This window comes from Bombina bombina, chromosome 6 (assembly GCF_027579735.1).
Source record: "Bombina bombina isolate aBomBom1 chromosome 6, aBomBom1.pri, whole genome shotgun sequence".
NCBI lineage: Eukaryota > Metazoa > Chordata > Amphibia > Anura > Bombinatoridae > Bombina > Bombina bombina.
Genome location: NC_069504.1, coordinates 1,077,988,415 through 1,078,276,772, shown reverse-complemented (window position 1 = coordinate 1,078,276,772; position 288,358 = coordinate 1,077,988,415). Strand labels below are relative to the sequence as shown.

The following is a 288,358-nucleotide window of genomic DNA, read 5'->3' as shown; positions in this document are numbered from 1 at the left end:
CGGCAGTTTTTTTGAGTAAACCTTAGGCACCTTTTCACCCTTGCTTCTTCTTTTTCCATTTTCCTTTGGCTGAATAACTGGGGATTATAGGTAAGGGAAGTTACACTTAACAGCTCTGCTGGGGTGCTCTTTGCCTCCTCCTGCTGGCCAGGAGTTGAATATCCCACTAGTCATTGGAATGACGTTGTGGACTCTCCATGCCCTGAAAGAAATTTATCAGGTAAGCATAATATTCTCCTCCCCAACAGGAAATGGCAAAGAGCCCAGCAAAGCTGGTCACATGATCCCTCCTAGGCTCCGCCTACCCCAGTCATTCGACCGACGTTAAGGAGGAATATTTGCATAGGAGAAACCATATGGTACCGTGGTGACTGTAGTTAAAGAAAATAAATTATCAGACCTGATTAAAAAAACCAGGGCGGGCCGTGGACCGGACACACCGTTGGAGAAAGTAATTTATCAGGTAAACATAAATTCTGTTTTCTCCAACATAGGTGTGTCCGGTCCACGGCGTCATCCTTACTTGTGGGAACCAATACCAAAGCTTTAGGACACGGATGAAGGGAGGGAGCAAATCAGGTCACCTAAATGGAAGGCACCACGGCTTGCAAAACCTTTCTCCCAAAAATAGCCTCAGAAGAAGCAAAAGTATCAAACTTGTAAAATTTGGTAAAAGTGTGCAGTGAAGACCAAGTCGCTGCCCTACATATCTGATCAACAGAAGCCTCGTTCTTGAAGGCCCATGTGGAAGCCACAGCCCTAGTGGAATGAGCTGTGATTCTTTCAGGAGGCTGCCGTCCGGCAGTCTCGTAAGCCAATCTGATGATGCTTTTAATCCAAAAAGAGAGAGAGGTAGAAGTTGCTTTTTGACCTCTCCTTTTACCAGAATAAACAACAAACAAGGAAGATGTTTGTCTAAAATCCTTTGTAGCATCTAAATAGAATTTTAGAGCGCGAACAACATCCAAATTGTGCAACAAACGTTCCTTCTTTGAAACTGGTTTCGGACACAGAGAAGGTACGATAATCTCCTGGTTAATGTTTTTGTTAGAAACAACTTTTGGAAGAAAACCAGGTTTAGTACGTAAAACCACCTTATCTGCATGGAACACCAGATAAGGAGGAGAACACTGCAGAGCAGATAATTCTGAAACTCTTCTAGCAGAAGAGATTGCAACCAAAAACAAAACTTTCCAAGATAATAACTTAATATCAACGGAATGTAAGGGTTCAAACGGAACCCCCTGAAGAACTGAAAGAACTAAATTGAGACTCCAAGGAGGAGTCAAAGGTTTGTAAACAGGCTTAATTCTAACCAGAGCCTGAACAAAGGCTTGAACATCTGGCACAGCTGCCAGCTTTTTGTGAAGTAACACAGACAAGGCAGAAATCTGTCCCTTCAGGGAACTTGCAGATAATCCTTTTTCCAATCCTTCTTGAAGGAAGGATAGAATCTTAGGAATCTTAACCTTGTCCCAAGGGAATCCTTTAGATTCACACCAACAGATATATTTTTTCCAAATTTTGTGGTAAATCTTTCTAGTTACAGGCTTTCTGGCCTGAACAAGAGTATCGATAACAGAATCTGAGAACCCTCGCTTCGATAAGATCAAGCGTTCAATCTCCAAGCAGTCAGCTGGAGTGAAACCAGATTCGGATGTTCGAACGGACCCTGAACAAGAAGGTCTCGTCTCAAAGGTAGCTTCCAAGGTGGAGCCGATGACATATTCACCAGATCTGCATACCAAGTCCTGCGTGGCCACGCAGGAGCTATCAAGATCACCGACGCCCTCTCCTGATTGATCCTGGCTACCAGCCTGGGGATGAGAGGGAACGGCGGGAACACATAAGCTAGTTTGAAGGTCCAAGGTGCTACTAGTGCATCCACTAGAGCCGCCTTGGGATCCCTGGATCTGGACCCGTAGCAAGGAACTTTGAAGTTCTGACGAGAGGCCATCAGATCCATGTCTGGAATGCCCCACAGCTGAGTGACTTGGGCAAAGATTTCCGATGGAGTTCCCACTCCCCCGGATGCAATGTCTGACGACTCAGAAAATCCGCTTCCCAATTTTCCACTCCTGGGATGTGGATAGCGGACAGGTGGCAGGAGTGAGACTCCGCCCATAGAATGATTTTGGTCACTTCTTCCATCGCTAGGGAACTCCTTGTTCCCCCCTGATGGTTGATGTACGCAACAGTTGTCATGTTGTCTGATTGAAACCGTATGAACTTGGCCCTCGCTAGCTGAGGCCAAGCCTTGAGAGCATTGAATATCGCTCTCAGTTCCAGAATATTTATCGGTAGAAGAGATTCTTCCCGAGACCAAAGACCCTGAGCTTTCAGGGATCCCCAGACCGCGCCCCAGCCCATCAGACTGGCGTCGGTCGTGACAATGACCCACTCTGGTCTGCGGAATGTCATCCCTTGTGACAGGTTGTCCAGGGACAGCCACCAACGGAGTGAGTCTCTGGTCCTCTGATTTACTTGTATCTTCGGAGACAAGTCTGTATAATCCCCATTCCACTGACTGAGCATGCACAGTTGTAATGGTCTTAGATGAATGCGCGCAAAAGGAACTATGTCCATAGCCGCTACCATCAACCCGATCACTTCCATGCACTGAGCTATGGAAGGAAGAGGAACGGAATGAAGTATCCGACAAGAGTCTAGAAGCTTTGATTTTCTGGCCTCTGTCAGAAATATCCTCATTTCTAAGGAGTCTATTATTGTTCCCAAGAAGGGAACCCTTGTTGACGGAGATAGAGAACTCTTTTCCACGTTCACTTTCCATCCGTGAGATCTGAGAAAGGCCAGGACGATGTCCGTGTGAGCCTTTGCTTGAGGAAGGGACGACGCTTGAATCAGAATGTCGTCCAAGTAAGGTACTACAGCAATGCCCCTTGGTCTTAGCACAGCTAGAAGGGACCCTAGTACCTTTGTGAAAATCCTTGGAGCAGTGGCTAATCCGAAAGGAAGCGCCACGAACTGGTAATGCTTGTCCAGGAATGCGAACCTTAGGAACCGATGATGTTCCTTTGTGGATAGGAATATGTAGATACGCATCCTTTAAATCCACCGTGGTCATGAATTGACCTTCCTGGATGGAAGGAATAATAGTTCGAATGGTTTCCATCTTGAACGATGGAACCTTGAGAAACTTGTTTAAGATCTTGAGATCTAAGATTGGTCTGAACGTTCCCTCTTTTTTTGGGAACTATGAACAGATTGGAGTAGAACCCCATCCCTTGTTCTCTTAATGGAACAGGATGAATCACTCCCATTTTTAACAGGTCTTCTACACAATGTAAGAATGCCTGTCTTTTTATGTGGTCTGAAGACAACTGAGACCTGTGGAACCTCCCCCTTGGGGGAAGTCCCTTGAATTCCAGAAGATAACCTTGGGAGACTATTTCTAGCGCCCAAGGATCCAGAACATCTCTTGCCCAAGCCTGAGCGAAGAGAGAGAGTCTGCCCCCCACCAGATCCGGTCCCGGATCGGGGGCCAACATTTCATGCAGTCTTGGTAGCAGCGGCAGGTTTCTTGGCCTGCTTTCCCTTGTTCCAGCCTTGCATTGGTCTCCAAGCTGGCTTGGCTTGAGAAGTATTACCCTCTTGCTTAGAGGACGTAGCACCTCGGGCTGGTCCGTTTCTACGAAAGGGACGAAAATTAGGTTTATTTTTTGCCTTGAAAGGCCGATCCTGAGGAAGGGCGTGGCCCTTACCCCCAGTGATATCAGAGATAATCTCTTTCAAGTCAGGGCCAAACAGCGTTTTCCCCTTGAAAGGAATGTTAAGTAGCTTGTTCTTGGAAGACGCATCAGCCGACCAAGATTTCAACCAAAGCGCTCTGCGCGCCACAATAGCAAACCCAGAATTCTTAGCCGCTAACCTAGCCAATTGCAAAGTGGCGTCTAGGGTGAAAGAATTAGCCAATTTGAGAGCATTGATTCTGTCCATAATCTCCTCATAAGGAGGAGAATCACTATCGACCGCCTTTATCAGCTCATCGAACCAGAAACATGCGGCTGTAGCGACAGGGACAATGCATGCAATTGGTTGTAGAAGGTAACCCTGCTGAACAAACATCTTTTAAGCAAACCTTCTAATTTTTTATCCATAGGATCTTTGAAAGCACAACTATCCTCTATGGGTATAGTGGTGCGTTTGTTTAAAGTGGAAACCGCTCCCTCGACCTTGGGGACTGTCTGCCATAAGTCCTTTCTGGGGTCGACCAAAGGAAACAATTTTTTAAATATGGGGGGAGGGACGAAAGGAATACCGGGCCTTTCCCATTCTTTATTAACAATGTCCCGCCACCCGCTTGGGTATAGGAAAAGCTTCTGGGAGCCCCGGCACCTCTAGGAACTTGTCCATTTTACATAGCTTCTCTGGGATGACCAACTTGTCACAATCATCCAGAGTGGATAATACCTCCTTAAGCAGAATGCGGAGATGTTCCAACTTAAATTTAAATGCAATCACATCAGGTTCAGCCTGTTGAGAAATGTTCCCTGAATCAGTAATTTCTCCCTCAGACAAAACCTCCCCTGGCCCCATCAGACTGGGTTAGGGGCCCTTCAGAGATATTAGTATCAGCGTTGCCATGCTCTTCAGTATCTAAAACAGAGCAGCCCGCGCTTACGCTGACAAGTGTTCATTTGGGCTAAAATGTTTTTGACAGAATTATCCATTACAGCCGTTAATTGTTGCATAGTAAGGAGTATTGGCGCGCTAGATGTACTAGGGGCCTCCTGAGTGGGCAAGACTCGTGTAGACGAAGGAGGGAATGATGCAGTACCATGCTTACTCCCCTCACTTGAGGAATCATCTTGGGCATCATTGTCATTATCACATAAATCACATTTATTTAAATGAATAGGAATTCTGGCTTCCCCACATTCAGAACACAGTCTATCTGGTAGTTCAGACATGTTAAACAGGCATAAACTTGATAACAAAGTACAAAAAACGTTTTAAAATAAAACCGTTACTGTCACTTTAAATTTTAAACTGAACACACTTTATTACTGCAATTGCGAAAAAACATGAAGGAATTGTACAAAATTCACCAAATTTTCACCACAGTGTCTTAAAGCCTTAAAAGTATTGCACACCAAATTTGGAAGCTTTAACCCTTAAAATAACGGAACCGGAGCCGTTTTTAAACTTTAACCCCTTTACAGTCCCTGGTATCTGCTTTGCTGAGACCCAACCAAGCCCAAAGGGGAATACGATACCAAATGACGCCTTCAGAAAGTCTTTTCTAAGTATCAGAGCTCCACACACATGCGACTGCATGCCATGCCTCTCAAAAACAAGTGCGCCACACCGGCGCGAAAATGAGGCTCTGCTTATGCTTTGGGAAAGCCCCTAAGGAATAAGGTGCCTAATACAGTGCCTGCCGATATTCTTATATCAAAATACCCAGATAAAATGATTCCTCAAGGCTAAATATGTGTTAATAATGAATCGATTTAGCCCAGAAAAGTCTACAGTCTTAATAAGCCCTTGTGAAGCCCTTATTTATGATCGTAATAAACATGGCTTACCGGATCCCATAGGGAAAATGACAGCTTCCAGCATTACATCGTCTTGTTAGAATGTGTCATACCTCAAGCAGCAAGAGACTGCATACTGTTCCCCCAACTGAAGTTAGTAGCTCTCAACAGTCCTGTGTGGAACAGCCATGGATTTTAGTTACGGTTGCTAAAATCATTTTCCTCATACAAAATTTTGTTTTTATTTCTATTATCTAATTTGTTCATATTCTTTGTTGAAAAGGATACCTAGGTAGGCTCAGGAGATGTTGATTGGTGGCTGCACATATATGCCATAGTTATTAGTTCCAAGCTAGCTCCCAGTAGTGCATTGTTGATGCTTCAACAAAGGATATCAAGAGAATGAAGCAAATTAGATAAAATAAGTAAATTGGAAGGTTGTTTAAAATTGTATGTTCCATCTGTATCATGAAATATTTTTGGGGGGTTTCATGTCCCTTTGAACTAGACTTTGGTAATGAAAACAATTTGTATGAAGAATTTTGTTTTATCAAATTGTAAAATAAAGTTGTTTTTTCCAGTAACTACTGTAAAATGTTTTGAATTCCTATGTGAAATTTGTCAATTCCTTAGTCTCCTTTATTTTCTTCAAAAAAAGTTGGCAACCCTACTAGAAAGGCAAACCAGAGAAACGTCACACGGTCTTCGTGAATCTTTGTGAAGTATATTGTAGACATAAACAGAACTTTTTCCACTAAAGGAAAAATAATGCAAATGGTTTCGATTTTAAAGGTTTAGGAATCCTTTTGGAGAAATAAAACCCAGAATAGATTGAAAAGCTCCCTGCAATTTAGGAACCAAGAAGAGGTTGGAGTAAAACCTCTGACTTTGTTCTGGTATACGAACCAAAGATATAACTCCTTTTCCCTGTAGGTCTGCCTCTCAGACCTTACAGATGAGAAATCTTTCTTGAGGAGTTCTGGATCAAAAACTGATCCTGTATCCTTGAGACATACAAGGGTCTGCGATTATGAATTTTTTTTTAGGTAGTTGTCCAAATTAGTTAATCTGGCCCCTATGGAACAACGTCCAGAGCATGTAATTTATTCATTTTTAGCATTAAAGTTAAGGTCAAGTTTCATGTGAAAGTGCCCGGTTTTTAAAAAAAACTATTAATAAACTGGGGCACTTTCATTCATGAAAATTGACATAGCACCGTATTTTAAAAATACTTACCTTGTTCTTTTGAAACGCCAGATCGCCGTTCTGAAACGATGCCCCGCATGCTTCTTCCTGGTTTACTTACCCAGCAATGACGAAACCGGCTTCCTCCAATCATGGCGTTGCCTCATGCAATGATTACCCCGGGGGCGAAGCCGTGATTGGAGAATGCCGGAATCGACATTGTTGACGTATGAAGAGGCTTGCAACGGGCTGGTGAAGCACTGGAGCGGCTTCAAGAAGAAAAGGTAAGTATATTTTTAAAAAACGGCTGAAATGTCAATTTTCATGAATGAAAGTGCCCTTGTTTTTGATAGTTTTTTTAAAAACTGGGCACTTTCACATGAAAATTGACCTTCACTTTAATGTAAACCATTTCCACAGCTGCATCACAAATGAAGTTATTAGCAGGCTTATTTATATAAACATTATCCTGGATGTCTTCCAAGGATGTGTTTGCAGATTTAAGTTTAGAGAGGTTATCAAACGACTCATGCAACAATAATAGTTTGGTGAAAAGGAAAAGTCTGACAGCTGAAAAGTGTGTCTGTGGAAGACCCAAAGATTCATCTACAACGGATCTTTGAAAGAAATAGTAGCCTGCTTGGCTAAGGTGGAAATGGCTTGATTCACTTTAGGGACCATATCCCATACCTCCAAAGTAGAAGTTGACAAGGGAATCATGATCATGACATGATCCGCTGTAGCATACGCTGTCGGCATTTATCAATGCACAAGCATTTTGTGTGAAATGCTTGTGCAATGCCGTCCCCTGCACATTCGCGGCCAATCAGACGCTAGCAAGGGGTGTCAATCATCCCGATCGTATCCGATCGGGATAATTGTTGTCCGCCACCTCAGAAGTGGCAGATGAGTTAAGGAGCAGCTTAACTTTTGTTTCTGCGGGAACTGCTGCATTCGCAGCATTATAAATCGGCCCCACTGACTCAAGAATAGGTAATGTGCTGCTTAGGAGCAGACTTAGAGGAACAGTAAAGTCAAAATTAAACTTTAATGAGTTTGATAGAGCATGTATTTTTAAACAACTTTTCAATTTACTTCTTTTATCAAATCTGCTTAATTCTCTTGTTATCCTTTGTTAAAAGGTAGACACAAGAGCAGCAATGCCCAACTCAGAGCTAGTTTGTGACTGCTGATTACACATGTACGCCTCTTGTCACTGGCTCACCTAATGCCTACCTTTTAACAAAGGATACCAAAAGAATAAAGAAAATTTGTAATAGAAGTAAATTGGAAACTTATTTAAAATTGCATGCTCTATCTATATTGTGAGATTTATTGTTATATAAATTTATATAATACGTATTACACACACAATCTAACATAACTGCCAATAATTGATTGCAAAAAAATTAAAAAAAAATTACTTAAAGGTGCAGTCTACTTGAAAATGTTTACTGTTTAAAAGGATAGATAATCAGTTTATTATCCATTCCCTAGTTTTGCATGACCAGCACTGTTATATTAATACACTTTTTACCTCTGTGATTACCTTGTATCTCAGCCTCTGCAGACTTCCCCCTTATCTCAGTTCTTTTGACAGACTTGCATTTTAGACAATCAGTTCAGACTCATAAATAACTTCATGGGAGTGAGCACGTTATCTATATGACACACATGAATAAGTGCTGTCTAGCTCAGATAAGAGGTGGCCTTTATAACATGTGGGTACCAAAAATTTACTTATACTTAAATTACCTTTCAGCACTTTTCCCTCCTCATTGGTTTAATGCCTACCCCCCATCATCGCGTGTGTTTGTAGCTGACTTGGGCTAATGTCACAGTCAGACAGAATCAGGATCCTTCTACCAGACCGCACCTCTCTCTCGTTGCCTGTGTAGCATTCAGTAACTTATGATTCTCAACATTATTTAAGCGGTAACTTCAAAAATTAAAAGTATTTTCAGATGGGCGGCAGGATCCAACGTTACACTGCAAAATCTGAAAATACTTTTCATTTTTGAAGTTACCGCTTAAATAATGTTATATAATTCTGCACTGTGTGCAGAATTATATCTATAACTATATATAATCGTGTATATAAATATATATATGAGAATATGCGTTCGGGTTAGCGCACAAGTTTTGTGGGTATTTTTCCCCATGGGGGAATAGGTTATTGCACGCTCAATATTCTAAGTTAGGCTTTTTGCATGCGTCGGGTTAGCCCGAGAGCGATAACTTTTTACTTTCCACTCATAATATGAGCCCAACCCGACGCGCACAAACATTTTACTTCTAGTGCAATTAGCGCTCTAGCAAAATCACTAAATAGTGCTCCACTCGTAATCTGGCCCTCTACATTTTATTTTGAAATAGTATTATCAATTGCTTTGTATAGTTTATATAATATTTTACAATTTAATATTAAAATATTAATGTCATATAATACAATCAAACATTTATCTTTTAAGAAAAAAATAAATACTTACTTGAGGGTAAGAACAAAGATGAGATCTTAAAAAATTCACAATTTGTTGATAAAGCAGGTAATCACTTTCTGGTCTCCCCCAGGAAGAATTTTCATATACAGGGCTTTGGAATAAAAAATAAATAAATAAATAAATAAAATACAGATTTTTTGCCAAATTCTCTCTTAAACATTTGTAAAATTCAAAGATGAATGTTTAAAATGTGTAAGATTTTTTTTCTTGTTTTATGGTCATAACTACATGGAATTTAACCAACATACAAGTTGATCCTATTTTTACACTTGTGATGTAACTAAACCATGAGAAAATTACAGCAAATACAGAACTGGATTCCAGTTTTAAATGTGCTGAGAAAAACAGAATTTATGTTTACCTGATAAATTACTTTCTCCAACGGTGTGTCCGGTCCACGGCGTCATCCTTACTTGTGGGATATTCTCTTCCCCAACAGGAAATGGCAAAGAGCCCAGCAAAGCTGGTCACATGATCCCTCCTAGGCTCCGCCTACCCCAGTCATTCGACCGACGTTAAGGAGGAATATTTGCATAGGAGAAACCATATGATACCGTGGTGACTGTAGTTAAAGAAAATAAAATATCAGACCTGATTAAAAAACCAGGGCGGGCCGTGGACCGGACACACCGTTGGAGAAAGTAATTTATCAGGTAAACATAAATTCTGTTTTCTCCAACATAGGTGTGTCCGGTCCACGGCGTCATCCTTACTTGTGGGAACCAATACCAAAGCTTTAGGACACGGATGAAGGGAGGGAGCAAATCAGGTCACCTAAATGGAAGGCACCACGGCTTGCAAAACCTTTCTCCCAAAAATAGCCTCAGAAGAAGCAAAAGTATCAAACTTGTAAAATTTGGTAAAAGTGTGCAGTGAAGACCAAGTCGCTGCCCTACATATCTGATCAACAGAAGCCTCGCTCTTGAAGGCCCATGTGGAAGCCACAGCCCTAGTGGAATGAGCTGTGATTCTTTCGGGAGGCTGCCGTCCGGCAGTCTCGTAAGCCAATCTGATGATGCTTTTAATCCAAAAAGAGAGAGAGGTAGAAGTTGCTTTTTGACCTCTCCTTTTACCGGAATAAACAACAAACAAGGAAGATGTTTGTCTAAAATCCTTTGTAGCATCTAAATAGAATTTTAGAGCGCGAACAACATCCAAATTGTGCAACAAACGTTCCTTCTTCGAAACTGGTTTCGGACACAGAGAAGGTACGATAATCTCCTGGTTAATGTTTTTGTTAGAAACAACTTTTGGAAGAAAACCAGGTTTAGTACGTAAAACCACCTTATCTGCATGGAACACCAGATAAGGAGGAGAACACTGCAGAGCAGATAATTCTGAAACTCTTCGAGCAGAAGAAATTGCAACCAAAAACAAAACTTTCCAAGATAATAACTTAATATCAACGGAATGTAAGGGTTCAAACGGAACCCCCTGAAGAACTGAAAGAACTAAGTTGAGACTCCAAGGAGGAGTCAAAGGTTTGTAAACAGGCTTGATTCTGACCAGAGCCTGAACAAAGGCTTGAACATCTGGCACAGCTGCCAGCTTTTTGTGAAGTAACACAGACAAGGCAGAAAACAGAATTTATGTTTACCTGATAAATTTCTTTCTCCAACGGTGTGTCCGGTCCACGGCGTCATCCTTACTTGTGGGATATTCTCCTCCCCAACAGGAAATGGCAAAGAGCCCAGCAAAGCTGGTCACATGATCCCTCCCAGGCTCCGCCTACCCCAGTCATTCGACCGACGTTAAGGAGGAATATTTGCATAGGAGAAACCATATGGTACCGTGGTGACTGTAGTTAAAGAAAATAAAATATCAGACCTGATTAAAAAAACCAGGGCGGGCCGTGGACCGGACACACCGTTGGAGAAAGAAATTTATCAGGTAAACATAAATTCTGTTTTCTCCAACATAGGTGTGTCCGGTCCACGGCGTCATCCTTACTTGTGGGAACCAATACCAAAGCTTTAGGACACGGATGAAGGGAGGGAGCAAATCAGGTCACCTAAATGGAAGGCACCACGGCTTGCAAAACCTTTCTCCCAAAAATAGCCTCAGAAGAAGCAAAAGTATCAAACTTGTAAAATTTGGTAAAAGTGTGCAGTGAAGACCAAGTCGCTGCCCTACATATCTGATCAACAGAAGCCTCGTTCTTGAAGGCCCATGTGGAAGCCACAGCCCTAGTGGAATGAGCTGTGATTCTTTCGGGAGGCTGCCGTCCGGCAGTCTCGTAAGCCAATCTGATGATGCTTTTAATCCAAAAAGAGAGAGAGGTAGAAGTTGCTTTTTGACCTCTCCTTTTACCTGAATAAACAACAAACAAGGAAGATGTTTGTCTAAAATCCTTTGTAGCATCTAAATAGAATTTTAGAGCGCGAACAACATCCAAATTGTGCAACAAACGTTCCTTCTTTGAAACTGGTTTTGGACACAGAGAAGGTACGATAATCTCCTGGTTAAAGTTTTTGTTAGAAACAACTTTCGGAAGAAAACCAGGTTTAGTACGTAAAACCACCTTATCTGCATGGAACACCAGATAAGGAGGAGAACACTGCAGAGCAGATAATTCTGAGACTCTTCTAGCAGAAGAAATCGCAACTAAAAACAAAACTTTCCAAGATAATAACTTAATATCAACGGAATGTAAGGGTTCAAACGGAACCCCCTGAAGAACTGAAAGAACTAAATTGAGACTCCAAGGAGGAGTCAAAGGTTTGTAAACAGGCTTGATTCTAACCAGAGCCTGAACAAAGGCTTGAACATCTGGCACAGCTGCCAGCTTTTTGTGAAGTAATACCGACAAGGCAGAAATCTGTCCCTTCAGGGAACTTGCAGATAATCCTTTTTCCAATCCTTCTTGAAGGAAGGATAGAATCCTAGGAATCTTAACCTTGTCCCAAGGGAATCCTTTAGATTCACACCAACAGATATATTTTTTCCAAATTTTGTGGTAAATCTTTCTAGTCACAGGCTTTCTGGCCTGAACAAGAGTATCGATAACAGAATCTGAGAATCCTCGCTTCGATAAAATCAAGCGTTCAATCTCCAAGCAGTCAGCTGGAGTGAAACCAGATTCGGATGTTCGAACGGACCCTGAACAAGAAGGTCTCGTCTCAAAGGTAGCTTCCAAGGTGGAGCCGATGACATATTCACCAGATCTGCATACCAAGTCCTGCGTGGCCACGCAGGAGCTATCAAGATCACCGACGCCCTCTCCTGCTTGATCCTGGCTATCAGCCTGGGGATGAGAGGAAATGGCGGGAACACATAAGCTAGTTTGAAAGTCCAAGGTGCTACTAGTGCATCCACTAGAGCCGCCTTGGGATCCCTGGATCTGGCCCCGTAGCAAGGAACTTTGAAGTTCTGACGAGAGGCCATCAGATCCATGTCTGGAATGCCCCACAGGTGAGTGACTTGGGCAAAGATTTCCGGATGGAGTTCCCACTCCCCCGGATGCAATGTCTGCCGACTCAGAAAATCCGCTTCCCAATTTTCCACTCCTGGGATGTGGATAGCAGACAGGTGGCAGGAGTGAGACTCCGCCCAAAGAATAATTTTGGTTACTTCTTCCATCGCTAGGGAACTCCTTGTTCCCCCCTGATGGTTGATGTACGCAACAGTCGTCATGTTGTCTGATTGAAACCGTATGAACCTGGTCCTCGCAAGCTGGGGCCAGGCCTGGAGAGCATTAAATATCGCTCTCAGTTCCAGAATATTTATCGGTAGAAGAGATTCTTCCCGAGACCAAAGACCCTGAGCTTTCAGGGATCCCCAGACCGCGCCCCAGCCTATCAGACTGGCGTCGGTCGTGACAATGACCCACTCTGGTCTGTGGAACATCATCCCTTGAGACAGATTGTCCAGGGACAGCCACCAACGGAGTGAGTCTCTGGTCCTCTGATTTACTTGTATCTTCGGAGACAAGTCTGTATAGTCCCCATTCCACTGACTGAGCATGCACAGTTGTAATGGTCTTAGATGAATGCGCGCAAAAGGAACTATGTCCATCGCCGCCACCATCAACCCGATCACTTCCATGCACTGAGCTATGGAAGGAAGAGGAACGGAATGAAGTATCCGACAAGAGTCCAGAAGCTTTGTTTTTCTGGCCTCTGTTAGAAAGATCCTCATTTCTAAGGAGTCTATAATTGTTCCCAAGAAGGGAACCCTTGTTGACGGGGATAGAGAACTCTTTTCCACGTTCACTTTCCAGCCGTGAGATCTGAGAAAGGCCAGGACAATGTCCGTGTGAGCCTTTGCTTGAGGAAGGGACGACGCTTGAATCAGAATGTCGTCCAGGTAAGGTACTACTGCAATGCCCCTTGGTCTTAGCACCGCTAGAAGGGACCCTAGTACCTTTGTGAAAATCCTTGGAGCAGTGGCTAATCCGAAAGGAAGCGCCACGAACTGGTAATGTTTGTCCAGGAATGCAAACCTTAGGAACCGATGATGTTCCTTGTGGATAGGAATATGTAGATACGCATCCTTTAAATCCACCGTGGTCATGAATTGACCTTCCTGGATGGAAGGAAGGATAGTTCGAATGGTTTCCATCTTGAACGATGGGACCTTGAGAAATTTGTTTAAGATCTTGAGATCTAGGATTGGTCTGAACGTTCCCTCTTTTTTGGGAACTATGAACAGATTGGAGTAGAACCCCATCCCTTGTTCTCTTAATGGAACAGGATGAATCACTCCCATTTTTAACAGGTCTTCTACACAATGTAAGAACGCCTGTCTTTTTATGTGGTCTGAAGACAACTGCGACCTGTGGAACCTCCCCCTTGGGGGAAGTCCCTTGAATTCCAGAAGATAACCCTGGGAGACTATTTCTAGCGCCCAAGGATCCAGAACATCTCTTGCCCAAGCCTGAGCGAAGAGAGAGAGTCTGCCCCCCACCAGATCCGGTCCCGGATCGGGGGCCAATATTTCATGCTGTCTTGGTAGCAGTGGCAGGTTTCTTGGCCTGCTTTCCCTTGTTCCAGCCTTGCATTGGTCTCCAAGCTGGCTTGGCCTGAGAAGTATTACCCTCTTGCTTAGAGGACGTAGCACCTTGGGCTGGTCCGTTTTTACGAAAGGGACGAAAATTAGGTCTATTTTTTGCCTTGAAAGGCCGATCCTGAGGAAGGGCGTGGCCCTTACCCCCAGTGATATCAGAGATAATCTCTTTCAAGTCAGGACCAAACAACGTTTTCCCCTTGAAAGGAATGTTTAGTAGCTTGTTCTTGGAAGACGCATCAGCCGACCAAGATTTCAACCAAAGCGCTCTGCGCGCCACAATAGCAAACCCAGAGTTCTTAGCCGCTAACTTAGCCAATTGCAAAGAGGCGTCTAGAGTGAAAGAATTAGCCAATTTGAGAGCATTGATTGAATAATGAAAAACTACAGTTAAACACTAAAAAACTCTAAGCCATCTCCGTGGAGATGTTGCCTGTACAACGGCAAAGAGAATGACTGGGGTAGGCGGAGCCTGGGAGGGATCATGTGACCAGCTTTGCTGGGCTCTTTGCCATTTCCTGTTGGGGAGGAGAATATCCCACAAGTAAGGATGACGCCGTGGACCGGACACACCTATGTTGGAGAAATCTGTCCCTTCAGGGAACTTGCAGATAATCCTTTTTCCAATCCTTCTTGAAGGAAGGATAGAATCTTAGGAATCTTAACCTTGTCCCAAGGGAATCCTTTAGATTCACACCAACAGATATATTTTTTCCAAATTTTGTGGTAAATCTTTCTAGTTACAGGCTTTCTGGCCTGAACAAGAGTATCGATAACAGAATCTGAGAACCCTCGCTTCGATAAGATCAAGCGTTCAATCTCCAAGCAGTCAGCTGGAGTGAGACCAGATTCGGATGTTCGAACGGACCCTGAACAAGAAGGTCTCGTCTCAAAGGTAGCTTCCATGGTGGAGCCGATGACATATTCACCAGATCTGCATACCAAGTCCTGCGTGGCCACGCAGGAGCTATCAAGATCACCGACGCCCTCTCCTGATTGATCCTGGCTACCAGCCTGGGGATGAGAGGAAACGGCGGGAACACATAAGCTAGTTTGAAGGTCCAAGGTGCTACTAGTGCATCCACTAGAGCCGCCTTGGGATCCCTGGATCTGGACCCGTAGCAAGGAACTTTGAAGTTCTGACGAGAGGCCATCAGATCCATGTCTGGAATGCCCCACAGTTGAGTGACTTGGGCAAAGATTTCCGGATGGAGTTCCCACTCCCCCGGATGCAATGTCTGACGACTCAGAAAATCCGCTTCCCAATTTTCCACTCCTGGGATGTGGATAGCAGACAGGTGGCAGGAGTGAGACTCCGCCCATAGAATGATTTTGGACACTTCTTCCATCGCTAGGGAACTCCTTGTTCCCCCCTGATGGTTGATGTACGCAACAGTTGTCATGTTGTCTGATTGAAACCGTATGAACTTGGCCCTCGCTAGCTGAGGCCAAGCCTTGAGAGCATTGAATATCGCTCTCAGTTCCAGAATATTTATCGGTAGAAGAGATTCTTCCCGAGACCAAAGAAACTGAGCTTTCAGGGATCCCCAGACCGCGCCCCAGCCCATCAGACTGGCGTCGGTCGTGACAATGACCCACTCTGGTCTGCGGAAGGTCATCCCTTGTGACAGGTTGTCCAGGGACAGCCACCAACGGAGTGAGTCTCTGGTCCTCTGATTTACTTGTATCTTCGGAGACAAGTCTGTATAGTCCCCATTCCACTGACTGAGCATGCACAGTTGTAATGGTCTTAGATGAATGCGCGCAAAAGGAACTATGTCCATTGCCGCTACCATCAAACCTATCACTTCCATGCACTGCGCTATGGAAGGAAGAGGAACGGAATGAAGTATCCGACAAGAGTCTAGAAGTTTTGTTTTTCTGGCTTCTGTCAGAAAAATCCTCATTTCTAAGGAGTCTATTATTGTTCCCAAGAAGGGAACCCTTGTTGATGGAGATAGAGAACTCTTTTCCACGTTCACTTTCCATCCGTGAGATCTGAGAAAGGCCAGGACAATGTCCGTGTGAGCCTTTGCTTGAGGAAGGGACGACGCTTGAATCAGAATGTCGTCCAAGTAAGGTACTACGGCAATGCCCCTTGGTCTTAGCACAGCTAGAAGGGACCCTAGTACCTTTGTGAAAATCCTTGGAGCAGTGGCTAATCCGAAAGGAAGCGCCACGAACTGGTAATGCTTGTCCAGGAATGCGAACCTTAGGAACCGATGATGTTCCTTGTGGATAGGAATATGTAGATACGCATCCTTTAAATCCACCGTGGTCATGAATTGACCTTCCTGGATGGAAGGAAGAATTGTTCGAATGGTTTCCATCTTGAACGATGGAACCTTGAGAAACTTGTTTAAGATCTTGAGATCTAAGATTGGTCTGAACGTTCCCTCTTTTTTGGGAACTATGAACAGATTGGAGTAGAACCCCATCCCTTGTTCTCCTAATGGAACAGGATGAATCACTCCCATTTTTAACAGGTCTTCTACACAATGTAAGAATGCCTGTCTTTTTATGTGGTCTGAAGACAACTGAGACCTGTGGAACCTCCCCCTTGGGGGAAGCCCCTTGAACTCCAGAAAATAACCTTGGGAGACTATTTCTAGCGCCCAAGGATCCAGAACATCTCTTGCCCAAGCCTGAGCGAAGAGAGAGAGTCTGCCCCCCACCAGATCCGGTCCCGGATCGGGGGCCAACATTTCATGCTGTCTTGGTAGCAGTGGCAGGTTTCTTGGCCTGCTTTCCCTTGTTCCAGCCTTGCATTGGTCTCCAAGCTGGCTTGGCTTGAGAAGTATTACCCTCTTGCTTAGAGGACGTAGCACTTTGGGCTGGTCCGTTTCTACGAAAGGGACGAAAATTAGGTTTATTTTTGGCCTTGAAAGGCCGATCCTGAGGAAGGGCGTGGCCCTTACCCCCAGTGATATCAGAGATAATCTCTTTCAAGTCAGGGCCAAACAGCGTTTTCCCCTTGAAAGGAATGTTAAGTAGCTTGTTCTTGGAAGACGCATCAGCTGACCAAGATTTCAACCAAAGCGCTCTGCGCGCCACAATAGCAAACCCAGAATTCTTAGCCGCTAACCTAGCCAATTGCAAAGTGGCGTCTAAGGTGAAAGAATTAGCCAATTTGAGAGCATTGATTCTGTCCATAATCTCCTCATAAGGAGGAGAATCACTATCGACCGCCTTTACCAGCTCATCGAACCAGAAACACGCGGCTGTAGCGACAGGGACAATGCATGAAATTGGTTGTAGAAGGTAACCCTGCTGAACAAACATCTTTTTAAGTAAACCTTCTAATTTTTTATCCATAGGATCTTTGAAAGCACAACTATCTTCTATGGGTATAGTGGTGCGTTTGTTTAAAGTGGAAACCGCTCCCTCGACCTTGGGGACTGTCTGCCATAAGTCCTTTCTGGGGTCGACCATAGGAAACAATTTTTTAAATATGGGGGGAGGGACGAAAGGAATACCGGGCCTTTCCCATTCTTTATTTACAATGTCCGCCACCCGCTTGGGTATAGGAAAAGCTTCTGGGAGCCCCGGGACCTCTAGGAACTTGTCCATTTTACATAGTTTCTCTGGGATGACCAACTTGTCACAATCATCCAGAGTGGATAATACCTCCTTAAGCAGAATGCGGAGATGTTCCAACTTAAATTTAAACGTAATCACATCAGGTTCAGCTTGTTGAGAAATGTTCCCTGAATCAGTAATTTCTCCCTCAGACAAAACCTCCCTGGCCCCATCAGACTGGTTTAGGGGCCCTTCAGAACCATTATTATCAGCGTCGTCATGCTCTTCAGTATCTAAAACAGAGCAGTCGCGCTTACGCTGATAAGTGTGCATTTTGGCTAAAATGTTTTTGACAGAATTATCCATTACAGCCGTTAATTGTTGCATAGTAAGGAGTATTGGCGCGCTAGATGTACTAGGGGCCTCCTGAGTGGGCAAGACTCGTGTAGACGAAGGAGGGAATGATGCAGTACCATGCTTACTCCCCTCACTTGAGGAATCATCTTGGGCATCATTGTCATTGTCACATAAATCACATTTATTTAAATGAGAAGGAACTCTGGCTTCCCCACATTCAGAACACAGTCTATCTGGTAGTTCAGACATGTTAAACAGGCATAAACTTGATAACAAAGTACAAAAAACGTTTTAAAATAAAACCGTTACTGTCACTTTAAATTTTAAACTGAACACACTTTATTACTGCAATTGCGAAAAAATATGAAGGAATTGTTCAAAATTCACCAAAATTTCACCACAGTGTCTTAAAGCCTTAAAAGTATTGCACACCAAATTTGGAAGCTTTAACCCTTAAAATAACGGAACCGGAGCCGTTTATAACTTTAACCCCTTTACAGTCCCTGGTATCTGCTTTGCTGAGACCCAACCAAGCCCAAAGGGGAATACGATACCAAATGACGCCTTCAGAAAGTCTTTTCTATGTATCAGAGCTCCTCACACATGCGACTGCATGTCATGCCTCTCAAAAACAAGTGCGCAACACCGGCGCGAAAATGAGGCTCTGCCTATGATTTGGGAAAGCCCCTAAAGAATAAGGTGTCTAAAACAGTGCCTGCCGATATAATCTTGTCAAAATACCCAGATTAAATGATTCCTCAAGGCTAAATATGTGTTAATAATGAATCGATTTAGCCCAGAAAAAGTCTACAGTCTTAATAAGCCCTTGTGAAGCCCTTATTTACTATCTTAATAAACATGGCTTACCGGATCCCATAGGGAAAATGACAGCTTCCAGCATTACATCGTCTTGTTAGAATGTGTCATACCTCAAGCAGCAAGAGACTGCTCACTGTTCCCCCAACTGAAGTTAATTGCTCTCAACAGTCCTGTGTGGAACAGCCATGGATTTTAGTAACGGTTGCTAAAATCATTTTCCTCATACAAACAGAAATCTTCATCTCTTTTCTGTTTCTGAGTAAATAGTACATACCAGCACTATTTTAAAATAACAAACTCTTGATTGAATAATAAAAACTACAGTTAAACAGTAAAAAACTCTAAGCCATCTCCGTGGAGATGTTGCCTGTACAACGGCAAAGAGAATGACTGGGGTAGGCGGAGCCTAGGAGGGATCATGTGACCAGCTTTGCTGGGCTCTTTGCCATTTCCTGTTGGGGAAGAGAATATCCCACAAGTAAGGATGACGCCGTGGACCGGACACACCTATGTTGGAGAAACATAAATTATGCTTACCAGATAATTTAGTTTCCTTCTGTATAAGGAGAGTCCACAGCTTCATTCCCTACTGTTGGGAAATACTGAACCTGGCTACCAGGAAGAGGCAAAGACACCCCAGTCAAAGGCTTAAATACCTCTCCCACTTTCCCTATCCCCCAGTAATTCTGCAGAGGGAACAAGGAACAGTAGGAGAAATAACAGAGTATAAAAGGTGCCAGAAGAAAAATATAATTTAGGGGGCCGCCCATCAGAGAACATGGGCAGGGGCCGTGGACTCTCCTTATACAGAAGGAAATTAAATTATCTGGTAAGCATAATTTATGTTTTACTTCTTAATATAAAGGAGAGTCCACTGCTTCATTCCTTACTGTTGGGAAACTTATACCCAAGCTCTAGAGGACACTGAATGATAACGGAAGGGATAAAAAGAGAGGCGGACCCTAATCTGAGGGCACCACAACCTGATGTTTTTGCTATAGCTGAAGAAAGGTTTTACAAACTGAATTAGCAACAAACAAGGAAGAAGTTTGTCTAAAATCCTTAGTAGCCTGAAGATAAAACTTCAAGGCCCAAACCACGTCCAAATTATAAAGTAAACGTTGCTTCGAAGGAGGAGGATTAGGACACAAAGAAGGAACCATAATCTCTTGATGTTGCGGTCTGACATGACCTTAGGGAGAAACCCTAACTTAGTACGTAGGACAGCCTTATCAGAGTGGAACACCCGATAAGGAGGCTCACACTGCAAAGCGGCAATCTCAAAAACTCTGCGCGCAGAAGCAATAGCCAGTAGAAGAACTTTTCAGGACAATAACTTAATGTCAATTTCATGCATAGCCTCAAACAGAGCCCATTGCAAAACTTTAAGAACCAGATTCAGACTACAAGCCGAACATTTGAACACAGGTCTGATCCTAATCAGAGCCTTAACAAAAGGCTGAACATCTGGAAGCTCCGAGAGCCTCTTGTGCAGTAAAACAAACAAGGCCGAAATCTGTCTCCTCAGGGAACTGGCCGAAAGACCCGCTTATCCAGTCCATCCTGGAGAAACAATAGAATCCTGGCAACCTTAACCTTATGCCAGGGGAATCCACGCTCTTCACACCAGAATAAGTATGTTCTCCACACCTTATGATAGATGCAACGAGTAACTGGCTTACGAGCTTGAATCAGAGTATCTCAGAAAAACTCTCTCTTGGCAAGGACTAAGCGTTCAATCACCACGCAGTCAGCCTCAGAGAATCTAGATTTTGATGAACAATAGGCTCTTTTTCCAGCAGAGCCCACTCCAGAATCCGAAATACTTCCCTCATTGCTAGGGAGCTTCTCGTTCCCTCCTGATGGTTGATGTCAGCCACCGAGGTTATATTGTCTGATTGGAATCTGATAAACCGGGACGAACCCAGAAGAGGCCAAGCCTTCAGAGCATTGTAGATTGCTCGAAGTTCCAGAATGCTGATCGGGAGGGAGCGTTCCTCCTGAAACCACAGGCCTTTTGCCTTCTTGGCACCCCAAACAGCTCCCCATCCTGATAGACTCGCGTCCGTAGTCATAATCTCCCAGGATGGTCTTAGAAAGGATGTCCCTCGGGACAGATGACATGGACAGAGCCACCAAGAGAGCGATTCTCTCGACCGGCTGTCCAGGGCAATCTGTTGAGACAGATCCTAATGATCGCCGTTCCACTGCCTCATTATGCACAGCTGTAACAGTCTGAGATGGAACCTGGCAAAGGGAATTATGTCCATGCTGGACACCATGAGACCAATTACCTCCATACACTGAGCCACAGATAGCCTTAAGGAGGTCCGGAGGGCAAGACATGCCGAAGCTAGCTTACAACGTCTCTGGTCTGTTAGAAATATCCTCATGGATATCAAGTCTATTATAGTACCCAGGAATTCTACCCTGGTGCTTGGAATAAGAGAACTCTTTTCTAAGTTTATCTTCCATCCATGAGATTGAAGAAGAGAGAGAAGAGATACCGAATGGTCCTCCGCTAGACGAAAAGATGGTGCTTGAACCAGAATGTCGTCCAAGTAGGGAGCTACTGCTATACCTTGGGTTCTGGTGATGGCCAGGAGAGCCCCTAGAACCTTAGTAAAGATTCTTGGAGCAGTAGCTAGACCAAACGGAAGTGCAATGAACTGGAAGTGCTGATCCAGGAACGCAAACCTTAGGAACTGGAAGTGGTCCCTGTGGATTGGAACGTGAAGGTAGGCATCCTTCAGATCTATAGTTGTCATGAACTGTACTTCCTGAACTAGAGGAAGGATGGACCTTATTGTCTCCATCTTGAACGAGGGGACATTTAGAAACTTGTTTAAGCATTTTAGGTCTAGAATCGGGTGGAAAGTTCCTTCCTTTTTTGGGACCACGAACAGGTTTGAATAGAATCCCAAACCTCTTTCTGCGATAGGAACCGGGACAATGACCCCTAAGGAGGACAGATCCTGCACGCACCCCAGAAAGGCTTCCCTCTTTTCTGGTCTTGAAGACAGGCTTGAGAGGAGAAATCTGCCCTTGGGTGGATGAGATATGAAACCTATCTTGTATCCCTGAGCTATGACCTCCAGGACCCTGCACGTTTCTGAACCAAGCGTCTGAAAACAGCAACAGTCTGCCCCCTAAACGATCCAGCGCCGGATCGGGGGCCACCCCTTCATGCCGACTGCTTGGATTTATTCCAGGATTGAGTCGGCTTTCAAGTGCTCTTGGTTTACTCAGGCTTAGAGGAGGACTGCTGACGTTGGGACTTCTCAGAACAAAAGGAACGAAAATTAGATCCTTCTCCTTTAGATTTGTTCTTTTTATCCTGCAGTAGAAAGGCACCCTTGTCCCCTGTAACAGTGGAGATAATGGAGTCCAGGCCTGGACAAAATAAAATATTTCCCTTAAAGGGGAGGGAAAGTAGTCTAGACTTAGAAGTCATGTCCGCAGACCGGACTTCAGCCAGAGCGCCCGACGCGTCTGTACTGAGAAAACAGAGATCTTAGCATTCAGGCGAATAATCTGCATGTTTGCATCATAGATAAAAGAATTAGCAATTCTCAAGGCTTTAATTCTGTCTTCTTTCCACCTCGATCAAATCCGCTAAGGAGTCGCACAGTAGGCCGCAGCTCCAGTAACCGAGGCAACAGCCGCTGCCGGTTGAAATAATTATCCCGTATGCTAAAACATTTTTCTGAGAAAAGTTTCAATCTTCTTATCCTTCGGCTCTCTGAATGACGAGCTATCCTCAAGTGAGATAGTAGTATGCTTAGCTAGCGTGCAGATATCGCCATCCACCTTAGGGACGGAACCCCACAACTCCAGCTGAGAGTCCGGGACTGAGAATAATTTAAAGGCAGACAAAGGGGAAAAGGAAGATCCAATTCTATCTGACTCATTCTTAATAATGTTCGCCATTTTTACAGGTACAGGAAAAGTTAGCGGCGCTACAACTTGGCCTCTGGAACCTCTAATGTCGACAGAACCTCCTTTAGAAGAAAACGTAAGTGTTCAATTTTAAATCTAACACCCTCTGAAGACTCAGAGTGACCCATCCTTGGATACTTGAAAAACCGACAAATCTAATAAATCACTGGATGACCCCTGGACCGGAGAGCTATGTTTAACCTTTCACTTGCGCTTGGCAGGGCGAGGTAAAGCACTAAAAGCCTCAGACACCGCTGTCTTTAACTGCGCAGTAAAGTCAGATGGTAAAAGGCTCCCTCCAGACGGAGGATCAGGCGTGCTACGGGAAGTTGCATGTGATGAGGGAGATAACTGATGGGTATGCACCTCACGGGATGGCGAGTCCTCAGAGGTGGACGGCTCAGTAGTACTAAAGGGGTTAACCTTCTTAGACATAATAACCTTGCTGATGCATATGGAACATAGTTGAGAGGGTGGTCATACCAAGGCCTCCTCACAATATAGACAGGTATTACTATTAGGAATAGAAGGAGTACCCTCAAGCATATAAGAATACTACATAGCTTGCGCTAATAACAGTAGGACACAGAATAAATTATCTTTTTATTTCTCACAAACCGGCACCTTTATACTCCTAATGACTGGGGCACTCACCACCTCCTAGACCCAGGCAAACAGAGAAACAAAAGTCTTCTCCGACAGCTAGCTTGGTCAGGAAAGAGAAAACGAACCCGGTCACGTGGTGCACAAGGCAGGACTGCCCCTGCTATGAGAAAAAGCACGCCAAGCTACAAGCTGTGCAGCGTTCAAAGTGAAAGTAAAAACCTGTGTGTTCCGTAACCGCATAACAGCAGTCTATGAGCCCAATAAATCTCACACATAAAGTAGCATAAAATCAAAGTATCACATTTGATTAATATCCACTGTTAAATAACTTCCCTCAGGAAAAATAAAAAACCCAAGATTCTATTAAGATAAAAGGAGACACACTGTGACCCTGTCTTCAGCGTTTTCAACATATGTAAAAATTGAAACGATTTTACCAGAATCCATGCTGTGGAACAGAAACACTTTATTTAGTGAAAAAAATAACAATCTTAAAAAACGGTACTGCGCCTTTAAGAGGAAAAAAAGCATTCACGTTCTGCAAAACAGCTTTAAAATGCACCAAATTTTTCAAAATTTTGCAAGCAGACACAATATATGTAGTTAAGATTGCCCCACAAGGAATTTTAATATTTAACCCTTTGATGTGCAAACAGGATTGAAATTAGACCTAAATCCGGAGAAAAAAAAACTCAGCACCTTGCCACAGCCCTGCTGTGGCCCTACCTGCCCTCAGGGATAGTAAATATGGGGTAAAAGCTTTGATTTGGCCCAAAACATTCACCAGGGCCCTCAGGAGTTAGAGCTTGCTGCGAGAAAATAACTGCGCATCTGAGGAGCGAAAATAGGCCCCGCCCATCTCACTTGATGTCTCTACAGCCATAAAGAACCGCACCAGGGCGGTTTTCAACTAGCCATGTGGGTTCTGAGACCTAAAAAAATAAGCCAAGTGTACCCTCAATAAAGTTGCCCAAAACGTTAAACAGCACTCCCAGTTCATAAAACATTTGCCCACAAACATTTACAACTCAGTGTCAACCATTTTTGTAATTAGCCCCTTTTGCAAGCTTATTAATGCCCTTCTTATAGCTCTTAGGATTACTGCTTACCCTTACCCTCATGGGGATACTGTCAGCCTTTCTGAAATACACAGTCTCTCCATAAAAATATGACTGAACATACCTCACTGCTGCATAGCATGAAAACGTTCCTCACACTGAAGTTTCCTGTACTCCTCAGCCTCTGTGGGAACAGCACTGGACCTTAGTTACAAATGCTAAGATCATCATCCTCTAGGCAGAAGTCTTCATCCATCTGCTGCCTGAGAGTAAATAGTACACACCGGTACCATTTAAAATAATAAACTCTTGCTTGAAGAAATTAAAAACTAATATTTTATCACCTCTTTCACTTTACCCTTCCTAGTACTTAGAGTAGGCAAAGAGAATGACTGGGGGGTGGAGCTAAGGATGGAGCTATACAGCCAGCTCTGCTGTGGTGCTCTTTGCCACTTCCTGTTAGCAGGAGGATAATATCCCACAAGTAAAGGATGAATCCGTGGACCCGTCTTACCTTATAGAAGAAAATACTTTATGGAATAAGATCTGTGAGGATGTATGCAGCGTGAGTGACATAAAACATAGGTTTTACGCTTGGACCTCTGCTGTAAAGAAAACCATGGGCTTTGAAGACAAGATGTCAAAGAAGACTGGAGGAGGGCCAACTTTCAAAACCACATACAACTAACGGAAAGATCTACTGAAAAAAGGTTTAATATATGGAATTTAAAGAGGTGTTGATATGGAGAAAGAGGTTGAAACATTTGAAACCTATTATTTAGAATTGTTATTTTAACACAGGCTCTTTGACCTGTGAAATTAACAGAAAGTGAACAAATTCTTGCAATAGTACATCGTTGCCTGGTAATAAACAGTTCCATAGCTCTACTCATAGACATTGACACACACAACATTTAATTTAAAATTAATTTAACACTTATAAACATAGGTCTACACATAAATGTTATTTGTGATTGTTATTTGCAATGTGTTCATATGCTTATTTAGTAGCAATGCAACACACCTAGACACTCCCAGCCTTTACTACCACAAAAAGGGAAACATGAACTGACTCCCTCAAATCAAAATTGCTATTGTGAGCAGATGTTAAGTTTCACTATAGTTTAGTAATTTATGATATCTGGACATCACCTTTGGAGCTACTCAGATATAATGCATACTATTTGTTTTATTATAAATCACTATCTACTGTACTTCTATGTGTATTGTTAAATGCACATTAAAAAAATAATATAGGGCGGTGATCCTAGCAGGTCGCAAATCCCGGAAGTTGCTGTAGTGAAAACTGTAGCCCGTCGATTATCAGCGTGCAACTACAGATCTCATCATATTTTCTTCTTCTATCAATGCATCTTAAGATGTAGAGTGAAGATATATCCTATTTGCTGTAGTTATGATCCAGGAGCAACGAACCGGACAGCTGAGGCCTAAGGAGGCGGATATTTATACAATATTAAGGTGGCTGCCATTGCAATCATTATTGGGCCTGTGAAATCTATGCAGAGCGTGGGTTTTACGGATGTGCAAAGTAAGAAATCCTGTCTCATTTTAGCATGTTCTCTGCTTACACAAGGTCAGCTGTCAGATAAGAAAAGTTTTACGACGGCTCATTTCCTCTAGGTCACCAAGAAGCCTCAGACTAATCGACCCTCCTGCAAATCGAAACTACATTCTGCTTTAAGATCATCTTACTCACAGGCCTGGATAAAAAGAAACGCAGTAAGCCTTGTGTTAGAAATTGTTTGCTTTCCCACCTCATTTGGTTATCACAGTTTATTAGATAAACTCTTTGGGGTCTATTTATTATGTGTCTGTCCGATATGATCCGATCAGCGGATCATGTCCAACAGACATTGCTGAATGCGGAGAGCAATACGCTCTCCGCATTCAGCATTGCACCAGGGGCACTTGTGAACTGCTGGTGCAACGCCGCCCCTTGCAGCTTTGCAGAGCGGTATCAATCAACCCGATCATATTAGGTTGGGTTGAATTGCGGCGATGTCTGTCCACCTCCTCAGACCAGGCTGACAGGTTATGGAGCAGCGGTCTTTAGACCAAGAGAATAAAACAGATTAGATAATAGAAGAAAATTACGGCTAGATTTGGAGTTTTGTCGGTAACGACCCGAAAAGCTAACGCCGGCTTTTTTCTGGCCGCACCATAAAAATAACTCTGGTATTCAGAATCCACATAAAGGCTGCGTTAGGCTCCAAAAAAGGAGCGTAGAGCATATTTAACGCAGCTTCAACTCTCGATACCAGAGTTGCTTACGCAAGCGGCCAGCCTCCAAAACGTGCTCGTGCACGATTCCCCCATAGAAAACAATGGGGCTGTTTGAGCTGAAAAAAAACCTAACACCTGCAAAAAAGCCGCGTTCAGCTCCTAACGCAGCCCCATTGTTTGCTATGCGGAAACACTTCCTACGTCTGCACCTAACACTCTAACATGTACCCCGAGTCTAAACACCCCTAACCTTACACTTATTAACCCCTAATCTGCCGCCCCGCTATCGCTGACCCCTGCATATTATTATTAACCCCTAATCTGCCGCTCCGTAAACCGCCGCTACTTACATTATCCCTATGTACTCCTAATCTGCTGCCCTAACATCGCCGACTCCTATATTATATTTATTAACCCCTAATCTGCCCCCCACAACGTCGCCTCCACCTGCCTACACTTATTAACCCCTAATCTGCCGACCGGACCTGAGCGCTACTATAATAAAGTTATTAACCCCTAATCCGCCTCACTAACCCTATAATAAATAGTATTAACCCCTAATCTGCCCTCCCTAACATCGCCGACACCTAACTTCAATTATTAACCCCTAATCTGCCGACTGGTGCTCACCGCTATTCTAATAAATGTATTAACCCCTAAAGCTAAGTCTAACCCTAACACTAATACCCCCCTAAGTTAAATATAATTTACATCTAACGAAATTAATTAACTCTTATTAAATAAATTATTCCTATTTAAAGCTAAATACTTACCTGTAAAATAAATCCTAATATAGCTACAATATAAATTATAATTATATTATAGCTATTTTAGGATTAATATTTATTTTACAGGCAACTTTGTAATTATTTTAACCATGTACAATAGCTATTAAATAGTTAAGAACAATTTAATAGTTACCTAGTTAAAATAATTAAAAAAATTACCTGTAAAATAAATCCTAACCTAAGTTACAATTAAACCTAACACTATACTATCATTAAATTAATTAAATAAAATACCTACAATTACCTACAATTAAACCTAACACTACACTATCAATAAATAAATTAAATACAATTCCTACAAATAACTACAATGAAATAAACTAACTAAAGTACAAAAAATAAAAAAATATTTACAAACATAAGAAAAATATTACAACAATTTTAAACTAATTACACCTACTCTAAGCCCCCTAATAAAATAACAAAGACCCCCAAAATAAAAAATGCCCTACCCTATTCTAAATTACTAAAGTTCAAAGCTCTTTTACCTTACCAGCCCTGAACAGGGCTCTTTGCGGGGCATGCCCCAAGAAGTTCAGCTCTTTTGCCTGTAAAAAAAACATACAATACCCCCCCCCCAACATTACAACCCACCACCCACATACCCCTAAGCTAACCCAAACCCCCCTTAAATAAACCTAACACAAAGCCCCTGAAGATCATCCTACCTTGTCTTCACCTCACCAGGTATCACCGATCCGTCCTGGCTCCAAAATCTTCATCCAACCCAAGCGTGGGCTGGCGATCCATCATCCGGTGGCTGAAGAGGTCCAGAAGAGGCTCCAAAGTCTTCATCCTATCCGGGAAGAAGAGGCGATCCGGACCGGCAACCATCTTGATCCAAGCGGCATCTTCTATCTTCATCCGATGACGACCGGCTCCATCCTGAAGACCTCCACCGCGGACCCATCTTCTTCCGGCGACGTCCAACTGAAGAATGACGGTTCCTTTAAGGGACGTCATCCAAGATGGCGTCCCTCGAATTCCGATTGGCTGATAGGATTCTATCAGCCAATCGGAATTAAGGTAGGAATATTCTGATTGGCTGATGGAATCAGCCAATCAGAATCAAGTTCAATCCGATTGGCTGATCCAATCAGCCAATCAGATTGAGCTTGCATTCTATTGGCTGATCGGAACAGCCAATAGAATGCGAGCTCAATCTGATTGGCTGATTGGATCAGCCAATCGGATTGAACTTGATTCTGATTGGCTGATTCCATCAGCCAATCAGAATATTCCTACCTTAATACCGATTGGCTGATAGAATCCTATCAGCCAATCGGAATTCGAGGGACGCCATCTTGGATGACGTCCCTTAAAGGAACCGTCATTCTTCAGTTGGACGTCGCCGGAAGAAGATGGGTCCGCGGTGGAGGTTTTCAGGATGGAGCCGGTCGTCATCGGATGATGATAGAAGATGCCGCTTGGATCAAGATGGTTGCCGGTCCGGATCGCCTCTTCTTCCCGGATAGGATGAAGACTTTGGAGCCTCTTCTGGACCTCTTCAGCCACCGGATGATGGATCGCCAGCCCCCGCTGGGGTTGGAGGAAGATTTTGGAGCCAGGACGGATCGGTGATACCTGGTGAGGTGAAGACAAGGTAGGATGATCTTCAGGGGCTTAGTGTTAGGTTTATTTAAGGGGGGTTTGGGTTAGATTAGGGGTATGTGGGTGGTGGGTTGTAATGTTGGGGGGGGGTATTGTATGTTTTTTTTTTACAGGCAAAAGAGCTGAACTTCTTGGGGCATGCCCCGCAAAGGGCCCTGTTCAGGGCTGGTAAGGTAAAAGAGCTTTGAACTTTAGCAATTTAGAATAGGGTAGGGCATTTTTTATTTTGGGGGTCTTTGTTATTTTATTAGGGGGCTTAGAGTAGGTGTAATTAGTTTAAAATTGTTGTAATATTTTTCTTATGTTTGTAAATATTTTTTTATTTTTTTGTAACTTAGTTCTTTTTTATTTTTTGTATTTTAGTTAGTTTATTTCATTGTAGTTATTTGTAGATATTGTATTTAATTAATGTATTGATAGTGTAGTGTTTAATTGTAGGTAATTATAGGTATTTTATTTAATTAATTTAATGATAGTATAGTGTTAGGTTTAATTGTAACTTAGGTTAGGATTTATTTTACAGGTAATTTTGTAATTATTTTAACTAGGTAGCTATTAAATAGTTCTTAACTATTTAATAGCTATTGTACCTGGTTAAAATAATTACAAAGTTGCCTGTAAAATAAATATTAATCCTAAAATAGCTATAATATAATTATAATTTATATTGTAGCTATATTAGGATTTATTTTACAGGTAAGTATTTAGCTTTAAATAGGAATAATTTATTTAATAAGAGTTAATTAATTTTGTTAGATTAAAATTATATTTAATTTAGGGGGGTGTTAGGGTTAGACTTAGCTTTAGGGGTTAATACATTTATTAGAATAGCGGTGAGCTCCGGTTGGCAGATTAGGGGTTAATAATTGAAGTTAGGTGTCGGCGATGTTAGGGAGGGCAGATTAGGGGTTAATACTATTTATTATAGGGTTAGTGAGGCGGATTAGGGGTTAATAAGTGTAGGCAGGTGGAGGCGACGTTGAAGGGGGCAGATTAGGGGTTAATAAATATAATATAGGGGTCGGCGGTGTTAGGGGCAGCAGATTAGGGGTACATAAGGATAACGTAGGTGGCGGCGCTTTGCGGTCGGCAGATTAGGGGTTAATAAGTGTAGGTAGCTGGCGGCGACGTTGTGGGGGGCAGATTAGGGGTTAATAAATATAATATAGGGGTCGGCGGTGTTAGGGGCAGCAGATTAGGGGTACATAAGGATAACGTAGTTGGCGGTCGGCAGATTAGGGGTTAAAAAAAATTAATCGAGTTGCGGCGATGTGGGGGGACCTCGGTTTAGGGGTACATAGGTAGTTTATGGGTGTTAGTGTACTTTAGAGTACAGTAGCTAAGAGCTTTATAAACCGGCGTTAGCCCAGAAAGCTCTTAACTACTGACTTTTTTCCTGCGGCTGGAGTTTTGTCGTTAGATTTCTAACACTCACTTCAGACACGACTCTAAATACCGGAGTTAGAAAAATCCCATTGAAAAGATAGGATACACAATTTACGTAAGGGGATCTGCGGTATGGAAAAGTCGCGGCTGAAAAGTGAGCGTTAGACCCTTTTTTGAGTGACTCCAAATACCGGAGGTAGCCTAAAACCAGCGTTAGGAGCCTCTAACGCTGGTTTTCACGGCTAACGCCAAACTCTAAATCTAGGCCTTAGAAAGTTGTTTAAAATTGTATTCTCTATCTGAATCATGAAAGAAAATTGTGGGGTTTCATGTTCCTTTAACATCCCTATCTCACAATTTGATGTCATTTTAGCTATTAAAAAACTAAAAACGGCTTAAGTGGCCAGGCCTGATGGTATGGTTTCCCGGGGGAATATTATACGCTATTTTGATCTATCCTAATGCCTCACTTAACAAAATTCTGCAATCATGTTATGGAAGGTCATCCGATCCCATCTGAATTAGTTCAAGCCAAAATAGTGGTTATACCTAAAACTACACAAAAACCATAAACATTGCTCTAGCTATCGCCCAATCTCCCTTATTAATGAAGACTTAAAAATTCTAACCAAAATCCTAGCCAACAGCTTCAAACAAATACTGCCATCTCTGATACATATGGACCAGGTAGGCTTTAACAAAGATAGGAAAGCCCCAGACAATATCAGATGTATGATCAGAATCAAACACTATTTACACAGCAGATGCCTTCTTTGCTCCTATCATTGGACGCGGAAAAGGCGTTCGATAGAATTGACTGGAAATATATGCTAGCAGTACTTCATCATATGAGGTTTAAGGGAAAATTCCTAAACGCTCTAACAGAAATTTACTCTACACCTACAGCACAAGTTACATCTGCCGGATACAAATCCAGACTTTTCTCTATCCTTAACGGCACTAGGCAGGGATGTCCCCTTTCACCCCTCCTATTTGCTTTATGCATTGAACCCCTAGACTCACTACTCAATATACATCACCCGTGACTGACCACATAAATCATCACTGGTCCAAAATGACCAACAGTAAGAAACTACTACCTACCAATTCGTTAATGACACCAATTAGATATCTAATTAGATTTCTCTCTAAAGACTTCCATAAACAGATAAACAAATGGGAGGATAAAGGTCTATAAAGAGTGGCGTATCTTCTGGAGAATAAACAGATTATAACATACTCTAGACTACAGGATATCCTGGAGCCTTTCAAGATACACTGGTATCTATATCTACAGCTAACATAATCACTACATAATTACCTCCAAAACAAGCCTTCTTAATCCCAGACAGTTTTAGAAATATGTAATACAACACATAGACCAAAACATACCATCTCGAGACTATACATAGCTATACAAACATCCTCCAATAATAATAAAACCTCGGTAATAGTAAATTGGGAAAAAGACCTAGATATCAATCTGGAGAAACAGGTGTGGGAAAATATTTTTAATTCGGCAAGTAAGGGACTACTCAGAACTAACTTGAGAGAGAACAAAATGAAAACCATTTATCGCTTGTACCCGACACCTATTAAAACTTCACATATTTCCCAAAACAACACAAAGTTCTGTTATAGAGGATGCGGGGGAAATAGGCACATATCGACATATGTGGTTGGATTGCTGTATCGTAAAAACTATATGGGAATCCTTGTCATCATCACTTAGCTCCCTATTGGATGAAGAAATACATCTCACTATTCCCCAAGCCCTCCTACACAAACATATCAAAAAGTACAATAAACCAATTAATACATTCATTAAAATACAATGTACAGTCACTAGGAACTGTATAGCAAAATACTGGAAAACTGGATTACCAATTTGCGCTGAAGTCCGAAATAGTATTACATTTACATACCAAATGTATGAATCGGCTGCTTGGAATTTAGATAATAGAGACACAAATTAATAAGATATGGTTTTACTGGATCCTTAAGGAAAGGTCTGGAATTTCTACATAAACCCCACTCATGGCCAACAAATGTACCTATCTGAATTGTAAACAGATAACAGATGACATTTCCACCAGGTCTGCATAACAAATCCTGCTAGGCCAAGCCGGTACAATGAGGATCACTGATGCCCTCTCCTGCGTGATTCGAGAAATGACCCGAGGAAGAAGAGCGAACGGAGGAAAAAGGTATGCAAGACTGAAATTCACTACCGCCTGAGGGTCCTTTGACCTCGATCCGTACCTCGGAAGCTTGGCATTCTGCCAAGATGCCATGAGATTCAATTCCATCTCGTCTAACCCCAGAGCTATAGCGCTTGCCTCTCAATTCAGGCAATCTGGATAATACCTCTGACAGGGTATTATTCATGATTGCAGCCATGTCCTGCAAAGTAATCGCTATGGGCGTCCCTGATGTACTTGGCGCCATATTAGCGTGCGTCCCTTGAGCGGGAGGCGAAGGGTCCGACACGTGGGGAGAGTTAGTCGGCATAACTTCCCCCTCGACAGACCCCTCTGGTGACAATTCTTTTATAGATAAAGACTGATCTTTGCTATTTAAGGTGAAATCAATACATTTAGTACACATTCTCCTATGGGGCTCCACCATGGCTTTTAAACATAATGAACAAGTATCCTCTGTTTCAGACATGTTTGTACAGACTAGCAATGAGACTAGCAAGCTTGGAAAACACTTTAAAGCAAGTTAACAAGCAATATAAAAAACGTTACTGTGCCTTTAACCCCTTAACGACCAAGGACGTACGCCACACGTCCTCAAAAAAAATGCAGTTAATGACCGAGGACGTGTGGCATACGTCCTTGGTCTGGAAAGCAGCTGGAAGCGATCCTGCTCGCTTCCAGCTGCTTTCCGGTTATTGCAGTGATGCCTCGATATGGAGGCATCCTGCAATAACCCCCCTTGGCCATCCGATGCAGAGAGAGCTACTCTGTGGCCCTCTCTGCACCGGAAATCGATGGCCGGTATCGTTGGTGGGTGGGAGCTTACGTGGGAGGCGGGTGGGCGGCCATCGGTGCTCTATGTGGAGTGGAGGGGGGCGGGATCGGGAGCTACGGGGGGTGGTGGGCGCCGCTACACTACAGAAAAAAAAAGTTAAAAGTTAAAAACACAAATGCAGTAGAATGCAATCTAAGGGTCCTGGAAGGGGTTGGGGGTTGGTCTCGGTGGGGGGGGGAAAGCTACACTACAGAAAAGGGAATTTTTTTAAAAAAAAGGCACATTTTGTTACAAAACTGGGTACTGGCAGACAGCTGCCAGTACCCAAGATGGCGCCCATTATTGCAGAGGGGAAGGGTTAGAGAGCAGTTTGGTGGGGGATCAGTGAGGTTGGGGTCTAAGGGGGGATCCTACACATCAGCATATGTAAATATGCTTTTTTTTTTTTTTTTTTTTTTAAAAAAAGGGCCAAATACCTTTTATTTTAGTACTGGCAGAATTTCTGCCAGTACTTAAGATGGCGGGGACAATTGTGGGGTGGGGGAGGGAAGAGAGCTGTTTGGGAGGGATCAGGGGGACTGATGTTTCAGGTGGGAGGCTGAGCTCTACACTAAAGCTAAAATTAACCCTGCAAGCTCTCTACAAGCTACATAATTAACCCCTTCACTGCTAGCCATAATACACGTGTGATGCGCAGCGGCATTTAGAGGCCTTCTAATTACCAAAAAGCAATGCCAAAGCCATATAGGTCTGCTATTTCTAAACAAAGGGGATCACAGAGAAGCATTTACAACCATTTGTGCCATAATTGCAGAAGCTGTTTGTAAATAATTTCAGTGAGAAACCTAAAATTGAGAAAAAATTAAAGTTTTTTTTAATTTGATCGCATTTGGCGGTGAAATGGTGGCATGAAATATACCAAAATTGGCCTAGATCAATACTTGGGGTTGTCTACTACACTACACTAAAGCTAAAACTACCCCAAAAAGCTCCCTACATGCTCCCTAATTAACCCCTTCACTGCTGGGCATAATACACGTGTGGTGCGCAGTGGCATTTAGCGGCCTTCTAATTACCAAAAAGCAACACCAAAGTCATATATGTCTGCTATTTCTGAACAAAGGGGATCCCAGAGAAGAATTTGCAACCATTTATGCCATAATTGCACAAGCTGTTTGTAAATAATTTAAGTTAGAAACCAAAAGTTTGTGAAAAAATTTGTGAAAAGTGAACGATTTTTTGTATTTGATTGCATTTGGCGGTGAAATGGTGGCATGAAATATACCAAAATGGGCCTAGATCAATACTTTGGGTTGTCTACTAAAAAAAAATATATACATGTCAATGGATATTCAGAGATTCCTGAAAGATATCAGTGCTCTAATGTAACTATCGCTAATTTTGAAAAGAAATGGTTTGGAAATAGCAAAGTGCTACTTGTTTTTATGGCCCTATAGTTTACAAAAAAAGCAAAGAACATGTAAACATTGGGTATTTCTAAACTCAGGACAAAATTTAGAAACTATTTAGCATGGGTGTTTTTTGGTGGTTGTAGATGTGTAACAGATTTTGGGGGTCAAAGTTAGAAAAAGTGTGTTTTTTCCATTTTTTCCTCATATTTTATAATTTTTTTTATAGTAAATCATAAGATATGATGAAAATAATGGTATCTTTAGAAAGTCCATTTAATGGCGAGAAAAACGATATATAATATGTGTGGGTACAGTAAATGAGTAAGAGGAAAATTACAGCTAAACACAAACACCTCAAAAATGTAAAAATAGCCTTGGTCCCAAACGGACAGAAAATGGAAAAGTGCTGTGGTCATTAAGGGGTTAAGAGAAACAAATTTTGACAAAATTTGAAATAACAGTGAAAAAAGGCAGTTACACTAACGAAATTTTTACAGTGTATGTCACAAGTCAGCAGAGCATTCCACCCACTTGCAAATGGATGATTAACCCCTTAATACCAAAAACGGAAAAATAAATGACAAAAACGTTTTTAAACACAGTCACAACAACTGCCACAGTCTACTGTGGTTGTTACCCTCCTCAAACACGACTTTTGAAGCCTTTTGAGCCCTTCAGAGATGTCCTGTATCATGCAGAAGGAAGCTGAGTGTCTCAGTCTGTAATTCTAGCTAGGCCCCTCCCACTCATATTACAACAGTGGAAAGCCTCAGGAAACTGTTTCTAGGCAAAAATCAAGCCAGCCATGTGGAAAAAAAACTAGGCCCCAATAAGTTTTGTCACCAAACATATATAAAAACTATTAACATGCCAGCAAACGATTTATATTACACCTTTATAAGAGTATGTATCTCTGTTAATAAGCCTGATACCAGTCGCTATCACTGCATTTAAGGCTTAACTTACATTAATCTGGTATCAGCAGCATTTTTCTAGCAAATTCCATCCCTAGAAATATGTTAACTGTACATACCTTATTACAGGAAAACCTGCACGCCATTCCCCCTCTGAAGTTACCTCACTCCTCAGAATATGTGAGAACGGCAGTGGATCTTAGTTACTTCTGCTAAGATCATAGAAATCACAGGCAGATTCTTCTTCTAATGCTGCCTGAGATGAAACAGTACACTCCGGTACCATTTAAAAATAACAAACTTGGGGGGCGGAGCTATCTGCCGAACAGAGAGGAAGTGTTTTGCAGGAGCTCCTCAAGCAAAATACTAAATTTAGTGAAAATAACTATCGGAACTTCCAGAAACAGAGCTTTAACTAAGCTATTTTGGTGTAAGAACCAGAGGAGCAGAGAGCGGTGATTTTATTTCTTAGTAGCACCAAACGCTCTGAAAGAACTTTGAAGAAGTTAGGAGAGCTGGGGGGGTGAGTCGCCTGGCGCACTCCCGCAGCAGACACCGGACTTGCTATTTCACAGCTGCAAGAGCGAGGACTCTAATTTTAGATCCCACCAGGCCACCGGCAGCTGATTTGCGACTCCGGAGGGTCGGGGCTCCTCTCCGGAGCCGCCATTGCAATCTTGAGAAACATCGGAGGTGTGTGTGGTGAGGGACCCCTCTTCACCGATTCGACACAGCGGCCCAGCAGAAGCATTGTGGTAAGGTGGGAGAGCATTGGGGACACTGTGGAGGTGGATCACCTGTTTTGCTAGAGTCCCTTGCAAGATAGATTTGAGCTGGGGAGAGACATTACATATAAGTGAGCGGGAGGACAGTAAGTGGGCGAAAAACCGCCATTTTAGAAACAGCCCCATACATCGCCAGAATAAAACGGTCTGGCTGAAAAAGTTATACCTGCCTTCTGCACACGTATTGGTGAGGAGAGGGGTGAAAGGAGGAAGACAGTTTATACAGAAAGGCTCCCCACAAGTTAACTACAGTCTCCAAACAGCTTTACAACCAACACACAGAACGAATTGGGGGAAAAAAATAAAAAGAGAATCTTTATTTTTCTGACCTTTGTTGCTCCCCTCAGATCAATATAAGGCGCCTATATGGCAGATGACTCCCTAGTTTCATAAAGAGATAATAGCAAGCAAGACAACTCATCTAGTGAACAGCTAGATTACGCTTCATGACAGAAGATTTAATAAGCTGAATTGTGCACACAGCTTGCAGCTTCCATAGTAACTGGATAGCTTCACATAACTCTCACTGCATAATTACAGAGTTTGCTCACAGAGACACTAAACATTACTGAATGCAAAAGCTCATTGCCGGACTGGTCTCTATCCCCTTCCTTTCCTGCTGAACGTAGTGTCAGTGGGTCATACCCCAATATCCCTGCCCGTCTCTGTCCAGTGGGGACAACTGCCCTGGGGTATAGAGACCAGTGGGGCTGTCCAGCTCTCAAGCTGCAGGATAGATGAATGCATGGAGACCCATTTGCACAAAACAGAGCCACTGAGATGTTAAAGAAATTAAAGATGTAAAGATGTGTGTTAGAGTGGTCCAACAATACCGCATAGATTAAGATAAATTAGTATGGATGTATGCAGAATAGTGCCTATTCCACCTCACACTATTCGTTCCTCATGACACCTCATATATATACCATTTAAAGCACTCTAAGAAGAAAGGGATGTAAGATAAATATATGGAAATATATGGAATAACGCCCCTAACCATATAGAGGAGGAGGGTTTTGAAAAGTGAAATCAGTATTATAAACTTCAATACGTCAAATAACGTTAAGAGATCCTGGTTTTTATTATCTCCTGCAAGATTCCCTAAACTGCCTAATTGACCCACGAAGGGTGGAGACCAGAAGAGATATTCATAATGTCGACCAGGAAAGGGAACAAGGCGGATAAAGTGATGAAGTCCGCATCTATGGAGGCATTCTTTAGAACACCCAGAGTCCATAAAGGTAAAGAGCTTCTCTCAAACGAAGCTGAGGAAGATCCTGAATCTGAAAATGAGGGAGATCTTGAGGACATGACCCTTGTGACTAAGTTGGACCTCCATGCCTTGGTATCCAAACAGGATATTGCGTCCAACTTCGATAAACTCTGGGATAAGATGGATAGCTTCCAAGAAACAATTACTAATAGTCTCACTGATATCAAAACTGAGATCTCAGAACTGGGGACTCGGGTGGATTCCTTAGAAACCGCAACCGATGAAATGAGCAAAGAAATGGCTGAAGTATCCCAAACACTGACAACTCAACAACAAACAATAATAGAGCTGGAAGAGAAAATTGAGGACATCGAAAATAGGAGCAGAAGATCCAATATTCGACTTAAAGGGGTTCCCGAGACAATCGGAGCCGAAGACCTATATGAATAACTCCAGCAACTATTCAGAGCAATATTGGGAGCACCAGCCGACTCTGAAATTCAAATAGAAAGAGCCCATAGGGCCCTCAGAGCAAAACCTAAACCAGATCAACCCCCGAGAGATGTGATACTTAAGCTTCTGAGATATCCTGACAGAGAAAAAATATTAACAGCTGCCAGACATAATCCCACGTTTAAATTCCAGGGTAATGTTATCCAGTTTTTCCAGGATCTCTGCATCAAGACCCTGCAAAGAAGATTTACCCTCCGACCGCTCACCCTCCTCCTCAGAAAACACCACATTCCATACAGATGGGGTTTCCCCTTTGCCCTGCATGTTGTGAGGAATGGCAGAACAGCCACGATCAAGACCACAGCAGAAATACCTGATATTTGCAAATTCTTGGAGCTGGATCCGCCAGAAATTATAGAGGGGGAAACAACAGCAGGCTCTTCGGAAACCCTCTCACTCTCAAGCAAAACCTCAGAGACCAAGATGGAAAAAAGTTACTAAAAAGAAAGCTAAAACCTGAGACTCAGATATAAAAAGAACAGTAACCCACTTAAAAGATTTAAAGAAAGCTAAAACCTGAGACTCAGATATAAAGAGAACAGTAACCCACTTGAAAGATTTTTATTTTCCTGATGTGGGAGCATGAGCTATAGATGAAGATTCTTAACCTCACGACAAAGAGAGGGGTTAAGGAGGCACTAGGCCTAAAGATCTACTGTATGTTCATTAATGCTTATATGATATTTATTATTGTGGTTTTTGTTGTGACCACATACGGAACACACACCGTGGTGGTATTGACACATGTTGTGTAGTACATTATTTTACAATGTTATGTTATTAGTTATATTAATGTTTATATTTTTGTTGTTTGGAGTCACAGGATGCCTTACACGCACACAGAGCTCATCAATTATGAGTGGATCGGCGAGATTCTGGGAGAGGTCTCATCAGATGGTGAATAAGGTACCCTTAGAATACTTAACTATCTGTAAGAAAAGAGTAGAGTACAACCATACTTTTAAGAATGTCATTACCTAGAATTACATTACTCTCACACAACGCGAGAGGCCTTAACACTGACATAAAAACAGAATTTATGTTTACCTGATAAATTTCTTTCTCCAACGGTGTGTCCGGTCCACGGCGTCATCCTTACTTGTGGGATATTCTCCTCCCCAACAGGAAATGGCAAAGAGCCCAGCAAAGCTGGTCACATGATCCCTCCTAGGCTCCGCCTACCCCAGTCATTCGACCGACGTTAAGGAGGAATATTTGCATAGGAGAAACCATATGGTACCGTGGTGACTGTAGTTAAAGAAAATAAAATATCAGACCTGATTAAAAAAACCAGGGCGGGCCGTGGACCGGACACACCGTTGGAGAAAGAAATTTATCAGGTAAACATAAATTCTGTTTTCTCCAACATAGGTGTGTCCGGTCCACGGCGTCATCCTTACTTGTGGGAACCAATACCAAAGCTTTAGGACACGGATGAAGGGAGGGAGCAAATCAGGTCACCTAAATGGAAGGCACCACGGCTTGCAAAACCTTTCTCCCAAAAATAGCCTCAGAAGAAGCAAAAGTATCAAACTTGTAAAATTTGGTAAAAGTGTGCAGTGAAGACCAAGTCGCTGCCCTACATATCTGATCAACAGAAGCCTCGTTCTTGAAGGCCCATGTGGAAGCCACAGCCCTAGTGGAATGAGCTGTGATTCTTTCGGGAGGCTGCCGTCCGGCAGTCTCGTAAGCCAATCTGATGATGCTTTTAATCCAAAAAGAGAGAGAGGTAGAAGTTGCTTTTTGACCTCTCCTTTTACCTGAATAAACAACAAACAAGGAAGATGTTTGTCTAAAATCCTTTGTAGCATCTAAATAGAATTTTAGAGCGCGAACAACATCCAAATTGTGCAACAAACGTTCCTTCTTTGAAACTGGTTTTGGACACAGAGAAGGTACGATAATCTCCTGGTTAATGTTTTTGTTAGAAACAACTTTCGGAAGAAAACCAGGTTTAGTACGTAAAACCACCTTATCTGCATGGAACACCAGATAAGGAGGAGAACACTGCAGAGCAGATAATTCTGAGACTCTTCTAGCAGAAGAAATCGCAACTAAAAACAAAACTTTCCAAGATAATAACTTAATATCAACGGAATGTAAGGGTTCAAACGGAACCCCCTGAAGAACTGAAAGAACTAAATTGAGACTCCAAGGAGGAGTCAAAGGTTTGTAAACAGGCTTGATTCTAACCAGAGCCTGAACAAAGGCTTGAACATCTGGCACAGCTGCCAGCTTTTTGTGAAGTAATACCGACAAGGCAGAAATCTGTCCCTTCAGGGAACTTGCAGATAATCCTTTTTCCAATCCTTCTTGAAGGAAGGATAGAATCCTAGGAATCTTAACCTTGTCCCAAGGGAATCCTTTAGATTCACACCAACAGATATATTTTTTCCAAATTTTGTGGTAAATCTTTCTAGTCACAGGCTTTCTGGCCTGAACAAGAGTATCGATAACAGAATCTGAGAATCCTCGCTTCGATAAAATCAAGCGTTCAATCTCCAAGCAGTCAGCTGGAGTGAAACCAGATTCGGATGTTCGAACGGACCCTGAACAAGAAGGTCTCGTCTCAAAGGTAGCTTCCAAGGTGGAGCCGATGACATATTCACCAGATCTGCATACCAAGTCCTGCGTGGCCACGCAGGAGCTATCAAGATCACCGACGCCCTCTCCTGCTTGATCCTGGCTATCAGCCTGGGGATGAGAGGAAATGGCGGGAACACATAAGCTAGTTTGAAAGTCCAAGGTGCTACTAGTGCATCCACTAGAGCCGCCTTGGGATCCCTGGATCTGGCCCCGTAGCAAGGAACTTTGAAGTTCTGACGAGAGGCCATCAGATCCATGTCTGGAATGCCCCACAGGTGAGTGACTTGGGCAAAGATTTCCGGATGGAGTTCCCACTCCCCCGGATGCAATGTCTGCCGACTCAGAAAATCCGCTTCCCAATTTTCCACTCCTGGGATGTGGATAGCAGACAGGTGGCAGGAGTGAGACTCCGCCCAAAGAATAATTTTGGTTACTTCTTCCATCGCTAGGGAACTCCTTGTTCCCCCCTGATGGTTGATGTACGCAACAGTCGTCATGTTGTCTGATTGAAACCGTATGAACCTGGTCCTCGCAAGCTGGGGCCAGGCCTGGAGAGCATTGAATATCGCTCTCAGTTCCAGAATATTTATCGGTAGAAGAGATTCTTCCCGAGACCAAAGACCCTGAGCTTTCAGGGATCCCCAGACCGCGCCCCAGCCTATCAGACTGGCGTCGGTCGTGACAATGACCCACTCTGGTCTGTGGAACATCATCCCTTGAGACAGATTGTCCAGGGACAGCCACCAACGGAGTGAGTCTCTGGTCCTCTGATTTACTTGTATCTTCGGAGACAAGTCTGTATAGTCCCCATTCCACTGACTGAGCATGCACAGTTGTAATGGTCTTAGATGAATGCGCGCAAAAGGAACTATGTCCATCGCCGCCACCATCAACCCGATCACTTCCATGCACTGAGCTATGGAAGGAAGAGGAACGGAATGAAGTATCCGACAAGAGTCCAGAAGCTTTGTTTTTCTGGCCTCTGTTAGAAAGATCCTCATTTCTAAGGAGTCTATAATTGTTCCCAAGAAGGGAACCCTTGTTGACGGGGATAGAGAACTCTTTTCCACGTTCACTTTCCAGCCGTGAGATCTGAGAAAGGCCAGGACAATGTCCGTGTGAGCCTTTGCTTGAGGAAGGGACGACGCTTGAATCAGAATGTCGTCCAGGTAAGGTACTACTGCAATGCCCCTTGGTCTTAGCACCGCTAGAAGGGACCCTAGTACCTTTGTGAAAATCCTTGGAGCAGTGGCTAATCCGAAAGGAAGCGCCACGAACTGGTAATGTTTGTCCAGGAATGCAAACCTTAGGAACCGATGATGTTCCTTGTGGATAGGAATATGTAGATACGCATCCTTTAAATCCACCGTGGTCATGAATTGACCTTCCTGGATGGAAGGAAGGATAGTTCGAATGGTTTCCATCTTGAACGATGGGACCTTGAGAAATTTGTTTAAGATCTTGAGATCTAGGATTGGTCTGAACGTTCCCTCTTTTTTGGGAACTATGAACAGATTGGAGTAGAACCCCATCCCTTGTTCTCTTAATGGAACAGGATGAATCACTCCCATTTTTAACAGGTCTTCTACACAATGTAAGAACGCCTGTCTTTTTATGTGGTCTGAAGACAACTGCGACCTGTGGAACCTCCCCCTTGGGGGAAGTCCCTTGAATTCCAGAAGATAACCCTGGGAGACTATTTCTAGCGCCCAAGGATCCAGAACATCTCTTGCCCAAGCCTGAGCGAAGAGAGAGAGTCTGCCCCCCACCAGATCCGGTCCCGGATCGGGGGCCAATATTTCATGCTGTCTTGGTAGCAGTGGCAGGTTTCTTGGCCTGCTTTCCCTTGTTCCAGCCTTGCATTGGTCTCCAAGCTGGCTTGGCCTGAGAAGTATTACCCTCTTGCTTAGAGGACGTAGCACCTTGGGCTGGTCCGTTTTTACGAAAGGGACGAAAATTAGGTCTATTTTTTGCCTTGAAAGGCCGATCCTGAGGAAGGGCGTGGCCCTTACCCCCAGTGATATCAGAGATAATCTCTTTCAAGTCAGGACCAAACAACGTTTTCCCCTTGAAAGGAATGTTTAGTAGCTTGTTCTTGGAAGACGCATCAGCCGACCAAGATTTCAACCAAAGCGCTCTGCGCGCCACAATAGCAAACCCAGAGTTCTTAGCCGCTAACTTAGCCAATTGCAAAGAGGCGTCTAGAGTGAAAGAATTAGCCAATTTGAGAGCATTGATTCTGTCCATAATCTCCTCATAAGGAGGAGAGTCACTATCGAGCACCTTAAGCAGTTCATCAAACCAGAAATATGCGGCAGTAGTGACAGGGACAATGCATGAAATGGGTTGTAGAAGGTAACCCTGCTGAACAAACATCTTTTTAAGCAAACCTTCTAATTTTTTATCCATAGGATCTTTGAAAGCACAACTATCCTCTATGGGAATAGTGGTGCGTTTGTTTAAAGTAGAAACCGCTCCCTCGACCTTGGGGACTGACTGCCATAAGTCCTTTCTGGGGTCGACCATAGGAAACAATTTTTTAAATATGGGGGGAGGGACGAAAGGAATACCGGGCCTTTCCCATTCTTTATTAACAATGTCCGCCACCCGCTTGGGTATAGGAAAAGCTTCTGGGAGCCCCGGCACCTCTAGGAACTTGTCCATTTTACATAGTTTCTCTGGGATGACTAAATTTTCACAATCATCCAGAGTGGATAATACCTCCTTAAGCAAAATGCGGAGATGTTCCAATTTAAATTTAAATGTAATCACATCAGATTCAGCCTGCTGAGAAATGTTCCCTAAATCAGTAATTTCTCCCTCAGACAAAACCTCCCTGGCCCCCTCAGATTGGGTTAGGGGCCCTTCAGAGATATTAATATCAGCGTCGTCATGCTCTTCAGTAACTAAAACAGAGCAGCCACGCTTACGCTGACAAGGGTTCATTTTGGCTAAAATGTTTTTGACAGAATTATCCATTACAGCCGTTAATTGTTGCATAGTAAGGAGTATTGGCGCGCTAGATGTACTAGGGGCCTCCTGAGTGGGCAAGACTCGTGTAGACGAAGGAGGGAATGATGCAGTACCATGCTTACTCCCCTCACTTGAGGAATCATCTTGGGCATCATTGTCATTATCACATAAATCACATTTATTTAAATGAATAGGAATTCTGGCTTCCCCACATTCAGAACACAGTCTATCTGGTAGTTCAGACATGTTAAACAGGCATAAACTTGATCAGAAAGTACAAAAAACGTTTTAAAATAAAACCGTTACTGTCACTTTAAATTTTAAACTGAACACACTTTATTACTGCAATTGCGAAAAAACATGAAGGAATTGTTCAAAATTCACCAAATTTTCACCACAGCGTCTTAAAGCCTTGAAAATATTGCACACCAATTTTGGAAGCTTTAACCCTTAAAATAACGGAACCGGAGCCGTTTTAAGCTTTAAACCCCTTTACAGTCCCTGGTATCTGCTTTGCTGAGACCCAACCAAACCCAAAGGGGAATACGATACCAAATGACGCCTTCAGAAGTCTTTTATAAGTATCAGAGCTCCTCTCACATGCGACTGCATGCCATGCCTCTCAAAAACAAGTGCGCAACACCGGCGCGAAAATGAGACTCTGCCTATGCTTTGGGAAAGCCCCTAAAGAATAAGGTGTCTAAAACAGTGCCTGCCGATATTATTATATCAAAATACCCAGATAAAATGATTCCTCAAGGCTAAATATGTGTTAATAATCAATCGATTTAGCCCAGAAAAAGTCTACAGTTTAAATAAGCCCTTGTGAAGCCCTTATTTACAATCGTAATAAACATGGCTTACCGGATCCCATGGGGAAAATGACAGCTTCCAGCATTACATCGTCTTGTTAGAATGTGTCATACCTCAAGCAGCAAGGGACTGCAAACTGTTCCCCCAACTGAAGTTAATTGCTCTCAACAGTCCTGTGTGGAACAGCCATGGATTTTAGTTACGGTTGCTAAAATCATTTTCCTCATACAAACAGAATTCTTCATCTCTTTTCTGTTTCTGAGTAAATAGTACGTACCAGCACTATTTGAAAATAACAAACTCTTGATTGAATAATGAAAAACTACAGTTAAACACTAAAAAACTCTAAGCCATCTCCGTGGAGATGTTGCCTGTACAACGGCAAAGAGAATGACTGGGGTAGGCGGAGCCTAGGAGGGATCATGTGACCAGCTTTGCTGGGCTCTTTGCCATTTCCTGTTGGGGAGGAGAATATCCCACAAGTAAGGATGACGCCGTGGACCGGACACACCTATGTTGGAGAAAAGAAGGACTGCAATGACTAATTATAGGCGACTGAAGGCTAATGTAGTTTTCCTCCAGGAAACACATTTCCTACACTCCACCATACCAAAATACTGGGCAAGGGATTTCCCACAGCAATTCCATTTCACGATAGACTCCAAAAAAAGAGGAGTTTCCATTCTTATCCATTCTTCCATCCCCTTCACACACAAAAAAACAATAGCAGATAAGGAGGGCAGATACCTCCTGGTGTCTGGTCAAATAGGAGGAATAGATATACTCTTCTGCAATGTGTATGCTCCAAATGAGCAACAAGACAAATTCTTTCAAAACATATCTCACCTGCTGACTGACTGGTCTAGGATGCGTATAGTTCTGGCAGGAGACTTTAACATAGACATACAAGCATTAACAAAAGACACAGCCAATCTGCAATCTAAAAAGAAACAAAGACAGAGAGGGGTAGCTAAAAACATAGGGGGGATGCTTGAGCAGTACACACTGCAGGACACTTGGCAGATACTCCATGGGGATGCTAGAGAGACTACATTCTATTCATCGGCACACAATAGTTACACGAAGATAGACTATATATATATATATATACACACACGAGTCAGATACTCCAACCAATATTACAACATATAGATATTCTTCCCTGTGTATGGTCAGACCATTCAATCACTAAACTCAATTTAGGTGACCTGTTAGATCCAAAGAGAACGAAATCTTGGACGTATGCCCCATCTTGTAATAAAAACCCGATCATCAAAGATAAAATCCTTAAAGATCTAGAAGAATATTGGCGGATTAATGTAGATACCACAAACAACCCTATCATACCATGGGCGGCACATAAGGCAGTGATTAGGGGCGTACTGATTAAAGAAAAGACAACAGCTAGGAAACAATATACCCTTCTTCTGAGGCAGCTATACTCTGAGATTACTTCATTAGAGAAGACACATAGAATAACTAAATCCCAAGATACATTGACACAACTGATAAACACTAAAAATAAGTTACAAGCCATATTAAATGAACAATCCGTAAAGGCGGCACACAGATTGAAAACAAACTACTTTATTTTCTCCAACAAACCAGATAAATACCTAGCGAAAAAAATTAGAGACAATTATCAGGCATTATCAATACCAAACATACAGAATTCAAAAGGTCATATGACATCCCACCCACAGGAAATTGTGGACACATTTGCTCAATTTTATAGTGAACTGTATGATGGGACTAAAGTGCAACATTGCCCCCTGACGGACAAACTATTTGACTCTTTTCTACACAAAGCAAACCTGAAACCAATTACTGAGGCAGATAGAGAAATCCTTAATGCTAAAAACAGAATTTATGCTTACCTGATAAATTACTTTCTCCAACGGTGTGTCCGGTCCACGGCATCATCCTTACTTGTGGGAATATCTCTTCCCCAACAGGAAATGGCAAAGAGTCCCAGCAAAGCTGGCCATATAGTCCCTCCTAGGCTCCGCCCACCCCAGTCATTCGACCGACGGACAGGAGGAAATATATATAGGAGAAACCATATGGTACCGTGGTGACTGTAGTTAGAGAAAATAATTCATCAGACCTGATTAAAAAACCAGGGCGGGCCGTGGACCGGACACACCGTTGGAGAAAGTAATTTATCAGGTAAGCATAAATTCTGTTTTCTCCAACATTGGTGTGTCCGGTCCACGGCGTCATCCTTACTTGTGGGAACCAATACCAAAGCTTTAGGACACGGATGAAGGGAGGGAGCAAATCAGGTTACCTAAATGGAAGGCACCACAGCTTGCAAAACCTTTCTCCCAAAAATAGCCTCCGAAGAAGCAAAAGTATCAAATTTGTAAAATTTGGCAAAAGTGTGCAGTGAAGACCAAGTCGCTGCCTTACATATCTGATCAACAGAAGCCTCGTTCTTGAAGGCCCATGTGGAAGCCACAGCCCTAGTGGAGTGAGCTGTGATTCTTTCAGGAGGCTGCCGTCCGGCAGTCTCATAAGCCAATCGGATGATGCTTTTAAGCCAAAAGGAAAGAGAGGTAGAAGTCGCTTTTTGACCTCTCCTTTTACCAGAATAAACAACAAACAAGGAAGAAGTTTGTCTGAAATCTTTTTTAGCCTCTAAATAGAATTTTAGAGCACGGACTACGTCCAAATTGTGTAACAAACGTTCCTTCTTTGAAACTGGATTCGGGCATAAAGAAGGTACAACTATCTCCTGGTTAATATTTTTGTTAGAAACAACCTTAGGAAGAAAACCAGGCTTAGTACGCAAAACCACCTTATCTGCATGGAACACCAGATAGGGCGGAGAACACTGCAGAGCAGATAACTCTGAAACTCTTCTAGCAGAAGAAATTGCAACCAAAAACAAAACTTTCCAAGATAGTAACTTAATATCTATGGAATGTAAAGGTTCAAACGGAACCCCTTGAAGAACTGAAAGAACTAGATTTAGACTCCAGGGAGGAGTCAAAGGTCTGTAAACAGGCTTGATCCTAACCAGAGCCTGAACAAATGCTTGAACATCTGGCACAGCTGCCAGTCTTTTGTGTAGTAAGACAGATAAAGCAGAGATCTGTCCCTTTTGCAGATAATCCTTTCTCCAAACCTTCTTGTAGAAAGGAGAGAATCTTAGGAATTTGTATCTTATTCCATGGGAATCCTTTGGATTCACACAAACAGATATATCTTTTCCATATTTTATGGTAAATCTTTCTAGTTACCGGTTTTCTGGCCTGAACCAGAGTATCTATCACAGAATCTGAAAACCCACGCTTCGATAGAATCAAGCGTTCAATCTCCAAGTCGTCAGCTGGAGGGAGACCAGATTTGGATGTTCGAATGGACCCTGAACAAGAAGGTCCCTGTCTCAAAGGTAGCTTCCATGGTGGAACCGATGACATATTCACCAGGTCTGCATACCAAGTCCTGCGTGGCCACGCAGGAGCTATCAAGATCACCGAGGCCCTCTCCTGATTGATCCTGGCTACCAGCCTGGGAATGAGAGGAAACGGTGGAAATACATAAGCTAGGTTGAAGGTCCAAGGTGCTACTAGTGCATCTACTAGAGTCGCCTTGGGATCCCTGGATCTGGACCCGTAGCAAGGAACCTTGAAGTTCTGACGAGACGCCATCAGATCCATGTCTGGAATGCCCCATAATTGGGTTATTTGGGCAAAGATCTCCGGGTGGAGTTCCCACTCCCCCGGATGGAATGTCTGACGACTCAGAAAATCCGCCTCCCAGTTTTCCACACCTGGGATGTGGATCGCAGACAGGTGGCAGGAGTGATCCTCCGCCCATTGAATTATTTTGGTCACTTCTTTCATCGCCAGGGAACTCCTTGTTCCCCCCTGATGATTGATATACGCAACGGTCGTCATGTTGTCTGATTGCAACCTTATGAATCTGGCCTTTGCTAGTTGAGGCCAAGCCCTGAGAGCATTGAATATCGCTCTCAGTTCCAGAATGTTTATCGGGAGAAGAGACTCTTCCCGAGACCATAGACCCTGAGCTTTCAGGGATTCCCAGACCGCGCCCCAGCCCACTAGACTGGCGTCGGTCGTGACAATGACCCACTCTGGTCTGCGGAAGCTCATTCCCTGGGACAGATGGTCCAGGGTCAGCCACCAACGGAGTGAATCTCTGGTCTTCTGATCTACTTGAATCATTGGAGACAAGTCTGTATAATCCCCATTCCACTGTTTGAGCATGCACAGTTGTAATGGTCTTAGATGAATTCGTGCAAAAGGAACTATGTCCATTGCTGCAACCATCAACCCTACTACTTCCGTGCACTGCGCTATGGAAGGACGAGGAACAGAATGAAGAGCATGACAAGAACTTAGAAGTTTTGATTTTCTGACCTCTGTCAGAAAAATCCTCATTTCTAAGGAATCTATTATTGTTCCCAAGAAGGGAACTCTTGTCGACGGAGACAGAGAACTTTTTTCTATGTTCACCTTCCATCTGTGTGATCTGAGAAAGGCCAGAACAATGTCTGTATGAGCCTTTGCTTTTGACAGGGACGACGCTTGTATTAGAATGTCGTCCAAGTAAGGTACTACTGCAATGCCCCTCGGTCTTAGAACCGCTAGAAGGGACCCTAGCACCTATGTGAAAATCCTTGGAGCAGTGGCTAACCCGAATGGGAGGGCCACAAACTGGTAATGCTTGTCCAGAAAAGCGAACCTTAGGAACTGATGATGTTCTTTGTGGATAGGAATATGTAGGTACGCATCCTTTAGATCCACGGTAGTCATAAATTGACTTTCCTGGATAGTGGGTAGAATCGTTCGAATGGTTTCCATCTTGAACAATGGTACCCTGAGAAATTTGTTTAGGATCTTCAAATCCAAAATTGGTCTGAAAGTTCCCATCTTTTTTGGGAACTACAAACAGATTGGAATAAAATCCCATTCCTTGTTCCTTTATTGGAACTGGGTGTATCACTCCCATCTTTAACAGGTCTTCTACACAATGTAAGAATGCCTGTCTCTTTATTTGGTTTGAGGATAAGTGAGACATGTGGAACCTTCCCCTTGGGGGTAGTTCTTTGAATTCCAGGAGATAACCTTGAGAAACTATTTCTAGTGCCCAGGGATCCTGAACATCTCTTGCCCAAGCCTGAGCAAAGAGAGAGAGTCTGCCCCCCACTAGATCCGGTCCCGGATCGGGGGCTACTCCTTCATGCTGTTTTGTTAGCAGCGGCAGGCTTCTTGGCCTGCTTACCCTTGTTCCAGCCTTGCATCGGTTTCCAGGCTGGTTTGGGTTGTGAGGCATTACCCTCTTGCTTAGAGGATGCAGAATTAGAGGCCGGTCCGTTCCTCAAATTGCGAAAGGAACGAAAATTAGACTTATTTTTAGCCTTGAAAGACCTATCTTGTGGAAGGGCGTGGCCCTTTCCCCCAGTGATGTCTGAAATAATCTCTTTCAATTCTGGTCCAAATAGAGTTTTACCTTTGAAAGGGATGTTAAGCAATTTTGTCTTGGATGACACATCCGCTGACCAAGACTTTAGCCAAAGCGCTCTGCGCGCCACGATAGCAAACCCTGAATTTTTCGCCGCTAATCTAGCTAATTGCAAAGCGGCATCTAAAATAAAAGAGTTAGCCAATTTAAGTGCGTGAACTCTGTCCATAACCTCCTCATATGGAGTCTCTCTACTGAGCGACTTTTCTAGTTCCTCGAACCAGAACCACGCTGCTGTAGTGACAGGAACAATGCACGAAATGGGTTGTAGAAGGTAACCTTGCTGTACAAAAATCTTTTTAAGCAAACCCTCCAATTTGTTATCCATAGGATATTTGAAAGCACAACTATCTTCGATAGGAATAGTAGTGTGTTTGTTTAGAGTAGAAACTGCCCCCTCGACCTTAGGGACTGTCTGCCATAAGTCCTTTCTGGGGTCGACCATAGGAAATAATTTCTTAAATATAGTGGGGGGGGGACAAAAGGTATGCCGGGCTTTTCCCACTCCTTATTTACTATGTCCGCCACCCGCTTGGGTATAGGAAAAGCGTTGGGGTGCACCGGAACCTCTAGGAACTTGTCCATCTTGCATAATTTCTCTGGAATGACCAAGTTGTCACAATCATCCAGAGTAGATAACACCTCCTTAAGCAGTGCGCAGAGATGTTCTAATTTAAATTTAAATGTCACAACATCAGGTTCAGCTTGTTGAGAATTTTTTCCTGAATCTGAAATTTCTCCATCTGACAAAACCTCCCTCATGGCCCCTTCAGATTGGTGTGAGGGTATGACAGAACAATTATCATCAGCGCCCTCCTGCTCTATAGTGTTTAAAACAGAGCAATCGCGCTTTCTCTGATAAGTAGGCATTTTGGATAAAATATTTGCTATGGAGTTATCCATTACAGCCGTTAATTGTTGCATGGTAATAAGTATTGGCGCACTAGATGTACTAGGGGCCTCCTGCGTGGGCAAAACTGGTGTAGACACAGTAGGAGATGATGTAGTATCATGTTTACTCCCCTCATCTGAGGAATCATCTTGGGCAATTTCATTATCTGTGGCAGTACTGTCCTTACTTTGTTTGGACGCTATGGCACAATTATCACATAAATTTAAATGGGGAGACACATTGGCTTTCATACATATAGAACATAGCTTATCTGAAGGTACAGACATGTTAAACAGGCTTAAACTTGTCAACAAAGCACAAAAAACGTTTTAAAACAAAACCGTTACTGTCTCTTTAAATTTTAAACAGAAAACACTTTATTACTGAATATGTTGAAAAAGTATGAAGGAATTGTTCAAAAATTACCAAAATTTCACCACAGTGTCTTAAAGCATTAATAGTATTGCACACCAAATTTCAGAGCTTTAACCCTTAAAATAACGGAACCGGAGCCGTTGATAAATTTAACCCCTATACAGTCCCAGCTATAGTCTTTGCTGAGACCCAACCAAGCCCAGAGGGGAATACGATACCAATTGACGCCTTCTAGAAGCTTTTCCAGCAATTTTTAGATCCTCACACATGCATCTGCATGCCCTGCTCTCAAAAAACAACTGCGTAGTAATGGCGCGAAAATGAGGCTCAGTCTACAACTAGGAAGGCCCCCTGACTGGAAAAGGTGTCTAACACAGTGCCTGCCGTTTAATAAACGTTCCCCAAGTTTATAAATGCAAATTGTCAGCATAAATATGAATAAAATGCCCAAATAAAGCAATCGATTTAGCCCATAAAAATGTCTACCAGTTTTTTAGCCCATAATAAGCCCTTTATTCTGTTTGTTTGATTAAGAAAATGGCTTACCGGTCCCCATGAGGGGAAATGACAGCCTTCCAGCATTACATCGTCTTGTTAGAAATATGGCTAGTCATAACTTAAGCAGAAAAGTCTGCTAACTGCTTCCCCCAACTGAAGTTACTTCATCTCAACAGTCCTATGTGGAAACAGCAATCGATTTTAGTTACTGTCTGCTAAAATCATCTTCCTCTCACAAACAGAAATCTTCATCCTTTTCTGTTTCAGAGTAAATAGTACATACCAGCACTATTTTAAAATAACAAACACTTGATAGAAGAATAAAAACTACATTTAAACACCAAAAAACTCTTAACCATCTCCGTGGAGATGTTGCCTGTGCAACGGCAAAGAGAATGACTGGGGTGGGCGGAGCCTAGGAGGGACTATATGGCCAGCTTTGCTGGGACTCTTTGCCATTTCCTGTTGGGGAAGAGATATTCCCACAAGTAAGGATGACGCCGTGGACCGGACACACCAATGTTGGAGAAATTACCTATGCAGAGGTCCGAGTAGCCATCAAAGATCTTAAGCCAAGCAAAGCCCCAGGCCCAGATGGTTTCCCGGGGGAATATTATAAAGCTTTCAAGGATATTCTAATGCCTCACTTAGTGGTATTTGCCAACCACATTATGGAAGGGGGATATATATCTATAGATCTGCTTCAGGCTAGGATAGTGGTGATACCAAAACAGGGGAGGGACCCCCATCTTTGCGCTAATTATAGACCGATTTCCCTTATCAACCAGGACCTTAAAATAGTTACAAAAATCTTAGCTAACAGGCTGAAACACATTCTACCCTCAGTCATACATCCTGACCAAGTCGGATTTGTTAAGGATAGGGAAGCCCCTGATAATATTCGAAGGATGGTATCGGTCATTGACTTTCTTCGGGATAGGGGGATGCCTTCTCTGATCCTATCTTTGGATGCGGAGAAGGCATTCGGCCGGGTTGATTGGAAATACATGCTGCGATTGCTGACATTAATGGGATTTTCATACATATACTTAATGGCACACGGCAAGGATGTTCTCTGTCGCCCTTGATTTTTGTGCTTTGCATAGAACCCTTTGCTGCATATATACGTAACTGCCCGGATATTTGGGGACTGGAGGTAGGGACGATACATCATAAGATTACTTTGTTCGCAGATGATGTGCTACTAACCATTTCAAAACCACTGATCTCATTGCCACATGTATATCAGGCCATACAACTATTTTCTCAGATATCGGGTTATAAAATTAATGTGGACAAGTGTGAAGCACTTCCCCTGTCGATACCTAAACATACCATTAAGACGATTGAGACAAATTTTGATTTCAAGTGGGTTTCAGATAAATTGACTACTCACTCTTCAAAGTTACATGCCGCAAATTACCTTCCCATATACAAAGCAATTAGATCAGACTTGGGAAAATGGAGGAAGATGGGTTTTTCTTGGTATGGGAGACTATCTGCCGTCAAGATGACGATTTTGCCCAGAATCCTCTATCTATTTAGGGTCCTCCCAATTAAAGTCAATAACTTAGATTTAGATAATCTTCAACGAGACATACATAGATTCTTAAGGGACAACAAACAATCGAGGATTCCACATCAAATTCTGACGAGACATAGACAATTGGGGGGGGTCACTTACATGATTACTATAAAGCAGCTAGACTGGCGCAAGACTCAATACTTGGGAGAAGACAGAAGGATGTTCTCTGGGCTGCCTTAGAGGCTGCTATGGGGGGGATGGAGGAACCCGATGATATCCTTTGGGGTATTGTAAAGAATAAAGACACAAAGGTTTATCAAAACAAAACTACACGAATGACCAAGCAACAATGGACTAAGATACAAAGGATAGGGAAGCTGATGCCTAAACAATCCCTAATGATACCACTAAAATATTTGATAAATGAGGAATTTATATACCATATAAAGAAATGGGAAAACAAAGGCCTATACAGGGTGGCAGATATGCAGTCACAAGGTAAATTATTGACCTTTACACAACTTAGACAGAAGTTAGAGCCTATTCAGATACACTGGTTCCTCTACCTACAGGTCATATCAGCTATACAATCATATATCAACAGGGCCAAGACACATAGTCAAAAAGACGACTCTCGAAAACTTATGCTCAGCAGCCATTAGACCCAAGAAAGCAATTTCTAGATTATACATATCACTACAAGAAGATAACTATGTAACTAAATCTACACTGCTGCTAAACTGGGAGGAGGATATTGCTGGAGAGTATGCAATTGACAAATGGAATGATATATTCTATTACGCTAGTAAAGGCCTTATGAGCACAGACCTTAGAGAGAACGTACTGAAAACAACCTTTAGATGGTACTTAACACCCGTGAAAACATCTCATATGACACCGGGAAACTCTAGACTTTGCTATAGAGGGTGTAGGGTTAGGGGATCATATCTCCACATGTGGTGGGAATGCCCTAGAGTCCAAACCATTTGGCGGGAGTTGTCTTCATTGCTGAGCACCCTGCTAAGCGAACAGATCTCGCTCACACCAGCCCAGGCGTTGTTGCATGAGACGGTCCCAAGATTAAACCCACACATAAACACTTTTATTCGAATTTTATGTACCACTACAAGAATAGCTATAGCTAAATATTGGAAAAACGAGATACCAACGTGGACAGAGGTCCTTAATAGAATACAGATGGTTTATTTAATGTATGAGACAGCAGCATTTATACAGGACACAGGGCCTACGTTCCAGAAGATCTGGTTTTACTGGATAATTAAAGAGGGTGCAGAAATAAGGTAGGAGGAAAAATGGGGACTCCTTTAGAGGAAGATAGTCGCTGATCTGACACGAGAGATTATTTAATATAAGGAAAATTGATGAGGAAGCTACTAATAGCTATATAAGTGGGAACTAGGGCGTGGGGTACCCGTGACTCCATTAGTTTAATTTGTTATGTTACGAGAGATGTTGAGTTTTGTTTATCTGTTCTAATTAGATTAACGAAAATGCTAAAGTTACGAGAATCTGACCCCCCATGATTAGTTACTTCCAACATAGAGTCTTATATCCACGGATGTATAAAAGAAGTAACGGAAGGAAAAGTATGAAAAGGGGAGAAACCTCCATATACTCTGAGACAGACTACAGCAAAGGTAGCAGCTTAGTTTAATTGGAGATATCTTATGGACATGAGGATAAAGATAAATACAGAGGGTTTTATTAGAAACTCTGCTCAAGGAACTGCCTCCAGTTGAGAACCATTTGTACCTCATTATATAAGTATGAGTAAGGTACTCTTTATCTTGCAGCTGAATGTCTTTCTCTGTTTTTTTTTTATGTTTTTTTTTTGTGCTTGCTTATTGTATGTTACATGTAATGTATCTGAAGTGTAAAGAGGAGGTTTGTGGTTTAATAAAAAATATTTTAATCTAAAAATAACAAACTTTTGATTGAAGTTAAAAACATAATTTATGCTTACCTGATAAATTCCTTTCTCCTGTAGTGTGGTCAGTCCACGGGTCATCATTACTTCTGGGATATTAACTCCTCCCCAACAGGAAGTGCAAGAGGATCACCCAGCAGAGCTGCTACATAGCTCATCCCCTCTACGTCACACCCAGTCATTCGACCGAGAACCAACGAGAAAGGAGAAGCCAAAGGGTGCAGTGGTGACTGGAGTATAATTTAAAAATTTAGGCCTGCCATAAAAAACAGGGCGGGCCGTGGACTGACCACACTACAGGAGAAAGGGATTTATCAGGTAAGCATAAATTATGTTTTCTCCTGTTAAGTGTGGTCAGTCCACGGGTCATCATTACTTCTGGGATACCAATACCAAAGCTAAAGTACACGGATGACGGGAGGGACAGGCAGGCTCTTTATACGGAAGGAACCACTGCCTGAAGAACCTTTCTCCCAAAAACAGCCTCCGAAGAAGCAAAAGTGTCAAATTTGGAAAATTTGGAAAAAATATGAAGAGAAGACCAAGTTGCAGCCTTGAAAATCTGTTCAACAGAAGCCTCATTCTTAAAGGCCCAAGTGGAAGCCACAGCTCTAGTAGAATGAGCTGTAATTCTTTCAGGAGGCTGCTGTCCAGCAGTCTCATAAGCTAAACGTATTATGCTACGAAGCCAAAAAGAGAGAGAGGTAGCAGAAACTTTTTGACCTCTCCTCTGACCAGAATAAACGACAAACAGGGAAGACGTTTGTCGAAAATCCTTAGTTGCCTGTAGATAAAATTTCAGGGCACGGACTACATCTAGATTGTGTAGAAGACGTTCCTTCTTCGAAGAAGGATTAGGACACAAGGATGGAACAACAATCTCCTGATTGATATTCCTGTTAGTAACCACCTTAGGTAAGAACCCAGGTTTAGTACGCAGAACTACCTTGTCTGAATGAAAAATCAGATAAGGAGAATCACAATGTAAGGCGGATAACTCAGAGACTCTTCGAGCCGAGGAAATAGCCATTAAAAACAGAACTTTCCAAGATAACAATTTGATATCAATGGAATGAAGGGGTTCAAACGGAACACCCTGTAAAACATTAAGAACTAAGTTCAAACTCCATGGTGGAGCAACAGATTTAAACACAGGCTTAATCCTGGCCAAAGCCTGACAAAAAGCCTGAACGTCTGGAACCTCTGACAGACGTTTGTGTAAAAGAATGGACAGAGCTGAAATCTGTCCCTTTAAGGAACTAGCGGATAAACCCTTTTCTAATCCTTCTTGTAGAAAAGACAATATCCTAGGAATCCTAACCTTACTCCATGAGTAACTCTTGGATTCGCACCAATATAAGTATTTAAGCCATATTTTATGGTAAATCTTTCTGGTAACAGGCTTCCTAGCCTGTATTAAGGTATCAATTACTGACTCAGAAAAAACACGTTTTGATCAAATCAAGCGTTCAATTTCCAAGCAGTCAGCTTCAGAGAAATTAGATTTTGATGTTTGAAGGGACCCTGGATCAGAAGGTCCTGTCTCAGAGGCAGAGACCAAGGTGGACAGGATGACATGTCCACTAGATCTGCATACCAAGTCCTGCGTGGCCACGCAGGCGCTATTAGAATCACCGATGCTCTCTCCTGTTTGATTCTGGCAATCAATCGAGGAAGCATCGGGAAGGGTGGAAACACATAAGCCATCCCGAAGGTCCAAGGTGCTGTCAAGGCATCTATCAGGACCGCTCCCGGATCCCTGGATCTGGACCCGTAACAAGGAAGCTTGGCGTTCTGTCGAGACGCCATGAGATCTATCTCTGGTTTGCCCCAACGTCGAAGAATTTGGGCAAAGACCTCCGGATGAAGTTCCCACTCCCCCGGATGAAAAGTCTGACGACTTAGGAAATCCGCCTCCCAGTTCTCCACTCCCGGGATGTGGATTGCTGACAGGTGGCAAGAGTGAGACTCTGCCCAGTGAATTATCTTTGATACTTCCATCATCGCTAGGGAGCTTCTTGTCCCTCCTTGATGGTTGATGTAAGCTACAGTCGTGATGTTGTCCGACTGAAACCTGATGAACCCCCGAGTTGTTAACTGGGGCCAAGCCAGAAGGGCATTGAGAACTGCTCTCAATTCCAGAATGTTTATTGGCAGGAGACTCTCCTCCTGAGTCCATGATCCCTGAGCCTTCAGAGAATTCCAGACAGCGCCCCAACCTAGTAGGCTGGCGTCTGTTGTTACGATTGTCCAATCTGGCCTGTTGAATGGCATCCCCCTGGACAGATGTGGCCGAGAAAGCCACCATAGAAGAGAATTTCTGGTCTCTTGATCCAGATTCAGAGTAGGGGACAAATCTGAGTAATCCCCATTCCACTGACTTAGCATGCACAATTGCAGCGGTCTGAGATGTAGGCGTGCAAAGGGAACTATGTCCATTGCCGCTACCATTAAGCCGATCACCTCCATGCATTGAGCCACTGACGGGTGTTGAATGGAATGAAGGACACGGCATGCATTTTGAAGCTTTGTTAACCTGTCTTCTGTCAGGTAGATCTTCATTTCTACAGAATCTATAAGAGTCCCTAAGAAGGGAACTCTTGTGAGTGGAAAGAGAGAACTCTTCTTTTCGTTCACCTTCCATCCATGCGACCTTAGAAATGCCAGTACTAACTCTGTATGAGACTTGGCAGTTTGAAAGCTTGAATCAGAATGTCGTCTAGGTACGGAGCTACCGAAATTCCTCGCGGTCTTAGTACCGCCAGAAGAGCACCCAGAACCTTTGTGAAGATTCTTGGAGCCGTAGCCAATCCGAATGGAAGAGCTACAAACGGGTAATGCCTGTCTAGGAAGGCAAACCTTAGATACCGGTAATGATCTTTGTGAATCGGTATGTGAAGGTAAGCATCCTTTAAATCCACTGTGGTCATGTACTGACCCTTTTGGATCATGGAGCAGAAAAACAAGGGAAAAGTCACTTAGATAGAGAGTAACCACGGTGAAGTGTGTCAATCCACTTGAGAGCAGTGTGTTAGTCAGCTAGCTCCCAAAATCACAATGTGTGTAATGTTTGGAAATTCACAGGATTGAATGACCAGGTCCAGTGAGTATTCCCTACCTCAAACTTAGACCGGTGAGGTTCATATACCTCCGCTGGATGCACAAATATAAAAATGCAAACACACTAGATGTCTAGTGAATATAATGAATATATATATGCCAAGAGTCCACAACTCATACCTGTGTGCTGCTGGATCCTGAGCGACAGTCCATTGTGGTAGAATATCAGTCCTCCTTATTATGTATTGGACATGTAATTCAATCGGTATCCAGCTCCTGCGGTAAACCTGAGTGAACTCTGACGGCTGCGGTGGGTAGCTCCTCCTTCCGTTTGTATCCCAGGTGAAGGGCGTGATAATGCGGTCAGGTTGAATTAGTGCAATACCTTGCTGCTGTGCTACACTATGGGCCGGTCAAATGCGAACAAGGAATGAAAAAAGGAGCACAAGCAGCGGTTTCAATGCACATAACATTTATTTACAAATGCCAAACATAGCGCCATGGCGCTCAAAGTGAAGAAAAGAAAAACAACACGTTTGTCAAACAGAACAAAATCGTGAGAGGGGATAACACACCCCGGGGTAAATACTGACAAAAATCAATAGGACTAGCTTAAAGAAACAGGTATACGCGTTTCAGCTTACAGCCTTACTCATTACCTGACTAAAACACAATGAGGTGAACTTAAAAACAGTAGCTAGTCATCCTATTGGTAGATGGGAACACTCCCATTAGTTAATCCTCCAATGGAACGATTGGATTGTGTAGCTATGATCAACTAGGACAGCAAGGAAATATGCACTGTTTACGGCTCACAGTGAAACGTATGGAACAAGAATAGAAATGTAAATAAATAAACAAATAAACATAAACTTGAATATAAATATAAACAGTTCTAATGCATTATATGTAGCATAAATCTAATAGATATAGACAATTTAGATTAGCAAACATGACATGATAATTGTTGATATACTCAATTCCGACCAGAGAGAGTATAAAGGGACCCCGGACCCAGCCGAAAACATTTGAGTTGCTGGGAAACTGCTCCATCGTTGCTGAAACAAAAATACAAATATACAGGTGGTTTAAGCACAGAATAAATGTCGTTTGCAACCAGATTATACAACTTATATAAATATTGAGCTATAGTGACCAGACCCTAGGCATACTATACATAATTATGCCAATAGTGCTATTAGCCTGAAAAAATATATGTATAGTACGGTCAATATTGTCTATAGATAAAAAAGTGCTCTAATTATATGCATTCCTTAACAGACAGGTCAGCAGGTAGCCTTATTATAACAGGGAACCTTATTAGCCATAGTGGAGTGAATCTAGAGGGTGAGCTAAAGTACCAGGGACCCGAAAAGCCATACTAAAGTACCTGGTGCTGTTAGGCTCCTATTCTCCTAGGGTGACATGGTATGGACCAGGTAAGCCTGGTGGGGGAGAGGAGAGGATAGGCCCTACCAAAAATTGATAAGGTCATATTCTGAGTTTAGGCCCTCTGGAACTCTTGTCCTGAGTTTAAAGATCCAGAAGGCCTCCCTCTCCCCTAGCCTGCGGACCCTGTCAACTCCACCCACCAGGCTTACCTGATCCATATTTTTTCAGGCTAATAGCACTATTGGCATAATTATGTATAGTATGCCTAGGGTCTGGTCACTATAGCTCAATATTTATATAAGTTGTATAATCTGGTTGCAAACGACATTTATTCTGTGCTTAAACCACCTGTATATTTGTATTTTTGTTTCAGCAACGATGGAGCAGTTTCCCAGCAACTCAAATGTTTTCGGCTGGGTCCGGGGTCCCTTTATACTCTCTCTGGTCGGAATTGAGTATATCAACAATTATCATGTCATGTTTGCTAATCTAAATTGTCTATATCTATTAGATTTATGCTACATATAATGCATTAGAACTGTTTATATTTATATTCAAGTTTATGTTTATTTGTTTATTTATTTACATTTCTATTCTTGTTCCATACGTTTCACTGTGAGCCGTAAACAGTGCATATTTCCTTGCTGTCCTAGTTGATCATAGCTACACAATCCAATCGTTCCATTGGAGGATTAACTAATGGGAGTGTTCCCATCTACCAATAGGATGACTAGCTACTGTTTTTAAGTTCACCTCATTGTGTTTTAGTCAGGTAATGAGTAAGGCTGTAAGCTGAAACGCGTATACCTGTTTCTTTAAGCTAGTCCTATTGATTTTTGTCAGTATTTACCCCGGGGTGTGTTATCCCCTCTCACGATTTTGTTCTGTTTGACAAACGTGTTGTTTTTCTTTTCTTCACTTTGAGCGCCATGGCGCTATGTTTGGCATTTGTAAATAAATGTTATGTGCATTGAAACCGCTGCTTGTGCTCCTTTTTTCATTCCTTGTTCGCTTTTGGATCATGGGTAGGATTGTCCGAATAGTTTCCATTTTGAACGATGGAACTCTTAGGAATTTGTTTAGGATCTTTAAATCCAAGATTGGCCTGAAGGTTCCCTCTTTTTTGGGAACCACAAACAGATTTGAGTAAAACCCCTGTCCATGTTCCGACCGCGGAACCGGATGGATCACTCCCATTAGTAAAAGATCTTGTACACAGCGTAGAAACGCCTCTTTCTTTATTTGGTTTGTTGACAACCTTGACAGATGAAATCTCCCTTTTGGGGGAGAGGATTTGAAGTCCAGAAGATATCCCTGAGATATGATCTCTAACGCCCAGGGATCCTGGACATCTCTTGCCCAAGCCTGGGCGAAGAGAGAAAGTCTGCCCCCCACTAGATCCGTTCCCGGATCGGGGGCCCTCGATTCATGCTGTCTTAGGGGCAGCAGCAGGTTTTCTGGCCTGCTTGCCCTTGTTCCAGGACTGGTTAGGTCTCCAGCCTTGTCTGTAGCGAGCAACAGCTCCTTCCTGTTTTGGAGCAGAGGAAGTTGATGCTGCTCCTGCCTTGAAATTACGAAAGGAACGAAAATTAGACTGTCTAGCCTTAGGTTTGGCTCTGTCTTGAGGCAGGGCATGGCCTTTACCTCCTGTAATGTCAGCGATAATTTCTTTCAAACCGGGCCCGAATAAGGTCTGCCCTTTGAAAGGTATGTTAAGTAATTTAGATTTAGAAGTAACGTCAGCTGACCAGGATTTTAGCCACAGTGCTCTGCGTGCCTGAATGGCGAATCCAGAATTCTTAGCCGTAAGTTTTGTTAAATGTACTACGGCATCTGAAACAAATGAATTAGCTAGCTTAAGTGTTTTAAGCTTGCTTGAAATCTCATCTATAGTTATTGAGTCAAGAGTCTCTTCCAGGGACTCGGACCAAAAAGCGGCCGCGGCCGAGACAGACGCAATACATGCAAGGGGTTGCAATATAAAACCTTGTTGAACAAACATTTTCTTAAGGTAACCCTCTAATTTTTTATCCATTGGATCTGAAAAGGCACAGCTATCCTCCACCGGGATAGTGGTACGCTTAGCCAGAGTAGAAACCGCTCCCTCCACCTTAGGGACCGTCTGCCATAAGTCCCGTGTGGTGGCGTCTATTGGAAACATTTTTCTAAACACAGGAGGGAGGGAAAAGGGTACACCGGGCCTATCCCACTCCTTAGTAATTATCTCTGTAAGCCTCTTAGGTATAGGAAATACGTCAGTACTCGCCGGTACCGCATAGTATCTATCCAGCCTACATAATTTCTCTGGGATTGCAACGGTGTTACAATCATTCAGAGCCGCTAATACCTCCCCTAACAGTACACGGAGGTTTTCGAGTTTAAACTTAAAATTAGAACTGTCTGAATCCATTCTATTGGGATCAGAACCGTCACCTGCAGATTGAAGCTCTCCGTCCTCATGTTCTGCATACTGTGACGCAGTATCAGACATGGCCCTATTATTAACAGCGCACTCTGTTCTCACCCCAGAGTGATCACGCTTACCTCTAAGTTCTGGTAATTTAGACAAAACTTCAGTCATAACATTAGCCATATCCTGTAATGTGATTTGTAATGGCCGCCCTGATGTACTCGGCGCCACAATATCACGCACCTCCCGAGCGGGAGATGCAGGTACTGACACGTGAGGCGAGTTAGTCGGCATAACTCTCCCCTCGTTGTTTGGTGAATGATGTTCAATTTGTACAGATTGACTTTTATTTAAAGTAGCATCAATGCAATTAGTACATAAATTTCTACTGGGCTCCACTTTGGCTTTAGCACATATAGCACAGAGATATTCCTCTGAGTCAGACATGTTTAACACACTAGCAATTAAACTAGCAACTTGGAAATACTTTTCAAAGCAATTTACAAATAATATGAAAAACGTACTGTGCCTTTAAGAAGCACAGAAAAAAAGTTATGACAGTTGAGTAATAATAAACCGGAGAAACTATAACATCAAATTCTTTCCGGTAAAACACAATTTTAGCAAAGGATTGCCCCCATTAGCAATGGATAACTAACCCTGAATAGCAGAAAAAATGTACAGAATATAAACGTTTTTTATCACAGTCAAAGCACAATCTCACAGGTCTGCTGTGAGTGATTACCTCCCTCAAACTAACTTTTGAAGACCCCTGAGCTCTGTAGAGACGAACCGGATCATGCAGGGAAGAAAACAGACTTGTGACTGAATTTTCTGATGCGTAGCAAAAGCGCCAAAATAGGCCCCTCCCCCTCACACACAACAGTGAGGGAGATCAGTAAACTGTCTTAAATTAAATAAAACGACCGCCAAGTGGAAAAAAACAGTGCCCAAAACAATTTTTCACCCAGTACCTCAGATAATTAAACGATTTAACATGCCAGCAAAAACGTTTAACATCAAATAAATGTAATGTCATTAGAAAGCCTGTTGCTAGTCGTTCCCACTGCAAGTTAGGCTAAAGTCTTATGCATACAGTATTATCCCAGTGATGTGCCATTCCCCAGAATACTGAAGTGTAAATATACATACATGACAGCCTGATACCAGTTGCTACTACTGCATTTAAGGCTGAGCTTACATTATATCGGTATGGCAGTATTTTCTCAGTCAATTCCATTCTCAGAAAATAATATGCTGCTACATACCTCTTTGCAGGTTAACCTGCCCGCTGTCCCCTGATCTGAAGTTTACCTCACTCCTCAGATGGCCGAGAACAGCAAGATGATCTTAACTACGCCGGCTAAAATCATACAAAAAACTCAGGTAGATTCTTCTTCAAATTCTACCTGAGAAGGAACAACACACTCTGGTGCTGTTTTAAAATAACAAACTTTTGATTGAAGGTATAAAACTAAGTATAATCACCACAGTCCTCTCACACATCCTATCTATTAGTTGGGTGCAAGAGAATGACTGGGTGTGACGTAGAGGGGAGGAGCTATGTAGCAGCTCTGCTGGGTGATCCTCTTGCACTTCCTGTTGGGGAGGAGTTAATATCCCAGAAGTAATGATGACCCGTGGACTGACCACACTTAACAGGAGAAAAACTAACTATAATACACCACTCTCCTCTTACTACGTCCATCTTTGTTGAGAGTTGCAAGAGAATGACTGGATATGGCAGTGAGGGGAGGAGCTATATAGCAGCTCTGCTGTGGGTGATCCTCTTGCAACTTCCTGTTGGGAAGGAGAATATCCCACAAGTAATGGATGATCCGTGGACTGGATACACTTAACAAGAGAAATAAAAAAACACCTGCCTTAAAGTGACAGGGCGGGCCGTGGACTGGATACACCACAAGAGAAAGAAATTTATCAGGTAAGCATAAATTTTGTTTTCTCTTGTAAGGTGTATCCAGTCCACGGGTTCATCCATTACTTGTGGGATACCAATACCAAAGCTTTAGGACACGGATGAAGGGAGGGACAAGGCAGGAACTTAAACGGAAGGCACCACTGCCTGCAAGACCTTTCTCCCAAAAATAGCCTCCGAGGAAGCAAAAGTATCAAATTTGTAGAATTTAGAAAAAGTATGAAGCGAAGACCAAGTCGCCGCCTTACAAATCTGTTCAACAGAGGCCTCATTTTTAAAAGCCCATGTGGAAGCTACCGCTCTAGTGGAATGAGCTGTAATTCTTTCAGGAGGTTGCTGGCCAGCAGTCTCATAAGCTAAACGGATTATACTTCTCAGCCAAAAAGAAAGAGAAGATGCCGAAGCCTTTTGGCCTCTCCTCTGTCCAGAGTAGACAACAAACAATGCAGATGTTTGACGAAAATCCTTAGTAGCTTGTAAATAAAACTTTAAAACACGAACCACGTCAAGATTGTGTAATAGACGTTCCTTCTTTGAAGAAGGATTAGGACACAGAGACGGAACTACAATCTCCTGATTGATATTCTTATTAGATACCACCTTAGGAAGAAATCCAGGTTTGGTACGCAACACTACCTTATCTGTATGAAATATCAGATAAGGGGAATCATACTGTAAGGAAGATAACTCTGAAACTCTTCGAGCTGAAGAGATAGCTACCAATAACAGAACTTTCCAAGATAAAAGCTTGATATCTATGGAATGCAGAGGTTCAAACGGAACTCCTTGAAGAACTTTAAGAACTAAATTTAAACTCCATGGCGGAGCAACAGGTTTAAATACAAGCTTGATTCTAACAAAAGCCTGACAAAACGCCTGAACGTCTGGAACATCTGCCAGACGCTTGTGCAGAAGAATAGACAGAGCAGAAATCTGTCCCTTTAAGGAACTAGATGACAATCTCTTCTCTAATCCTTCTTGGAGAAAGGATAATATCCTCGGAATCCTGACTTTACTCCATGAGTAACCATTGGATTCACACCAATGAAGATATTTACACTATATCTTATGATAGATTTTCCTGGTGACAGGCTTTCGAGCCTGAATTAAGGTATCAATGACCGACTCGGAGAAACCACGTTTTGATAAAATCAAGCATTCAATCTCCAAGCAGTCAGCCGCAGAGAAATTAGATTTGGATGTTTGAATGGACCTTGGAGTAGAAGGTCTTGCCTCGGCGGCAGAGTCCATGGTGGAAGGGATGACATGTCCACCAGATCTGCATACCAAGTCCTGCGTGGCCACGCAGGTGCTATCAAAATAACCAAAGCTCTCTCCTGCTTGATCTTGGCAATCAGAAGAGGGAGGAGAGGAAATGGTGGGAACACATAAGCCAGGCTGAAGGACCAGGGCACTGCTAGAGCATCTATCAGCGCTGCCTGGGGATCCCTTGACCTGGACCCGTAACAGGGAAGCTTGGCGTTCTGACGAGACGCCATCAGATCCAGTTCTGGTTTGCCCCATAGTTGAATCAGCTGGGCAAATACCTCCGGATGGAGCTCCCACTCCCCCGGATGAAAAGTCTGCCGACTTAGAAAATCCGCCTCACAGTTCTCTACTCCTGGGATATGGATAGCTGAGAGATGGCAAGAGTGAACCTCTGCCCATAGAATTATCTTTGAAACCTTCAACATTGCCAGGGGGCTTCTTGTCCCCCCCTGATGGTTGATATAGGCTACAGTCGTGATATTGTCCGACTGAAATCTGATGAACCTGACCGCAGCTAGTTGAGGCCAATCCTGAAGAGCATTGAATATCGCTCTAAGTTCCAGAATGTTTATCGGAAGGAGGGCTTCCTCCTGAGTCCACGAACCCTGAGCCTTCAGGGAGTTCCAGACTGCGCCCCAGCCCAGAAGGCTGGCATCTGTCGTGACTATAGTCCACTCTGGCCTGCGGAAACTCATTCCCCTGGACAGATGGACCAGAGAGAACCACCAGAGAAGAGAATCCCTGGTCTCTTGATCCAGATTTAGCAGAGGGGACAAATCTGTGTAATCCCCATTCCACTGATTGAGCATGCAAAGTTGCAGTGGTCTGAGATGTAGGCAGGCAAACGGAACTATGTCCATTGCCGCTACCATTAGGCCGATTACTTCCATACACTGAGCCACTGACGGCCGAGAAGTGGAATGAAGAGCACGGCAGGAAGTTAGAAGCTTTGATAACCTGACCTCTGTCAGAAAAAAATTAATTTCTACTGAATCTATCAGTGTTCCTAGGAAGGAAACTTGTGAGAAGGGAGAGAGAACTCTTTTCTTCGTTCACCTTCCACCCGTGAGACCTCAGAAAAGCCAGAACAATGTCCGTATGGGACTTGGCGATTTGAAAAGTCGACGCCTGTATTAGAATGTCGTCTAGGTAAGGAGCTACCACTATGCCCCGTGGCCTTAGAACCGCCAGTAAGCACCCTAGAACCTTTGTAAAGATTCTTGGTGCCGTGGCTAACCCCAAGGGAAGAGCCACAAACTGGTAATGCCTGTCTAAGAAGGCGAACCTGAGGAACTGATGATGATCTCTGTGAATCGGAATGTGGAGATAAGCATCCTTTAAGTCCACGGTAGTCCTGTATCATAGGGAGAATGGTTCGGATAGTCTCCCTCTTGAAGGATGGGACCCTGAGAAATTTGTTTAGGATCTTAAGATCCAAGATTGGTATGAAAGTTCCCTCTTTTTTGGGAACTATAAACAGATGTGAATAGAAGCCCTGCCCCTGTACCTCCCTTGGAACTGGGTTGATCACTCCCATAACCAGCAGGTCTTGAACACAACGTAAGAATGCCTCTCTCTTTATCTGGTTTACAGATAATTGTGAGAGATGAAATCTCCCCTTTGGAGATGAAGCTTTGAAGTCCAGAAGATATCCCTGGGAAACAATCTCTAATGCCCAGGGATCCTGGACGTCTCTTGCCGAAGCCGGATCGGGGGCTACTCCTTCATGCTGTCTTAGAGGCAGCCGCAGGTTTCTTGGCCTGCTTCCCCTTATTCCAAGCCTGGTTAGCTCTCCAGACTGGTTTGGACTGGGCGAAATTTCCCTCTTGTTTTGCATTAGAGGAAATTGAAGCTGCGCCACTCTTGAAGTTTCGAAAGGAACAAAAGTTATTCTGTTTGGACCTTAACTTATTGGACCTATCCTGAGGAAGGGCGTGACCTTTTCCTCCAGTAATATCAGAAATGATCTCCTTCAGACCGGGCCCGAATAGGGTCTGTCCCTTGAAGGGGATGTTAAGAAGCTTAGACTTTGAAGTAACGTCTGCTGACCAGGACTTAAGCCATAGCGCCCTACGCGCCAAAATGGCAAAACCTGAATTCTTAGCCGTTAGCTTGGCTAAATGAAAAATGGCGTCAGAAATAAAGGAGTTAGCTAACTTAAGAGCTTTAATCCTGTCTAGAATATCGTCTAACGGGGTCTCCACCTGTAGAGCCTCCTCAAGAGACTCAAACCAAAAAGCCGCTGCAGCAGTAACTGGGGCAATGCATGCAAGAGGCTGGAGAATAAAACCTTGATGTATAAAAATTTTCTTAAGGAGACCCTCCAATTTTTTATCCATAGGATCTAGGAAAGCACAACTGTCCTCGGCGGGGATAGTTGTACGCTTAGCTAGGGTGGAGACTGCTCCCTCCACCTTAGGAACCGTCTGCCACGAGTCCCGTATGGTGGCATCTATGGGTAACATCTTTTTAAAAGCAAGAGGGGGAGAGAACAGCACACCTGGTCTATCCCATTCCTTAGTAATAATTTCCGAAAACCTCTTAGGGACTGGAAAAACATCGGTGTAAACAGGTACTGCAAAGTATTTGTCCATTTTACACAATTTCTCTGGAACCACAATGGGGTCACAGTCATCCAGAGTCGCTAAAACCTCCCTAAGCAATAAGCGGAGGTGTTCAAGCTTAAATTTAAACGCTGTCATCTCAGAATTAGACTGAAGTAACACCTTCCCTGAGTCTGAAATGTCACCCACAGATAGAAGCTCACCTGCCTCGGCTTCTGAGCATTGAGAGGGTATATCGGACACAGGCAATAAAGCGTCAGAAAGCTCTACATTAATTCTAGCCCCAGAGCTGTCTCGCTTTCCTTGTAGACCTGGCAGTTTGGAGAATACCTCTGTGAGGGTAGCATTCATAACTGCCGCCATGTCCTGTAAAGGTAAAAGAAGTAGACGCGCTAGATGTACTTGGCGTCACTTGAGCGGGAGTTATAGGTTCTGACACATGGGGAGAGTTAGATGGCATAATCTCCCTCTTTTTAGTCAGAGAATCCCCTGGAGATAAATCTTTAAGCGCCATAATATGGTCTTTATAGTTTATAGAAATTTCAGTACATTTGGTACACATTCTAAAAGGGGGTTCCACAATGGCTTCCAAACATATTGAACAAGGAGTTTCCTCTATGTCAGACATGTTTAACAGACTAGTAATGAGACAAGCAAGCTTGGAAAACACTTTAATAAAGGTGAAACAGCAATTAAACAAAAATGTTACTGTGCCTTTAAGAGAAAAAAACTAGCACTTAAACTGCAAAACAGTGAAAAAATACAGTAAAATCTTTGAAATTTTTACAGTATGTGTAAGGGACTAACACAACATTGCACCCACTTGCAAATGGATGATTAACCCCCAAACCGGATTGAAAAACGTTAAAAAATGTTAAAAATCAATTGAGCACCATGCCACAGCTCTGCTGAGGCTCCTACCTGCCCTTAAATACGATTTTGTGCAGAAATAACCCCTTTGAAATGGTTCTCAGATGCCAGAGGACTCTTCTAGGGAAGCTGGATGTCTCAGTCTGTATTAAAACTGCACAGTTAGAGTGCTAAAGTAGGCCCCTCCCACCATGTACTGGATGTCAGAGGGGCCTTAAGAAAATACTCCTGGGAGTATCTGACTAGCCATGTGGAAACTAGGCCCCAAATAAAGACTTATCTCCCTCAGAGAAAAAACGTCCTATTTATGAAATCATGTAAACGTTTTATCACTAAGCAATAAGAATATTAACATGAGTATTACCCTGTTATGTAAGCATGATCCCAGTCGCTGTTAAATCACTGCATCAGGCTTACCTCAAATACACAAGGCTCTGTCAGCATTTTCTAGAACTTATTCCTCTCTCTAGAAATAAAAATACTGAACATACCTCAAAGCAGGTAATCTGCAGGCCGTTCCCCCAACTGAAGTTTTCCCATATTCATCAGTTATGTGTGAGAACAGCAATGGACCTTAGTTACATAAAATCTCCAGGCAGAATTCTTCTTCTAATTTCTGCCTGAGAGAAAAACAGTACAACACCGGTACCATTTAAAAATAAACTCTTGATTGAAGGTAAAACTACACCACATATCTCTTGATACTTCCTTTCTTGTCGAGAGTTGCAAGAGAATGACTGGGGGTGGCAGTTACGGGAGGAGCTATATAGACAGCTCTGCTGTGGGTGTCCTCTTGCAACTTCCTGTAGGGAAGGAGAATATCCCACAAGTAATGGATGAACCCGTGGACTGGATACACCTTACAAGAGAAAAGTAATTGCTGATGGGTATTAGAGTCACATTATAAAGCTCTACCTTATCTAGTATAGAACACCGTAGCTCCCTATCTAAAATTACAAAGACTTATGGGGGGAAATTATATCCTAAATCCCTATAAAAGTGAAAACATGTATATGAATAGGCAATTAGAAGCAAAAACTGGTGTGATACAACACAACATTTAAGACACAAGATATGTAAGGTAAACTGTGGTATTTAGAGCATAAAATTGGGTGTAGTCCAGACTGCTTAACAGAGAAGGGTAAAACAGCTGCATAACTTGTGTATAATCTTGTTGTTGATTAAGCCCGGGCGTTAAACTTCACTCAACCCACTCCATAGGCGACAAACTGGGTCATAGTATGTAAATAACAGAGGGGTAGTGTTTGGGTTATTTGGTATAGGGACTGCCACTTGACAGGGAAATTTCATCGGCTAGAATTACCGTCCAGCAGTGGGTTTAAGAGAACAATTGTCTCATGTCTCACAGAGCATTGCCTCTCACGGATTACAGCGTATCGTCAGTAACCTCTTTGCTCTCTCCACGCTGGAGGGGTCCGACTGCTAACCCTCCTTGCATTTGTTATATTGCCGACATGTATCAGGAGGCCAGCTGCACCATCCAGACTTTCGCTACATAGGGATCTGTAGGCAATCCACTCTAAAAAAGAAAAATGTATGCTTACCCGATACATTTATTTATTTTTTGACACGATGAGTCCATGGATCATCTTAATTACTAATGGGATATTCACCTCCTGGTCAGCAGGAGGAGGCAGAGCACCACAGCAAAGCTGTTAAATAGCTCCTCCCTTCCCTCCCACTCCAGTCATTCGACCGAAGTTAGGAAGAGAAAGGGAAAGCCAAGGTGCAGAGGTGTCTGAAGTTTACAATAACCCACAACCTGTCCATAAGAACAGGGCGGACCGTGGACTCATCGTGTCAAAAAATAAATAAATTTATCAGGTAAGCATACATTTTCTTTTCTTTTTTAAGACACGATGAGTCCACGGATCATCTTAATTACTAATGGGATTCAATAACCAATCTAGAGTACACAGATAATACGGGAGGGACAAGACAGGAAACCTAAACTGAAGGCACCACTGCTTGAAGAACCTTTCTATCAGCCGTAAAGGGTCAGCCCAGGATTCAACCCAACTGCTAGCGTGAAAAGTAAAACACACGCTAGCACACTGAGAAATATCCAGGACGTGACCCACTCAGGAAAGATAAAAACAAATGTCCCTTTAAGTAGGTTGGAAAGCAAACAGATAAGTATTCCTTCTTGTAGGATTGATAAAGCAAATGTCCCTTTAAGCAGTTTAACAAACAAACAGAGAAGTAATCCTTACAGCAGGTTTGGAATAAGCAAATGTCCCTTTAAGCAGGTTTAGAAAACAAACAGAGTGGTATTCCTTTTGTAGGATTGATAAAGCAAATGTCCCTTTAAGCAGGTTAGCAAACAAATAGCAATATTCCTTTAGGCAGGTTTGATAAAGCAAATGTCCCTTTAAGCAGGTTAGCAAACAAATAGCAATATTCCTTTAGGCAGGTTTGATAAAGCAAATGTCCCTTTAAGCAGGTTAGCAAACAAATAGCAATATTCCTTTAGGCAGGTTTGATAAAGCAAATGTCCCTTTAAGCACGTTAGCAAACAAATAGCAATATTCCTTTAGGCAGGTAGACAAGGGAGAATGAATCCAGAAGGAAATTCGTGGGATCGGTAAAGACAAGTCTGGCAGAAAAATATCAGAAGCCAAGGTACTCACAGGTTCAGATGACAGGAAGACAAACGGGCCCCGCGAAGATCTCCCGCCGGTCTTTTGAAGGGAGAGAGAGACGTAGACGTCAGGAGGAGGTACAGAGAACCGCGTCACGTTGCTAGGCAACGTGACGTGACACAGAAGAGATCGGCGGTGACACGGCGATGAGCGGATGGAATGTGACAGCACCCCTCCCTCAAGGGCCCCTCCGGGGGACAGGACCAGGCCTAGCAGGATAAATCTTGTGGAAAGCCTTAATCAAAGCAGGGGCGTGTACCTGTTGAGCCGGTTCCCAAGTCCGCTCCGTGATTGGATAGCCCTTCCAATGGATGAGATAGTATAATTTCTTGCCACGAAGCTTGGAATCCAGAATGTGATCAACCTCAAACTCAGGTTGTCCCTGTACCAAGAGAGGTTGAGGCTTGGGCAGATACTTAGAATATCTATTAGATATCACAGGTTTCAGAAGAGAAACATGGAAGACAGGGTGAGCCTTGAGAGTTTTGGGAAGAGCAACTCGGTATGCAGTGGAACAAACTTGACCCAGTATTCGGAAAGGACCCACATATCGTGGACCCAATTTAGTAGAAGGTTGTTTGAGATGAAGATAACGCGTAGAGATCCAAACCTTGTCTCCAGGACGATATTTGGGAGCTCTCTTCCGTCGGCGATCCGCAAAGAGTTTATATCGATTAGAGGCTTTGGAAAGAAGACAACGTATCATCCGCCAATGGCGAGTTAATCTCTGAGCAGTTTGATCAGAAGCAGGATTTTCAGTGGAAGTAGTATGCAAAGGAAATGTTCTAGGTTGAAATCCGTAAGCTGCATAAAAGGGAGAAGATTGAAGAGACGAATTGTATCGGGCATTATGAGCCAACTCTGCCAAAGGAAGATAGCGAGTCCAATTAGCGTGATGATGGTCTACATAATGTCTAAGATAAGTCTCCAGACACTGGTTAACTCTTTCCGTCTGTCCATTAGACTGCGGATGATGTGAAGTAGACAAAGAGACAGTAGTACCAAAATGTTTGCAGAGCCATTTCCAGAACCGAGAAACAAATTGTACTCCTCTATCGGAGACGATATCCAGAGGAAACCCATGTAATTTCACAATATGCAAAAGAAAAAGCTCAGAAAGTCTTTTGGCAGAGGGTAGACCAGGCAAAGGAATGAAATGATCTGTCTTAGTGAACCTGTCGACAACCACCCAAATAGTGTTGTTTCCAGCAGAAAGAGGAAGGTCAGTAATAAAGTCCATAGACAAATGGGTCCAAGGTTGGTGAGGAATGGGCAAAGGCTGAAGCAATCCAGAAGGAAGTTGACGAGGAGTCTTATTGGTAGCACATTGTGTGCAAACAGATACATAGTCTTTAACATCTTGAGTGAGAGTAGGCCACCAGACATACTGTTTGAGATTCCGTCAGTGTTACTGATGCCAGGATGTCCGGAGAGACAAACAGTAAACCATCAGGAGGTTTGCAGGACGAAGGAAGGTCCTTTTGAGCAGTCTGTAAATCCAGTAAGCAAGAAGTTGATAACTGTGCTATGACTTTATGTGGTTGAAGGATGGTACCAGATTCAGGAGTAGAGGTAGATTGAAATTGTCTGGAAAGAGTATCTGCTTTTATATTTTTTAGAACCAGGTATATAAGAAAGATTGTAATGAAAACGTGAGAAAAATAGAGACCAACGAGCCTGTCTGGAATTCAATCGTTTGGCAGTTTGGAGATAAAGAAGATTTTTATGATCTGTGAGTATGGAAAATGGTAAAGTAGTACCCTCCAGCCAATGCCTCCATTCGTCCAGAGCCATCTTGATGGCAAGTAACTCTTTATTGCCTACGTCGTAGTTTAATTCGGAAGTGGTGAATTTCCTGGAAAAGAAACCTACAGGATGAATCTTTCCTGTGTCCTGTATTCGTTGAGAGAGGACAGCCCCAGCAGCCACAGAAGAAGCATCTACTTCTAATATGAATTGAAGATCCGGATTTGGGTGGCGGAGTATGGGCGCAGAAGAAAAAGCTTCTTTGAGAGACTCAAAAGCCTTAATAGCCTCTGGAGGCCAATCTTTACAGTTTTGCCCCTTCTTAGTGAGAGAAGTGAGAGGAGTAGTAATAGTTGCAAATCCTTTGATGAATTTCCTGTAATAACTGGCGAAGCCGAGAAAACGTTGTAGAGATTTAAGAGAATCAGGTCTAGGCCAATCCAAAATGGAAGAAAGTTTAGTTGGATCCATTTCAAATCCAGATTCAGATATTACATAACCCAAGAAGGGTATGGATTTTTGATGAAAAGAACATTTCTCCAATTTGGCAAACAAATGATTATCTCTTAGCCGTTGCAAAACTGTCCTGACATGATGCACATGATCTTGATAAACTTTAGAAAAAATTAGAATATCGTCAAGATATATGATAACAAAAGTGTTCAAAAAATCCTGAAAGATCTCGTTCACAAAGTGTTGAAACACAGCAGGGGCATTACATAGCCCAAAAGGCATGACCAAATACTCATAATGGCCAAAACGAGTGTTAAAGGCTGTTTTCCATTCATCACCCTTGCGCATACGGATAAGATTGTACGCACCACGAAGATCCAGTTTGGTAAATATTGTAGCTCCTTGAAGATAGGTGAACAGTTCAGGAATAAGGGGTAAGGGGTAACTATTCTTGACTGTGATTTGATTCAAACCCCGGTAATCAATACAAGGTCGTAAACCTCCATCCTTTTTTCCCACAAAAAAGAAACCTGCCCCTAGAGGAGAAGAGGAAGGCCGAATAAAACCTCTAGCCAAACTATCTTGGATATATTCCTCCAAGGCCTTATTCTCAGGCCTTGAGAGCGGATAAGTCTTGCCACGAGGGTAGGTGGCACCAGGAAGAAGATCAATGGGACAATCAAAAGGACGGTGAGGAGGAAGAAGTTCTGCTTCTTTCTTGGAAAAAACATCAACAAAATCTTGATAAGGTGCAGGTAACGACCCAAAAGTGTCAGTAGTGAGAGCAATAGTGAGAGGCACTTTAGTGGGTATTTGAAGACAACTATTTTGACATGCAGATCCCCAGGAAGTGAGTTCGCCTTGAGTCCAAGAGAAAACAGGATTATGTAACTGGAGCCAGGGAAGACCCAAAATTATGGGAAATTGAGGAGTCGAGATAACGTCAAAACATATTGTCTCCGAATGAAGGATTCCTACAGAAAAGAGAATAGGTCTAGTAGCAAACTGGATAAGTCCGGGACCCAAGGGATCTCCACTAACAGTGGAGACAGGAATAGGATACTCCTTTCTACTTAAGGGAATAGAGTGAGAAGTTACAAATGTGGAATCGATGAAGACTCCTCCAGCACCTGAGTCAATAAGGGCTTGAGCATGAATCTTGTCCTCTCCAATTTGAAGAGAAACCGGAACAAAAAGTTTATTATTGAGGGAATTAAATCCTATTTGGCTTAACTCAGCTCCCTGGACAGAAGTTAAGCCCTGGCTTTTAGCGGTCTGGTAGGACAATCCTTTAATAAATGTCCTTTAAGACCACAGTACAAACACAGTCCAAGAGAGCGTCTCCTCTGACGTTCAGTTTCAGTTAATCTAATGGTGCCTACCTCCATTGGTTCAGCCTGGTCGGAAGGTGGAGAAGCGGGAGTTACTGGGTTAGAGAGGCGAGGAAACAGCCGAACAGGTCGATTAGAAGCTTTCTGACTTCTTTCTCTTTCTTGTTGGCGTTCACGGTATCTGGAATCGAGGCAAATACAAAGATTTATCAAAGCTTCTAGAGATTCTGGAAGTTCACGATAGACCAACTCATCTTTGAGACGTTCAGAGAGTCCTTTACGAAAAGCTGCTCTAAGAGCTCCCTGATTCCAAGTAGTCTCAGAAGCTAGGGTGCGAAATTCAATGGCATATTGAGATACAGATTGACCACCCTGCCGTAAATCTAGGAGGGAAGCTTCAGCAGCGGCGGACCTCCCTGGTTTATCGAAGACATTAGAAAAGACAGAGAGGAAAGTATCCACATCCTGGAGTATTGGATCATTCTTTTCTAGCAAAGGTGATACCCAGGCTAAGGCTCTACCTTTCATTAAGGATATAAGGAAAGTGATTCTAGAAGAGGGGGTTGCAAAAAGAAGAGGACTATTCCGAAAATGAAGGCGACACTGATTCAGAAAACCTCTACAATCCTCAGGATTCCCATCATATTTGTCCGGAAGGGGTATCCTCGGACTGAGTTGACCTTGTGACGGATTGGTAGGATTCGTAGGAGGTGAGGGCTCCAAAGGAATAGGATTTGGAGGAATAGGAGCAGCCATATTCTGAAGTAAAGCAGTTATCTGATCCAACTTTGCGTCCAAGGATTGCAAGTGGGTAGCATGAGATCCCAATAATTGTCCCTGGTGGGTCACGGCCATGGATAATTCAGTGGGGTCCATTTTAGGCCCGTTTGTACTATCAGCCGTAAAGGGTCAGCCCAGGATTCAACCCAACTGCTAGCGTGAAAAGTAAAACACACGCTAGCACACTGAGAAATATCCAGGACGTGACCCACTCAGGAAAGATAAAAACAAATGTCCCTTTAAGTAGGTTGGAAAGCAAACAGATAAGTATTCCTTCTTGTAGGATTGATAAAGCAAATGTCCCTTTAAGCAGTTTAACAAACAAACAGAGAAGTAATCCTTACAGCAGGTTTGGAATAAGCAAATGTCCCTTTAAGCAGGTTTAGAAAACAAACAGAGTGGTATTCCTTTTGTAGGATTGATAAAGCAAATGTCCCTTTAAGCAGGTTAGCAAACAAATAGCAATATTCCTTTAGGCAGGTTTGATAAAGCAAATGTCCCTTTAAGCTGGTTAGCAAACAAACAGAAATATTCCTTTAGGCAGGTTTGAAAAAGCAAATGTCCCTTTAAGCAGGTTAGCAAACAAATAGCAATATTCCTTTAGGCAGGTTTGATAAAGCAAATGTCCCTTTAAGCAGGTTAGCAAACAAATAGCAATATTCCTTTAGGCAGGTTTGATAAAGCAAATGTCCCTTTAAGCAGGTTAGCAAACAAATAGCAATATTCCTTTAGGCAGGTTTGATAAAGCAAATGTCCCTTTAAGCAGGTTAGCAAACAAATAGCAATATTCCTTTAGGCAGGTAGACAAGGGAGAATGAATCCAGAAGGAAATTTGTGGGATCGGTAAAGACAAGTCTGGCAGAAAAAAATCAGAAGCCAAGGTACTCACAGGTTCAGATGACAGGAAGACAAACGGGCCCCGCGAAGATCTCCCGCCGGTCTTTTGAAGGGAGAGAGAGACGTAGACGTCAGGAGGAGGTACAGAGAACCGCATCACGTTGCCAGGCAACGTGACGTGACACAGAAGAGATCGGCGGTGACACGGCGATGAGCGGATGGAATGTGACACTTTCTCCCAAAAGCGGCCTCAACCAAGGCAAAAGTGACAAACTTGCAAAATTTTGAAAAAGTATGAAGAGAGGACCAAGTTGCAGCCTTGAAAATCTGTTCCACTGAAGCTGCATTTTTGAACGCCTATGAGGAAGCAACAGCTCTCATGGGATGAGCCATAACTCTCTCTGGAGGTTGCTGTCCAGTAGTCTCATATGCAAAACGTAAGATACTCTCCAGCCAAAAAGAAAAAGAAGTAGCCATAGCTTTATGTCTCTTGCGTTTTCCTGAGAAAACCACAAACAAAGAAGAAGATTGACGACAGTCCTTAGTCGCCTGCAGGTAAAACTTGAAAGCACGGACCACGTCCAAATTGAGCAGAAGTCTTTCCTTCTGAGAAAAAGGATTAGGACACAAGAAAAGAACAACAATCTCCTGATTAATGTTAGAAACAGAAACAACCTTAGGAAGAAATCCTAATTTAGTACGTAAAACTACCTTAACTGAATAGAAATAAGATAAGGAGACATACTGTAATGCCGAGAGCTCTGACACTCTCCGAGCAGAAGAAATAGCAACAAGAAATAAAACTTTCCAAGATAACAACTTAATATATAAAGAAAAGAATAGGCTTGAACGGAGTCCCTTGAAGAACTCTGAAAACTAAATTCAGACTCCATGGATGAATAACTGGTTTGAACACAGGCCTGATCCTGACCAAGGCCTGACAAAACGATTGTACATCTGGGACATCTACCAGACGTTTGTGTAACAAAATAGAGAAAGACAGAGTTTTTACTCTTTAGGGAACTCGACGATAAACCTTCCTCCAAACCCTCTTGGAGAAAAGACAAAATTCTAGGAATCCTATCTACTCCATGAGTAGCCCATGGATTCACACTAATAGAAATATTTACGCCATATCTTAAGATAAATTTGTCTAGTGACAGGCTTATGAGCCTGAATCATGGTCACAATGAATGAGTCAGAAAAACCCCGCTTGGATAATATTAAGTGTTCAATCTCCAAGCAGTCAGTTTCAGATAAACCAGATTTGGGTGAAGGAGGGGCCCTTGAATTAGAAGGTTCTTCCTCAACAGAAGTCTGCAAGATGGCAGAGATGACATGTCCACCAGATCTGCATACCAAATCCTACGAGGCGAAGTCGGTGCTATGAGGATCACCGAAGCCCTCTCCTGCTTGATTCGAGCAATGACCCGAGGAAGAAAAGCAAACAAAGGAAAAAGCTGGAGAACACTTCCGGATGGAGTTCTCACCTGGATGAAAGATATGTCTGTTTAGGAAATCCACCTCCCAGTTGTTCCACCCCTGGGATGTGGATTGCCGATAGGCAGCAAGAATGGGCCTCCACCCACTGAATTATTTTGGATACCTCTCATCGCTAAGGAACTCCTCGTTCCTCCCTGATGATTGATGTAAGCCACTGACGTCATTTTGATCGACTGGAACCTGATAAACTGGACCAAGGCTAACTGAGGCCAGACCAGAAGAACATTGTAGATCGCTCTCAGCTCCAGAATGTTTATAGGAAGAACAGACTCTGGCTGAGTTCAAACCCCCAAAGCCCTTAGGGAGCCCCAGACTGCTCCCCACTTTAGAAGGCTGGTGTCTGTTATCCCAATTGCCCAAGATGGTCTGCGAAAGCAGTTTCCTTGGGGAGAGATAATCCAGAGATAACCACCATTGAAGGGAATCCTTTGTCTCCTGCTCAATAGTATTGGAGGAGTCAAATCCGTATAATCTCCGATCCATTGCCTGAGCATGCTTACTGCAGAGGTCTGAGATGGAACCGAGAAAATGGGATGAGGTCCATTGTCTATCAGCCAGATTACCTCCATGCACTGAGCCACTGAAGGCCGAGGAGTGGACTGAAGGACTAGACAAGTATCGCTAATCTTTGATTTCCGGACTTCCTGTCAGAAAAATCTTCATTGAGATGAAATCTATTATGTTTCCCAGAAAGTTACCCTTGTGCATGGAACTAAGGAACTCTATTCCAAATTTATCTTCCACCCGGGAAATCGCGGGAAGGATAACACCATGTCCGTGTGAAATCTTGCTTGCTGTAAGGAAGGCGCCTGGACTAGGATGTCGTCCAGATAGGGCGCTACTGCAATGTCCCATAACCGAAGCACCGCCAACAGCGACCCCAGAGCCTTTGTAAAAACTCTGAAAGCTGATGCAAGACCGAAAGGAAGAGCCATGAACTGGTAGCGTTTGTCCAGAAATAAAAACCTTAGAACTTGAGACAATTCTTGTGAATGGCACATGAAGGTACACGTCCTCTAATAAAGACACATGTCCTGTATGTATGTATTGGGTACTTGTAAAGTGCGGCTAATTACCCGTAAGGGTCTCAAGGCACTGCTCATTTTATCGATCTTGGAAGGATAAAAGTCTGAGTGGACCTCGCCGGGGATCGAACCTGCAACCCTTGGGTTGCTACAGAGCTCAGCCACAGTGGCTTAGCATGCTGAACTATCTGTCCGGCTCCTTATAAATTGACCCTCTTGGATCAAGGGAAGAATGGAACAAATAGATTCCATCTTGAAGGACGGTACACTAAGAAATTTGTTTAGACTCTTAAGATCTAAAAAGTGGTCTGAAGGTTCCCTCCTTTCTTGGGAACCACAATCCGATTGGGATACAAAACCCAGACCCTGTACCTGCATTGGAACTGGAACAATCACTCCCAGGTCTGAGAGGTCTTCTACACAGTGTAAGAACGCCTCTCCTTTTGTCTGATCTGCAGATAATCCTAAAAGCAGAAACCTGCCTCTGGGAGGAAACTGTTGAACTCTAAATTGTGTCCCTGGGACACTTTTCTATTGCAGAGGGATTCTGAGTATCTCAAAGCCAAGCTTGAGCGAAGACGGAAAGTCTGCCCCCTACAAGAACGATCTTGGATCGGGGGCATGTCCTCCATGCTGTCTTTGATTCAACAGCAGACTATTTGGATCCTTTTCTTTTTTGAAATTGTTTAAATTTCTAAATAGATTAATTCCGTTAAGCCCGGTCCCAACAAGGTCTTCCCCTTGTAAGGAATCGCCAGACTTAGAGCATATATCCGTAGAAAAAGGCTCTAACCATAAGGCTCTGTGAGCTGGAACAGAGAAACCTGAAACCTATGCTCCCAGAATGAATCTTGAAGGGAGGACTTGAAATAAAGGAATTAGTCCATTTGAAAGCTTTTATCCTATCCTGGATCTTGTCCAGGGCAGTTTCTGACTTAGTAGTGTCAGACAACGCATCAAACCAATATGCTGTCGCACTAGTGATGGTAACAAAGTACACAGCTGGATGTCATGGTAAACCCTGGTGTACATCCCCTTTTCTAATTTTTGTCCATAGGACCTTTGTAAAATCTGACTATCCTCTAAGGGTATAGTAAATCTCTTAGCTAAGCTGGAAACTACTCCCACCCTAGGGAATGTTTTCCAAGCCTCCTTAGCTGAGTCAGCTATAGGCAACATCCTTCTAAATCTAGGGAATGCGGTCTCTTCCATTCCTTATAACTTACCGGACGCACTCGGATAGATTACACCGGTAGTGTCGGAGTTGCCCAGGGTAGCTAAAACCTCCTAAAGTAACAACTGGAGGTGTTCAGGATCAAATAAAGATATTATTCATCTGAATCTGAGAATTCTCTGACAGATAAGAAATCTGTCCTCAGACTCCTAAGCAGCAAATGCCCTAGAAGGAGTAGGTGCAGTAAAAAAGTGACATTTTTAAGAAAAATTGACACATAAAAAACTTTGTGTCAATTTTTTATTTCTTATTTCTGTGTGCAGAAACAAGCAAATTAGTAGGTCAACATTGCTGTTCATAGACATCGCCATGACATTAAAGAAGCAATGTCTTGTGCAGCAATTCCATATGGAAATTGCAAGGAACCGCAGAGCACTGCATGTGTGATAGTAAAATGAATGTACACTTCCTTAAGTAACCTGCTTCACATATAGAAGATTAATTAAATAAAGAGTTAACCAGTTGTTTGAAAAAAATTAACATATAGTTTAGAGATACTGTCTCTTTAAATGATAAAGAGAAACTCATCTTATTATTACAAGGGCAGACATGGTTGAACACACTATGAAAAGATCATTAGTACTGTAAACCTCCGTGACTGCCAAAAAAGAAAATGTATGCTTACCTGATAAATTTGTTTCTTTTTAGACACAATGAGTCCACGGATCATCATCCTTACTTGTGGGATATATACCTCCTGATCAACAGGAGGAGGCAAAGAGCATCACAGCAGAGCTGTTAAATAGCTCCTCCCTTCCCTCCCACTCCAGTCATTCGACAGAAGTTAGGAAGAGAAAGGAAAAGCCAAGGTGCAGAGGTGTCTGAAGTTTACAAAAATTAACAACCTGTCTAAAGAGAACAGGGCGGGCCGTGGACTCTGTGTCTAAAAAGAAACAAATTTATCAGGTAAGCATAAATTTTCTTTTCTTTTTAAAGACACAATGAGTCCACGGATCATCATCCTTACTTGTGGGATACAATAACAAAGTTAAAGTACACGGATGATAAGGGAGGGACAAGACAGAGAACCTAAACGGAAGGCACCACTGCTTGAAGAACCTTTCTCCCAAAAGCAGCCTCAGCCGAGGCAAAAGTATCAAATTTGTGAAATTTAGAAAAAGTGTGAAGAGAGGACCAAGTTGTAGCCTTGCAAATCTGTTCTACAGAATCTTCATTTTTGAATGCCCATGAGGAAGCAACAGCCCTAGTGGAATTAGCCGTAACTCTTTCAGGAGGCTGCTGTCCAGCAGTCTCATATGCAAAGCGGATAATACTCTACAACCAAAAAGAAAGAGGTAGCCGTAGCTTTCTGACCCTTACGTTTTCCAGAGAAAATTACAAAAAATGCAGAAGACTGACGAAAGTCCTTAGTTGCTTGTAAGTAAAACTTTAAAGCACGGACTACGTCCAAATTGTGCAGAAGACGTTCCTTCTGAGAAGAAGGATTAGGACACAAGGAAGGAACAACAATCTCCTGATTAATATTCCTGTCTGAAACAACCTTAGGAAGGAACCCTAGTTTAGTACGTAAGACTACCTTATCCAAATGGCGAATTGTATTGCAACGCCGAAAGCTCAGACACTCTTCGAGCTGAAGAAATGGCAACAAGAAATAAAACTTTCCAAGATAACAACTTAATATCTAAGGAATGCACAGGCTCAAATGGAGCCCCTTGAAGAACTTTAAGAACTAAATTCAGACTCCATGGAGGAGTAACTGGCTTGATCCTAACCAAGGCCTGACAAAAAGATTGAACAAGTGGGACATCTGCCAGACGTTTGTGTAACAAAATATATAAAGCAGAGATCTGACCCTTTAGGGAACTAGCTGATAAACCCCTTCTCCCGCCCTTGGATTCACACCAATAGAGATAATTACGCCATATCTTATGGTAAATCCTTCTAGTTACAGGTTTACGCGCCTGAATTAAGGTCTCTATGACCGAATCAGAAAAACCCCGCTTGGATAAGATTAAGCGTTCAATCTACGAGCAGTCAGCTTCAGAGAAACTAGATTTGGGTGAATGAAGGGTCCTTGAATGAGAAGGCCCTTCCTCGATGGAAGTTTCCAATGTGGCAGGGATGACATGTCCACCAGATCGGCATACCAAATCCAGCGAGGCCATGCAGGAGCAATGAGGATCACTGATGCCTTGTCCTGTTTGATTCGAGCAATGACCCGAGGAAGAAGAGCAAATGGGGGAAATAGATATGCTAGGCTGAAGGACCAAGGAACTGCCAGAGCATCTATCAGTTCCGCCTGGGGATCCCAGGACCTGGACCCGTATCTCGGGAGCTTGGCATTCTGACGAGATGCCATGAGATCTAACTCCGGCTGACCCCATTTTAGAATCAGGTTGGAGAATACTTCCGGATGGAGTTCCCACTCTCCCGGATAAAAGTATGCCTGCTCAGAAAGTTCGCCTCCCAGTTGTCCACCCCTGGGATGTGGATTGCTGACAGATGGCAAGAATGGGCCTCCGCCCACCGGATTATCTTGGTTACCTCGGTCATCGCTAAGGAGCTCCTCGTTCCTCCCTGATGATTGATGTAAGCCACTGTCGTTATGTTGTCCGACTGGAATCTGATGAACTGGACCAAAGCCAACTGAGGCCAGGCCAGAAGAGCATTGAAGATTGCTCTTAGTTCCAGGATGTTTATAGGAAGAAGAGACTCTGCCTGAGTCCATGCCCCCTAAGTCTTTAGGGAGCCCCAGACTGCTCCCCATCCTAAAAGGCTGGCGTCCATTGTCACAATCACCCAGGAAGATCTGTGAAAGCATGTCCCCTGGGATAGATGATCCAGACACCACCACCATTGAAGAGAGTCCCTCGTCTCCTGTTCCAGGGTTATTCGAGGAGACAAATCTGCATAATCTATATTCCACTGCCTGAGCATGTTTAACTGCAGAGGTCTGAGGTGAAACCGAGCAAACGATATGATGTCCATTGCCGCCACCATCAGTCCAATTGCTTCCATGCACTGAGCCACTGACGGCCGAGTATTGGACTGAAGGGCTCGACAGGAATCTAGAATCTTTGATTTTCTGACTTCAGTTAGAAAAATCCTCATAGATATAGAATCAATTAGAGTTCCCAAGAAAGTCACCCTTGTCTTCGGTAGAAAGGAACTCTTTTCCAGATTTATCTTCCACCCGTGAGTTCTCAGGAAGGATAGCACAATGTCGGTATGGGACCTTGCTTGTTGACAAGATGGCGCCTGGATTAGAATATCGTCCAGATAAGGCACCACCGCAATGCCCCGCGGTCTTAGAACCACCAGCAGAGACCCCAGAACCTTTGTGAAAAGAAAGTCCTGCTCAGAAAGTCCGCCTCCCAGTTGTCCACCCCTGGGATGTGGATTGCTGACAGATGGCAAGAATGGGCCTCCGCCCACCGGATTATCTTGGTTACCTCGGTCATCGCTAAGGAGCTCCTCGTTCCTCCCCGATGATTGATGTAAGCCACTGTCGTTATGTTGTCCGACTGGAATCTGATGAACTGGACCGAAGCCAACTGAGGCCAGGCCAGAAGAGCAGTGAAGATCGCTCTTAGTTCCAGGATGTTTATAGGAAGAAGAGACTCTGCCTGAGTCCATACCCCCTAAGTCTTTAGGGAGCCCCAGACTGCTCCCCATCCTAAAAGGCTGGCGTCCATTGTCACAATCACCCAGGAAGATCTGCGAAAGCATGTCCCCTGGGATAGATGATCCAGAGACCACCACCATTGAAGAGAGTCCCTCGTCTCCTGTTCCAGGGTTATTCGAGGAGACAAATCTGCATAATCTATATTCCACTGCCTGAGCATGTTTAACTGCAGAGGTCTGAGGTGAAACCAAGCAAACGGTATCATGTCCATTGCCGCCACCATCAGTCTGATTGCTTCCATGCACTGAGCCACTGACGGCCGAGTATTGGACTGAAGGGCTCGACAGGAATCTAGAATCTTTGATTTTCTGACTTCAGTTAGAAAAATCCTCATAGATATAGAATCAATTAGAGTTCCCAAGAAAGTCACCCTTGTCTTCGGTAGTAAGGAACTCTTTTCCAGATTTATCTTCCACCCGTGAGTTCTCAGGAAGGATAGCACAATGTCAGTATGGGACCTTGCTTGTTGACAAGATGGCGCCTGGATTAGAATATCATCCAGATAAGGCACCACCGCAATGCCCCGCGGTCTTAGAACCACCAGCAGAGACCCCAGAACCTTTGTGAAAATTCTGGGTGCCGTGGCCAGGTCAAAAGGAAGAGCCACAAACACTGTTTAAAACACTGGTAAATAGTAGATAGAAACAGCAACGCGTTTCTCGACCTTCCGGTCGTTTCATCAGGGCCTGATGAAACGACCGGAAGGTCGAGAAACGCGTTGCTGTTTCTATCTACTATTTACCAGTGTTTTAAACAGTGTTTTTAAACAGATTTTAAATAAAATTGTTTATACGATATCCCCGCTCTCTGCATATTGTTCATTGGTTGGCCCGGTAACCTGCCTTTCACCTTAAGGGCTCGTAGTTACTGATCCTATCACAGACGCTGTGTGCCTCTGACGCTTTGACTTCCCGCTGCTGCGGATTGGACCCTGGAGTGCCGGATCTATCCTTCCATTGGACCGTCTGGCGGACGACTAAGGTTCCGTCCTGTCTAGTGTGGCATACGTTTATGCCAATACCTTTGTGAGTATCCTGACCCTCTGTGTTGTGCTGTCTCCTGTCTTCGCTGTTACACCACGATACTGTCCCATAAGGCGCCTCTCTTTTCTCTGCTCCTACAGATCTTTGTTACCACTTCCTCCCAAGAGTGCTGCCATCAATTTTGGTTGCTGGCTGCTGCCGTCAATTATGGTTGCTGGCTGTTTGCTGCTCCAGGAACTTTGCCTTTCCTGAAACTGGTTTGTGAGTCAAGTTTTGGCTACCATTTGTGCGCACCTCCATAGGATTTATCCTCTAATTTCTTCAATAATGCTGCTGACCTCATACCCCTCATGGTTGTCAACAAAGATAGGACGGGGACGAGGCAACACAGTGGTAAACCGATTACAAACCAATGGTTTCAAGAGGGAGACATGAAAAACATTGGAGATGCGCATAGGAGGAAGGTCAAGAGCGTAGGCCACAGGATTAACCCGTCGGAGTATTCGAAAAGGACCAACATAACGGGGAGCCAATTTATTGGAAGGCACACGAAGGTTCAAGTTGCGGGAGGACAGCCAAACTCTGTCACCAACCTGGTAGGAAGGTGCGGGCAGACGCCTACGATCAGCCTGGAACTTTTGGCGCTGCATAGAACGATGAAGGCAATCCTGAATCTTCACCCACGTGGAACGGAGTTGCCGGAGATGCTCCTCCAAAGCTGGAATACCCTGAGACATGAATGAATCGGGCAACAAGGATGGTTGAAACTCATAATTCACCATGAACGGGGATAACTTGGAGGAAGCATTAATAGCACTATTACGAGCAAACTCTGCCCAAGGTAACAGTTCAGACCAATTATTGTGGTGATCTGAGACATAGCAACGGAGGAACTGTTCCAGAGCTTGATTAGACCGTTCTGCAGCCCCATTGGATTGAGGGTGATATGCCAAGGAGAAGGAAAGCTGGATCCCCATTTGAGCATAAAAGGAACGCCAAAATCTGGAGACAAACTGGCTACCCCGGTCCGACACTATCTCCTTGGGTAACCCATGTAAACGGAAGACCTCCCGGCCAAAAATTGAAGCAAGCTCCAGAGCGGTAGGCAGCATCATCAAGGGAATGCAAAGTGACATTTTAGAAAAACGGTCAACCACCAAAAGGATAACAGTATTGCCATTGGAAACAGGGAGCTCGACAATGAAGTCCATGGAAAGATGTGTCCAAGGACGCTCACCATTAGCAATAGTTTGAAGAAGACCCACAGGAAGACGTCAAGGAGTCTTATTCTGTGTAAAAACTGAGCACGAGGCAACATACGCAGCAACATCAGAACGAAGACCAGGCCACCAGAATTGTCGAGTGACAGACCAAATCATTTGGCTCTTGGACAGAGGCGAAAATTGTCGAGGGCATCAGCCCTAACATTCTTACTATGAGGCAAGTAGGAGACCACATAATTAAACCGAGACAAAAATAGCACCTATCTGGCCTGTCGAGGCGACAAACGTTTTGCTTCAGATAGATAAGTTAAATTCTTGTGGTCAGTAAGAATGAGCACTGGCACGCTAGTACCCTCGAGAAGATGCCTCCATTCCTTGAGTGCCAAAATTATGGCCAGTAATTCCCTGTCGCCAATTTCATAATTGCACTCCGCTGGAGACAATTTCTTAGAGAAGAAACCACATGGATGCAAGGAACCGTCAGGCGTAGGACATTGAGACAAGAGGGCACCTACTCCAGTCTCAGATGCATTGACCTCAAGAACGAAAGGCAGGACAGGGTTAGGATGAGCCAGAACTGGAGCGGCAGCAAAGGCAGTCTTAAGACTATCAAAGGCCTTAATGGCAGTAGGTGACCAATGGAGTGGATCATTCTCTTTACGGGTCATGTCTGATAGGTTTGACCAAGGAAGAAAAGTTTTTAACAAACTTTCTATAGTAATTGGCGAACCCCAAAAAACTTGGAATAGACGGAAGACCAACTGGGCGAGGCCACTGCAGAACTACAGATAACTTGTCAGGATCCATGGAGAACCCTGCAACGGAGATAACATAACCTAGGAAGGTTACTTGAGTCTGATGAACTCACATTTCTCAAGTTTACAAAACAGGCCGGTTTTTTTTTCAGACTGAGACGAGAAGTGCAAAAATAATCACACCTTTATTAATAGCAAAAAAATAATAAAAAGTCCACAAGTCAAATAACAAGCCAGGAGTCAAAACCAGAGCTGGTAGTCAGACGAGCCAAGTCAGGAGCCAAAGCGAATAGTCAGACGAGCCGGAATCAGCAACATGGAAAACAGCAGAGTCAGGAACAAGCCAGGGATCAGGAACCAGGAAGGACGTCAGGCACCCAGGTAATACACAGGAACTCTCACAAACAGGTCTGAGACAACGCAAAGGCAAAGCATACTGAACAGAGGCCCTTTAAATAATAAGTGATGACATCACAATTCTGAGACTGCATCCTGTCTCACACAGATGATGCATACCAGTCTGGCCATAAAAGGAAGTGCAGGAAATTAGCAGCATCCCCCACAATGCACCATAGTCAGGAAGAGAGGTGAGTAAAATGGCAGCCAGCAGCACATGGTAAACAAATTAGGGAAAAAACCCTGACACTTACACAATGTAAGAACGCCTCTCTTTTTATCTGGTTTGCAGATAATCTTGAAAGAAGAAATCTTCCTCGGGGAGGAATTTTTTTGAACTCCAGTTTGTATCCCTGGGACACTATTTCTATAGCCCAGGGATCCGGAACGTCCTGCACCCAAGCCTGAACGAAGAAAGAAAGTCTGCCCCCTGCCAGATCCGGTCACGGATCGGGGGCATTCATGCTGTTTTGGATTCAGCAGCAGGCTTCTTGGATTGTTTACCCTTGTAACAAGACTGGTTGGGTCTCCAAGTAGGCTTAGATTGCGAATAGTTTCCTTCCTGCTTAGAGGAGGAAGAGAAAGAATTTCCCTTGAAATTTTGAAAAGGAACGAAAATTACTTTGTCTTCCTTTCTGTTTACCTCTCTTATCCTGAGGAAGGAGATTACCTCCGGTGATATCAGAGATAATTTCCTTCAGGCCAGGTCCAAACAAGGTCTTTCCCTTGTAAGGAATTGCTAGAAGCTTAGACTTGGATGGCACATCCGCAGACCAAGGTCTTAACCATAAGGCTCTGCGGGCTAGGATAGAGAACCCTGAACTCTTAGCTGTCAATTTAGTAATTTGCAGAGAAGCATCCGTAATAAAAGCATTGGCTAACTTCAGAGCTTTAATCCTATCTTGGATCTCCTCTAAAGAAGTCTCAGTCTTAAGAGACTAGGACAGAGCATCAAACCAATAAGCCGCCGCACTAGTGACAGTAGCAATGCATGCAGCCGGCTGCAATAGCAGACCCTGGTGAACATAAATCTTTTAAATAGACCTTCCAACTTCTTGTTCATGGGGTCTTTAAAAGCACAACTATCCTCAATAGGAATAGTAGTTCGCTTGGCTAAGGTGGAGATAGTCCCTTCCACCTTAAGAACCGTTTGCCAAGTTTCCTTGATAGCTTCAGCAATAGGAAACATCTTTTTGAAAATAGGAGATGGAGAGAAGGGAATACCTGGTCTCTCCCATTCCTTAGAAACCATCTCCAAAGCTCGCTTAGGAACTGGAAAAACATCTGAATAAGTAGGAACTTCAAAATATTTGTCCAATTTACTCGATTTCGCAAGAGCGACTACTACTGTGGAATCACAGTCGTCTAAGGTAACCAAAACCTCCCTGAAAGAGACAATCTCTGAATCAGTCAAAGGCAATGAACTCTCTGAGTCTGAAATTTCGCCTTCTGATAAAACCTCTATACCCTCCATCCCAGTTCCCTGGGAGGGTACATCTGAGATTGCCACCATGGCATCAGAAACCTCACTGGTAACATGGTTGTCTTTCCTCTTATGCTTGCCTTGTAGCATAGAAAAAGCAGACAACGCATCAGAAATTGTGGAAGAAATAAGCGCAGCTATGTCTTTTAAAGTAACTCCAGCAGGTGCTAGAGCAGAAGTACAGGGCACTGCTTGTGCGGGCGTTAAAGTTTGAGACACTTGGGGAGAAAGCTGCTGCATAGACTGATTCTCATAATTAGACTCTAGAGAAGCATCTGCTTTTGAAAAATCTTGGTTATGAAAAAAAAATTCTCTATAACTTAACGACCTCTCAATACATGAAGGACAAAAAGGAATAGGAGGTTCCACATTGGAATCCAAACACATGGAGCAAGTAACAGCTTGCACACCTGTATCCATACTCTTGAAAACAACAAAAAAAATTTTTTTTTTGTTACTGTCCCTTTAAAAGTTTAAACTAAACGTTTTTTAGTGCCGGTTAGAAAAATGTTCAAAAAAAGGAAAGGCAAAATTTATACAGATTACCTTAAGCAATTTTGACTAAAAAATCGATACTGTGCCTTTAAAGTTTAAACAGAAAAATATTTCTCTTTTTTTTTCTTTTGGAAGAAAGCAACACGTATCCCCAACTAAGAATCACTAAACTGATAAGTTCAAACACCTCTACGCCTCAGCAGCTCTGCTGAGGCGCCTACCTGCCAACCGGTCCCACTGCAGAGTCCCAGCGGTGAAGCAGAAAAAGACTCAGCGCTAAAAACCGCTTGCTTTTAATTGCGGTTCTAGTGCAACACTGATCCTCCTGTTTCCTGGATCAGTAAAAGACGTCCTCACAGCCAAAGTGAAACAGCTCCGTGTCCCAGACAAACTAAAGACTAAAGCGCGCAAAAACGTGGGCGTTATGTTACACACAACCCGACCGGCTTCCATTTGTATAGTCAAATATACCGATGGGGAAATAAAAGTTTCACTCCCAGCCCCAGTGCCTGTACTTTAAACTGTCAGCCAAATACCCTCCAAACATAGAGAGCCTAAGTCCCATCATAAGGAGCCCCATTGCTGAGCCCTATATGAAATAGTAGCAAAAGAAGTGCCCACTTTCCTCTGAGTGTTAACCTTCCCAGAATAACAAAGTCAGCACTTACCTCAATGCTGTCCGACAGCAGGACAGCCCAACAGGTTTAAGGGGTTCTCTCCCTCCTATGGCCCTGTGGAAAATGATAAGGCCTGAGTTAGACTTGCTTAGGCCATCAGGATAAGGGCAGCACAAATGTATGGGAGGCACAGTGAGAATTATGTCTCACCAGTTCCCATTGCTTTAAAGCCACCAAAAGCTCTCCTGTAGAGACTGATATGAACTACGGCTACACCCTAGAACAAAGCAGCATAATCGTGCACTACTTTAAAAATAATAATAAAAATAATAAAGAAGAATCTATACTAACACCTCACTTTACCTCTTCCTATCACTAACATAGGCAAAGAGAATGACTGGAGTGGGAGGGAAGGTGTCAAGGTTTTTCCCTGTTGTGTTTGCCATGTGCTGCTGGCAGCCATTTTACTTACCTCTCTTCCTGACTATGGTGCATTGTGGGGGATACTGCTTATTTCCTGCACTTCCTTTTATGGCCAGACTGGTGTGCATTATCCATGTGAGACAGGATGCAGTCTCAGAATTGTGATGTCATCACTTATTTTTTAAAGGGTCTCTGTTCAGTATGATTTGCCTTTACGTTGTCTAAGACCTGTTTGTAAGAGTTCCTGTGTATTACCTGGCTGCCTGACATCCTTCCTGGTTCCTGATCCCTGGTTTGTTCCTGACTCTGCTGTTTTTCTTGTTCCTGATTCCGGCTCGTCTGACTATTAGCTTTGGCTCGGCTCGTCTGACTACCAGCTCTGGTTTTTACTTCTGGCTTGTTATTTGACTTGTGGACTTTTTATTATTTTTTGCTATTAATAAAGGTGTGATTATTTTTGCACTTCTCGTCTCTGTCTGAATCCTGGCACCCTGACAGAAGGGAGGAGCTATTTAACAGCTCTGCTGTGGTGCTCTTTGCCTCCTCCTGCTGACCAGGAGGTGTATATCCCAAAAGTAAGGATGATGATCCGTGGACTCATCATATCTTTAAAAAGAAACCGGAAGTGTTAGGGAGGAAACTATTTCTGAACGGCGCCATTCTCCCCTCCTAGTGGATAGACAGAACTGTTAGGAGGGAGGAGAGAATGCCTTGGCACCCTTTACAAGCTCTGCCCCTTGTGGGCGATACCCAAGCCCTCTCCCGGTCGCCATTATGTTTTTAGTAAATGCACCTGGAGCAACGGACTGGACTGTAACTGTACTCAATGTAAAAGATGCTATTACTGATGATAGTTGGGTTTACATTGTAGTTGACATAATGTTGGGGGGGGGGGGGGTTACTGCATTCTTACCCCAGTGTCATGAACCCTCCGCCTTGCTACGCTCACACTGAAACAGTATATGCAATATAAATGAATAAAAAAGCCAATATGAATCTCCCGGTTGCCATTATGTGTTTTAATAAATGTACCGGGAACTACAGGCCAAAACTCCTGCAACTGTACTCAATAAAAACAACCGCTGTTATTACACTCACACTGCGGTCGTCATAGACTAAACACAGCCATAGGGACAAAAGAGTCCCTTGTCTCCTATATGGACAAACTGAACAGCTACATCCCATAGCTCTACTGTTTCCTTTAAGCATTTTATGCTCATCAAAACACATGTCTAAGAGCCCACAGAACACATATGTAATCACCCAGTGCCTGCGTCCTAACTGCCTTAATGTCCCCTACTAAAACTAGAAGAATCTGAGACCCAGTATAATGAGGTTAGATGAACAAATAAAGTGCCCAAACTTTCTCTGAGATCCTCTCCCCCAGAAAGGAAGTTAGCACTTACCTCATTTTCTGCCTGGCAGCAAGGCAGTTCCCATGGACCTGAAAATAAACAAAATTCCTGGGTAAAATCCCTCAGGTTTTCAGGGTTAGGGCAGCATAAATATATGGGAGGCACAGTGAGAATTATGTCCCACAAGTTCCAACTGCTCTAAAGCCACCAAAGCTCTACTGAAGAGACTGATATGGACTACTGCTACACCCTAGGACAAAGCAGCACAATCTTGCACTACTTTAAAAATAATAAACTCTTGATTGAAGAATCTAATCTAACACCTCACTTTACCTCTTCCTATCACTAACGTAGGCAAAGAGAATGACTGGAGTGGGAGGGAAGGGAGGAGCTTTTTGTCAGCTCTGCTGTGGTGCTCTTTGCCTCCTCCTGCTGACCAGGAGGTGAATATCCCATTAGTAATAAAGATGATCCGTGGACTCATTGTGTCTTAAAAAAGAAATACCAGATCCAGCTGCGATATAAGGATGTCCATATTCCCTGTTAGGTAATGTTGAATTCGGCTCTGTTTCTGTCTCTCCAGAATGTAGAAAGCAACTCTGAGGTTCCATATCATGCAGCATGCCATCCCCTCTCTCCGCCATCTTAGTTGTAATTATGTCTCCCACTGAATATGAATTTCTGACTATGTGTATAAGCTCTGAAAAATTGCTGTGTATCTGTTGGTTCAACTCTGTGAGAAGTACTTGTTTCTGATTATGATAGTCCTCCACCATGGTTAAAATATAAAGTGTAGCTAGCGTGGTCTCAGTAAATCAGCAGAACAATATGAGCTTGAGTGAAGGCCTCCGCTTAAGCACCCAGCAGGCTAGATCAGGTCCCCAATAGCGCATATGAAGTTAACTTGGTAAAATAAGAAATATAAAATAAAAATAACAAATATAAAATAAGATGAGAGCTACCATCTTAGATATTTGATGGCCTAGTCAGATTATTTAGGGATCTTCATTAGTTGCGACCGATAATGGCCGCATCCAAGCCACGCCACCCCCCTCTAACTTTTTTGTCCTTTTAAGCATCACATATATATTTTTATGTTCTTTAGGCCCTAATGTTCCTTTTTGTTTATCAGTCGTTATGTCTCCTTTAACCTGCATTTTAACCTACATACAGTAGCTTTCTGTTTTGAAGGAACAGTAAAGTCAAAATAATACTTTCATGATTCAGACAGAATAAGCACTTATAAAAAATTTCCAATTTCTTTCTGCTATCTAATTTGCTTTGTTCTCTTTTGTTGAATAGCATACTTAAGTAGGCTAAGCAACAGCAATGCAGAACTAGAAGCTAGCTGCTAATCAGTGGCTGCACATATAAGCATCTTGTCATTGGCTCAACTGATGTGTTCAGCTAGCTCCCAATAGTGCATTGCTGCTCCTTCAGAAAGGATACAAAGAGAATGAAGATAATGTGATAATATAAGTGAATTGGAAAGGTATTTAAAAATCTATGCCCTATCTAAAGCATGAAAGAAATGTTTGGGTTTTATGTCCGTACTACAGGTTATGAAAAACAATAACTTTTAACTTGTGAATTAACTAACAATAATCTTGGGAGCATTTTATTATTTTAGTTTTATAGCTAAATGTTAGTATACATGAAACTAGGATTTTAATTAAAGGGACATGATACCCAAATGTTGAAGCACACGAAAGTGATGCATCATAGCTTTTAAAAAAACTGACTAGACAATATCACCTGAATATCTCTAAGTAAAAAAGGAAGATATTTTACCTCAAGTTTCCTAAGTATTCACACCCCACTGTAAAGAGACTTTAAGCAGCCAGTCAGGATGCTTGCCCCAGGACAAGGTAGGGAGTGTGCATATGTCATGTGCAGACACAGTCATTTTTTTATTTCTTTCATGTAATTAGCAAGAGTCCATGAGCTAGTGACGTATGGGATATACATTCCTACCAGGAGGGGCAAAGTTTCCCAAACCTCAAAATGCCTATAAATACACCCCTCACCACACCCACAAATCAGTTTTTACAAACTTTGCCTCCTATGGAGGTGGTGAAGTAAGTTTGTGCTAGATTCTACGTTGATATGCGCTCCGCAGCAGGTTGGAGCCCGGTTTTCCTCTCAGCGTGCAGTGAATGTCAGAGGGATGTGAGGAGAGTATTGCCTATTTGAATTCAATGATCTCCTTCTACGGGGTCTATTTCATAGGTTCTCTGTTATCGGTCGTAGAGATTCATCTCTTACCTCCCTTTTCAGATCGACGATATACTCTTATTTATATACCATTACCTCTGCTGATTTTCGTTTCAGTACTGGTTTGGCTTTCTACAACATGTAGATGAGTGTCCTGGGGTAAGTAAATCTTATTTTCTGTGACACTCTAAGCTATGGTTGGGCACTTTTTTTTATAAAGTTCTAAATATATGTATTCAAACATTTATTTGCCTTGACTCAGGATGTTCAACATTCCTTATTTCAGACAGTCAGTTTCATATTTGGGATAATGCATATGAATAAATCAATAAATCATTTTTTTCTTACCTTAAAAATTTGACTTTTTCCCTGTGGGCTGTTAGGCTCGCGGGGGCTGAAAATGCTTCTTTTTATTGCGTCATTCTTGGCGCGGACTTTTTTGGCGCAAAATTTTTTTTTCTGTTTCCGGCGTCATACGTGTCGCCGGAAGTTGCGTCATTTTTGACGTTCTTTTGCGCCAAAAGTGTCGGCGTTCCGGATGTGGCGTCATTTTTGGCGCCAAAAGCATTTAGGCGCCAAATAATGTGGGCGTCATTTTTGGCGCTAAAAAAATATGGGCGTCACTATTGTCTCCACATTATTTAAGTCTCATTTTTTATTGCTTCTGGTTGCTAGAAGCTTGTTCACTGGCATTTTTTTCCCATTCCTGAAACTGTCATTTTAGGAATTTGATCAATTTTGCTTTATATGTTGTTTTTTCTATTACATATTGCAAGATGTCCCACGTTGAAACTGAGTTAGAAGATACTTCTGGAAAATCGCTGCCTGGGGCTGGAGCTACCAAAGCTAAGTGTATCTACTGTAAACTTATGGTATCTGTTCTTCCAGCTGTTGTTTGTACTGTTTTGTCATGACAAACTGTTAATGCAGATAATATTTCCTTTAGTACTGTTACATTACCTGCTGCTGTTCTGTCAACATCTAATACTCAGAGTTTTCCTGATAACATAAGAGATTTTGTTTCTAAATCCATTAAGAAGGCTATGTCTGTTATTCCTCCTTCTAGTAAACGTAAAAAGTCTTTTAAAACTTCTAATTTTTCAGATGAATTTTTAAATGAACATCATCATTCTGATTCTGATAATGGTTCTTCTGGTTCAGAGGATTCTGTCTCAGAGGTTGATGCTGATAAATCTTCATATTTATTTAAAATGAAATGTATTCGTTCTTTACTTAAAGAAGTCCTAATTGCATTAGAAGTTGAGGATTCTGGTCCTCTTGATACTAAATCTAAACGTTTATATAAGGTTTTTAAATCTCCTGTAGTTATTCCAGAAGTTTTTCCTGTCCCTAGTGCTATTTCTGAAGTAATTTCCAGGGAATGGAATAATTTGGGTAATTCATTTACTCCTTCTAAACGTTTTAAGCAATTATATCCTGTGCCATCTGACAGATTAGAGTTTTGGGACAAAATCCCTAAAGTTGATGGGGCTGTCTCTACTCTTGTTAAGCGTACTACTATTCCTACGGCAGATGGTACTTCCTTAAGGATCCTTTAGATAGGAAAATTGAATCCTTTCTAAGAAAAGCTTACTTGTGTTCAGGTAATCTTCTTAGACCTGCTATATCTTTAGCGGATGTTGCTGCAGCTTCATCTTTTGGTTAGAAGCTTTAGCGCAACAAGTAACAGATCATATTTCTCATAGCATTTTTATTCTTCAACATGCTAATAATTTTATTTGTAATGCCATCTTTGATATCATTAGAGTTGATGTCAGGTATATGTCTCTAGCTATTTTAGCTAGAAGAGCTTTATGGCTTAAGACTTGGAATGCTGTTATGTCTTCTAAGTCTACTCTGCTTTCCCTTTCTTTCCAGGGTAATAATCGTTTTCGTTCCTTTTGTCACAACAAGGAACAAAAACCTGATCCTTCATCCTCAGGAGCGGTATCAGTTTGGAAACCATCTCCAGTCTGGAATAAATCCTAGTCTTTTAGAAAGTCAAAGCCAGCTCCTAAGTCCACATGAAGGTGCGGCCCTCATTCCAGCTCAGCTGGTAGGGGGCAGATTACGTTTTTTCAAAGAAATTTGGATCAATTCCGTTCACAATCTTTGGATTCAGAACATTGTTTCAGAAGGGTACAGAATTGGCTTCAAGATAAGGCCTCCTGCAAAGAGATTTTTTCTTTCCCGTGTCCCAGTAAACCCAGCGAAGGCTCAAGCATTTCTGAAATGTGTTTCAGATCTAGAGTTGACTGGAGTAATTTTGCCAGTTCCAGTTCTGGAACAGGGACTGGGGTTTTATTCAAATCTCTTCATTGTACCAAAGAAGGAAAATTCCTTCAGACCAGTTCTGGATCTAAAAATATTGAATCGTTATGTAAGGATACCAACATTCAAAATGGTAACTGTAAGGACTATCCTGCCTTTTGTTCAACAAGGGCATTATATGTCTACTATAGATTTACAGGATGCATATCTGCATATTCCGATTCATCCAGATCACTATCAGTTTCTGAGATTCTCTTTCCTACACAAGCATTACCAGTTTGTGGCTCTGCCGTTTGGCCTAGCTACAGCTCCAAGAATTTTTACGAAGGTTCTCGGTGCCCTTCTGTCTGTAATCAGAGAACAGGGTATTGTGGTATTCCTTATTTGGACGATATCTTAGTACTTGCTCAGTCTTCACATTTAGCAGAATCTCATTCGAATCGACTTGTGTTGTTTCTTCAACATCATGGTTGGAGGATCAATTTACCAAAAAGTTCATTGATTCCTCAGACTTAGGTAACCTTTTAGGTTTTCAGATAGATTCAGTATCCATGACTCTATCTTTGATAGACATGAGACGTCTAAAGTTGATATCAGCTTGTCGAAACCTTCAGTCACAATCTTTCCCTTCGGTAGCCTTATGCATGGAAATTCTAGGTCTTATGACTGCCCCATCGGACGCGATCCCCTAAGCTCATTTTCACATGCGGCCTCTTCAGCTCTGTATGCTGAACCAGTGGTGCAGGGATTACACAAAGATATCTCAATTAATATCTTTAAAACCGATTGTACGACTCTCTCTGACGTGGTGGACAGATCACCATCGTTTAGTTCAGGGGGCTTCTTTTGTTCTGCCGACCTGGACTGTAATTTCAACAGATGCAAGTCCTACAGGTTGGGGAGCTGTGTGGGGGTCTCTGACAGCGCAAGGGGTTTGGGAATCTCAGGAGGTGAGATTACCGATCAATATTTTGGAACTCAGTGCAATTTTCAGAGCTCTTCAGTCTTGGCCTCTTCTAAAGAGAGAATCGTTCATTTGTTTTCAGTCAGACAATGTCACAACTGTGGCATACATCAATCATCTAGGAGGGACTCACAGTCCTCTGGCTATGAAAGAAGTATCTCAAATTCTGGTATGGGCGGAATCCAGCTCCTGTCTAGTTTCTGCGGTTCATATCCCAGGTATAGACAATTGGGAAGCGGATTATCTCAGTCGCCACACGTTTCATCCGGGCGAATGGTCTCTTCTCCCAGAGGTATTTCTTCATATTGTTCAAATATGGGGTATTCCAGAAATAGATCTGATGGCTTCTCATCTAAACAAGAAACTTCCCAGGTATCTGTCCAGATCCAGGGATCCTCAAGCGGAAGCAGTGGATGCGTTGTCACTTCCTTGGAAGTATCATCCTGCCTATATCTTTCCGCCTCTAGTTCTTCTTCCAAGAGTAATCTCCAAGATTCTGAAGGGATGCTCATTTGTTCTGCTGGTGGCTCCAGCATGGCCTCTCAGGTTTTTGATATGCGGATCCTGTCCGGATGGCCTCTTGCCAACCGTGGACTCTTCCGTTAGGACCAGACGTTCTGTCACAAGGTCCTTTTTTTCCCATCAGGATCTCAAATCCTTAAATTTAAAGGTATGGAGATTGAACGCTTGATTCTTTGTCAAAGAGGTTTCTCTGACTCTGTGATTAATACTATGTTACAGGCTCGTAAATCCGTATCTAGGGAGATATGTTATAGAGTCTGGAAGACTTATATTTCTTGGTGTCTCTCAATTCTTTTAGAATTCCGAGAATTTTACAGTTTCTTCAGGATGGTTTGAATAAAGGTTTGTCTGCAAGTTCCTTGAAAAGACAAATCTCTACTCTTTCTGTTCTTTTTCACAGAAAGATTGTTAATCTTCCTGATATTCATTGTTTTGTACAAGCTTTGGTTCGTATAAAACCTGTCATTAGTAGAGAAATTGTGGCTCCTTCATTATGTCCTAATCCTAAGAATTCTAAGGAGAAATCATTGCTTTCTTTGGATGTAGTTAGAGCTTTGAAATATTATGTTGAAGCTACTAAGAATTTCCGAAAGACTTCTAGTCTATTTGTTATCTTTTCCGGTTCTAGGAAAGGTCAGAAGGCTTCTGCCTTTTCTTTGGCATCTTGGTTGAAATCTTTAATTCATCATGCTTATGTCGAGTCGGGTAAAACTCCGCCTCAAAGGATTACAGCTCATTCTACTAGGTCAGTTTTTACTTCCTGGGCGTTTAGGAATGAAGCGTCGGTTGTTCAGATTTGCAAAGCAGCCACTTGGTCTTCTTTGCATACTTTTACTAAATTCTACCATTTTGATGTGTTTTCTTCTTCTGAAGCAGTTTTTGGTAGAAAAGTACTTCAGGCAGCTGTTTCAGTTTGATTCTTCTGCTTATAATTTCAGTTTTTTTCATTATAAGTTTTAAACTTTGTTTGGGTGTGGATTATTTTCAGCGGAATTGGCTGTCTTTATTTTATCCCTCCCTCTCTAGTGACTCTTGCGTGGAAGATCCACATCTTGGGTAGTCATTATCCCATACGTCACTAGCTCATAGACTCTTGCTAATTACATGAAAGAAAACATAATTTATGTAAGAACTTACCTGATAAATTAATTTCTTTCATATTAGCAAGAGTCCATGAGGCCCACCCTTTTTTGTGGTGGTTATGATTTTCGCACTTTTTTCTTATCACCCTACTTCTTGGCTATTCGTTAAACTGATTTGTGGGTGTGGTGAGGGGTGTATTTATAGGCATTTTGAGGTTTGGGAAACTTTGCCCCTCCTGGTAGGAATGTATATCCCATACGTCACTAGCTCATGGACTCTTGCTAATATGAAAGAAATGAATTTATCAGGTAAGTTCTTACATAAATTATGTTTTTTCCTATTTCAGTTTAAGTAAGTTCTATGAAATCTCATGAGATCACAGCAAAGGCAAAGCATTACCTCAGCACTGCTGATGCTGATTGGCTATTGTTTATTTTTTTACTTGCAGCTGGGCAGTAACTGAAGTATAACTTTTTACACAGCACTTACTCTGGTGAGCTGAAGACATTTTAAGGTGAAATATCTTCCTTTCTTACATAGAGATGCTCAGTTGATATTTTTAGCTTTCAGCTTTTTACAGTTATGCTGCATTACTTTCAAGTGATTTAGCATATGAGTATTATGTCCCTTTAAACAAATTAGCTATTTAGTTAGAATCCTGCTACATGGTTTCTTTTTTATGCCATAAAGTAAAATAATTACATTTAATTACAAAAACATATGGCAGCACAGGCATTGTTTTATAAGCAATGATACTATCCATCAGAAGACCTATAGAAATGACAACAGCAAACACAAGAGATAATGTAACCCTTTGGGAAGTTTATGTTTCAAGCAGGGAAATATGCTCTTCACATAAGGAATACAATTACCTGGGGCTGTGCATACTTAGTATTGTTCCCTGGTCCAGGAAGCCAGCTGTTACATCAAAAGCATCTTCAAAAAGAATCTGTGCGAGAGAGAAACACAGAACACAAAGTTAGAATATAAAATTCTAAAACCCTAATGCACAAGATTCTAAGAACTTGCTGTGTAATATTCCAAGATTCTACTATGTATTTTGTACAGGTGCACTACTATCTGCTGTCACCTAAGCCCATGGCTTTATCATACATTGTAAAATATCTAAATCTAACCTGTTTTCTTAGTATTCAAAAGAAAATCTCAAAAACATTCCAAATCAACCTCTTCGTTTTCTAAATGCACATTAGAGGTTTTTTCTCCGCAAAATTATTAAAAAAAGGAGATATGAAACCCAGCATTTTCCTTTAATGATTTAGATATAGCATACAATTTTAATCAACTTTCCAATTTACTTCTTTCTTTTGATATCAATCCTGAAGGAGCAGCAATGTACTACTGGGAGCTAGCTAAATACCAAGAATGAGCGACTGACAAAATAAATAAATGTGCATTCACTAAAGAAGCTAGCTCCTATTAGTGCATTTCTTCTCCTTAGCCTACCTAGGTATACGCTTCTGCAAAGAATACCAAAAGAATAAGGCAAATGAGATAATATAAGTAAATTGGAAAGTTGTTTAGAAATACAGGTTGTGGGGCCAATTTATTATAGTGAGAATGGACATGATACAATGTAGCGAATCATGTCTGCCGCATCAAGTTCTTGTGAATTGCTTATGCAATGCCGCCCCCTGCAGATTCGTGGCCAATCGGCTGCTAGCAGGGGGTGTCAATCCCAATCGTATATGATCGGGCGGATTGATGTCCGCGGCCTCAGAGCAGGCGGACAAGTTATGGAGCTGCTTCATAACTGCTGTGTGCGGAAAAAGGGGAATCAAACTCCATTTGGAGCTTGATAATTTGGCCCCTGTATCTCAGGGTTCTTCAAACCACGTGTCGGGACCCATGATTGGGTTGCAACACCATCTTTACTGTGCTGCATATTGTGTGTGTGTTGCAGAAGTGTATGTGTGTGTGTTGTAGGCGAGTGTGTGTGGTATGTATGTGTTATATATGAGAGTGTGTGTGGTGTGTGTATTATTTGCGTTTTATTACCTTTTACAACACTTTCAAGTTTGACAACAACCAGGAATAAAGTAGGCACATGCATTTTAGTCACTTTGCCAAAAAATTACAGCTATCCTGTTGTATATTACTTTCAGACCAAGCATAAAAACATAATTTATGCTTACCTGATAAATTTATTTCTCTTGTAGTGTAGTCAGTCCACGGGTCATCCATTACATATGGAATATATCTCTTCCTAACAGGAAGCTGCAAGAGGATCACCCAAGCAGAGCTGCTATATAGCTCCTCCCCTCACATGTCATATTCAGTCATTCGACCAAAACCAGACGAGAAAGGAGAAACCATAGGGTGCAGTGGTGACTGGAGTTTAATTAAAATTTAGATCTGCCTTAAAGACAGGGCGGGCCGTGGACTGACTACACTACAAGAGAAATAAATTTATCAGGTAAGCATAAATTATGTTTTCTCTTGTTAAGTGTAGTCAGTCCACGGGTTATCCATTACTTATGGAATACCAATACCAAAGCTAAAGTACACGGATGAAGGGAGGGACAAGGCAGGAACCTTAAACAGAAGGAACCACTGCCTGAAGCACCTTTCTCCCAAAAATAGCCTCCGAAGAAGCAAAAGTGTCAAATTTGTAAAATTTTGAAAAAGTGTGAAGTGAAGACCAAGTTGCAGCCTTGCAAATCTGTTCAACAGAGGCCTCATTTTTAAAGGCCCAGGTGGAAGCCACAGCTCTAGTAGAATGAGCTGTAATCCTTTCAGGAGGCTGCTGTCCAGCAGTCTCATAGGCTAAACGTATTATGCTACGAAGCCAAAAAGAGAGAGAGGTAGCCGAAGCCTTTTGACCTCTTCTCTGTCCAGAGTAAACGACAAACAGGGAAGAAGTTTGACGAAAATCTTTAGTTGCCTGCAAATAGAACTTCAGGGCACGGACTACGTCCAGATTATGCAAAAGTCGTTCCTTCTTTGAAGAAGGGTTAGGACACACTAACAGGAATATCAATCAAGAGATTGTTGTTCCATTACTAACTACCTTAGGTAAGAACCCAGGTTTAGTACGCAGAACTACCTTGTCTGAATGAAAAATCAAATAAGGAGAATCACAATGTAAGGCAGATAACTCAGAGACTCTTCGAGCCGAGGAAATAGCCATCAAAAACAGAACCTTCCAGGATAACAGCTTGATATCAATGGAATGAAGGGGTTCAAATGGAACGCCTTGAAGAACGTTAAGAACTAAGTTTAAGCTCCACGGCGGAGCAACAGTCTTAAACACAGGCTTAATCCTAGCTAAAGCCTGACAAAAAGCCTGAACGTCTGGAACTTCTGCCAGACGTTTGTGTAGAAGAATAGACAGAGCAGAAATCTGTCCTTTTAACGAACTAGCAGATAAGCCCTTTTCTAAACCCTCTTGTAGAAAAGATAATATCCTAGGAATCCTAACCTTACTCCATGAGTAACTCTTGGATTCGCACCAATATAAATATTTACGCCATATCTTATGGTAAATTCTTCTGGTAACAGGCTTCCTAGCCTGTATTAAGGTATCAATAACCGACTCCGAGAAGCCACGCTTTGATAGAATCAAGCGTTCAATCTCCATGCAGTCAGCCTCAGAGAAATTAGATTTGGATGGTTGAAAGGACCCTGAATTAGAAGGTCCTGTCTCAGAGGCAGAGACCACGGTGGGCAGGACGACATGTCCACTAGGTCTGCATACCAGGTCCTGCGTGGAAGCATCGGAAATGGTGGAAACACATAAGCCATGTTGAAGACCCAAGGGGCTGTCAGAGCATCTATCAGCACCGCTCCCGGGTCCCTGGACCTGGATCCGTAACAAGGAAGCTTGGCGTTCTGGCGAGACGCCATGAGATCCAGATCTGGTTTGCCCCAACGATGAATCAGTTGAACAAAGACCTCCGGATGAAGTTCCCACTCCCCCGGATGAAAAGTCTGGCGACTTAGAAAATCCGCCTCCCAGTTCTCCACGCCTGGGATGTAAATCGCTGACAGGTGGCAAGAGTGAGACTCTGCCCAGCGAATTATCTTTGAGACTTCCAACATCGCTAGGGAACTTCTGGTTCCCCCTTGATGGTTGATCTTAGTTACGTCTGCTAAGATCATAGAAAACGCAGGCAGATTCTTCTTCTAATGCTGCCTGAGAACAAACAGCACACTCCGGTGCCATTTAAAATAACAAACTTTTGATTGAAGAAATAAACTAAGTTAAAAAACACCACAGACCTCTCACAGCGACCTATCTTTAGTTAGGCTGCAAGAGAATGACTGAATATGACATGTGAGGGGAGGAGCTATATAGCAGCTCTGCTTGGGTGATCCTCTTGCAGCTTCCTGTTAGGAAGAGATATATTCCATAAATAATGGATGACCCGTGGACTGACTACACTTAACAAGAGAAAGTAGGGTAGCGATGATATGTAATATCATGGCACTGGGCATTGGGAGAAAAAGTTTGAAGAACCCTGCTTTATCTGAATCATAATAGTTTAATTTTGACTTTACTGTCCCTTTTTTTTTTTATTACGTAAGAATTGTAACATTACAATGGTAAATATAAAGATGTAAACAGTATGTGCAATTTAACCTTCTCAATTTCTTCAAAAGTTATCAGTTCTGTATGTATACAAGAAAAAAGTGTTGAGGGACCTCCGAGTATGACATCCCCTTCAGTGTGTAAGTTGCTGCAGATCCTTATTCAGTCATTGGGGTAGATTTATTAAATGTCGAACAAACATGATCCACTGTAGTGGGTCATGTCCGCCCGACTTCGCTAAATGCCGACAGCATACGCTGTCGACATTTAACATTGCACAAGCATTTCTTGTGAAATGCCACCCCCTGCACATTCGGGGCCAATGGACCACTAGCAGGGGGTGTCAATCATCATGATTGCAGTCCGCCACCTCTGTTAAGGAGCATCGGTATTACGAACACTGCTTCTTAACTTCTGTTTCCGGCAAGTCGGAAACTACGGGCAGTAGATTGCAGCATCTGCTGCTTAATAAATCTACCCCATTGTGTCAATTCAGGCAGAGAGTGCTTACATACAATATTTTATCTTGTGAAGAATAAATGCAATCAAAGTTTTGAATTAGATGACGGTAACAATGCAATAAAAGAACATTTCCCACTTGACCTGTGTGTGCCTGTATATATATATATATATATATATATATATATATATATATATATATATATATATATATATGTATGTATGAGGAAAATTTATGCTTACCTGATAAATGTATCTCTTTTTTGACACGATGAGTCCACGGATCATCTAATTATTATTGGGAATATCACTCCTGTCCTGCAGGAGGTGGCAAAGAACACCACAGCAAAGCTGTAAAATATCACCTCCCTTCCCTCCCACCCCAGTCATTCGACCGAAGTAAAGGAGAGAAAGGAAGCAACAAGGTGCAGAGGTGTCTAAAGTTTATAACAAACCAACAACCTGTCTATAGAACAGGGCGGGCCGTGGACTCATCGAATCAAAAAAGAAATAAATTTATCAGGTAAGCATAAATTTTATTTTAAATGACACGATGAGTCCACGGATCATCTAATTACTATTGGGAATCAATACCCAAGCTAGAGTACACAGATGATAAGGGAGGGACAAGACAGGGAACGTAAACGGAAGGCACCACTGCTTGAAGAACCTTTCTCCCAAAAGCAGCCTCAGCCGAGGCAAAAGTGTCAAATTTGAAGAATTTTGAAAAAGTGTGAAGAGAGGACCAAGTTGCAGCCTTGCAAATCTGTTCCACAGAAGATTCATTTATGAATGCCCATGAGGAAGAAACAGCCCTCGTGGAATGAGCCATAACCCTCTCTGGAGGACGCTGTCCAGCAGTTTCATAGGCAAAACGAATAATACTCTTCAGCCAAAAGGAAAAATAAGTAGCCGTAGCTTTCTGTCCCTTACGTTTTCCAGAGAAAACCACAAACAAAGCAGAAGAATGGCGAAAATCCTTAGTCGCCTGTAAGTAAAATTTTAAGGCACGTACCATGTCTAAATTGTGCAGAAGCCGTTCCTTCTGAGAAGAAGGATTAGGACATAAGGAAGGAACAACAATCTCCTGATTAATGTTCCTATCAGAAACTAACTTAAGTAGAAATCCTAACTTTGTATGTAAAACTACCTTATCCGAATGAAAAATAAGGTAAGGGGACTCATACTGCAATGCTGAGAGTTCTGACACTCTACGAGCAGAAGAAATAGCAACACGAAACAAAACTTTCCAAGATAACAACTTAATATCTAAGGAATGCATAGGCTCAAACGGAGCCCCTTGAAGAACCTTAAGATCTAAATTAAGACTCCAGGGAGGAGTAACTGGTTTGAACACAGGCCTGATCCTGACCAAGGCCTGACAAAAAGATTGCACGTCTGGTTCGTCCGACAGACGCTTATGTAACAAAATAGACAAGGCAGATATTTGACCCTTTAGGGAACTTGCCGATAATCCTTTCTCCAAACCCCCTTGTAGAAAAGACAAAATTCTAGGAATCCTAACTCTAGTCCAAGAGTAACCCTTGGATTCACACAAATAGAGATATTTACGCCATATCTTGTAGTACATTTTCCTAGTTACAGGTTTACAAGCCTGAACCATGGTCTCTATGACAGATTCTGAAAAGCCCCGTATGGATAAAATTCAAGCTCCAAGCAGTCAGCTTCAGAAAAACTAGATTCAGATGAAGGAAGGGTCCTTGAAGTAGAAGGTCCTTCCTCAACGGAAGTCTTCAAGGTGGACGAGATGACATGTCCCCCAGATCTGCATACCAAATCCTGCGAGGCTAAGATGGTGCTATGAGGATCACCGATGCCCTCTCCTGCTGGATTTGAGCAATGACCCAAGGAAGAAGAGCGAACAGAGGAAATAGGTATGCTAGACTGAAGGTCCAAGGTACCACCAGGGCGTCTATCAGTACAGCCTGAGGGTCCCTGGACCTCGATCCGTACCTCGGAAGCTTGGCATTCTGACGAGATGCCATAAGATCCAATTCCGGCTGACACCATCTGAGAATCAGGTTGGAAAACACTTCCGGATGGAGTTCCCACTCCCCCGGGTGAAAGGTCTGCCTGCTCAGTAAGTCCGCCTCCCAGTTGTCCACCCCTGGGATGTGGCTTGCCGACAGACAACAAGAGTGGATTTCCGCCCACCAAAGTATTTTGGCTACCTCTTTCATTGCTAAGGAACTCTGCTTTCCACCCTGATGATTGATGTAAGCCACTGAAGTCATGTTCTCCGACTGGAGCCTGATAAACTGGGCCGAGGCTAACTGGGGACAGCCAGAAGAGCATTGAAGATCGCTCTTAGTTCCAGACTGTAGATAGGTAGAACAGACTCTGACTGAGTCCAAACTCCCTGAGTCTTTAGGGAGTCCCAGACTGCTCCCCATCCCAGAAGGCTGGCGTCTGTTGTCACAATTACCCAAGAGGGTCTTCAAAAGCAGGTTCCCTGGGAGAGATGATCCTGAGACAACCACCATAGAAGAGAATCCCTTGTCTCCTGCTTCAGTAATATTCGTGGAGACAAATCCGCATAATCTCTGTTCCATTGACTGAGTATGTCTAGTTGCTGAGGTCTGAGATGGAAACAAGCAAACGGGATGATGTCCATTGCCACTACCATCAGCCTGATTACCTCCATGCACTGAGCCACTGATGGTCGAGGAGCGGACTGAAGTGCTAGGCAAGAATCGAAAATCTTTGATTTCCTGACTTCTGTCAGAAAAATCTTCATTGATAGGGAATCTATTATGTGCCAAAGAAAGTTACCCTTGTATTTGGAACTAAGAAGCTCTTTTCCAAATTTACCTTCCATCCGTGAGATCGCAGGAAGGATAACATATCCGTGTGGGATCTTGCTTGTTGAAAGGATGGCGCCTGGACCAGGATGTCGTCCAAATAGGGCGCCACTGCAATGCCCCATAATCGAAGCACCGCCAACAGAGATCCCAGAATCTTTGAGAAAATTCTGGGAGCTGTGGCAAGACCGAAAGGAAGAGCTACGAATTGGAAGTGTTTGTCTAGAAAGGCAAACCTTAGATTCCTGTGAATGGGAACATGTAGGTACGCGTCCTTTAAATCCACAGTTGTCATAAATTGACCCTCTTGGACCAAAGGAAGAATGGAACGAATAGTTTCCATCTTGAAGGACGGTACTCTGAGGACTTTGTTTAGACTCTCGAGATCTAAAATTGGTCTGAAGGTTCCCTCTTTTTTGGGAACCACGAACAGATTGGAATAAAATCCCAGACCCCGTTCCTGCATCGGAACAGGAACTATCAGTCCCATACACATTGTAAGAAAGCCTCTCTTTTTGTCTGGTCTACAGATAATCTTGAAAGCAGAAACCTGCCTCTGGGAGGAAAACTTTTGAACTCTAGTTTCTATCACTGGGACACTATTTCTACTGCCCAGGGATCCTGAATATCTCGAGCCCAAGCCTGAGCAAAAAAGGAAAGTCTGCCCCCTACAAGATCCGGTCCCGGATCTGAGGCATGCCCTTCATGCTGTCTTTGATTCAATAGCAGGCTTCTTGGATTGTTTTCCTTTATTCCAAAACTGATTGGGCCTCCAGGAAGGTTTAGACTGTTCCTGCTTGGAGGCGGAAGAGGAAGAATTTCTTTTGAAATTTCGAAAGGAACGAAAATTACTCTGACATCCCGTTTGCTTGTTTCTCTTATCCTGAGGGAGAAGATGATCCTTTCCTCCCGTGATAGAGATTATTTCCGTCAAGCCCGGTCCAAACAAGGTCTTCCCCTTGTAAGGATTCGCTAGAAGTTTAGACTTAGAAGACACATTCGCAGACCAAGGTTTTAACCATAAGGCTCTGCGGGCTAAAACGGCAAAGCCTGAAATCTTTGCTCCCAGCTTGATAACCTGTAGAGAAGCATCAGTCATAAAGGAATTAGCCAACGTAAGGGCTTTTATTCTATCCTGGATCTCATCAAGGGGAGTGTCTGTCCTAATAGCATCAGACAACGCATCAAACCAGTATACCGCTGCGCTAGTGACGGTAGCAATGCACACTGCAGGTTGCCATTGTTACCCCTGGTGTAAGTACATCTTCTTGAGTAACCCCTCTAATTTTTTATCCATCGGATCCTTAAAGGCACAACTATCCTCTATGGGTATAGTAGTTCAGTTGGCCAGAGTGGAAACTGCCCCTTCCACCTTGGGTACTGTTTTTTCAGACTCCTTGATAGAGTCTGCTATGGGAAACATCTTTTTAAATATAGGAGGAGAAAAAGGGATACCCGGTCTCTCCCATTCCTTAGCAATGATCTCAGTAGCTCGATCTGGTACAGGAAAAACCTCCACCAAGGAAGGTACATCAAAATATTTGTTTAGCTTACTGGATTTTTTAGGATTAACTACGACCGTGGTGTCGCAGTTGTCCAATGTAGCTAAAACCTCCTTGAGTAACAGGTGGAGGTGTTCTAGCTTAAACCTGAAAGATACAACTTCAGTATCAGCAAGAGGAATTACACTGTCAGAATCTGAAATTTCACCTTCAGATGCTACTAAGGTATCCTCCTCCTCCTCAGGCTTCTGGGAGGGGGTATTCGAAATAGCAACAACTGCGTCAGAAACCTTGCTAACTGAATGTCTGTTTTTCCTCTTACGCTTTCCCTGTAACATGAGAAAAGCAGACAACGCATCAGAAACTGCAGAAGACATGAGATAAGCTATGTCTTGCAACGTAACCCCAGAAGGAGTTAGAGAGGAAGCACAGGGGCACTGCTTGCGTGGGTGGTAAACTTTGGGATGCTTGAGGAGAGAGCTGCGGCATAAATTGAACATTGTCAATAGACTCCTAAACAACATACATCTTGGAACATGTTGGCTCCGAAAAAAGTCTATCCCTATAATTTAAAGTCCTCTCAATACATGAGGAACAAAAATTGATTGGTAGTTCCACATTGGCATCAAAACACAAAGAGCAAGTGACAATTTTCAAAGCCTCTTGGTCCATTCTGACTCACAATGGATCAAATTAGCAATAATAAGTTGAATTTTTAATAAAAAGAAAAATTGAGAAAAAAACGTTACTGTCTCTTTAAAATTTAAACCGCAACTTTTTTACTCTAAACTGCAGAATGCGAAAATATGAGAAAATAAAAAACCTCTACACCTCAGCTCTATGCTGAGGTGCCTACATGCCCTGCAACACAGGAGATTGGTCCCTTTAGCAGCCTAAACGATCCGGACTCCAGCAGTAGACGATCTTAGTCGAGTTCCGATCCTAGAATCGCATGCTTCCAGGAAACCATGCGTTTCTAGTCAGTCCTTAGAAGTGGAACCGCTGTTTTAAACAATAAGCAGCTATATCAGCCCCAGTGACTGCATAACATTGCTGTCTAAGAGTCCTCTCCAGTAAGGAGAGTTAAAATAAAGTGCTTTAAAAAACGGCCCCTTCTTTTTTTGTGCTATGAAAATAAAGTGCCCACTTTTTCTAAGTGACTTGCCTTCCCAGAATTAAATAAAGTCAGCACTTACCTCACAAATCTGCCCGACAGCAGGGCAGCTCACCAGGCTTGAGAGGCCCTCTCCCTCACATAGACCTGTGGAAATAAAAAAGACTGAGCATTTCCCCTCAGGCTTTCATAATTTGGGCAGCATAAAATATATAGGAGGCGCAGTGAGAATTATGTCTCACAAGTTCCCATTGCTCTAAAGCCACCACTGCTCTACTGAAGAGACTGATATAGACTACGACTACACCCCATTATAAAGCAGCACAATCTTGTACTACTTTAAAATAATAAACTCTTCATTGAAGAATCTTTTCTAACACCTAACTTTACAACCTCCTTGCACTTAACGTAAGCAAAGAGAATGACTGGGGTGGGAGGTGATATTTAACAGTTTTGCTTGTGGTGCTCTTTGCCGTCTCCTGCAGGACAGGAGTGATATTTCCAATAGTAATTAGATGATCTGTGGACTCATCTTGTCATTAAAAAGAAATATATATTTGTGTATAATATTTAAATGTATGTGATTAAATAAATATAATGGTAAGCTGCTGTTATACAATATTTAGATACGATATAAAAACACACTAACAGTACTAATATAAAGTGTTCAAAAAATAAGTGAAACACAATTCAAAAATGTGTATAATTAAAGTGTTTTATTTTATTATTGCAATCATTCTATAAATAGTATGTGGTAAAATTCAGACAAAATGATTTTGGAGTGGTATCAGTAAAAACAGACTGAAGGTATTTCACACCAAACCGTTTTAGTTTGTTAACAATCAAGCAACTGAATTCAACAGGACAAAATATAAAATTCCAAACAGGATCAGGTTAGGTTAAAATCCTAGTGGTGCCGTGGATTATAACATATTGGACATGATGAAATACAAAATCTAGCATAGGCTAAAACAAAACTAAAAAGGTAAAAAATCAAAGCAGATAAAATCAGTAAGTGAGTTGCGGCTTGCTTCTATCTACTTTGATTTTTTACTATTTTATGCCTAGATTTAGAGTTTGGCGTTAGCCGTCAAAACCAGCGTTAGGGGCTCCTAACGCTGGTTTTGGGCTACCGCTGGTATTTATAGTCAGTCAGGAAAGGGTCTAACGCTCACTTTCCAGCCGCGAATTTTCCATACCGCAGATCCCCCTACGCCAATTGCGTATCCTATCTTTTCAATGGGATCTTTCTAACGCTGGTATTTAGAGTCTTGGCTGAAGTGAGGGTTAGAAATCTAACGACAAAACTCCAGCCGCAGCAAAAAGCCAGGAGTTAAGAGCTTTCTGGGCTAACGCCGGTTCATAAAGCTCTTAACTACTGTGCTCTAAAGTACACTAACACCCATAAACTACCTATGTACCCCTAAACCGAGCCCCCCCCCCCCCCAGCGCCGCCACTCTAATAAAATTTTTTTACCCCTAATCTGCCGACTGCACACCGCCGCAACCTACGTTATACCTATGTACCCCTAATCTGCTGCCCCTAACACCGCCCACCCCTAAATTATATTTATTAACCCCTAATCTGCCCCCCCCAACGTCGCCGCTACCTACCTACAATTATTAACCCCTAATCTGCCGACCGGACCTCACCGCTACTATAATAAAGTTATTAACCCCTAATCCGCCTCACTAACTCTATAATAAATAGTATTAACCCCTAATCTGCCCTCCCTAACATCACCGACACCTAACTTCAAGTATTAACCCCTAATCTGCCGACCGGACCTCACCGCTACTCTATTAAATTTATTAACCCCTAAAGCTAAGTCTAACCCTAACCCTAACACCCCCCTAAATTAAATATAATTTAAATCTAACGAAATAAAATAAATCTTATTAAATAAATTATTCCTATTTAAAGCTAAATACTTACCTGTAAAATAAACCCTAATATAGCTACAATACAGGGAGTGCAGAATTATTAGGCAAGTTGTATTTTTGAGGATTAATTTTATTATTGAACAACAACCATGTTCTCAATGAACCCAAAAAACTCATTAATATCAAAGCTGAATAGTTTTGGAAGTAGTTTTTAGTTTGTTTTTAGTTATAGCTATTTTAGGGGGATATCTGTGTGTGCAGGTGACTATTACTGTGCATAATTATTAGGCAACTTAACAAAAAACAAATATATACCCATTTCAATTATTTATTTTTACCAGTGAAACCAATATAACATCTCAACATTCACAAATATACATTTCTGACATTCAAAAACAAAACAAAAACAAATCAGTGACCAATATAGCCACCTTTCTTTGCAAGGACACTCAAAAGCCTGCCATCCATGGATTCTGTCAGTGTTTTGATCTGTTCACCATCAACATTGCGTGCAGCAGCAACCACAGCCTCCCAGACACTGTTCAGAGAGGTGTACTGTTTTCCCTCCTTGTAAATCTCACATTTGATGATGGGCCACAGGTTCTCAATGGGGTTCAGATCAGGTGAACAAGGAGGCCATGTCATTAGATTTTCTTCTTTTATACCCTTTCTTGCCAGCCACGCTGTGGAGTACTTGGACGCGTGTGATGGAGCATTGTCCTGCATGAAAATCATGTTTTTCTTGAAGGATGCAGACTTCTTCCTGTACCACTGCTTGAAGAAGGTGTCTTCCAGAAACTGGCAGTAGGACTGGGAGTTGAGCTTGACTCCATCCTCAACCCGAAAAGGCCCCACAAGCTCATCTTTGATGATACCAGCCCAAACCAGTACTCCACCTCCACCTTGCTGGCGTCTGAGTCGGACTGAAGCTCTCTGCCCTTTACCAATCCAGCCACGGGCCCATCCATCTGGCCCATCAAGACTCACTCTCATTTCTTTTTTTTTTTTTTTTTTATAATTTATTTTAAATTCCGTACAGTGTACAATCACATGAATCAAACCTTTTGTGCCACGCAGGGCAAGGTAAAGCATATTATAAAGCAAAAACATAACAAAACATGTGTGCTTTCTCAGCATTGATTAATCATCTCAACTAAGGTAATATTTGTGCACTGGACTGGGGTTTTTTTCTGTTTTTAGTACATCAAAAATAACAAGAAAGAAGAATGATCATAGGGCTGAACCAACCCCACAACCAAGAGAAAAAAAAAAAAAAACAGGGAAAAAGGGAATCCTCTCACTGCGCCCCATTTATCCTGACCATAATTACAATTAAGTTTCTGATCTATTAGATATCCATGAATGTGGAAAGAGATTTAATATAACCATTTCAGCAAAACTTACTGAGGATGTAAAGGGCGTTAAAATTTGCTTCTGTATAGGCCTAGGGTAGGAGTTAATAATGGGATACCACCCAAATAGTAACTTTTTAATTCTGGCTTCAGAGGCCTCCTGCAGATGATATGATTCAAAAATAATTTGATCTTGAATAGCATACAAGATCTCTGATAGTACGGGCCCTTTTTTTGCTCTCCATTTTTTAAGAATACTCTGTCTGACAGCTAATATTAAAGTGTTTAAGGAGCGAGTCCAATGCCTGTCAAGAGTGCTCGATGACTCAACCAGTAGGATAATATCCCGGAACGTGAGGGAAACAGTCACACCATGTATATTATTAAACCAATACAAGACTTTCAGCCAAAGCTGATTTATCTTAGGACAAGTCCAGAACATATGTATTAAGTCCGCTTCCTTATATGAACACCTAGAGCACTGAGCTGATCTAGATGGATAGAATCGTGCCAGTTTAACTGGATGAAGATAAAAGTTATTTATTAATTTCATGTGCGATTCTTTCCAAGTAGAGGGGACTTTACAATCTTCTAGAGATTGAAAACTTTGTATAATTCTCTCGGGCTCTATATCTCTGATTGACCTACTCCAGTGATCACTGATCTTGCTAAGGAGGCCTTGCGATTGTTTGGACAGCATAATATCATAAATTAGTGAAATCGAGGTGGCACCAGCCACCAATTTCTGTATTAGGACTCTGATGTCGGACCATGCATCTGAAAGGGGGAAATTCCAGGCCTGAGACCCAATAAAGTGGCGTATCTGAAAGAACGCAAAAAGATCTGATCTAGGTAATTGATAAAGGGAAAACAAAGTTTCCCCTTCTAATACTACCTGGTCTATGCCAATTAATTGAAAGATATTATTTAACCCTTTTTCAGCCCATTTTTTAAAGGTTCTCTGGCGTAAGCCAGGGGAAAAAAGTGGATTACCCCTAATTGGGAGAAATTCTGAAATTGAAGAATCTATTTCCAAAGATTTACAAAACTTATGCCATGCCAGAACTATATTTTTAATAGTAATTGATGAAGCAACATTAGAAGGTAATTGACATGGTTTACAGTGTAGAATCGCAGATAATGCGAAAGGGTAAGTCAGCAAGGATTCCTGTACCGCAGAGGAGAATGTATCTGTTTTTGCCAGCCAGTCAATAGCAATTTTTACCATCGCTGCAGTGTTATAAAGATTAATATCAGGTAGTGATAGGCCGCCGGCCCGTGATTTCTGCATTAGCCTGACTAAAGCAATGCGTGCTTTTTTATTTTGCCAAATAAATTTAGAGATAGATCCATATAGACTACTACGATCCCTATTTGTGATAAAAAGGGGCAAGTTTTGTATCGGATACAGAAGACGTGGAAATATAATGGTTTTAATCAAGTTTACTCTCGCAGTGAGAGATATCGGAAAAGAGGTCCATAGTTTCAAATCTTGTTTGATTTTTTGAAATAATGAGAAATAATTATCTGTGTACCAGTGTTTCGGATTTTTATGCAGCATTAGACCCAAATATTTAATAGAGTCTACCACTTTAAACGGATTACCGGAATAACTTGTAGCTATATTCCCAATATACATTAATTCACTTTTTTCTGTATTTACTTTGTATCCTGAAAATGCGCTAAACTCCTCTAGTATCTGTCTCAAAATTGGGATAGATTGTTGAGTATTTTCTAAGAACACAAGAATATCATCAGCATATAGTAATGTAATTAGGCGTAGAGAACCCACTGAAATCCCTGCTAAACTATTCCTTAATCTTATCGCTAATGGTTCTAAAGCTACATTAAACAGCAAGGGCGACAATGGACATCCCTGCCTTGTACCTCGCTGTAAGGTTATTTTGGGTGAGATCATTCCGTTTACCAGTAAAAATGAAATTGGCTTCGCATAGATTTTATAGATAAATTGCAGAAAATTGCCCTGTATCCCAAATTGTCTGAGTGAATTAAAAAGATGATCCCATACAATGGCATCGAATGCTTTGACAGCGTCCAAAGTGAGAACTGCCATGTCATTGCAGATATCTGAACTGGGTTTTCGCTCTCCATTCCATGCATAATCTATCAGCGTAATTAACTTACGGATGTTCTTAGAGGCATTCCGCTTAACCATGAAACCAGTCTGGTCTGAGTGGATAAGATTCTGTATAGCAAGAGAAAATCTATTGGCTAGAATTGAGGCAAAGATCTTATAGTCACAATTTAAAACTGATATGGGCCTATAAGATCCTGGATCCTCTGGATCCTTGCCCTTTTTCAATATCAGTGTGACGTTAGACATTGAAAAATAAGATGATATCGGAATATCTAGGGTATAATATTCATTAAAGAGTTTCTCTAACACTGGTACCAGATCATCTTTAAGACATTTATAGTATTCCGCCGGTAATCCGTCTGGACCAGGAGCTTTATTAAATTTCAGATTATCAATGGCCTTACTAATTTCTAAGATAGTTATATTATCATTTAACATTGTTAATTCTTCCACCTGCATCCTAGGTACCTCAATTTTAGACCAGAATGTTTCCTGCACATCCAGATTAATTTTGACTGATGAATATAGTTCTTGATAATAAGAAGAAAAAACCCGACAAATATCTGTCGTCTCTGTATATCTGGTCTTGTTCTCTTTGATAACTGGTATAAGATTTTTTCTCTTCCTGATTTTGGTAAGTTTTGCCAAATATTTAGCTGAGGAACCATGCAGTCCCTTGTAATACCTATTTATTCTTATCTCCTCGGCTTGAACTTGTTCTTTAAGAAAGAGATCTCTTTCCTTTCTAATAAGAAAATAGTTATCCCAGTTGTTTTGTGATGGGGTATTCTGTACTAAGATGAAGGCCTTTTTTACTCTCTCGGCCAAAGTAACCTCCCGTAGTTTAATCTTTTTCTTACGTATATTTAGGTAGGCTATAATATCCCCTCTTAAGACCGTTTTAGAGGCCTCCCAAAAGGTTTCGACTTTGTTTTCAAATTCTCTATTATTGGAACCATATTCAAGCCATTTTGACTGTAGCCAAAATCGAAACCTAGGATCAGAATATAGGTATCGGGGGAAACAAAATATCGGTTTCTGCCTCCTGTCTTCCTTGCATGATAAGAATATTAACGCAATAATTGCATGGTCCGAAATCAGAACTTCGCCTATCATTGCCTTAGATTGCCATACTGATAAAGACTCAGAGATCAGGAATAAGTCAATCCTAGAGAATGTCCTATGACTTTTAGATTCACAAGTGAAAGACGCAGTATCAGGGTTTTGGAATCTCCAAATATCTGTTAATTTCAATTTATAACAAAGTCTCTGAAAATATTTAGCACTTTGTCTATTACTGACTATGTTTTTGCGTGAGAACCTATCTATTGAGGGATCCAGCGTCATGTTGAAATCACCGCATAGAATTAAATTACTTCCAGAATACGGGAACAGTTTATTTTGGATATTATCCCAGAAACTAAGTGAAAATTTATTGGGAGCATAAATACAACAAATTGTGAATTTTATATTTTTAATCATTATATGCAATAAAATATATCTGGCCTCATTATCAATCTCAGTTTTTAGAATTTTGTAATCTAATTGTTTGTGTAATAATATTACGATTCCACATTTCTTATTAGTACCATTAGTGGAGATTACTTCTCCAACCCATTTTATCTTGAGTTTGACTGCCTCAGATTCCTTTATATGTGTTTCCTGAAGACAAACCAAATCGGGCTGCCTCTGGGCTAATGTTTTAAGAATCAATTTACGTTTCATTGGTGAACTAATACCCCCCACGTTCCAGGAGAACATCCTAATTTCCGTTGTCATTTCTTAGATCTAAGGAGAATCGGAGGCACGTGAGAGGGGGGAACCGTGGAAGGGAAACAGTGGGGGGAAGAAGAGGGGGAAGAAGAGGAAAAAAAAAAAAAAATTGAAAAACAAGACATAGATCCATTGACATCTTAATAGCACTTTTAAGATTTTGAGTAACACATTTCGGTATTCCATTATTATTCTATTTCCTTTAAAAATTCAGCTACCTCCGCTGTTTCACTAAAGACCTGTCTCTTACCATCTACATTAATTATAATTTTCGCCGGATAGCTCAGCCAGGCATTAATGCCTCTGTTTATAAGCTGCGTGCAATACGGAGCCATAGCTTTCCTCCTGACTGAGGTCTCACTGGAAAAATCTTGGAATAACATAATTCTGTTGCTCCCAAAAAGTATAGGTTCTTTTTTCTTTTTATAGTGACTAAGGATCTCAGTCTTATCCTGGAATCTCAGGAATTTGAGGATTACCATCCTGGGTCTGGTAGTCTCTTTAGAGGTGGACTTCCTGGGTCCCACTCTATGGACTCTCTCAATTGTAAATGGTATCATTTGTGTGGGAATACCCAGAGCCTGTGGCAGCGTGGTTGATACAAATATCATAAGATCCTCAAATTCCGGAGACTCCGGCAGACCAATAATTCTGATGTTATTGCGCCTGGAGCGATCTTCAAGATCCTCCAGGCGCAATTGCATACTTTTCATTTTTGCCTCATGCCCTTGTATAACCATGTGTTGTGAGTTTGTTTGATCCTCTAGAGTGGATATCCTGTCTTCGGCTTCAGCAAGTCTCACTGCAAATTGTTTTACTTCTAACGATAGTGTCCCTATGTCAGATGAAATGACACTTAATTCTGTTTTTATTGCATCAAATTGTGGTGTGAATAGCACCATTAGCTGATTTATAAGGGCCTGTGTATCAATAGTTAAGGGTGTGATTTCCGATACACTTTCTGTACTATTATCTACCAGCTTGGCCTTTTTATCCTTTGATTTGGCTGGCATTTTGGGAGAATTAACTTTAGTCTGTGTAACAAATTTTTCCATTTATATTGTGAGAAAAAAAAAGTGAGAGCAAGGAAAGTGTGATAGAAAAACAAAAAGAAAAAAAAAAAAGAAAAGAAAAAGAAGTGTGTGGTGGAGGGAAAGAGAGAGAAAAAAAAAACAGTGTAAGAACAAACAAGGTGTCAGTAGTAGCCCTGCAAAGGGTATCTGGTAAAAGAGAGTGATGTAAGTGTAAAGTGAAGAATCTTGCGTTTAGAAGATTTATATTATAAGACAGTGATTAAAAATGAGTGTAGAGTGAGTGTTTTATTTTAGAGTGAGTGTTTTGTAGTGGATTCGGGGAAAAATATCTAATACTACTACTTAACTTGACTAGTTCCCTAGGGAGAATTTATCTAAATCACACTGCCCCTGGCGCCGAGCCTCGTAGCTATAATGTGATAGTGTCTCCAACTTAAGTGCTTATAGCTTATAACTATATCTATACCGTGAATGTGCAGTACATATAATAGCAATTTTAGTAAAACCTTACACAATGTAGGAGTTTATCTGTCTCCCCTACTGACTATAGTCAAACCATTTAAGGCAGGCAGTTCCTGAGGTTTTATAAAACCTACATTAGGCTGAATATGTTAACATTTCTGAACTACAGCGTCTAAATAGTGTCTTAACTAGACTGAACTAACCTAAAGCGTCTAAATAACGCTTTATCAGGTAAACTTTTCAACCCACCTTACATACATAGTCTGGTTTATGTACAATAATACATGCAAAAATGAGACTGGATACACAGTAAATATACTAACAATTTAGTGCACCCTTGCATAGAATATATGGTATGTCTGACTCCCTTATTTTAATTGCAGAGTAATCACTTAGGCCAAACACTTTCCACAACTTTCGTTGGGCCAGTATTAGGCCAGGTACTTGAATATTTCTGGGTTGGACAACCTGTGTAACATTTTATCTAGAATATATACCAAAATACATTGTCAGACATCTGAATAGTGACACCCAATAAAGAAGAGAATGTTATATCTTATCACTATAGATTATACCCTTGTTTAAATTAACATTATCTCTCCAAGAGACGTTTTATTATCACAAAGTCCCTATTACAGTTCCTTTTTCTTCTCTTCAGTTTTCAATTAACGACCAACTGGCCAGACATGGCAGTGATATAGCAACATTGGTAATTTTATGGCTTGAACAGTTTGCTTTGTTAAATGTTCTCACATCAGAAAGTGATAGTTTTTACCAGAAATGCTATGTACAGCGAGAAAAAAAAGAAGGTCTCTTGCTAAGGGCTTAGCAGTTATAAAGTATACTTGCGGTAACGATCATCCGTTTCAGCACTTTCGGAGCAGTACCGGTCCTCTCGGAACTTTTAGTGGGACTAGCTGACGATGGCTTACCCGGTCACTGGCCCTATCCCTGGACGTCTTTTGATGTTGGAGTGCTGATATCCGCACTGAGCGGGAGTAGGGCCAGGGTCTCCAATCCGGGTACCGCCGGCTCTCAGCACCCGGCACTGTTCTCCAGGTCTGGTCTTCAGCAGAGGTTTCCCCACTGAGCAACTGCGGGCTAAGGACCACCTTCCGGCGCTTCACTCGCGGAAGCTAGCTGTAGATCTCTCCGCCAACCCTCCGGCCTATGCCCACCTCCACTCCGGCAGAAGACCACTTGGGTTGCAGGCGTTAGGTTCCGCTCTGTTCGGGTAAGTAGATTAACTGCCCCCAGGTTAGCGTCTAGGTCAAAAGCAGCCCCAGATTATCTGGGTGGGAGCGAAATATGTCCTGAGGTGCTACAACCAGGGTAGGCCTCGGAGTCTCACGCTTACAGGTACTTTCGTGCTGGATCCAATCAGTGGGATAAAAGAGTGCGGTAAAAACCGCTGGCCAATTTAGCCTTTAAAGAGTTCCTCCTTCGGCAAGATCACACTTGCCAGGGCCCCTCAATACCACAGCAATCTGGGGCAATGGAGCAAGCGAGTTGGGTGCGTTGTTTAGCAGTCGATCTAAACGCCGACATGAGACATGCTGCCATTAGTCTCCACCCACAGCGGAACTCCTCTGTGTCGAAGCCACATCTCACTCTCATTTCATCAGTCCATAAAACCTTAGAAAAATCTTGAGATATTTCTTGGCCCAGTCTTGACGTTTCAGCTTGTGTGTCTTGTTCAGTGGTGGTCGTCTTTCAGCCTTTCTTACCTTGGCCATGTCTCTGAGTATTGCACACCTTGTGCTTTTGGGCACTCCAGTGATGTTGCAGCTCTGAAATATGGCCAAACTGGTGGCAAGTGGCATCTTGGCAGCTGCACGCTTGACTTTTCTCAGTTCATGGGCAGTTATTTTGCGCCTTGGTTTTTCCACACGCTTCTTGCGACCCTGTTGACTATTTTGAATGAAACGCTTGATTGTTCGATGATCACGCTTCAGAAGCTTTGCAATTTTAATAGTGCTGCATCCCTCTGCAAGATATCTCACTATTTTTTACTTTTCTGAGCCTGTCAAGTCCTTCTTTTGACCCATTTTGCCAAAGGAAAGGAAGTTGCCTAATAATTATGCACACCTGATATAGGGTGTTGATGTCATTAGACCACATCCCTTCTCATTACAGAGATGCACATCACCTAATATGCTACCTATTAAATAGTTAGTATTAACCCCTAATCTGTCCTCCCTAACATCGCCGACACCTAACTTCAAGTATTAACCCCTAATCTGCCGATCGGAGCTCACCGCTACTCTAATAAATTTTTTAACCCCTAAAGCTAATTTTAACCCTAACACCCCCCTAAGTTAAATATAATTTTATTCTAACAAAATAAATTAACTCTTATTAAATAAATTATTCCTATTTAAATCTAAATACTTACCTGTAAAATAAACCCTAATATAGCTACAACATAAATTATAATTATATTATAGCTATTTTAGGATTAATATTTATTTTACAGGCAACTTTGTATTTATTTTAATCAGGTACAATAGCTATTAAATAGTTAAGAACTATTTAATAGCTAAAATAGTTAAAATAATTACAAAATTACCTGTAAAATAAATCCTAACCTAAGTTACAATTAAACCTAACACTACACTATCAATAAATTAATTAAATAAATTACCTACAATTATCTACAATTAAACCTAACACTACACTATCATTAATTAAATAAATTACCTACAAATAAATACAATTAAATAAACTAACTAAAGTACAAAAAATAAAAAAAGCTAACATACAAAAAATAAAAAAATAATTTACAAACATAATAAAAATATTACAACAATTTTAAACTAATTACACCTACTCTAAGCCCCATAATAAAATAACAAAGCCCCCCAAAATAAAAAAATGCCCTACCCTATTCTAAATTTAAAATTGAAAAGCTCTTTTACCTTACCAGCCCTTAAAAGGTTTTCTTGCGGGGCATGACCCAAAGAAATCAACTCTTTTGCCTGTAAAAAAAAACATAATACCACCCCCCAACATTACAACCCACCACCCACATACCCCTAATCTAACCCAAACCCCCCTTAAATAAACCTAACACTAAGCCCCTGAAGATCTTCCTACCTTGTCTTCACCACGCCGGGTATCATCGATCGGTCCTCCAGAGGGTCCCGAAGTCTTCATCCTATCCGGCAAGAAGAAGTCCAGAAGAGGCTCCAAAGTCTTCATCCTATCCGGGCAGAAGAGGAGATCCGGACCGGCAAACATCTTCAGCCAAGCGGCATCTTCTATCTTCATCCATCCAACGACGAGCGGCTCCATCTTCGAGACCTCTGGCGCGGATCCATCCTCTTCTTCCGACGTCCTAACACAGAATGAAGGCTCCTTTAAGGGACGTCATCCAAGATGGCGTCCCTCGAATTCCGATTGGCTGATAGAATCTATCAGCCAATCAGAATTAAGGTAGGAAAAATCTGATTGGCTGATGGAATCAGCCAATCAGATTCAAGTTCAATCCGATTGGCTGATCCAATCAGCCAATCAGATTGAGCTTGCATTCTATTGGCTGATCAGAACAGCCAATAGAATGCAAGCTCCTATCAGCCAATCGGAGATCGAGGGACGCCATCTTGGATGACGTCCCTTAAAGGAGCCTTCATTCTGTGTTAGGACGTCGGAAGAAGAGGATGGATCCGCGCCGGAGGTCTTGAAGATGGAGCCGCTCGTCGTCGGATGGATGAAGATAGAAGATGCCGCTTGGATGAAGATGTTTGCCGGTCCGGATCTCCTCTTCTGCCCGGATAGGATGAAGACTTTGGAGCCTCTTCTGGACTTCTTCTTGCCGGATAGGATGAAGACTTCGGGACCCTCTGGAGGATCGATCGGTGATACCCAGCGTGGTGAAGACAAGGTAGGAAGATCTTCAGGGGCTTAGTGTTAGGTTTATTTAAGGGGGTTTGGGTTAGATTAGGGGTATGTGGGTTGTAATGTTGGGGGGTGGTACTGTGTTTTTTTTTTTACAGGCAAAAGAGCTGATTTCTTTGGGGCATGCCCCGCAAAAGGCCCTTTTAAGGGCTGGTAAGGTAAAAGAGCTTTTCAATTTTAATTTTACAATAGGGTAGGGCATTTTTTTATTTTGGGGGGCTTTGTTATTTTATTAGGGGGCTTAGAGTAGGTGTAATTAGTTTAAAATTGTTGTAATATTTTTATTATGTTTGTAAATTATTTTTTTATTTTTTGTAACTTAGCTTTTTTATTTTTTGTACTTTAGTTAGTTTATTTAATTGTATTTATTTGTAGGTATTTTATGTAATTAATTTATTGATAGTGTAGTGTTAGGTTTAATTGTAGATAATTGTAGGTATTTTATTTAATTAATTTATTGATAGTGTAGTGTTAGATTTAATTATAACTTAGGTTAGGATTTATTTTACAGGTAATTTTGTAATTATTTTAACTAGGTAGCTATTAAATAGTTATTAACTATTTAATAGCTATTGTACCTGGTTAAAATAAATACAAAGTTGCCTGTAAAATAAATATAAATCCTAAAAACATAATTTATGTAAGAACTTACCTGATAAATTCATTTCTTTCATATTAGCAAGAGTCCATGAGCTAGTGACGTATGGGATATACATTCCTACCAGGAGGGGCAAAGTTTCCCAAACCTTAAAATGCCTATAAATACACCCCTCACCACACCCACAATTCAGTTTAACGAATAGCCAAGAAGTGGGGTGATAAGAAAAAAGTGCGAAAGCATATAAAATAAGGAATTGGAATAATTGTGCTTTATACAAAATCATAACCACCACAAAAAAAGGGCGGGCCTCATGGACTCTTGCTAATATGAAAGAAATGAATTTATCAGGTAAGTTCTTACATAAATTATGTTTTCTTTCATGTAATTAGCAAGAGTCCATGAGCTAGTGACGTATGGGATAATGACTACCCAAGAAGTGGATCTTTCCACACAAGAGTCACTAGAGAGGGAGGGATAAAATAAAGACAGCCAATTCCTGCTGAAAATAATCCACACCCAAAATAAAGTTTAATGAAAAACATAAGCAGAAGATTCAAACTGAAACCGCTGCCTGAAGTACTTTTCTACCAAAAACTGCTTCAGAAGAAGAAAATACATCAAAATGGTAGAATTTAGTAAAAGTATGCAAAGAGGACCAAGTCGCTGCTTTGCAGATCTGGTCAACCGAAGCTTCATTCCTAAACGCCCAGGAAGTAGAAACTGACCTAGTAGAATGAGCTGTAATTCTCTGAGGCGGAGTTTTACCCGACTCAACATAGGCAAGATGAATTAAAGATTTCAACCAAGATGCCAAAGAAATGGCAGAAGCTTTCTGGCCTTTTCTAGAACCGGAAAAAATAACAAATAGACTAGAAGTCTTACGAAAAGATTTCGTAGCTTCAACATAATATTTCAAAGCTCTAACAACATCCAAAGAATGCAACGATTTCTCCTTAGAATTCTTAGGATTAGGACATAATGAAGGAACCACAATGTCTCTACTAATGTTGTTGGAATTCACAACTTAGGTAAAAATTCAAAAGAAGTTCGCAACACCGCCTTATCCTGATGAAAAATCAGAAAAGGAGACTCACAAGAAAGAGCAGATAATTCAGAAACTCTTCTGGCAGAAGAGATGACCAAAAGGAACAAAACTTTCCAAGAAAGTAATTTAATATCCAATGAATGCATAGGTTCAAATGGAGGAGCTTGAAGAGCCCCCAGAACCAAATTCAAACTCCAAGGAGGAGAAATTGACTTAATGACAGGCTTTATACGAACCAAAGCTTGTACAAAACAATGAATATCAGGAAGAATAGCAATCTTTCTGTGAAAAAGAACAGAAAGAGCAGAGATTTGACCTTTCAAGGAACTTGCGGACAAACCCTTATCTAAACCATCCTGAAGAAACTGTAATATTCTCGGTATTCTAAAAGAATGCCAAGAAAAATGATGAGAAAGACACCAAGAAATATAAGTCTTCCAGACTCTATAATATATCTCTCTGGATACAGATTTACGAGCCTGTAACATAGTATTAATCACAGAGTCAGAGAAACCTCTTTGACCAAGAATCAAGCGTTCAATCTCCATACCTTTAAATTTAAGGATTTCAGATCCTGATGGAAAAAAGGACCTTGAGACAAAAGGTCTGGTCTTAACGGAAGAGTCCACGGTTGGCAAGAGGCCATTCGGACAAGATCCGCATACCAAAACCTGTGAGGCCATGCCGGAGCTACCAACAGAACAAACGAGCATTCCTTCAGAATCTTGGAGATTACTCTTGGAAGAAGAACTAGAGGCGGAAAGATATAGGCAGGATGATACTTCCAAGGAAGTGATAATGCATCCACTGCCTCCGCCTGAGGATCCCGGGACAGATACCTGGGAAGTTTCTTGTTTAGATGAGAAGCCATCAGATCTATTTCTGGAAGTTCCCACATTTGAACAATCTGAAGAAATACCTCTGGGTGAAGAGACCATTCGCCCGGATGCAACGTTTGGCGACTGAGATAATCCGCTTTCCAATTGTCCATACCTGGGATATGAACCGCAGAGATTAGACAGGAGCTGGATTCCGCCCAAACCAAAATTCGAGATACTTCTTTCATAGCCAGAGGACTGTGAGTCCCTCCTTGATTGATGTATGCCACAGTTGTGACATTGTCTACCTGAAAACAAATGAACAACTCTCTCTTCAGAAGAGCCAAGACTGAAGAGCTCTGAAAATTGCACGGAGTTCCAAAATATTGATCGGAAATCTCACCTCCTGAGATTCCCAAACCCCTTGTGCCATCAGATACCCCCACACAGCTCCCCAACCTGTAAGACTTGCATCTGTTGAGATTATAGTCCAGGTCGGAAGAACAAAGAAGCCCCCTGAACTAAACGATGGTGATCTGTCCACCATGTCAGAGAGTGTCGTAAAATCGGTTTAAAGATATTAATTGAGATATCTTTGAGTAATCCCTGCACCATTGGTTCAGCATACAGAGCTGAAGAGGTCGCATGTGAAAACGAGCAAAGGAGATCGCATCTGATGCGGCAGTCCTAAGACCCAACATTTCCATGCATAAGGCTACCAAAGGGAATGATTGTGACTGAAGGTTTTGACAAGCTGATATCAATGTTAAACTTCTCTTGTCTGACAAGGACAGAGTCATAGACACTGAATTTATCTAGAAACCTAAAAAGGTTACCCTTGTCTGAGGAATCAATGAACTGATTGGTAAATTGATCCTCCAACCATGAACTTGAAGAAACAACACAAGTCGATTCGTATGAGATTCTTCGAAATGAGAAGACTGAGCAAGTACCAAGATATCGTCCAAATAAGGAAATACCAAAACCCTATTCTCTGATTACAGAAAGAAGGGCACCGAGAACCTTTGAAAAAAATTCTTGGAACTGAGGCTAGGCCAAACGGTAGAGCCACAAAACTGGTAATGCTTGTCTAAAAAGAGAATCTCAGACACTAAAAGTGATCTGGATGAATCGGAATATGCAGATACACATCCTGTAAATCTATTGTAGACATATAATGCCCTTGCTAAACAAAAGGCAGGATAGTCCTACAGTAACCATCTTGAATGTTGGTATCCTAACATAACGATTCAATAATGATAGATCCGGAACTGGTCTGAAGGAATTGACCTTCTTTGGTACAATGAAGAGATAAAATAAAACCCCAGCCCCTGTTCCAGAACTGGAACTGGCATAAATACTCCAGCCAACTCTAGATCTGAAACACATTTCAGAAATGCTGAGCCTTTGCTGTGTTAACTGGGACACGGGAAAGAAAAGAATCTCTTAGCAGGAGGCCTTAACTTGAAGCCAATTCTGTACCTTTCTGAAACAATGTTTCTGAAACCAGAGATTAAGAACGGAATTGATCCAAATTTCTTTGAAGAAAACGTAATCTGCCCCATACCAGCTGAGCTGGAATAAGGGCCGCACCTTCATAGGTACTTAGGAGCTGGCTATAGGTTTCTATAAGGCTTGGATATATTCCAAACTGGAAATAGTTTCCAAACTGATACCGCTCCTGAGGATGAAGGATCAGGCTTTTGTTCCTTGTTGTGAAGAAAGGAACGAAAATGATTATTTACCATGGAAAGAAAGGGAAAGCAAAGTTGACTTAGAAGACATGTCAGCATTCCAAGTTTAATCCATAAAGATTTTCTAGCTAAAATAGCTAGAGACATATACCTGACATCAACTCTAATGATATCAAAAGATGGTATCACCAATAAAATTATTAGCATGTTATAGAATAATAATAATGCTATAAAATTATGATCTGTTACTTGTTGCGCTAAAGCTTCTAACCAAAAAGTTGAAGCTGCAGCAACATCCGCTAAAAATATAGCAGGTCTAAGAAGATTACCTGAACATAAGTAAGCTTTTCTTAGAAAGGATTCAATTTTCCTATCTAAAGGATCCTTAAATGAAGTACTATCTGCTGTAGGAATAGTAGTACATTAGCAGGAGTAGAGACAGCCCCATAACCTTAGGGATTTTTGTCCCAAAAAACTCTAATCTGTCAGATGGCACAGGATATAATTTGCTTAAACGTCTAGAAGGAGTAAATAAATTACCCAAATTATTCCATTCCCTGGAAATTACTTCAGAAATAGCATCAGGGAGATAAAACACTTCTGGAATAACTACAGGAGATTTAAAAACCTTATTTAAACGTTTACATTTAGTATCAAGAGGACCAGAATCCTCTATTTCTAATGCAAATAACACTTCTTTAAGTAAAGAACGAATAAATTCCATCTTGAACAAATACAAAGATTTATCAGCATCAACCTCTGAGACAGAAACCTCAGAACCAGAAGAACCATTATCAGTATCAGAATGATGATGTTCATTTAAAAATTCATCTGAAAAAAAGAGAAGTTTTAAAAGACTTTTATGTATACTAGAAGGAAAAATAACAGACATAGCCTTCTTAATGGATTTAAAAAATAAAATCTCTTATGTTATCAGGAACACTCTGAAAATTAGATGTTGACGGAACAGCAACAGGTAATGTAACAGTACTAAAGGAAATTTTATCTGCATTAATAAGTTTGACATGACATGCAATACAAATAACAGCTGGAGAAACAGATACCAAAAGTTTATAGCAGATACACTTAGCTTGGTAGCTCCAGCATTGTGCAGTGATTTTCCTGAAGTATCTTCTGACTCAGTTGCAACGTGGAACATCTTGCAATATGTAAAAGAAAAAAACAACATATAAAGCAAAATTGATCAAATTCCTTAAATGACAGTTTCAGGAATGGGAAAAAATGCCAAAGAACAAGCTTCTAGCAACCAGAAGCAATAAAAAATGAGACTTAAATAATGTGGAGACAAAAGTGACGCCCATATTTTTTCGCGCCAAATAAGACGCCCACATTATTTGGCGCCTAAATGCTTTTTGGCGCCAAAAATGACGCCACATCCGGAACGCCGACATTTTTGGCGCAAAATAACGTCAAAGAATGACGCAACTTCCGGCGACACGTATGACGCCGGAAACGGAAATAGAATTTTTGAACCAAAAAAGTCCGCGCCAAGAATGACGCAATAAAATGAAGCATTTTCAGCCCCCGCGAGCCTAACAGCCCACAGGGAAAAAGTCAAATTTTAAGGTAAAAAATGTTAAATTAAAATGCATTATCCCAAATATGAAACTGACTGTCTGAAAAATAAGGAAAGTTGAACATTCTGAGTCAAGGCAAATAAATGTTTGAATACATATATTTAGAACTTTATAAACAAAGTGCCCAACCATAGCTAGGAGTGTCACAGAAAATAAGACTTACTTACCCCAGGACACTCATCTACATATAGCAGATAGCCAAACCAGTACTGAAACGAGAATCAGCAGAGGTAATGGTATATATAAGAGTATATCGTCGATCTGAAAAGGGAGGTAAGAGATGAATCTCTACGACCGATAACAGAGAACCTATGAAATAGACCCCGTAGAAGGAGATCACTGCATTCAAATAGGCAATACTCTCTTCACATCCCTCTGACATTCACTGCACGCTGAGAGGAAAACCGGGCTCCAACTTGCTGCGGAGCGCATATCAACGTAGAATCTAGCACAAACTTACTTCACCACCTCCATCGGAGGCAAAGTTTGTAAAACTGAATTGTGGGTGTGGTGAGGGGTGTATTTATAGGCATTTTAAGGTTTGGGAAACTTTGCCCCTCCTGGTAGGAATGTATATCCCATACGTCACTAGCTCATGGACTCTTGCTAATTACATGAAAGAAATAGCTACAATATAATTATTATTTATATTGTAGCTATATTAGGGTTTATTTTACAGGTAAGTATTTAGCTTTAAATAGGAATAATTTATTTAATAAGAGTTAATTTATTTTGTTAGATTTAAATTATATTTAACTTAGGGGTGTGTTAGGGTTCGGGTTAGAGTTAGCTTTAGGGGTAAATACATTTATTATAGTAGCGGTGAGGTCCGGTCGGCAGATTAGGGGTTAATTATTGTAGGTAGCTGGCGGCGACGTTGTGGGGGGCAGATTAGGGGTTAATAAATATAATATAGGGGTCGGCGGTGTTAGGGGCAGCAGATTAGGGGTACATAGGTATAATGTAGGTTGCAGCGGTGTAAGGAGCGGCAGATTAGGGGTTAAAAAAATATGCAGGTGTCAGCGATAGCGGGGGCGGCAGATTAGGGGTTAATAAGTGTAAGGTTAGGGGTGTTTAGACTCGGGGTACATGTTAGGGTGTTAGGTGCAGACATAGGAAGTGTTTTCCCATAGGAAACATTGGGGCTGCGTTAGGAGCTGAACGCTGCTTTTTTGCAGGTGTTAGGTTTTGTTTCAGCTCAAACTGCCCCATTGTTTCCTATGGGGGAATCGTGCACGAGCACGTTTTTGAAGCTGGCCACATCCGTAAGCACCGCTGGTATTGAGAGTTGCAGTGGCGGTAAATTATGCTCTAAGCTCCTTTTTTGGAGCCTAACGCAGCCATTCTGTGAGCTCTAAATACCAGCGGTATTTAAAAGGTGCGGGGGGGGAAAAAACCAGCGTTAGCTACGCGGGTCGTTACCGACAAAACTCTAAATCTAGCCGTTAGTTTTGTTTTAGCCTATGCTAGTCTTTACTAGTTAGTGATTGTGTATTTCATCATGTCCAATATGTTATTGTTGAATTTAGTTGCTTGATTGTTAGGATACTAAAACAGTTTGATGTAATATACACTTAAGTCTGTTTTGACTGCAACTACTGATAACCCTCAAAAATCGTTTTGTGTGAAATTGACCACATACTATTATGTATAGAATGATCGCAATAATAAAATAAAACATTTTATTATACACATATTTGAATTGTGTTGCACTTATTTTTTGAACACTCTATATTAGCACTGTTAGTGTGTTTTTATATATATATATATATATATATATATATATAAACACACTAACAGCGCTACACACAGACAGATATATAAATACATACACACACACACACACAGTGTATATATGTGTATATATATATATATATATATATATATATATATATATATATATAATGTTACCATTAATTTTACAAACAAAATACTTTGGTTCTGTAACTTTTGTATTTCATTATTCAAGCATATAAATTTGTCTTACTCATGTACCTCTTCCGGGGTAGAAGATAAGAAAGAGCTAGTGGCCTCCTGGCTATCAGCTCCACTATCTCGTACACAAGCCTCTGTGTAAACTGTCTCTTTTGGGTAAGGTAGTGAACAAGCAGATCTTTTAAACTGCTGGATATAACTCTGGAACATGTCTGCTTTACCCTCGTGCAAAAGCTCTTGCCAAAGATTGGATATAGCTTTGGAGACCACATGGTGTGTGACCTGTTCTGAGGACACTAATCCATTCTCCACTAACATCTCCACAGTCTGCTGGTAGAAGTGTAGATACCTGTATACAAAGTAAATTGAATATATTTTATCATTTTTTGCATAGAGACCTTTAACAGATATGCAGCATCACTTTCAACTAATTTAGCATATGGGCAATATGTTCTTTTCATGGAACATGAAGCCATTTTTTTAATGGCTCAAATACTTTCCAATTTAATTTTCTATTATCTTTTTTTGTACTCATGCTTTCCTTTGTTGAAAAGCAGGAAAGCTCAAGAGCATGCACATATCTGCAGCCCTTTTTTTCTGCCATATAGTGCTTCAAACTTGTGCACGCTACCTACTTAGGTATCATAGAATACCACGAGAACAAAGCAAATTTGATAAAAAAAAGGAAAAGCCAATTGGAAAGTTTTTTAAAATTCTATGCTCCAACTAAATCACGAAAGAAAAATGTGGGGTTTCTCGTCCCTTTAAGAACAAACAGTGAGCTAATGATAAGTATGTTTTCTCCGTATATGAGTGAATGCAAAAAACAAAATGTATGCTGAACTAATAAATAATTTTATTTCCTGGCATAGAGAGTCCACGATTCCATTCATTACTCTTGGGAATTCAACACCTGGCCACCAAAAGGAAGCAAAGAAAACCCAGCAAAAGCTTAAGTATCCCTTTCACTTCCCATACTCCCTCAGTCATTCAGCCGAGAAAATACGGAAGAGTAGGAGAAAACACTAGGGTTATAGAGGTGCTAGAAGATCAGGAAAAAATGAAGCCTTAAAAATAAATGGGCGGGTTTGTGGACTCTCCATGAAAGGAAAGAAGAGAATTTATCAGGTAAGCATACATTTTGTCCAATGGGTAGCTTCGAAAAGAGGGCTCCTGCTGCCTCCCTGCCGACTGCAGCTGTGTAGCTGGCAAGTGACCACAGCCTGTAGCCCACCCTGATACCTGGACCGCATCAGTATTCAGGGTCCCACCCTGTGGCAGACTCTGGCTACCCCGACTAGGTAGCTCTGCCAGAGGGTCCTTCCTCGACCTGGTACAAGCCGCTATGTAGCGGAGAAGAAGTGATTTCACAGGAGCCCACCCAAATAACTAGACATACTAGCATTCAGGTGAAACAAGAACTGACTTTTATTGAGAAACATACATCTTTTATACACGAAGCTCATCTTGATAATACACTGGACAATCCCACAATTTTCCCGCCATTCCCGGCCCTCCAGACAGGCTGGCGCCTCCTTAGCAGCCACAGTCCCACAGAATCCCAGTACCCAGGGGTGGCAGTTTCGGGGTGATCCCGGTAGAGCGGCGGCACTTCTAGGCTGTCATTTTAAAGTTCTCGGTCCCCAGATGCCACAGTCCAAAAAGCGGCGTGATTCGATTCTGGGGACCGGAGATACAGTCCGTTGAAGTTATGGGGGTAGAGGTGTCTAAAACCCCCGGTTCCCAAAAAAGCTCCCCTCCGGTAATTCCCGGGAATGGCGGGAAAATTGTGGCATTGTCCAGTGTCTTATCAAGATGAGCTGTGTGTATAAAAGATGTGTGTGTTTCTCATCAAAAGTCAGTTCTTGTTTCACCTGAATGCTAGTATGTCTAGTTATTTGGGTGGGCTCCTGCGAAATCACTTCTTCTCTGCTACATAGTGGCTTGTTCCAGGTACCAAGTCGAGGAAGGACCCTCTGGCAGAGCTACCTAGTCGGGGTAGCCGGAGTCTGCCACAGGGTGGGACCCTGAATACTGGTGCGGTCCAGGTATCAGGGTGGGCTATAGGCTGTGATTACTTGTCAGCTGCAGTCGGCCGGGAGGAAGCAGGACCCCTCTTGCCGGGGTATCCATCACATTGGTGGCAGCGGTGGGATCTGCTTTTTCCATACAGTTCCTGCTGACAGAAGAGAAGTGCCACAGTAGCCGGTAAATGAGGAGGCCGAGTTCTTAAGGAGAGTACAAAAGATGCTGGCCGGAAGGATCGATCCTTGTCCGGAACAGGGCCTTCTGGGATGGAGGAACCTTGCCCTCCGGGACCTCTGGTGGGAGGCTCTTCAACAGGAGCGGCACGATGGAAAGGTCCTCCCCGCGAATGACAAGAGGTTCCAGGTTCGGTGGAACTTGCAAGTGCCTTTCCTGGGAGAACAGCCAAGGAAGGAATGGCTATCTGACCTAGATAGACTGGTCCAGACAGAGATGTGGGTGGAGGACGACTACCAGGCCCTCCGATGGCTCGCTATGCAAGCACAGCCATGGCTGGAAGATGGCTCCCCCACTGAGAGCTTTGGCTTCGGTGGCCCTGGATTACTATTTACAAAAAGGACAGAGGACCCACACTTTGGGAGCAAGACGGACCAGGGTCTAGATGATATCTCTGGGCTCTAAGAGGAACTGCTGGATTTCTTGGAGGAATCCTGGCTACCAGATGATCTGGATTTTATAAGTGACCAGGAAGAGACACTGGTCAAGGAATACCAGAGGCTGCTAGATCTCATTTAGCAGCGTACCAAGGCTGTATGGATCTGGGGTGCAGCAGTCTGGGATTCATGGAGCGGCAACAAAGAATAAGGGACCAAGAGCTGCAAGATCCTGATCAGCAGTCTGGCTCCGAGCTTATGGTCTTAGACCAGGGAGCCACCGCAAAAAAAGCGCTGGCAGCAGGGCAGAGAGCCGCCGGCCTCTGCCCAGCACCTGCAACAGCTCCTAGCAACCAGGGAGTGGAGGTCGCCGACCTCTCTCCCCACCAACAGAACCCCTTGCAGGGAGAGACGGATGTCAATAACTCTCCCCAGCGGCAGAACCCCTTCCCGGGAGAGGAGACGGTCGGTCTCTTACCCTAGCGGCAGATCCAGGTACAGGGAGAGGAGACAAAAGGTCTCTCTCCCCAGCGGCAGAGCCATCCCCTGGGAGCAGAGGTAGACGTCCTCCCTCCCCATAGGCAGAACCCCTTGCAGGGAGAGATGGATGTCAATAACTCTCCCCAGCAGCAGAATCCCTTCCTGGGAGAGGAGACAGGTGATATTCCTCCCCAGCAGCAGAACCCCTTGCAGGGAGAGGCGGATGACAATATCTCTCCCCAGCGGCAGAACCCCTTCCCAGGAGAGGAGACAGTCCATCTCTCTTTCCCCAGAAGCAGAGCCAGGTACAGGGAGAGGAGACAAAAGGTCTCTCTCGACAACTGGTCTCTCTCCCCAGTGGCAGAGCCATTCACTGGGAGAAAAGGTAGTCGTCCTCTCTCCCCGTAGGGAGAACCCCTTGCAGGGAGAGACGGATGTCAATAACTCTCCCCAGCGGCAGAACCCCTTCCCGGGAGAGGAGACAGTCCATCTCTCTTTCCCCAGAAGCAGAGCCAGGTACAGGGAGAGGAGACAAAAGGTCTCTCTCCCCAGTGGCAGAGCCATCCCCTGGGAGCGGAGGTAGACGTCCTTCCTCCCAGTAGGTAGAACCCCTTGCAGAGAGATGCAGATGTCGATAACTCTCCCCAGCGGCAGAATCCCTTCCTGGGAGAGGAGACAGGTGGTTTCTCCCCAGCGGCAGAATCCCATGCAGGGAGAGATGGATGTCGATATCTCTCCCCAGCGGCAGAACCCCTTCACGGGAGAGGGGACAGTCTGTCTCTCTCCCCAGCGGCAGAGCCAGGTACAGGGAGAGGAAACAACCGGTCTCTCTCCCTAGTGGCAGAGCCATCCCATGGGGGAAGAGGTAGTAGTCCTCCCTCCCCATAGGCAGAACCCCTTGCAGGGAGAGACGGATGCCAACAACTCTCTCCAGCGGCAGAACCCCTTCCATAGAGCGGAGACAGCTGGTCTCCCTCCCCAGCGGCAGCACCCCTTCTAGGAAGTGGAGACAGCCGGTCGTCCAAACCAGCGGCCGAACCCCTTCAAGGGAGCGGAGACAGCCGGTCTCCCTCCCAAGCAGCAGCACCTCTTCCAGGGAGTGGAGACAGCCGGTCTCCCTCCCCAGCAGCAGCACCTCTTCCAGGGAGTGGAAACAGCCGGTCTCCCTCCCCAGCAGCAGCACCCCTTCCAGGGAGCGGAGACAGCCGGTCTCCCTCCCCAGCAGCAGAACCTCTTCCAGGGAGTGGAGACAGCCAGTCTCCCTCCCCAGCAGCAGCACCCCTTCCAGGGAGCGGAGACAGCCGGTCTCCCTCCCCAGCAGCAGAGCCCCTTCCAGGGAGTGGAGGTGGCAGAGGTCTCTGGGATGGAGGAACCTTGCCCTCCGGGACCTCTGATGGGAGGCTCTTCAACAGGAGCAGGACGATGGAAAGGTCCTTCCCACGAATGACAAGAGGTTCCGGGTTCGGTGGAACTTGCAAGTGCCTTTCCTGGGAGAACAGCCAAGGAAGGAATGGCTATCTGTCTGGTCCAGACAGATGTGGGTGGAGGATGGCTACCGGCCCCGCCGATGGCTCACTATGCAAGTGCAGCCATGGCTGGAGGATGGCTCCCCCACAGAGGGCTTTGGCGGCCCTGGATTACTATTTACAAAACGGACAGAGGACCCACATAAGATCATACAGCTTCTTGAAGAACATTTTGTGGCGCTGGAGCAGAGACTCTGCGGTGTGATGGAGGCTGTGGCGCAATCCTCAGGGAGTCTCACTGATCCCCAGGAGCAACGTGAGTCTTGCACTCCTGCAGACTCTTGCTTTAAAGTAATCAGAATAGATTGTCTAGAAGTTCAGGAACAGTGGAGACCCTTTCTATGTCTGTCTATACCCTTCTGCTTAGCTAACTCCACCATACCTACCTCTGGATGAAGTTTATGATGGAACCTTATCTAGTCTTGTAAACAATCGTCAGGTCAATTATAACAACGTTAGCCCAATAATTTACCTAAGCTTGAAAGGGGACTTAGTCTCTGTGGTGCCCTGCGGTCTCCAGAGATACAGTGTAAACGGTGAGGTTTTTACACTCATCTCCATTTCCTGGCTTGTCTACGAACTTAGCATTATTACCTAGGCTTTCTTTGCTGAAGACTCATATTACTCGGATCCAGATCTCCCTGTACTATGTACTTTGTCCTCGAAAGTCTGGAGTAGGTTAATTTCTTGCTGAATTACAGCAGACTGTTTAGAGCTGTTAAGTTGAATTTTTTTTGGCTGATAGTATTACAACTCTTATAAAGGTATTACAGTACATTACCCGTACTAATAATCAGCCTTGTTTCGTGTTGCCCTAAAAGGGTTTAATTTATATAAATGACTGTATGGGATTCCTGTACGTTCTCAGTGCTATATACAGTATATGCATGGGTAAAGCAAAAAGTGTTTAGATTTCATAGCAGAAATATGTTTAATTTAACTAGAGCTTCTTGCAGTTATTAGTGTCACTTAGTTTATTGACTATTTTACATTGAAGGAATTTACTTATTTCTATAATTTTTTTGTTAGAGAAAGGGGTTTATACATGTTATGTCTACGGTGACTGAGGATGGTTTTTGACTTGCTTATTCACTCAGCATATATAACAGGTTAATACCTGAGCATTTGATATGATTATATATACTATCCTTGTTCACTCACTCATGGGGTGGTACCTGCAGACAGGGTGGAATAACATGAGCCATGTTCTAAACCATTTTATCTAAATCACTACTTTTGCTGTCTAGAGTTGATGAAGTAAAGGTTTTTTCCTTTTCTTTTTCTATCGCTCTACATCTTAAAATAACCACTTTCAATAGTTAGCTTGTTATATAGGCCTCTAGTTATCAACGCGTCTACTTACCTGCCTTTGCCGACCCAATACGCCCGCCTAAGCTCACCTACCATCGCTGCCGCGGACCTGAAAAATCTCTCCAAAGTTATCAATAAATCTGTCAAAAAGCCGTGCACCAAGTACGGGGCGATGAGCAGCGGACTGTGATAGTTATCACTCATCCGATCTCGCTGGTCTTCGGCTTTTTTACAGCTTTATTGACAAGCTGTCACTAAGCACCCACACTAACTACACTGTTCTACCCCCTATACCGGCACCCCCGGAGCCCCCCGCAACAAAATAAAGTTATTAACCCCTAAACCGCCGCTCCTAGACCCCGCCGCAACTATAATAAATGTATTAACCCCAAAACCGCCGCTCCCGGACACCGCCGCCACCTACATTATACCTAGTAACCCCTATCCTGCCCCCCCTATACCGCCGTCACCTATAATAAAGTTATTAACCCCTATCCTGCGGATCCCAGACCTCGCAGCAACTAAATAAATAGTTTAACCCCTAAACCGCCGCTCCCGGACCCCGCCACAACCTATATTAAACTTATTAACCCCTAATCTGCCCCCCTACACCGTTGCCACCTATAATAAATGTATTAACCCCTATCCTGCCCCCCCTATACCGCCGCAACCTATAATAAATTTATTAACCCCTATCCTGCCCCCTACACCGCCGCCACTATAATAAAATTATTAACCCCTAAACCTAAGTCTAACACTAACCCTAACACCCCCCTAACTTAAATATTAATTAAATAATAATAATAATAATAATAATTAAATCTAAATAATATTTATCTTATTAACTAAATTAATCCTATTTAAAACTAAATACTTACCTTTAAAATAAACCCTAATATAGCTACAATATAAATAATAATTATATTGTAGCTATCTTAGGATTTATTTTTATTTTACAGGCAACTTTCAATTTTTTTTAACTAGGTACAATAGCTATTAAATAGTTATTAACTATTTAATAGCTATCTAGTTGAAATAAAGAGAAATTTACCTGTAAAATAAAAACTAGTTACAATTACACCTAACACTACACTATCATTAAATAAATTATTCCAATTTAAAACTAAATACTTACCTGTAAAATAAACCCTTTGGCCTAGATTTAGAGTTGGGCGGTAGCCGTCAAAACCAGCGTTAAGAGGCTCCTAACGCTGGTTTTTACTGCCCTCTGGTATTTGGAGTCAGTCATTAAAGGGTCTAACGCTCACTTTCCAGCCACGACTTTTCCATACCGCAGATCCCCTTACGTCAATTGCATATCCTATCTTTTCAATGGGATCTTTCTAACTCCGGTATTTAGAGTCGTGGCTGAAGTGAGCGTTAGAAATCTAACGACAAAACTCCAGCCGCAGAAAAAAGTCAGTAGTTAAGAGCTTTCTGGGCTAACGCCGGTTTATAAAGCTCTTAACTACTGTGCTCTAAAGTACACTAACACCCATAAACTACCTATGTACCCCTAAACCGAGGCCCCCCCACATCGCCGCCACTCTATAAAAATGTTTTAACCCCTAATCTTTCGCTCCGTACACTGCCGCCAACTACGTTATCCCTTTGTACCCCTAATCTGCTGCCCCTAACACCGCCAACCCCTATATTATATTTATTAACCCCTTATCTGCCCCCCACAACGTCGCCGCCAGCTACCTACACTTATTAACCCCTAATCTGCCGTCCGCACGCCGCCGCCAGCTACATTATAGCTATGTACCCCTAATCTGCTGCCCCTAACACCGCCGACCCCTATATTATATTTATTAACCCCTAATCTGCCCCCCACAACGTCGCCTCCTCCTGCCTACACTTATTAACCCCTAATCTGCCGAGCGGACCGCAACGCTATTATAATAAAGTTATTAACCCCTAATCCGCCTCACTCCCGCCTCAATAACCCTATAATAAATAGTATTAACCCCTAATCTGCCCTCCCTAACATCGCCGACACCTAACTTCAAGTATTAACCCCTAATCTGCCGATCGGAGCTCACCGCTACTCTAATACATTTTTTAACCCCTAAAGCTAATTTTAACCCTAACCCTAACACCCCCCTAAGTTAAATATAATTTTATTCTAACAAAATAAATTAACTCTTATTAAATAAATTATTCCTATTTAAATCTAAATACTTACCTGTAAAATAAACCCTAATATAGCTACAACATAAATTATAATTATATTATAGCTATTTTAGGATTAATATTTATTTTACAGGCAACTTTGTATTTATTTTAATCAGGTACAATAGCTATTAAATAGTTAAGAACTATTTAATAGCTAAAATAGTTAAAATAATTACAAAATTACCTGTAAAATAAATCCTAACCTAAGTTACAATAAAATATCTACAAATAAATACAATGAAATAAACTAACTAAAGTACAAAAAATAAAAAAGAACTAAGTTACAAAAAATAAAAAAATATTTACAAACATTAGAAAAATATTACAACAATTTTAAACTAATTACACCTACTCTAAGCCCCTTAATAAAATAACAAAGCCCCCCAAAATAAAAAAATGCCCTACCCTATTCTAAATTAAAAAAGTTCAAAGCTCTTTTACCTTACCAGCCCTGAACAGGGCCCTTTGCGGGGCATGCCCCAAAGAATTCAGCTCTTTTGCCTGTAAAAAAAAAACCACATACAATACCCCCCCCCCCAACATTACAACCCACCACCCACATACCCCTAATCTAACCCAAACCCCCCTTAAATAAACCTAACACTAAGCCCCTGAAGATCTTCCTACCTTATCTTCACCATACCAGGTTCACCGATCGGTCCTCGGAAGTGTTGATCCAAGCCCAAGCGGGGGGCTGAAGAGTGACGTCCATCCTCGGGCTGAAGTCTGGATCCAAGCGGCGGCTGAAGAAATCCATCATCGGGCTGAAGTCGGAAGTCCATCATCGGGATGAAGTCTTCTATCAAGCCGCATCTTCAATCTTCTTTCTTCTGGAGCGGAGCGGAGCCATCTTCTTCCAAGCCGACGCGGAACATCCTCTTCAACCGACGCCTACTCGCCGAATGACAGTTCCTTTAAATGACGTCATCCAAGATGGCGTCCCTCGAATTCCGATTGGCTGATAGGATTCTATCAGCCAATCGGAATTAAGGTAGGAATATTCTGATTGGCTGATGGAATCAGCCAATCAGAATCAAGTTCAATCCGATTGGCTGATCCAATCAGATTGAGCTTGCATTCTATTGGCTGATCGGAATTGTAGATAATTGTAGATATTGTATTTAAATAATTTATTGATAGTGTAGTGTTAGGTTTAATTGTAGATAATTGTTGGTATTTTATTTAATTAATTTATTGATAGTGTAGTGTTAGGTTTAATTGTAACTTAGGTTAGGATTTATTTTACAGGTAATTTTGTAATTATTTTAGCTATTAATAGTTCTTAACTATTTAATAGCTATTGTACCTGGTTAAAATAAATACAAAGTTGCCTGTAAAATAAATATTAATCCTAAAATAGCTATAATTATAATTTATGTTGTAGCTATATTAGGGTTTATTTTACAGGTAAGTATTTAGATTTAAATAGGAATAATTTATTTAATAAGAGTTAATTTATTTCGTTAGAATAAAATTATATTTAACTTAGGGGGGTTAAAATTAGCTTTAGGGGTTAAAAAATTTATTAGAGTAGCGGTGAGCTCCGATCGGCAGATTAGGGGTTAATACTTGAAGTTAGGTGTCGGCGATGTTAGGGAGGGCAGATTAGGGGTTAATACTATTTATTATAGGGTTATTGAGGCGGGAGTGAGGCGGATTAGGGGTTAATAGCTTTATTATAGTAGCGGCGGCGTGCGGACGGCAGATTAGGGGTTAATAAGTGTAGGCAGGTGGAGGCGACGTTGTGGGGGGCAGATTAGGGGTTAATAAATATAATATAGGGGTCGGCGGTTTTAGGGGCAGCAGATTAGGGGTACATAGGGATAATGTAAGTAGCGGCGGTTTACGGAGCGGCAGATTAGGGGTTAAAAAAAATATGCAGGTGTCAGCGATAGAGGGGGCGGCAGAATAGGGGTTAATAAGTGTAAGGTTAGGGGTGTTTAGACTCGGGGTACATGTTAGAGTGTTAGGTGCAGACGTAGGAAGTGTTTCCCCATAGAAAACAATGGGGCTGCGTTAGGAGCTGAACGCGGCTTTTTTACAGGTGTTAGGTTTTTTTTCAGCTTAAACTGCCCCATTGTTTTCTATGGGGATATCGTGCACGAGCACGTTTTTGAAGCTGGCCGCGTCTGTAAGCACCGCTGGTATCGAGAGTTGAAGTTGCGGTAAATATGCTCTACGCTCCTTTTTTGGAGCCTAACGCAGCCATTCTGTGAACTCTAAATACCAGCGGTATTTAAAAGGTGCGGCCAGAAAAAAGCCAGCGTAGCTAACGCACCTCTTTGGCTGCAAAACTCTAAATCTAGGCGTAAGATAGCTACAATGTAATTAATAATTACATTGTAGCTATTTTAGGATTTATATTTATTTTACAGGTAACTTTGTATTTATTTTAGCTAGTTAGAATAGTTATTAAATAGTTATTAACTATTTAATAACTACCTAGCTAAAAGAAATACAAAACTACCTGTAAAATAAATCCTAACCTAAGTTACAATTAAACCCAACACTACACTATCATTAAATTAATAAATTAATTAGCTACAAATAACTACAATTAAATTCAATTAGATAAACTAACTAAAGTACAAAAAATAAAAAAATAATAATTTACAAACATTTCAAAAATATTACAACAATTTTAAAGCTACTTACACCTAATCTAAGCCCACTAATAAAATAACAAAGCCCCCCAAAATAAAAAAAATGCCCTACACTATTCTACATTAAAAAGTTACCAGCTCTATTACCTTACCAGCCTTAAAAGGGCCTTTTGAGGGGCATGCCCCAAAGAAAACAGCTCTTTTGCCTGCAAAATAAAAATACAACCCCCCAACATTAAAACCCACCACCCACACACCCCTACTCTAACCCAAACCCCCCTTAAATAAACCTAACACTACCCCCTGAAGATCATCCTACCTTTAGCCGTCTTCAGCCAGCCGACCACCGATGGAACCGAAGAGGAGATCCGGAGCGGCAGAAGTCATCATCCAAGGGGCGCTGAAGAAGTCTTCCATCCGATTGAAGTCTTCATCCAAGCGGCGTCTTCAATCTTCATCCATCCGGAGCGGAGCCATCTTCAGGCGAGCCGAAGCGGAGCTATCCTCTTCTTCCCGACGACTAACGACGAATGACGGTACCTTTAAGTGACGTCATCCAAGATGGCGTCCCTTCAATTCCGATTGGCTGATAGGATTCTATCAGCCAATCGGAATTAAGGTAGGAAAAATCTGATTGGCTGATTTAATCTGGGCTCTAAGAGGAACTGCTGGATTTCTTGGAGGAATCCTGGCTACCAGATGATCTGGATTTTATAAGTGACCAGGAAGAGACACTGGTCAAGGAATACCAGAGGCTGCTAGATCTCATTTAGCAGCGTACCAAGGCTGTATGGATCTGGGGTGCAGCAGTCTGGGATTCATGGAGCGGCAACAAAGAATAAGGGACCAAGAGCTGCAAGATCCTGATCAGCAGTCTGGCTCCGAGCTTATGGTCTTAGACCAGGGAGCCACCGCAAAAAAAGCGCTGGCAGCAGGGCAGAGAGCCGCCGGCCTCTGCCCAGCACCTGCAACAGCTCCTAGCAACCAGGGAGTGGAGGTCGCCGACCTCTCTCCCCACCAACAGAACCCCTTGCAGGGAGAGACGGATGTCAATAACTCTCCCCAGCGGCAGAACCCCTTCCCGGGAGAGGAGACGGTCGGTCTCTTACCCTAGCGGCAGATCCAGGTACAGGGAGAGGAGACAAAAGGTCTCTCTCCCCAGCGGCAGAGCCATCCCCTGGGAGCAGAGGTAGACGTCCTCCCTCCCCGTAGGCAGAACCCCTTGCAGGGAGAGATGGATGTCAATAACTCTCCCCAGCAGCAGAATCCCTTCCTGGGAGAGGAGACAGGTGATATTCCTCCCCAGCAGCAGAACCCCTTGCAGGGAGAGGCGGATGACAATATCTCTCCCCAGCGGCAGAACCCCTTCCCAGGAGAGGAGACAGTCCATCTCTCTTTCCCCAGAAGCAGAGCCAGGTACAGGGAGAGGAGACAAAAGGTCTCTCTCGACAACTGGTCTCTCTCCCCAGTGGCAGAGCCATTCACTGGGAGAAAAGGTAGTCGTCCTCTCTCCCCGTAGGGAGAACCCCTTGCAGGGAGAGACGGATGTCAATAACTCTCCCCAGCGGCAGAACCCCTTCCCGGGAGAGGAGACGGTCCATCTCTCTTTCCCCAGAAGCAGAGCCAGGTACAGGGAGAGGAGACAAAAGGTCTCTCTCCCCAGTGGCAGAGCCATCCCCTGGGAGCGGAGGTAGACGTCCTTCCTCCCAGTAGGTAGAACCCCTTGCAGAGAGATGCAGATGTCGATAACTCTCCCCAGCGGCAGAATCCCTTCCTGGGAGAGGAGACAGGTGGTTTCTCCCCAGCGGCAGAATCCCATGCAGGGAGAGATGGATGTCGATATCTCTCCCCAGCGGCAGAACCCCTTCACGGGAGAGGGGACAGTCTGTCTCTCTCCCCAGCGGCAGAGCCAGGTACAGGGAGAGGAAACAACCGGTCTCTCTCCCTAGTGGCAGAGCCATCCCATGGGGGAAGAGGTAGTAGTCCTCCCTCCCCATAGGCAGAACCCCTTGCAGGGAGAGACGGATGCCAACAACTCTCTCCAGCGGCAGAACCCCTTCCATAGAGCGGAGACAGCTGGTCTCCCTCCCCAGCGGCAGCACCCCTTCTAGGAAGTGGAGACAGCCGGTCGTCCAAACCAGCGGCCGAACCCCTTCAAGGGAGCGGAGACAGCCGGTCTCCCTCCCAAGCAGCAGCACCTCTTCCAGGGAGTGGAGACAGCCGGTCTCCCTCCCCAGCAGCAGCACCTCTTCCAGGGAGAGGATTCAGCCTGTCTCCCTCCCCAGCTGCAGCACCCCTTCCAGGGAGCGGAGACAGCCGGTCTCCCTCCCCAGCAGCAGAACCTCTTCCAGGGAGTGGAGACAGCCGGTCTCCCTCCCCAGCAGCAGCACCCCTTCCAGGGAGCGGAGACAGCCGGTCTCCCTCCCCAGCAGCAGAGCCCCTTCCAGGGAGTGGAGGTGGCAGAGGTCTCTGGGATGGAGGAACCTTGCCCTCCGGGACCTCTGATGGGAGGCTCTTCAACAGGAGCAGGACGATGGAAAGGTCCTTCCCACGAATGACAAGAGGTTCCGGGTTCGGTGGAACTTGCAAGTGCCTTTCCTGGGAGAACAGCCAAGGAAGGAATGGCTATCTGTCTGGTCCAGACAGATGTGGGTGGAGGATGGCTACCGGCCCCGCCGATGGCTCACTATGCAAGTGCAGCCATGGCTGGAGGATGGCTCCCCCACAGAGGGCTTTGGCGGCCCTGGATTACTATTTACAAAACGGACAGAGGACCCACATAAGATCATACAGCTTCTTGAAGAACATTTTGTGGCGCTGGAGCAGAGACTCTGCGGTGTGATGGAGGCTGTGGCGCAATCCTCAGGGAGTCTCACTGATCCCCAGGAGCAACGTGAGTCTTGCACTCCTGCAGACTCTTGCTTTAAAGTAATCAGAATAGATTGTCTAGAAGTTCAGGAACAGTGGAGACCCTTTCTATGTCTGTCTATACCCTTCTGTTTAGCTAACTCCACCATACCTACCTCTGGATGAAGTTTATGATGGAACCTTATCTAGTCTTGTAAACAATCGTCAGGTCAATTATAACAACGTTAGCCCAATAATTTACCTAAGCTTGAAAGGGGACTTAGTCTCTGTGGTGCCCTGCGGTCTCCAGAGATACAGTGTAAACGGTGAGGTTTTTACACTCATCTCCATTTCCTGGCTTGTCTACGAACTTAGCATTATTACCTAGGCTTTCTTTGCTGAAGACTCATATTACTCGGATCCAGATCTCCCTGTACTATGTAGTTTGTCCTCGAAAGTCTGGAGTAGGTTAATTTCTTGCTGAATTACAGCAGACTGTTTAGAGCTGTTAAGTTGAATTTTTTTTGGCTGATAGTATTACAACTCTTATAAAGGTATTACAGTACATTACCCGTACTAATAATCAGCCTTGTTTCGTGTTGCCCTAAAAGGGTTTAATTTATATAAATGACTGTATGGGATTCCTGTACGTTCTCAGTGCTATATACAGTATATGCATGGGTAAAGCAAAAAGTGTTTAGATTTCATAGCAGAAATATGTTTAATTTAACTAGAGCTTCTTGCAGTTATTAGTGTCACTTAGTTTGACTATTTTACATTGAAGGAATTTACTTATTTCTATAATTTTTTTGTTAGAGAAAGGGGTTTATACATGTTATGTCTACGGTGACTGAGGATGGTTTTTGACTTGCTTATTCACTCAGCATATATAACAGGTTAATACCTGAGCATTTGATATGATTATATATACTATCCTTGTTCACTCACTCATGGGGTGGTACCTGCAGACAGGGTGGAATAACATGAGCCATGTTCTAAACCATTTTATCTAAATCACTACTTTTGCTGTCTAGAGTTGATGAAGTAAAGGTTTTTTCCTTTTCTTTTTCTATCGCTCTACATCTTAAAATAACCACTTTCAATAGTTAGCTTGTTATATAGGCCTCTAGTTATCAACGCGTCTACTTACCTGCCTTTGCCGACCCAATACGCCCGCCTAAGCTCACCTACCATCGCTGCCGCGGACCTGAAAAATCTCTCCAAAGTTATCAATAAATCTGTCAAAAAGCCGTGCACCAAGTACGGGGCGATGAGCAGCGGACTGTGATAGTTATCACTCATCCGATCTCGCTGGTCTTCGGCTTTTTTACAGCTTTATTGACAAGCTGTCACTAAGCACCCACACTAACTACACTGTTCTACCCCCTATACCGGCACCCCCGGAGCCCCCCGCAACAAAATAAAGTTATTAACCCCTAAACCGCCGCTCCTAGACCCCGCCGCAACTATAATAAATGTATTAACCCCAAAACCGCCGCTCCCGGACACCGCCGCCACCTACATTATATCTAGTAACCCCTATCCTGCCCCCCCTATACCGCCGTCACCTATAATAAAGTTATTAACCCCTATCCTGCGGATCCCAGACCTCGCAGCAACTAAATAAATAGTTTAACCCCTAAACCGCCGCTCCCGGACCCCGCCACAACCTATATTAAACTTATTAACCCCTAATCTGCCCCCCTACACCGTTGCCACCTATAATAAATGTATTAACCCCTATCCTGCCCCCCCTATACCGCCGCAACCTATAATAAATTTATTAACCCCTATCCTGCCCCCTACACCGCCGCCACTATAATAAAATTATTAACCCCTAAACCTAAGTCTAACACTAACCCTAACACCCCCCTAACTTAAATATTAATTAAATAATAATAATAATAATAATAATAATAATAATAATTAAATCTAAATAATATTTATCTTATTAACTAAATTAATCCTATTTAAAACTAAATACTTACCTTTAAAATAAACCCTAATATAGCTACAATATAAATAATAATTATATTGTAGCTATCTTAGGATTTATTTTTATTTTACAGGCAACTTTCAATTTTTTTTAACTAGGTACAATAGCTATTAAATAGTTATTAACTATTTAATAGCTATCTAGTTGAAATAAAGAGAAATTTACCTGTAAAATAAAAACTAGTTACAATTACACCTAACACTACACTATCATTAAATAAATTATTCCAATTTAAAACTAAATACTTACCTGTAAAATAAACCCTTTGGCCTAGATTTAGAGTTGGGCGGTAGCCGTCAAAACCAGCGTTAAGAGGCTCCTAACGCTGGTTTTTACTGCCCTCTGGTATTTGGAGTCAGTCATTAAAGGGTCTAACGCTCACTTTCCAGCCACGACTTTTCCATACCGCAGATCCCCTTACGTCAATTGCATATCCTATCTTTTCAATGGGATCTTTCTAACTCCGGTATTTAGAGTGGCTGAAGTGAGCGTTAGAAATCTAACGACAAAACTCCAGCCGCAGAAAAAAGTCAGTAGTTAAGAGCTTTCTGGGCTAACGCCGGTTTATAAAGCTCTTAACTACTGTGCTCTAAAGTACACTAACACCCATAAACTACCTATGTACCCCTAAACCGAGGCCCCCCCACATCGCCGCCACTCTATAAAAATGTTTTAACCCCTAATCTTCCGCTCCGTACACTGCCGCCAACTACGTTATCCCTTTGTACCCCTAATCTGCTGCCCCTAACACCGCCAACCCCTATATTATATTTATTAACCCCTTATCTGCCCCCCACAACGTCGCCGCCAGCTACCTACACTTATTAACCCCTAATCTGCCGTCCGCACGCCGCCGCCAGCTACATTATAGCTATGTACCCCTAATCTGCTGCCCCTAACACCGCCGACCCCTATATTATATTTATTAACCCCTAATCTGCCCCCCACAACGTCGCCTCCACCTGCCTACACTTATTAACCCCTAATCTGCCGAGCGGACCGCAACGCTATTATAATAAAGTTATTAACCCCTAATCCGCCTCACTCCCGCCTCAATAACCCTATAATAAATAGTATTAACCCCTAATCTGCCCTCCCTAACATTGCCGACACCTAACTTCAAGTATTAACCCCTAATCTGCCGATCGGAGCTCACCGCTACTCTAATACATTTTTTAACCCCTAAAGCTAATTTTAACCCTAACCCTAACACCCCCCTAAGTTAAATATAATTTTATTCTAACAAAATAAATTAACTCTTATTAAATAAATTATTCCTATTTAAATCTAAATACTTACCTGTAAAATAAACCCTAATATAGCTACAACATAAATTATAATTATATTATAGCTATTTTAGGATTAATATTTATTTTACAGGCAACTTTGTATTTATTTTAATCAGGTACAATAGCTATTAAATAGTTAAGAACTATTTAATAGCTAAAATAGTTAAAATAATTACAAAATTACCTGTAAAATAAATCCTAACCTAAGTTACAATAAAATATCTACAAATAAATACAATGAAATAAACTAACTAAAGTACAAAAAATAAAAAAGAACTAAGTTACAAAAAATAAAAAAATATTTACAAACATTAGAAAAATATTACAACAATTTTAAACTAATTACACCTACTCTAAGCCCCCTAATAAAATAACAAAGCACCCCAAAATAAAAAAATGCCCTACCCTATTCTAAATTAAAAAAGTTCAAAGCTCTTTTACCTTACCAGCCCTGAACAGGGCCCTTTGCGGGGCATGCCCCAAAGAATTCAGCTCTTTTGCCTGTAAAAAAAAACCACATACAATACCCCCCCCCCAACATTACAACCCACCACCCACATACCCCTAATCTAACCCAAACCCCCCTTAAATAAACCTAACACTAAGCCCCTGAAGATCTTCCTACCTTATCTTCACCATACCAGGTTCACCGATCGGTCCTCGGAAGTGTTGATCCAAGCCCAAGCGGGGGGCTGAAGAGTGACGTCCATCCTCGGGCTGAAGTCTGGATCCAAGCGGCGGCTGAAGAAATCCATCATCGGGCTGAAGTCGGAAGTCCATCATCGGGATGAAGTCTTCTATCAAGCCGCATCTTCAATCTTCTTTCTTCTGGAGCGGAGCGGAGCCATCTTCTTCCAAGCCGACGCGGAACATCCTCTTCAACCGACGCCTACTCGCCGAATGACAGTTCCTTTAAATGACGTCATCCAAGATGGCGTCCCTCGAATTCCGATTGGCTGATAGGATTCTATCAGCCAATCGGAATTAAGGTAGGAATATTCTGATTGGCTGATGGAATCAGCCAATCAGAATCAAGTTCAATCCGATTGGCTGATCCAATCAGATTGAGCTTGCATTCTATTGGCTGATCGGAATTGTAGATAATTGTAGATATTGTATTTAAATAATTTATTGATAGTGTAGTGTTAGGTTTAATTGTAGATAATTGTTGGTATTTTATTTAATTAATTTATTGATAGTGTAGTGTTAGGTTTAATTGTAACTTAGGTTAGGATTTATTTTACAGGTAATTTTGTAATTATTTTAGCTATTAATAGTTCTTAACTATTTAATAGCTATTGTACCTGGTTAAAATAAATACAAAGTTGCCTGTAAAATAAATATTAATCCTAAAATAGCTATAATTATAATTTATGTTGTAGCTATATTAGGGTTTATTTTACAGGTAAGTATTTAGATTTAAATAGGAATAATTTATTTAATAAGAGTTAATTTATTTCGTTAGAATAAAATTATATTTAATTTAGGGGGGTTAAAATTAGCTTTAGGGGTTAAAAAATTTATTAGAGTAGCGGTGAGCTCCGATCGGCAGATTAGGGGTTAATACTTGAAGTTAGGTGTCGGCGATGTTAGGGAGGGCAGATTAGGGGTTAATACTATTTATTATAGGGTTATTGAGGCGGGAGTGAGGCGGATTAGGGGTTAATAGCTTTATTATAGTAGCGGCGGCGTGCGGACGGCAGATTAGGGGTTAATAAGTGTAGGCAGGTGGAGGCGACGTTGTGGGGGGCAGATTAGGGGTTAATAAATATAATATAGGGGTCGGCGGTTTTAGGGGCAGCAGATTAGGGGTACATAGGGATAATGTAAGTAGCGGCGGTTTACGGAGCGGCAGATTAGGGGTTAAAAAAAATATGCAGGTGTCAGCGATAGAGGGGGCGGCAGAATAGGGGTTAATAAGTGTAAGGTTAGGGGTGTTTAGACTCGGGGTACATGTTAGAGTGTTAGGTGCAGACGTAGGAAGTGTTTCCCCATAGAAAACAATGGGGCTGCGTTAGGAGCTGAACGCGGCTTTTTTACAGGTGTTAGGTTTTTTTTCAGCTTAAACTGCCCCATTGTTTTCTATGGGGATATCGTGCACGAGCACGTTTTTGAAGCTGGCCGCGTCTGTAAGCACCGCTGGTATCGAGAGTTGAAGTTGCGGTAAATATGCTCTACGCTCCTTTTTTGGAGCCTAACGCAGCCATTCTGTGAACTCTAAATACCAGCGGTATTTAAAAGGTGCGGCCAGAAAAAAGCCAGCGTAGCTAACGCACCTCTTTGGCTGCAAAACTCTAAATCTAGGCGTAAGATAGCTACAATGTAATTAATAATTACATTGTAGCTATTTTAGGATTTATATTTATTTTACAGGTAACTTTGTATTTATTTTAGCTAGTTAGAATAGTTATTAAATAGTTATTAACTATTTAATAACTACCTAGCTAAAAGAAATACAAAACTACCTGTAAAATAAATCCTAACCTAAGTTACAATTAAACCCAACACTACACTATCATTAAATTAATAAATTAATTAGCTACAAATAACTACAATTAAATTCAATTAGATAAACTAACTAAAGTACAAAAAATAAAAAAATAATAATTTACAAACATTTCAAAAATATTACAACAATTTTAAAGCTACTTACACCTAATCTAAGCCCACTAATAAAATAACAAAGCCCCCCAAAATAAAAAAAATGCCCTACACTATTCTACATTAAAAAGTTACCAGCTCTATTACCTTACCAGCCTTAAAAGGGCCTTTTGAGGGGCATGCCCCAAAGAAAACAGCTCTTTTGCCTGCAAAATAAAAATACAACCCCCCAACATTAAAACCCACCACCCACACACCCCTACTCTAACCCAAACCCCCCTTAAATAAACCTAACACTACCCCCTGAAGATCATCCTACCTTTAGCCGTCTTCAGCCAGCCGACCACCGATGGAACCGAAGAGGAGATCCGGAGCGGCAGAAGTCATCATCCAAGGGGCGCTGAAGAAGTCTTCCATCCGATTGAAGTCTTCATCCAAGCGGCGTCTTCAATCTTCATCCATCCGGAGCGGAGCCATCTTCAGGCGAGCCGAAGCGGAGCTATCCTCTTCTTCCCGACGACTAACGACGAATGACGGTACCTTTAAGTGACGTCATCCAAGATGGCGTCCCTTCAATTCCGATTGGCTGATAGGATTCTATCAGCCAATCGGAATTAAGGTAGGAAAAATCTGATTGGCTGATTTAATCTGGGCTCTAAGAGGAACTGCTGGATTTCTTGGAGGAATCCTGGCTACCAGATGATCTGGATTTTATAAGTGACCAGGAAGAGACACTGGTCAAGGAATACCAGAGGCTGCTAGATCTCATTTAGCAGCGTACCAAGGCTGTATGGATCTGGGGTGCAGCAGTCTGGGATTCATGGAGCGGCAACAAAGAATAAGGGACCAAGAGCTGCAAGATCCTGATCAGCAGTCTGGCTCCAAGCTTATGGTCTTAGACCAGGGAGCCACCGCAAAAAAAGCGCTGGCAGCAGGGCAGAGAGCTGCCGGCCTCTGCCCAGCACCTGCAACAGCTCCTAGCAACCAGGGAGTGGAGGTCGCCGACCTCTCTCCCCACCAACAGAACCCCTTGCAGGGAGAGACGGATGTCAATAACTCTCCCCAGCGGCAGAACCCCTTCCCGGGAGAGGAGACGGTCGGTCTCTTACCCTAGCGGCAGATCCAGGTACAGGGAGAGGAGACAAAAGGTCTCTCTCCCCAGCGGCAGAGCCATCCCCTGGGAGCAGAGGTAGACGTCCTCCCTCCCCGTAGGCAGAACCCCTTGCAGGGAGAGATGGATGTCAATAACTCTCCCCAGCAGCAGAATCCCTTCCTGGGAGAGGAGACAGGTGATATTCCTCCCCAGCAGCAGAACCCCTTGCAGGGAGAGGCGGATGACAATATCTCTCCCCAGCGGCAGAACCCCTTCCCAGGAGAGGAGACAGTCCATCTCTCTTTCCCCAGAAGCAGAGCCAGGTACAGGGAGAGGAGACAAAAGGTCTCTCTCGACAACTGGTCTCTCTCCCCAGTGGCAGAGCCATTCACTGGGAGAAAAGGTAGTCGTCCTCTCTCCCCGTAGGGAGAACCCCTTGCAGGGAGAGACGGATGTCAATAACTCTCCCCAGCGGCAGAACCCCTTCCCGGGAGAGGAGACGGTCCATCTCTCTTTCCCCAGAAGCAGAGCCAGGTACAGGGAGAGGAGACAAAAGGTCTCTCTCCCCAGTGGCAGAGCCATCCCCTGGGAGCGGAGGTAGACGTCCTTCCTCCCAGTAGGTAGAACCCCTTGCAGAGAGATGCAGATGTCGATAACTCTCCCCAGCGGCAGAATCCCTTCCTGGGAGAGGAGACAGGTGGTTTCTCCCCAGCGGCAGAATCCCATGCAGGGAGAGATGGATGTCGATATCTCTCCCCAGCGGCAGAACCCCTTCACGGGAGAGGGGACAGTCTGTCTCTCTCCCCAGCGGCAGAGCCAGGTACAGGGAGAGGAAACAACCGGTCTCTCTCCCTAGTGGCAGAGCCATCCCATGGGGGAAGAGGTAGTAGTCCTCCCTCCCCATAGGCAGAACCCCTTGCAGGGAGAGACGGATGCCAACAACTCTCTCCAGCGGCAGAACCCCTTCCATAGAGCGGAGACAGCTGGTCTCCCTCCCCAGCGGCAGCACCCCTTCTAGGAAGTGGAGACAGCCGGTCGTCCAAACCAGCGGCCGAACCCCTTCAAGGGAGCGGAGACAGCCGGTCTCCCTCCCAAGCAGCAGCACCTCTTCCAGGGAGTGGAGACAGCCGGTCTCCCTCCCCAGCAGCAGCACCTCTTCCAGGGAGTGGAAACAGCCGGTCTCCCTCCCCAGCAGCAGCACCCCTTCCAGGGAGCGGAGACAGCCGGTCTCCCTCCCCAGCAGCAGAACCTCTTCCAGGGAGTGGAGACAGCCGGTCTCCCTCCCCAGCAGCAGCACCCCTTCCAGGGAGCGGAGACAGCCGGTCTCCCTCCCCAGCAGCAGAGCCCCTTCCAGGGAGTGGAGGTGGCAGAGGTCTCTGGGATGGAGGAACCTTGCCCTCCGGGACCTCTGATGGGAGGCTCTTCAACAGGAGCAGGACGATGGAAAGGTCCTTCCCACGAATGACAAGAGGTTCCGGGTTCGGTGGAACTTGCAAGTGCCTTTCCTGGGAGAACAGCCAAGGAAGGAATGGCTATCTGTCTGGTCCAGACAGATGTGGGTGGAGGATGGCTACCGGCCCCGCCGATGGCTCACTATGCAAGTGCAGCCATGGCTGGAGGATGGCTCCCCCACAGAGGGCTTTGGCGGCCCTGGATTACTATTTACAAAACGGACAGAGGACCCACATAAGATCATACAGCTTCTTGAAGAACATTTTGTGGCGCTGGAGCAGAGACTCTGCGGTGTGATGGAGGCTGTGGCGCAATCCTCAGGGAGTCTCACTGATCCCCAGGAGCAACGTGAGTCTTGCACTCCTGCAGACTCTTGCTTTAAAGTAATCAGAATAGATTGTCTAGAAGTTCAGGAACAGTGGAGACCCTTTCTATGTCTGTCTATACCCTTCTGCTTAGCTAACTCCACCATACCTACCTCTGGATGAAGTTTATGATGGAACCTTATCTAGTCTTGTAAACAATCGTCAGGTCAATTATAACAACGTTAGCCCAATAATTTACCTAAGCTTGAAAGGGGACTTAGTCTCTGTGGTGCCCTGCGGTCTCCAGAGATACAGTGTAAACGGTGAGGTTTTTACACTCATCTCCATTTCCTGGCTTGTCTACGAACTTAGCATTATTACCTAGTCTTTCTTTGCTGAAGACTCATATTACTCGGATCCAGATCTCCCTGTACTATGTACTTTGTCCTCGAAAGTCTGGAGTAGGTTAATTTCTTGCTGAATTACAGCAGACTGTTTAGAGCTGTTAAGTTGAATTTTTTTTGGCTGATAGTATTACAACTCTTATAAAGGTATTACAGTACATTACCCGTACTAATAATCAGCCTTGTTTCGTGTTGCCCTAAAAGGGTTTAATTTATATAAATGACTGTATGGGATTCCTGTACGTTCTCAGTGCTATATACAGTATATGCATGGGTAAAGCAAAAAGTGTTTAGATTTCATAGCAGAAATATGTTTAATTTAACTAGAGCTTCTTGCAGTTATTAGTGTCACTTAGTTTATTGACTATTTTACATTGAAGGAATTTACTTATTTCTATAATTTTTTTGTTAGAGAAAGGGGTTTATACATGTTATGTCTACGGTGACTGAGGATGGTTTTTGACTTGCTTATTCACTCAGCATATATAACAGGTTAATACCTGAGCATTTGATATGATTATATATACTATCCTTGTTCACTCACTCATGGGGTGGTACCTGCAGACAGGGTGGAATAACATGAGCCATGTTCTAAACCATTTTATCTAAATCACTACTTTTGCTGTCTAGAGTTGATGAAGTAAAGGTTTTTTCCTTTTCTTTTTCTATCGCTCTACATCTTAAAATAACCACTTTCAATAGTTAGCTTGTTATATAGGCCTCTAGTTATCAACGCGTCTACTTACCTGCCTTTGCCGACCCAATACGCCCGCCTAAGCTCACCTACCATCGCTGCCGCGGACCTGAAAAATCTCTCCAAAGTTATCAATAAATCTGTCAAAAAGCCGTGCACCAAGTACGGGGCGATGAGCAGCGGACTGTGATAGTTATCACTCATCCGATCTCGCTGGTCTTCGGCTTTTTTACAGCTTTATTGACAAGCTGTCACTAAGCACCCACACTAACTACACTGTTCTACCCCCTATACCGGCGCCCCCGGAGCCCCCCGCAACAAAATAAAGTTATTAACCCCTAAACCGCCGCTCCTAGACCCCGCCGCAACTATAATAAATGTATTAACCCCAAAACCGCCGCTCCCGGACACCGCCGCCACCTACATTATACCTAGTAACCCCTATCCTGCCCCCCCTATACCGCCGTCACCTATAATAAAGTTATTAACCCCTATCCTGCGGATCCCAGACCTCGCAGCAACTAAATAAATAGTTTAACCCCTAAACCGCCGCTCCCGGACCCCGCCACAACCTATATTAAACTTATTAACCCCTAATCTGCCCCCCTACACCGTTGCCACCTATAATAAATGTATTAACCCCTATCCTGCCCCCCCTATACCACCGCAACCTATAATAAATGTATTAACCCCTATCCTGCCCCCTACACCGCCGCCACTATAATAAAATTATTAACCCCTAAACCTAAGTCTAACACTAACCCTAACACCCCCCTAACTTAAATATTAATTAAATAATAATAATAATAATAATAATAATAATAATAATAATTAAATCTAAATAATATTTATCTTATTAACTAAATTAATCCTATTTAAAACTAAATACTTACCTTTAAAATAAACCCTAATATAGCTACAATATAAATAATAATTATATTGTAGCTATCTTAGGATTTATTTTTATTTTACAGGCAACTTTCAATTTTTTTTAACTAGGTACAATAGCTATTAAATAGTTATTAACTATTTAATAGCTATCTAGTTGAAATAAAGAGAAATTTACCTGTAAAATAAAAACTAGTTACAATTACACCTAACACTACACTATCATTAAATAAATTATTCCAATTTAAAACTAAATACTTACCTGTAAAATAAACCCTTTGGCCTAGATTTAGAGTTGGGCGGTAGCCGTCAAAACCAGCGTTAAGAGGCTCCTAACGCTGGTTTTTACTGCCCTCTGGTATTTGGAGTCAGTCATTAAAGGGTCTAACGCTCACTTTCCAGCCACGACTTTTCCATACCGCAGATCCCCTTACGTCAATTGCATATCCTATCTTTTCAATGGGATCTTTCTAACTCCGGTATTTAGAGTCGTGGCTGAAGTGAGCGTTAGAAATCTAACGACAAAACTCCAGCCGCAGAAAAAAGTCAGTAGTTAAGAGCTTTCTGGGCTAACGCCGGTTTATAAAGCTCTTAACTACTGTGCTCTAAAGTACACTAACACCCATAAACTACCTATGTACCCCTAAACCGAGGCCCCCCCACATCGCCGCCACTCTATAAAAATGTTTTAACCCCTAATCTTCCGCTCCGTACACTGCCGCCAACTACGTTATCCCTTTGTACCCCTAATCTGCTGCCCCTAACACCGCCAACCCCTATATTATATTTATTAACCCCTTATCTGCCCCCCACAACGTCGCCGCCAGCTACCTACACTTATTAACCCCTAATCTGCCGTCCGCACGCCGCCGCCAGCTACATTATAGCTATGTACCCCTAATCTGCTGCCCCTAACACCGCCGACCCCTATATTATATTTATTAACCCCTAATCTGCCCCCCACAACGTCGCCTCCACCTGCCTACACTTATTAACCCCTAATCTGCCGAGCGGACCGCAACGCTATTATAATAAAGTTATTAACCCCTAATCCGCCTCACTCCCGCCTCAATAACCCTATAATAAATAGTATTAACCCCTAATCTGCCCTCTCTAACATCGCCGACACCTAACTTCAAGTATTAACCCCTAATCTGCTGATCGGAGCTCACCGCTACTCTAATAAATTTTTTAACCCCTAAAGCTAATTTTAACCCTAACCCTAACACCCCCCTAAATTAAATATAATTTTATTCTAACAAAATAAATTAACTCTTATTAAATAAATTATTCCTATTTAAATCTAAATACTTACCTGTAAAATAAACCCTAATATAGCTACAACATAAATTATAATTATATTATAGCTATTTTAGGATTAATATTTATTTTACAGGCAACTTTGTATTTATTTTAATCAGGTACAATAGCTATTAAATAGTTAAGAACTATTTAATAGCTAAAATAGTTAAAATAATTACAAAATTACCTGTAAAATAAATCCTAACCTAAGTTACAATAAAATATCTACAAATAAATACAATGAAATAAACTAACTAAAGTACAAAAAATAAAAAAGAACTAAGTTACAAAAAATAAAAAAATATTTACAAACATTAGAAAAATATTACAACAATTTTAAACTAATTACACCTACTCTAAGCCCCCTAATAAAATAACAAAGCCCCCCAAAATAAAAAAATGCCCTACCCTATTCTAAATTAAAAAAGTTCAAAGCTCTTTTACCTTACCAGCCCTGAACAGGGCCCTTTGCGGGGCATGCCCCAAAGAATTCAGCTCTTTTGCCTGTAAAAAAAAAACACATACAATACCCCCCCCCAACATTACAACCCACCACCCACATACCCCTAATCTAACACAAACCCCCCTTAAATAAACCTAACACTAAGCCCCTGAAGATCTTCCTACCTTATCTTCACCATACCAGGTTCACCGATCGGTCCTCGGAAGTGTTGATCCAAGCCCAAGCGGGGGGCTGAAGAGTGACGTCCATCCTCGGGCTGAAGTCTGGATCCAAGCGGCGGCTGAAGAAATCCATCATCGGGCTGAAGTCGGAAGTCCATCATCGGGATGAAGTCTTCTATCAAGCCGCATCTTCAATCTTCTTTCTTCTGGAGCGGAGCGGAGCCATCTTCTTCCAAGCCGACGCGGAACATCCTCTTCAACCGACGCCTACTCGCCGAATGACAGTTCCTTTAAATGACGTCATCCAAGATGGCGTCCCTCGAATTCCGATTGGCTGATAGGATTCTATCAGCCAATCGGAATTAAGGTAGGAATATTCTGATTGGCTGATGGAATCAGCCAATCAGAATCAAGTTCAATCCGATTGGCTGATCCAATCAGATTGAGCTTGCATTCTATTGGCTGATCGGAATTGTAGATAATTGTAGATATTGTATTTAAATAATTTATTGATAGTGTAGTGTTAGGTTTAATTGTAGATAATTGTTGGTATTTTATTTAATTAATTTATTGATAGTGTAGTGTTAGGTTTAATTGTAACTTAGGTTAGGATTTATTTTACAGGTAATTTTGTAATTATTTTAGCTATTAATAGTTCTTAACTATTTAATAGCTATTGTACCTGGTTAAAATAAATACAAAGTTGCCTGTAAAATAAATATTAATCCTAAAATAGCTATAATTATAATTTATGTTGTAGCTATATTAGGGTTTATTTTACAGGTAAGTATTTAGATTTAAATAGGAATAATTTATTTAATAAGAGTTAATTTATTTCGTTAGAATAAAATTATATTTAACTTAGGGGGGTTAAAATTAGCTTTAGGGGTTAAAAAATTTATTAGAGTAGCGGTGAGCTCCGATCGGCAGATTAGGGGTTAATACTTGAAGTTAGGTGTCGGCGATGTTAGGGAGGGCAGATTAGGGGTTAATACTATTTATTATAGGGTTATTGAGGCGGGAGTGAGGCGGATTAGGGGTTAATAGCTTTATTATAGTAGCGGCGGCGTGCGGACGGCAGATTAGGGGTTAATAAGTGTAGGCAGGTGGAGGCGACGTTGTGGGGGGCAGATTAGGGGTTAATAAATATAATATAGGGGTCGGCGGTTTTAGGGGCAGCAGATTAGGGGTACATAGGGATAATGTAAGTAGCGGCGGTTTACGGAGCGGCAGATTAGGGGTTAAAAAAAATATGCAGGTGTCAGCGATAGAGGGGGCGGCAGAATAGGGGTTAATAAGTGTAAGGTTAGGGGTGTTTAGACTCGGGGTACATGTTAGAGTGTTAGGTGCAGACGTAGGAAGTGTTTCCCCATAGAAAACAATGGGGCTGCGTTAGGAGCTGAACGCGGCTTTTTTACAGGTGTTAGGTTTTTTTTCAGCTTAAACTGCCCCATTGTTTTCTATGGGGATATCGTGCACGAGCACGTTTTTGAAGCTGGCCGCGTCTGTAAGCACCGCTGGTATCGAGAGTTGAAGTTGCGGAAAATATGCTCTACGCTCCTTTTTTGGAGCCTAACGCAGCCATTCTGTGAACTCTAAATACCAGCGGTATTTAAAAGGTGCGGCCAGAAAAAAGCCAGCGTAGCTAACGCACCTCTTTGGCTGCAAAACTCTAAATCTAGGCGTAAGATAGCTACAATGTAATTAATAATTACATTGTAGCTATTTTAGGATTTATATTTATTTTACAGGTAACTTTGTATTTATTTTAGCTAGTTAGAATAGTTATTAAATAGTTATTAACTATTTAATAACTACCTAGCTAAAAGAAATACAAAACTACCTGTAAAATAAATCCTAACCTAAGTTACAATTAAACCCAACACTACACTATCATTAAATTAATAAATTAATTAGCTACAAATAACTACAATTAAATTCAATTAGATAAACTAACTAAAGTACAAAAAATAAAAAAATAATAATTTACAAACATTTCAAAAATATTACAACAATTTTAAAGCTACTTACACCTAATCTAAGCCCACTAATAAAATAACAAAGCCCCCCAAAATAAAAAAAATGCCCTACACTATTCTACATTAAAAAGTTACCAGCTCTATTACCTTACCAGCCTTAAAAGGGCCTTTTGAGGGGCATGCCCCAAAGAAAACAGCTCTTTTGCCTGTAAAATAAAAATACAACCCCCCCAACATTAAAACCCACCACCCACACACCCCTACTCTAACCCAAACCCCCCTTAAATAAACCTAACACTACCCCCTGAAGATCATCCTACCTTTAGCCGTCTTCAGCCAGCCGACCACCGATGGAACCGAAGAGGAGATCCGGAGCGGCAGAAGTCATCATCCAAGGGGCGCTGAAGAAGTCTTCCATCCGATTGAAGTCTTCATCCAAGCGGCGTCTTCAATCTTCATCCATCCGGAGCGGAGCCATCTTCAGGCGAGCCGAAGCGGAGCTATCCTCTTCTTCCCGACGACTAACGACGAATGACGGTACCTTTAAGTGACGTCATCCAAGATGGCGTCCCTTCAATTCCGATTGGCTGATAGGATTCTATCAGCCAATCGGAATTAAGGTAGGAAAAATCTGATTGGCTGATTTAATCAGCCAATCAGAGGTTCAATCCGATTGGCTGATCCAATCAGCCAATCAGATTGAGCTTGCATTCTATTGGCTGATCGGAACAGACAATAGAATGCAAGCTCAATCTGATTGGCTGATTGGATCAGCCAATCGGATTGAACTTCAATCTGATTGGCTGATTAAATCAGCCAATCAGATTTTTCCTACCTTAATTCCGATTGGCTGATAGAATCCTATCAGCCAATCGGAATTGAAGGGACGCCATCTTGGATGACGTCACTTAAAGGTACCGTCATTCGTCATTAGTCGTCAGGAAGAAGAGGATGGCTCCGCGTCGGCTCGTCTGAAGATGGCTCCGCTCCGGATGGATGAAGATTGAAGACGCCGCTTGGATGAAGACTTCAATCGGATGGAAGTCTTCTTCAGCGCCCCTTGGATGATGACTTCTGCCGCTCCGGATTTCCTCTTCGGTTCCATTGGTGGTCGGCTGGCTGAAGACGGTTTATTTAAGGGGGGTTTGGATTAGAGTAGGGGTGTGTGGGTGGTGGGTTTTAATGTTGGGGGGGTTGTATTTTTATTTTACAGGCAAAAGAGCTGTTTTCTTTGGGGCATGCCACTCAAAAGGCCCTTTTAAGGGCTGGTAAGGTAATAGAGCTGGTAACTTTTTAATGTAGAATAGGGTAGGGCATTTTTTATTTTGGGGGGCTTTGTTATTTTATTAGGGGGCTTAGATTAGGTGTAAGTAGCTTAAAATTGTTGTAATATTTTTGAAATGTTTGTAAATTATTTTTTTTATTTTTTGTAACAGCTTTTTTTATTTTTTGTACTTTAGTTAGTTTATTTAATTGAATGTAATTGTAGTTATTTGTAGCTAATTTATTTAATTAATTTAATGATAGTGTAGTGTTAGGTTTAATTGTAACTTAGGTTAGGATTTATTTTACAGGTAATTTTTTATTTCTTTTAGCTAGGTAGTTATTAAATAGTTAATAACTATTTAATAGCTATTCTAACTAGCTAAAATAAATACAAAGTTACCTGTAAAATAAATATAAATCCTAAAATAGCTACAATGTAATTATTAATTACAATGTAGCTACCTTAGGGTTTATTTTACAGGTAAGTATTTACTTTTAAATAGGAATAATTTAGTTAATGATAGTGTAGTGTTAGGTGTAATTGTAACTTAGGTTATTTTTTATTTTACAGGTAAATTGCTCTTTATTTTAACTAGATAGCTATTAAATAGTTAATAACTATTTAATAGCTATTGTACCTAGTTAAAAAAAATTGAAAGTTGCCTGTAAAATAAAAATAAATCCTAAGATAGCTACAATATAATTATTATTTATATTGTAGCTATATTAGGGTTTATTTTAAAGGTAAGTATTTAGTTTTAAATAGGATTAATTTAGTTAATAAGAGAAATATTATTTAGATTTATTTAATTAATATTTAAGTTAGGGGGGTGTTAGGGTTAGTGTTAGACTTAGGTTTAGTGTTTAATAATTTTATTATAGTGGCGGCGGTGTAGGGGGGGCAGGATAGGGGTTAATAAATTTATTATAGGTTGCGGCGGTATAGGGGGGGCTGGATAGGGGTTAATAAATTTATTATAGGTGGCGACAGTGTAGGGGGGGCAGATTAGGGGTTAATAAGTTTAATAAGTTTAATATAGGTTGCGGCGGGGACCGGGAGCGGCGGTTTAGGGGTTAAACTATTTATTTAGTTGCGGCGAGGTCCAGGATCCGCAGGATAGTGGTTAATAACTTTATTATAGGTGGCGGCGGTATGGGGGGGCAGGATAGGGGTTAATAAATTTATTATAGGTGGCGGCGGTATAGGGGGGGCAAGATAGGGGTTACTAGGTATAATGCAGGTGGCAGCGGTGTCCGGGAGCGGCGGTTTAGGGGTTAATAACTTTATTATAGTACATTTATTTAGTTGCGGCGGTGTAGGGGGGGCAGATTAGGGGTGTTTAGACTCGGGGTACATGTTAGGGTGTTAGGTGCAGACATCTCCCATAGGAATCAATGGGATGTCTGGCAGCAGCGAACATGAACTTTCGCTATGGTCAGACTCCCATTGATTCCTATGGGATCCGCCACCTCCAGGGCGGCGGTTTGAAAACAAGGTACGCTGGGCTGGAAAAGTGCCAAGCGTACCTGCTAGTTTTTTTAACTAGCAAAAGTAGTCAGATAGTGCCGAACTTGTGTGCGGAACATCTGGAGTGACGTAAGAATCGATCTGTGTCGGACTGAGTCCGGCAGATCGAAGCTTACGTCACTAAATTCTACTTTTGCCGGTGTCTAGGGGTTGATAACTAAGGCGAATCAGCCTCGCCACAAATACGCTGCGGAATTCCAGCGTATTTGAGGTTGACGGCTTGATAACTAGGGGCCATAGTCTGTAGCTTCACCTTAAAGTCATTGAGTCCCTTCTGTGTCTAAGCTGTGATGATGATATATTTCAGTGTATTCTCTAATAGTTATATAGGTTTATGTGGGTTAACTCTATTGAACTAGGTGCTTACCCATAGCTCTGTCTAATACTATATTCCGACTTTCTAGTTTAAAAGGTTAAAAAGTATCTCATACTCTATTTTTGTCTTTGATGACAAATCCGGCTTCAGCAAATCCTTGTGTGCCCCCTTTGAGTCCAGATCGTGGGGCACGCAACGATTGGCTGAAGCCTGATTCATCATTGAACACAAAAAAAGTATGAGATGCGGGTGAATGAACGGCGCAATGTTTACGATCACTAAATGGCAATTATTTTAAGAATGAAGCATCTTTAATTATTTTTATGAATGAAAGTGCACCTCTTTTTATGAACAATTATAGGTATTGTGGATTCAATAGCCAAAGTTTACAATCACTTTAAGTACAACCATTAGAAGAATAAGTTTAATACATTACACATGTAAGGTAAAAACTTTCAAACTGAAATATGACAACACAATACATATTAATTTCCATTTTTAGTAAAATGTAATATGAAAACCTCTGTCACCTTATTAACAAGGCAACATTTAGCTAATTAATATTACCTTTCAAATTCCATGAGATCTGGTGACGAGGAGACTGGAGACTGAGGTTGTTCAGTTTTTGTCTCCACTACAATTTTTGGATCATTTTCATACTCTTGTGTGAGATACCAGACCGCAGCTGCATTTTCTGAAGTTCCTTCTATCTCTGGCACGGCACTTAAAATAATTAAATCTAAAATCATTACCGTGCAGCGGAATAAACAATATCTGCTTTATTAAAAAGGGACATGAAACATTATTTATTTCATGATTCAGATACAACATGTGATTATAAACAACTTGCCAATTTACTTCTATTATCTAATTAGCTTTGTTCTCTTTGTGGAGTTATATATACATTTAGTACAGTATTAGTTAGGATTTAGCTTGTAATGAGTTAATAATGAGTTAAGTTTCCTTCAAGGACATGTACATGCATAGGTATATAGAACAGTTGAACAGTTGAAGCATCTTGATAAAGGCAGGTAACTCTGCCGAAACGCGTAGATTGACTTACAGAATCTTATTTACTTCCCCACTCGGCACATTACAGGTTCATTTCAAGCTCTTCATTTCCAGTTGAGCAAGATATATGAATAATTCCTGTGTGCGGTGTTCACAATTTTATAGCCATAGAGCTCCATTTTAACTCACCTGTTTCTACGGCGGCACAAACAACAGGTTCATTTCTAGCTCACACACTTCACATGAGCTAGATATATGAATAATTCCTGTGTGCTTGCAAGAGACCTTGGGTTTTAGTTACCATAACATTATCCACTTAAAGGACTGCTGAATAAAGAGCTCCTTATCCACCTAAAGGATTGCTGAATAAAGAGCACCTTATAAAGAAAATCGATCCATTTGGAGTTTGGAAAGAAAAAGACGGACACTCACCTTTATTATCATCTACATTGTTGTTCCTTTCAGCTGCATTACTTCCCTCCCACTGGGGAAATTGGAGGATAGCGAACTACTACTTGCAAGTATCCTTTTTATTGTTACGGAAAATAATTGACATTTTTGTTTCTTTTTCTTTTTCATATACCGGTATATATATTTTTCAAATATAACGCTACACACTAATCATTGGATACTATTGGATAACATTGGATCAGTAATACTAGTCACATGACGTGACGTCACCACCTACGGATCACATGTTCCATAGCTTGTAACGGACATAATAGTTGTTTGTTGTCATCCAGAACAGAGTCACCTCTCCTTAATTGAACATAAGATTGTTTTGCTACTGGTCAGCAGAATTATTGCCACATCAAGTTTCTGTATACTGTAATTTTTAATATAGCGATCGCCAATTTTATATGTTATGAATTTCTTATTTGTTATTATTGTAATCCTGTGATGCCGGCATCTTAGACATATACGAGTTCCTTTATCCGATTTTATTATATGTTATGTAATTATCTGTTTATATTGGTTATCTTTTATTATTAAATTGACAATTTTCTGTCACTTTTTGGCATTTTTTCACACATATATATTCAACATTTTTGACTAATTTTGTTATTTATTATATTAGAATCACTATTTCACTTTAGGTTTGCTCTTTCCGGAGCGCTTATCCCACCCCCCCTTTTTCTTTTCACTGTTTTAGTCTATTATTGGAGATTATAATAGACCATTAGGGATTTAAGCTTACACCTCACCAGATAGCACTCACACCACCCCCCCCATAGTTCTATATATAGAACAGTTGCTCATGCCAATCAAAACAATAATTAGAACTGTAGTTAAAAATAAAAAGCTTATTTTAACTTTCTTTTATGTCATACCATTGAACTACGCATGAGTACAGTTAAAATATAATTATCTATATGTCATGTAAATTGGTGAAAGCCTTATGAGCAAACTTAAAGTGATAGTAAATTAAATTAATCCATAGTGTGTCCACATATAAGTCTTGTTTTAATAAATATTTTTTTTTTTAAAATAAGATCCATACATTTTATAAAATATACTTAAAACACTTATCGTTGTCTATGGCTTCCCCCATCTTCATGGTTTTCATGTTCCCACCCGCTCCCTATGTCACCATATTTGCACCCTCCCTTAAAATGTATTACACATACGCATTTAATGTCACGGATGTCACTGGATTCCACTTTTCATACAATTGCGCATGCCAGTATTGTGAACACACACGGAGGAATGTGTAACGGAGATGATGAAGTTTTGGATAATGCATGCGCAGATGCGAAAGTCATGGAGGCTGCCGTAACGGTGATTTATTTCAGTGGACAAGAATAAAGATAACAGCTCTATAAGGTATTATTGTAAGCGGTTCATGAATGAAAATATATATTTATTTTTTTTAACAAAGATTTAAATAACGTTGACAAAAACTTTACTATCACTTTAAGTAAAGATTTAGACTTTTGCATTTATGGTATAAAAAAAGCTGATTGGTCTGAGATGTGTATAAAATGTGTAAGGTCTTAGCTGAAATTGTTACCAGATGCTTCCTGGATCTTTTGAGTATCATGTTATTTGTTATACTTGTTTTTTTGATAGTTATGGGTATTGTTTAAACTGTTAGGTAACCCAGATTAAATGTTGTCTGCGGTTCCAATATAATTTAGGAATAAAAGACGCATATTTAAGGAAAGAATTTTAACTACTTTACGTGGAATCATCTGTTATTGATCACTCATCAAGTGACAAACCTAGACAGAGCACTAGCTATTATTATTATTATTATAATACGACACTCTTGGTATGCTTTGTTAAAAAGGATACCTAGATAAGCTCAGGAGCTGGTTATTGGTGGTTTCACATATCTGCCTCGTGTTATTGGCTCACACAATGGATCCCATGTATCAACTTGAGAACATGGGGCCGATTTATCATGGCTCGAATGGGGCCAAATACCCCTGTCTTAAGGCCGCTGCTCCTTGACTCTTCCGCTGCCTCTGAGGCCGGACATCAATCCGCCCGATCTAATACAATCGGGTTGATTGACACCCCCTGTTAGTGGCCGCGAATCTGCAGGGGGCATATCATGTCCGCCAGACATTGATAAATCGCCCCCCCCTGTCTGCACAGATTTGCAACAATGGGGAAGTGGATCTGGTATGTATACTGCCCTATGTACCATTAAACTCTTGCTTGGGCAACCAATCGTGCAAGAGAAGGGCCTGTCAATCACAAGCAAGCGTGTTCAGGGTGATTTAAAATCTGTCACTTCAGAGTCATCAGACCGCTGCTTCTTGCATTATGGGAAGCAGGCGTGCATGTGCAAACCTGCTTAATACATTGAGCCCATTGTGTTTAGCTAGCTTTAAGTAGTGCATTGCTGCTTCTTAAACAAAGGATACTAAGAGAATAAAGCAAATTAGATAATACAAGTAAAATGGATAGTTGATTAAAATTGTATGCTATATCTCATTGTTTCTCTATCACGTCCTCAAGTACCCCCAACAGGGCAGATTTTCATACTAGCTGAACCAGTGCACATCCTATTCTATAAAAAGGCCAAGTGTGTTTGTCCGAAGCTGTCATGCGCAGTAGAAACTGTGCGAGGACAAACACACCTGGCCTTCGAGAAGACTGACCTGGCTGGCATGACATCTGGGATGACCGTGTGTGATGGGGGCGGGTCCGGACATGAGGTGGGCGGGGCTGTGTGGATGAGAGAGAGAGAGAGAGAGAGAGAGAGAGAGAGAGAGAGAGCTCAAAAAAAACATAATTTATGCTTACCTGATAAATTCCTTTCTTCTGTTGTGTGATCAGTCCACGGGTCATCATTACTTCTGGGATATAACTCCTCCCCAACAGGAAATGCAAGAGGATTCACCCAGCAGAGCTGCATATAGCTCCTCCCCTCTACGTCAGTCCCAGTCATTCGACCAAGAATCAACGAGAAAGGAGTAACCAAGGGTGAAGTGGTGACTGGAGTATAATTTAAAAAATATTTACCTGCCTTAAAACAGGGCGGGCCGTGGACTGATCACACAACAGAAGAAAGGAATTTATCAGGTAAGCATAAATTATGTTTTCTTCTGTTATGTGTGATCAGTCCACGGGTCATCATTACTTCTGGGATACCAATACCAAAGCAAAAGTACACGGATGACGGGAGGGATAGGCAGGCTCATTATACAGAAGGAACCACTGCCTGAAGAACCTTTCTCCCAAAAATAGCCTCCGAAGAAGCAAAAGTGTCAAATTTGTAAAATTTGGAAAAAGTATGAAGCGAAGACCAAGTTGCAGCCTTGCAAATCTGTTCAACAGAGGCCTCATTCTTAAAGGCCCAAGTGGAAGCCACAGCTCTAGTGGAGTGGGCTGTAATTCTTTCAGGAGGCTGCTGTCCAGCAGTCTCATAGGCTAAACGTATTATGCTACGAAGCCAAAAAGAGAGAGAGGTAGCAGAAGCTTTTTGACCTCTCCTCTGTCCAGAATAAACGACAAACAGGGAAGAAGTTTGGCGAAAATCTTTAGTTGCCTGCAAGTAGAACTTGAGGGCACGAACTACATCCAGATTGTGTAGAAGACGTTCCTTCTTTGAAGAAGGATTTGGACACAAGGATGGAACAACAATCTCTTGATTGATATTCCTGTTAGTGACTACCTTAGGTAAGAACCCAGGTTTAGTACGCAGAACTACCTTGTCTGAGTGAAAAATCAGATAAGGAGAATCACAATGTAAGGCTGATAACTCAGAGACTCTTCGAGCCGAGGAAATAGCCATTAAAAACAGAACTTTCCAAGATAACAATTTTATATCAATGGAATGAAGGGGTTCAAACGGAACACCTTGTAAAACGTTAAGAACTAAGTTTAAACTCCATGGCGGAGCAACAGCTTTAAACACAGGCTTGATCCTAGCTAAAGCCTGACAAAAGGCCTGGACGTCTGAATTTTCTGACAGACGCCTGTGTAACAAGATGGACAGAGCTGAAATCTGTCCCTTTAATGAACTAGCTGATAAACCCTTTTCTAAACCTTCTTGTAGAAAAGACAATATCCTAGCGATCCTAACCTTACTCCAGGAGTAACCTTTGGATTCGCACCAGTATAGGTATTTACGCCATATTTTATGGTAAATCCTTCTGGTAACAGGCTTCCTAGCCTGTATCAGGGTATCAATAACCGACTCAGAAAAACCACGTTTTGATAAAATCAAGCGTTCAATTTCCAAGCAGTCAGCTTCAGAGAAGTTAGATTTTGATGTTTGAATGGACCCTGTATCAGAAGGTCCTGTCTTAGAGGTAGAGACCAAGGCGGACAGGATGACATGTCCACTAGATCTGCATACCAAGTCCTGCGTGGCCATGCAGGCGCTATTAGAATCACTGATGCTCTCTCCTGTTTGATTTTGGCAATCAATCGAGGAAGCAGCGGGAAGGGTGGAAACACATAAGCCATCCCGAAGTTCCAAGGTGCTGTCAAAGCATCTATCAGAACCGCTCCCGGATCCCTGGATCTGGACCCGTAGTGAGGAAGTTTGGCGTTCTGGCGAGACGCCATGAGATCTATCTCTGGTTTGCCCCAACGTCGAAGTATTTGGGCAAAGACCTCCGGATGAAGTTCCCACTCCCCCGGATGAAAAGTCTGGCGACTCAAGAAATCCGCCTCCCAGTTCTCCACTCCCGGGATGTGGATTGCTGACAGGTGGCAAGAGTGAGACTCTGCCCAGCGAATTATCTTTGATACTTCCATCATTGCTAGGGAGCTTCTTGTCCCTCCCTGATGGTTGATGTAAGCTACAGTCGTGATGTTGTCCGACTGAAACCTGATGAACCCCCGAGTTGTTAATTGGGGCCAAGCCAGAAGGGCATTGAGAACTGCTCTCAATTCCAGAATGTTTATTGGAAGGAGACTCTCCTCCTGATTCCATAGTCCCTGAGCCTTCAGAGAATTCCAGACAGCGCCCCAACCTAGTAGGCTGGCGTCTGTTGTTACAATTGTCCAGTCTGGCCTGCTGAATGGCATCCCCCTGGACAGGTGTGGCCGATAAAGCCACCATAGAAGAGAATTTCTGGTCTCTTGATTCAGATTCAGAGTAGGGGACAAATCTGAGTAATCCCCATTCCACTGACTTAGCATGCACAATTGCAGCGGTCTGAGGTGTAGGCGTGCAAAAGGTACTATGTCCATTGCCGCTACCATTAAGCCGATCACCTCCATGCATTGAGCTACTGACGGGTGTTGAATGGAATGAAGGACACGGCATGCATTTTGAAGCTTTGTTAACCTGTCTTCTGTCAGGTAAATCTTCATTTCTACAGAATCTATAAGAGTCCCCAAGAATGGAACTCTTGTGAGAGGAAAAAGAGAACTCTTCTTTTCGTTCACTTTCCATCCATGCGACCTTAGAAATGCCAGAACTAACTCTGTATGAGACTTGGCAGTCTGAAAGCTTGAAGCTTGTATTAGAATGTCGTCTAGGTACGGAGCTACCGAAATCCCTCGCGGTCTTAGTACCGCCAGAAGGGCACCCAGAACCTTTGTGAAGATTCTTGGAGCCGTAGCCAATCCGAATGGAAGAGCTACAAACTGGTAGTGCCTGTCTAAGAAGGCAAACCTTAGATACCGGTGATGATCTTTGTGGATCGGTATGTGAAGGTAAGCATCTTTTAAATCCACTGTGGTCATGTACTGACCCTTTTGGATCATGGGTAAGATTGTCCGAATAGTTTCCATTTTGAAGGATGGAACTCTTAGGAATTTGTTTAGAATCTTTAAATCTAAGATTGGCCTGAAAGTTCCCTCTTTTTTGGGAACCACAAACAGGTTTGAGTAGAACCCTTGTCCTTGTTCCGACCGCGGAACCGGATGGATCACTCCCATTAATAACAGATCTTGTACACAGCGTAGAAACGCCTCTTTGTTTATCTGGTTTGTTGACAACCTTGACAGATGAAATCTCCCTCTTGGGGGAGATAATTTGAAGTCTAGAAGGTATCCCTGAGATATGATCTCTAGTGTCCAGGGATCCTGAACATCTCTTGCCCAGGCCTGGGCGAAGAGAGAAAGTCTGCCCCCCACTAGATCCGGTCCCGGATCGGGGGCTCTCGATTCATGCTGTCTTTGGGGCAGCAGCAGGTTTCCTGGCCTGCTTGCTCTTGTTCCAGGACTGGTTAGGCTTCCAGCCTTGCCTGTAACGAGCAACAGCTCCCTCCTGTTTTGGTGCAGTGGAGGTTGATGCTGCTCCTGTTTTGAAATTCCGAAAGGGACGAAAATTAGACTGTCTAGCCTTAGCTTTGGCTTTGTCTTGAGGTAGGGCGTGGCCCTTACCTCCTGTAATGTCAGCGATAATTTCTTTCAAACCGGGCCCAAATAAAGACTGCCCCTTGAAAGGTATATTAAGTAATTTGGACTTAGAAGTAACATCGGCTGACCAGGATTTTAGCCACAGCGCCCTACGTGCCTGTATGGCGAATCCTGAGTTCTTAGCCGTAAGTTTGGTTAAATGTACTACGGCCTCCGAAATGAAAGAATTAGCTAGTTTAAGGACTCTAAGCCTGTCCGTAATGTCGTCTAGCGTAGATGAACTAAGGTTCTCTTCCAGAGACTCAATCCAAAATGCTGCCGCAGCCGTAATCGGCGCGATACATGCAAGGGGTTGCAATATAAAACCTTGTTGAACAAACATTTTCTTAAGGTAACCCTCTAATTTTTTATCCATTGGATCTGAAAAAGCACAGCTATCCTCCACCGGGATAGTGGTACGCTTAGCTAAAGTAGAAACTGCTCCCTCCACCTTAGGGACCGTTTGCCATAAGTCCCGAGTGGTGGCGTCTATTGGAAACATCTTTCTAAATATTGGAGGGGGTGAGAACGGCACACCGGGTCTATCCCACTCCTTAGTAACAATTTCAGTTAGTCTCTTAGGTATAGGAAAAACGTCAGTACTCGCCGGTACCGCAAAGTATTTATCCAACCTACACAGTTTCTCTGGTATTGCAACGGTGTTACAATCATTAAGAGCTGCTAAGACCTCCCCTAGTAATACACGGAGGTTTTCCAATTTAAATTTAAAATTTGAAATATCTGAATCCAATCTGTTTGGATCAGAACCGTCACCCACAGAATGAAGCTCTCCGTCCTCATGCTCTGCGAGCTGTGACGCAGTATCAGACATGGCCCTAGTATTGTCAGCGCACTCTGTTCTCACCCCAGAGTGATCACGCTTGCCTCTTAGTTCTGGTAATTTAGACAAAACTTCAGTCATAACAGTAGCCATATCTTGTAATGTTATCTGTAATGGCCGCCCAGATGTACTAGGCGCCATAATATCACGCACCTCCCGGGCGGGAGATGCAGGTACTGCCGCGTGAGGCGAGTTAGTCGGCATAACTCTCCCCTCGCTGTTTGGTGAAATTTGTTCACATTGTACAGATTGACTTTTATTTAAAGTAGCATCAATACAGTTAGTACATAAATTTCTATTGGGCTCCACCTTGGCATTGGAACAAATGACACAGATATCTTCCTCTGAGTCAGACATGTTTAACACACTAGCAAAAAAACTTACAACTTGGTTATAATCTTTTTCAGCCAAAAACGTACTGTGCCTCAAAGAGGTACTAAACGATTAAATGACAGTTGAAATAATGAACTGAAAAACAGTTATAGCATCAAACTTTAAAACAACACAACTTTTAGCAAAGGTTTGTTCCCATTAGTAAAATAACAATAATTAAATTTGACATAAAAAATACAAAGCAACGTTTTTATTCACAGTCACTATAAGAATTCTCACAGCTCTGCTGAGAGAATTTACCTCCCTTCAAAGAAGTTTGAAGACCCCTGAGATCTGTCAGAGATGAACCGGATCATGCAGGAAATATAAAAGTAACTGACTGGAATTTTTTGATGCGTAGCAAAGAGCGCCAAAAACGGCCCCTCCCTCTCCCACACAGCAGTGAAGAGAAACGAAACTGTCACAAATAAAAGCAAAAAAGGCTGCCAAGTGGAAAATAATGCCCAAATATTTATTCACACAGTACCTCAGCAATGTAAACGATTCTACATTCCAGCAAAAACGTTTAACATGATAAATAGTTATTAAAAGGATTAGTGACCTTTAACAGAGTAGTTCCGGTGAAATACCATCCCCAGAATACTGAAGTGTATACATACATGTCATTTTAACGGTATGGCAGGATTTTCTCATCAATTCCATTCAGAAAATAAAAACTGCTACATACCTCAATACAGATTCATCTGCCCGCTGTCCCCTGATCTGAAGCCTTTACCTCCCTCAGATGGCCGAGAACAGCAATATGATCTTAACAACTCCGGTTAAAATCATAGTAAAAAACTCTGGCAGATTCTTCCTCAAACTCTGCCAGAGAAGTAATAACACGCTCCGGTGCTATTGTAAAATAACAAACTTTTGATTGAAGTCATAAAAACTAAGTATAATCACCATAGTCCTCTCACACATCCTATCTAGTCGTTGGGTGCAAGAGAATGACTGGGACTGACGTAGAGGGGAGGAGCTATATGCAGCTCTGCTGGGTGAATCCTCTTGCATTTCCTGTTGGGGAGGAGTTATATCCCAGAAGTAATGATGACCCGTGGACTGATCACACATAACAGAAGAAAGGGGGCATAGAGACAGAGCTCTAAATAGAGAGGGGATAGAGGGAGCAAAAGAGGGGGGATAGAGGGAGAGCAAAAGAGAGGGAGAGAGGCAGCAAAGAGAGATAGGGGGAGGGAGAACAAAAGAAAGGGGAGAGAGAGAGAGAGACAGCAAAAGAGAGGGGGAGAAAGGGGAGAGAGCGAGCAAAACAGAAGGGGGAAGAGCACAAAAGAGAGGGGGAGAGAGAGAGAGAGAGAGAGATAGAGAGAGAGGGGGGGAGAGAGAGAGAGAGAGAGAGAGAGAACAAAAGAGAGGGCAAGAGAGAGCAAAAGAGAGGGGGGAGAAAGGGGAGAGAGAGCAAAAGAGGGGAGAGAAAGAGAGCGCAAAAGAGAGGGGGGAGAGAGAGGGAGGAGAGAGAGAGCAAAAGACAGGGGGGAGAGCATAAAAGACAGGGGGGAAAGAGAGGTGAGAGAGGGAGAGAGAGCAAAAGAGAGGGTGAGAGAGAGCATAAGAAAGGGGGGAGAAAGGGGAGAGAGACCAAAAGGGGGGAGAGAGGGATGAGAGAGAGCAAAAGAGAGGGAGAGAGAGAGCAAAAGAGAGGGAGAGAGCAAAAGAAAGGGAGAGAGAAAGAGCAAAAGAGAGGGAGAGAGACAGCAAAAGAGGGGGATAGAGAGAGCAAAAGAGAGAGAGAGAGAGAGAGAGAGAGAGAGAGAGAGAGAGCAAAAGAGAGGGGAGAGAACAAAAGAGGGGGAGAGAACAAAAGAGAAGGGGGAAAGAGAGAGCAAAAGAGAGGGAGAGAGAGAACAAGAGCAAAAGAGAGGAGGAATAGCACAAAATAGAGGGGGGGAGAGAGAGAGCGCAAAAGAGAGGGGGGAGAGAGAGCAAAAGAGAGGGGAGAGAGAGAGAGCAAAATAGAGAGGGGGAGATAGAGAGCAGAAGAGGGGGAGAAAGAGAGCAAAAGAGAGGGGGAGAGAGAGAGCGCAAGGGGTTGAACCGCTGTATTGCAAAAAATGGCCCGTGTACACGGGCTTTAGGACTAGTGTGAAATAATCAGCTGATGGGTGAGAGCAGGTTAGTAACCATGGTGTTACTGAACAGCTGATTACTTCACCAGTGCACTGGTTCAGCTATAATGAAAACTTGGCCTGTTGGGGGTACTTGAGGACCGAGATTGAGAAACACTGCTCTATCTGAATCATAAAAGAAAATTTACTATAATATTACATTTTAGCCAATATTAATGTGATTGTAAACTTAATTTAATTTCCTTTATTATTTTTAATCCTTGTCACTGTACAAGTGAATACATACATTTTTCCTTTTAGCAGTTGTTGAAGGGTTAAATTTCATTCTGCTGCCTTTTCACTGCTCTGCCAATCTACTTGTATGCCACACGGCTCACATATGCGCGGATTGGCAGAGTGGTGAAAACTAATATTTATATATTATTGTGCACAAACAATCAATTTATTTTTGTGCTCATATTACAACTTCAAAGTAATATGTTAGCACTCAAGCAAAAGCCTAGGGAACACTCACAGCTCACTCCTCGAAACAAAAGAGTTCCCCTTCTACAGGAGTTTCTGTATTCTGCTATTATTGTAGAACTATTGCAGCTTTATAGAATGTGAGTAATTCTTTGGCCAACTGGTTTCATGATAGATTTCATTGATACAGTGTTGCACTAAGTTTCTTCCCTCTTTTCTTTGAGTTGAGTTATCTACACATAAGATACAATATTTCAAATAAATCCAGAAGGGCTTTCTATTTTGAACATTTCTACCCTTTTTAGAATTTATAGCGCACAGTGTTTTATTTATTTTTTTGCCTTTTTTTTATTTTAAGTTAATATTATTTTATTGAGGTTTTCAAAGTGTACAAAACATATTGAAAATTCTATTACCATTATGGTCAGGATACAGTTTGCAGAAAGTGACAGAAACATAATTCCCAAGTAGAACACACACTTAGGCCTCTATTTATTAAGGTCTGGCGGACCTGATCCGACAGTGCGGATCAGGTACCGCCAGCAGGGGGTGTCAATCAACCCAATCGTACTCGATCGGGTTGATTTCCGGCGATGTCTGTCCGCCTGCTTAGAGTCTTTGTGACCGCTGCTTCATAACTGCCGTTTCTGGCGAGCCATAGGCCCCTTAAAGTCTAATGTAATCTAGTGAACTGTATAGCTCAATATTCATTATAATAACGCTGTATTTACCTGTATCCTGCTTGTAGACCATTCAGATTGTGAGATTTACAACTAACCATCAAAATAAAACATTTCTATTGATATCTGTATATGAACTGTCAGTCTACAACATTGTTTAGAAAGTAGAAATAAAACCTCATTTTCTTTAGCATATGTTCCTCTTAGGTCATAATTGGTCTCACATGGACCTAGATAATCTAATGAAATAATATAGAGGAAGGTTAGTTGATAAAATGGCCTCTCATGGACCTTAGTACATCTATAAGTTTTCTAGCATCTAATGCTTGAAAATACAGAAAATATATTAATTGTAGACATTAACTAGCAATATGCTTTTTTTGTCTTTTAATATTTCCTTTTTCACTGTTTGTGGTTACTTAATTAGTGCGTATACTCAATTGTAATCAATGAGGCAAAAAAAAAAGGAAATTTATGCTTACCTGATAAATTTATTTTGTTTACGATATGACGAGTCCACGGATTTCATCCTTACTTATGGGATTACGCCTCCTGGTCAGCAGGAGGAGGGCAAAGAGCACCACAGCAGAGCTGTATATATAGCTCCTCCCTTCCCTCTCACTCCAGTCATTCGACCGAAGTTAGGAAGAGATTACATGATTAAAATTTCTTTAAGAATTTTTTATTTATTCTTACTAAAATCATTGGCAATTCACTCTTCAGCACATTGTTTTATAACTTTTAACGTTCACTTTGGTCCCCACAAATAGCTCAACATATTCATTCACACAACATTAGCACATTTTGGGTAACTTTCTTTTAAGTATTGGGATTTACACTTTTGAATGCCCAACATGAGTCATTTATGAATATCTCTATGTATTCATCAACATATAGGATTAATACTAGCATAATTCATCAACCCTATATTAATATATTATTACTAGAACTCCATTTCTGATTTGATACTTAACACAAAAAATCAGACCCCAAGGTGATGTTTTTTATTTGCTATAATAATTGATTACAATGAAGTATTTATAATATGATAATACAAAAATATATGCAAACATATATAATAGATAATAAATGCTAAGGAATCTTTGATAGATATCAGTCCTTGTATTTTGAATACCCTTTTAGGGGAGGTGGTTTGCTGTGGGAAGTTTTGAAGCACAATGGTCGAAAATTATACAATCTAACATCAAGCCTACATATTAACTGTTTGTTAAGATAAGGATACATATCGGTGCTAGAATCACAAGATAATCTGAACAGCACTAGGTGTTGAGATATGATTATAAAGCTAAGACAAGCGGATAGGAAGCTCCTAACAGTAGTGTAATTATTACATCCATTTATTGATGTTCTGTGCTTTTTAATAAACTTATCCACGATATCCATTATTTAATGATAACAAGATTAACTGATTTACATTTCATTACTCTCATTATTAATGTTTGCTAATAATGGATATGACTCTCATTGTCGCAAGTAATCTATGAATAGATGCTTTATTTACATCTGAATATGATCCTCCAATGAATACAATGCTATGATACACACCCTCGATGGATATTACTGCCATTGGATAAGAATAATGTTAAGATACGCCCTAAAATCCAAGTACCAAATTCGTACATTAGACTATAATGATTGACAGCCAAATCCTCCAATCCGGAACACTCGATTACGAATATAAAGTAAAAACAGAGTAATCCATATATACACTATCCTAATATACAAAGTTGTTCAGTCTAATTGTAAGGAGGTGAGATGGCATAATAATAATCATATAGATCAGTACACGATTGGTGAGACAAAGGGTATTATCGAGTATTTGACTTACTTCAATCCACAAAACAGATATATGTTCATTCTAGACATAGAAAAGTAATCTCATATGCATTCACAGTGCACCGATAAGGAATAGGAGAACAGAATTGGAAGCAAGATATGAATTAATGGTCGGTGTAAATCACAACAAGATCATCCAATCTGTGCAGCGCAACGGTACACACCCCCTTACTGAAATCCTATGATTGGATTAGACCATTGCTATGACACGTTCTGTAATACATGCCTTCAATGACCAATAGGAGTCAGATGTCTAAGAACCGGTAAAGGTGATTGATAGGCACATTGACCAATCGGATGCAAAAGATTACGGAAAGAGCACCAATTGCATCTGTAAGGTGGGCAAAATGTTAGTATAAACAACGCTGAGTAGCAGCGGCCCGCACCCCCTCTGAGGAAGCGTTCTGTGAAACGCGCGTCAGGGGTCCAGCAGGAGCAGCCGTGTCTCTCCTGTCTGCCTTTTTTTAATTGCTTACCTAAGTTGTTAACTTGATACTATGGTTCAACAATAAGAGATACCTAATCCTGGTGCCCACTGTATTAGATGTTAAAAATTAAAAGTAATCCAGCCCTCGGATTGTAAGGGCTTAGCTTACTCTATATTGCAATATCAGTGGGCCCATGTTTACTAATGGTGAATAATTATTTGAACCTCTAATTCTTACCTGAAAACTAGGTTTAAGTGTTTTTAAAATCCTCTGCTACTGTGTGAATGTGGGTTCCTAGTTTATATAAATAAAGATTTAAAGTATGAATGGTATGGAACTTTTTAAATTAGAGTATTCATCCTAAATAATTTTCCTTGGAGTAATATTGATATTGTTTTTGTGGAATTCAATGCTACAAACTCTATTGTATTCCTTATACAATTAGTTTAACTAGTTGTGTGTTCTGTTTCTTTAGAATCCACATCAGGTGTCTGTCCTAGCTAATATAAATGTAATACTTTAATTTAAGGTATACTGAATGTAATACATAAAGGGAACAGCATCTGTTATTGTTAAAACTCCAATAATCCCCACCCAAATATTCTAAAGAGAAAGGAAAAGCCAAGGTGCAGAGGTGACTTAAGTTATACAAATAAATACCTGTCTTAGAAAATGACAGGGTGGGCCGTGGACTCGTCATATCGTAAAATAAATAAATTTATCAGGTAAGCATAAATTTCCTTTTCTTTTACAAGATATGATGAGTCCACGGATTTCATCCTTACTTATGGGATACAATACCAAAGCAATAGGACACAGATGAAAGGGAGGGACAAGACAGGAACCTAAACGGAAGGCACCACTGCTTGAAGAACCTTTCTCCCAAAAACAGCCTCGGACGAGGCAAAAGTATCAAATTTGTAAAATTTTGAAAAAGTGTGAAGAGACGACCAAGTTGCAGCCTTGCAAATCTGTTCAACAGAAGCATCGTTTTTTAAATGCCCATGAGGAAGCCACAGGCCTAGTGGAATGAGCAGTAATTCTTTCAGGAGGCTGCTGTCCAGCAGTCTCATATGCCAGGCGGATGATACTCTTCAGCCAAAAAGAAAGAGGTAGCCGTAGCTTTCTGGCCCCTACGTCTTCCAGAAAAAACAACGAATAGGGAAGAAGATTGACGAAAATCTTTAGTCGCCTGCAAGTAAAACTTCAGGGCACGAACCACGTCCAAGTTATGAAACAGTCGCTCCTTCTTAGAAGAAGGGTTAGGACACAATGAAGGAACAACAATTTCCTGATTAATATTCTTAGTAGAAACAACTTTAGGGAGGAAACCAGGTTTGGTACGTAAGACCACCTTATAAGAATGGAAAATAAGATAAGGAGAATCACATTATAAAGCAGAAAGCTCAGAAACTCTGCGAGCAGAAGAAATAGTAACCAAAAATAAAACTTTCCAAGATAACAACTTAATATCTATGAAATGCATAGGTTCAAACGGAACCCCTTGAAGAACATTAAGAACTAAATTCAAACTCCAAGGAGGAGCAATTGGTCTAAACACAGGCCTGATTCTAGTCAGAGCCTGACAAAAAGATTGAACATCTGGAACATCTGACAGACGTTTGTGTAGCAAAATAGACAAAGCAGAAATCTGTCTCGTTAAGGAACTTGCTGACAACCCTTTCTCCAATCCTTGGAGAAAAGATAAAATTCTGGGAATACGAACCTTACTCCATGAGTAGCCCTTGGATTCGCACCAATAAAGATATTTACGCCATATCTGATGGAAGCTTCCACGGCGGCAGAGAGGACATGTCCACCAGATCGGCATACCAGGTCCTGCGAGGCCACGCAGGAGCAATAAGAATCACCGAAGCCCTCTCCTGTTTGATCCGTGCAATCACCCGGGGAAGGAGAGCAAACGGTGGAAACACATAAGCTAGGTTGAACGACCAGGGCACTGCCAAGGCATCTATCAGTTCGGCCTGAGGATCCCTGGACCTGGATCCCTATCTCGGAAGCTTGGCATTCTGACAAGACGCCATTAGATCCAATTCCGGTCTGCCCCACCTGAGAATCAGGGTGGCAAAGACCTCCGGATGGAGTTCCCATTCCCCGGGATGAAACGTCTGTCTGCTCAAAAAAACTGCCTCCCAGTTGTCCACCTCTGGGATGTAGATTGCTGACACATTATCTTGGATACTTCTGTCATCGCTAAGGAACTCCTTGTTCCTCCCTGATGATTGATGTAAGCCACAGTCGTGATGTTGTCCGACTGAAAACGGATAAATTTGGCGGAAGCCAACTGAGGCCAAGCCTGAATCGCATTGAATATCGCTCTCAATTCCAGAATATTGATTGGAAGTAGAGACTCCGACTGAGTCCACACACCCTGAGCCTTCAGGGAATTCCAGACTGCACCCCAACCTAGTAGACTGGCGTCCGTTGTCACTATCACCTATGAGGTTCTGAGGAAGCACGTCCCTTGGGACAGATGATTCGGCAACAACCACCAAAGAAGAGAGTCTCTTGTCTCCCTATCCAGATCTATCTGAGGAGAAAAATTTGCATAATCTCCATTCCACTGCCTGAGCATGCTCAGTTGTAGCGGTCTGAGATGAAAACAAGCAAACCGAATGATGTCCATTGCCGCCACCATCAATCCAATTACCTCCATGCACTGAGCCACTGATGGCCGAGGATTGGACTGAAGGGCTCGGCATGTATTCAGAATCTTTAACTTTCTGACCTCCGTCAAGAACATTTTCATGGATATAGAAGCTATTAAAGTTCCCAGGAAAAGAGCCCTTGTCTGCGGAATTAGTGAACTCTTTTCTAGATTCACCTTCCACCCGTGAGTCCTTAGAAAGGACAGAACCATGTCTGTATGAGTTCTTGTCAGTTGATAAGACGACGCCTGGATCAGAATATCGTCCAGATAAGGCGCCACCACGATGCCCCGCGGTCTGAGAACCACCAGCAGAGACCCTAGAACCTTCGTGAAGATCCTGGGTGCTGTGGCCAGCCGAAAGGAAGAGCCACGAACTGAAAATGTTTGTCCAGGAAGGCAAACCTTAGAAACTGGTGATGATCTCTGTGGATAGGAATATGCAGATATGCATCCTTTAAGTCCACGGTAGTCATATATTGACCCTCCTGGATCAATGGAAGAATTGTCCGAATGGTTTCCATCTTGAAGGATGGAACTCTGAGAAACTTGTTTAGACTTTTGAGGTCTAAAATGGGTCGGAACGTTCCCTCTTTTTTGGGAACCACAAAAAGATTTGAGTAAAACCCCCTGCCCCTGTTCCTGTTTTGGAACGGGACAAATTACTCCCATAGTGGAGAGGTCTCTTACACAACGTAAGAACGCCTCTCTTTTTATCTGGTCTACAGACAATCGTGAAAGAAGAAACCTTCCCCTTGGGAAGGAATTTTTTTTTTTATTTTTTTTTTTTTTATATAATTTTTATTGAGGTTGTGCGAAAACAATACAACTTATAATAAACGACATATCATGAAAGCAAACATACATATTACATTTCAAAAATGCCGACTTCCATATAGACAGGAGGATAAAATTCCCAACAAAAATATATCTAATGAAAAAAAGCTGGAACCTCTTTTTCTCTATTTTACATAGATTAGAACTAGCAGTTTGAATGGTCACATTTGGGTTTATAAGCTTATGTAAATAGTATGATAAAATATATAAGTAGAATTATACTAGTAACTCGAGCAATCCTGCGGCACTAAATATGATAGCCAAGGTCAACATCACACAGAACCACAGGGGTTATTAATAGAAAACAGTAATTAGGTTGCGGCATAGGTTAGATGAGCCACGTAGTTAGACCTCCCAAATTAGGAGGTATATTGTTATGGGGGGGGGGGGGAGGTGGTAAGTTGAATTTTAAAATGTTAGGTACCAGCTATAGACAGGTATGGTGAACCTGCACAATATAAATATATTAAATTAGGTGAATAACTATTTGTGTAGAGCTGAAATATGTGGAGTAAGGGATATCAAGCATATACCATGCGTTGGCAGCCAAAAACAGGCTATAGTAGAGCAAAGCATTACATTTGTGTGGGTAAGACCTAATTAGGTATGGGATTTATAGAAAACTAGGGTCATGCAGCTCCAGTATAAAATATATGGGGGAAAGATTGTGCATCTATATACTAGTGCAGGTCCAGTCCGCGCCAGAAGGCAAGCCCTCCCGGAGCAGCTAGGATCCGCACATACGATACAAGTTGGTAATTAGTATGGTTATAGCACTCCTGTATGTATGTCCAAACATAATCCATGTTTTAGGTCACCCATGATTACCATGCCTGTATAACAAGTGTGAACATAAGACTGGAAACATTACAAAAGTTTTAACAAAAAGCAAGAAATAAAAGCCTTACTGATAAACATTGATCTGCATTATAATATAGAACCATGCCTGTTATTATGCTTCTGAGTTATAAGTGTGTAAAGTACAGGCAACACGCCGCCACGGCCGCTGGCAGCAAGGTGTCAAGTCTAGAAACTACATTCAAACTCTAGGTATATGCATATAGAATAACACCTACAGACATGAAATTATTATATGATGAAATGTTTAGATTCTACCAAGTAAATAGTGAAGAGTTATATTACTAAAATCTCAAACACTTTCATCTTATACATGTAAATCAGCGTATATAGTTAGAACAATGCAAGGGATAACCAATCCTGTTAACAAAAATTGTGGGATATAAGATAATTAAATATTATAGGTGCTCCGGCAAATCTGTAGGGAGCCCACACATATCATATGGTTTGCCATCCCATGTATTTCTAAAGCATTCAACTAAATAGTATAACGGGGTGTAGCCTATCCATAACATACAGTAAGGACAAGGATATATAAATAAACTGCTAGGTAGTATGTGTATGCTTAAATGCGATAGAGATTAAAAACAAGCAGGCAAAGTAAAACAGCACACATTATACTAAATAAATCTTAGTCTGATGAGAAGAATGCACGATATCAGTCCCAATACTACCAAACGAGGGAGTGGGGTTATCTTTTGCAGGATTAGCCAATTCCACTTCTAAGGCTGTAGGTAGCATGCTGCATTTGAGGTATGCAAATGATGGCGTCTTTCATAAGCGGAATCCATGGTGGCAAAAAGAGATAAGGCATCGGCAGGGATACTGGTAACGGGGTGCCTGACCACTGCTGCCTGCAGATGCGAAGGGCCGACTGGGCTTTGCTGAGACAATGGCATTGAAAAGCTGCAGTTGTCTGGGCCACTATGTTGAGAGCTGCTGCTCTCGAGCTGATTTGGGCAGAACAGTCTGACGATGGGAAGATTGCTAATGATGTGAGAGAAAAACCTTCTTGGGCTGCTTCAACCAAAGGCAACAGTACCTGCATGCGGCTACAAGATTCGGTGAGCGGTGCTCGCTGCTGTAAAAGGCTGTAGCTCCGTAGTGCAGCCTGCGACAAGCCGGTAAGGGCAATTCCACTCCCCACTGCCAAAATAGTATGCTCAGGAGGCGGGGGACGCCGGGGGCCCCAAAGCGCCGCCGCCCCCTGGCGTGACCATGCTAATGGGCTTATGGTTAGGGTGATCCAAGGTCCTGATATCATCCTGCTGGAGTGCCAGAGTGGGTATGCGTTCAAACATGCTGCGGCACCCGTCTAGAAAAAGATGGATCTCTCCCATAATTTGCTCCGCTGTAGCCATGTCGAGAGGAGGTTATCGGCGCCAGGAAAGTAGTAGTGATAGGCCCAAGATGGCTGACTTCAGAATCTCTTGTCAGCAAACTTCTCCCAAGTCCTAAGATTCTGTCACTCTGATGAGGCTCACAATAGCAGTGTTAGATGCACCAGTCATTTATATTGAACAATTGTCCTAAAGGGATAGGTATTGAAGCTGTAACAATCCTTAAAATTAATTTTTGTATGCTGTATGGCAGGAGCTACTGATATGTGCGTCTGTATTGCTTCGCTGCTGGCTCCGCCCCTTGGGAAGGAATTTTTTAACTCCAGCTGATACCCTTGAGACACAATTTCCAGTGTCCAGGGATCCTGAACATCTCTTATCCAAGCCTGGACAAACAGAGAAAGTCTGCCCCCTACTAGATCCGGTCCCAGGATCGGGGGACGCCCCTTCATGCTGTTTTGGGAGCAGCAGTGGGCTTCTTGGGTTGTTTACCCTTGTTCCAAGCCTGGTTGGGTCTCCAGACGGACTTGGTTTGTGTAAAATTCCCTTCCTGTTTTGCAGAAGAAGAAGGGACTCCCTTGAAATTTCGAAAGGAGCGAAAATTACTCTGTTTACCCCTTTGTTTAGCTGTTTTATCCTAAGGTAGGAGGTGACCCTTACCTCCCGTAATGTCAGAAATGATTTCTTTCAAGTCAGGCCCAAACAGGGTCTTTCCTTTGAAAGGAATAGCCAAAAGCTTTGATTTAGAGGACACATCCGCAGACCAAGATTTCAACCATAAAGCTCTTTGCGCTAAAATGGCAAATCCTGCATTCTTGGCCGCCACAAAAGAATTAGCCAGCTTTAAGGCCTTAATTCTATCTAGTATTTCCTCGGTTGTAATAGAAAACCCTGATGAATAAATAGCTTTTTTAGAAGACCCTCTAACTTTTTATCCATAGGATCTTTTAAAGCACAACTGTCCTCAATAGGAATAGTTGTACGCTTAGCCAGGGTAGATATAGCTCCCTCCACCTTAGGGACCGTTTGCCAAGAATCCCGAACAGTGTCAGCTATAGGATACATTTTCTTAAAATTTGGAGAAGGTGAGAACGGGATACCCAGTCTTTCCCATTCCCGCTTAATAACTTCCGAAATTCTCTTAGGAACTGGAAACACATCAGAACAAGAAGGGACCTCTAGGTATTTGTCCATCTTACACAATTTCTCTGATGGTACCACAATAGAGTCATAGTCATCCAGAGTTGCTAAAACCTCAAAATAACAAGCGGAAGTGTTCAAGCTTAAATCTGAAGGACATGACGTCCGACTCTGTCTGAGGTAGTGCACTCCCGGAATAGGAAAGTTCTCCCTCAGACAGAAGCTCCCTACCCCCCAAATCAGATCCCTGGGAGGGTACATCGGAGATAGCCATCAAGGCATCAGAAGGCGTAGGAACCAAAGTGGCTTCTGTCCTGCTGTGTTTGCCCTGCAACACTGGCAACTTGGATAAAACTTCTGTAAGGGTGGATGACATAACTGCAGCCATATCCTGCAGAGTAAATGAATTGGACGCCGTAGAAGAGCATGGCATAACTTGAGTGGGTGTTAAGGGCTGTGACGCTTGGGGAGAAAGAATTGTCATACCATGAGTCTCATCAGTCTGAGAAACATTCTGCGCTATATCTTTGTTAAGAAAAATTTTCTCTTTACATTGTAGTGCCCTCTCAGTGCATGAGGGACAAAAGTAAGTGGGGGTTCCACAATGGCATTTAAACACATGGAACAAGTACTGGCTTCAAGGTCATCCATAGTAAAAAAACAGAAAATTGTATGCAATAATATCAAACACTTTTATGCACAATCTGTTTAATTAGAATAAAAAACATAATTTATGCTTACATGATAAATTCCTTTCTCCTGTAGTGTAGTCAGTCCACGGGTCATCATTACTTATGGGATATTAACTCCTCCCCAACAGGAAGTGCAAGAGGATCACCCAAGCAGAGCTGCTATATAGCTCCTCCCCTCTACGTCACACCCAGTCATTCGACCGAGAACCAAACGAGAAAGGAGAAACTATAGGGTGCAGTGGTGACTGGAGTATAATTAAAAAATTTAGACCTGCCTTAAAGAACAGGGCGGGCCGTGGACTGACTACACTACAGGAGAAAGGAATTTATCAGGTAAGCATAAATTATGTTTTCTCCTGTTAAGTGTAGTCAGTCCACGGGTCATCATTACTTATGGGATACCAATACCAAAGCTAAGTACACGGATGACGGGAGGGACAGGCAGGATCTCTATACGGAAGGAACCACTGCCTGAAGAACCTTTCTCCCAAAAACAGCCTCCGAAGAAGCAAAAGTGTCAAATTTGTAAAATTTGGAAAAAGTATGAAGAGAAGACCAAGTTGCAGCCTTGCAAATCTGTTCAACAGAGGCCTCGTTCTTAAAGGCCCAAGTGGAAGCCACAGCTCTAGTAGAATGAGCTGTAATCCTTTCAGGAGGTTGCTGTCCAGCAGTCTCATAGGCTAAGCGTATTATGCTACGAAGCCAAAAGGATAGAGAGGTAGCAGATGCTTTTTGACCTCTCCTCTGTCCAGAATAAACGACAAACAGGGAAGAAGTTTGTCGAAAATCTTTAGTTGCCTGTAAATAAAATTTCAGGGCACGGACTACATCTAGATTGTGCAGAAGTCGTTCCTTCTTTGAAGAAGGGTTAGGACACAATGATGGAACAACAATCTCTTGATTGATGTTCTTGTTAGTGACTACCTTAGGTAAGAGCCCAGGTTTAGTACGCATAACTACCTTATCAGAATGAAAAATCAGATACGGAGAATCACAATGTAAGGCTGATAATTCAGAGACTCTACGAGCCGAGGAAATAGCCATTAAAAACAGAACTTTCCAAGATAACAACTTGATATCAATGGAGTGAAGGGGTTCAAAAGGAACACCCTGTAAAACGTTAAGAACTAAGTTTAAGCTCTACGGCGGAGCAACAGATTTAAACACAGGCTTAATCCTGGCCAAAGCCTGACAAAAAGCCTGAACGTCTGGAACTTCTGACAGACGCTTGTGTAAAAGGATGGACAGAGCTGAGATCTGTCCCTTTAACGAACTAGCAGATAAACCCTTTTCTAAACCTTCTTGTAGAAAAGACAATATCCTAGGAATCCTAACCTTACTCCATGAGTAACCCTTGGATTCGCACCAGTGTAAATATTTACGCCATATCTTATGGTAAATTTTCCTGGTAACAGGTTTCCTAGCCTGTATTAAGGTATCAATTACTGGCTCCGAAAATCCACGCCTTGATAAAATTAAGCGTTCAATTTCCATGCAGTCAGCTTCAGAGAAATTAGATTTTGATGTCTGAAAGGACCCTGAATTAGAAGGTCCTGTCTCAGAGGCAGAGACCAAGGTGGAGAGGATGACATGTCCACTAGATCTGCATACCAGGTCCTGCGTGGCCACGCAGGCGCTATTAGAATCACTGATGCTTTCTCCTGTTTGATCCTGGCAATCAAACGAGGGAGCATCGGGAAGGGTGGAAACACATAAGCCATCCTGAAGGTCCAAGGTGCTGTCAAGGCATCTATCAGGACTGCTCCCGGGTCCCTGGACCTGGACCCGTAACAAGGAAGCTTGGCGTTCCGGCGAGACGCCATGAGATCCATATCTGGTTTGCCCCAACGTCGAAAGTATTTGGGCAAAGACCTCCGGATGAAGTTCCCACTCCCCCGGATGAAAAGTCTGGCGACTTAGGAAATCCGCCTCCCAGTTCTCCACGCCTGGGATGTGGATCGCTGACAGGTGGCAAGAGTGAGACTCTGCCCAGCGAATTATCTTTGATACTTCCATCATCGCTAGGGAACTCCTTGTCCCTCCCTGATGGTTGATGTAAGCCACAGTCGTGATGTTGTCCGACTGAAACCTGATGAACCTCAGAGTTGCTAACTGAGGCCAAGCCAGAAGGGCATTGAGAACTGCTCTCAATTCCAGAATGTTTATTGGAAGGAGACTCTCCTCTCAAGTCCATGATCCCTGAGCCTTCAGGGAATTCCAGACAGCGCCCCAACCTAGAAGGCTGGCGTCTGTAGTTACAATTGTCCAGTCTGGCCTGCTGAAAGGCATCCCCCTGGACAGATGTGGCCGAGAAAGCTACCATAGAAGAGAATCTCTGGTCTCCTGATCCAGATTCAGCGTAGGGGACAAATCTGAGTAATCCCCATTCCACTGACTTAGCATGCACAATTGCAGCAGTCTGAGGTGCAGGCGTGCAAAAGGAACTATGTCCATTGCCGCTACCATTAAGCCGATTACCTCCATGCATTGAGCCACTGACGGGTGTTGAATGGAATGAAGGGCACGGCAAGCATTTAGAAGCTTTGTTAACCTGTCCTCTGTCTGGTAAATTTTCATTTCTACAGAATCTATAAGAGTCCCCAAGAAGGGAACTCTTGTGAGTGGTAAGAGAGAACTCTTCTCCTCGTTTACTTTCCACCCATGTGATCTTAGAAATGCCAGTACTAACTCTGTATGAGACTTGGCAGTTTGAAAGCTTGACGCTTGTATCAGAATGTCGTCTAGGTACGGGGCTACCGAAATTCCTCGCGGTCTTAGTACCGCCAGAAGAGAGCCCAGAACTTTTGTAAAGATTCTTGGAGCCGTAGCCAACCCGAAGGGAAGAGCTACAAACTGGTAATGCTTGTCTAGGAAGGCAAACCTTAGATACCGGTAATGTTCTCTGTGAATCGGTATGTGAAGGTAAGCATCCTTTAAATCCACTGTGGTCATGTACTGACCTCTTTGGATCATGGGTAGGATTGTCCGAATAGTTTCCATCTTGAATGATGGAACTCTTAGGAATTTGTTTAGGATCTTTAAATCCAATATTGGTCTGAAGGTTCCCTCTTTTTTGGGAACCACAAACAGATTTGAGTAAAACCCTTGTCCGTGTTCCGACCGCGGAACTGGGTGGATCACTCCCATTAGTAAAAGGTCTTGTACACAGCGTAGAAACGCCTCTTTCTTTATCTGGTTTGTTGACAACCTTGAAAGGTGAAATCTCCCTTGTGGAGGAGAAGCTTTGAAGTCCAGAAGATATCCCTGAGATATGATCTCCAACGCCCAGGGATCCTGGACATCTCTTGCCCAAGCCTGGGCAAAGAGAGAGAGTCTGCCCCCCCACTAGATCTGTTACCGGATCGGGGGCCCTCACTTCATGCTGTCTTAGGGGCAGCAGCAGGCTTTCTGGCCTGCTTGCCCTTGTTCCAGGCCTGGTTAGGTTTCCAGCCTTGTCTGTAGCGAGCAACAGCTCCTTCCTGTTTTGGAGCAGAGGAAGTTGAAGCTGCTCCTGCTTTGAAATTACGAAAGGCACGAAAATTAGACTGTCTAGCCCTGGGTTTGGCTCTGTCTTGAGGCAGGGCATGGCCTTTACCTCCCGTAATATCAGCGATAATTTCTTTCAAACCGGGCCCGAATAAAGTCTGCCCCTTGAAAGGTATGTTAAGTAGTTTCGATTTAGAAGTTACATCCGCTGACCAGGATTTTAGCCACAGCGCTCTGCGTGCCTGAATGGCAAATCCGGAATTCTTAGCCGTAAGTTTAGTTAAATGTACTACGGCATCAGAAATAAATGAATTAGCTAGCTTAAGGGTTTTAAGCTTAAGTGAAATCTCATCTAATGTCGCTGAGTCAAGGGTCTCTTCCAGAGACTCAAACCAAAATGCTGCCGCAGCCGTGACAGGCGCAATGCATGCAAGGGGTTGTAATATAAAACCTTGTTGAACAAACATTTTCTTAAGGTAACCCTCTAACTTTTTATCCATTGGATCTGAAAAGGCACAGCTATCCTCCACCGGGATAGTGGTACGCTTAGCTAAAGTAGAAACTGCTCCCTCCACCTTAGGGACCGTTTGCCATAAGTCCCGTGTGGTGGCGTCTATTGGAAACATTTTTCTGAATATAGGAGGGGGTGAGAAAGGCACACCGGGTCTGTCCCACTCCTTAGTAATAATTTCAGTAAGTCTCTTAGGTATAGGAAAAACGTCAGTACTCGTCGGTACCGCAAAATATTTATCCAACCTACACATTTTCTCTGGGATTGCAACTGTGTTACAATCATTCAGAGCCGCTAACACCTCCCTTAGCAATACACGGAGGTTTTCCAGCTTAAACTTAAAATTTGAAATGTCTGAATCCAATTTAATTGGATCAGATCCGTCACCCGCAGAATGAAGCTCTCCGTCCTCATGCTCTGCATATTGTGACGCAGTATCAGACATGGCCCTAGCATTATCAGTATACTCTGTTCTCATCCCAGAGTGATCTCGTTTACCTCTAAGTTCTGGCAATTTAGACAAAACTTCAGTCATAACATTAGCCATGTCTTGTAAAGTGATTTGTAATGGCCGCCCTGATGTACTTGGCGTTACAATATCACGCACCTCCTGAGCGGGAGATGCAGGTACTGACACGTGAGGCAAGTTAGTCGGCATAACTTCCCCCTCGTTGTCTGGTGAATGTTGCTTAACATGTACAGATTGACTTTTATTTAAAGTAGCATCAATGCAATTAGTACATAAATTTCTATTGGGCTCCACCTTGGCTTTTGAACATATTGCACAAAGAGTTTCCTCTGTGTCAGACATGTTTAAACAAACTAGCAATTAGACTAGCAAGCTTGGAAATACTTTTCAACTAAATTTACAAGCAATATGCAAAAAACGTTACTGTGCCTTTAAGAAGCACACAAAAAAACTGACACAGTTGAATAAAAATGAACCGGATTAGTTATATAAACCAAATTTAGCAAAGGATTGCACACATTAGCAATGGATGATTAACCCTTAATATCAGAAAAAAACGTATAACAATTGACAATATAAGCGTTTTTATCACAGTCAAGCACAGTCTCACAGGTCTGCTGTGAGTGATTACCTCCCTCAAAACTAGTTTTGAAGACCCCTGAGCTCTGTGGAGACGTCCTGGATCATGCAGGGAGAAAAAGACAGACTGTGACTGAATTTCTGATGCGTAGTAAAAGCGCCAAAAAAGGCCCCTCCCACTCACACTACAACAGTGAGGGAAGCTCAGTAAACTGTTTTAATTTAAAACAACGACAGCCATGTGGAAAATAAAGCCCAAAACAATTTTCACCAAGTACCTCAGATAATTAAACGATTTAACATGCCAGCAAACGTTTAAAATCTAATATATGAAATATCATTAAAAAGCCTGCTGCTAGTCGCTCACACTGCAAGTTAGGCTAAAAATTATATGCATACAGTATTTTCCCAGTGAAGTGCCATTCCCCAGAAATACTTAAGTGTAAACATATATACATGTCAGCCTGATACCAGTTGCTACTACTGCATTTAAGGCTGTACTTACATTATATCGGTATTAGCAGTATTTTCAAAGTCAATTCCATTCCTTAGAAAATAATATACTGCAACATACCTCTTTGCAGGTGAACCTGCCCGCTGTCCCCTGATCTTAAGTTACCTTACTCCTCAGAATGGCCGAGAACAGCAAACGGATCTTAGTTACGTCCGCTAAGATCATATACAAAAACTCAGGTAGATTCTTCTTCAAATTCTGCCTGAGAAGAAAACAACACACTCCGGTGTCGTTTAAAATAACAAACTTTTGATTGAAGATATAAAAAACTAATTTTAATCACCACAGTCCTCTCACACATCCTATCTATTAGTTGGGTGCAAGAGAATGACTGGGTGTGACGTAGAGGGGAGGAGCTATATAGCAGCTCTGCTTGGGTGATCCTCTTGCACTTCCTGTTGGGGAGGAGTTAATATCCCATAAGTAATGATGACCCGTGGACTGACTACACTTAACAGGAGAAACACTCCTTATGCACAATCTAGCTATTTTAGAATAAAAACAACTGTGCCTTTAAGAGAAAGAAAAGGGTTTGCGCAGCACACTTGTGCGGCTGAAAAACACTTCTAATTGTGGCCTTGCAAATATAAATATCGCAGTTATATGTATCTCATGAGTAATTAACGAACTCCTAAAGGATAATTGCACCTGCAAAGTTATTTGCTTCAGATTTGATCACCTCGCCACAGTTCTGCTGCAGCGCTTACCTGCCCCCTCACTGAGACACAGGAACGTCACTCGTGCAGCAGAGTATCTAGACCGCTTGCAGTCCAGACACAACACTAGAGCCAACATCCGATCAACTCCCAAACAGGCACTGCGCTCCTTCTACTTGCGCGCGAAAGAGTGCCCCGTCCATTGTGGGCGTATCAAAGCGGGACTCCCGCGCGGCTCATAATGTAAATGAAAACACACAAAAATGGAGCCACCTGAGAATCGATGCACCTCACAAAAGTGCCTCACATGAAGCCAGTTCCCCCAGTAAAAAAAACACCTCACACTGCCATGCCTATAATCAAGCCTAATAAACATCATGAGATCTGAAGTTCACTCCTAGAGCCCCCAGCGTCAGCCCATACATAAAAAGGGTTAAACAGTGTAAATTTCTACCACATTAATCACTAATGACCCCTGCCTCAAGCAGTCCTCTCTGTATACCCCCAGCCATATCCTGCTCTGAGATATAATAGGGCACAGACAACGGTCAGTAGATAGAGAGACACAGTCCATTCTGAGGTACCAAGTGTCACAGAAATAAAGACTGCACATACCTCCATGTTGAGTAACAACATGACTCATCCCACACTGCAAGAATCCCTTCATCTCCTCCAGGAATCTGTGGGAACAAACTGGGTCTTAGATAAAACTTGCTAAGACCAAATTCATCAGGGCAGCCCTCCTTGGGAGTCAGAGGACGAATGTAATCTGCACTGACCCTATAGTTGCACCCTGAGTAAAATAGTACACGCTGGCACCATTTGAAAATAATAAACTCTTGATTGAAGAATCTAAACTAACACCTCACTTTACCGCTCCCTATCACTAACACAGGCAAAGAGAATGACTGGGGTGGGAGGGAAGGGAGGAGCTATATATAGAGCTCTGCTGTGGTGCTCTTTGCCTCCTCCTGCTGACCAGGAGGCGTAATCCCATAAGTAAGAATGAAATCCGTGGACTCATCATATTTTGTAAAAGAAAAAAAAAGCAGCACACAGAGAAATAAACGTAACTACACATTTTATGGCAATGTATTACTGATCCAGAGATTTTAGTATTGACCATTTAGGTCACTTCAAAAATTACAGAAAGTAACAGTGTTTTGTGCAATTCAAATTTCTAATGTTCTATGACTTGGGACACCACTTTGTGCCTGGGGCAAGTGTTTATAATCAGAACAAGGTTTCTATGTAAACACTTGCTTGAAAAACTAAACCACGCAATCGCCAATGCTATCACGTGATTTCAAGGCTGGGATCAGATCATGGGGGACATCCTACGATGCTAGGCATGCCCCTCAATCCGATTATCCTTTTTCTTAAAGGGACAGTCAACCATAGAATTGTTATTGTTTTAAAAGATAGATAATCCCTTTATTACTCATTCCCCAGTTTTGCATAAACAACACAGTTATATTAATGTACTTTTTACCTTTGTGATTACCTTGTATCTAGGAACCTTCTTCCAGCCCCCTGATCACATGACTGTGACTGTTTATTATCTATTGTCTTAAATTTAGCATTGTATTGTGCTAGATCTTAAATAACTTTCTGTGCCTGAACACAGTGTTATCTATATGGCCCACGTGTACTTTCTGTCTCTTTGTGTTGAAAAGAAATTTAAAAAGCATGTGATAAGAGGCAGCCCTCAAAGGCTTAGAAATTAGCATATGAGCCTACCTATGTTTAGTTTAAACTAAGAATACCAAGAGAAAAAAGCAAATTTGATGATAAAAGTAAATTGGAAAGTCGATTAAAATTAAAAGTCCTATCTGAATAATGAAAGTTTAATTTATACTTGACTGTCCCTTTAAAGCAGGTGGCTACAGGACACTGAATAACATAGGACGTTCCATGCCGTACTAAGGTCGTTGAAGCTCACTCCTGTTAGGACGGCATGGAACGTCTTAAGGAAATTAAGCGGTTAAAGATCCATAAAACAGGTTGAGATCTGTGCATATCCTAAAAGGGCTAATTAAGTAAAAAATAATTTGCATTCAAAAATTGTTTAAAAATTGCTGGCAAGTATTTTAAAATAATTTTCAAAAATAAGGAAAGTTAGTTACAAAGCTGTGCTGTCTGGTGCAGCTAACTCCACCCCCCTTATCAGTGTTTAGACAGAGGCATTGTATTTCAACTGAGTTCACAGCTTCTAGGCCTGCTCCAGCAGATAATCCCTATTCACTTCTGCATTTTACCAAAACAAAAGGTGGCTATAGCTACAGCCATAAAAGGACATTTTTGGGGGGAGTTAGAGCTCTACAATTCAGAAACTAAAAAGAAAGGGTTAATGACGAGGCACTGCAGCATACATTTGCAGGTAAAGTAATTAAAGTACATATTATATTATTTTGTCTCTATCACAACATGTTTTTAGAATGCTAAGGGCACATGCATGCTCCTGATCCTAACTAGATTTACTCTTCAACAGAGGTTACCAAGAGAACAAAACAAATTTGATAATAGAACTAAATTGAACAGTTTTTTGTTACATCCTCTATCTGTATTATTTAAAGTGAAAGTCAATCCTAGCAATGTACAAATGCTAGGATTGACTATTGAAACAAATAAAGAGGACTTTTTATTCATGAAGTATAAGATACTTCATGTAGAAAGCTCCTTTATTTGTTTCAACCGATCGCCGGTCTTAGCTGCTACAGCAGCCCACGGCTAAAAAAAATTTTTGCTAAGAGGTGACGTTTTCACCTCTTAGCCAATAGTTATGCGGTAAATCCGGCTTGGCGCCCATGGGAGCCTGATTTACCGCACGGCTATTGGCCACCTCTTAGCAAAAAAATTAACCATTAAGTTTATTACATAGACAAATACAATAAGCATCTATACTTTGTCAGAAACTACATGAGTTTTGTAGTCTTCAGTAACATATTTATAACAAACATAATACTGCAGGGTACATATTTTGTCCAATTTCATTGTTTCTGCAGGCAAGAAGATACATAGTCTGTAAGACTTAAAAAGGACATGAAACACATTTTTTTTTCATGATTCAAATAGAGCGTGTGATTTAAAAAAAAAAAAAGTTTTTCAATTTACTTCTATTATCTAATTAGTTTTATTCTCTTGCTATCCTTTGTTACAAAGCATACCTAGGAAGGTCCAGGAACTGCCGATTGTTGGCTGCACATATATGCCTCATTATATTGGCTCCCCCAATGTGTTCAGCTAGTTTCCAGTAGTTCATTGCTACTTCTTCAACAAAGGATACAAAGAGAACTAAGCAAATGAGCTAATAAAAGTAAATTGCGATGTTGTTTAAAATTGTATTCTCAATCTGTATCAAGAACTAAACAATTTGGGTTTCATGTCCCTTTAAATTTGTTAGCTGGTGATCCTGCATCTCATAACTTAATATTCATTATAAAAGACTTTATGCTACCTGTATTCACTGCAGCAAATCTGCAAGTATTCCTCCTTTACATCTTCCAAGCTGCATGGAATATGTTCTTCAGGGTGGAAATGATCTATAATGGACACATTAAAGACAGGTTCTATGTTTAACGTAAAAGGATAGAAATGTTAAAAGTGAAACGTACATGGGTGTATTTAAATAGGAGACCTTGCAATATACTTCTTTTAGCAAAAATGCTTCTAGTAATGCGCATGCGTTCTTATTAAAACTTGCTGGACACCAAAAAGGGTGCGATACGATTGGCTACAGCCTGAATCGTCATTGAACACAGACAGAGTATGCGTTACGGGCGGAGGAACGGCGCAATTTCTAAAACATTTAATTTATGCTTACCCGATAAATTTATTTCTTGACACGATGAGTCCACTGATCATCTAATTACTATTGGGATATTCCCCTCCTGGCCAGCAGGAGGCGGCAAAGAGCACTACAGCAAAGCTGTAAAATATCACCTCCCTTCTATCCAACCCCAGTCATTCGACCGAAGTAAAGGATAGAAAGGAAGCAACAAGGTGCAGAGGTGCCTGAGGTTTATAACATAACAAAAAATATCCTGTTATCAAAAAAAGGACGGGCCGTGGACTCATTGGGGCCTATTTAACAAATGTCCGACAGTGCGGATCAGGTCCACAAGACCTCGCTGAATGCGGAGAGCAATATGCTCTCTGTATTCAGCATTGCACTAGCAGCTCACAAGAGCTGCTGGTGCAATGCCGCCCCCTGCAAACCCGCAGCCAATGGGCCGCCAGCAGGGGGTGTCAATGAACCCGATTGTACTCGATCGGGTTTAATTCCGGTGATTCCTGTCCGCCTGCTCAGAGCAGGGGAACAGGTTTATGGAGCAGCGGTCTTTGTGACCGCTGCTCCATAACTTGTGTTTCTGGCGAGTCTGAAGACTCGCCAGAAACACCGGCCATCAAGCTCTGTTGGGAGCTTGATAGATAGGCCCCAATGTGTCAAGAAGGAAATACATTTATCAGGTAAGCATAAATTTTGTTCTCTTTCTAATGACACAATGAGTCCACTGATTATTTAATTACTATTGGGAATCAATACCCAAGCTAAAGGACACAGATGATAAGGGAGGGACAAGACAGGGAACATAAACAGAAGGCACCACTGCTTGAAGAACCTTTCTCCCAAATGAAGCCTCAGCCGAGGCAAAAGTATCAAACTTATAGAATTTTGAAAAAGTATGTAGAGAGGACCAAGTTGCAGCCTTGCAAATCTGTTCTAAAGGAGCTTCATTTTTAAATGGCCAGGAAGAGGAAACAGCCCTAGTAGAATGAGCCTTAACCTTCTCAGAAGGCTGCTGTCCAGCAGTTTCATAGGCGAATTATACTCTTCAGGAACAAAGAAAGAGAAGTAGCCGTAGCTTTCTGCCCCTTACGTTTCCCAGAGAAAACTACAAACAGAGCAGAAGACTGACGAAAATCCTTAGTCGCCTGTAAATAGAATTTCAGAGCACGAACCACGTCTAGGTTGTGCAGAAGACGTTCCTTATGAGAAGAAGGATTAGGACATAAAGAAGGAACAACAATCTCCTGATTAATATTCCGATCTGAAACTACTTTAGGAAGAAAACCCAATTTAGTACATAAAACAGCCTTATCCGAGTGAAAGATAAGATAGGGAGACTCATGCTGTAAAGCCGGGAGTTCAGAGCCTCTACGAGCTGAAGAAATAGCAACAAGAAAAGAAAAACCTTCCAAGATAACTTAATATTTAAGGAATGCATAGGTTCAAAAGGAGCCTGCTGAAGAACCTTAAGAACAAGATTAAGACTCCAGGGAGGAGTAACAGGTTTGAACACAGGCCTGATTCTGACCAAGGCCTGACAGAACGATTGAACATCTGGTACCTCTGCCAGACGTTTATGTAACAAAATAGATAAGGCAGAAATTTGACCTTTCAGGGAGCTTGCCGATAACCCCTTCTCCAAAAACCTCTTGGAGAAAAGATAAAATCCTAGGAATCCAAACTCTACTCCAAGAGTAGCCTTTGGAATCACACCAATACAGATATTTACGCCAAATCTTATGGTAAATTTTCCTGGTAACAGGCTTGCGAGTCTGAATCATAGTCTCAATGACCTGATCTGAGAAACCACGCTTAGATAAAATTAAGCGTTCAATCTCCAAGCAGTCAGCTTCAGAGAAACTAGATTTGGATGAAGGAAGGGCCCTTGAAGTAGAAGGTCCTTTCTTAGAGGAAGTTTCCAAGGAGGGAGAGATGACATCTCCACTAGGTCTGTATACCAAATCCTGCGAGGCCATGCTGGAGCAATGAGAATCACCAATGCCCTCTCTTGTTTGATCCGAGCAATGACCCGAGGAAGGAGAGCGAAAGGAGGAAATAGGTATGCAAGATTGAAATTGCAAGGAACTGCCAGAGCATCTATCAGAACCACCTGAGGGTCCCTGGTCTGCTCAGAAAATCCGCTTCCCAATTGTCCACTCCTGGAATGTGGATCACAGATAAACAGTTGTGGGTCTCCGCTCACTGAATAATCTTGGACACCTCTTTCATGGCCAAAGAACTCTGAGTTCCACCCTGATGGTTGATGTATGCCACTGAAGTTATGCTGTCCAACTGATATCTGATAAACCGGGCAGAAGCTAACTGAGGCCAGGCCAGAAGAGTATTGAAGATTGCTCTTAGCTCTAGAATGTTTATGGGGAGAACAGATTCTTCCCGAGTCCATGTCCCCTGAGCCCTTAGAAGGCCCCAGACTGCTTACCAACCTCTCAGGCTGGCGCCCGTAGTCACTATCACCCAGATAGGTCTGTGAAAACACGTTCCCTGGAGAGATTATCCTGAGACAACCACCAATGAAGAGAATCTCTTGTCATCTGATCCAAATGAATTTGCAGAGACAGATCCGCATAATCCCCATTCTACTTTCTGAGAATGCATAACTGCAGAGGTCTGAGATGGAAACGAGCAAAAGGAATAATATCCATGGCGGCTACCATGAGACCAATTACCTCCATACATTGAGCCACTGATGGCTGAGGAGAGGATTGAAGAAACAGACAAGATTTGAAAATCTTGGATTTTCTGACCTCCGTCAGAAATATTTTCATCAAAACGGAATCTATTATGGTTCCCAAAAAGACTACCCTTGTAGATGGAATTAAGGAACTCCTTTCCAGATTCACCTTCCAACCGTGAGAGCGCAGGAAGGATACAAGCATCTCCGTGTGGGAGCATGCTAGATGAGAAGACTGGGCCTGAACCAGAATTTCGTCCAGATAAGGTGCCACTGCAGTATCCTGTAACCGCACTGCCAACAGAGATCCCAGAACCTAAGAAAAAATTCTGAGAGCTGTAGCTAGTCCAAAAGGAAGAGCCACAAACTGGAAGTGTTTGTGGAGAAAAGCAAATCTCAGAAACTTGTGATGATCCCTGTGGATGGGAACATGAAGGTACGGATCCTTTAAATCTACTGTTGAACTAAGGGAAGAATGGAACAAATAGTTTCCATTTTGAAGGACGGTACGGTACTCTGAGTAATTTGTTTAGACTCTTGAGATCCAAGATTGCTCTGAAGGTTCCCTCTTTCTTGGGAACAACAAACAGATTGGAATAAAATCCCAGACCCTGCTCCTGTACTGGAACAGGAACTATCACTCCCATTTCGGATAGATCCCAAACACAACGTAAGAATGCCTCTCTTTCTCTGGTCTACAGATAATCTTGAGAAGAAATCTGGCCCTGGGGGGAAAGGTCTTGAATTCTAGTTTGTATCCCTGGGACACGAGGTCTATCGCCCAAGGATCCTGAACATCCGAACCCAAGCCTGAGCGAAAAAGGAAAGTCTGCCCCCCACAAGATATGGTCCCGGATCGGGGGCAGACCCTTCATGCTGACTTTGAATCATTAGCAGGCTTCTTGGATTGTTTTCCCTTATTCCAAGATTGGTTGGGTCTCCAGGAAGGTTTGGACTGATCCTGTTTTGTAGAGGGAGAGGAAGTTTTACACTTGAAGTTTCGAAAGGAATGAAAATTACTCTGACGTCCCTTCTGCTTAGATTTCTTACCCTGAGGAAGGAAATGACCCTTTCCTCCTGTAATGTCAGAAATAATCTCAGCCAAAGCTGGGCCAAACAAGGTCTTACCCTTGTAAGGAATAGACAAAAGCTTAGACGACACATCTGCAGACCAAGATTTCAGCCATAAAGCTCTTCGAGCCAGAATGGCAAAACTAGAAATCTTTGCTCCCAACTTGATAACTTGAAGGGAAGCATCAGAAATTAAATAATTGGCCAATTTAAGAGCCCTGATCCTGTCCTGGATCTCTTCAAGGGGAATGTCTGTTTGAAAGCAATCAGACAACGCATCAAACCAGTATGCCACCACGCTAGAAACAGTAGCAATACACACCGCAGGTTGCCATTGAAAACCCTGGTGAACATACATTTTCTTAAGAAAACCCTCCAGTTTCTTATCCATTGGGTCCTTAAAAACAAAATTTATGCTTACCTGATACATTTATTTCTCTTGTGGTGTATCCAGTCCATGGATTCATCCATTACTTGTGGGATATTCTCCTTCCCAACAGGAAGTTGCAAGAGGACACCCACAGCAGAGCTGTCTATATAGCTCCTCCCCTAACTGCCACCCCCAGTCATTCGACCGAAGACAAGCAAGAAAAAAGGAGAAACTATAGGGTGCAGTGGTGACTGTAGTTTAAAAATAAAAGACACCTGCCTTAAAATGACAGGGCGGGCCGTGGACTGGATACACCACAAGAGAAATAAATTTATCAGGTAAGCATAAATTTTGTTTTCTCTTGTAAAGGTGTATCCAGTCCACGGATTCGACCATTACTTGTGGGATACCAATACCAAAGCTTTAGGACACGGATGAAGGGAGGGACAAGGCAGGAACTTAAACGGAAGGCACCACTGCCTGTAAGACCTTTCTCTCAAAAATAGCCTCTGAGGAAGCAAAAGTATCGAATATGTAGAATTTAGAAAAGGTATGAAGCAAAGACCAAGTCGCCGCCTAACAAATCTGTTCAACAGAGGCCTCATGTTTAAAAGCCCATGTGGAAGCTACTGCTCTAGTAGAATGAGCTGTAATTCTTTCAGGAGGCTGCTGGCCAATAGTCTCATAAGCTAAGCGGATTATGCTTCTTAGCCAAAAAGAAAGAGAAGTTGCCGAAGCCTTTTGGCCTCTCCTCTTTCCAGAGTAGACAACAAACAAAGCAGATGTTTGACGAAAATCCTTTGTAGCTTATAAATAAAATTTTAAAGCACGAACCACATCAAGATTGTGTAACAGACGTTCCTACTTTGAAGAAGGATTAGGACATAGTGAAGGAACAACAATCTCCTGATTGATATTCTTATTAGATACCACCTTAGGAAGAAACCCAGGTTTGGTACGTAAAACTACCTTATCTGCATGGAAAATCAGATAAGGGGAATCACACTGTAAAGCAGATAACTCCGAAACTCTTCGAGCCGAGGAGATAGCTACTAAAAACAGAACTTTCCAAGATAAAAGTTTAATATCTATGGAATGCAAAGGTTCAAACGGAACCCCTTGAAGAACTTTAAGAACTAAATTTAAACTCCATGGCGGAGCGACAGGTTTAAACACAGGCTTGATTCTAACTAAAGCCTGACAAAACGCCCGAACGTCTGGAACATCTGCCAGACGCTTGTGCAAAACATAGAAACATAGATATTGACGGCAGATAAGAGCCATAGGCCCAGCAAGTCTGCCCGACCTTACCTAACAGTATAAACTTATCTAGTTCGTAGGATAGCCTTATGCTTGTCCCATGCATTTTTAAAGTCCCCCACAGTGTTTGTTGCTACTACCTCTTGAGGAAGTTTATTCCATAAATCAATCACTCTTTCTGTAAAGAAGTGCTTCCTCAAATTACTCCTGAATCTACTACCCTTTAGCTTGAGCTCGTGACCCCTTGTTCTGGAATTTTCCATTTTATGTAAAATAACCACAGCCTCAGTTTTACTAAACCCTTTAATGTACTTGAAAGTTGCTATCATATCACCTCTTTCCCTTCTCTCCTCTAAGCTATACATATTTAGGTTATTGAGCCTATCCTGGTAAGTTTTATTTTTTAGACCATGTACCATGTTGGTAGCCCTCCTTTGCACAGATTCAAGTTTGTTAATATCCTTCTGAAGATATGGCCTCCAGAACTGCACACAATACTCAAGATGAGGCCTAACTAATGATCTATAAAGTGGCATAAGAACCTTACTATGTCTGCTGCAAATACCTCTACCAATACATCCAAGCATTCTGCTAGCCTTACTCGCTGCATTACTACATTGTTTACTAAGTTTTAAATCATCTGAAATAATAATTCCCAAGTCCTGTTCCTCATCTGTAACAGTCAGTAAAGTGTCATTGAGTCTGTAATTAACATTTGGATTTTTCTTCCCTAAATACATTATTTTACACTTTGCTGTGTTAAACTTTAGATCCCAGTCATTTTGTCTACCCCCCTGGAACATCCACTCTGTTGCAAATTTTTGTATCATCTGCAAAGAGACATACTTTCCCCTGTAGCCCTTTGCTGATATCGCAGATAAATATGTTAAACAAAACAGGCCCCAGAACTGACCCCTGAGGAACACCACTAGTAACAGCCCCCTCTGCTGAATGAACTCCATTTACTAAGACACTTTGTTTTCTGTCCTTAAGCCAGCATTCCACCCAGTTCACAATTTTTGAATCTAGACCAAGGAGATATAGTTTGTGAATAAGTTTATTGTGTGGGACGGTGTCAAATGCTTTGCTGAAATCTAGATATGCTACATCAACTGCTCCACCCTTGTCTAATACTTTTGTTACATAATCAAAGAAGTTAATTAGATTAGTCTGCCATGATCTCCCTGAAGTAAAACCATGCTGATTTTGGTCCTCTAAATTGTTTGTCTTTATGGAAGTCATAATTCTTTCTTTTAAGAGGCTTTCCATTAATTTCCCTACTACTGAAGTTAAACTAACTGGCCTGTAGTTGCCAGATTCTTCTCTACTGCCCTTTTTATGAAGAGGTATTACATTTTCTATTCTCCAATCATCTGGGACAGCTCCTGTTAATAGTGACTGATTAAACAGATAAGTTAATGGGACAGTTAGCACTGATCGAAGTTCTTTTAAAACCCTTGGATGAATATTATCAGGACCCACTGCCTTTGTAACATTTATTTTTGATAATGCTAACAAAACCTCATCCTCTGTAAAAAGATTACTGTTAAGCTTGTTTCTATTTTTCGTAGCATCCCTTAATGTAGACATTGTATCTTCACAATCTTTTGTGAACACAGAACAGAAGTAATCATTGAGACAGTCTGCAATCTGCTTATCTCCTTCTATTATTCTACCATCAACTGATTTCAATTTTACTATTCCTACCTTATTTTTTCTTCTTTCACTGATATATCTAAAGAATGTTTTGTCCCCATGTTTTACTGACTGTGCTATCTTCTCTTCTGCATGAGCTTTAACCCTTCCTAATTAACTGCTTAGTCTTTTTTTGTTGGAGTCTCCATATTTTCATATAATCATCTGCTTGTGTGTGTCTGTAATTTTTATAAGCTATCTTTTTTGTCTTTACAGCATGTGCTACTTCTTTGGAAAACCAAATTGGTTTCCGCTTTCTTTTACTTTTACAGACATGTCTAATACAGTGTGCGGTTGCATCTAAAATGGCACCTTTCACAAATTCCCACTGTTCTTGAACCCTTGTAATAAGAGTTTTCCCCTTCAAATAGTTTTTTAGGTATTCTCCCATTAATGAAAAATCTGCCGTCCTAAAGTCTAAAACTTTTGTTTTAGTCTGGGTGGACAGTTCCTGTACATGAATACTAAACCAAACAGATTGATGATCACTGGATCCTAAGTTCTCACCTACAGACACATCTGAAACTGTATCACTGTTTGTAAGTATTAGATCGAATATAGCTTCCTTACGAGTTAGTTCCTTGACTAATTGCTCAAGTGATTCCCCTAGCAGAGATTCAAGAATATACCTGCTTCTAGCCGATCTAGCAGAAGGAATCTTCCAGTCTATATCTGGCAAATTAAAGTCCCCCAGTACTATAACCTTACCCTTCATGGTCATTTTGGTTATTTCTTCTAATAACAGATTGTCCAGTTTTTCATCCTGCAATGGAGGCCTATATACAACCCCTATTCTAAAAACATTTTTATCTCCAATTTCCAAAGTCACCCAAATACTTTCCACCTCATCATTTGTTCCTACAATTTCAGTAACCTTTATATTTTCATTTACATACAAAGCAACTCCTCCACCTTTCTTTCCTACTCTGTTCTTTTTAAATAACCTGTATCCAGGTATGACTATGTCCCAGTCATGCAAATCATTGTACCATGTTTCTGTTATAGCTACTAAATCCAAGTTGTCCCTAGTCATTATTGAAATGAGTTCAGGTAATTTATTTCCTAAGCTGCGAGCATTTGTGCTCATGGCAAAAATAGACAGAGCAGAAATCTGTCCCTTTAAGGAACTAGCTGACAATCCCTTCTCCAATCCTTCTTGGAGAAAGGATAAAATCCTAGGAATCCTGACTCCATGAGTAACCCTTGGATTCACACCAATGAAGATATTTACACCATATCTTATGATAGATTTTCCTGGTGACAGGCTTTCGAGTCTGAATTAAGGTATCAATGACCGACTCGGAAAAACCACGCTTTGATAAAATCAAGCGTTCAATCTCCAAGCAGTCAGACGCAGAGAAATTAGATTTGGATGTTTGAAGGGACCTTGAAGTAGCAGGTCCTGCCTCAGTGGCAGAGTCCATGGTGGAAAGGATGACATGTCCACCAGATCTGCATACCAAGTCCTGCGTGGCCACGCAGGTGCTATCAAAATCACAGAAGCTCTCTCCTGCTTGATCTTGGCAATCAGACGAGGGAGCAGAGGAAATGGTGGAAAAACATAAGCCAGGCTGAAGGACCAGGACGCTGCTAGAGCATCTATCAGCGCTGCCTGGGGATCCCTTGACCTAGACCAGTAACAAGGAAGCTTGGCGTTCTGACGAGACACCATGAGATCCAGTTCTGGTTTGCCTCATAGTTGAATCAGCTGGGCAAATACCTCCGGATGGAGCTCCCACTCCCCCGGATGAAAAGTCTGCCGACTTAGAAAATCCACCTCCCAGTTCTCTACTCCTGGGATATGGATAGCTGAGAGATGGCAAGAGTGAACCTCTGCCCATAGAATTATCTTTGAAACCTCCAACATTGCCAGGGGGCTCCTTGTTCCCCCCTGATCGTTGATATAGGCTACAGTCGTGATGTTGTCCACCTGAAATCTGATGAACCTGACCGCAGCTAGCTGAGGCCAAGCCTGAAGAGCATTGAATATCGCTCTTAGTTCCAGAATGTTTATCGGAAGGAGGGCTTCCTCCTGAGTCCACGAACCCTGAGCCTTCAGGGAGTTCCAGACTGGATGGGACCCTGAGAAATTTGTTTAGGATCTTGAGATCCAAGATTGGTCTGAAAGTTCCCTCTTTTTTGGGAACTATAAACAGATTTGAATATAAACCCTGGCCCTGTTCCTCCCTTGGAACTGGGTGGATCACTCCCATAACCAGTAGGTCTTGAACGCAACGTAAGAATGCCTCTCTCTTTATCTGGTTTTCAGATAAGTGTGAGAGATGAAATCTTCCCTTTGGAAATGAAGCTTTGAAGTCCAGAAGATATCCCTGGGAAACAATCTCCAGAGCCCAGGGATCCTGGACGTCTCTTGCCCAAGCCTGGGCGAAGAGAGAAAGTCTGCCCCCACTAGATCCGGTCCCGGATCGGGGGCTACTTCTTCATGCTGTCTTAGAGGCAGCAGCAGGTTTTTTGGCCTGCTTTCCCTTGTTCCAAGTCTGGTTAGATCTCCAGACTGGTTTGGACTGGGCAAAATTTCCCTCTTGTTTTGCATTAGAGGAAGTTGAAGCTGCGCCACTCTTGAAGTTTCAAAAGGAACGAAAATTAGTCTGTTTGGTCCTTAATTTGTTGGACCTATCCTGAGGAAGGGCGTGACTTTTTCCTCCAGTAATATCAGAAATTATCTCATTCAGTCCAGGCCCGAATAGGGTCTGCCCTTTCAAGGGGATGTTGAGAAGCTTAGACTTTGAAGTAACGTCAGCTGACCAGGATTTAAGCCATAGCGCCCTACGCACCTGAATGGCAAAACCTGAATTCTTAGCCGTTAGCTTGGTTAAATGAAAAACGGCGTCAGAAATAAAGGAATTAGCTAACTTAAGAGCTTTAATCCTGTCTAAAATATCATCTAACGGGGTCTCCACCTGTAGAGCCTCCTCAAGAGCCTCGAACCAGAAAGCCGCTGCAGCAGTGACTGGGGCAATGCATGCAAGAGGCTAGAGAATAAAACCTTGGTGTATAAAGATTATCTTAAGGAAACCCTCTAATTTTTTATCCATTGGATCTAGGAAAGCACAACTGTCCTCGACGGGGATAGTTGTACGCTTAGCTAGGGTAGAGACTGCTCCCTCCACCTTAGGGACCGTCTGCCACGAGTCGCGTGTTGCGGCATCTATGGGAAACATCTTTTTAAAAGCAGAAGGGGGAGATAACGGCGCACCTGGTCTATCCCATTCCTTAGTAATAATTTCTTAAAACCTCTTAGGGACTGGAAAAACGTCAGTGTAAACAGGCACTGTAAAGTATTTGTCCATTTTACACAATTTCTCTGGGACTACAATGGGGTTACAGTCATCCAGAGTCGCTAAAACCTCCCTGAGCAACAAGCGGAGGTGTTCAAGCTTAAATTTAAACGCTGTCATTTCAGAGTCAGACTGAAGTAACGCCTTCCCTGAATCAGAAATGTCACCCACAGATAGAAGCTCTCCTGCTTCGGCTTCTGCATATTGTGAGGGTATATCGGACATAGCTACTAAAGCGTCAGAAAGCTCTGAATTTGTTCTAGCCCCAGAGCTGTCTCGCTTTCCTTGTAACCCTGGCAGTTTGGACAATACCTCTGTGAGGGTATTAGTCATAACCGCCGCCATGTCTTGTAAAGTAAACGCATTGGACGCGCCAGATGTACTTGGCGTCACTTGAGCGGGAAATATAGGTTCTGACACATGGGGAGAGCTAGGTGGTTTAACCTCCCCTTTGTCAGTCTGAGAAACCTCTGGTGATAAATCTTTAAATGCCATAATATGGTCTTTATAACTTATAGAAATATCAGTACATTTGGTACACATTCTAAGAGGGGGTTCCACAATGGCTTCTAAACATAATGAACAAGGAGTTTCCTCTGTCAGACATGTTTAGCAGACTAGAAATGAGACCAGCAAGCTTGGAAACACTTTAATACATGTGAAACAGTAATTAAACAAAAAAGGTACTGTGCCTTTAAGAGAAAAAAACTACCACATAAACTGCAAAACAGTGTTAAAAAGTAGTAAACTCTACGAAATTTTTACAGTGTGTATAAGGGACTAAAGCAGCATTGCACCCACTTGCAAATGGATGATTAACGCCTTAGGCCCAAAACCGGATATGAAAAACCATTAAAACCGTTAATAAACAGTCAAACACACTGCCACAGCTCTGCTGTGGCTCCTACCTGCCCTTAAAACGACTTTTTTGCAGAAAAAAATTCTCTATAGTTGTCCTTAGATGCCAGAGGACTCCTTTAGGGAAGCTGGATGTCTCAGTCTGAATAACAACTGCGCATTTAGAGCGTGAAAATAGGCCCCTCCCACCATGCACTGGATGTCAGAGGGCCTTAAAAAAGTACTCCTAGGAGTAATCTAACTAGCCATGTGGAAAATTAGGCCCCAAATAAAAGATTTATCACCCTCAGAGAAAAAACGTTTTTATTTTTATTTTTTTATAAACCATGCAAATGTTTTGACACTAAGTAATAAGAGTATTAACATGAATATAACTCTGTTATGTAAGCATGATCCCAGTCGCTGTTAAATCACTGCATCAGGCTTACGTCAAATATACAAGGCTCTGTCAGCATTTTCTAGAACTTATTCCTCTCTCTAGAAATAAAAATACTGAACATACTTTAAAGCAGGCAATCTGCAGGCCGTCCCCCCAACTGAAGTTTTCCCATATTCTTCATTTATGTGTGAGAACAACAATGGACCTTAGTTACAAACCGCTAAAATCATCAAATCTCCAGGCAGAATTCTTCTTCCAATTTCTGCCTGAGAGAAAAACAGTACAACACCGGTACAGTTTAAAAATAACAAACTCTTGATTGAAGGTAAAACTACACTAAGTCACCACATATCTCTTGATACTTCCTTTCTTGTCGAGAGTTGCAAGAGAATGACTGGGGGTGGCAGTTAGGGGAGGAGCTATATAGACAGCTCTGCTGTGGGTGTCCTCTTGCAACTTCCTGTTGGGAAGGAGAATATCCCACAAGTAATGGATGAATCCGTGGACTAGATACACCTTTACAAGAGAAAGAACAGCTATCCTCTATGGGAATAGTAGTTCTCTTAGCTAAAGTAGAAATTGCCCCTTCCACCTTGGGGACCGTTTGCCAAGACTCCTTGATAGAGTCATCAATGGGAAACATCTTCTTAAAAATAGGAGAAGGAGAAAAAGGAATACCCGGCTTCTCCCATTCCTTAACAATAATTTCTGAAGCCCGATCTGGTACAAGAGAACATTCCAGCATGGAAGGTACATCATAATACTTGTTAAGTTTACTAGACTTTTTAGGGTTGACAATGACAGTAGAGTCAGAGTCATCGAGAGTAGCCAAAACATCCTTGAGTAGTAAACGGAGGTGTTCCAGCTTAAACCTGAAGGACACAACTTCAGCATCAGAGGAAGGAATTACACTGTCAGAATCTGAGATTTCACCCTCAGATGCTACCTAAAAATCCTCATCAGATTTATGATTTTAGAGGAAACATTCAGAATAGCCACGACCGAGTCAGATACCTTATGCACTAATTCTTTAGACTTCCTCTTGTGCTTTCCCTGTAGCATGGGAAAAGCAGACAACGCATCAGAAACTGCAGAAGAAATGAGGGAAGTAATGTCTTGCACGGAGACCCCAGCCGGAGCTTGAGAGAAAGCGCAGGGCACTGAATTAATGGGTACTAAAATTTGGAACACCTGTGGAGAAAAATGTGGCATATCTTGCACATTGTCAAAAGACTCCTGGACAGCATCCGTCCTAGACAATATAGGCTCAAAAAAATCTATCCTTAAGATGTAATGTTCTCTCAATACATGAGGAACAAAAAGGAATTGGTGGTTCAATATTAGCATTCAAACATAAAGGACATCTGTAATCTGTAACAGAGTTTTGGTCCATCTTAACAGAATAAATATAAATAATTAAATTATGAACAATTTAAATAAAGAAAAACATAATTTATGCTTACCTGATAAATGTATTTCTCTTGTAGTGTATCCAGTCCACGGATCATCCATTACTTGTGGGATATTCTCCTTCCCAACAGGAAGTTGCAAGAGGATCACCCACAGCAGAGCTGCTATATAGCTTCTCCCCTCACTGCCATATCCAGTCATTCGACCGAAACAAGACGAGAAAGGAGAAACCATAGGGTGCGGTGGTGACTGTAGTTTAATTAAAATTTAGACCTGCCTTAAAAGGACAGGGCGGGCCGTGGACTGGATACACTACAAGACAAATAAATTTATCAGGTAAGCATAAATTATGTTTTCTCTTGTTAAGCGTATCCAGTCCACGGATCATCCATTACTTGTGGGATACCAATACCAAAGCTAAAGTACACAAATGATGGGAGGGACAAGGCAGGAACTTAAACGGAAGGAGCCACTGCCTGAAGAACCTTTCTCCCAAAAACAGCCTCCGAAGAAGCAAAAGTGTCAAATTTGTAAAATTTTGAAAAGGTGTGAAGCGAAGACCAAGTCGCAGCCTTGCAAATCTGTTCAACAGAGGCCTCATTTTTAAAGGCCCAGGTGGAAGGCACAGCTCTAGTAGAATGAGCTGTAATCCTTTCAGGGGGCTGCTGTCCAGCAGTCTCATAGGCTAAGCGTATTATGCTCCGAAGTCAAAAGGAGAGAGAGGTTGTCGAAGCTTTTTGACCTTTCCTCTGTCCAGAGTAAACGACAAACAGGGCAGATGTTTGACGAAAATCTTTAGTAGCCTGTAAGTAAAACTTCAAGGCACGGACTACGTCCAGATTATGCAAAAGACGTTCCTTCTTTGAAGAAGGATTAGGACACAATGATGGAACAACAATCTCTTGATTGATATTCCTGTTAGAAACCACCTTAGGTAAAAACCCAGGTTTGGTACGCAGAACTACCTTGTCTGAATGAAAAATCAGATAAGGAGAATCACAATGTAAGGCAGATAACTCAGAGACTCTTTGAGCCGAGGAAATAGCCATCAAAAACAGAACTTTCCAAGATAAAAGTTAAAATCAATGGAATGAAGGGGTTCAAACGGAACTCCCTGAAGAACTTTAAGAACCACGGGGGAGCAACAGTTTTAAACACAGGCTTAATCCTAACCAAAGCCTGACAAAATGCCTGGATGTCTGGAACTTCTGCCAGACGCTTGTGCAAAAAAATAGACAGAGCAGAGATCTGTCCTTTTAAAGAACTAGCTGATAAGCCTTTGTCCAAACCCTCTTGGAGAAAGGACAATATCCTAGGAATCCTAACCTTACTCCATGAGTAACTCTTGGATTCACACCAATAAAGATATTTACGCCGTATCTTATGGTAGATTTTCCTGGTGACAGGCTTCCGAGCCTGTATTAAGGTATCAATGACTGACCCGGAGAAGCCACGCCTTGATAGAATCAAGCGTTCAATCTCCATGCAGTCAGTCTCAGAGAAATTAGATTTGGATGATTGAAAAGACCTTGTATTAGAAGGTCCTGCCTCAGAGGCAGAGTCCATGGTGGAAGAGATGACATGTCCACTAGGTCTGCATACCAGATCCTGCGTGGCCACGCAGGCGCTATCAGAATCACCGATGCTCTCTCCTGTTTGATTTTGGCAATCAGTCGAGGGAGCAGAGGAAACGGTGGAAACACATAGGCCAGGTTGAAGAACCAAGGAGCTGCTAGAGCATCTATCAGCGTTGCTCCCGGGTCCCTGGACCTGGATCCGTAACAAGGAAGCTTGGTGTTCTGGCGAGACGTCATGAGATCCAGTTCTGGTTTGCCCCAACGATGGACCAGTTGAGCAAACACCTCCGGATGGAGTTCCCACTCCCCCGGATGAAAAGTCTGACGACTTAGAAAATCCGCCTCCCAGTTCTCTACGCCTGGGATGTGGATCGCTGACAGGTGGCAAGAGTGAGACTCTGCCCAGCGAATTATCTTTGAGACTTCTAACATCGCTAGGGAACTCCTGGTTCCCCCTTGATGGTTGATGTAAGCCACAGTCGTGATGTTGTCCGACTGAAATCTGATGAACCTCAGTGTTGCTAACTGAGGCCAAGCTAGAAGAGCATTGAATATTGCTCTTAACTCCAGAATATTTATTGGGAGGAGTTTCTCCTCCTGAGTCCACGATCCCTGAGCCTTCAGGGAGTTCCAGACTGCGCCCCAACCTAGAAGGCTGGCATCTGTTGTTACAATCGTCCAATCTGGCCTGCGAAAGGTCATACCCTTGGACAGATGGACCCGAGAAAGCCACCAGAGAAGAGAATCTCTAGTCTCTTGATCCAGATTTAGTAGAGGGGACAAATCTGAGTAATCCCCATTCCACTGACTTAGCATGCATAATTGCAGCGGTCTGAGATGCAGGCGCGCAAATGGCACTATGTCCATTGCCGCTACCATTAAGCCGATTACTTCCATGCACTGAGCCACTGACGGGCGTGGAATGGAATGAAGGACACGGCAAGCATTTAGAAGTTTTGATAACCTGGACTCCGTCAGGTAAATTTTCATCTCTACATCTATAAGAGTCCCTAGGAAGGAGACTCTTGTGAGTGGTGATAGAGAACTCTTTTCCACGTTCACTTTCCACCCATGCGATCTCAGAAATGCCAGAACTATCTCTGTATGAGACTTGGCAATTTGAAAGCTTGATGCCTGTATCAGGATGTCGACTAGATACGGAGCCACCGCTATGCCTCGCGGTCTTAGAACCGAAAGAAGTGAGCCCAGAACCTTTGTAAAAATTCTTGGGGCAGTGGCCAACCCGAAGGGAAGAGCTACAAATTGGTAATACCTGTCTAGAAAGGCAAACCTTAGGAACCGATGATGATCTTTGTGAATCGGTATGTGAAGGTAGGCATCCTTTAAGTCCACTGTGGTCATGTACTGACCCGCTTGGATCATGGGTAGGATGGTCCGAATAGTTTCCATTTTGAATGATGGAACTCTGAGGAATTTGTTTAAGATCTTTAGATCCAAGATTGGTCTGAAGGTTCCCTCTTTCTTGGGAACCACAAACAGATTTGAATAAAATCCCTGTCCTTGTTCCGTCCGCGGAACTGGATGGATCACTCCCATTACTAGGAGGTCTTGCACACAGCTTAGGAATGCCTCTTTCTTTATCTGGTTTGCTGATAACCTTGAAAGATGAAATCTCCCTTGTGGAGGAGAAGCTTTGAAGTCCAGAAGATATCCCTGAGATATGATCTCCAATGCCCAGGGATCCTGAACATCTCTTGCCCACGCCTGGGCGAAGAGAGAAAGTCTGCCCCCCACTAGATCCGTTTGCGGATAGGGGGCCGTTCCTTCATGCTGTCTTGGGGGCAGCAGCAGGCTATCTGGCCTGCTTGCCCTTGTTCCAGGACTGGTTAGGTTTCCAGGCCTTTCTGGAATGAGCAACAGTTCCCTCTTGTTTTGAAGCGGAGGAAGTTGATGCTGCTCCTGCCTTGAAATTTCGAAAGGCACAAAAATTAGACTGTTTGGCCTTTGATTTGGCCCTGTCCTGGGGAAGGGTATGACCCTTGCCTCCAGTAATGTCAGCAATAATTTCCTTCAAGCCAGGCCCGAATAAGGTCTGCCCCTTGAAAGGAATGTTGAGTAATTTAGACTTTGAAGTCACGTCAGCTGACCAGGATTTAAGCCATAGCGCCCTACGCGCCTGGATGGCGAATCCGGAATTCTTAGCCGTTAGTTTAGTCAAATGAACAATGGCATCAGAAACAAATGAGTTAGCTAGCTTAAGCGTTCTATGCTTGTCAATAATTTCATTCAATGGAGCTGTTTGGATGGCCTCTTCCAGGGCCTCAAACCAGAATGCCGCTGCAGCAGTGACAGGCGCAATGCATGCAAGGGGCTGTAAAAACATAATTTATGCTTACCTGATAAATTCCTTTCTTCTGTTGTGTGATCAGTCCACGGGTCATCATTACTTCTGGGATATAACTCCTCCCCAACAGGAAATGCAAGAGGATTCACCCAGCAGAGCTGCATATAGCTCCTCCCCTCCACGTCACTCCCAGTCATTCGACCAAGAATCAACGAGAAAGGAGAAACCAAGGGTGAAGTGGTGACTGGAGTATAATTTAAAAGATATTTACCTGCCTTAAAACAGGGCGGGCCGTGGACTGATCACACAACAGAAGAAAGGAATTTATCAGGTAAGCATAAATTATGTTTTCTTCTGTTATGTGTGATCAGTCCACGGGTCATCATTACTTCTGGGATACCAATACCAAAGCAAAAGTACACGGATGACGGGAGGGATAGGCAGGACCATTATACAGAAGGAACCACTGCCTGAAGAACCTTTCTCCCAAAAATAGCCTCCGAAGAAGCAAAAGTGTCAAATTTGTAAAATTTGGAAAAAGTATGAAGCGAAGACCAAGTTGCAGCCTTGCAAATCTGTTCAACAGAGGCCTCATTCTTAAAGGCCCAAGTGGAAGCCACAGCTCTAGTAGAATGAGCTGTAATTCTTTCAGGAGGCTGCTGTCCAGCAGTCTCATAGGCTAAACGAATTATGTTACGAAGCCAGAAAGAGAGAGAGGTAGCCGAAGCCTTATGACCTCTCCTCTGACCAGAGTACACGACAAACAGGGAAGACGTTTGTCGAAAATCCTTAGTTGCCTGCAAGTAGAACTTGAGGGCACGAACTACATCCAGATTGTGTAGAAGACGTTCCTTCTTTGAAGAAGGATTTGGACACAAGGATGGAACAACAATCTCTTGATTGATATTCCTGTTAGTGACTACCTTAGGTAAGAACCCAGGTTTAGTACGCAGAACTACCTTGTCTGAGTGAAAAATCAGATAAGGAGAATCACAATGTAAGGCTGATAACTCAGAGACTCTTCGAGCCGAGGAAATAGCCATTAAAAACAGAACTTTCCAAGATAACAATTTTATATCGATGGAATGAAGGGGTTCAAAAGGAACACCCTGTAAAACGTTAAGAACTAAGTTTAAACTCCATGGCGGAGCAACAGTTTTAAACACAGGCTTGATCCTAGCTAAAGTCTGACAAAAGGCCTGGACGTCTGGATTTTCTGACAGACGCCTGTGTAACAATATGGACAGAGCTGAGATCTGTCCCTTTAATGAGCTAGCCGATAAACCCTTTTCTAAACCTTCTTGTAGAAAGGACAATATCCTAGGAATCCTAACCTTACTCCAGGAGTAACCTTTGGATTCGCACCAGTATAGGTATTTACGCCATATCTTATGGTAAATCCTTCTGGTAACAGGCTTCCTAGCCTGTATCAGGGTATCAATAACCGACTCAGAAAAACCACGCTTTGATAAAATCAAGCGTTCAATTTCCAAGCAGTCAGCTTCAGAGAAGTTAGATTTTGATGTTTGAATGGACCCTGTATCAGAAGGTCCTGTGTTAGAGATGAACCGGATCATGCAGGAAATACAAGAGTAACTGACTGGAAATTTTTGATGCGTAGCAAAGAGCGCCAAAAACGGCCCCTCCCCCTCACACACAGCAGTGAGAGAGAAACGAAACTGTCACAATTAAAACAAAGCAACTGCCAAGTGGAAAAATAATGCCCAAATATTCATTCACTCAGTACCTCAGAAAATGCAAACGATTCTACATTCCAGCAAAAACGTTTAACATAATAAATACCTATTAAAAGGTTTAATGTACTTTTTACAGAGTAATTCCGGTGAAATACCATCCCCAGAATACTGAAGTGTAGAGTATACATACATGTCATTATAACGGTATGGCAGGATTTTCTCATCAATTCCATTCAGAAAATAAAAACTGCTACATACCTCAATGCAGATTCATCTGCCCGCTGTCCCCTGATCTGAAGCTTTTACCTCCCTCAGATGGCCGAGAAACAGCAATATGATCTTAACTACTCCGGTTAAAATCATAGTAAAAACTCTGGTAGATTCTTCTTCAAACTCTGCCAGAGAAGTAATAACACGCTCCGGTGCTATTGTAAAATAACAAACTTTTGATTGAAGTTATAAAAACTAAGTATAATCACCATAGTCCTCTCACACATCCTATCTAGTCGTTGGGTGCAAGAGAATGACTGGGAGTGACGTGGAGGGGAGGAGCTATATGCAGCTCTGCTGGGTGAATCCTCTTGCATTTCCTGTTGGGGAGGAGTTATATCCCAGAAGTAATGATGACCCGTGGACTGATCACACATAACAGAAGAAATAAAACCTTGTTGAATAAACATTTCTCCAACATAGGTGTGTCCGGTCCACGGCGTCATCCTTACTTGTGGGATATTCTCTTCCCCAACAGGAAATGGCAAAGAGCCCAGCAAAGCTGGTCACATGATCCCTCCTAGGCTCCGCCTACCCCAGTCATTCTCTTTGCCGTTGTACAGGCAACATCTCCACGGAGATGGCTTAGAGTTTTTTAGTGTTTAACTGTAGTTTTTATTATTCAATCAAGAGTTTGTTATTTTAAAATAGTGCTGGTATGTACTATTTACTCAGAAACAGAAAAGAGATGAAGATTTCTGTTTGTATGAGGAAAATGATTTTAGCACCGTAACTAAAATCCATGGCTGTTCCACACAGGACTGTTGAGAGCAATTAACTTCAGTTGGGGGAACAGTGTGCAGTCTCTTACTGCTTGAGGTATGACACATTCTAACAAGACGATGTAATGCTGGAAGCTGTCATTTTCCCTATGGGATCCGGTAAGCCATGTTTATTAAGATAGTAAATAAGGGCTTCACAAGGGCTTATTAAGACTGTAGACTTTTTCTGGGCTAAATCGATTCATTATTAACACATATTTAGCCTTGAGGAATCATTTATTCTGGGTATTTTGATATGATTATATCGGCAGGCACTGTTTTAGACACCTTATTCTTTAGGGGCTTTCCCTAATCATAGTCAGAGCCTCATTTTCGCGCCGGTATGGCGCACTTGTTTTTGAGGACAGCATGGCATGCAGCTGCATGTGTGTGGAGCTCTGATACATAGAAAAGTCTTTCTGAAGGCATCATTTGGTATCGTATTCCCCTTTGGGCTTGGTTGGGTCTCAGCAAAGCAGATTCCAGGGACTGTAAAGGGGTTAAATATAAAAACGGCTCCGGTTCCGTTATTTTAAGGGTTAAAGCTTCCAAATTTGGTGTGCAATACTTTTAAGGCTTTAAGACACTGTGGTGAAATTTTGGTGAATTTTGAACAATTCCTTCATACTTTTTCGCAATTGCAGTAATAAAGTGTGTTTAGTTTAAAATTTAAAGTGACAGTAACGGTTTTATTTTAAAACGTTTTTTGTGCTTTGTTATCAAGTTTATGCCTGTTTAACATGTCTGAACTACCAGATAGATTGCGTTCTGACTGTGGGGAAACCAAGGTTCCTTCTCATTTAACTATATGTATTTTATGTCATAAAAAAAAAAAAAATTTAGTAAAAATGATGCCCAAGATGATTCCTCAAGTGAGGGGAGTAAGCATGGTACTGCATCATCCCCTCCTTCGTCTACACCAGTCTTGCCCATACAGGAGGCCCCTAGTACATCTAGTGCGCCAATACTCCTTACTATGCAACATTTAACGGCTGTAATGGATAATTCTATCAAAAACATTTTAGCCAATATGCCCACTTATCAGCGAAAGCGCGACTGCTCTGTTTTAGAAAATTCTGTAGAGCATGAGAACGCTGATGATATGGTTTCTGAAGGGCCCCTACACCAGTCTGAGGGGGCCAGGGAGGTTTTGTCTGAGGGAGAAATTTCAGATTCAGGAAACATTTCTCAACAAGCTGAACCTGATGTGATTACTTTTAAATTTAAGTTGGAACATCTCCGCGCTCTGCTTAAGGAGGTGTTATCCAATTTGGATGATTGTGATTATCTGGTCATTCCAGAACCACTATGTAAAATGGAAAAGTTCTTAGAGGCCCCGGGGCCCCCCGAAGCTTTTCCTATATCCAAGCGGGTGGCGTACATTGTTAGTAAAGAATGGGACAGGCCCGGTATACCTTTAGTACCTCCCCCCATATTTATAAAATTGTTTTCCTATAGTCGACCCCAGAAAGGACTGATGGCAGACAGTCCCCAAGGTCGAGGGGGCGGTTTCTACTCTACACAAGCGCGCCACTATACCCATAGAAGATAGTTGTGCTTTCCAAGATCCTATGGATAAAAAATTAGAAGGTCTGCTAAAAAAGATGTTTGTTCAGCAAGGTTCCCTTCTACAACCAATTGCATGCATTGTCCCTGTCACTGCAGCCGCGTGTTTCTAGTTTGATGAGCTAGGAAAGGCGATTATTAGTAATTCTTCTTCTTATGAGGAGATTATGGACAGAATTCGTGCTCTTAAATTGGCTAATTCTTTCACCCTAGACGCCACCTTGCAATTGGCTAGGTTAGCGGCGAAAAAATTCTGGGTTTGCTATTGTGGCGCAGAGCGCTTTGGTTAAAATCTTGGGCAGCGGATGCGTCTTCCAAGAACAAATTGCTTGACATTCCTTTCAAGGGGAAAACACTCTTTGGCCCTGACTTGAAAGAGATTATCTCTGATATCACTGGGGGCAAGGGCCACGCCCTTCCTCAGGATAGGTCTTTTCAAGACCAAAAATAAACCTAAGTTTCGTCCCTTTCGCAGAAACGGATCAGCCCCAAGGGCTACGTCCTCTAAGCAGGAAGGTAATACTTCTCAAGCCAATCCAGCCTGGAGACCTATGCAAGGCTGGAACAAAGGAAAGCAGGCCAGGAAACCTGCCACTGCTACCAAGACAGCATGAAATGCGGGCCCCCGATCCGGGACCGGATCTGGTGGGGGGCAGACTCTCTCTCTTCGCTCAGGCTTGGGCAAGAGATGTTCTGGATCCTTGGGCGCTAGAAATAGTCTCCCAAGGTTATTCTCTGGAGTTCAAGGGGCTTCCTCCAAGGGGGAGGTTCCACAGGTCTCAGTTGTCTTCAGACCACATAAGAAGACAGGCATTCTTACATTGGGTAGAAGACCTGCCAAAAATGGGAGTGATTCATCCTGTTCCATTAGGAGAACAAGGGATGGGGTTCTACTCCAATCTGTTCATAGTTCCCAAAAAAGAGGGAACGTTCAGACCAATCTTAGATCTCAAGATCTTGAACAAGTTTCTCAAGGTTCCATCGTTCAAGATGGAAACCATTCGAACACTTCTTCCTTCCATCCAGGAAGGTCAATTCATGACCAAGGTGGATTTCAAGGATGCGTATCTTCATATTCCTATCCACAAGGAACATCATCGGTTCCTAAGGTTTGCATTCCTGGACAAGCATTTCCAGTTCGTGGCGTTTTCTTTCGGATTAGCCACTGCTCCTAGGATTTTCTCATAGGTACTAGGGTCCCTTCTGGCGGTGCTAAGACCAAGGGGCATTGCTGTAGTACCTTACTTGGACGACATTCTGATTCGAGCGTCGTCCCTTCCTCAAGTAAAGGCTCACACGGACATTGTCCTGGCCTTTCTCAGATCTCACGGATGGAAAGTGAACGTGGAAAAGAGTTCTCTATCTCCGTCAACGAGGGTTCCCTTCTTGGGAACTATAATAGACTCCTTAGAAATGAGGATTTTTCTGACAGAAGCCAGAAAAACAAAACTTCCAGACTCTTGTCGGATACTTCATTCCGTTCCTCTTCCTTCCATAGCGCAGTGCATGGAAGTGATAGGTTTGATGGTAGCGGCAATGGACATAGTTCCTTTTGTGCGCATTCATCTAAGACCATTACAATTGTTCATGCTCAGTCAGTGGAATGGGGACTATTCAGACTTGTCTCCGAAGATACAAGTAAATCAGAGGACCAGAGACTCATTCCGTTGGTGGCTGTCCCTGGACAACCTGTCACAAGGGATGACCTTCCGCAGACCAGAGTGGGTCATTGTCACGACCGACGCCAGTCTGATGGGCTGGGGCGCGGTCTGGGGATCCCTGAAAGCTCAGGGTCTTTGGTCTCGGGTAGAATCTCTTCTACCGATAAATATTCTGGAACTGAGAGCGATATTCAATGCTCTCAAAGCTTGGCCTCAGCTAGCGAGGGCCAAGTTCATACATCAACCATCAGGGGGGAACAAGGAGTTCCCTAGCGATGGAAGAAGTGACCAAAATCATTCTATGGGCGGAGTCTCACTCCTGCCACCTGTCTGCTATCCACATCCCAGGAGTGGAAAATTGGGAAGCGGATTTTCTGAGTCGTCAGACATTGCATCCGGGGGAGTGGGAACTCCATCCGGAAATCTTTGCCCAAGTCACTCAACCGTGGGGCATTCCAGACATGGATCTGATGGCCTCTCGTCAGAACTTCAGAGTTCCTTACTACGGGTACAGATCCAGGGATCCCAAGGCGGCTCTAGTGGATGCACTAGTAGCACCTTGGACCTTCAAACTAGCTTATGTGTTCCCGCCGTTTCCTCTCATCCCCAGGCTGGTAGCCAGGATCAATCAGGAGAGGGCGTCGGTGATTTTGATAGCTCCTGCGTGGCCACGCAGGACTTGGTATGCAGATCTGGTGAATATGTCATCGGCTCCACCATGGAAGCTACCTTTGAGACGAGACCTTCTTGTTCTAGGTCCGTTCGACCCACTCCAGCTGACTGCTTGGAGATTGAACGCTTGATCTTATCAAAGCGAGGGTTCTCAGATTCTGTTATTAATACTCTTGTTCAGGCCTGAAAGCCTGTAACCAGAAAAATTACCACATAATTTGGTATATCTGTTGGTGTGAATCTGCAGGATTCCCTTGGGACAAGGTTAAGATTCCTAAGAGTCTATCCTTCCTTCGAGAAGGATTGGAAAAAGGATTATCTGCAAGTTCCTTGATGGGACAGATTTCTGCCTTGTCTGTGTTACTTCACAAAAAGCTGGCAGCTGTGCCAGATGTTCTAGCCTTTGTTCAGGCTCTGGTTAGAATCAAGCCTGTTTACAAAATTTTGACTCCTCCTTGGAGTCTCAACCTAGTTCTTTCAGTTCTTCAGGGGGTTCCGTTTGAACCCTTACATTCCGTTGATATTAAGTTATTATCTTGGAAAGTTTTGTTTTTGGTTGCAATTTCTTCTGCTAGAAGAGTTTCAGAATTATCTGCTCTGCAGTGTTCTTCTCCTTATCTGGTGTTCCATGCAGATAAGGTGGTTTTGCGTACTAAACCTGGTTTTCTTCCAAAAGTTGTTTCTAACAAAAACATTAACCAGGAGATAGTTGTGCCTACTTTGTGTCCTAATCCAGTTTCAAAGAAGGAACGTTTGTTGCACAACTTGGATGTAGTTCGTGCTCTCAAATTTTACTTAGCAGCTACTAAGGATTTCAGACAAACTTTGTCTTTGTTTGTTGTTTATTCTGGTAAACGGAGAGGTCAAAAAGCAACTTCTACCTCTCTCTCCTTCTGGATTAAAAGCATTATCCGATTGGCTTATGAGACTGCCGGACGGCAGCCTCCTGAAAGAATCACAGCTCACTCCACTAGGGCTGTGGCTTCCACATGGGCCTTCAAGAACGAGGCTTCTGTTGATCAGATATGTAAGGCAGCGACTTGGTCTTCACTGCACACTTTTTCTAAATTTTACAAATTTGATACTTTTGCTTCTTCTGAGGCTATTTTTGGGAGAAAGGTTTTGCAAGCCGTGGTGCCTTCCATTTAGGTGACCTGATTTGCTCCCTCCCTTCATCCGTGTCCTAAAGCTTTGGTATTGGTTCCCACAAGTAAGGATGACGCCGTGGACCGGACACACCTATGTTGGAGAAAACAGAATTTATGTTTACCTGATAAATTACTTTCTCCAACGGTGTGTCCGGTCCACGGCCCGCCCTGGTTTTTTTAATCAGGTCTGATAATTTATTTTCTTTAACTACAGTCACCACGGTAACATATGGTTTCTCCTATGCAAATATTCCTCCTTAACGTCGGTCGAATGACTGGGGTAGGCGGAGCCTAGGAGGGATCATGTGACCAGCTTTGCTGGGCTCTTTGCCATTTCCTGTTGGGGAAGAGAATATCCCACAAGTAAGGATGACGCCGTGGACCGGACACACCGTTGGAGAAAGTAATTTATCAGGTAAACATAAATTCTGTTTTTCTTAAGGTAACCCTCCAATTTTGTATCCATTGGATCTGAAAAAGCACAACTGTCCTCAACCGGGATAGTGGTACGCTTTGCTAAAGTAGAAACTGCTCCCTCCACCTTAGGGACCGTCTGCCATAAGTCCCGTGTAGTGGCGTCTATTGGAAACATTTTTCTAAATATATATAGGAGGTGGGGAAAAGGGCACACCGGGTCTATCCCACTCCTTGCTAATAATTTCTGTAAGCCTTTTAGGTATAGGAAAAACGTCAGTACACACCGGCACCGCATAGTATCTATCCAGCCTACACAATTTCTCTGGAATTGCAACTGTGTTACAGTCATTCAGAGCAGCTAATACCTCCCCAAGCAATACACGGAGGTTCTCAAGCTTAAATTTAAAATTAGAAATCTCTGAATCAGGTTTCCCCGAGTCAGAGATGTCACCCACAGACTGAAGCTCTCCGTCCTCATGTTCTGCATATTGTGACGCAGTATCAGACATGGCTCTAACAGCATTTGCGCGCTCTGTATCTCTCCTAACCCCAGAGCTATCGCGCTTGCCTCTTAATTCAGGCAATCTAGATAATACCTCTGACAGGGTATTATTCATGATTGCAGCCATGTCCTGCAAGGTAATCGCTATGGGCGTCCCTGATGTAATTGGCGCCATATTAGCGTGCGTCCCCTGAGCGGGAGGCGAAGGGTCTGACACGTGGGGAGAGTTAGTCGGCATAACTTCCCCCTCGACAGAACCCTCTGGTGATAATTCTTTTATAGATAAAGACTGATCTTCACTGTTTAAGGTGAAATCAATACATTTAGTACACATTCTCCTATGGGGCTCCAACATGGCTTTCAAACATAATGAACAAGTAGGTTCCTCTGTGTCAGACATGTTTAAACAGACTAGCAATGAGACTAGCAAGAATGGAAAACACTTTAAAACAAGTTTACAAGCAATATAAAAAACGTTACTGCGCCTTTAAGAAACACAAATTTTCCCAAATTTTTAAATAACAGTGAAAAAATGCAGTTACACTAACAAAATTTTTACAGTGTATGTAATAAGTTAGCAGAGCATTGCACCCACTTGCAAATGGATGATTAACCCCTTAATACCAAAAACGAAATAACAAATGACAAAAAAGTTTTTTAAACAGTCACAACAACTGCCACAGCTCTACTGTGGCTTTTTACCTCCCTCAATACGACTTTTGAAGCCTTTTGAGCCCTTCAGAGAAGTCCTGGATCATGCAGGAAGAAGCTGGATGTCTGTGTCTGTAATTTTTGCTGTGCAAAAAAACGCCAAAATAGGCCCCTCCCACTCATATTACAACAGTGGGAAGCCTCAGGGAACCGTTTCTAGGCAAAATTCAAGCCAGCCATGTGGAAAAAACTAGGCCCCAATAAGTTTTATCACCAAACATATGTAAAAAAACAATTAAACATGCCAGCAAACGTTTTAAAATACACTTTTATAAGAGTATGTATCTATATTAATAAGTCTGATACCAGTCGCTATCACTGCATTTAAGGCTTTACTTACATTACTTCGGTATCAGCAGCATTTTCTAGCAAATTCCATCCCTAGAAAAATATTTTAACTGCACATACCTTATTACAGGAAAACCTGCACGCTATTCCCCCTCTGAAGTTACCTCACTCCTCAGAATATGTGAGAACAGCAAAGGATCTTAGTTACTTCTGCTAAGATCATAGAAAACGCAGGCAGATTCTTCTTCTAAATACTGCCTGAGATAAACAGTACACTCCGGTACCATTTAAAAATAACAAACTTTTGATTGAAGAAATAAACCAAGTATAAAACACCACAGTCCTCTTACGACCTCCATCTTAGTTGAGAGTTGCAAGAGAATGACTGGATATGGCAGTGAGGGGAGGAGCTATATAGCAGCTCTGCTGTGGGTGATCCTCTTGCAACTTCCTGTTGGGAAGGAGAATATCCCACAAGTTATGGATGATCCGTGGACTGGATACACTTAACAAGAGAAAAAAGTTGCGGTTTCTTTAAATTTTAAAACGAAACTGCTTTATTTTTGATGCAATACAAAATAGAAACTGCTTTATTTTACAAGATATTGAGTAATAAAAACATTAAACAGCCTCTACACCTCAGCAATAGCTTTGCTGAAGTGCCAATTTAAAAAGAAACTGCTTTATTTTTTAAAACCTGAATCCAAACTGGAGCTGTTTCAGTAATGATAGGCTAACAATTGACAGAAAAACGATAAGATGCAGATATCTCTCCTCCATACACAGGAAGTGAGAGAACAACAAATGCGCAATAGATACATTTTTACCTCACACAAGCCCCGCCCATCGTGGGCGTGTCAAAAATAACATCTTAATGCAAAAACGTTAATAAAACCAACAAAATGAGCTACGTTCTCCTCAAGTTCCCAGTGCCTGCAATACTGCCATACATAATCCCCCTTACAACACTAGGAGTAATGTATTAAAATCCCTGTTAGGGAAATAGTAAAGTGCCATGTCTTTTCCTTAAAGCTGCTTAAGAAAATATATTAGCACTTACCTCAATAATCTGCCTAGCAGCAAGGCAGCTCACTAGGTTTGGAGAGGTCCTTTCCCTCACATTGACATGTGGAAAATATGGGCAGCAATTTTTATTTAAATATGAGTGAGGCGCAGTAAAAATTATGTCCCACAAGTTCCCTTTGCTTAAAAGCCACCAATGCTCTACTAAAGAGACTGAAATGGACTACAGCTACTGCAAATAAAATAATAAACTCTTGATTGAAGAATCTTTTCAGACACCAACTTTACCACTTCCTTACACTAATGTAGGCAAACAGAATGACTGGGGTTGGATAGAAGGGAAGTGATATTTAACAGCTTTGCTGTGGTGCTCTTTGCCGCCTCCTTCTGGGCAGGAGTGATATTCCCATTAGTAATTAGATGATCAGTGGACTCATCGTGTCATTAGAAAGAAACATGAAAACAGATTTTATGCTTACCTGATAAATTACTTTCTCCAACGGTGTGTCCGGTCCACGGCGTCATCCATTACTTGTGGGAAATGTTCTCCCCACAGGGAAAGGCAAGGAGAGCACACAGCAAGAGCTGTCCATATAGCTCCCCCTCTGGCTCCGCCCCCCAGTCATTCGACCGACGGTTAGGAGAAAAAGGAGAAACCATAGGGTGCCGTGGTGACTGTAGTGTATAAAGAAAAAAAATTTCAACCTGATTAAAAAAAAACAGGGCGGCCCGTGGACCAGACACACCGTTGGAGAAAGTAATTTATCAGGTAAGCATAAATTCTGTTTTCTCCAACATTGGTGTATCCGGTCCACGGCGTCATCCATTACTTGTGGGAACGAATACCAAAGCTTTAGGACACGGATGAAGGGAGGGAGCAAATCAGGTTACCTAAACAGAAGGCACCACGGCTTGCAAAACCTTTCTCCCAAAAACAGCCTCCGAAGAAGCAAAAATATCAAATTTGTAGAATTTGGCAAAAGTGTGCAGAGAAGACCAAGTCGCTGCCTTACATATCTGGTCAACAGAAGCCTCGTTCTTATAGGCCCATGTGGAAGCCACAGCCCTAGTAGAGTGAGCTGTGATACGGTCAGGAGGCTGCCGTTCGGCAGTCTCATAAGCCAAGCGGATAATGCTTTTCAGCCAGAAATAGAGAGAGGTAGCAGTAGCTTTTTGACCTCTCCTCTTACCAGAGTAAACGACAAACAAGGATGAGGTTTGTCTAAAATCTTTTGTTGCTTCTAAATAGAACTTTAAAGCACGAACAACATCTAAATTGTGTAATAAACGTTCCTTCTTTGAAACTGGATTTGGACACAAAGAAGGAACAACTATTTCCTGGTTGATGTTCTCGTTGGAAACAACTTTTGGAAGAAAACCAGGCTTAGTACGCAAAACAACCTTATCTGAATGGAACACCAGATAGGGTGGATCACACTGCAAAGCAGATAATTCAGAAACTCTTCTAGCAGAAGAAATAGCAACCAAAAACAGAACTTTCCAAGATAGTAACTTAATATCTATGGAATGTAAAGGTTCAAACGGAACCCCTTGAAGAACTGAAAGAACTAAATTTAGACTCCAAGGAGGAGTCATGGGTCTGTAAACAGGCTTGATTCTAACCAAAGCCTGAACAAAAGCTTGTACATCTGGCAAAGCTGCCAGTCGTTTGTGCAACAAGACGGATAATGCAGAAATCTGTCCTTTTAGAGAACTAGCTGACAATCCTTTATCCAAACCTTCTTGGAGAAAGGAGAGAATCTTTGGAATTTTAATCTTACTCCAGGAGAATCCTTTGGATTCACACCAACAGATATATTTTTTCCATATTTTATGGTAAATCCTTCTAGTCACAGGTTTTCTGGCTTGGACCAGAGTATCAATCACAGAATTTGAAAACCCACGCTTGGATAAAATCAAGCGTTCAATTTCCAAGCAGTCAGCTGCAGAGAAACTAGATTGGGATGTTCGAATGGACCTTGTACTAGAAGGTCCTGTCTCAAAGGTAGCTTCCATGGTGGAGCCGATGACATATTCACCAGGTCTGCATACCAAGTCCTGCGTGGCCACGCAGGAGCTATCAGAATCACAGAGGCCTTCTCCTGTTTGATCCTGGCTATGAGCCTGGGGAGGAGAGGAAACGGTGGAAACACATATGCTAGGTTGAACGACCAAGGCGCCACTAATGCATCCACTAGAGTCGCCTTGGGATCCCTGGATCTGGACCCGAAGCAAGGAATCTTGAAGTTCTGACGGGACGTCATTAGATCCATGTCTGGAATGCCCCATAATTGGGTTAACTGAACAAAGACCTCCGGATGGAGTTCCCACTCCCCCGGATGGAAAGTCTGACGACTCAAATAGTCCGCCTCCCAGTTGTCTACTCCTGGGATGTGAATAGCAGATAGATGGCAGGAGTGATTCTCTGCCCATTGGATTATCTTGGTTACTTCCTTCATCGCTAGGGAACTCTTTGTTCCCCCCTGATGATTGATGTACGCAACAGTCGTTATGTTGTCCGACTGAAATCTTATGAACCTGGCTTCCGCTAGCTGAGGCCAAGCCAGGAGCGCATTGAATATAGCTCTTAGTTCCAAAATGTTTATCGGGAGAAGCGACTCTTCCCGCGACCATAGGCCCTGAGCTTTCAGAGAGTCCCAGACCGCGCCCCACCCCAAGAGGCTGGCGTCAGTCGTGACGATGACCCACTCCGGTCTGCGGAAACTCATTCCCTGAGACAGGTGATCCTGGGTCAACCACCAGAGAAGTGAGTCCTTGGTTACCTGGTCTACTTGAATTTGGGGAGACAAGTCTGTATAGTCCCCATTCCACTAATTGAGCATGCACAGCTGTAATGGTCTTAGATGAATTCGAGCAAAAGGAACCACATCCATTGCTGCGACCATTAGTCCTATTACTTCCATGCATTGAGCTATGGAGGGTTGAGGAATAGAGTGAAGAACTCGACAAGCTTTTAGAAGCTTTTTCTTTCTGACGTCTGTGAGAAAGATCTTCATTTCCACAGAATCTATTATTGTTCCCAGAAAAGGAACCCTTGTGGACGGTGACAGTGAACTTTTTTCTATGTTCACTTTCCACCTGTGAGATCTGAGAAAAGCCAACACAATGTCTGTATGAGCCCTCGCTTTGGAAAGAGACGACGCTTGGATTAGGATGTCGTCTAGATAAGGTGCTACAGAGATGCCCCTCGGTCTTAGGACCGCTAGAAGGGACCCTAGCACCTTTGTGAAAATTCTGGGAGCGGTGGCTAAACCGAATGGAAGAGCCACAAACTGGTAATGTTTGTCCAGAAAGGCGAACGTCAGGAACTGATGAGATTTGTGGATTGGGATATGTAGATACGCATCCTTCAGATCCACGGTAGTCAAAAATTGACCCTGCTGGATTGTTGGTAAGATTGTCCGAATGGTTTCCATCTTGAAGGATGGAACTCTGAGGAACTTATTTAATATCTTTAAATCCAGAATTGGCCTGAAAGTTCCCTCTTTTTTGGGAACCACAAACAGGTTTGAGTAAAACCCTAGACCTTGTTCCCCGGAGGGGACTGGGTTTATCACTCCCATCTTTGATAGGTCTCTTACACAATGTAAGAATGCCTGTTTCTTTATCTGGTCTGAAGATAAGCGAGACAGGTGGAACCTTCCCTTTGGAGGAAGTCCCTTGAATTCTAACAGATATCCCTTGGAAACTATCTCTAGTGCCCAGGGATCCAGAACATCTCTTACCCAAGCCTGAGCGAAGAGAGATAGTCTGCCCCCTACCAGATCTGGTCCCGGATCGGGGGCTACCCCTTCATGCTGTCTTGGTAGCAGCAGCAGGTTTCTTGGTTTGTTTAACCTTGTTCCAGCCTTGCATGGGCTTCCAAGCGGGTTTGGGCTGGTCCGCGTTACCTTTTTGTCTAGCGGCAGTGGAGTTATTAGCCGGTCCGTTTCTGAAATTGCGAAAGGAACGAAAATTAGACTTGTTCTTAGCCTTAAAAGGCCTATCCTGTGGGAGGGCATGGCCCTTACCCCCAGTGATGTCTGAAATAATTTCCTTCAATTCCGGCCCAAAAAGGGTCTTACCCTTGAAAGGAATATTCAGTAACTTAGTCTTGGACGACACGTCTGCCGACCAGGATTTTAGCCAAAGCGCCCTCCGCCCTACTATAGCAAAACCTGAGTTTTTCGCCGCCAATTTCGTTATTTGAAAGGCGGCATCCAATTTAAAGGAATTAGCTAACTTTAATGCGTGAATTCTGTCCATGACTTCTTCATAGGAAGTCTCTTTCTGGAGCGACCTTTCTAGTTCTTCGAACCAAAAGGACGCCGCTGAAGTGACAGTAATAACACACGTAGCTGGTTGAAGGATGAACCCTTGCTGAACAAAAATCTTTTTAAGCAATCCTTCCAATTTTTTATCCATAGGATCTTTGAAAGCGCAGCTGTCCTCTATAGGAATAGTTGTGCGCTTCGCTAGTGTTTGCCAAAATGAGGCTTCCTCCCTCAGCACACTAGAGTGAAGGGGCCTTCCTGACTAGATTTAGGTGTCTAAAACAAGCCAGATCAATAAAAAACGTTCCCAAGTGTATGTGAGCTTATAAAATATTTCAAATGGTATAATATTGTAATAAAAACCAATCGATTTAGCCCCTAACAGTGTCTACCAGCATAAAAAACAAAAAGGGGAAGCCTGTTATCTGAGGTGAAAGAAAAATGGCTTACCGTTTCCCCTGAGGGGAAAAATGACTGTCATCTAGCATTAGCCTGTGTTGTTAGAAGGAGACTAGTCATACCTGAAGCAGATGAGTCTGCAAACTGTTACCCCCAACTGAAGTTCTCTTGTTTCAACAGTCCTGCGTGGTAACAGTAATGGATTTTAGTTACTTGTACTAAAATCATAGCCCTCTTAAACAGAAATCTTCATCACTTTTCTGTTATAGAGTAAATAGTACAAGCCAGCACTATTTTAAAATAACAAACTCTTGATAGAAGAATAAAAAACTACAACTAACACCACAAACTCCTCGCCATCCCCGTGGTAGATGCTACTTGTTCAGAGCGGCAAGGAGAATGACTGGGGGGCGGAGCCAGAGGGGGAGCTATATGGACAGCTCTTGCTGTGTGCTCTCCTTGCCTTTCCCTGTGGGGAGAACATTTCCCACAAGTAATGGATGACGCCGTGGACCGGACACACCAATGTTGGAGAAAAGTCATTGTAGGTTATAATTTTTGCACCTCCTGTATTTTAAACATTTCAATGAGAAATGCATATTGTTTAAAAGGGGACATGAATCAAAATATTTATTTCATGATTGAATTGAACATACAATTTTAAACAACTTTCCAGTTTACTTTTATTACCAAATTAGTTTCATTCTCTTGGTATCATTTGTTGAGGGAGCATAAATGCACTACTGGTTTCTAACTAAACACATGGGTGAGCCAATGACAGTCGGTATATACTGTATATGTAGCAACCAATCAGCAGCTAGAACCTATGCTCTTTGCTGCTCCTGAGCTTACCTAGATAAACCTTTAGCAAAGGATAACTAGAGAAAAAAGCAATTAAATAATAGAAGTAAATTGGAAAGATGTTTACAGTTGTATGCTCTGTCTAAATCATGGATTTCTAATTATGACTTTACTGTCCCTTTAATGTTAAGCCCTTGGCTGTTTTTTTCTCTTTATTTTATTTACTTATTGCTTTTTATACCATTAATATTTAAAACATAGCAAAACACAAACTATAATACAAAACTAACTTCACTTGTCTATCCCAAAATTATCAAATTTTAGAAATCATATTCCCATTTAAAAAAACATTATCTAGCACAACTATAATTAAACAACACATTGTGTCTCAGTATCTATTTGTTTTCAGTGTGCTGTTGTCACCCAATTACTAAATAAATTCCTTGTATATATATCTCAGCAAACACTCGCCTAGATTTAGAGTTTGGCGGTAGCCGTCAAAACCAGCGTTAGAGGCTCCTAACGCTGGTTTTTACCGCCCACTGGTATTTGGAGTCAGTCATTAAAGGGTCTAACGCTCACTTTGCAGCCGCAAATTTTCCATACCGCAGATCCCCCTACGCCATTTGCGTATCCTATCTTTTCAATGGGATCTTTCTAACGCCGGTGTTTAGAGTCGTGGCTGAAGTGAGCGTTAGAAATCTAACGACAAAATTCCAGCCGCAGCAAAAAGTCAGGAGTTAAGAGCTTTCTGGGCTAACGCCGGTTCATAAAGCTCTTAACTACTGTGCTCTAAAGTACACTAACACCCATAAACTACCTATGTACCCCTAAACCGAGGTCCCCCCACATCGCCGCCACTCTATTAAAAAATTTTAACCCCTAATCTGCCGACCGCACACCGATGCCACCTACGTTATCCCTATGTACCCCTAATCTGCTGCCCCTAATACTGCCGACCCCTATATTATAACATACAATACCCCCCCCCCAACATTACAACCCACCACCCACATACCCCTAATCTAACCCAAACCCCCCTTAAATAAACCTAACACTAAGCCCCTGAAGATCTTCCTACCTTGTCTTCACCATGCCAGGTATCACCGATCGCTCCAGGCTCCAAAATCTTCATCCAAGCCCAAGCGGGGGCTGGAGATCCATCATCCGGCTGAAGTCTTCTATCAAGCGTCGGCTGAAGAGGTCCAGAAGAGGCTCCAAAGTCTTCATGCTATCCGGGCAGAAGAGTAGATCCGGACCGGCAACCATCTTCTTCCAAGCGGTGACAAGCGGCTCCATGTTGAAGACCTCCGGCGCGGATCCATCCTCTTCTTGCGACGTCCTAAGTCCGAATGAAGGTTCCTTTAAATGACGTCATCCAAGATGGTGTCCCTCAAATTCCGATTGGCTGATAGAATCCTATCAGCCAATCGGAATTAAGGTAGGGAAAATCTGATTGGCTGATTGAATCAGCCAATCAGATTGAGCTCGCACCCTATAGGCTGTTCCGATCAGCCAATAGAATGCGAGCTCAATCTGATTGGCTGATTGGATCAGCCAATCGGATTGAACTTGAATCTGATTGGCTGATTCCATCAGCCAATCAGAATTTTCCTACCTTAATTCCGATTGGCTGATAGAATCCTATCAGCCAATCGGAATTCGAGGGACGCCATCTTGGATGACGTCATTTAAAGGAACCTTCATTCGGACTTAGGACGTCGCAAGAAGAGGATGGATCCGCGCCGGAGGTCTTCAACATGGAGCCGCTTGTCACCGCTTGGAAGAAGATGGTTGCCGGTCCGGATCTACTCTTCTGCCCGGATAGCATGAAGACTTTGGAGCCTCTTCTGGACCTCTTCAGCCGATGCTTGATAGAAGACTTCAGCCGGATGATGGATCTCCAGCCCCCGCTTGGGCTTGGATGAAGATTTCGGAGCCTGGAGCGATCGGTGATACCTGGCATGGTGAAGACAAGGTAGGAAGATCTTCAGGGGCTTAGTGTTAGGTTTATTTAAGGGGGGTTTGGGTTAGATTAGGGGTATGTGGGTGGTGGGTTGTAATGTTGGGGGGGGGGGTATTGTATGGTTTTTTTTACAGGCAAAAGAGCTGAATTCTTTGGGGTATGCCCCGCAAAAGGCCCTTTTAAGGGCTGGTAAGGTAAAAGAGCTTTGAACTTTTGTAATTTAGAATAGGGTAGGGCATTTTTTTATTTTGGGGGGGCTTTGTTATTTTATTAGGGGGCTTAGAGTAGGTGTAATTAGCTTAAAATTGTTGTAATATTTTTATTATGTTTGTAATTAATTTTTTTACTTTTTGTAACTTAGCATTTTTTATTTTTTGTACTTTAGTTAGTTTATTTAATTGTAGATAATTGCAGGTATTTTATTTAATTAATTTATTGATAGTGTAGTGTTAGGTTTAATTGTAACTTAGGTTAGGATTTATTTTACAGGTAATTTTGTAATTATTTTAACTAGGTAGCTATTAAATAGTTCTTAACTATTTAATAGCTATTGTACCTGGTTAAAATAAATACAAAGTTGCCTGTAAAATAAATATAAATGCTAAAATAGGGTTTATTTTACAGGTAAGTATTTAGCTTTAAATAGGAATAATTTATTTAATAAGAGTTAATTTATTTCGTTAGATTTAAATTATATTTAACTTAGGGGGGTGTTAGGGTTAGACTTAGCTTTAGGGGTTAATAAATTTAATAGAGTAGCGGTGAGGTCCGGTCGGCAGATTAGGGGTTAATACTTGAAGTTAGGTGTCGGCGATGTTAGGGAGGGCAGATTAGGGGTTAATACTATTTATTATAGGGTTAGTGAGGCGGATTAGGGGTTAATACATTTATTATAGTAGCGGTGAAGTCCGGTCGGCAGATTAGGGGTTAATAATTGTAGGTAGGTGGAGGCGACATTGTGGGGGGCAGATTAGGGGTTAATAAATATAATATAGGGGTCGGCGGTGTTATGGGCAGCAGATTAGGGGTACATAAGGATAAGGTAGGTTGCGGCGGTGTACGGAGCGGCATATTAGGGGTTAATAATAATATGCAGGGGTCAGCGATACCGGGGGCGGCAGATTAGGGGTTAATAAGTGTAAGGCTAGGGGTGTTTAGACTCGGGGTACATGTTAGGGTGTTAGGTGCAGACTTAGGAAGTGTTTCCCCATAGGAAACAATGGGGCTGCGTTAGGAGCTGAACGCTGCTTTTTTGCAGGTGTTAGGTTTTTTTTCAGCTCAAACTGCCCCATTGTTTCCTATGGGGGAACCGTGCACGAGCACGTTTTTGAAGCTGGCCGCGTCCGTAAGCACCGCTGGTATCGAGAGTTGCAGTGGCGATAAATTATGCTCTACGCTCCTTTTTTGGAGCCTAACGCACTGAAAAAGCAGCCATTCTGTGAACTCTAAATACCAGCGGTATTTAAAAGGTGCAGGGAAAAAAAAGCATCCGTTAGCTACGCGGGTCGTTACCGACAAAATTCTAAATCTAGCCGACTGATTTCATAAAAAGACTTATCTGCTAAATTTACAGGACAATATGCACAGGTATCATCAAAGGGTAGCAAAATGGCATTTTTATCTCTAAAAATTATTAAAATTACTAACCCATATCATTGTAAAATTTGTATTTTTTTTTAGTTATTGTAAATTGAAGTCTGGTCAAACTTATATGTAGCTGCACTATAGTGACTGTGTTAACCCCTTACAGGATACGTTGCTGGTTGTTAAGGGAATGTGTGTCTATAATAGCGCGGGTCTTCCCGCGAGCAGCAAGACTGCACTATAAGTCCCTCCCTCCATCCAGATGGCCTACTAAAATAGTGCGGTCTCGCTGCTGGTGGCGAGACCGCACAATTCAAAACGGCAACCCCATTGCTGGTCATTAAGGGAATAAAAGCTTTAGTAGACAATGTCAAGCATGTGTATATATACACACAGTATATATAAATATATATGTGTGTGTGTACCACGTGTAAGTATGCACATGCGCTCATTTGCTCTCAAGCAAATAAAAAACAGCTATAACATAATCTTACCTTTCATCTTTAGGAGTGTATCCAGAGTACTTTCAAGTTGCTGAATATAATGTTTAGTTTGACGCAGAACTTGAGGCTGGAAAAGGAAAATAAAATAAGAAACAACCGTTTAAATTATGTGTAAATTAAATTTTAAGGACAGACAGGAATAAACATATTGTAAATTTATTTAGCCCGACAACTTTACTATCACAGTCTATTATTACAAAAATAAACTAAACCAGCGAATTACGGCTTGACTAGAAGAATTTAAAAGGGACGTGAATGACAAAATTAAACTTTCACAGTTCAGATAGAGTATGCAGTTTTAAAGGGACAGTCTATCTGATTGTTTTTATTGTAGATAAGATATATAACATCTTTACTACCCATTCCCCAGCTTTGCATAACCAACATTGTTATAGTAATATACTTTATAACCTCTAAACTTCTGACTGTTTCTAAGCCCCTGCTGACCACATCTTATCTCAGTGCATTGTATTAGCTTTTAACAGCTAGACAGTGCTAGTTCATGTGTGTCATATAGATAACATTGTGGTCAATCCCATGGAGTTATGCAGGAAGCAGCATTAATTGGCTAAAATGTAAGTTTGCTAAAAGCACTGAGATAAGGCCGCAGTATGCAGAGGCTTAGATACAAGGTAATCACAGAGGTAAAAAGTATATTAATATAACAGTGTTGGTTATGCAAATTTTGTTGTTCTCTTGGTATTCTATATTGAAAAGTATACCTAAATATGCTCAGCAGCAATGCACTATTGGGAGCTAGCTGGTGATTGGTGGATACTCACATATGCCTCTTGTCATTATCAGCTAGCTCCCAGTAGTCCATTCATGCTCTGCAGCTGGCTTATGCAGGAATTACACACAGTTTCAGGCAATCCAGGCCGGCGCTATGAGGATCACCGAAGCCCTCTCCTGTTTGATTCGAGCAATTACCCGAAGAAGAAGAGCAAACGGAGGAAATAGGTATGCTAGACTGAAGGTTCAAGGGACCGCCAGAGCATCTATCAGTTCCGCCTGGGTGTCCCTGGACCTCGACCTGTTTCTCGGAGCTTGGCATTCTGTCGGGATGCCATGAGATCCAATTCCGGCTGACCCCACTTGAGAATCAGATTGGAGAACACTTCCGGATGGAGTTCCCACTCCCCCGGATGAAAGGTCTGCCTGCTCAGGAAATACGCCTCCCAGTTGTCCACCCCTGGGATATGGATCGCTGATAGGCAACAAGAGTGGGCTTCCGCCCACTGGATTATTTTGGTTACCTCTGTCATCACTAAGGAACTCCTCGTTCCTCCCTGATGATTGATGTAAGCCCCTGAAGTTATGTTGTCCTACTGGAACCTCATAAACCGTAGTGAGGCTAACTGGGGCCAGGCGGGCATTGAAGATTGCTCTCAGTTCTAGAATGTTTATAGGAAGAACAGACTCTGACCGAGTCCAAACTCCCTGAGCTTTTAGGGAGCCCCAGACTGCTCCCCACCCCAGAAGGCTGGCGTCTGTTGTCACAATCACCCAAGATGGTGTGCGAAAGCAGGTTCCCTGGGAGAGATGATCCAGAGACAACCACCATTGAAGAGAGTCCCTTGTCTCCTGCTCCAGAGTTATTCGAGGAGACAAGTCTGCATAATCTCCGTTCCATTGCCCGAGCATGCTTAACTGCAGAGGTCTGGGATGGAAGCGAGCAAACGGGATGATGTCCATTGCCGCAACCACCAGTCCGATTAACTCCATGCACTGAGCCACTGAAGGCCGAGGAGTGGACTGAAGGACTAGAAAAGTATTGATAATCTTTGATTTCCTGACTTCAGTCAGAAAAATCTTCATAGACAGGGAGTCTATTATGGTTCCCAAGAAGGTGACTCTTGTGTCTGGAACTAGGGAACTCTTTTCCAAATTTACCTTCCACCCGTGAGTTCTCAGGAAAGATAACACAATGTCGGTGTGGGATCTTGCTTGTTGAAAAGATAGCGCCTGGACTAGAATGTCGTCCAGATAAGGCGCCACCCCAATGCCCCATGACCGAAGTACCGCCAACAGGGACCCCAGAACCTTTGTGAAAATTCTGGGAGCAGTGGCCAGGCCGAAAGGAAGAGCCACGAACTGGAAGTGTTTGTCCTCGAAGCAGGGCCACCACTAAAAATTTTGGGGCCCCTGACTTAACCACTGATCAGGGCCCCCCCCCCTCCTTTGAAACGTGCAATTTTTGACCAAGTGACAAACGTATATGTACTTTATTCTTAAGTGTCTATTTAAACTTGGAAATGTTGTAAAGGTACTAACATACAAACACACAGACACACTCATACACTGAAACACACACACTCACACATAAGGATTCACATATAGACACTCTAGCAGACAAGCAAAGAAACACACTCAGACACAGACACCCAAACAGACACTCAGCACTTGCTTACATTGACCTGACAAGTAATGAGGTAAACTACAGTTTTGTAAAAAAAAGGAGATTTAGAAAACAAAATATGGAGTTCCAATTATCTTTTTGTAAAAGAAGATGCCAACTAAATGATGACAACAGCATGCAGTGTCTGAAAGGAAGGGCCCTGAAATGCCTAAACAATAATTTAAAGGTTAAATGGTAGATTGGGGACTTCCGGAAAGGTCTCATTAGTCTCAAAGTCTGTAGAAAGATGTGAATAATCAGTAGTAAGGTCAAAATGTCCTAAAAAGGAACAGACAATTGACACATACACACAAACTCAAACTTGCACATACACCCAAGGAAACACTGACAGAGACAGCCTCAGAAAACACAGAAAGACATACACACACACACTCACACCCACAGAAAACACACAAAGACATACACACACAGAGAGACAACCACATAAAACACAGAAAGACATACATACACACACCCTCACAGAGACACCCACAGAAAACACACACCCTCAGAGACATCCACAGAAAACACAGACATACACACCCACCCTCAAAGAGGCATCCAGAGAAAATACACAAAGACAAACATACACACACCCTAACAGAGACACCCATAGAAAAAGCTCAAAGACATAAGCACACACCCTCACAGACATCCACAGAAAATGCACAAAGACATACACACCCACCCTCACAGAGAGACCCACATAAAAAAAAATACATACACACTCATAGAGACACAAACCAAAGCACAAAGGCATAAACACAGACAGCCACAGAAACACTCACTGGAGGAAACATTTATGCACCTTGAATCCCCTAAATCAACAGTGTGTGACATGCATGATAAAAAAAAATTTGCAGAAAATAAGAGATCACTTTTTAAAGAATCATATTTGTAAATGTGCAAACAAAAATAATTCTGTGAATTCAAAATTGTACATTAATGATCTGGGTAGATGGCTAGATGAAGAAAAGTACTTTTAAAAAGGTATGCTTGTTTGATTTTTCCCCATTTTCCCCAACCAAGAGCACCACTTCAAATATAGTGTACAACTGTTCCCATCTGTCAGCTGTACTTATGGATTTTGAAAATGCTGTACTCTATATGGTCTTGGTGGAACCATAAGCTGTGGTACTCATACCATTAGATTTGGTTAAATGCAGGATATAGGCTTGTTGGTATGCATTTCAAAATTAAGTCAGCTGTAGTGTAAACTGAACAGTTTTAAGTTAACCTGTCTCATTTCAAACACTGAGCAATCTTACGGCTAGATTTAGAGTTTTGTCGGTAACGACCCGTGTAGCTAACGCATGCTTTTTTTCCCCCGCACCTTTTAAATACCGCTGGTATTTAGAGTTCACAGAATGGCTGCGTTTTCAGTGCGTTAGGCTCCAAAAAGGGAGCATAGAGCATAATTTACCGCCACTGCAACTCTAGATACCAGCGGTGCTTACGGACGCGGCCAGCTTCAAAAACGTGCTCGTGCACGATTCCTCCATAGGAAACAATGGGGCTGTTTGAGCTGAAAAAAAACCTAACACCTGCAAAAAAGCAGCGTTCAGCTCCTAACGCAGCCCCATTGTTTCCTATGGGGAAACACTTCCTATGTCTGCACCTAACACTCTAACATGTACCCCGAGTCTAAACACCCCTAACCTTACACTTATTAAACCCTAATCTGCCGCCCCCGCTATCGCTGACCCCTGCATATTATTATTATTAACCCCTAATCTGCCTCTCCGTACACCGCCGCAATTTACGTTATCCCTATGTACCCCTAATCTGCTGCCCCTAACACCGCCAACCCCTATATTATATTTATTAATCCCTAATCTGCCGCCCCCAACGTCGCCTCCACCTACCTACAATTATTAACCCCTAATCTGCCGACCGGACCACACCGCTACTATAATAAATGTATTAACCCCTAATCCGCCTCACTAACCCTATAATAAATAGTATTAACCCCTAATCTGCCGCCCCCAACGTTGCCTCCACCTACCTACAATTATTAACCCCTAATCTGCCGACCGGACCGCACCGCTACTCTAATAAATGTATTAACCCTTAAAGCTAAGTCTAACCCTAACACTAACACCCCCCTAAGTTAAATATAATTTAAATCTGATGAAAAAGAAAGTGGACCAAGTGTTCTTGGACAATTATAATGGGTTTTGGGAGCTGAAACCTGGGCCGTTACATACGCAACAAGCAGCTGGTGATAGAGACGGTGCTGCAGTGAAAATTGGTGATTCTCTGGTAAATAAGCAGTTAATTCAACAGTCCGCAAATATAGTAGTGTGTTTAAGGCAAAATCATATATGTGTGAACCATATCTGTGAGAGGCTACTAACACACCTGTTGATTAGCTCATAACAGCTATATTTTGCCCAAACTTAACGTCCCAGTGTGAGCTCACAAACTATCACACTGTCACAAGCAATATGGCTATAAGCAAACACACATCAGTGCTAATTTACCGTATGTGATCCTCTTGCCGCTGCTCCAAAAGTCTCAGCTTTTCTTTGATGTAACCGCCGTTCGCGGCTCCTCCTTATGGATGTCCCACAGAATGAGCGACCTGTTTGGCTTGCACTCCGGTGTTATTACCGCTAACCGCGTCTTCTCCTCTTAGGTCTCCCGCACTCTCAGCAGTTACCCTCAGCTTAGGAGACGAACGGTTACTCCAGCATGTTTCCGGCAGCTATCCACTGGCTGTCTCTCTATCACACACGCTGCGCGGCCCAGATGCTCCTCCCTCCAGTCTAGGGGTGAAAGGATAGGCTGTATAATCCAACGAAGACGAAGGGAATACAAAAGCTGAATGGAGTCCCAGTACGCCACGGTAAATATGAAAAAAAAGAGAGAGATATTCCCTTGTCCTCTATGAATCAGACACAAGAGCTGTGATCCTTAAAAAATAGTAACTTTATTTGTATTCCATAAAACGAGACTGGTGCTCCAACAAAGTAAAAAAATTGGGAAGAAAAGAGTTTGACCGGTTTCGGTCAGAAGGACCGTAGTCATAAACTTAAAATCTACCTGGTGTGCAGGGCTTTTAAATGAAATGGTATCCTCCTATTGGAGAATCCAAAATCATCCCATTATTTAACTGTTTATTCACTGTTTCAAGAAAAGCGTAAATACACATTTGTAAAGCAGGTAATTAATAAAGATAACACAAATCAATATCTATGTATTAACAACCTATAACAAAATGGACTGATATGGTAGAGGAGAAGAAGATATATATTTTTGTATATGGTAAAAATATATAAACAACATTCTCAAACCTAGTTATTAATTGTTAAATCCAAACCGTGTAATTTTAACCTGAGCTGATAATACTAGTACTAAATATATCCTTTGATTAAACGGAAAATAAGGAAATATAAGTTATATATGCCTTAAATCCAAACATAAATGTATTCAAAAGATATATTTTTAATTTTTTTTTTTTTTTTTTTTTTTTATTCACAAATGTTCAGATAAGGTGTATGCTATAAATGTAAAATAGCATTTTATCTGATATTCTGGTATTTATGTGAGGAGTGGAATTTACTCTACAATTATCAAGTATGACCATAGAGAAACAAGATACTGCATCACTATCTATAAAGACAAAGTATCAATCTCTACAAAAGAAGAGAAAGCCCTTATTAAACATATATTAGTGATGCTAGAGTATGAAAGTTTCACCTATTCCAATAGTTGATGATATCAAACTCGGAGTTGAATCCAACAGGTAGCAGGCTACCCAGTTTATGTATCCAGTATATTTCCTGTCGTGAAAGTATCTGGAACTTATCACCCCCTCTAGGGGGTTTCTGGATCTGTTCTATAGCCTGCCACCTGAAGGAACCAACATCTCCATTGTGTACCTCCAGAAAATGTCTAGACAGAGCCGAGACAGCTCTTTCCTTACTGATATGGGCCAGATGTTCCTTCACTCTCATGCCCACCTCCCTAGTGGTTCTACCGACATATTGTCTGGTACAAGAGACACACTCTACTAAGTAAACTACATATTTACTTTTGCACTTAACACAGCCTCTTGTTTCAAATATTTCTCCAGTAGTTGCGGAAACAATACTATTGGAGACATGGATATATTCACAGGATCTACAGGTGCGCTTACCACACCTATAGGTACCTTTGAAATGTAACCACGAACTCTCAGGTTGTTTGCTCCTCAACAAACTTGGAGAAAGGATGTTACCCAACGTCATATTGCGCTTGTAGACAAATTGGCAACCCTCACTTATGAGGGTCCTCAATTGTCTATCTCCTCTGAGAATTGGTAGATTCTTCCGAATAGTATTGCAAACCTGGTAGTACTGGTTGGAATATGCCGTCACAAACAGGGGCTTCTGGTGGGCACTCTGCTGTTTATTCTGACCTTTCTTTTCTCGCGGAATTAGTAAGTCACTCCTGTCTACCATTTGCACCTCTCTGAAGGCTCTGTCAACAACCCTCTTTGGGTAGTTTCTTGCCCTCAATCTGTTACTGAGTTTCTCACTCTCGTTCTTGAAATCCTCATCTCTGGTGCAATTGCGTTTGACACGCAAAAACTGCCCCTTGGCAATTCCTTTAAAAACATGCCCTGGATGGTTACTATGGGCATGTAAAATGGAATTACCAGAAATTGGTTTCCGATAGAGAGAGGAGACCACACTTTTGTCCTCATAATCTGAAGTCAATGTGACATCCAAATAGTTAATACTGGTTTTGTGCCATTCACAGGTAAATTTCAGATGAACAGAGTTAGAGTTCAAATATTCCACAAATTCTGTTGCCAACACTGGGCCACCAGACCAGATTATAAGAATATCATCTATAAATCTCATATATCTGATGATATGTGGGGAATAAATGTTTCCATCTCCAAAGACATGGAACCGCTCCCACCACCCCATAAAAATGTTGGCGTAGGATGGGGCAAATTTTGCCCCCATAGCGGTTCCACGTCTCTGGAGATAGAATTCATCAGCAAACTTAAAAAAGTTATGCTTCAGAAGGAACTCAATGACTGAGTAGATACTCCTGATGTTCATCCGAGAGACCTGTAAATCTCCTAAGGTAAAATTTGACAGCCCCAAGCCCAAATTCATGTGGTATGGAGGAATACAGGGAGACCACATCTATGGTCAACCAACTGTATCCCTCCTCCCATACTACTTACTCTAGCAAACATAGAGTGTGTGTGGTGTCTCTCAAGTAACTCGGTAGTCTTTGCACCAGAGGTTGCAAGAATTGGTCCACCCACCTGGACAATGGTTCTGTCAAAGAGCCAATGCCCGCCACTATCGGGCGACCTTTTACATCTTCAAGGCTCTTGTGGACCTTCGGGAGATGGTGGAAGATGGGCATTACAGGATTTTCCACCATAAGGCAATCATATGTCCTTCTGTCTAAAATGCCCATCTCCAAACCATCGTCCAGAAGGTCCCTGAGTAATGATTGATATTGTAAAGTGGGGTCTCTATTTAGGGGTGTGTAGGCGTCCAGATCGTAGAGTTGCCTATGGGCCTCATCCTCATACATACTTCTGTCCAACACCACCACACTACCCCCCTTGTCTGACTGTCTTATCACTAAACTCTCGTTATTTTGAAGTGTGGTCACAGCTTCTCGTTCCCTCCTAGTCAGGTTAGAGGGACCCCTGTATTCCTTTTTCGACAATTCAGTCAGGTCTTCTACCACTCTTTTATGGAATACTTCTAAGCTTTTCCCCCTAACCTGAATAGGGTAGAAATTGGATCCTGACCTCATTCTCACAGCTTCAATCTCATAGTTATTGGCTACCTCATTGTCACAAGAAAGGTCCTCTAAATCCGTCAAAGCACAAATATCTTGAAATGTCATATTCTCTTGATTGGTCAAAGTTCCTTGTAACTCTGTATCCGTCCCTCTTAAGTCAGTGTTTGGAAAATATTTCCTAAGGGTGAGATCCCTCACAAGTCTATTTACATCTAAGATGGTCTGAAACAAATCAAAGTCTCGTGAGGGAACAAACCCCAGACCATAATTCAACACTTTATTTTCCACTGTAGATAATACATAAGAAGAAAGATTGATTACAGAGTTCTCCCTTACTGATATTTCTGCCTCAACATACTCCTGTTCCCCCTCACTGGATAACGGTGGTTGGCCGACTCTGGTGGGGGTAAATCTGTAGTCCCCCTTCCTCCCCCTTGTGGTTGTCTGGGGGCCCAGTGAAAAACCTGAGTTTCAGGAGTAATAGTATTCTGCCCTTGTTGGTTACTCCTAGTATCCATATGATAATGGGATCTACCTCTTCCCCTACGACCGCCCCTTCTGGGTACTGCCCCCTTACTCTGGTTGTCTTTCAGGATACCCTTTAATGGCTGTGCCCCAATAGCTTCCCCCTCATTTCTTGATTGATGTTGTGGAAAACTGTTGTCCTCAGGCTCAGAGCCTGAATAACCATCTGCCTCAAAACTTGAGGCAAATCTGTCCTCATCTGTCAAATCAGGCTCTGAATCTGAGAACACAACTTTTTTGGGGGGCTCTCCTGCTCGGGATCTACGTCTCCAATTACCCTGTCTTTTATTTTTTCCTTTATTACCAGTATTCTGATCATTCTGACTCACACTCTGTTGATTAGACCAGGTACTTTCTCGTTTCCGCCAAATATAGACTACTCCCTTATTGTAGTCCTTCTGGTCTCTAATAAACTTAGAGTGTTTTGTCTGAATCATCAGCTTCCTAGATTCAGACATTGTTTCCTTTAAGATATCGTCATATTGGGGATAGATTTCATGCTGTTTATACTTATTCATTTCAACCTGTAAATCTAAGATCTTATTCTTTACTTCATTTAACAATGTATCCTTATACTCTATAAGAAATGTTATCAATTTTAGTGAACAGTCTGTAAGGGCTTGATTCCATTTATCAATGAAAGTAGTGTCTTTAATATCATAGGTTGGAAACTTGTTGATTCTCAAGCCTCTTGGAATCATTTTCAGGCTGAGATACTTGGATAAAATCCACTTGTCCCATTTGAGTTTTTGTTCCTTAATCTTCAAATACTCCATGTCCATGAAAAAGTCCCCCAGTTGTGTATTGGGTACATCTTGTTTAAAGACATCTGCCAATTCCAATAAGTCCAAATTGTCATCGTCTGTGTCATTAAGTGAATAAAAGGAGACACCACTAGCCATATCTGTCATGGATAGTTATATAATCTAACAGTCTGTGTCCAGGACTATAAATAAATAAATCAGCTATAGGTCCTTACCCCTCTGTCCAATACTAAAATGTATCCACACCAGGGAAAATGCACATTCAAAATGATGAAAAAGAAAGTGGACCAAGTGTTCTTGGACAATTATAATGGGTTTTGGGAGCTGAAACCTGGGCCGTTACATACGCAACAAGCAGCTGGTGATAGAGACGGTGCTGCAGTGAAAATTGGTGATTCTCTGGTAAATAAGCAGTTAATTCAACAGTCCGCAAATATAGTAGTGTGTTTAAGGCAAAATCATATATGTGTGAACCATATCTGTGAGAGGCTACTAACACACCTGTTGATTAGCTCATAACAGCTATATTTTGCCCAAACTTAACGTCCCAGTGTGAGCTCACAAACTATCACACTGTCACAAGCAATATGGCTATAAGCAAACACACATCAGTGCTAATTTACCGTATGTGATCCTCTTGCCGCTGCTCCAAAAGTCTCAGCTTCTCTTTGATGTAACCGCCGTTCGCGGCTCCTCCTTATGGATGTCCCACAGAATCAGCCAATCAGATTGAGCTCGCATTGTATTGGCTGATCGGAACAGCCAATAGAATGCGAGCTCAATCTGATTGGATCAGCCAATCTGATTGAACTTGAATCTGATTGGCCGATTCCATCAGCCAATCAGAATTTTCCTACCTTAATTCCGATTGGCTGATAGAATCCTATCAGCCAATCAGAATTTGAGGGACGCCATCTTGGATGACGTCCCTTAAAGGAACCGTCATTCGTCGGGAAGTCGTCCGTGAAGATGGATGTTCCGCGTCGGCGGGATGAACTACATGGATCCGGAAGAAAGAAGATTGAATATGCCGCTTGATAGAAGACTTCAGTCGGATCATGGACCTCTTCAGCTCCCGCTTGGATGAAGACTTCAGCCGGATCATGGACATCTTCAGCCCCCCGCTTGGGCTTGGATCAAGACATCGGAGGCTCTTCTGGATCGATCGGTGAACCCGGCGTGGTGAAGACAAGGTAGGGAGATCTTCAGGGGCTTAGTGTTAGGTTTATTTAAGGGGGTTTGGGTTAGTTTAGGGGTATGTGGGTGGTGGGTTGTAATGTTGGGGGGGGTATTGTATGGGGTTTTTTTACAGGCAAAAGAGCTGAATTTTTTGGGGCATGCCCCGCAAAGGGCCCTTTTCAGGGCTGGTAAGGTAAAAGAGCTTTTCTATTTTAATTTTAGAATAGGGTAGGGCATTTTTTTATTCTGGGGGTCTTTATTATTTTATTAGGGGGCTTAGAGTAGGTGTAATTAGTTTAAAATTGTAATATTTTTCTAATGTTTGTAAATATTTTTTTATTTTTTGTAACTTAGTTCTTTTTTTATTTTTTGTACTTAAGTTAGTTTATTTAATTGTATTTATTTGTAGGTATTTTATTTAATTAATTTATTGATAGTGTAGTGTTAGGTTTAATTGTAGGTAGTTTATTTAATTTATTTATTGATAGTGTAGTGTTAGGTTTAATTGTAACTTAGGTTAGGATTTATTTTACAGGTAATTTTGTAATTATTTTAACTAGGTAACTATTAAATAGTTATTAACTATTTAATAGCTATTGTACCTGGTTAAAATAATTACAAAGTTGCCTGTAAAATAAATATTAATCCTAAAATAGCTACAATATAATTATAATTCATATTGTAGCTATATTAGGGTTTATTTTACAGGTAAGTATTTAGCTTTAAATAGGAATAATTTATTTCGTTAGATTTAAATTATATTTAAGTTAGGGGGGTGTTAGTGTTAGGGTTAGACTTAGCTTTAGGGGTTAATACATTTATTATAGTAGCGGTTTGGTCCGGTCAGCAGATTAGGGGTTAATAATTGTAGGTAGGTGGAGGCGACGTTGGGGGCGGCAGATTAGGGGTTAATAAATATAATATAGGGGTCGGCTGTGTTAGGGGCAGCAGATTAGGGGTACATAGGTATAATGTAGGTTGCGGCGGTGTACGGAGCGGCAGATTAGGGGTTAAAAAAATATGCAGGTGTCAGCGATAGCGGGGGCGGCAGATTAGGGGTTAATAAATATTATGTAGGTGTCGGCGGTATTAGGGGCAGCAGATTAGGGGTACATAGGGATAACGTAGGTGGCGGCGGTGTGCGGTCGGCAGATTAGGGGTTAAAAAATTTTAATAGAGTGGCAGCGATGTGGGGGGGCCTCGTTTTAGGGGTACATAGGTAGTTTATGGGTGTTAGTGTACTTTAAAACACAGTAGTTAAGAGCTTTATGAACCGGCGTTAGCCCAGAAAGCTCTTAACTCCTGGCTTTTCTCTGCGGCTGGAGTTTTGTCGTTAGATTTCTAACGCTCACTTCAGCCACGACTCGAAATACCGGCGTTATAAAGATCCCATTGAAAAGATAGGATACGCAATTGACGTAAGGGGATCTGCGGTATGGAAAAGTCGCAGCTGCAAAGTGAGCGTTAGACCCTTTCCTGACTGACTCTAAATACCAGCGGTAGCCTCTAACGCTGGTTTTGACGGCTAACGCCAAACTCTAAATCTAGCCGTTAGTCTGAGAGTATAACATGGTATGCCTCCTTGCATAAAGGGGTAGTAAACTGTAATATATATATATATATATATATATATATATGTGTGTGTGTGTGCATGTGTGTGCATGTATGTGATATATATATATATATATATATATATATATATATATATATATATATATATATATATATAAAAAATGCATATCTGCCAAAAGGGCACCTACCATTTGTGTATTGAGGAGGAAACAATCATAAATACACTGCTGCTAAAAAAAATGTGTTATTATGGACCCATGGCCCCACCATACAACTACTACCACACTGAAGTTACAATTCGAAATTGCGCTCCGTTCGGTCACTGAGGGTTGGGCACGCACTGACGTTCGCGTGACGTAGGCGCTCTGGAACCGCGCCAAATCGGGCTGAGCGAGACGCTACGGAATTGGCGTTCTCGCACAGGGGGGAGAGCTGAGTACCGGACAGAATCCACAGCTATCCGGTGGATCTGCATTTCACCCAGCAGCTCAACAGTCAGGCGTCGCAGTCCAGCTCCTTAGGTAAGGGGTGCGGAGGGAAAGGCAACACAGGGGTGAGTAAAAGCACTATTTTTTTTTTCCTTGTCTGTTTGTTATATATAAAGTAAAGATATACTGTGCTTATTGCCCTGTAGGTTGCTATTCTCCCTCAGCGCCCCTACCAGGAGCTGGTTCTAAGGTGCTTCTGTTAGAAGCGTGCTGCATCTGCACTGCATTAGATAAGCAGTGTTTTGTACCCTCATAGAGATATTAGGATCTGTGGAAAGGGGAATGATTTGTTAATTTTATTAAGGCCCTTAACATACAGGTCTTTTGTCTTTTTAAAAGAAAAAGAAAAAGAGGGGAAAAAATAGGGAAAAAAAGGAAAAAATAAGAGAAAAAGGAGGGAGAGAAGAAAGGAAACAGGGAAGAAAATGGAAGAATCTATCATAAAGGGACTCCTATGTGCAAATTTTGTATAATATTGGCTGTTAAAACTTCCAAGTGCAGGAGTAATATCTAAGGAGCTGGAGTTAATCAGCGTGCTGAGCTGCTGTAAAAGGCTCAGCCTGTTCAACTTGGCATATCGATGCCGCTACACTTGTGAGTACCCTGTGTATCTTTTTTATGCTACAGAAACAGCTGTTTATTTACGGATTCACACATGTGGGGCACATATTTGTCTCTTTCTTTTCTATCTTGTATGAGGGATAACGGCGACGACTCTGGGAACAGCGTGCTGGGCTGCTGTTAAAGGACCAGCCTGCTTCACTAGGCACATCAGAGTGCCGCAACTTTTGTGAGTATTCTGTGAATCAACTTATCTCAGCTAATAGGAATACATAAACAGGTTCACACATGTTTTTTGTATTTTTCTATCTTTTTTGTCTTTCCCACGCTTATTTGGCCTGGTATCTTACGCCTGACGGAAACGGATCTGTAAAAATCATGGAAGGAGACAGCGAGCTGGGCTGCTGCTGAAGGTCCAGCCTGTAACTAACGGCACGACAGAGTGTCTTACCAATTTGTGAGTACCCTGGGGAGTCTGATGGAGGGATAAGGGGGAAACAACAGATACACACATGTGGCGGTCTTTGTGCTCTTCTTTTTCTATATTCAGTTGGATATCTGAGGCTGGACTTCAAGGACCCTTACTGCATTTGCTAAGATGATCCTTAAGGAAAAAGGTGTCATAGACCCTGGATCCATTTCAACTCAGAAGAAAATTTGGAGAGTCGCATCTATAGCAAGTTCTACAAACCTAAATGGACTTACTTGAGTATCTAATTGACGCTGTGATTGCTTTGTTTTTTTTCTGTTTTTCTCTTTTTTTCTCTCTCTATCAGTGTGTAATATCTAGGAGCCAACTTGTGTTTAGCTTAGGTAGGGGTCAAAATCCTTTTTTTTTTTTTCCCTCATGTTCTGGTATTCAAATTGGGCAACTTAGGCTTGATTCATCTATCTTCTGGTTTAGAAGCAGGGTGTAACACATTCTACCAAAATCAGATATAAATAAATTTAAGTGCTATAAGCAACTGCCAAAGTTAGGGTATCTCTAGAAATAAGTTTGAGGCCTAAACAAGTAATGTAACGCTCCCTATAAACCAGCGTCTATGGATAAATTTCTTCTCCCACCCTTAAACAACAGAATAATGAATATGGCGAGTAGAAGGCAGCAGGAAAAAAAAATAATTAGACGTAGTACCGATAATAGCCAGGAGGTATCTCAAGAATATGTGATAGAAGGTGTAAATAGCTCTGAATTACTGAAGCAAATAAGTGAATTATTTCTTCCTAAATTTGAAGCAATTCAAACAAGTGTAGACTCGCTGTCACAGGAGATTAAACAGATGATAACAAGAGTGGGTTTAGCGGAACAAAGGATTTCAGATCTGGAAGATAGAGACATAGAGAAAGATAAAGACCTAGTATATATCCAGAAACAAGTCAAATTTTTAACTGATAAGGTCGAGGACCTGGAAAACAGGTCCAGGAGAAACAACGTAAGAGTGATTGGAGTTTCTGAAACAGTATCTGATAAAGAGCTAGTCCACTTTGCTTCAACTGAACTACCTTCCTTATTAAAAATCTCGGAGGCAGTTTGTACCTTTACAGTAGAAGAGCACATAGGTTAGGAAGATTAAGAGATCAAGAGGATGGAAAAAATAGACCTAGACCAATCATTATTAAATACTTAAACTTCCAAGAAAAAGTCAAGATCTTACAAGCATACAGAGCGCAGAAAGAAGTATTCTATCAAAGTAAGAAAATATTAATCTTTCAAGATTTTGCATTTGAAACCTTTAATAAGAGGAAGCTATGTGCCCCTATCTGTTCACGCCTGATTCAGGAAGGAAGGGTAGTTAGGCTATTATATCCTGCTAGAATCAGCATACAGACTAAAGAAGGATTCAGGATTTTTGAGAACCCCCAAGACTTAGAAAACTTCCTAAGAATTGAGCAAAGATAAAATAAGAAAGAGATAGTTTTGAAACCTGTATTATGAGTAGTCATGATTTGCAAAAAACTTTATGATGTATGCTTGCCAATAAGCAGTTGTGTGTGGGGGCCTTTTTTTTTTTTTTCTCTCCCCCTCCCCCTTACCTCTACTATATCTCTCTGTAAGAATTAGCAAATAAAAACGTATGCATAATGGAGGTATGTAAATTAGGATCATGGAATGTTGGTGGATTTACTTTTCCGGTTAAAAGAAAAGCGGTATTACAACATCTAAATAAGCTGAAAGTTGATATTGGCCTCTTACAAGAGACTCACTTAAATGAGTTAGCAAGTCAAAAACTTAAATGGGGATGGGTGGGTGAAGTAATCTACTCGGCTGGGGTACAGCGAAAGAGAGGGGTAGCTATAATTTTTAGGAAATCTCTAAAATATATAATTTTAAAGCAAGAAATTGATCAACAAGGGAGATATATTATACTCGAGATAGAAATAGGTTCCAAAAGAATTGTTCTCTGCAATGTATATGGCCCGAACACAAAGAAAATGGGTTCTGGGAGTTCCTGCAGTCAAAATTATTAAATTATAACCAAAAGATAATCATGGGGGAGTGATCTGAACTTAGTAGCTTCTAACGCTTTAGATAGAAACCGGCTGGGGAAAGAGGTCTTAATAGGTTGTAAAGATAACAAAATTCTTAAGAAATTTTGTTTCAATTTAGGTTTATTAGATATTTGGAGAAATACACATCCAGATAGTAAAGAATTCACATGTCTATCTAAAGTATTTAAATCTTTATCACAAATTGATATGTTTTTAATCAGTGACAAAATGTTCTCTATAACAAAAAAGGCAGAAATCATGCCAATTACTATTTCAGACCAAGCCCCAATTACTCTCTCTCTTCTAATCATGAATTCAAAACCGGGAAATTACAGAGTTCATTTTCCAACATATCTATATAATAACTTAAAATTTTGCAGATTTTTGAGTGAGAAATGGAGTATCTATTATAACCAAAATATAGATTTAGTATCCAATATAGAAAATATATGGCAGGCCTTTAAAGCAGTAATAAGAGGAGAGATACTTGCTTATGTAATTAAAGTAAAAAAAAAAAAAATGACTCTTATTGGATTCAGCTCTCCAAACAGATTATTAATAAATATCAAAAATATGTATTAGATAACAACGAAGTTAATTGGCGGAACTACTCAGAAGCAAAAAAACAAAGAGATAACTGGTATATTTCCAAAGAAACACAACAAGAACTAAAGAGGAATAGCAACTATATGCAATTTGGGAATAAGATAGGGAAATTTTTGGCCAGACTGGTAAGTACACGTAAAATGAATAGTTCCATATCTCTAATTAAGTCTAATCATAGAATATGTACTCTCCCCCAAGATATTTTGGAGGAATTTCTCCAATACTATAAAAGATTATATCAGGATCAACCTATAGATAAATCAAAGAAGGCTCACTTTTGGGACAGGGTTAAGCTACCCCAAATAACCAAAGAAGAGCTGGATTCTCTAAACTCTCCAATTACGGAAGAGGAGATTAAAAATTCTACAACCAATTTAAAGTTAAATAAAGCGCCGGGGCCGGATGATCTCCCAGGGGAACTATATAAAATTCTTGAAGATAAGATCACCCCTATTCTAGGTAAGGTTTTTAACAGTTTTTTTCAGGAAAATCAAATTCCTTCCAAATACTTTACAGAATCTAGAATAATTTTAATTTATAAACAAGGTAAAAACAGAGAAGCACTGGAGTCTTATAGGCCCATTTCTCTGTTGAATGTCGACTATAAAATTCTAACTCATATTTTAGCAAAAAGATTACAAAATCTGATCAGTGATCTGATCCACCCAGATCAAACGGGCTTTATTAAAGGAAGGACACATTAAAAATCTAAGGAAATTAGCTATTGTGAACTAATGAAGGGAAGAGGAATAGAATTATCAGAAGACGCTGCGGTTATATCAATCGACACACAAAAAGCGTTTGATACCTTATTATGGGATCATATGTTTACGACTATTTCCAATTTTGGCATTATGGGCAATTTCTTCCGAGTTATTGCCCTTTTGTACTCTAATCCGGGGGTGTCCCTATGTGTCAACTCTTTAATATCTGAGCAGTTTACTTTATATCGTGGGACAAGACAAGGGTGTCCACTATCCCCGCTCCTTTTCAACCTGGCCTTAGAGCCTCTAGCAATACTCTTCAGGCAAAACCTGTTAGGAATTAATATTGAAGGTCATAGAATAATTCAAGCTATATATGCTGATGATCTTCTTCTTTTTGTCCAAAATCTTAAGTATAATCTACCTATAATTATGGAGGCTTTAGAATCTTTTCACGCCTTCTCTAGTTTTGCGATTAACAAAGAATAATCTGAACTCATGTGGCTTATTAAACTAAAAACTTCTCCAATAATTCCTTTTAAGGAGGCTAAAGACTATATCACATATTTAGGGATAAAATTTGCTTCTAATTCTAAAAGATGGTATAATCTAAACTTCCTACCAGCCATTGCATCATTCAAGGAAGATCTAGAGAGATGGCGGAATTTGCCGTTATCTCTTGCAGGTCGTATTCACTTAATAAAAATGGTCTCCCTTCCAAAATTTATCTACATTTTCCAAGCTTTACCATTATTATTATTATTAAGGAAAGATCGAGTGATAATTAATAGATTAATAACACAATTTATCTGGAATCACAAAAAACCCAGGATTGCGCTTAAACGTTTATGCGCAAGGAAAGAAGCAGTAGGCATGGCTCTACCTGATTTTGAATTATATAATTTGGCATCTAACTTAAAATTTGTTTGGGACTGGTTTACTGATAATGGTCATTTTACCTTTCCTGAAATTGAAGGAGCTTTAGTAGCCCCTTTCTCTCTTAAAGCATTGATGCATATGCCCCCGAATTGAGTCCCCAAAGCTATAAAAAGATGTCAATTATAGAGCAACCAATACGGGCTTGGCGTCACCTCTGTTCTAAGATGGGGATTAATTATAGAGGATCGCCCTTCTTAACAATCAGAGGCAATCCAGAATTCTAAGAAGGATATGATTCGGCTAGATTTAATGCCTGGTCAGATCTAGGGATAAACTATATCTCGCAGTTGCTTAATAAAGAAGATAACTCTCTTAAAACCTTTGATGATTGCAAATTAGAATATAATATGCCAAACCGCCTTTTTTTTTCTTATTTACAAATCCGGCATTATGTTGAACAATGTAAGAAAATAAAAGCAATAGATTGGAAAATACTGATTATCTGCTTAAGTATGTCATTATCCCAAATAGGGAAATTCTCTATCTCATATTCATATCATGCTCTACTAGCACCCCAAGAACAACGCAATGCAAGATTTTTGGAACTAAAATGGGCTTCACTCTGCAGAACTGGAGTTAATGAAAAACTCAGGAGACAGGGTGGCAAAGGTAATGAAAGGAGAATATTTCAGGGAACAACAGCTAAAGGTCCTATACCAGAGCTATTACACACCTGGGTGGCAAGCCCGATGGGATAAAGCTAGTGAAAAGATAGTTTGTAGTAAATGTAAATATTTTGCAGCAGATATGATTCACCTTTTCTGGCTTTGTCCAGTAATACAAAGATTCTGGGGGAAAATCTCATTCTGGGCCACTAAGAGTCTGAACCAATATTTTCAGGTAAATAAATTCGTAGTATTCTTTCTGGTAACCAAGGAGGAAGCCGGGTCTAATTATTTAGTAATAAATACAGCAATTCTGATTGGCAGAAAACTTATATTGAAATATTGGAAGTCTAATAAAGAACCCAAATTTTCTGAATTTAAAAATGGGCTAATTTACCAGATGTTTTTAGAACAAGCCTCAGTCCAGACACAGATAGATAATAATATTAAATCTTTTTTGAATAAATGGGGGATATTCATTAAATCATTGGAACAGGAAACTCAAAAATTGGTCCTTCAACCATTCAAGAATTCTTTGTACATATAAGAAGCAAATTTAACGGGAGAGTGGCAGTTTACATGAGAGGTTATGTGGGATTCTGGTAGACGGAGGTGGGGGGGGGGATGTGTGGTTCTCTTTTTTTTTTAGTTTTGGTTTTGTTTTGATTTGTCGGTTGGGGTGTTTGGTTTGTATTATTTTATATAAAAAAAAGAAAATCCCAGCACTGTGGTACTAATGTGGTTGCTGATAGTAATTTTTTTCTCTTTTTCTTTCTTTTTTTATAGTTCATTTAAGTTGTTTAATAGATCTAAATGGAATTTGGAACAGCAGTACTTAATGTATTTAATGTATCTAATGGAGCATGTTCTTAACTATGTTGTATCATTAAGTCTATGTTATCTCATCACACCCTGTGCGGTGTCGTAGATTTGCTATTTGTTATTGTACCATGGGCTGGTTATAAATTTAAAAAAAAAAAAAATCCGAAATTGCACAAAGAAATAAAAAACATTTGCTAAGTAATTCCTACCTCCTCTGCAAATGAAAGTGATCTGCCGTCTGACTCAGGCACACACTGTACAAACAAAATGACAAGTCTGTCTCACACTGTGCATAGTGGTTTAGTTGGTTAGAAAGAAAATGGGCGCCTCATAGTGAAATCCATATGTGATATATAATAAAGAAGGTAAATAGTAAAACTCACAATTTTTGAATGCACTAGATAGTGCAAACAGGCAGGCTGACACTTGCAGAAGTCAGCTGACTGGATACTGATCCTGTATCAAGGTAGAGACCAGTTCTCAGGTCACAGGCAAGATCACAGGGAAGTTTGAATCCAAGTATCAAACAACATTAAACTTGTCTTGTAACATTTATATACGGAGGAGTCTTTCTGCCTGATTATTCAGATTGAATTTGCTCTATCTGCACAGAGAACTTTACAAACCATTACATCACAATTGGTTTGCCTGCACCATATCTTCAGCCTGTTTGATACTTGGATTCAAACTTCCCTGTGATCTTGCCTGTGACCTGAGAACTGGTCTCTACCTTGATACAGGATCAGTATCCAGTTAGCTGACTACTGCAAGTGTCAGCCTGCCTGTTTGCACTATCTAGTGCCTTCAAAAATTGTGAGTTTTACTATTTACCTTCTTTATTATCTATCACATATGGATTTCACTATGAGGCGCCCATTTTCTTTCTAACCTAGATCATTGAGGTGAACGGAGATCATTCCCCCAAGTGGAGCTGCCTGATACATTCCTTTTTTACTTGGATTGAAAAAAAAATGTCAGCAATTGAACATTTGTTTCTTTAACATGAACACTATTTCTGTCATTTATTAAGGTTAACCAATTTTACATTTGTCACCAGAATTTAGTAGTTTATTAAATTATCATGTTAAACATTTTTTTACCATTTCACTAATTTTTACTCATTCCTGAGAGTCCACTTATCATTCATACACCTTTTAAAACCAAAAATAAATGGGGGTTTTTTTTGGTAAAATTTTTTCACATTACAAACATTTCCACCAATTCCCTTTTTTTCACTAGTTATTTTTAGTGCACCACCTCCTGGGTGTTTCATCACCTTCACTTTTCATAGTGGTTTAGTGCACACTCACATATCCTCTCAAATGCTAATACTTTACTACTTGTAATAACATTTCCCATGCTCAATTAGCACTCTGCTGTGGTACCCACTGGTGGCTGCCAAAATAACAAAACAAAAAAAAAATTTGGTTTAGTTCTTGCCTCATGGGGCCCCCCTGGACCATTGGGCCCCTGACAGGAGTCACCCCTGTCACCACCTGATGGCGACCCTGCCTGGAAGGCAAACCTTAGGAACTTGTGATGATCCCTGTGAATAGGGACATGTAGGTACGCGTCCTTTAAATCCACTGTTGTCATAAATTGACTTTCCTGGATTAAAGTGTCAGTAAACCTAAAATATGTTATATAATTCTGCACATAGTGCAGAATTATATAACATTATATTAGTGCTATTGTTATAAAAGCTTATATTCCCTTTGAATTTTTTTAAAATATGACAGGTTTTCAGACCCGCTCTCTGCGCTCTTCTGAGCGGGTCTGTTTTTATTACACAGCGCATCGGGCCAGCTGTATAGTCACAGCCCGGCCCGACCGCGCAATAACACTAAGTGCAGCTCGCTCTTGCTCTGTCTGACAGCAGGAGCGAGCTGCACTTAATGTTATGGCGCGGTCGGGCCGGGCTGTGACTATACAGCTGGCCCGATGCGCTGTGTAATAAAAACAGACTCGCTCAGAAGAGCGCAGAGAGCGGGTCTGAAAACCTGTCATATTTTAAAAAAATTCAAAGGGAATATAAGCTTTTATAACGATAGCACTAATATAATATTATATAATTCTACACTATGTGCAGAATTATATAACATTATATTTTAGGTTTACTGTCCCTTTAAGGGAAGAATGGAACGAATAGTTTCCATCTTTAAGGACGGAACCCTTCGAAATTTGTTTAGACTCTTGAGATCTAAAATTGGTCTGAAGGTTCCCTCCTTTTTGGGAACCATGAACAGATTGGAATAAAAGCCCTGACCCTGTTCCAGTACTGGAACAGGAACAATCACTCCCAGGGTGGAGAGGTCTCTTACGCAATGTAAGAAGCCTCTCTTTTTGTCTGGTTTGCAGATAATATTGAAAGAAGAAACCTGCCTCTGGGAGGAAAACATTTTAACTCTAGTTTGTATCTCTGGGACACAATTTCTATTGCCCAGGGATCCTGAACATGCTGAACCCAAACCTGAGCGAAGAAGGAAAAAGTCTGCAGTCCTGGATCGGGGGCATGCCCTTCATGCTGTCTTGGATTCAATAACAGGCTTCTTGGATTGCTTTGCCTTAGTCCAACACTGGTTAGGTCTCCATGCAGGTTTGGATTACTCCTGTTTAGAAGAGGAAGATGAAGAATTTCCTTTGAAATTTCGAAAGGAACGAAAATTGCTCTGTCGTCCTTTCTGTTTCTCTTATCTTGAGGGAGAAGATGACCCTTACCTCCCGTAATATCAGAAATAATTTCCGATAGACCAGGTCCAAATAAGGTCATGCCCTTGTAAGGGATAGCCAGAAGCTTAGACTTAGAGGAAACATCCGCAGACCAAGGCTTTAACCATAAAGCTCTGCGGGCTAGAATAGAGAAACCCGAAATCTTAGCTCCCAGCTTAAAAATTTAAAGGGAAGCGTCCGTAATAAAGGCATTAGGTAGCTTCAGAGCCTTTATCCTGTCTTGGATCTCCTCCAAGGAAGTCTCAGTCCTGAGAGACTCAGACAGTGCATCAAACCAATAAGCCGCCGCACTAGTGACGGTAGCAATGCACGCAGCTGGCTGCCATTGCAGACCCTGGTGAACATAAATCTTCTTAAGAAGACCCTCGAACTTCTTGTCCATAGGACCTTTGAAAGCACAACTATCCTCTATGGGAATAGTAGTTCTCTTGGCTAGGGTGGAAACGGCCTCTTCCACCTTAGGAACTGTTTGCCAAGCCTCCTTGATAGAGTCAGATATGGGAAACATCTTCTTAAAAATAGGAGAGGGAGAAAAGGGTATACCTGGCCTCTCCCACTCCTTAGTAATGATCTCCGAAGCTCTCTTTGGAACTGGAAATATGTCTGAGTAAGAAGGAACCTCAAAATATCTGTCCAATTTACTAGACTTCATAGGGACAACCACTACCGTGGAGTCACAGTCGTCCAAAGTAACCAAAACCTCCCTGAGCAACAGGCGGAGGTGTTCTAGTTTAAACCTAAAAGTTACCACCTCCAAGTTCGTCAAAGGTAATACACTTTCTGAAATTTCACCCTCAGATGCTACAGTGGTACCCTCCTCTTCTTGACCTTGGGAGGGTACCTCCGAAATTGCAACAATTGTATCAGAACTTACTGAATGTCTGGTTTTCCTCTTATGTTTGCCCTGCAACATTGGGAGAAGCTATGTCTTTTAAAGTAACTCCAGGGGGCGCTAGAGCAGAAGTGCAGGGCACTGCTTGTGCGGGCGGTAAAATTTGGGACGCTTGGGGAGAAAGCTGCGGCATACTTTGACCCTCGTCATTAGACTCTTGGACAGCATCCGCTTTTGAAAAGTTTTGCTCTGAAAAAATCTTTTCCCTATAATTTAAAGTCCTCTCAATACATGAGGGACAGAAAGGGATTGGTGGTTCCACATTAGCTTCAAAACACAAGGAACAAGCAACATTTTGTAAGGCCCCTTGGTCCATACTAGTTCACACTTGACTCAATATTCAATAAAAAAAAATTCATCTGATAAAAATGTTAAAATCAAAAGACGTTACTGTCTCTTTAAATTCAAAGAGACAACTTTTTTACCTTAAAAATTGCAATGTCAAACTACCAATATAAGGCCAAAAAAAAGAAACACCTCTGCACCACAGCTATCGTGCTGAGGTGCTCCTACCTGACAGGCAAACGGATGGCCGTGTGTCCGCTCAGCACTTCAGTAGAAAATTTTCAATCCAGAGCGCTGCAGTAGAAATTTTCCAACCGGTGCTAGAAACGCATGCTTTGCACGGATCATGCGTTTCTAGACAGTACTTCAGAAAATGTGTTGCAAATGTCTTCCTGACCGAGGCGCAAGTGAATTGGCGCGAACTCTGAAGACCCGCCCATTGTGAGCGTACTACATTGCTTGCAATAAGCTCCGTTCAATTTAACTGCTTATTTCAATATGTACTGCCTATTTATTCTGAGCAAACGATTCTGCTTAAAGTGTGAACCACCAGAGCAGAGATCCCTAGCCCCAGTGCCTGCACATAAATGCTGTCCCAATACCTCTCCAGACTAGGAGAGTTTTTAAGTGTCCCAACATAAGTGCCTCTTCTATCCCTGTGCACTTAGTAGCGATAATGGTGTGCTTACTCCTTTCTGGGTCCCCCCCAAAAATATATAAAGTAGCACTTTCCTTTACTTCTGCTTGACAGCTAGGCAGCTCACAGGCTTAAGAGGTCCTCTCCCTCCCATTGACCTGTGGAGGAAAAAAGCATGCTGAGTAATCTTTACCTCAGACTAAGGCATACAGGGAAGAAAGAATACATGGGAGGCGCAGTGAGAATTATGTCCCACAAGTTCCCATTGCTCTAAAGCCACCAAAGCTCTACTGAAGAGACTGATATGGACTACGGCTACACCCTAGGAGGACAAAGCAGCACAATCTTGAACTACTTTAAAAAATAATAAACTCTTGATTGAAGAATCTATTCTAACACCTCACTTTACCACTTCCTATCACTAACGTAGGCAAAGAGAATGACTGGAGTGGGAGGGAAGGGAGGAGCTATTTAACAGCTCTGCTGTGGTGCTCTTTGCCGCCTCCTGCTGACCAGGAGGTGAATATCCCATTAGTAATTAACCCCTTAATGACCACAATGTACCCTGTATGTCACTGGTCGTTAAGGGTTTTTTCAGGACATAAAAGCACAAGTCTAGCAAGAACATGCTATTAATGCCCTCCCTCCAGAAGGCTTTGTGGAATAGAGCAGTCTCAATGCTGGTGGCAAGACCCCACTATAAAACAATCAAGTCCCAAAAAAAGGCCAGCGACATACAGGGTACGTCGCTGGTCCTTAAAGGGTTAAGATGATCCGTGGACTCATTGTGTCTTAAAAAAGAAATTAATTGAGCAATTTAAAATAAATTAATTCAATGACAATTCGGGCAACAAACATTAAAAATTGTAATATTAGCTCATTTTAGCTTAAAGGGACACTGAACCCAATTTTTTTTCTTTCGTGATTCAGCATGCAATATTAAGCAACTTTCTAATTTACTCCTATCATCAAATTTTCTTTGTTCTCTTGCTATCTTTATTTAAAAAAGAAGACATATAAGCTTTTTTTATTAGTTCAGTACTCTGGACTGCACTTTTTTATTGGTTGATGAATTTATCCACCAATCAGCAAGAACAACCCAGGTTGTTCACCAAAAATGGGCCAGCATCTAAACATTCTTGCATTTCAAATACAGATACCAAGAGAATGAAGAAAATTTGATAATAGGAGTAAATTAGAAAGTTGCTTAAAATGTCATGCTCTAGCTGAATCACACACAAAAAAAAATTGGGTTCAGTGTCCCTTTAATATTGGCTTACTTTTTAGTCGAGTGGTCAGTAATATCAGCCAGTAGTGTGCCCATTAAATGCATCCTAAATTGTATTATTATTAATAATATTATTGGTTATTTATAAAGCGCCAACATATTATGCAGCGCTGTAACATTAAGTATGTAGTTATGGGGTACAATAATCATAAGATAATTACATAAGTCAGAAGGGTAGAGGGCCCTGCCCTTGAGTCACATAAACTGAAACCATCTTCAGATAAAATGGCCAAAAGGACAGGTGGGCTTGTGAGTTTACAGTCTAAATAAGATGAGACTAAATTATACCTACACACACACACATTGTATGTAATTAAGAATATGGCTTTGACAACTCTGTGCAGTTTTGCAGAAACTGATGGGTTAATGATATGCAGGGTCCATGAACTTTTACAAAAAGCTCGCTTTGTCGGAGCTGAGGAGTTAAAAATGTGTTGGCTCTGTTTGAACATACGCATGAGACAAGGTAATTGCTTAACTTCCTGCACTGCCTCTAACCTCTCTCTAGAGCATGTGAGTTCACCAAAAATCCCCATATTTAGATTTTCACAACATATCACCTGGTTTTACAGTCTGTCCTCATGTATTAGGATACCTGGACATTTGTATTTACAGCAAAACAAAATGAGGCTAGCAGCTGCTGCTGTGGTAATCCCTATTACTATATAAAGAACCATTTTACAATGGTGATCACCTGCTAACAACCTGAATATGTGACTGATCATTTGTAAGAGGGGCCTTTTTCTTTTTAAAAAGAAAGGGTCTATTCCCCTATTTTAGTGCTTAGATTAATAGGCTCCCTTTTACAGCCTAGCACACAAAAAAAGTCACCTAGAATAGACCGGGGGCAACATTACAATAACATCACATTTATGATAAAATTAATGCCTCAAAGAAACTAGATTATAATAACGCCTTTGGTTAAAAATGACATACGAAATTAGATAATGTAATTAATTTAAAGGGACAGTAGTATCCCTACCTATACTGAAAGTTTCTTTGCATAGGTAAAGGCTATTGAGTAATTATATAAACACAGCCAACAGAAGAAATTACACTCACAGTGGGAGGTGGTAGAGATAAAGCTCTAAAATATTCATTTTCAATTGTTCTTTCTAAGTATTGTACAGAGACAGAGAAAAGGGAAGCATTTGAGTGATAAGATAACAAGATCTGATCTGTCTGCAAGCTTAGCCAATTTTGATGGGCTATGGTTGCAATTTATTTTGCAAAAAGAAGCATAAATGAGCAATTTCTCATAAATTTTATGCACTGCAGCTGGTATAACATAAATGAGCCGGCTCCTAGGCATACACCTCTGCTTTTCAAAAAAAGATTCCAAGAGAACAAAAGAAAATGTAATAATACAAGTAAATTAGAAACTTGTTTAAAATCACATGCTCTATCTGAATCAAAGACATTTTAGGGTTTCATATCTCTTTAACTGCTTAGTTACTGATAGTGCAGCCGTTAGCACCAGCTCACAACTGTTGCACTAGCTCATTTAACTGTCTGTGACTGTGAGCTTAGGCAGCACACCAGGACAGATGCCACTTGTGGGCCCCCTATATGCCAGGCCCTCGGTCCAGGTCCTATTTTCCCGACTGCTCAGTCCAACCCTGCTTTTAAATCAATTTCAGTGTTTGGTTTTTTTCTGTAAGTCACACACATTACACGCTGTTTTTTTCCAGTAGACAAGGCACTTTAAGAAAATACCTTTAAAATCTGCAAAAATACACAAAGTAAAAGAATTTAGGATCTTTTTCAGCTAACATCAGCAACACCAAACAAAGGGCAAGATTACAAGTTTTGCGGTATGGTGCGGTACGGCTATACCGCTGAAAATTTGGCCATTGTGCGTGGAATGGCAGGTCTCCCATATTACAAGTCGCAGCAGTACAGCTCTACCGCAAGCATTTTAGCCTGTAACGCAACGATCCATTCCGCACTCAAAAAATGACATTTGAGTGCGGGATTTCCATACTGCTGTATTAAAGGTTGTGCATTCCGGCTAAAATGCTTGCGTTATAGCCTATACCGCCCTGATCCATTCAGCGATCTGAGACCAGTAGTTATGGATTTTGTGAAACAAAAATGTTTCACAAAACTCATAACTAAAATGTTACAAAGTACACTAACACCCATAAACTACCTATTAACCCCTAAACCGCCACCCTCCCGCATTGCAAATACTATATTAAACTTATTAACCCCTAATCCACCGACCCCCCACATCGCTACTACTATAATAAACCTATTAACCCCTAAACAGCCGACCCCCCACATCGCAACTACTAAACCTATTAACCCCTAAACCGCCACACCCCACATCGCAACTACTAAACTAAACCTATTAACCCCCACATCGCAACACACTAAATTCAACTATTAACCCCTAAACCTAATACCCCCTAATTTTACATTAAATTTACAATATAACTATCTTTAAATAAATAAATTCTTACCTGTGAAATAAAAAAAAACTAAGTTTAAACTATAAAGTAACCTAACATTACTATTTAAAAAAAAAAAAATTAACGAAAAAAAAATTACAAATTTAAAAAATCCTAGCACTACGAAAAAATTAAAAAAATTACATTACAAAAAAATTCAAACTCTAAAATTACGAAAAATACAAAAACTCTAAGATTACAAAAAATAAACCATATTATCTAAAATAATAACAACTACACCTAATCTAATACTCCTATAAAAACAAAAAAGCCCTCCAAAATAAAAACACCCCCTAACCTAACAAACTACCAATAGCCCTTAAAAGTTCCTTTTGTAGGGCATTGTCTTAAGTTAAACAACTCTTTTACCTAAAAATTACAAAGTCCCCCTAACAGTAACCCCCCCCCCACCTACCCAACCCCCCAAAATAAAAAAACCTAAGTCTAAAAAAAAACTAAACATCACAACTACTAAACTAAACATGGGGGGGTTAAGTTTAAACCGCGATGGATGAAGATGTCGCCGCCCAGATGAAGATGGATGTCCGGACTTCAAGAACTGCGAGTAGATTTTTTGGGGTTAGTGTTAAGTTTTTTTTTTTGTTTGTTTTTTTAAGATTAAGGATGGGCAGTAAAAGAGCTGAATGCCCTTTAAGGGCAATGTCCATACAAATGCCCCTTTAGGAACAATGCGTAGCTTAGGTTTTTTTTAGACTTAGGTTTTTATTTTGGGGGGTTGGTTGGGTGGGGGGGGGGTTTACTGTTAGGGGGACTTTGTAATTTTTAGGTAAAGAGCTGTTTAGCTTAGGGCAATGCCCTACAAAAAGGCCCTTTTAAGGGCTATTGGTAGTTTATTGTAGGTTATGGGGTGTTTTTATTTTGGGGAGCTTTTTTGTTTTTATAGGGGTATTAGATTAGGTGATATTGTTATTATTTTGGATAATTTTGTTTATTATTTTTTGTAATCTTAGAGTTTTTTTATTTTTCGTAATTTAAGTTTTTATTTTTTGTAATATAATTTTTTTTTATAGTGTTAGGATTTTTTTAATTTGTAATTTAGTTTTTTTATTTTTTGTTAATTTTATTGTTTTAAAATAGTAATGTTAGGTTACTTTATAGTTTAAACTTAGTTTTTTTATTTCACAGGTAATTTTTTATTTATTCAAAGATAGTTATATTGTAAATTTAATTTAAAATTAGGGGGGTAGGTTTAATAGTTTAATTCAGTGTGTTGCGATGTGGGGGGCCGGCAGTTTAGGGATTAATAGTTTTAGTTTAGTAGTTGGGATGTGGGGGGTCCGGCGGTTTAGGGGTTAATAGGTTTATTTAGTGTTGGCAACGTGGGGGGCCTGCGGTTTAGGGGTTAATAGGTTTATTTAGTGTCGGCGATATCAGCGGATTAGGGGTTAATAATTTTATTTAGTGTCGGCGATGTCAGGGATTAGGGGTGTTTAGACTAGGGGTTTATGTTTTAAAATAAATTTATTTTCCCCATGGACATCAATGGGGTTGCCTTATGGCGATCGCCATTCTGCGATTGCAGGTGTTAGTTTTTTTCTGCCACTTTCTCTCCATTGATGTCTATGGGGGAAAGCGTGCACAAGCACGTAAAGTCAGGCCTTGGGATTTGTGCGGTATGGAGCTTATCGCACCGTACAACAAAAGAAGGTTTTGGCATAACTTGTAATGGCAGCGCTATGGAAAGTGCGATAACGCTCATTTTATTGCGCACACGGTATAGCGCAAAACTTGTAATCTTGGTGAAAATAAGGTAGAAGTTGCTCCCAGGTCATCATTACTGCTTTAACAATCTAATGACAGTAATAAGGTATTTAAGGGGTGTTGTGATATATTTCTATTATAAGCACATTAATAAAGGCGTTTTAAGAGTTGCCAACTAACCTAAATAAAATGTTTTCCATATAAAATGTTACTACCCAGTGGCATTATGAGGCAGCTGGGTGAGATATTGTAAGACTTCCTAATATTACAAGCACAAACTAATTTCATAATTAAAACCAATGTATGTCATGCAATATAACAAAAAAATCAATAATATAAAATGATAAATTGTATATAATAAAACAACTCTGCAATATACTTTCATTATTTATTTTGTCCTCTTTTCCTATAATTCCATTCTGAAATTGTGAGCTTTTCAGTTCCTGTTAGAAATGGAAGTGCAGAACACTGTTAAATCCAGCACAACCATTGGCTGCACACTCTAGTGACCTATTTATAACTGTCACTAATTGGCCACAGCAGAGAAGGTAACACAAGTTACAACATGGCAGCTCCCAGTGTTTTATAGACACTAAAACTTTACACTTATTTTGTTACTTTTTAAACTAATGAGACTTTAAAAAATACATCTACATGTTAGTCATGGACTAATCTTTTCTTTGAATGCATCATTCTATCTAGTGTGTATTTAGTGTTTAATGTCCCTTTAATATTGGCTTAAAAGGGACAAAAAACAAATGTTCCCTTTATTATTCAAGCAGCGCATACAGTTTTAAACAACTTTCCAATTTACTTCTATTATCAAATGTGCTTCATTCTCTTGGTATCCTGCTCTACTGGGAGCTAGCTGAACACATCAGGTGAGACAATGATAAGAGGCATTTGTGTACAGCAACCAATCATCTCCCAATAGTGCATTGCTGCTTCTGAGCTTACCTACGTATGTTTTTGGGGGAAAAGAATACCAAGAGAACAAAGGAAATTTGATTTGATAATAAGTAAATTGGAAAGTTGTTTAAAATTGTATGTTCTATCTGAAAAGAAAATTTCGGGTTTTATGTCCCGTTAATTTTTAGCCATGTGGGCAATAAAATCAGTCGCGTGGTGCACCCAGTAAAAAGGTCCTCGATAGAACACTGTAAATAGGATCAGTGCTGTGAACTAATTGTTAGTGTTAGGGCAATCAGGCGATAGCTGGAGAGAAACAAACACCTGTTTGAAAAAGGAGGCTTTACTCTTTCAAATAACAGGGTCTAATTTATCTCTATTATGGGGTTTGGCAGAAGAGCTACCCAACCCCCCATGATTTTGTCACATATGCATATTGTTCTATCAGGTGATCATTGTTGCCATGGTGATCACCTGATTGTTACTTGGGCATGTAACCCCTTATCTGAAAGGAACAAATTACTTGCCCCATTTTGGTGCTCATTTTGGGATGCTAATGTCTTTGGCTGGTATGGGTCCCATTCAAAAGAAGAAACTCCCCTCTTTTAAATGAGGGGTATTGTGCATCACTAAGTAAAGTAGAAGGGGAAATGTGGGCTACCTAATAGATTCCTTCACTGCAGAAAACAACCCTGGTGCCCAGTGGTTCTATTTTCCTCTAAGTGGTGCTGGGACCAAGATATGGGCACCAGAAAAAGGCAACCCATCTCACGCCACAACCAATGAGAAAGTGCCTCAGCCTCTGAGCACTTTCTCACTTGTGACCTGTATGTTAGGGGAATGTAAATGATAAGGGACCTCTGATCCCTTTAAACCCTAGGTAAAAAGCAAGTGAGGTAGAACAGAGGATGTGTGAAATGTCCTTTGCACTGAAGTAAACTGAAGACTTTGTCAGACACAACATAATGTGTGTGCTAGCATATTAATACAGTACAGACAGAACCCAACAAACAAGGCATGAGAAAAAAGTCACTCAATGTAAAAGCTCACAGATTTGTCTTTTTTACTATAGAACAACAAGACACCGTTCTTTTGTAAAACATACTCCATTATATTGGCAGGTTATCACCTTTTTTTTGTGCTTTTAACTGTCAGAATTTTTCAAACATAGGTAAAATTCCGTTTAGGCTGTTATTCTATTCTCACGGTTATAATGTGTTCACATGTTCTATAATCTGTTTAAAGCAATACTGAATACAATGTATATACATATAATATTTAACAAAGTATGCAAATTTTGTTAAACATTAAAAAAATATCCAGAAAAAAAAAAATCACCAACTCTCTTAAAGAAACATTACACACTAAATAAATGGTGGATATAATTATGTATCAATGCTAAGATTAGCCCGTGTTTAGTATGTAGATTTTTAGTATATTAGTTGTTTATATATTGAATAAATAAGTGTAAAGTTTTAGTTTCTATAATGTAATGGGCATCGCCATGTTGAAACCTAGGTTTCCTTTAAAGGGATATTTCACTCCTGAGCTTATGTCCCTGCTTTTCAACAAACGATACAGAGAAAATTATGAAAATGTGATAAGAAAAGTAAATTACAAAATTATTTAAAACTGCATTCTCTATCTGAAACACAAAGAAAATGTTTAGGTTCCACGTCCCTTTAAGGGGACAGTAAAGTCAAAATTAAACTTTTATGATTCAGATAGAGCAGGTAATTTTAAACAACTTACAGTTTACTTCTGTTATCAAATTTGCTTCATTCTCTTGGTGTTTTTTATTAAAGAGTAAAACTAGGTAGGCTTAAAAGAGCTCAGGAGTGTGCACGTGTCTTTAGTATGATAGCAGTGTTTTGCAACATTATTTGTAGCTTTGTTATTTACAATGTTGCAAAACACTGCTATCATAGAGTACTAAAGACACGTGCACACTCATGAGCTCTTATAAGCCAACCTAGTTTTACTCTTCAATAAAAGATACCAAGAAAACAAACCAAATTTGATAACAGAAGTAAATTAGAAAGTGGATGAGCTTTCTGAATCATTAAAGTTTAATTTTGACTTTACTGTCCCTTTAACTAATCTCTTCTGCTGAGGACAATTAGGAACAAATATACAAGTGTGTGAAAACAATGGCTGTGTGGAAAGTGGAAATATTAAAGGAACTTTACAAGATGGCCTCAGAAGGGGATACTGGACTAAAAGAATCTAGGATAAGTAACTTACAGCATGGCAGCGCCCTTCGCAGTTAAAGGGATAGAAAAGTCAAAATTGCAACGTATATGGGTGCATTTCAATTTTAAATAGAAGCATTTTTGCAATAAGTCGCTATTAGCAAAATTTCTTCTTGTAAAAGTAATTACTGCTTTTCAGTGGCATACACACATATGCTGTGAGGGCACGTGCACCAGTATTCAAGCTCAGAGTGGTGTGTATTGTGTCTGTGAAGACATCATTTGTGTAATACAAGCCACTGCTGACTCACTATGAAGGTGCACAGGGCGCTCACAGCATATGTGCGTATGCCGCAGCAATACATTTTATTAGAAGCATTTTTGCTAATGGCAGTACAAAAAATGTTTTTTATTCAAAATTGAAATGTATACTGGCACATTTAAATTTTTACTTTTCTATCCCATTAAATTACAGAAATAGGGGACAAAAATAATGAAAGTTTAGACTGAAAGTTTTTTGTTTTTTTTCTACTTCACATAATCCAATAATTTATATTACAAGCTCAAAGTGTTCAATGTCCCTTTAAACAAAAAGTGTTGATTTATTTGCATGAAAATAAGGTCTACAACAATACTTGTTCAACCAGTACAAAGATACTTGTGCTGCAGGATAACGTTCAATTGTATTAGAATTAGGATATTTTGTTCCTACAAAGAGTAACTTTTAGAATGCAATGTTAAAGGGAAATGAAAGTCAAAATTAAAAGGGACACTGAACCCAAATTTTTTCTTTCGTGATTCAGATAGAGCAGTGATTTTTAACCTTTTTTTTGCCGTGGCACACTTTTTTACATAAAAAAATCCTGTGGCACACCACCATCCCAAAATTTTAAAAAAATCACACATTGTAGCCTAATACAGCATATATATATATACACATACACACAAACACACACATACTGTATGTATTGTGCTGTTATGCCATGCCTCCTACAAACTACCCCTGCACTGGGAGTAAAAAACAAGCAAAGTTTAAAAAATATGTCACACTGTTGTCAGTCTGCCGTGGCACACCTGAGGATCTCTCACGGCACACTAGTGTGCCACGGCACACTGGTTGAAAAACACTGAGATAGAGCATGCAATTTTAAGCAACTTTCTTATCATTTTTTCTTCGTTCTCTTGCTATCTTTATTTGAAAAAAAAGAAGGCGTCTAAGCTTTTTTCTTGGTTCAGACCTCTGGACAGCACTTTCTTATTGGTGGATCAATTTATCCACCAATCAGCAAGAACAACCCAGATTGTTCACCGAAAATGGGACGGCATCTAAACTTACATTCTTGCATTTCAAATAAAGATACCAAGAGAATGAAAAAAAATTTGATAGTAGGAGTAAATTGGAAAGTTGCTTAAAATTTCATGCCCTATTTGAATCACAAAAGAAAACATTTGGGTTCAGTGTCCCTTTAAGCTTAACTCAGATAGAGCATGTAATTTTAAAACATGAATTTATATTATAAAATGTACTTTGTTCTTTTGGTATAGTTTGTTGAAAAGCATATGTACATATCCTCATGAGCAGCAATGCACTACTGGAAAAAAGCTGGTTACACACTTCCGTCTCTCGCCATTGGCTGATCAGATGTGTTTAGCTATCTCCCAGTAGTGAATTGCTGTCTGCAGCTGACTAACTACGAATTAATCCTTTTGCAGGGCTTAAACGCACAGTTATATACAAGCAATAGTGCAATAATAAAATACTCGGACATATTGCAGTATTTTTGTTTTGCACTTTTATGAACAGATCATGGAAAGGCTTATAAACATGCGTTATCATGCTTGTGCAAGTGGTATTAGATCTACTGGTGCTACTATGTACTAATATCACCCAACAAACCTTTCCATTAGCTTGATAATAAGTTTTTGAAAAGAAAGTTTACTTTACTGTGAAAGTCCAGTCTCTGGCAAATGTTCTAAATAACATCTTTTGCAAAATGCTCCCTGTAAAAACCAAGTGCATTTTCTTCATGCAGAAGCTCGACTCCAAAGATAAAGGGTGTGGGGCGGCCAGGACTTGCCAATTACATATGAATTTGCTTTGCAACTGAACAGATTGTTTTTTGGGGGGGGTTTTCTTACCATGTTCAGGATCTTTAAATCTGTACATCTGCATTGCATTTTTTTACTTAAGCAATTAACAGTTTGGGTATCTGCTAACGTTTAGTTTTTTTAATCAAGTAAAAAGAATAAAAGTGTAATTGTGGAGCTCTTCAAACTGATATAATTGTACTATTACGCCTTTCCTTGCATGACATTTGCTATAAGCCTTCCTTGTTTTCGGCATATGCCTGATAAATGCAAATGCAGTTGAAATGTAGATTAAAGGGACATTAAACCCAAAAATGTTCTGTAATGATTCAGGTAGATAATAAAATTTTAAACAACATTCAAATTTACTTCTATTATCTAGTTTGCTTCATTCTTTAGATATCCTTTGTTGAAGAAATAGAAATGCACATGGATGAGCCTATCACATGAGGCATCTATATGCAGTCACCAATCAGCAGCTACTGAGCCTATCTAGATATGCTTTTCAGCAAAGAATATCAAGAGAATAAGGTAAATTAGATAATAGAAGTAAATTAGAAAGTTGTTTAAAATTGCATATTTTTTCTAAATCAAGAAAGAAAAAAAATTGGGTTTCATGTCCCTTTAAACACAGCCCAAGTAGCAGTGACAAAAAAATAATCCTAATTCTTTGTACGGTACTGTTCTATCTTCAATATATAAAAGTTCAGAATTAGATTGCACAATCAGAGACTAAAATAATTTACACTTCATGTGCTTTTTTCTAGAAAAACTGAAATAAAATTACTGAGTGACAGAAAAAAAAACAAAAAAAAAAAAAAACACAGCCTCCCAAATCACGAGTTTCAGTTTGCAAGTTCAATCCTTATGCCTCTATAGCTAGACCTATACCTTTGTTGCACGAGTGTCAGAATCAGGGAACACAGTCTGCCTCAGTTGGTTGATGAGCTGTGAGACTGGATTGCGTCTCTTTGACGGATACTTCTTTGCTGGTTCTTTGCCCCTCTCCTTGCGGCGTCTCGCTGTTTTTCTGCTTCCTTCAATATTTGTGTCCATTCAAATCTGCAAACATACAAACATATTATATACACAGTGTTCTCCATTGGACCTATTTAACCTCTTAAGGACATATGACGGAATTTTTCCATCATAAAACAATTGAGCAGAATGAAAGCTGTGTCCTTAAAGGACATCACCTAGCTGATTTTACTGACCACCTGGCTAAAATGTAAGCCAATATTAAGTTATAATTAGCTATTAAATGTTTTTAATATTTGTTGCACAAATTATTATTAAAACAATTTATGTCAAATGATTCAATTAATTTGCCCTTTGATAGTTTAAGTGGCATTTATAAATAACAGAAAATGCTACAGTATTGCAAAGTATTACACTGCTCCCACCCAGGTGGCAAACTTTTCTGTGAATACGATATATTATAAATAAATTACTCAAAAAAAAAAGAAAAAGAAAAGAAAGGGTTACTTGTCCATCCAATGTTAAACAAAGAGAGATTTTTTTTGTATTAGCTTGTTTGCAGAATAATTTAATAGCTGCAGGATTTACTTTCTAGTCATCAACAGGGATTTATATTATTATTATTATATAACTCCTTATATTAGACCCCTCACAAAAGTGTTTAATCCATTGCGTCTGCGGAGGAGAGTGGATTAATAAGTGAAACACAAGCAGAGAGCAAACATACAGCAAATATGCTGTGTGGCAATATGAGGATATAATATAGATGAGAGTGAGAGTTCACAGGGAAATCCCTGAAGATCACAAGAAGCCAACTACTGCCATATAATCTCTTAAACAAGGGGCTCTTTGGAAAGGAAATAGCTGAGTAACTTCTCACCTTAGTGAATCTGGTCCATTTAAATGGTAAGAAACGTTAAAATGCAGCATCCTCTTTTGCTAAATCCAACTTTAGAACCCTCCGCCCTTTTGAATTTTATTATCTAATTATTGACAAACTTTACCCTTTTGAGCTAATCTGATTTCAATGTGTAACTTGGAACACTTTCTACAGGTTGTAAAGTATATCTAAATATTCTGAAAAACACACAAGCCCTATCAACAATAACTTTAGAAATCTGTTTGTTCTTTATCAGTTCTTTACATTTGTTTGTAATTAAGTATATTCCTCTACAATTCTCCCATTCATAATTGTGTGCTTTTAGATTCTGGTAAAAAAAAAAAAAAATTCTGATACTAATAAAATTGTGTATATTTAAAGGAATATTTTGGATTTGTCTCTATCATGCATATGAAGGAAGGCCAATAAAATAAAAATATCCTACTTTAAAAGGTTTAAGATTTTTTTCTTCAAAATACATGTTTTAAAATTGTCAATTTTAATAGATGTCAGTAAGTTACTTAGGAGCCCATTGCTCATTGGCTTATAGAAACATTGCTCACAACTGTAATGGTGGATGAGGATAATCCTCTACAAGTCTAATAAAAAAAAGTAGGTTTATTTACAACTGGAACGTGCATTTTAAAAAACAAGCAATACATTTTATAATTAAATGTGACTATTATTGCTTAATAAAGTACTCATAGTTCAAAGCAATACATGATCCCTACAGGTCAAAATCTAAAGACAAAAATTAGAATATACTTTGTGATGTCATCTTACATAAATCATTTTAATGTGAAACAGCTCCATAAATTGCCAATCTTACAGATATGAAGAAATCTTCTGTAACCAACAAGGTCCAGTATAATATGGGGCGTTTTTATTTGCCAAAAAAATCAGTCAAACAGCTTTGATAAATAATCTCCAATGTGCTTGTCAAGGTTCATTAAGGATGACTGTTACTAACGAGCTCTTATTTGTAATTTGCCAATGAAATTCACAGATCAGCAGAAATAATTTGCAACACAGCTCAAAAAAACATGATATATCATTTTCATGCAAATTTAATTCACGCTTTATATAGTAGATTTACATATTTTATTTGATATAAACAAAAGAATCAGCAGATCCAAAGGATTTGCCAATCTAATCTGACCACTATACTATATTTAATACTATTGTTAATTGTATATAATATATATTTATTATGTATATTTAAAGGGATAGGAAAGTCAAAATTAATTCACTTTTCAAATGTCCTTTGTTCTTTTGGTATCCCTTGTTGAAAAAGAATACGCACTTTTCCTACACTAGTGGGAGCTATTTGCTGATTGATGCCTGCACACATCTGTCTCTTGTGATTGGCTAACTAGAGGTGTTCAGATAGCTGCCAGTAGTGCATTGCTGTTCCTTCAGCAAAGGATAACAAGAGAATGAAGCTAATTGGAGAAAAGAAGTAAATTGAAAAGTTGTTTAAAATGGTATGTTCTATCCAAATCATGAAATAAAATTTTGGGATTTCCTGTACCTTTAATTATTATGCTGCATTAATTGAATTATGTGTATGTACCATTTTACTTGGGAGGCTTTTCAATGTATCTACCACTGGTTTTAAGGACCAACAAAAAAATAGTCACAGCATGCAGATGAAATAGCATAATTTATTTAATTTTACTGTATTTATTATGCATGACAGTTAAATAAATGCATGTTGCATACCTAGGTATTCATTGCTCACTGGCTGATAAAGACAACTCCCATTTCTCTATTGGTGACAAAGGAAATACATCCATAAGCCTGAAAAAAAATTGCTTTATTAAGCACATTAATATCTATATTTTTATTCTGAAAACCCCATTCATGTGTGCAACATATAAAAATATATCTATAATGTGAGTTTAAAGTGACACGAAACCCAACATTTTTATTTTATAAAACTTTCCAATTTACTTCTATTATCGAATTTACTTTGTACTTTATGTATTCTTTGTTAAAAAGCATACCTAAATAGGTTGAGGAGCTCTGAGCTACCTGCTGATTGGTGGCTACATATATGCCTCAAGTAATTGTCTTACTGATGTGTTCAGGTAGCTCCCAGTAATGTAATTGCTGCTCCTTCAATAAAGGATACCAAGAGAATGAGGCAAAACATTAATGAATTAAAACATGAAAGAATATTTTTGAGTTGTATGTCCCTTTAAGCTCTATGCATATTTAGTTGTTCTTGGTTTACCATATTTATGTGTTCCATATTAATTAAAAGGCTCTTCATATAAATTATATGATCAATGCTGCAATAATTCCTACTAAAGCTGTACTGGATAACAGAAGTTCACCAAAACGGAATCTGCTCTAAGTAACGTCATAATATTTACCTAATATATCAACTTGCAGGAATTTATCAGAAAAAAAGCATTTATTAGAAGTTATATAATGTTCCTAATTTTCTACTCTATACTGTCTTTACAATATGCATACAAAGTGTTAATTTAATATTCTATGACTGTAAAATAATTAGTTTGCGCTCTTGAAAACAAACGTCTAGTGTAACATTATATATATTATATAGTACTTAAGCCATACCCGTCCTTTTTACCATATACTATCGCTCGTAAATATCGTGATATGCGTCGTAACTAGAATGAAGGAATTTAGAATCCTGGCTCAGAGCTGACGCACGGTTGCTATCTCTAACAGGAAAACCGCAACGGACCAATTAGAACACGTGAAGAAGTTAAATAACCAATGGAAACTTGTCTCGAAAAATAGTACAACAACCAATGCGGAGACAACAGGGTATAAACATTGTAACAATGTAACGGGTTCCGCAAAGGCAATAAGTGTAGAAAGGGCGGGAGAATATGAGAATATTAATACTTTCTAATACCTCGCTGATATAATTATTTATTAAATAATAGTCATGTAAACAGAGTGATAAAATAACTGACAACCCATTGGTGGATTTATTGCATATCATGTTCTTTAGCAGCCAAAGGGTTTACCTGAAAGCTTTTAAAATAAGTTTGTTTATTTTAACATGGATTTTGCAACAAAATAAAGTTTTTCCTCCCCAAAAAAGTATTTTTATTCTGTTTCTTAAATGTGAGTAATGAGTTCATATTCCTGGATATTTTCTCTTCAGGGCTCTTTTTCTGTTTTGTAAACAAGACAGCCAATTAATTGTTTTTATTCTGAACCATACAATGGGTATTCTTGTGTTGTTAGAATATTGTATATATTAAAAATAATAACAAAATCTCACCATAAGTCAATTCTTTTAAATTTACTAGTATAGAAATAAAATGCTGACCCTTGCATGGGCAGAACTCACTATAAGAGAAATCCAGACAAGTGGTGAGTTGCCTCTCATAGAAAGTAATAAAACTAGTTTAAATGGAGAATCTAATAGGTGACAGCAAATATGTCAATAACATTTTTAAAGCAAATACAACTAGTAAGTATAATTGAAACATAAAGGAGTGCAATTCTTAGAGAATAAACATTATGCTCTATAAAGCATAGTCTCTTAGCCTATAGTGTAGTACATATCCCCTGGGGATACTTTGACAATAGGCAAGGGGTACTGCAGAGCTTGCCCTTTATTCATAAAAAAATGCCCTCATGTAAATTAATTTTAGATAAATAGTCAGCATAGGTGAAAAGTTTCATTGTTCTATATTATATATAAAGTATGCAGTGATGGTGTCCGATAGCTAAATGTTAAACAGACCACACAACTGTCCCTATTTGAGAGGGACAGTCCCTAATTCTAAGCTCTGTCCTGCTGTCTATCTGAGAATGCCATATGTCTCTGTTTGCAGAATGTTACTTAGCCCCACCCACAGAACACCCTGACACGTCCATGAACCAACGAGACACACCCACTAACAACCTGCACCCCCCCCCCCCTCAACCTTGTGAGTCCCTAATACCCAGCCACAAATGCTGGGAGGTATGTTAAACTGTAAACTTAAAGGGACAGTCTACACCAGAATTTTTATTGTTTTAAAAGGTAGATAATTTATTACCCATTTCCCAGTTTTGCATAACCAACACAGTTATAATAGTATACTTTTAACCTCTTTGATTATCTTGTATCTAAGCCTCTGCAAACTGCACCTTTTTTCAGTTCTTTTGACAGACTTGCAGTCTAGCCAATCAGTGCCTGCTCCCAGATAACTTCTCGTGCACGAGCACAGTGTTATCTATATGAAATACGTGAACTAACACCCTCTAGTGGTGAAAAACTGTTAAAATGCAATCTGAAAGAGGTGGTCTTCAAGGTCTAAGAAATTAGCATATGAACCTCCTAGGTTAAGCTTTCAACTAAGAATACCAAGAGAACAAAGCAAAATTGGTGATAAAAGTAAATTGGAAAATTGTTTAAAATTACATGCTCTATCAGAATCATGAAAGTTTAATTTGGCCTAGACTGTCCCTTTAATATATGCCTAATAAATTAAACCAATTAACTGTTACAAGTAAAACATAGCCACAGTGAAATAAGACAAATGATTTGTACATGAAAAAGACTAATGTACATAAGGGTGGTATTATGAATAACTTTACACTTGTGAAAATGTAAGATTATTTTGCTGTGTTTAATGTTTTTTTCCATAACACAAGAATAATAGTTTATATATGTAGTCTACAGATTTGCTTAATCTGTGATCAGGATTAGCTTAAAGGGACACTAAACTTCATTTTTTTCATGATTCAGATAGAGCATGCAATTTTAAAGGGACATGAAACCCAACATTTTTCTTTCATGATTTAGAAAGAGCATGTGATTTTAAACAACTTTCTAATGTACTTCTACTATCTAATTAGCTTCATTCTCTTGATATTCTTTGCTGAAAAGCATATCTAGATATGCCCAGTAGCTGCTGATTGGTAGATGCACATAGATGCCTCGTGTGATTGGCTCACACATGTGCATTGCTATTTCTTCAACAAAGGATATCTAAAGAATGAAGCGAATTAGATAATATAATTCAATTGGGATGTTATATAAAATTCTATTCTCTACCTGAATCATGAAAGAAAATGTTTGGGTTTAGTGTCCCTTTAAGAAACTTTCTAATTTACTCCTATTATACATTTTTCTTCATTCTTTTGCTTTCTTTATTTGAAAAGCAGGAATGTAAAGTTAAGAGCTGGACCATTTTTGGTTTAACAACTAGATAGCGCTTGCTGATTCGTGGCTACATTAAGCAACCAACCAGCAAGCACTACCCAGGTGCTGAACCAAAAATGGGCCGGCTATTAAGCTTTATATTCCTGCTTTTTCAAATAAAGATAGCAAAAGAAGGAAGAAAAATTGATAATAGGAGTAAATTAGAAAGTTGCTTAAAATTGCATGTTCTATCTGAACCATGAAAGAAAAACATTGGGTTTAGTATCCCTTTAATATTACAATGACAGAAATTAGAAAAATATGTCTAAATAAAAACTTGGAAAGATTTTAGGTGCATTTTTGTTCATAATTTGGGAGTTTTCAAACAAAGCTAGCAGTCACCAGCTAACTCCAATCGGCAGCTAGCTCCCAATAGTACAGTGCTTCTCTTGAGCCTATCTAGGAATGCATTTCAACAAAGGATATCAAGTGAATGAAGCATAAACTTATTTTTTTTTATTTCATGATTCAGAAAGAGAATACTATTTTAAAAAACTTTCACATTTACTTCTGTTATCAAATTTGCTTCGTTCTCATGTTATTCTTTGTTGAAGAGATATCTACATAGGTATCGTGCACATGTCTGGAGTACATGACAGGAAATAGTGATGCCATCAAGTGCTATTACTGATGTATAATGTTGTAGCAAAATTGCTGACATTAGTGCTGTATAGACGTGCACACGCCTAAACTTACCTTCCTGTACACGTGCACACACCTAAACTTACTTTCCTGCTTTTGAACAAAGGATAACAAGAAAACAAATAAAATGTGATAAAAGTAAATTGGAAAGTTGTTTAAAATTGTATTTTTTATCAGAATCATGAAAGAAAAATGTTGGGTTTTATGTCCCTTTAAAGGGGGAGAAAACATTATTCCCCACCCCCACACACCCATTATTGTTCAGTGTGGGCACAATTTATATCTAAAATTGGCTCTCACAATGCGTAAATACAATTTTTTATACATTCATAGTCTTAAAAAGTCCTCTAAAAGGGGTAGCAAAACCCTCCTTCCAGGCGCTAAATTTTTTTATTTCATCACTGGGTTGTTCTTCAAACACAACCCACTCAATATTGATGTTCAGATAAATATAACACATGCATCCTACACCGGATGAAACTGTTGGCTGCTTTATTGAGTGCTGTAGACCACCAGGGATTCAGGGGGCTGCAATGAGCTCCAAAAGCGCAAATCCCGGATGACGACCTATCCCGGATGACGACCTGTGGTTGTTGTCCAAATTAAAAGCATTCTGGAGATGATGACCATGTAACATCATACACAGCAAAGGGGTTAATTGTATTTTTCATTCAATAAAAGTTGACGTATTAAAAACAAAAGCACGGGGGGCGTGTCCGAACAGCGGCCATGATCAGTCGCATTATCTAAGGCTCTCTGTTTGCAGCACTTAATACTCCAATTATTTGAATAATCTGGCACCTTTCAGCTACTTAATAATGCGTATTGAACAGAGCAAATGAAGGGAAGCTAAATGAGCTCAACTATGTTAAACTACTAACTACGAGACCCGAACCTAGGCCGGTTCATATTCAGGAGACTCTCCTCCAGCGTGGATCCAGCACCCCCCCCCCGAGGCATCGGGTAATCCTGCCAACTGTAAGCTATCTGCGTTCCTCCCTTAAGCATAGTAAGAACCCCAGTGAGGGCTATTGTTGGGACTTGTACTATGGTGTCTCCTATGTTCTTAGAGCTACTAAGCGGCTAATAACCAGAAGTGATTAAGGAACACTAGGCCTGACCTCAGAATCCTAAAATGGCCGCGATCACCACGGAGGAGGGGATGGAGCTTGATGCACTAGATCGCTCTTTTGCAGACCTCAAATGTAGCCTGTCTCAACTCTACATGTTAACATGCGAGAGACTTTCGGTTCCTTTGAACATAGAGAGACTTTCGGTTCCTTTGAACATAGACAGAGCTAAGCGACCTCTATATACCCAATCTATGGATTATCAGAAGAGCACGGTCCTAAAGCCGCGGTTACCGCGCAGAAGATACAAGACGCTGCAGCTGTTACAGCCCATAAACAAATCAAAGGTGGACATTCTTAGGAAACAAAGATATATGTTACATGGCTTCACACCCCATGAGGTAACAGGCCAGCCGCTGGGGATGCCCGCTGGGGCCCGGAGAAGGCGCCCTCCGGGTGCGCGGCGGACACCCCGCACAGTACTTAAACCCAGCCGCCTTCCGACGAGTACATCTGGGATACACAGCAGAGCTAGAGGACCTCATTTCTATTTGCCACGGAGACCAGCATTGGTGGCAGAGTTCAACATCGGAGCCCTCAGTCTTACCTGTTCTACAGCAACTCCCGATCTTCTCAACGACAGCGGCTCATCGGAAAGGTTATTGTTAGAGCCCAGAAAGTCTCTCAGCAGTGGACTTGTTAAGATAGGAGTTGGGTAATTCTCTTTCACCATAGCCCCATATGCTGTCAGCTAATGTGTATAACTGGAACTATCCTGATTATTACTTTCCTGACTACTCTGTGTTCTTAAGATTTGTTAAAACCCACCACCTTTGTGTCTTCAAGATGTGACCCTCTTCTATATGACGCTGTCAAGCTGATGCCGCAAACTTTTGCATGTAGGGCTTAAAAATTGGAATAAGAACTCCAGTGACTATTATTTCTGAATCCCATAGTTCACTCATAATTTGTTCATGAGGGTTTTTAACCATGCTCTAGTTTAAGACCATAAAGGTCAGTATGTCTAACCTAGCTAGAAAAGCCATGCCAATAGCAAACAAGTGGATATGCTGTTCTAAGTTGACTGGAAATATGACCTTCCTAATGTATGGTAGTTCAGCTCTCTGGTCCACTGACTAAGGTTTGAAAGATCTTTATAGCACCAGTTACTAAAAATCCTGTATGTAAGTTTATCTTTGTGCCTGAATCAAATAACACAATGTAATTTAGTCTTATGGTTAATGCAGAACTGTTTAGATTAGATATCTAGTATATACACATGCCTGGCTTTGACACAGAAAATTTGCAGCGACTGATCCTTAGATACCATGCTGAAATGTTACTATTTTTACACACCACGCTAAAGTGTTTTTATTGTTTACATATCTATTACTTATGCAGTACACATAGCTTTATTGACGCTGGTCTTAGGGATGAATCCTCTACGCCTTAGTAAAGCTTATTAGAAGAGCGCCAGAGCAGTGTGAAGTAAGAGCCAAACTGTTACTCAGTGATATGCCCTCATTCTATATCTTAGGTCACACAGAGGAACTAACTGCTCTCAAAAGATCCTTGTGGTAGCCTCTACTACCCCCCTAAGCCAAGCCCTATTTTGTATATATTCTGAATTACCCTTAAACAACTCATGTCTCCTGCTCTATTGACATTTGATATTCAGGAGGTCCTGACATACATACCTTTTGCTGCCATCCCTCACTGGGGCTCTATAATAGCTCCCTGATTTAGGTCGCGGAACGCACTATATTAAACTATGCACTTAACTTACACCCCCCTTTATTCTCTTAATTAGAGCGGCTCTTGTCCGCTGCTTTCCCTTCTTTTCCTCTATCTAACAATAAGAAAAAAATGAGGTCTCTTTATGATATGCTCCAGACACCTACACCTGTTATGCATTAGTCTCTTATGCTGCGCACCTTACATATCACGCGTCATATAATAACATTTTAGGTATGGCACCATAGTCTATACCAGTTACTACGCTTTTATTGGCGATGCTGTTATGAGGTAAAACTAATTCCTTTCTATTGTATACACAGTTTACGACATATCAGTATTCTAGGCACAGCAATTTACAATAGCAGTATGTACACATTAATGTTTAAGCTAAACACTATTCCATATATGTGAACTGTACGATCTGCCTTATTTCCTACAATTTATGTCTGGACGTATCTCTTGGTTTTGTATTTACTGCTTATCACCTCAATAAAAATTATGTTTTAAAAACAAAAACAAAAGCACAGCGCAGAGGGTAAGTAGTGCAACGATGGCAGCAAATATAAATATATATTTATATGATTATATACATATATATTTATTTTTGTTTATATATGTGTATATACTCATATTAACACATACATATATATATATAGTCATATACATATATATTTACTGGGAACACACAGTTCGAATAGACCGCAATGTAAAGGCACTTTTCGGTGCTGTTTTTTTTTCTAACACCCCACTCCCGCCAACTTTACTCCCAAAATACTGCCTAGTGCAGTTATTTTATTAAAAAATAAAGATGCTGCTATCTTTACACCACACTATATTTTGGGGACATTTGGGGCACATTTATAAAATTAACAAGAGATATGATCTCTGGTTACTTTTATAAGCACTAATTGCTACCGCAAGCACGCAGTAGCAATAACGGTAGCAATAACCAGCCACTTGTAATGGCTAGTTAATTATCACGTTCCCACAAATGGGCAAATTTGCCCGTTTGCAGGCACGCAATAATTTAGTGCTCCACTTGTAATCTAGCCCTAAATAAATTTCATGCACCTCCCTCTAATCACAAACCTCCCGACTGTCCCTATTTGAGAAGGACAGTCCCTGATTCTGAGCTCTGTTCCATTGTCCCTCTGAGACAGTCATATGTCCCTATTTGCTGAATTTACCTTAGCCCCACCACCGAGGCACCCATACACCCCCACAAACTGCCCAGACACACTCACTGACAACCCAGACACACCCACAATCCTCCCCACTAACCACCCATAATCCAACCCCACCCTACACAGCTCCACCCAAAAAATAGTGGTCGGCCCCCATCAACCGGGTTCCTGATGCACAGCCACAAATGTTGGGAGGTATGTAATCATGGATGCTGCCATTATGGAACCTAGGTTACACTGCAGGTATTTGAAGGAGAGTTGCTGCACATGTGCAAACATGTCAGCACTTCAATGTAGTGAAAGATAGATTTCAACATTGCGGCATCCATGACTAGAGGGAGGCGAGAAATAACCTCAATAGGCTTATAAAATGTATTTAGCTTTCAATGTCCCTTTAAGGAACACAGCATAGAGAATATACAATTCACCAAGAGACATGCTTCCACATAATCACTTGTCCAGGCAGGTTTTCAGATTGAAGTTCTTTTATTTTTGCAAGAAAATTTCCTCATTCCAGTATCTCAGCAGAATTTTGAAGACAAAGGCCTCTATTTATCAAGCTGTCAACAGCAAATATGCTGGAATTCCGCAGCGTATTTGTGGCGAGCCTGATTCGCCTTAGTTATCAAAGGCTAGAGACCGGCAAAAGTAGAATTTAGTGACGTAATATACGATCCGCCGGACTCAGTCCGACACAGATCGATGCTTACGTCACTACAGATGTTCCGAACGCAAGTTCGGCACAATCTGACTACTTTTACTAGTTATCAAATAACTAGCAGGTACGCTTGCCACTTTTCCGGCCCAGCGTACCTGGTTTTCAATCCGCTGCCCTGGAGGCAGCGAATGCCATAGTAATCAATGGGAGTCTGACAGCAGCGAAAGCTTGTGTTCGCTGCTTCCTGATATCCCATTGATTCCTATGGTAATGTATACACCTAACACCCTAACATGTACCCCGAGTCTAAACACCCCTAATCTGCCCCCCCCTACACCACCGCCACCTACATTATACTTATTAACCCCTAATGTGCCGCCCTGACACCGCCGCCACCTACATTATACTTATTAACCCCTAAACCGCCACTCCCGGACCCCGCATCAACTAAATAAAGTTATTAACCCCTAAACCGCCGCTCCCGGACCCTGCCGCAACTAAATAAAGTGTTTAACCCCTAAACCGCCGCTCCCGGAGCCCACCACCACCTACATTATATTTATTAACCCCTAATCTGCCCCCCTACACCGCCGCCACTATATTAATTTTATTAACCCCTAAACCTAAGTCTAACCCTAACCCTAACACCCCCCTAACTTAAATATTATTTAAATTAATCTAAATAAATATTCCTATAATTAAATAAATTATTCCTATTTAAAACTAAATACTTACCTGTAAAATAAACCCTAACGGCTAGATTTAGAGTTTTGTCGGTAACGACCCGCGTAGCTAACGCTGGCTTTTTTCTGGCCGCACCTTTAAAATAACTCTGGTATTGAGAGTCCACAGAATGGCTGCGTTAGGCTCCAAAAAAGGAGCGTACAGCATATTTAACGCCACTGCAACTCTCGATACCAGAGTTGCTTACGGAAGCGGCCAGCTTAAAAAACGTGCTCATGCACGATTCCCCCATAGGAAACAATGGGGCTGTTTGAGCTGAAAAAAACACCGTGTTCAGCTCCTAACGCAGCCCCATTGTTTGCTATGGGGAAACACTTCCTACGTCTGCACCTAACACTCTAACATGTACCCCGAGTCTAAACACCCCTAACCTTACACTTATTGACCCCTATTCTGCCGCCCCCGCTATCGCTGACCCCTGTATATTATTTTTAACCCCTAATCTGCCGTTCCGTAAACCGCCGCTACTTACATTATCCCTATGTACCCCTAATCTGCTGCCCCTAACACCGCCGACCCCTATATTATATCTATTAACCCCTAATCTGCCCCCCACAACGTCGCCTCCACCTGCCTACACTTATTAACCCCTAATCTGCCGAGCAGACCGCACCGCTATTATTATAAAGTTATTAACCCCTAATCCGCCTCACTAACCCTATAATAAATAGTATTAACCCCTAATCTGCCCTCCCTAACATCGCCGACACCTAACTTCAATTATTAACCCCTAATCTGCCAACTGGAGTTCACCGCTATTCTAATAAATGTATTAACCCCTAAAGCTAAGTCTAACCCTAACACTAACACCCCCCTAAATTAAATATAATTTTAATCTAACGAAATTAATTAACTCTTATTAAATAAATTATTCCTATTTAAAGCTAAATACTTACCTGTAAAATAAATCCTAATATAGCTACAATATAAATTATAATTATATTATAGCTATTTTAGGATTAATATTTATTTTACAGGTAACTTTGTATTTATTTTAACCAGGTACAATAGCTATTAAATAGTTAAGAACTATTTAATAGCTAAAATAGTTAAAATAATTACAAAATTACCTGTAAAATAAATCCTAACCTAAGTTACAATTAAACCTAACACTACACTATCAATAAATAAATTAAATAAAATACCTATAATTATCTACAATTAAACCTAACACTACACTGTCAATAAATAAATTAAATACAATTCCTACAAATAAATACAATGAAATAAACTAACTAAAGTACAAAAAATAAAAAAGAACTAAGTTACAAAAAATAAAAAAATATTTACAAACATTAGAAAAATATTACAACAATTTTAAACTAATTACACCTACTCTAAGCCCCCTAATAAAATAACAAAGCCCCCCAAAATAAAAAAATGCCCTACCCTATTCTAAATTACTAAAGTTCAAAGCTCTTTTACCTTTCCAGCCCTGAACAGGGCCCTTTGCGGGGCATGCCCCAAGAAGTTCAGCTCTTTTGCCTGTAAAAAAAAACATACAATACCCCCCCCCAACATCACAACCCACCACCCACATACCCCTAATCTAACCCAAACCCCCCTTAAATAAACCTAAAACTAAGCCTCCTAACTTATCTTCACCATACCAGGTTCACCGATCGATCCAGAAGAGCTCCTCCGATGTCCTGATCCAAGCCCAAGCGGGGGGCTGAAGAGGTCCATGATCCGGCTGAAGTCTTCATCCAAGCGGGAGCTGAAGAGGTCCATGATCCGGATGAAGTCTTCTATCAACGGCATCTTCAATCTTCTTTCTTCGGGAGCCATCATCTTCCATCCGACGCGGAACATCCTCTTCTCCCGACGCCTACTCGCCGAATGACGGTTCCTTTAAATGACGTCATCCAAGATGGCGTCCCTCGAATTCCGATTGGCTGATAGGATTCTATCAGCCAATCGGAATTAAGGTAGGAATATTCTGATTGGCTGATGGAACCGTCATTCGTCCGGAAGTCGTCGTCGGAAGAAGATGGGTCCGCGGTGGAGGTCTTCAAGATGGAGCCTGTCCTCATCGGATGAAGATAGAAGATGCCGCTTGGAAGATGATGGTTGCCGGTCCGGATCTACTCTTCTTCCCGGATAGGATGAAGACTTTGGAGCCTCTTCTGGACTTCTTCAGCCGTCGGATGATGGATGTCTAGCCCCCGCTTGGGCTTAGATGAAGATTTTGGAGCCAGGACCGATCGGTGATACCCGGTGAGGTGAAGATAAGGTAGGAAGATCTTCAGGGGCTTAGTGTTAGGTTTATTTAAGTGGGGTTTAGGTTAGATTAGGGGTATGTGGGTGGTGGGTTGTAATGTTGGGGGGGGTAGTGTATGTTTTTTTTTACAGGCAAAAGAGCTGAATTCTTTGGGGCATGCCCCGCAAAGGGCCCTGTTCAGGGCTGGTAAGGTAAAAGAGCTTTGAACTTTTGTAATTTAGAATAGGGGCTTTGTTATTTTATTAGGGGCTTAGAGTAGGTGTAATTAGTTTAAAATTGTTGTAATATTTTTCTTATGTTTGTAAATATTTTTTTATTTTTTGTAACTTAGTTCTTTTTTATTTTTTGTACTTTAGTTAGTTTATTTCATTGTAGTTATTTGTAGGTATTGTATTTAATTAATTTATTGATAGTGTAGTGTTAGGTTTAATTGTAGGTAATTGTAGGTATTGTATTTAATTAATTTATTGATAGTGTAGTGTTAGGTTTAATTGTAACTTAGGTTAGGATTTATTTTACAGGTAATTTTGTAATTATTTTAACTATTTTAGCTATTAAATAGTTCTTAACTATTTAATAGCTATTGTACCTGGTTAAAATAAATACAAAGTTACCTGTAAAATAAATATTAATCCTAAAATAGCTATAATATAATTATAATTTATATTGTAGCTATATTAGGATTTATTTTACAGGTAAGTATTTAGCTTTAAATAGGAATAATTTATTTAATAAGAGTTAATTAATTTCGTTAGATTTAAATTATATTTAACTTAGGGGGTGTTAGTGTTAGGGTTAGACTTAGCTTTAGGGGTAAATACATTTATTATAGTAGCGGTGCGGTTCGCTCGGCAGATTAGGGGTTAATAAGTGTAGGCAGGTGGAGGCGATGTTAGGGAGGGCAGATTAGGGGTTAATAAATATAATATAGGGGTCGGCGATGTTAGGGCAGCAGATTAGGGGTACATAGCTATAATGTAGCTGGCGGCGGCGTGCGGACGGCAGATTAGGGGTTAATAAGTGTAGGTAGCTGGCGGCTACGTTGGGGGGCAGATTAGGGGTTAACAAATATAATATAGGGGTCGGCGGTGTTAGGGGCAGCAGATTAGGGGTACATAAGGATAACGTAGGTGGCGGTCGGCAGATTAGGGGTTAAAAAAATGTAATCGAGTGTCGGCGATGTGGGGGGACCTCGGTTTAGGGGTACATAGGTAGTTTATGGGTGTTAGTGTACTTTAGGGCACAGTAGTTAAGAGCTTTATGAACCGGCGTTAGCCCAGAAAGCTCTTAACTACTGACTTTTTTCTACGGCTGGAGTTTTGTCGTTAGATTTCTAACGCTCACTTCAGCCACGACTCTAAATACCGGAGTTAGAAAGATCCCATTGAAAAGATAGGATACGCAATTGACGTAAGGGGATCTGCGGTATGGAAAAGTCGCGGCTGAAAAGTGAGCGTTAGACCCTTTTTTGAATGACTCCAAATACCGGCGGTAGCCTAAAACCAGCGTTAGGAGCCTCTAACGCTGGTTTTCACGGCTACCGCCAAACTCCAAATCTAGGCCTAAGATAGCTACAATATAATTAATAATTACATTGTAGCTATTTTAGGATTTATTTTTATTTTACAGGCAACTTTGTATTTATTTTAACTAGGTACAATAGTTATTAACTATTTAATAACTACCTAGCTAAAATAAATACAAAAGTACCTGTAAAATAAATCCTAACCTAAGTTACAATTACACCTAACACTACACTACAATTAATAAATTAAATTAACTACAATTACCTACAATTAAATAAAATTAACTAAAGTACATAAAAAAACATATACTAAATTACAGAAAATAAAAAAATAATTACAAGAATTTTAAACTAATTACACCTAATCTAAGCCCCCTAATAAAATAAAAAAGCCCCCCAAAATAATAAAAATTCCTACCCTATACTAAATTACTAATAGCCCTTAAAAGGGCTTTTTGCGGGGCATTGTCCCAAAGTAATCAGCTCTTTTACCTGTAAAAAAAGAAATACAACCCCCCAACATTAAAACCCACCACCCACACACCCAACCCTACTCTAAAACCCACCCAAACCCCCCTTAAAAAAACCTAACACTAACCCCCTGAAGATCACCCTACCTTGAGAAGTCTTCACCCAACCGGGCCTAAGTCCTCAACGAAGTCGGGCGAAGTGGTCCTCCAGACGAGCAGAAGTCTTCATCCAGGCGGCATCTTCTATCTTCTTCCATCCGACGAGGAACGGCTCCATCTTGAAGACATCCGACGCGGAGCATCCATCTAGACCGATGACTAATGATGAATGACGGTTCCTTTAAATGACGTCATCCAAGATGGCGTCCCTTGAATTCCGATTGGCTGATAGAATTCTATCAACCAATCGAAATTAAGGTAGGAAAAATCCTATTGGCTGATTGGAACAGCCAATAGAATGCAAGGTCAATCCTATTGGCTGATGCAATCCTATTGCATCAGCCAATAGGATTTTTCCTACATTAATTCCGATTGGCTGATAGAATTCTATCAGCCAATCGGAATTCAAGGGACGCCATCTTGGATGACGTCATTTAAAGGAACCGTCATTCGTCGGGTAGTCGTCGGTCTGGATGGATGCTCCGTGTCGGATGTCTTCAAGATGGAGCCGCTCCTCGTTGGATGGAAGAAGATAAAAGATGCCGCCTGGATGAAGACTTCTGCTCGTCTGGAGGACCTCTTCTGCCCGGATTCGATGAAGACTTCTGCCCGTCTGGAGGACCACTTTGCCCGGCTTCGTTGAGGACTTAGGCCCGGTTGGGTGAAGACGGCTCAAGGTAGGGTGATCTTCAGGGGGTTAGTGTTAGGTTTTTTTAAGGGGGGTTGGGTGGGTTTTAGAGTAAGGTTGGGTGTGTGGGTGGTGGGTTTTAATGTTGGGGTGGGTTGTATTTATTTTTTTACAGGTAAAAGAGCTGATTACTTTGGGGCAATGCCCCGCAAAAAGTCCTTTTAAGGGCTATTTGTAATTTATTATAGGGTAGGAATTTTAATTATTTTGGGGGGCTTTTTTATTTTATTAGGGGGCTTAGATTAGGTGTAATTAGTTTAAAATTCTTGTAATTATTTTTTTATTTTCTGTAATTTAGTGTTTGTTTTTTTTGTACTTTAGTTAATTTTATTTAATTGTATATAATTGTAGTTAATTAATTTAATTTATTTAATTGTAGTGTAGTGTTAGGTGTAATTGTAACTTAGGTTAGGATTTATTTTGCAGGTAATTTTCTCTTTATTTTAGCTAGGTAGCTATTAAATAATTAATAACTATTTAATAACTATTGTACCTAGTTAAAATAAATACAAAGTTGCCTGTAAAATAAAAATAAACCCTGAAATAGCTACAATGTAACTATTAGTTATATTGTAGCTAGCTTATTATTTAGTTTTAAATATGAATAATTTAGTTAATAATAGTAAATTTATTTCGATTTTTTAAAATAATATTTAAGTTAGGGGGTGTTAGGGTTAGACTTAGGTTTAGGGGTTAATTCATTTAATATAGTGGTGGCGGTGTAGGGGGGGCAGATTAGGGGTTAATAAATGTAATGTAGGTGGCGGTGGGCTCCGGGAGCGGCGGTTTAGGGGTTAAACATTTTATTTAGTTGTGGCGGGGTCCGGGAGCGGCAGGATAGGGGTTAATAACTTTATGTAGGTGGCGGTGGTATAGGGGGCGGCAGATTAGGGGTTAATATGTATAATATAGGTGGCGGTGGGCTCCGGGAGCGGCAGTTTAGGGGTTAATAACTTTATGTAGGTGCGGCGGGGTCCGGGAGCGGCGGTTTAGGGGTTAATAACTTTATTTAGTTGCGGGGGGCTCCGGGAGCGGCGGTTTAGGGGGTAAACAGTTTAGTATAGTGTGGGTGCTTAGTGACAGTATAGCAAGAAAGCTGTAAAAAAGCCGAAGAGCAGCGAGATCGATGACTGTTAGTTAACAACAGTCCGCTGCTCATCGCTCCGTACTTGGTTCACTGCTTTTTGACAGCTTTCTTGATAATTTTGGAGAGCGTATTCAGGTCCGCGGTGGCGATGTTAGGCGATCTTAGGCAAGCGTATTGGGGCCGTCGAATGCAAGAAAGTCGACGGCTTGATAAATAGAGGCCATAGTGATAACAGAAACCAAATATGTATATATTTTCCTAACTATAGGGCTAGCACAGTACACACACTTGCAATATGGCATAGGCTTATACTATCATAGAATTTACATGACTGTACTAAAATTCTCTCTTTAGCTTTAAGGGTTAAACTACTATTTTATTTAACCCCAAATACATGTATACTTACTAAACCTATGCACTTGAAGGAATTAAACACTTCCACAAAAAAGAGCAGTGGTCATAACAGATTGTGATATTGGAGGCAATGCAAAAGCTGGTTATCCACTGTTTTTGGGGGGTTTTTTTTGCCGGATTTTAGTGTCATCTACCATTATAATTTATAGAAAGCTCTTCAGTTACCATTGGTTTTTATGTCTGATCCTGTATCACAATAAAGTTTGGATTTTTTACTTCAGAGGAGTTTTTTTCCCATTTTCTTCTATTACATAGTTTAATGGGACAGTCATGTCAAAATTAAACTTTCATGATTCAGATATGGCATGCAATTTTAAACAATTTTTCATTTTACTTTTATCATCAAATTTGCTTTGTTTTCTTGGTATTCTTTGTTGAAATCTAAACCTAAATTGGCTCAAACTGATTTCTAAGCCCTCGAAGACCGCCTTTTATCTCAGGGCATTTTGACAGTTTTTTACAGTTAGACACTGCTAGTTTATGTATGCCATATAAATAACATTGTGCTCACTCCCTTGGAGATATTTATGAGTCAGCCCTGTTTGGCTAAAATGCATGTCTCTCAAAATTACTGAGATAAGGAGGCAGTCTACAAAGACTTAGATACAAGGTAATCACAGAGGTAAAAAGTATATTAATATAACAGTGTTGGTTATGCAAAACTGGGTAATGGGTAATAAAGGCATTATCTATCTTTTTAAACAATAAACATTTTCAAGTAGACTGTCCCTTTAAGATCATTCATTGGTAACAGAAACCTCAATATTCCAGAGCAGATACATACTGTGAATTTAAGGGGAAATGGGCTTCTAACCAATCCTATACCCACACACATATACATTACTACATCAAGACCTATCTCTGAATCTGATTATACCTACTGATATTTACCTTGCTTTTTTTTTTTAAATACGTTTTTATTGGAGTACCAAAATACAAAATAAAGATATAACAAACTGTTATAAGACACATTAGGTAAATCAATCTGCTTAGTATACTGAATACTGACAATGAGAATGTCTTACAAAGATGAGAGAAAGGGGTACAAGGTAAGAGAATGGTACTTCAGGTTATTATTTTATTTTAAATTATTGGTGTGGAACCATGTGGCACATCCTGGTGTATAGTCTCTGAGAACAGTCCCTTTTCACTGTGCCAGGATCAGGGTGGATTAGGGATAGAGGTAGTGTATCACAAAGATATAGCAATATATTACAGACTATCACAAAAAAATTTAATAGTCTATCTGGATTCAATATAGAGCATGACACTGGGTGTTAGATAATTAGACACTTAACTTCTCTAGTTTCCAAGGGAGGGAGAGAGAAAATAACAAAACAAACAAACAAAAAAAAAAAAACATAAGGGAGGGAGGCAACAATGGAGATGTAGGAAAGTGGGAAGGGGCATGTCTAAAATATTCTGGGTTGAGGCTCTTGAGATTTGTTTAACTATGAGAGAACTATTCTGAGTTTAGGGGTTAGGTTTGGATGCAAGGGAGGAAGAGTCCCAGGGGGGCCAAATTTCGGAGTGGAGGTCTATGAGTGCTCGATTGAAGAAGACTGCTCTCCTCCATTGTTCTGATGTAGGAGAATATCTCCAACCAAGACTGCATTGCTCAGCATATGTGAGCCATGTGGTGGAGTCACTGTGAATGTAGAAGTCCTCTGATGCCATGGATTGGGGACAGTGTTGGGGCTACCACTGAGAATTTCCTAAGTGAGTGCCACAGTTACAGAGAATCTCTGTGCCAGGATCAGGGTGGATTAGGGATAGAGGTAGTGTATCACAAAGATATAGCAATATATTACAGACTATCACAAAAAAATTTAATAGTCTATCTGGATTCAATATAGAGCATGACACTGGGTGTTAGATAATTAGACACTTAACTTCTCTAGTTTCCAAGGGAGGGAGAGAGAAAATAACAAAACAAACAAACAAAAAAAAAACATAAGGGAGGGAGGTAACAATGGAGATGTAGGAAAGTGGGAAGGGGCATGTCTAAAATATTCTGGGTTGAGGCTCTTGAGATTTGTTTAACTATGAGAGAACTATTCTGAGTTTAGGGGTTAGGTTTGGATGCAAGGGAGGAAGAGTCCCAGGGGGGCCAAATTTCGGAGTGGAGGTCTATGAGTGCTCGATTGAAGAAGACTGCTCTCCTCCATTGTTCTGATGTAGGAGAATATCTCCAACCAAGACTGCATTGCTCAGCATATGTGAGCCATGTGGTGGAGTCACTGTGAATGTAGAAGTCCTCTGATGCCATGGATTGGGGACAGTGTTGGGGCTACCACTGAGAATTTCCTAAGTGAGTGCCACAGTTACAGAGAATCTCTGATAATCGTGTTAGTGGTGAAGAGCGAGGGCTTACAGTGTTTTGGAATCCATATAAGGTCTGAGAGTAGGATTCTGTGTGGGAGGGATGCCTGTTCGATCTCATACCATCTAGGATATTCACTGGGGATGCCCCAGCAGGAAATATGCGAAAGCATAGCTGCTTCATAATATGCTTTGATATTTGGTAGACCTAGTCCACCCTTTTCTATTGGGGATTGAAGAATTGTGTACAAGACTCGGGGGCGACTGTTTGCCCAGACATACTTATTTAGGAGTGACTGGTAGGTGTCTAAGAGATTCATAGGCACTTTTAGAGGAAGACATCGGAATAGGTAAGTGAGTTTCGGAAGCCGCATCATCTTAGAGGCTGAGATCCTACCCATCCAACACACCTCCTTGAATCTGGGAAGTGTTAGAATTTGTTTTAGAGATATTATAGGGCGAGTGTGGTTAATGGAAATAAGTTTAGGGAGGTTGTGGGAGAGAGGGAATTTCTAAGAGTTTAATCCCTTCATTATTCAATAAAAAATTGTATTTATCTTGTAGGGCTCTAATTTGGCTTTGCGTGAGGTTTAGGGGATAAACCTATGTCTTGTCTACTTTCAATTTGTAATAGGAAAATGTGCTGAAAAGATTAAATAGAGCAAGAAAGGAAGGCAACAATGTATTTGTATCTGTGAGAAAAACTGTGAGATCATCAGCGAAGAGACTAAGTTTCTGGTGTGTACGATGAAGAAAGAGGCCTTTTATATCTCTATTGGAGCGTATGGCAGCCACTAGTGGCTCAATTGTAAGCATGAATAATAAGAGGGAAAGGGGGCATCCCTTCAGGGTTCCATTCTTGAGGGCAAAGGCACTGGAGCAAACCCCAAACATCGCACTCTAGCTGTTGGATTTGAATAAAGGGCTCCAATGGCCTTTCTAAATGTTGTCGAGAGACCTAGTACCTCTAGGATTGTCATCATGCAGTCCCAACACACCCTGTCGAATGCCTTTTCAGCGCCGAACGACAGGGTGAGGAGGGGAATTCCCATCCTGTCTGCCGTCAGAAAGATTACCTTGCTTTTTAAAAAAGTCGTCTGGCAATGGAAGACCTTGAGGCATTTGATCAGTTCTACATTACCCGTGTATATGTGTTACATGGAACTAATCCTGGGATATAAAATGTTGTTAATTTTGAGGAGCAATCATGTGGTGGACTAAGCACAAACATTAAAAAAATTTAACAGCATACAAATGTTCTAAAAATGTTAAATGATCTTTCTCATAAACACCTATATTAACTATATTGTAGAAAATCTGTGAAAGAAGATCACAAACCAGAGGATGCCTGATTACAGAGAGATATGCAGATATCTTGTGTTGTTGTTATACTCACAAGAGTGGCAGCACACTATTATGCTCAGTAGAGCATACTGGGATCTCTCAGTGTCCCAGCTCACTGGTCCCAAGCCAGGGAACAAGAGTGCACAAACTCCCATTGTTAGCTCCGGATCGGTTCAAAAAAGCTCAGGCTTCCAATACGTTCAAAATTTTGTTTATTAAAATCGAAATAAAAACTAAGGGTGCATTGAGATGCCTGATGAAACAGCTAGTATAGCTAAGAAACGCGTTGCAATCTGTATTTT

The 288,358-nt window shown here is 41.5% G+C and overlaps 1 protein-coding gene across 1 annotated transcript; it reads right to left on the bottom strand.

The window, feature by feature from the left end:
- Nucleotides 1-129,619: 129,619 nt before the first annotated feature.
- Nucleotides 129,620-265,810, bottom strand: STRA8 (stimulated by retinoic acid 8). The gene is made up of 5 exons (XM_053719688.1): nt 265,646-265,810; nt 230,134-230,209; nt 192,651-192,762; nt 161,460-161,615; nt 129,620-129,920 (listed from the first exon to the last, which is right to left on the bottom strand). Exons 1-5 carry the CDS (start codon nt 265,808-265,810, stop codon nt 129,620-129,622), a joined length of 810 nt encoding a protein of 269 aa, XP_053575663.1.
- Between the last annotated feature and the right edge of the window lie 22,548 nt (nt 265,811-288,358).

What these genes read in the sequence shown, in the direction of transcription:
- STRA8 (XM_053719688.1), bottom strand. Translation starts at nt 265,810, where the DNA reads ATGGACACAAATATTGAAGGAAGCAGAAAAACAGCGAGACGCCGCAAG. An exon ending in CTGACACTCGTGCAACAAAG is followed by an intron (nt 230,210 to 265,645) that starts GTATAGGTCTAG and finishes TTCCTTTTCCAG; the next exon opens with CCTCAAGTTCTGCGTCAAAC. An exon ending in TACACTCCTAAAGATGAAAG is followed by an intron (nt 192,763 to 230,133) that starts GTAAGATTATGT and finishes CGTTAAACATAG; the next exon opens with AACCTGTCTTTAATGTGTCC.